The 255,254-nt window shown below is 57.0% G+C and overlaps 77 protein-coding genes across 77 annotated transcripts; 34 read left to right on the top strand and 43 right to left on the bottom strand.

The window, feature by feature from the left end:
* The first annotated feature begins 4,669 nt into the window (after positions 1-4,669).
* THITE_2122943 (mitochondrial 37S ribosomal protein RSM19) lies at positions 4,670-5,809 on the top strand. Its single transcript, XM_003657307.1, has 4 exons — positions 4,670-4,837; positions 4,976-4,991; positions 5,082-5,261; positions 5,338-5,809. The coding sequence occupies exons 1-4, from the start codon at positions 4,795-4,797 to the stop codon at positions 5,369-5,371; spliced, it is 273 nt and encodes a 90-aa protein (XP_003657355.1). The 5' UTR covers positions 4,670-4,794; the 3' UTR covers positions 5,372-5,809.
* Positions 5,810-6,650, bottom strand: THITE_2122945 (TAF10-like protein). The gene has a single exon (XM_003657308.1). It carries the CDS (start codon positions 6,329-6,331, stop codon positions 5,951-5,953), a length of 381 nt encoding a protein of 126 aa, XP_003657356.1. The 5' UTR covers positions 6,332-6,650; the 3' UTR covers positions 5,810-5,950.
* A 117-nt stretch (positions 6,651-6,767) lies between these two features.
* Positions 6,768-9,649, bottom strand: THITE_2122946 (uncharacterized protein). Its single transcript, XM_003657309.1, has 4 exons — positions 9,527-9,649; positions 8,173-9,405; positions 6,921-8,110; positions 6,768-6,788 (listed from the first exon to the last, which is right to left on the bottom strand). The coding sequence occupies exons 1-3, from the start codon at positions 9,540-9,542 to the stop codon at positions 7,161-7,163; spliced, it is 2,199 nt and encodes a 732-aa protein (XP_003657357.1). The 5' UTR covers positions 9,543-9,649; the 3' UTR covers positions 6,768-6,788; positions 6,921-7,160.
* A 1,055-nt stretch (positions 9,650-10,704) lies between these two features.
* Positions 10,705-11,756, top strand: THITE_2070828 (uncharacterized protein; the record flags this gene model as incomplete). Its single annotated transcript, XM_003657310.1, has 2 exons — positions 10,705-10,970; positions 11,040-11,756. 2 exons carry the CDS (start codon positions 10,708-10,710, stop codon positions 11,584-11,586), a joined length of 810 nt encoding a protein of 269 aa, XP_003657358.1. The 3' UTR covers positions 11,587-11,756.
* An 18-nt stretch (positions 11,757-11,774) lies between these two features.
* THITE_2122954 (uncharacterized protein) lies at positions 11,775-13,242 on the top strand. Its single transcript, XM_003657311.1, has 2 exons — positions 11,775-13,010; positions 13,167-13,242. The coding sequence occupies exon 1, from the start codon at positions 11,962-11,964 to the stop codon at positions 13,003-13,005; it is 1,044 nt and encodes a 347-aa protein (XP_003657359.1). The 5' UTR covers positions 11,775-11,961; the 3' UTR covers positions 13,006-13,010; positions 13,167-13,242.
* A 1,487-nt stretch (positions 13,243-14,729) lies between these two features.
* On the bottom strand, positions 14,730-17,181 carry THITE_2122958 (uncharacterized protein). The gene is made up of 4 exons (XM_003657312.1): positions 17,005-17,181; positions 16,324-16,929; positions 16,035-16,237; positions 14,730-15,948 (listed from the first exon to the last, which is right to left on the bottom strand). The coding sequence occupies exons 1-4, from the start codon at positions 17,006-17,008 to the stop codon at positions 14,869-14,871; spliced, it is 1,893 nt and encodes a 630-aa protein (XP_003657360.1). The 5' UTR covers positions 17,009-17,181; the 3' UTR covers positions 14,730-14,868.
* A 2,237-nt stretch (positions 17,182-19,418) lies between these two features.
* Positions 19,419-20,853, bottom strand: THITE_2092533 (uncharacterized protein; the record flags this gene model as incomplete). Its single annotated transcript, XM_003657313.1, has 2 exons — positions 19,419-19,927; positions 20,073-20,853. The coding sequence occupies 2 exons, from the start codon at positions 20,851-20,853 to the stop codon at positions 19,419-19,421; spliced, it is 1,290 nt and encodes a 429-aa protein (XP_003657361.1).
* Positions 20,854-22,644: 1,791 nt separating this feature from the next.
* On the bottom strand, positions 22,645-25,617 carry THITE_2122964 (uncharacterized protein). The gene is made up of 4 exons (XM_003657314.1): positions 25,363-25,617; positions 25,020-25,286; positions 23,006-24,937; positions 22,645-22,913 (listed from the first exon to the last, which is right to left on the bottom strand). The coding sequence occupies exons 1-4, from the start codon at positions 25,466-25,468 to the stop codon at positions 22,654-22,656; spliced, it is 2,565 nt and encodes an 854-aa protein (XP_003657362.1). The 5' UTR covers positions 25,469-25,617; the 3' UTR covers positions 22,645-22,653.
* THITE_2122967 (uncharacterized protein) lies at positions 25,616-27,993 on the bottom strand. The gene is made up of 4 exons (XM_003657315.1): positions 27,902-27,993; positions 27,393-27,511; positions 26,662-27,331; positions 25,616-26,593 (listed from the first exon to the last, which is right to left on the bottom strand). Exons 2-4 carry the CDS (start codon positions 27,480-27,482, stop codon positions 26,148-26,150), a joined length of 1,206 nt encoding a protein of 401 aa, XP_003657363.1. The 5' UTR covers positions 27,483-27,511; positions 27,902-27,993; the 3' UTR covers positions 25,616-26,147.
* On the bottom strand, positions 27,994-29,119 carry THITE_2122972 (uncharacterized protein). The gene is made up of 3 exons (XM_003657316.1): positions 28,869-29,119; positions 28,626-28,786; positions 27,994-28,509 (listed from the first exon to the last, which is right to left on the bottom strand). The coding sequence occupies exons 1-3, from the start codon at positions 28,889-28,891 to the stop codon at positions 28,115-28,117; spliced, it is 579 nt and encodes a 192-aa protein (XP_003657364.1). The 5' UTR covers positions 28,892-29,119; the 3' UTR covers positions 27,994-28,114.
* Positions 29,120-31,305: 2,186 nt separating this feature from the next.
* On the top strand, positions 31,306-33,640 carry THITE_158792 (cellobiose dehydrogenase; the record flags this gene model as incomplete). Its single annotated transcript, XM_003657317.1, has 9 exons — positions 31,306-31,354; positions 31,413-32,252; positions 32,365-32,486; positions 32,572-32,665; positions 32,739-32,788; positions 32,852-32,930; positions 32,986-33,218; positions 33,299-33,341; positions 33,417-33,640. The coding sequence occupies 9 exons, from the start codon at positions 31,306-31,308 to the stop codon at positions 33,638-33,640; spliced, it is 1,734 nt and encodes a 577-aa protein (XP_003657365.1).
* A 1,359-nt stretch (positions 33,641-34,999) lies between these two features.
* Positions 35,000-36,173, top strand: THITE_2122979 (glycoside hydrolase family 61 protein). Its single transcript, XM_003657318.1, has 2 exons — positions 35,000-35,690; positions 35,797-36,173. Exons 1-2 carry the CDS (start codon positions 35,294-35,296, stop codon positions 36,078-36,080), a joined length of 681 nt encoding a protein of 226 aa, XP_003657366.1. The 5' UTR covers positions 35,000-35,293; the 3' UTR covers positions 36,081-36,173.
* Positions 36,174-36,998: 825 nt separating this feature from the next.
* THITE_2059487 (glycoside hydrolase family 61 protein) lies at positions 36,999-37,866 on the top strand (the record flags this gene model as incomplete). Its single annotated transcript, XM_003657319.1, has 3 exons — positions 36,999-37,050; positions 37,127-37,480; positions 37,580-37,866. 3 exons carry the CDS (start codon positions 36,999-37,001, stop codon positions 37,864-37,866), a joined length of 693 nt encoding a protein of 230 aa, XP_003657367.1.
* A 423-nt stretch (positions 37,867-38,289) lies between these two features.
* Positions 38,290-39,226, top strand: THITE_2122981 (uncharacterized protein). Its single transcript, XM_003657320.1, has 3 exons — positions 38,290-38,590; positions 38,650-38,762; positions 38,833-39,226. Exons 1-3 carry the CDS (start codon positions 38,539-38,541, stop codon positions 38,896-38,898), a joined length of 231 nt encoding a protein of 76 aa, XP_003657368.1. The 5' UTR covers positions 38,290-38,538; the 3' UTR covers positions 38,899-39,226.
* Positions 39,227-39,722: 496 nt separating this feature from the next.
* Positions 39,723-40,494, top strand: THITE_2122982 (uncharacterized protein). The gene has a single exon (XM_003657321.1). It carries the CDS (start codon positions 40,057-40,059, stop codon positions 40,339-40,341), a length of 285 nt encoding a protein of 94 aa, XP_003657369.1. The 5' UTR covers positions 39,723-40,056; the 3' UTR covers positions 40,342-40,494.
* A 701-nt stretch (positions 40,495-41,195) lies between these two features.
* Positions 41,196-41,660, bottom strand: THITE_2092541 (uncharacterized protein; the record flags this gene model as incomplete). The annotated part of the gene is made up of 1 exon (XM_003657322.1): positions 41,196-41,660. The coding sequence occupies one exon, from the start codon at positions 41,658-41,660 to the stop codon at positions 41,196-41,198; it is 465 nt and encodes a 154-aa protein (XP_003657370.1).
* Positions 41,661-43,535: 1,875 nt separating this feature from the next.
* THITE_2122983 (uncharacterized protein) lies at positions 43,536-45,496 on the bottom strand. The gene has a single exon (XM_003657323.1). The coding sequence runs from the start codon at positions 45,362-45,364 to the stop codon at positions 43,745-43,747; it is 1,620 nt and encodes a 539-aa protein (XP_003657371.1). The 5' UTR covers positions 45,365-45,496; the 3' UTR covers positions 43,536-43,744.
* A 1,860-nt stretch (positions 45,497-47,356) lies between these two features.
* Positions 47,357-48,144, bottom strand: THITE_2147742 (uncharacterized protein; the record flags this gene model as incomplete). The annotated part of the gene is made up of 3 exons (XM_003657324.1): positions 47,357-47,429; positions 47,509-47,747; positions 47,881-48,144. 3 exons carry the CDS (start codon positions 48,142-48,144, stop codon positions 47,357-47,359), a joined length of 576 nt encoding a protein of 191 aa, XP_003657372.1.
* Positions 48,145-50,574: 2,430 nt separating this feature from the next.
* THITE_2122986 (uncharacterized protein) lies at positions 50,575-53,245 on the top strand. The gene has a single exon (XM_003657325.1). The coding sequence runs from the start codon at positions 50,789-50,791 to the stop codon at positions 53,138-53,140; it is 2,352 nt and encodes a 783-aa protein (XP_003657373.1). The 5' UTR covers positions 50,575-50,788; the 3' UTR covers positions 53,141-53,245.
* A 1,448-nt stretch (positions 53,246-54,693) lies between these two features.
* Positions 54,694-56,359, bottom strand: THITE_2082502 (uncharacterized protein; the record flags this gene model as incomplete). The annotated part of the gene is made up of 2 exons (XM_003657326.1): positions 54,694-55,254; positions 55,390-56,359. 2 exons carry the CDS (start codon positions 56,357-56,359, stop codon positions 54,842-54,844), a joined length of 1,383 nt encoding a protein of 460 aa, XP_003657374.1. The 3' UTR covers positions 54,694-54,841.
* A 181-nt stretch (positions 56,360-56,540) lies between these two features.
* On the bottom strand, positions 56,541-57,945 carry THITE_2122988 (uncharacterized protein). The gene is made up of 2 exons (XM_003657327.1): positions 57,229-57,945; positions 56,541-57,152 (listed from the first exon to the last, which is right to left on the bottom strand). The coding sequence occupies exon 1, from the start codon at positions 57,771-57,773 to the stop codon at positions 57,474-57,476; it is 300 nt and encodes a 99-aa protein (XP_003657375.1). The 5' UTR covers positions 57,774-57,945; the 3' UTR covers positions 56,541-57,152; positions 57,229-57,473.
* Position 57,946: 1 nt separating this feature from the next.
* On the bottom strand, positions 57,947-59,474 carry THITE_2122990 (uncharacterized protein). The gene is made up of 3 exons (XM_003657328.1): positions 58,981-59,474; positions 58,239-58,926; positions 57,947-58,180 (listed from the first exon to the last, which is right to left on the bottom strand). Exons 1-3 carry the CDS (start codon positions 59,177-59,179, stop codon positions 58,087-58,089), a joined length of 981 nt encoding a protein of 326 aa, XP_003657376.1. The 5' UTR covers positions 59,180-59,474; the 3' UTR covers positions 57,947-58,086.
* A 1,351-nt stretch (positions 59,475-60,825) lies between these two features.
* THITE_2122994 (uncharacterized protein) lies at positions 60,826-62,442 on the bottom strand. Its single transcript, XM_003657329.1, has 4 exons — positions 62,144-62,442; positions 61,788-62,077; positions 61,500-61,717; positions 60,826-61,440 (listed from the first exon to the last, which is right to left on the bottom strand). The coding sequence occupies exons 1-4, from the start codon at positions 62,236-62,238 to the stop codon at positions 61,093-61,095; spliced, it is 951 nt and encodes a 316-aa protein (XP_003657377.1). The 5' UTR covers positions 62,239-62,442; the 3' UTR covers positions 60,826-61,092.
* Positions 62,443-63,537: 1,095 nt separating this feature from the next.
* On the top strand, positions 63,538-66,549 carry THITE_2122998 (uncharacterized protein). Its single transcript, XM_003657330.1, has 4 exons — positions 63,538-63,769; positions 63,868-64,317; positions 64,376-66,108; positions 66,167-66,549. Exons 1-4 carry the CDS (start codon positions 63,678-63,680, stop codon positions 66,457-66,459), a joined length of 2,568 nt encoding a protein of 855 aa, XP_003657378.1. The 5' UTR covers positions 63,538-63,677; the 3' UTR covers positions 66,460-66,549.
* Positions 66,519-67,941, bottom strand: THITE_2122999 (uncharacterized protein). Its single transcript, XM_003657331.1, has one exon. The coding sequence runs from the start codon at positions 67,737-67,739 to the stop codon at positions 66,639-66,641; it is 1,101 nt and encodes a 366-aa protein (XP_003657379.1). The 5' UTR covers positions 67,740-67,941; the 3' UTR covers positions 66,519-66,638.
* Positions 67,942-68,045: 104 nt separating this feature from the next.
* On the top strand, positions 68,046-70,973 carry THITE_2123000 (uncharacterized protein). Its single transcript, XM_003657332.1, has 4 exons — positions 68,046-68,421; positions 68,492-68,655; positions 68,729-70,462; positions 70,573-70,973. Exons 1-4 carry the CDS (start codon positions 68,342-68,344, stop codon positions 70,758-70,760), a joined length of 2,166 nt encoding a protein of 721 aa, XP_003657380.1. The 5' UTR covers positions 68,046-68,341; the 3' UTR covers positions 70,761-70,973.
* Positions 70,974-71,091: 118 nt separating this feature from the next.
* On the bottom strand, positions 71,092-74,224 carry THITE_2123004 (uncharacterized protein). The gene is made up of 5 exons (XM_003657333.1): positions 73,864-74,224; positions 73,555-73,791; positions 72,956-73,479; positions 72,554-72,882; positions 71,092-72,453 (listed from the first exon to the last, which is right to left on the bottom strand). The coding sequence occupies exons 1-5, from the start codon at positions 74,093-74,095 to the stop codon at positions 71,187-71,189; spliced, it is 2,589 nt and encodes an 862-aa protein (XP_003657381.1). The 5' UTR covers positions 74,096-74,224; the 3' UTR covers positions 71,092-71,186.
* Positions 74,225-74,782: 558 nt separating this feature from the next.
* THITE_2156505 (uncharacterized protein) lies at positions 74,783-75,687 on the top strand (the record flags this gene model as incomplete). Its single annotated transcript, XM_003657334.1, has 1 exon — positions 74,783-75,687. Exon 1 carries the CDS (start codon positions 74,803-74,805, stop codon positions 75,685-75,687), a length of 885 nt encoding a protein of 294 aa, XP_003657382.1. The 5' UTR covers positions 74,783-74,802.
* A 94-nt stretch (positions 75,688-75,781) lies between these two features.
* Positions 75,782-78,379, bottom strand: THITE_2156506 (uncharacterized protein). Its single transcript, XM_003657335.1, has 3 exons — positions 78,190-78,379; positions 77,437-78,116; positions 75,782-77,363 (listed from the first exon to the last, which is right to left on the bottom strand). Exons 1-3 carry the CDS (start codon positions 78,255-78,257, stop codon positions 76,159-76,161), a joined length of 1,953 nt encoding a protein of 650 aa, XP_003657383.1. The 5' UTR covers positions 78,258-78,379; the 3' UTR covers positions 75,782-76,158.
* A 1,356-nt stretch (positions 78,380-79,735) lies between these two features.
* Positions 79,736-81,429, bottom strand: THITE_2123010 (uncharacterized protein). Its single transcript, XM_003657336.1, has 4 exons — positions 80,891-81,429; positions 80,542-80,810; positions 80,267-80,490; positions 79,736-80,207 (listed from the first exon to the last, which is right to left on the bottom strand). Exons 1-4 carry the CDS (start codon positions 81,208-81,210, stop codon positions 79,854-79,856), a joined length of 1,167 nt encoding a protein of 388 aa, XP_003657384.1. The 5' UTR covers positions 81,211-81,429; the 3' UTR covers positions 79,736-79,853.
* Positions 81,430-81,729: 300 nt separating this feature from the next.
* Positions 81,730-83,246, top strand: THITE_2070860 (uncharacterized protein; the record flags this gene model as incomplete). The annotated part of the gene is made up of 6 exons (XM_003657337.1): positions 81,730-81,793; positions 81,920-81,962; positions 82,037-82,077; positions 82,147-82,298; positions 82,389-82,514; positions 82,601-83,246. The coding sequence occupies 6 exons, from the start codon at positions 81,730-81,732 to the stop codon at positions 83,027-83,029; spliced, it is 855 nt and encodes a 284-aa protein (XP_003657385.1). The 3' UTR covers positions 83,030-83,246.
* A 62-nt stretch (positions 83,247-83,308) lies between these two features.
* THITE_2123013 (uncharacterized protein) lies at positions 83,309-86,797 on the bottom strand. The gene is made up of 4 exons (XM_003657338.1): positions 85,229-86,797; positions 84,917-85,167; positions 83,544-84,850; positions 83,309-83,432 (listed from the first exon to the last, which is right to left on the bottom strand). The coding sequence occupies exons 1-3, from the start codon at positions 86,643-86,645 to the stop codon at positions 83,699-83,701; spliced, it is 2,820 nt and encodes a 939-aa protein (XP_003657386.1). The 5' UTR covers positions 86,646-86,797; the 3' UTR covers positions 83,309-83,432; positions 83,544-83,698.
* A 1,536-nt stretch (positions 86,798-88,333) lies between these two features.
* THITE_2123017 (uncharacterized protein) lies at positions 88,334-90,468 on the top strand. The gene is made up of 2 exons (XM_003657339.1): positions 88,334-90,231; positions 90,324-90,468. Exon 1 carries the CDS (start codon positions 88,559-88,561, stop codon positions 90,191-90,193), a length of 1,635 nt encoding a protein of 544 aa, XP_003657387.1. The 5' UTR covers positions 88,334-88,558; the 3' UTR covers positions 90,194-90,231; positions 90,324-90,468.
* Positions 90,469-90,651: 183 nt separating this feature from the next.
* THITE_2058955 (uncharacterized protein) lies at positions 90,652-98,965 on the bottom strand (the record flags this gene model as incomplete). Its single annotated transcript, XM_003657340.1, has 5 exons — positions 90,652-90,998; positions 91,050-92,064; positions 92,281-92,750; positions 92,835-98,719; positions 98,868-98,965. 5 exons carry the CDS (start codon positions 98,963-98,965, stop codon positions 90,652-90,654), a joined length of 7,815 nt encoding a protein of 2,604 aa, XP_003657388.1.
* Positions 98,966-99,597: 632 nt separating this feature from the next.
* THITE_2123022 (uncharacterized protein) lies at positions 99,598-100,938 on the bottom strand. Its single transcript, XM_003657341.1, has 3 exons — positions 100,749-100,938; positions 100,450-100,621; positions 99,598-100,366 (listed from the first exon to the last, which is right to left on the bottom strand). Exons 1-3 carry the CDS (start codon positions 100,854-100,856, stop codon positions 99,861-99,863), a joined length of 786 nt encoding a protein of 261 aa, XP_003657389.1. The 5' UTR covers positions 100,857-100,938; the 3' UTR covers positions 99,598-99,860.
* A 441-nt stretch (positions 100,939-101,379) lies between these two features.
* Positions 101,380-102,960, top strand: THITE_2123024 (uncharacterized protein). Its single transcript, XM_003657342.1, has one exon. The coding sequence runs from the start codon at positions 101,622-101,624 to the stop codon at positions 102,771-102,773; it is 1,152 nt and encodes a 383-aa protein (XP_003657390.1). The 5' UTR covers positions 101,380-101,621; the 3' UTR covers positions 102,774-102,960.
* Positions 102,961-103,804: 844 nt separating this feature from the next.
* THITE_2123027 (uncharacterized protein) lies at positions 103,805-106,358 on the bottom strand. Its single transcript, XM_003657343.1, has 5 exons — positions 105,888-106,358; positions 105,758-105,815; positions 105,212-105,693; positions 104,445-105,108; positions 103,805-104,370 (listed from the first exon to the last, which is right to left on the bottom strand). The coding sequence occupies exons 1-4, from the start codon at positions 105,993-105,995 to the stop codon at positions 104,641-104,643; spliced, it is 1,116 nt and encodes a 371-aa protein (XP_003657391.1). The 5' UTR covers positions 105,996-106,358; the 3' UTR covers positions 103,805-104,370; positions 104,445-104,640.
* Positions 106,359-107,173: 815 nt separating this feature from the next.
* Positions 107,174-108,151, bottom strand: THITE_2070869 (60S ribosomal protein L26). Its single transcript, XM_003657344.1, has 3 exons — positions 108,035-108,151; positions 107,861-107,973; positions 107,174-107,785 (listed from the first exon to the last, which is right to left on the bottom strand). The coding sequence occupies exons 1-3, from the start codon at positions 108,051-108,053 to the stop codon at positions 107,501-107,503; spliced, it is 417 nt and encodes a 138-aa protein (XP_003657392.1). The 5' UTR covers positions 108,054-108,151; the 3' UTR covers positions 107,174-107,500.
* Positions 108,152-108,709: 558 nt separating this feature from the next.
* Positions 108,710-111,894, bottom strand: THITE_2123035 (uncharacterized protein). Its single transcript, XM_003657345.1, has 2 exons — positions 111,639-111,894; positions 108,710-111,560 (listed from the first exon to the last, which is right to left on the bottom strand). The coding sequence occupies exons 1-2, from the start codon at positions 111,784-111,786 to the stop codon at positions 108,814-108,816; spliced, it is 2,895 nt and encodes a 964-aa protein (XP_003657393.1). The 5' UTR covers positions 111,787-111,894; the 3' UTR covers positions 108,710-108,813.
* A 669-nt stretch (positions 111,895-112,563) lies between these two features.
* On the bottom strand, positions 112,564-116,517 carry THITE_2123037 (uncharacterized protein). The gene is made up of 5 exons (XM_003657346.1): positions 116,455-116,517; positions 116,247-116,373; positions 115,821-116,174; positions 114,060-115,761; positions 112,564-113,995 (listed from the first exon to the last, which is right to left on the bottom strand). Exons 2-5 carry the CDS (start codon positions 116,319-116,321, stop codon positions 112,887-112,889), a joined length of 3,240 nt encoding a protein of 1,079 aa, XP_003657394.1. The 5' UTR covers positions 116,322-116,373; positions 116,455-116,517; the 3' UTR covers positions 112,564-112,886.
* An 826-nt stretch (positions 116,518-117,343) lies between these two features.
* THITE_2123041 (uncharacterized protein) lies at positions 117,344-119,282 on the bottom strand. Its single transcript, XM_003657347.1, has one exon. It carries the CDS (start codon positions 119,142-119,144, stop codon positions 117,390-117,392), a length of 1,755 nt encoding a protein of 584 aa, XP_003657395.1. The 5' UTR covers positions 119,145-119,282; the 3' UTR covers positions 117,344-117,389.
* A 1,121-nt stretch (positions 119,283-120,403) lies between these two features.
* On the bottom strand, positions 120,404-122,043 carry THITE_2070878 (uncharacterized protein). Its single transcript, XM_003657348.1, has one exon. It carries the CDS (start codon positions 121,582-121,584, stop codon positions 120,652-120,654), a length of 933 nt encoding a protein of 310 aa, XP_003657396.1. The 5' UTR covers positions 121,585-122,043; the 3' UTR covers positions 120,404-120,651.
* Positions 122,044-122,818: 775 nt separating this feature from the next.
* Positions 122,819-124,208, bottom strand: THITE_2147767 (uncharacterized protein; the record flags this gene model as incomplete). The annotated part of the gene is made up of 3 exons (XM_003657349.1): positions 122,819-123,242; position 123,279; positions 123,614-124,208. The coding sequence occupies 3 exons, from the start codon at positions 124,206-124,208 to the stop codon at positions 122,819-122,821; spliced, it is 1,020 nt and encodes a 339-aa protein (XP_003657397.1).
* Positions 124,209-125,649: 1,441 nt separating this feature from the next.
* THITE_2123045 (uncharacterized protein) lies at positions 125,650-128,547 on the top strand. The gene is made up of 2 exons (XM_003657350.1): positions 125,650-127,995; positions 128,071-128,547. Exons 1-2 carry the CDS (start codon positions 125,836-125,838, stop codon positions 128,419-128,421), a joined length of 2,511 nt encoding a protein of 836 aa, XP_003657398.1. The 5' UTR covers positions 125,650-125,835; the 3' UTR covers positions 128,422-128,547.
* Positions 128,548-129,253: 706 nt separating this feature from the next.
* Positions 129,254-131,259, top strand: THITE_74967 (uncharacterized protein; the record flags this gene model as incomplete). Its single annotated transcript, XM_003657351.1, has 4 exons — positions 129,254-129,341; positions 129,686-129,960; positions 130,023-130,670; positions 130,738-131,259. 4 exons carry the CDS (start codon positions 129,254-129,256, stop codon positions 131,257-131,259), a joined length of 1,533 nt encoding a protein of 510 aa, XP_003657399.1.
* Positions 131,260-131,812: 553 nt separating this feature from the next.
* On the bottom strand, positions 131,813-134,422 carry THITE_2082549 (uncharacterized protein; the record flags this gene model as incomplete). The annotated part of the gene is made up of 1 exon (XM_003657352.1): positions 131,813-134,422. Exon 1 carries the CDS (start codon positions 134,258-134,260, stop codon positions 131,813-131,815), a length of 2,448 nt encoding a protein of 815 aa, XP_003657400.1. The 5' UTR covers positions 134,261-134,422.
* A 674-nt stretch (positions 134,423-135,096) lies between these two features.
* On the top strand, positions 135,097-137,107 carry THITE_2123051 (uncharacterized protein). Its single transcript, XM_003657353.1, has 2 exons — positions 135,097-135,697; positions 135,751-137,107. Exons 1-2 carry the CDS (start codon positions 135,264-135,266, stop codon positions 137,024-137,026), a joined length of 1,710 nt encoding a protein of 569 aa, XP_003657401.1. The 5' UTR covers positions 135,097-135,263; the 3' UTR covers positions 137,027-137,107.
* A 1,484-nt stretch (positions 137,108-138,591) lies between these two features.
* On the top strand, positions 138,592-141,518 carry THITE_2147772 (uncharacterized protein; the record flags this gene model as incomplete). Its single annotated transcript, XM_003657354.1, has 3 exons — positions 138,592-138,686; positions 138,741-141,119; positions 141,176-141,518. The coding sequence occupies 3 exons, from the start codon at positions 138,592-138,594 to the stop codon at positions 141,516-141,518; spliced, it is 2,817 nt and encodes a 938-aa protein (XP_003657402.1).
* A 187-nt stretch (positions 141,519-141,705) lies between these two features.
* THITE_2123053 (uncharacterized protein) lies at positions 141,706-144,651 on the bottom strand. The gene has a single exon (XM_003657355.1). It carries the CDS (start codon positions 144,311-144,313, stop codon positions 142,121-142,123), a length of 2,193 nt encoding a protein of 730 aa, XP_003657403.1. The 5' UTR covers positions 144,314-144,651; the 3' UTR covers positions 141,706-142,120.
* On the bottom strand, positions 144,652-147,359 carry THITE_2123055 (uncharacterized protein). Its single transcript, XM_003657356.1, has 2 exons — positions 146,770-147,359; positions 144,652-146,705 (listed from the first exon to the last, which is right to left on the bottom strand). The coding sequence occupies exons 1-2, from the start codon at positions 147,160-147,162 to the stop codon at positions 144,990-144,992; spliced, it is 2,109 nt and encodes a 702-aa protein (XP_003657404.1). The 5' UTR covers positions 147,163-147,359; the 3' UTR covers positions 144,652-144,989.
* Positions 147,360-148,207: 848 nt separating this feature from the next.
* THITE_2070892 (uncharacterized protein) lies at positions 148,208-150,132 on the top strand. Its single transcript, XM_003657357.1, has 3 exons — positions 148,208-148,654; positions 148,733-149,499; positions 149,600-150,132. Exons 1-3 carry the CDS (start codon positions 148,563-148,565, stop codon positions 149,722-149,724), a joined length of 984 nt encoding a protein of 327 aa, XP_003657405.1. The 5' UTR covers positions 148,208-148,562; the 3' UTR covers positions 149,725-150,132.
* A 111-nt stretch (positions 150,133-150,243) lies between these two features.
* Positions 150,244-152,799, bottom strand: THITE_2060019 (uncharacterized protein; the record flags this gene model as incomplete). Its single annotated transcript, XM_003657358.1, has 5 exons — positions 150,244-151,470; positions 151,526-151,987; positions 152,343-152,480; positions 152,552-152,619; positions 152,718-152,799. Coding segments are annotated over 5 exons (1,977 nt in total), but the record flags the coding sequence as incomplete, so codon positions are not given.
* A 576-nt stretch (positions 152,800-153,375) lies between these two features.
* On the bottom strand, positions 153,376-156,235 carry THITE_2082556 (uncharacterized protein). The gene is made up of 8 exons (XM_003657359.1): positions 155,918-156,235; positions 155,623-155,797; positions 154,699-155,531; positions 154,536-154,625; positions 154,360-154,470; positions 153,985-154,166; positions 153,736-153,850; positions 153,376-153,652 (listed from the first exon to the last, which is right to left on the bottom strand). Exons 1-8 carry the CDS (start codon positions 156,173-156,175, stop codon positions 153,566-153,568), a joined length of 1,851 nt encoding a protein of 616 aa, XP_003657407.1. The 5' UTR covers positions 156,176-156,235; the 3' UTR covers positions 153,376-153,565.
* Positions 156,236-156,784: 549 nt separating this feature from the next.
* THITE_2123067 (uncharacterized protein) lies at positions 156,785-158,964 on the top strand. Its single transcript, XM_003657360.1, has 2 exons — positions 156,785-157,716; positions 157,775-158,964. The coding sequence occupies exons 1-2, from the start codon at positions 157,000-157,002 to the stop codon at positions 158,951-158,953; spliced, it is 1,896 nt and encodes a 631-aa protein (XP_003657408.1). The 5' UTR covers positions 156,785-156,999; the 3' UTR covers positions 158,954-158,964.
* Positions 158,965-159,409: 445 nt separating this feature from the next.
* Positions 159,410-161,248, top strand: THITE_2123070 (uncharacterized protein). Its single transcript, XM_003657361.1, has 7 exons — positions 159,410-159,725; positions 159,792-159,829; positions 159,960-160,001; positions 160,115-160,362; positions 160,458-160,635; positions 160,725-160,979; positions 161,072-161,248. The coding sequence occupies exons 1-7, from the start codon at positions 159,656-159,658 to the stop codon at positions 161,159-161,161; spliced, it is 921 nt and encodes a 306-aa protein (XP_003657409.1). The 5' UTR covers positions 159,410-159,655; the 3' UTR covers positions 161,162-161,248.
* Positions 161,249-161,929: 681 nt separating this feature from the next.
* Positions 161,930-165,277, bottom strand: THITE_2123073 (uncharacterized protein). The gene is made up of 2 exons (XM_003657362.1): positions 165,037-165,277; positions 161,930-164,563 (listed from the first exon to the last, which is right to left on the bottom strand). The coding sequence occupies exons 1-2, from the start codon at positions 165,065-165,067 to the stop codon at positions 162,237-162,239; spliced, it is 2,358 nt and encodes a 785-aa protein (XP_003657410.1). The 5' UTR covers positions 165,068-165,277; the 3' UTR covers positions 161,930-162,236.
* Positions 165,278-167,543: 2,266 nt separating this feature from the next.
* Positions 167,544-169,127, bottom strand: THITE_2123077 (uncharacterized protein). The gene is made up of 2 exons (XM_003657363.1): positions 167,879-169,127; positions 167,544-167,804 (listed from the first exon to the last, which is right to left on the bottom strand). Exons 1-2 carry the CDS (start codon positions 168,775-168,777, stop codon positions 167,564-167,566), a joined length of 1,140 nt encoding a protein of 379 aa, XP_003657411.1. The 5' UTR covers positions 168,778-169,127; the 3' UTR covers positions 167,544-167,563.
* Positions 169,128-172,895: 3,768 nt separating this feature from the next.
* On the bottom strand, positions 172,896-175,305 carry THITE_2123080 (uncharacterized protein). Its single transcript, XM_003657364.1, has 3 exons — positions 174,881-175,305; positions 173,385-174,764; positions 172,896-173,244 (listed from the first exon to the last, which is right to left on the bottom strand). Exons 1-3 carry the CDS (start codon positions 175,059-175,061, stop codon positions 173,120-173,122), a joined length of 1,686 nt encoding a protein of 561 aa, XP_003657412.1. The 5' UTR covers positions 175,062-175,305; the 3' UTR covers positions 172,896-173,119.
* A 180-nt stretch (positions 175,306-175,485) lies between these two features.
* THITE_2123084 (uncharacterized protein) lies at positions 175,486-177,555 on the top strand. The gene is made up of 3 exons (XM_003657365.1): positions 175,486-176,425; positions 176,498-176,688; positions 176,767-177,555. The coding sequence occupies exons 1-3, from the start codon at positions 175,820-175,822 to the stop codon at positions 177,176-177,178; spliced, it is 1,209 nt and encodes a 402-aa protein (XP_003657413.1). The 5' UTR covers positions 175,486-175,819; the 3' UTR covers positions 177,179-177,555.
* Positions 177,556-178,196: 641 nt separating this feature from the next.
* THITE_2123086 (uncharacterized protein) lies at positions 178,197-181,939 on the top strand. Its single transcript, XM_003657366.1, has 2 exons — positions 178,197-178,678; positions 178,741-181,939. Exons 1-2 carry the CDS (start codon positions 178,342-178,344, stop codon positions 181,779-181,781), a joined length of 3,378 nt encoding a protein of 1,125 aa, XP_003657414.1. The 5' UTR covers positions 178,197-178,341; the 3' UTR covers positions 181,782-181,939.
* Positions 181,940-183,169: 1,230 nt separating this feature from the next.
* Positions 183,170-184,976, top strand: THITE_2123089 (uncharacterized protein). The gene is made up of 3 exons (XM_003657367.1): positions 183,170-183,795; positions 183,935-184,529; positions 184,640-184,976. The coding sequence occupies exons 1-3, from the start codon at positions 183,441-183,443 to the stop codon at positions 184,833-184,835; spliced, it is 1,146 nt and encodes a 381-aa protein (XP_003657415.1). The 5' UTR covers positions 183,170-183,440; the 3' UTR covers positions 184,836-184,976.
* Positions 184,977-185,612: 636 nt separating this feature from the next.
* THITE_2123090 (uncharacterized protein) lies at positions 185,613-186,801 on the top strand. The gene has a single exon (XM_003657368.1). It carries the CDS (start codon positions 185,796-185,798, stop codon positions 186,630-186,632), a length of 837 nt encoding a protein of 278 aa, XP_003657416.1. The 5' UTR covers positions 185,613-185,795; the 3' UTR covers positions 186,633-186,801.
* A 364-nt stretch (positions 186,802-187,165) lies between these two features.
* On the bottom strand, positions 187,166-191,404 carry THITE_2123092 (uncharacterized protein; the record flags this gene model as incomplete). The annotated part of the gene is made up of 2 exons (XM_003657369.1): positions 189,180-191,404; positions 187,166-189,109 (listed from the first exon to the last, which is right to left on the bottom strand). Coding segments are annotated over exons 1-2 (3,335 nt in total), but the record flags the coding sequence as incomplete, so codon positions are not given.
* A 4,093-nt stretch (positions 191,405-195,497) lies between these two features.
* On the bottom strand, positions 195,498-199,028 carry THITE_2059059 (uncharacterized protein; the record flags this gene model as incomplete). Its single annotated transcript, XM_003657370.1, has 3 exons — positions 195,498-195,716; positions 195,819-198,220; positions 198,404-199,028. The coding sequence occupies 3 exons, from the start codon at positions 199,026-199,028 to the stop codon at positions 195,498-195,500; spliced, it is 3,246 nt and encodes a 1,081-aa protein (XP_003657418.1).
* Positions 199,029-199,683: 655 nt separating this feature from the next.
* Positions 199,684-205,798, top strand: THITE_2123095 (uncharacterized protein). Its single transcript, XM_003657371.1, has one exon. The coding sequence runs from the start codon at positions 199,826-199,828 to the stop codon at positions 205,430-205,432; it is 5,607 nt and encodes a 1,868-aa protein (XP_003657419.1). The 5' UTR covers positions 199,684-199,825; the 3' UTR covers positions 205,433-205,798.
* Positions 205,799-206,048: 250 nt separating this feature from the next.
* THITE_2070922 (uncharacterized protein) lies at positions 206,049-207,411 on the bottom strand. The gene has a single exon (XM_003657372.1). It carries the CDS (start codon positions 206,989-206,991, stop codon positions 206,314-206,316), a length of 678 nt encoding a protein of 225 aa, XP_003657420.1. The 5' UTR covers positions 206,992-207,411; the 3' UTR covers positions 206,049-206,313.
* A 1,572-nt stretch (positions 207,412-208,983) lies between these two features.
* On the top strand, positions 208,984-211,483 carry THITE_2123098 (uncharacterized protein). Its single transcript, XM_003657373.1, has 10 exons — positions 208,984-209,194; positions 209,317-209,451; positions 209,526-209,571; positions 209,668-209,786; positions 209,852-210,130; positions 210,202-210,233; positions 210,312-210,569; positions 210,635-210,753; positions 210,835-211,269; positions 211,367-211,483. Exons 2-10 carry the CDS (start codon positions 209,346-209,348, stop codon positions 211,389-211,391), a joined length of 1,419 nt encoding a protein of 472 aa, XP_003657421.1. The 5' UTR covers positions 208,984-209,194; positions 209,317-209,345; the 3' UTR covers positions 211,392-211,483.
* Positions 211,484-211,959: 476 nt separating this feature from the next.
* THITE_2092597 (uncharacterized protein) lies at positions 211,960-212,620 on the top strand (the record flags this gene model as incomplete). The annotated part of the gene is made up of 2 exons (XM_003657374.1): positions 211,960-211,964; positions 212,026-212,620. The coding sequence occupies 2 exons, from the start codon at positions 211,960-211,962 to the stop codon at positions 212,618-212,620; spliced, it is 600 nt and encodes a 199-aa protein (XP_003657422.1).
* A 2,335-nt stretch (positions 212,621-214,955) lies between these two features.
* Positions 214,956-216,305, top strand: THITE_2123103 (uncharacterized protein). Its single transcript, XM_003657375.1, has one exon. It carries the CDS (start codon positions 215,211-215,213, stop codon positions 215,967-215,969), a length of 759 nt encoding a protein of 252 aa, XP_003657423.1. The 5' UTR covers positions 214,956-215,210; the 3' UTR covers positions 215,970-216,305.
* THITE_75012 (uncharacterized protein) lies at positions 216,247-218,648 on the bottom strand. The gene is made up of 2 exons (XM_003657376.1): positions 217,953-218,648; positions 216,247-217,228 (listed from the first exon to the last, which is right to left on the bottom strand). Exons 1-2 carry the CDS (start codon positions 218,242-218,244, stop codon positions 216,597-216,599), a joined length of 924 nt encoding a protein of 307 aa, XP_003657424.1. The 5' UTR covers positions 218,245-218,648; the 3' UTR covers positions 216,247-216,596.
* A 1,636-nt stretch (positions 218,649-220,284) lies between these two features.
* On the bottom strand, positions 220,285-221,993 carry THITE_2123114 (uncharacterized protein). The gene is made up of 2 exons (XM_003657377.1): positions 220,982-221,993; positions 220,285-220,921 (listed from the first exon to the last, which is right to left on the bottom strand). Exons 1-2 carry the CDS (start codon positions 221,876-221,878, stop codon positions 220,334-220,336), a joined length of 1,485 nt encoding a protein of 494 aa, XP_003657425.1. The 5' UTR covers positions 221,879-221,993; the 3' UTR covers positions 220,285-220,333.
* On the top strand, positions 221,994-222,413 carry THITE_2123116 (uncharacterized protein). Its single transcript, XM_003657378.1, has one exon. It carries the CDS (start codon positions 222,229-222,231, stop codon positions 222,388-222,390), a length of 162 nt encoding a protein of 53 aa, XP_003657426.1. The 5' UTR covers positions 221,994-222,228; the 3' UTR covers positions 222,391-222,413.
* A 55-nt stretch (positions 222,414-222,468) lies between these two features.
* On the top strand, positions 222,469-223,264 carry THITE_158856 (uncharacterized protein; the record flags this gene model as incomplete). Its single annotated transcript, XM_003657379.1, has 3 exons — positions 222,469-222,553; positions 222,634-222,781; positions 222,922-223,264. 3 exons carry the CDS (start codon positions 222,469-222,471, stop codon positions 223,262-223,264), a joined length of 576 nt encoding a protein of 191 aa, XP_003657427.1.
* A 525-nt stretch (positions 223,265-223,789) lies between these two features.
* Positions 223,790-225,885, top strand: THITE_2123117 (uncharacterized protein). Its single transcript, XM_003657380.1, has one exon. It carries the CDS (start codon positions 224,018-224,020, stop codon positions 225,734-225,736), a length of 1,719 nt encoding a protein of 572 aa, XP_003657428.1. The 5' UTR covers positions 223,790-224,017; the 3' UTR covers positions 225,737-225,885.
* Positions 225,818-227,524, bottom strand: THITE_2123120 (uncharacterized protein). Its single transcript, XM_003657381.1, has 3 exons — positions 227,248-227,524; positions 227,005-227,182; positions 225,818-226,917 (listed from the first exon to the last, which is right to left on the bottom strand). The coding sequence occupies exons 1-3, from the start codon at positions 227,326-227,328 to the stop codon at positions 225,899-225,901; spliced, it is 1,278 nt and encodes a 425-aa protein (XP_003657429.1). The 5' UTR covers positions 227,329-227,524; the 3' UTR covers positions 225,818-225,898.
* A 3,565-nt stretch (positions 227,525-231,089) lies between these two features.
* On the top strand, positions 231,090-231,365 carry THITE_2060071 (uncharacterized protein; the record flags this gene model as incomplete). Its single annotated transcript, XM_003657382.1, has 2 exons — positions 231,090-231,226; positions 231,263-231,365. Coding segments are annotated over 2 exons (240 nt in total), but the record flags the coding sequence as incomplete, so codon positions are not given.
* Positions 231,366-250,254: 18,889 nt separating this feature from the next.
* Positions 250,255-250,491, bottom strand: THITE_2060367 (uncharacterized protein; the record flags this gene model as incomplete). Its single annotated transcript, XM_003657383.1, has 2 exons — positions 250,255-250,379; positions 250,443-250,491. Coding segments are annotated over 2 exons (174 nt in total), but the record flags the coding sequence as incomplete, so codon positions are not given.
* Positions 250,492-255,254: the final 4,763 nt, after the last annotated feature.

A 255,254-nucleotide genomic window follows, 5' to 3' on the forward strand; every position in this document is an offset into this window, starting at 1 on the left:
TACTATATAATAGCTTCTATAACTACTCTATATTCAAAGACTTACTACTATATAATATTAGGTCTATAAACTATATTATCAACAGTAGAAAGTAGTTTAATAGTGACTATAAGCCTAACAATAGCTCTCTAAGCTCTATCTACATAGGTGGAGGACTACTAAAGCCTCTAGGTAGTGGTATAGCAGTGTTCAAGGTCTTAGTTCAAAAGAACCTACTAAAATATATAGAGCTAAGGCTCTAGAAGGCTCTATATATCCCCTAGTTGAACATCAATCTAATAAGCGGTGTTCGACACTACAAAGCTAGTAGCTATTTAGAATATAATACTCTACGTAGGCCTTTAAACTAGCCTATTGCCCTACTAGATTTCGAGGCTTTAAAGTTCTTCTTAAAGATTAAGAGCCAACAAACGCCTAGACTACACCTAACTAGCTATATTTAAATAGCTAGAAGGTATTGCCTAGCCGAGCTCTAGAGGAAGTAAGCTAGCTAAGAGCTAGTGGTTGAACTACCTTCTAAACCCTCTAGTTAGAAGGATAATTATACTAGAGTTGAAAAGCTAGAAAGCTCTAATTCTAGTAATACAGAGCTAGATAGCTCTAAAGGCTCTATAGAGGGTAAGCCTACTAGGCTTATAGAGCCTAAACTAAGTTCTAATAAGGGCTATAGCTGGGGCAAGCCTAGTAGAAAAGGTCCTATTAACCAAGGCAACCTCAGTAGTAAGTTAAAAGGGTATTAGGATACCTCCCAAAGTCGAACCACCGAAAGTAGTAGCCTTATAGAGCCTACTATAGTTACTACTAGCGATAGTAGTAGCTATAGGAAGCTACTAAAAGTAGCTCTATTATAGTACATTAGGCTAAGCCACCTTAGCCTACGCTTTCTCAAGAAAACCGCTAAAATCACAAGCGATATACCCAATATAGACTCTATAAAGGAGGTTAATTTTCAATGCTCTACTTGCAATAAAGCCAAGGCTATTAGGAGGGTAGCTTTTAAGCCTATTCTTGACCTACCGCACGTTCTAGACTCTATAGAGGGCAATACACTGCAGATAAAGCTAATTCCCTACAACAAACTCCTAGTATACCTTCTACTAGTAAATAGAAAATCAAGATATAGGTAGGCTATACTTCTACTAAATAAGGAAGGTCCTACTGTTCTAGATGCTATTAAAGGCCTTTTTAAAGACCTTAAGAACAAGTATAGAAGGTACCCTTCTAAATTGCACTTCGATAGCGGTAATAAAGTAAATAGCCTATTATAAAGCTAGCTAGCTAAGAAGGGCATTGATTATTCAACCTCTAACCTATATACTTATAAGTAGAACGGTTTAGCTAAGCGGTCTATACGCATTCTACTTAATAGAGTATAGGCTACTATAGTTCGACTCTAGTTGCCGCAGTACCTTTAGTGCTTTATACTGCCTAGTATAGTAGAATTGATCAATTCTATAGCGGTAACAAATAGGGACCTAACGCCCTACTAAGCTCTATTCGACGAACTAGAGCCTAGTGTTACTCATTAGCCTAATTTAAGCTAGTATAGAGCTATAGGTTCTAATATAGAACTGCTTATACCGTACGAGAAAAAGTCTAAGTCCCTAAAACTACTGCCTTATATAGAGGCTAGTAGGCTCCTAGCAGTTCTAAATTCTAAGACCTACCTAGTTTAGATTCCTGCTAGAAGGGTAGTAGTAACGTCATCTTTCGTTAAGATACTAGATGAACTAGATACTATATCTAGGATTACTACTACCTTGGAGACCCCCTTAAATAGTGGTTATAAAGAGGAAAATATAGTTCGAGAGGGGGTAGACGATATAGTAGATATAGATGAAGATCCAACTTCTATAGATACTATACAAAGTAGGCTTAGCTAGCCTGCCCTACCTCCTTCTCCCACTGTTACTACACCTAGTATAAAAGAACCTAATATACTAGATAGTAATAGTAGGCTAAGTAGCGAGCCTAAAAGACTTTCTACTATATCTATATATTAGAAGGCCAAACCTATATTTTCCCCTCTAAACAACCTACTATCTATAGATATCGACGAGCCTACCGATGTCTAAGATAGAATATAGCTAGACTATACTATTGCAAACTTTCTTATAAATAGTGCTAAAACCTACTGCTTTAAAGCTCTAAGACTAGGTATTACAACCACTAAAGAGCCTTAAACTTAGAAGCAGATTCTAAAGAACTAAAATAAGGATCAGTGGCTAAAGGCTATTTATAGTGAGTTTGAACAGTTGGTTAGCTAAGAAACTTTTAAGTTCCTTCTCTATAAAAGTCTTCTCCTAGACCGTAGGCCTTTAACTAGTAAGTTAGTTCTTCGGGCTAAGAAAGATAAGAATAACTAAATAGTTAAATTTAAAGCCTAGCTAGTAGTTAGAGAGTTCTAACAAGTAGAAGGCCTCGATTATAATGAAACCTTCGCCTCTACTACTATATCGCCTTTGTGGCGGATTCTACTTGCTATTGCTACAGTAGAAGATTAGAAAATTAAACAAATCGACTTTATAGGGGCATTTCTCAATGGAGAATTAGATAAAGAGAACTATATGCAACTTCTAAAAGGCTTTAAAGACTTTGCTTCAACTTGTAGTAGTAGAGCTACTAATGTTAAACCTACTATAGCAAGTAGGCTATGTAAATAGTATTAGAGAACTGCTATAGTGGTAGTTGTAGTAAAGTAGCTACCCCGAGCTACCTACCTTGCATCTCTAGTGTAGTAGTAGTTATCTCCCAAAGGACCTACCCTGCACTGCTCCCAACCGACCTACCCTGCACCTCTCCTACGCGACCTACCCTGCACCTCCCACCTACCTTGCACCTACTATATTTAAACAGCTATATCTTAGCTAAACCTTTACTAAAACAGAACTAGCTTATATATATCGATACTTTAGTCAAAGGACTATATATCTATATATATACTATTTAGAGTTAGGGTTGGTAAGGCCTTTAAATTTAGGGTTAAAGTAGGTGGGGCTACAGAGGCAGTGGGACCGGTGATTGGTTGGAGCTAGTTCGCAAGCTCGCAAACCAATTTTTTAGAAAACCTAGCCAAATGAGTTTTGCGAGTATGGGAAATCCGCCCCACAGCCCGCTAGCTCGTGTAGAACATTGCACCTAGGCCAGTGGGTATATAAGCGAGAGAGGAGATGCTTGCTCAATAGTGGAATACAAAGCTGTTCAACGCAACGCAAACCTATATTAGTCCTTTATCTAGCCTATGCTGTACTGCCACTATAGAAGGCTATAGGCTTGTTAGGCTCTGTAAGCCCTTCTAAGTTCTCTTGCCTAGTTCTAAGCTATAGTACCGCAAAGCTTCTAGAATAACCCAATCTCAACAAATACTATACTATAAAGTTATATCACTATTGCATTTGCGATAGCAGACTTGCTTAAAGAAAGAGATAATAAGCTATAAGCTACTTATTTATATCTAACTAGAGAGCTAAGCTTCTTAATATAAATATAATAAGTTAAAATGTAAAAAAAACTAGGTTTCTAAATTCACTAATAGGCTCAATACCCTAATCTAACATATTAGCAATTGTTAAACCTGCTCTAGCGGCTTTAAGCTATGTAAATAGTGTTGGAGAACTGCTATAGTAGCGGTTGTAGTAAGGTAGCTACCTTGAGCTACCTACCCTGCACCTCTAGCGCAGTGGTGGCTACAGTTGGCAATGGCATCAACTTCGTCCGTCAAGCTTCGCTTCACTGCTTACTAGGGTGAGGCACAGTTCAGTATCCTATATGTAAATAGAAAGTCTGCAGCTTATTGCAATGGGGCCTCTCCCTAAACACCATCTTCATCGCTATGGAAGTTCTTCTTCTTCAAGACAGCTTAGTCAAGCATTTCTTTCCTAGCCTTGGAGGGCCGTTAAGCTTATTTACTCGTTTATTCTTCACCTGCCTTGATGTAAGAGCCTAGGACTGTTAAGCTCACACTGCAGAGATGCCACGCACCGGAGTTAACCACTCAGAATATCTGAGCTATTATGCATGTACTTGTTGAGGATACATTCCTCGCGCCTGTTAAAGCACCTGTCCAGAGGGACACGGCGTACCTTCTGGGCATACCTCACGTCTCTGCTCCTGCGTTGTGGGGTCACTGGCCGTGGATGGGCAGGGGGCGAGCCTGCGGGCGGCGATACTGTATTGCACGAAAGGGGTGGCGTGTAGAGACCGGCGGGCATGAATGTGGCAATCCTTGACATCCCACGTGCCGAGCAATATGGCCATTTTTCGCTGCACTGCAACGGCCAACGGGGCGCTTTGCGACCCTGTACAGCAGACCTTGCTCCCTTCCAAGGGGTCGCTGATAATCTACTGCGCGGTCTCGACAAATTCCAGCAACGCGCCGCTTGTGCGTACCACACGGGAATGGACGCCGATAGTCGGCGTTCAGCACCGCTCGCTCTGCGGCAGCAAAGTATCTTTCCCGTTTGGACGGGCCACAGGTATGTCACCAGAACCGTGTGCTTCAGCTCGCCAGGAAGGGCACAAGCACAGGCAGGCGACGGTTTGGGTGTGATCAACAATTCGTGGTTGGAGTGAAGAGCGGCGTGCTCGGTTCTGGCTTCAGTTACAGTCAACCCACACGTGACCGCAACCAATGCCCCACTTCTTTTTCTTCTTTTCTGCCGGCAGCCGGTGTGCAGGTGTGGGACCCGCCAGTCCGTTCGCGAACCTGCTCTGTCACATCACCGGCATCGCTTCCCACCCACGGGTTTCCCCTGGCGGCCCTCGTCAAGTGGTGTTCTTCTGTGAGTGGCGACCATGCAGCCAACACGGTGCTTGCTAAAGCGGTCGGTCTGGAAAGGTAATGTGATGACTTTGCACCCTTCCCGTTGTCGCTGATTCGGGCGGTTCTTCGGTTTCTCCCCAGACACTGGCGCCGCGAATCTTTTCCTTTCCTCCTTGGCTCCATTCTTTCCTCTCTTGACTGACGCTTCTTCAGGGCCGCATATTGTTCCGTAAGAGCCCGACAGAGCGGCGTCTCACCCGTTGTCCGCCAGTCTGGCCGTCCGTCCGTCGAAACGTGCTGACCGTTTGCCCTTGCCTAGACTACCGATCGTGCGGCCTGAGCCAGGAAAGAAGGTTGCGCCCATCCGCACCCAGGCGAGATCGGCAACCATCCTGCCCAATTTTGTTGGTCTCAAGTTCCAGGTGCACAATGGCAAGGTTTATCATGATGTGACCATCACCGAGGAGATGGTGGGCCACAAGCTCGGCGAGTTCTCTCCGTATGACATGACCCCTTTGCCCCGCGCCCTGCAGACCTTTCAGAGAGCACTCTTGCTGATGATCACGTCGCAACAGAACAAGGAAGACCTTCATCTGGAACAAGAAATAAGAAAGAGGCTGCTGTGCAGGCGTTGCGGCGCGCGGCCTCCTACTGCAACTGCGTCCCGGCTGGGTTGCAGGGGTTGGTGCTGGTGCTTTGATGTACATATAGATACAAAACGTGTGACAATACGAGGTTGGGAAGTACTGGCTCGCTCCTAGGCCCGAGCTCGAGCGTAGGCATGGGGCCCCGAGGCGCGTGTTGGTGTGGCGTTCACGGCCGAGTGCTGGAGACAATGGCCATCCTCCTGGACAGCCTGGCGTTATGAGCAGGATCTCGGAGATGTGGTGAACAATCACGAGCATTTGAACGAGTCGCCAATACTTTACTACCTTCCGCCATGCTCGGGCCTAAACGCCAAAAGTCCTCCTCTAACGCCGTAGCTATTCGCAAATACAGGTAGGAAGGCCCCGGAAACCATTGTGTCCCTTGGCTCTAGGCAACAGCAAGCATTTCAAATTCCGACCATTGACGCCAAGTCATATGCGCCCCGCCCTTCTCCAGAAACCCACGCCGAAACAAGGACAAACAAGGACGCCGAATAAAACAGAATAGAAGTCCCGTCTCCTCCATCCAGACGAAGCCTCCTCAACGGTAAAACTCGCTCCGCTTGACGTTGACGCCAAACTCGCCCACCGCCATGCCCAGATCCTCCATGGTCAGTACCGTGCGGTTCTGGCTGCCCCCCTGGCCGCCGCCGCCATATCCAGGGCGTTGGATCCCCAGAGGGCCGCCGCGGCCCTGGTCCTTGCCGCCGGGCTGGTTCGCCGGCTGGCCTGGGATGGGGAAGCCCGCGGCGGCGCCGAGGCTGCCCATCGGGTTGTTGGCATTCGTGTTGCTCGCGCGGATCCGGCTGTATTGGTACGCGTCGGCGGCGATGTCGGCAATGAACTTCTGCGTCGCCAGCGCGAGGAGGCGCGCGAGCCGCGGGTCGGTCTGCGGCGGCGGCGGGAGGCCGGCGCGCGTCATGTAGTAGTTGGTCACGGCGTCCGGGATCTGTCCGCCACGGGGGGGTTCGTTCGCATTAGCATACTCTCTCCATCCACCCGCCCAGTATCTCCTGGAGGAAAGAGGGTCCGCGTACAATCGGCGCATACTCGTCCATCTTGTTGAGAAACTCCTTGAGCGACGCATCTTTCCGCGTCGGTAACTTGGGTTCTGCTGGTGCAGGCGGAACGCTTGGAATCGTGGTCGCGGTCACATTCGCATTTCCGCTCGTCGGCTCACCCGTCGCGTGTGCGCCGTTCGGCCCCGCAAGTGAGGCAGGCATTTGCTCTGCATTCTCTGTAGGAGGATTGGCCGCCATGTTGGACGATGATGTGTTTGGCGAGATCTCCGGCACAAGCTGGAGAGCGACCTCGAAGCCGAAGGAGGTTGGCGATTGATAAGATGACCAAAGGCGCGCGAGTCACGTGATTGATTAGAACTACGTCATCGGGCTGTTAACAACTGGAGGATGCTCGAGACCAAAGATGTTTGTCGAGATTCATTGTGTGCCGCGTGGTGATAGAAGACAATACAAGGCGCGGCACCAGAGGTTTCCGCAACATCAACGTACGGACTAAGGTGTACCTAAGTGGTGACTCTGTACTCTCCCTCCTAGTCATCAGTTACTTTACTGCAAGGGTTGGTTTGACGCAAACGCGGGGACAGCCAGGACAGTCTTCACAGGGCGCTTGACTGCGGTTTTGCTCTAATCTGCTCTGCCAAAGCTTCGTACTGAGGTACAGCCAAGTAGAAGGGACATCTCCTATCGACATTGACAAGTCATCTCAAGTCACGCCTGTGCCCTACCCCGTCAACGCCGCCTGCTTCTCGTCTGTGGCATCGACTCGAACGCATCATCGTCAGAAATCTCGTCGTCGCTGATCTCAATTGCGTTCTGCGCCGCTTTCGGCTTCTGGGATTGCGAGAAGTTCAGTGTGGTTTGGCGAGTCTTGGCAGGTCCTCGGGCCCGAGTCTCCCGCGTGGGCTTGGGGGGTGGCGCTCTGGCAGGAGGCTCTGGCTCGGCATCGTCATCTTCCATGATCACGTCTTCCTCTTCTTCTTCGTCGTCGCTGTCGTGGAATGGGTTCACTTTCCTGCGACCACGCGCAGGAGCCTTCTTGGGAGCGGCCGCCTTCCTTGCAGGAGCCGCTGTCTTCTGGGCAGAGGCTGCCCTCTTCGACGTTCCTGTAGCTGCAGTCGCCGTCCGCCGAGGCGCAGCGGCTCCTGCTGCAGGCTCCTCACCGAACAGCTCGCCATCCTCATCATTGGACGCAACCCCGGAGGTGGGCCGGGCACGGCCCGGCCGGCTGATGGCAGGATCCGGGGACCCGGGAACCTCTTCGATCGCGTCCGCCTGAGCTGTCCAGTGACCATCCAGGTCCGAGTCCCAGTGTTCCGGCCTCTCTTTGAACCTCCTTTTCCGCTGTGCTTGCTTTTGCTGGCCCGAGATGAAGTTTTGCTCCATGACTTTCCGGAATTCCTCGATATGAGAGTCGAGACCCTCGGTAATCTTGTCACTGTCCAGCTGCAGCAGCCCCTTGACCTGGGCAGAGAGCGAATCCATAACAAACATTTCTATCGCGTGCTTGTCGTCCTTGCTGACAAACTGGTTGACCGCGTCTCCAAACTGCGCTTGCGGCAGGATCTTGAGTGATTGTTGGGCAAAGAACTCCTGCACCAGCGTGTCGACTTTGATCGTATCCATGGACCCGAGATTTTCCGCCACGCCCGCGGGGAGTGCCTTCATATCCTTGGTTTTCCCTGTCTCGACATTAGCGCCACGTTGCTCGTCGGTGCTGCACACGGAAAGTGAGCTTGCTCACTTGCTGTCCCCGTTTTCTTGCGGTAAAAGTAGACGACGTCGTTCTGGTTTGCCACCTTCCCAGCGAACCTGTTGGAGAAGCGCTGAGGATTTTCGACCTCGAACTTTGCGCCGTCGGGGGCTGTGTATTCCACCTTGAGCCGGATCAGAGGCAACGGCTGCTGCTCGTCGATGTCCAACTCATCATCCCCGCCGTGTATTGATTGCCAAGCCGCATTAGCCTCCTCGATCATTTCCTCCACAATCAACATGAGCCGCTTTGTGATATCTTGACGATTGTCCTGTTTCTTCTCCAGCCCCTTGAAGCGCTTGTCATTGGCCAGAACGATCTCCCGAGTGACAAAAGGCCGGACCGTCTTGAGGGGAATCTTCTCAACCTCGAAGGTCTTACCCGTGATCTTGAGGACTGCAACGTGCTTGGTGGCAGCTTCGCCGGGAACCAGGGATGTGGCAACCGACGAGCCTGGCTGCATGACGTGGAACCCGGTTTCGGGGTTCCGCTGGGGATCAATGAGACACTCGTGCTCATGGCCCCAGATGACGAGGTCCAAGAAGTCTGGCAGCATGTTCTCGGGCAGGTAGCTGGTAGGAGTGTGCGCGTAATGGTTTTGGTGCAGCACCAGCAGGTTGAAGAAGTCGGCCTTTTGCTGGTTTGGCCTGTAAAACCTGACCTTGTTGTCTCTGAATGTGCGGTGCATGCGCTCATCGCGCACGTTGCTCAGACCGTACAGGGCAAGCTTCGTCTTGCCCTTTTGCAGCAGTATCGGCTTCACGTGGATATTGTCTGCCTCGGACACGCGGCCAAAGTAGTTGACCAGCCCCGCCACCTGCAGCAAGTCCAGGGAGCAGAAGTGGCCGTCGCCGCTGGGGTCGTCGTGGTTTCCGTGGATCGAGAACACGGGGATGGAGATGTTGATGTCGGGGTCCTGGTAGTTGACGTGTGGGAAGGCGCCCTCAAAGACCTCGGCGGCGTCGCTGAGAAACTCGAGCTCGCAAGGCTTCATGCCGAGGCAGTTCTTCCGGAGCGAGCGCATGACCTGGTACATGGCCTTGCGGGACGGCTTGTTATCGTGGAAAAGATCGCCGCCGAGGAGCACCATGTCGACGTCCCGAGTGCGGGCGAGCTGCATGATTTCGTCAAAGGTCCGCCAACTGTCATCCTTGCGGATTGGGTCTCGTTCCTCGAAGCCAACATGATTATCGGTTGAGACTAGAATGCGGATTGTGTCTGCCTCTGCGATTCGTTGTTAGAGAATGTTTCGCCCCGGCCCCATGCGAGAGTGTCACACAAGCGCAAACGGAGGAGGGGCTCCAGTTGCCCTTTGGATGGAGTGGATGAATTGAAATGGACCCACCTGGGGCCGGCGGCATCTTGAAAAATGATCGATGCGATCATGCAGTGGCGTCTCTTCTGGTCTGGGAGCTCGATTTTGCCCGGTTGACAGCCGAGGGTCCAGGCTCCCGTCGGCTGCTGCTTCGAGGAAGGAAGGAGACGTCGTCTTGGTCCCAACGCGTCAATGTTCGGCCGAGACGCGAGTGCGGCACGAGGTCACGTGGAAGCCATCCAATTAGAATTTGAATCTGCCTGGCCTTGTGGGGTTGTGGGCTGATGGAGTGCAGACACAAGTGGGCCCTGCAGGGGTTGCTTGCTCTTTGAAGGTGGTGCTTGCAAGTTTCTCAAACTGTGGGCCAAGACTTAGCGATCACCAGGATTCACAACTTCACAATGCAAGAGGAAGCCAGTCAAGGTCTGCGCCACAGCCCGAGGCCGTGGATCCAACATAGCATGTCCTGCTGGTAGGCCACCAAGTGTGCTTCTATCAGATCTCCCGTGGTCAACAGTGTACTCTGTACGCACGCACAACTTCAACCCAAACAAACCAGCGGATCCAATATCCCGGCTGCACGTGTCGCTGCCATGCCCCGGTGTAAGTCCCTCACCCCGGCGATGTCTGTCAATCACCAACTCCCCTCCTCTCCCCCCTTGTTTTGCTATCTCCCCGCTACATTTATTGCCTCGTTTCGGCTGGGCAGCCCGAGCTCGCTCGACCACTCACTCCTTCGCTTTTTTTGGCGGGTTCTTCTTATTTAACTCCCTTTGAAGCATTGCTTGAGGTCGTCCAGCCCTCCATTTCTATCTCCGTCGTCTCGTTGGCTGGATGCTTTCCTCTGCTTGAATTTTTTCTACTGGGATTCTTGGTTTTCCTTCTTGGCGCTAGGTTACTTCTTGTTTTCTGCTGTTCCGATGAGCGCAGGGCTTGTTCGTCCTTCCTTGTCCCGGCGAGTGCTGGGCGAGTTGGATCCAAAGAGCGACCTCAACACGCCGCGCGGTCTACACAGGCGGAGGCCCATTGTCTTCGAACAAGAAAACGAGGTCGCCGTTCTTGAGGGACTCCGGCTTGGAATTTACGACTTCCATGAGGTAGTGGCGTTGACTAACATTGGCCTCCATCCGTCTCCAGCCACTGCGAGAGACCGGGAGATCTCGGAGGGCGAATTTCGCCATCCACCAGGCAGGCCGGTTGAGCGTGTCGAGATGAGCGATGAAGACTTGGTAGAGGAATTTGCAGAGGCCGACGATGAGTTGCTCGTCGACGTTATGACGGAGGACCTAGCCGAGGAGACCGGCAGCCACGAGGAGAATTCCGAGTCGTCGGAGGATCCGCGGGCTCCCGTATTCGATCCTATGGCCTTGGGCCTGAAAGAGATCAACAATCTGGCCCACTTCGGCGTCAGCAGTCACAGACCAGGAAACGGCGTGGCCGAGTTGCTCAGCGATGACCTGGACAAATACTGGCAGTAGGTATTTCCCACCCCGCTTTTCTTCCTCGGCCTACGCGCTGGCAAGTAGCTTACCGCAAGCAACAGGTCAGACGGCCAGCAGCCGCATCTGCTCACCGTTCACTTTTTGCGCCGCGTTGAGATACGAGCCATCCGCTTCTACGTCGACTACAACCAAGACGAGTCATATACGCCAGCCCATATCGTCTTCCTGGCCGGCACCGGCCATCACGACCTAATCCAATTCGCAGAGGTCCCGCTCACCCACCCGGTCGGGTGGCAGGATGTTCCTATTGCGGACTGCGGCGGGGGGGCGGATGGCCACTCCCTGTGCTGCTGGATAGTGCAGATGCACATCAAGGAGAACCACCAGAACGGCAAGGACACTCACATCCGCGGCATCAAATTTTACGCTCTGGACGACCAACCGCTGCGCGGAACTGTACGCGGGCCGGCGCGCGCCCCGGGCACCGATGTTGATGAGGGCTATGCCCGTGTGCTGCCCATGGAGAGCCTCGCAGAGGAGGATGCAAGGCTCCAAGAGCTGTTGGATGCCTTTGACCGCTACCCGTCATCCCAGTCCGGCAACTTCTCAAACATGCCCGATCTGATGGGCGAACCGGTGATTCGCTGAAAGGCCATTTTGTGAAGATGCAAAGTACGGAGTGATACTTATGGGCAACGACCGAGGATGAGGCGCTGTGGCGGATGGTCCTGCACGGTTCAGGCGTTTGGGGGACTGATATTCTATTGTTTTTAAACGAGTAGGACGCATATGATACCCCAGTTTGCTACCTATGGCGCATTTCTTTTGAAACCTTGCTTGGTCTGCGCTACGAAGGCCCTCAATGAGTTGGTTACTGAACAGGGCCTGTCTTGGGAAGTCACTCGGTCCCGTCAACAGCAATGACATAAGCAGCGGCCCTTTCTGTTGCCCCGCCCCCCACTTCCTCCGCTGCGATGTAATCCGCTATGCTTCTGTCCTCTTCCAAGGGCGAACAAGCTCACCATGTCCCCGCCTGGCGACCCCTCCGATGTTGATGAGCGCTCGATGGCCCGTTGGTCGGAATCGGCGCTGTCACTTGCCAATTTCTTCTCGCGAGCTCTGTCGTTGTTCCAGAGTTCCGGCTCGAATCTCCAAATCCTCTGCACCGCTGCGCCCACGCTCTCTCGGGGAGACCCGCCCGACCATGGCCAACCAGCACCCCTTCCTCCGCGCTCCCGACCGCGCTCCTTGATCGTGCTCGACTCCTCCTTCAATCCGCCGACGCGCGCACACCTACGCATGGCCACCTCTGCCATCCACCAGCTCCACCGCGAACGCGGCCAAGCATCGGACTCGTTGCGGATGTTGCTGCTGCTGTCGGTCAACAACGCAGACAAGGGCGCCAAGCCGGCATCCTTTGACCGGCGGCTGGCCATGATGTGGGCGTTTGCCGGGGACGTGCAGCACGCTTTGCTGGGCGGTCTCGAATCGGCTTCCGGTGAACGGGAGGAGCAGGGGAGTTTCGGGGGACTCAGCATCGACCTCGGCCTGGCGAAGGCGCCGTATTTTCACGAGAAGAGTGCTGCGTTGGCCGAGGCCGAGTTCTACAAGGGTACGAACGAGGGAGGCGGCGCCGGCGAGACAGAGCAGGTCTTCCTCGTCGGCTTCGACACGCTCATCCGCATCTTCAACCCGAAGTACTACGGCCCGCTCGACTCTGCGGCCCCCCCTGCCAGCGCTGGGCCCTCGCCGATGCACAAGGCGCTCGATCCCTTCTTCCGGCGTGCGAAGCTGCGAGTAACGATGCGGACAGGAGACGAGTGGGGCGACGAGACGGCGCAAAGGGCATATCTAGAAAACCTGGGGAAGGCAGAAGCGCTGAGCGAGGTAGGAGGAAGCAAAGACTGGGGGCGTAGGATCGAGATGGTTGAAGGGCGTCAGGTTGGTGCGGATGCCATCAGCAGCACGCGCGCGCGAGCCGCGGCAAAGGATCGGGACGCTGGCAGACTCGACGAGATGGTCACTCCGGCGGTTAGATGGTGGATAGAGCAGGGTGACATACACTGAATGAGGTGAGGGCGTAGTCTTTGCAGTTCTCGGTCGCTGATGGCTGGTTTCCAACGCCGATGCCGTCGCTCAGCGGCACGTGGCGCTGAAAGCTCCATACCAGAAAGCTCAATGTCAGAGAGCTCGAATCGCAGTATCGGTCACTGACTCAGAAATGCAAGTCTGGCGAGCTGCTGCAGTTTCTGGCATTAATCACAGGATCGTCGGTGGACCCGGCCCAAACTGGACCTTAGCTTGGCTTCAGCCAACGGCTTGTCGAGTCGCACTCGTTGCAGTAGTTCAACCGGGAGGAGCACGACGACTAGCCAACACGTCTAATGCCAATGGGTACCCCATTCTTCGAATATCTGGCAATGTTCCTATCGAAAAAAGGCAGTCAACGTCAAGTTCGCATTCAGATCCTTTGGTCCTCGCCTTCTTCTTACTGCTGTTGATTTGGAGACGGATCTGCGAACGAGGAGAAATTTTGGCGGTCTCGGGCGGCAGAATCACAGGCTCCAGTTTCCAGCACCAAAGTGTCATTGTGGGCCACGAAACCTGAGTGGGGCCCAGCAAATTTGCAGACGTGCACAGGCCACCAAGCATGGCCTATATATTTGCGTCTCCCGCTCCCTCGATTTCCGTTTCCTTTCTCTTTTTTTCTCCTCATGCGACAATACTTCAGAGAATCATTTCTATAGTAGTTGTCCTCTCTTGTGTTCCCTAAAGGAGCCACAGATCCCACCCGGGTTGATGAACGATATCCTCGATGCCCTACTGTGAGGTCCTTTTCTTACTCTCGCTCTGCCTGCAAAGGTGGCGGTCCGGCCTCGAGCCGTGGCTGTATAGAGAGTGGCGATGATCGGTACCCCGGTATCTTGGGGTCTTGCCTTCGGGCGCTCAAGCGGGGTGGGTGTCGATGGAAGTCTGACCGGCCATGTTACCTTCTTTTTTTCGCTGCGATCACGGGACTGGCTCTCGAGACGTGGAGAAGAAATCTGAAGGCTTGGGGCATGGTTTGGCTCGTGAACCCCCGGACCCCACTGAGACGATATTTTGGCCATGTTTTTCTTCCCGTGGGTTCATGAGTTTGTCGAATTGGGTGCTGAGTTGACGGCTTGCCTGTCGCGATCCGCCCCTCCATCGTGTGGTGGCAATTCACCCTGATCCTCTCAAGTTCTGGGGGGAGGAGCTCAGGGAACTCGGTCCTGCGCAGTTTGAGGCTGGCCGCGGCGGGTTTCTCCCGAGTCTCTCGTAATCCGTCCACGGTATCAAGAAGCGCATGTGGACACTGGCCAACCATGATCAGTAATCCACGCAAAACGAAGCCAATTTTTGCTCGACGCTTGTAGGACCAGGATGATGGGGAGCAAGGCATCTTGTATTCATCCGCAAACATAGCGCGCGGTATGGAACTACCCGATGCCTTTACTCTCACACTGCATCCACTGCCCCCCTGCGCATCCGGCTTGACGGATGCCTCGGTCGAAACTGTACACAACGGCAAGACAGGGTCGCTCCTCCTTGACAACGACACCCTGGTCATCAACATCCAAACGGTCCGAATGGCGACCTGGGTCGGAGGAGCTCGGCAATTCGGCATCATGCTCCTCCGGGTACATTGAGTCTTCGCCTTGGTGAAACAATGGGTCTGGACAGAAAGGGACAAAAAGGAACCACCAACCGAACCAGCTGGATCCTGTGCACTGGAAAGTACAAGTTGAGCAAGCGGGAGGCACGGTATAATTTTAACTATGTTACAAAACCAGCGGCCATGATCGGCCCTCCTTCCTTCGTCAACCGCGCCCGTCCGCGGGCCGAGGACGCAGAGGGACTGAGAAAACGCCGAACTCCAATCCGTGACCCTTCCGCTCGAGATCTCGGCTACTGCTTCTGCGAGATCATCATTTCCTCGTTGTCGGCAATGGGCGCCGGCCGGTTGGAGCTCTTGTTGAGCGCGTTCTCGCCGACGACGTTGCGAGTTCCTTCCATCTCCAAGTGGTAGTCCTCGTCTGGGTTTGCGTGGCCCAGCACATACTCCTCCTTGTCGATGTGCCGGAAGGTGAAGTAGAAGACGATCGTCAGCACACCGCCGGTAATGGCAGGGCCGCCGAAGTCCCAAGTCAGATAAGGGTCGGTGATGACGGAGGAGCAGGCCAAGCCGATGGCGTAGGCGACGGCCGTGTTGAACAAGTTGAGCGCGGACACGAGGCCACGCATGTTAACGGGCGCGCGAGAGTAGGCGATTCCATAGGCCGGGACATTGACGAACAGTTCCGAAATGCCGCCGATGGCGAAAGGAATCGCCATCCACCAAATGGTGATGGGCGCGACCCCAGTGCCGATCTGGCAGTTACTCGAGCCATACTCTCCGCAAGGCGACTGCTGGTAGGCGTAGTAGTTCAGGACGGTGTAACCCACGCCGCCGATGGTCGACAAGGCGAGGCCGGTGGTAATGCGCGCGACCGGTCCGTAGTGGATATTCAGCTTCCGCAAGAGAGGGTACAGGCCATAGTTGAGCACGGGGGCGAAGGCAATGATGCTGAGAGAGTTGAAGTTGGAGATGACATCATTGGGCACCCCGTTGGTCTCCAGCATCGTCGACAGGAAACTAGCCGCAGCGCCAATACCGTTGTCGTTGAGGTACTGGATCGGGAAGAAGCAGAAGATGCCGGTCGCCTGGAAAGTCCGGCGGACGTCCTCAACGAATTGGTCATTCCACCGCGTCTTGTACTTGTCGCTCAGGCCGGCTGCCGCAATGTCGGAGGGCTTGGCAAGATCCCAGAAGCCGTGACGGCCGATCCTCTTGATGCCGCCCCGACGGAAGCAGATGCCGAGGACTCGGAAGACATTGGGCAGATCGCTGCCGCCAGGCGGGTGGAGAATGACGCGCTTGCTGAGGAACCAGAGGAGGAATGGCAGCGGCAGGTAGAGAAGGAGGGGGATCAGGAAGGCGAGCCACCACTGAAAAGAGCACACACACAAAGTCAGTTAGGACCCGCGCGCTTGACGTCTGGAGACCAACTAGGCGTTCAGAGAGCGCCACTTACCCCGACGTATTTCTCCGAGTAGGCCGTGGCAACGCCCATGAAGCCACCGATGTTGATCATCAGGTAGAACCAGAGCATGACCCGCTCGGCGGTGGCCTCGGGGTCCTCGATAACCCGCTCGCCACTCGGGAGAGTGATCACCTTGGGGACAGTCGTGGTCACCTGGTCGAGCAGGAGAGGCGACACATTCGGCTTGAACATTGCTGAGAAACCGGGTTAGCCGCGACGATCAGGAGGCCGAGTTCACAGGGTGCAGCGGCGTCCGGAGGGAAGAAAGGGGAGCACTCACCCGCGCCGACGGACAGGATGTAGACCGCCAGGAAGAAGAGGCCCTTGGCGTGTCCGCTTGCCAGCAGATCCTTTGCGCCGGCCCCGACCAGGAGGACGTGGGCAGTACCGAACACAGCAACGCCCCAGCAGATCAGCTTGAAGCGACCCGTCTTGGCATCGGCGAGCCAGCCGAACACAAGAGGCAACGCGTAGGCAAGCATGCTGAAGGATTGGGTCACGGCATTGGCGACAACGGTCCCCATACCTAGGGCGCCGCCAGTCTCCTGGGTTCCGACCGGCGGCGCGCCATAACCGTTGCCGCCGGGGGGGAGCGGGCGGTTGACATAGTTGCTGATCAAGGGCTGGACGCCGTAGTACGAGGCGCGCTCGCAGAATTCAATGACGCAGATGAGATAAGCGATAATGGGAATGGTGCCAGGCACGCGGCGCAGGACGGCCAGCTCCTCCTCGGTCGGTTTGCCCTCATAATCCTCCTCCATGACAGACGGGTTGAGATACGGCGCATGGCCGTTGCCAGCGGGGGCATGAGGCTGCTTCTCCACGTCGCCCACAGCCTCGGTGGGCGACGCAACTGAGCCGTGGCCGGACGAGGACGGCTTCTCCGCTGCACATGCACAAATGGTAAGTGGGCAAGTTCATACGCTGATCTCGGTCGCCAGATTTGCTTCGGAGCGCTTACCCATCTTTTTTTATTAGCCGGTCGGTTGGCTGCGTCGGCGCAGAGTTGGGGAGGTGTGCGAGCCCGGAGTCAAGAGAAGCACACGGGCACGCAGGCTGGGACGGCTACACCACAGAAGTGAGAGGAAGAACGACAGAGAAACGAGCAGCAGGTTGCAAAGGGCGACCCAAGTTGCCGGGTCAATTGATATATGGACTGGTGGGTACCTCCTGGGTGCGGGTGCTTCGCTCTCGCGTGCAAGTCGTCGTGAAGGGTACGCAGTATTCCGTAGTGCGTTCTGTCAGGGCCACGGTCTCGGGACTGGTGGATACCAAGCGGGCCTGCGTCGCTGTTTCGAGTTTGGATGGCGACATGTGGAGTGCAAGGGTGGGTAGTGGAGGATTGCGCTACTGGAGGCGGGTGGAAATGCAGCCAAGCCCAGCTGATTTGTGGCGCCGCGCAAAGTCTTGCCTGCAATCTGGGACCTTACTATCTTGTCCTAGTGTCGTAACGGAGAAGGGATTGTTCCTTCCCTCCTGGGCATTTCGCCCGCACACTCACCGAGGCTATCATGCAGCCCCAAGATGCTTCGGCTGCGCGAGGAGCAAGTAAGGTGCCTGGCTTTGGTCAGGCGCTTCTCAGTGGCACGCTCAAAGACGCGGTTGTTTGCCCTCCGTCCATTATCCGCCAAAACACCTTTTATGTTCCACACTACGGAATACTTTTCTTCCCTCCCTCTCACGGCAATGCATCAACGCTTGTGCAGCGGTGCTGGGCAATAAACAAAAATGGCGACCGTTCTGCCGAAAGTGGTTCGCTGGCGGGGTAATTGCACAGATAGACCACAGCGCCTGGATCTGGCCGGACCCAGAGCGCCGACACCGTTCCTGGAACGCTGGTGTTGAGCAGGCATGCTGCCTGGTTGACGCTTACTCAGTACGCAGTGGCTAGAAGACGTATTTGTGAACACCTCGTGGAACTTCGGTCGATTGAGGGAACGAACATTCTCGGCGCATCGGATATTGATTCGCTTCCTGGGATCCGCAATGGCGCAAGATGGGATGCTCCTCCAACTATCGAAATCCACCCGTTGGTTGTTGGCCTGCGGAGCAGCTCCATACACTACTGTGGTATGCATTGTGTCTCTGTGGCCCCAGCCATATCTCTGTCGAGCCGCGAACCTTCGATTCGCCGTTGGAGAGGGCCAAGGCAGGCGGATACAACGCTCGGGGGAACCTGAACCCGATACGGTCGACGGGCGAGTCCCAAGTAGGCAGGTCGCAACAAACCCCAATGCTGGGGAGATCGGCGGTATTCCGCGCAGGTGTTCGCCATGCCGATTTTGCCGCGCCCCCATGCCACCCTCCTCCCGAGACAACGCTGCGTCCTCCGTGTCATCTGAGACAACCCAAGATCTTCTTCGCACGAGCGATCGCAGCACTCGAGCGTTCATAACATACATAACACGTGAAGTGACGTCGGGAGGCGGAAAGGGTATAGGCTCAACTCTCTGCGCCAAGCTGAGCCGGCGGGATCTTGGCGGCCGCCGTCGCTGGGCCACGCCACTCCGTCCTATCAATGCCGCGAATTACCTTGGCGCCTTCCCCATCGGGCATCTCTTGGCCGCGCTGGTCCATGTGTCGGGCCGTCCGTTGGCATTAGCGCGGCACACGACTCCCTTCTCAGCAGAGCAAGGCGCTTGCTGCAACTCGGGTATGTACGGTACAGTACAGTACACACTATCTTATCTTAATTGCTTACCTACCGGACGCAGTAAGGACTCCAAATAATAGCGCGACAGCGACGAGGAAGTTCCCCCACCGCACCCTTTTCCCCGGGCTTGCCACCTGCTCTCTCCGGTAAAGGGAGGTGCGTAACTATCCGGAAAGCGTCGGAAGCGCTCGATTGTGGACAGGAGATAACAACGGTAGCAGCCCATGCGGGCGTAAAACCAGCCCACATTTCTGTCCTAAGTACACTAAGTTCTCACCATGCGAGCCGATGTCACTCCCCGGACCCCGCTAAGCAGGGGTCGTTGTCGATAGTTAGACAAAACAGTTTGACAAAACGTTGCGCGCAAGGGATTGCAAATGAAAAGAGTGGGCGCTCCCCATCGTCCTTGCACCTCACGTGTTTAGGTATGTCGTGTCGTTGTGTTATCTTCCACAGTTCCCTCTCGTGCCTCGTCTGGCTCTATCGGTGATAGTTTCGCATATTATCGCATGACAGGACACGAAAGATGTCGAGGATAACGCAGGCATCGGACTCTCAGCGGCTCTGACCACCCTACATAAATCCACTATCGTTTATTGTGGAACTCAACTCCCACCCGAGTGCTCTAAGCATCCGCATATTCCCTGGATCCCATCTCGAGCCGCGGTCCCCCAAGGTGCTTCCTAGGGCCGTAACTCATCCTTTCACACTCTCGCGGTCGCTCACTTGGCCAGCGGCTTCTGGGCCCACCCAATAGTTGGCGGGCTCCCGCCGTTGAACACCACGAACGCCGCCTTCAACGCCACGTCCCCGAATATGTTGATGCCGACCCCGCTGCTGCTTTGCAGCCCGCCGAAGCACGTGGACGACCCGGGCGTGATGGGCGCGTAGTTGATGTACGCCGACGGGATCGTGATCCTCGCGTCGGCGACGCCAAACGTGAAGGAGGGCAGCGACGAGCTGCAAGGGAACACGTAGCCGCCGTAGGTCCGGCTGTTGGTGGCTCCCTCGACCTGGCGGTAGTACGCGGTCACGATGGCGGTTGGCAGATATAGCAGGGATGTACCCGTGTCGGCGATGCCCGTAATCGCCGAAGCGCTGAATTTGCCGGAGCCGATCGCATAGCCCGAGGAGTTGAAGGCCCAATACCCGGGATCCGGGTTCACGGGCACGTACGTGATCTCGCCCGAGTACTTCGCCTTGTCGACAAAGCCGAAGTCGTAGGTACCCGCTGCGCCGAACGGCCACACCCAGGCCGAGTCAGATAATAGATCCCGACGTTTGCTGAAAGTGCAGCGATCAAGGCCCAAAAAGCGAGAAAAAAAATAACAAAGAAAGAAAAGTAAAAAGAAAGAAAGGGAAAAAAAAAACTGTACCAGCTCCGTGTTTCAGGTCGGCCGTGAAGACCGGGCTGTCGAGCCCCGACTTGACGTTGTCGAAGAAGGTCAACTGGCTCTTCGGGCTGACGGTGTTCAGCGTGCTGAAGCCAAGGCCGATCAGGCCGTCGACGTGGGTCTCTCGGGTGAAGCTGGCCGAAACTTGCTGGGCGCACTGGACGGCCTGTTTCTCAGCCGTCAGGCCGCCCACGGTGAAGTTGTCTATGTACACGTTGCCCCTGGAGGCGGAGCCGTCGCCGTAGGTGATGCTCCAGGTGTGGCCTTCGAGCAGCTTGGCGGTGCTGGACTTGTTGGGCGAGTAGATCTGCTGACCGTGAATCTGCGAAGGGGGCGTGTGGCTCGAGAAGACCCAGAGATCGGACGAGCCCGTGTCGACGTCGAGCTCGAGCGTTTGCGGCGGCGTGCCGATCGTGACGGGCGTGATGTATGCCTGGTCGCTCTCGTCGATAGGCTCGGCTGCGGCGCTGCCCGTGGCGCGCTTCACCTCGGCCGCGTAAAGCGCGTCGGTGTGGGCCACGGCCTTGACAAGGTCGTCGGGCACCGGGGCGCCGTACTTCAGATACGTCCGGTAGACGGACCGGGCGCCGTTGAAACGGTATCGAGGACGGCGAACCTGCTTCAGCGAGGCCGTGCCGCTGCCGCGGTTGGCGCTGTCTCCATGTGCTTGTGCGAGACTGGTTGTCCCGATTCTCGGGGGCAGCGCCGAGGCCAGGCCCAGGGCCGCAAGTTCGGCAGCGAACACGAGGTTGGTGACAATCATGATGACTACCTGCGGCCAGTGTCCGGAATGGATACGAACGTTATGGCCGAGGCAGGGGAAGAGGGGAACTTAAAGATGGAGATGGGAGTTTCAGGACACCTCGGGCGACAGAGCAGATTGAGCCAAAGTGCTGCCGCAGTCAGTATGGTGACCAGCGGCGAGTCACTCTCTCCTATTATCTGGTTCGGCGTCGAAGCACTGCCGGGCCAGGAGCGGCTTTATCTACCGTCTTGGGCCGGCCCTTCGCGTCGGAGCAATATCGACCGGGATGGCGATACCAACCCCCGTGAGCACGAACGGCGGAGCCGTCCCTGCATAGTAGGTAGACGCATGAGGGTCCGCCCATGTCCCGTTCCTGAAAGATAACACTAAACGCGATCTTCGAATGACATATCGTGACCAGGCCCTTCGGTCCCCACTGGTTGCCCCGGCGGCGAGACAACTGGGCGGGCAGCAGAGTGTGATCCATGGCCGCGCGAGAGGAACTGTATGCCTCCGCATTGGGAGACGTCCCGGCCGTCTGATCGGCGGCCACTTCCCGGTTGCTCCGTTGCGAACGTTGGCCATCGTTGTGCAGGTGATGGTCCGGATCAGGTATATCGCTGCTCGACAATGCAGCCCCGGATCGACACGTCGACGTGATGGGGTGGGCAATGGAAATGAGGTGCTCCTGCGTGATAGCGCGGGCGGCGAATGGACGCTCTGGGACATAGATTGCTTTCCTTTTCACACCCGCCCGACGTCGCCTTGCTTCGGCAATTTTATCCAGATAGCCGTCCATGTCGGGTTTGCAGGCTGCTGATCACGGCTGCCATGGAGCGAATACTGCCGCCCAATATGTGTAACTTTAACTCCCTCAAGCGGCACTGCTTGAGCCATATCATACACTGGTCTTGGCTTTGTCTTGTCTAGAGAGCCAAGACCCCGTTTTGCGGCATTTGCAAGCCGCAGTGCCTGCCTGGATAATGGGTATCAACACCACAGGAAGCGATCAGCTGCAGTGCAGATCGAGTCGCATGACCTCTCAAGCCCCCGTTGTTTGTTATTCTGACACAGCAACGATCTATGCCGCACGGTTGCCTCCTGGCCCATCTCGCCAGCGGCCGAGCCGCCGAAATATCTACCTAATCAGAGCCGATGAGTTGACAGAGCGTTGGCGACCGAAGAGGTGCAGTACAACGAATCCTAGCGCGTAGGCCAGCATAAGATCAGCACCCATGGCACTTGGTGGGATGTAAAATCAAGGCAGACATGAATTAATAGGCCAGGTAGTCTCAATATGTGCTACCCTGCTATGGAAAACTCCCATCCCCTCAATCCCGCAATGAACACCGGGCATAACCCTCGGATGATCAGCGTTCTCTTGGCCTATACACCAGATAGTCCGCCAATCGTACACTCCCAGCATGTCTCACGGAGGTCCTCTTCTACTGCACAGTACACAGAAGCCAGCTTCATCGTCTTCACAAGATCGAGTCCGTTGTCGGCCGGTCACGGCCCGCCTCCCAACCAGGCCCTTCGCTCCTCGGAATCGCGCACCCGATTCTCCGACACCGAACACCCTCCCCCCCGCTCACCCCCCTTCCTTTTCTTCTTTTTTTTTTTCTCTTTTCTTTCTTTTTTTCGAACCAAAAGCTGCCACGGTCACTCATCGGCCCACTTGTTTCTCCTTGTCCAGCGCAGCCGGGGCACGACCGCATTCTTGTCCACCTCGCGCAAGCGCATCTCCCGCGCGCATGCCACGCGTGGTAACTGCACAATGCTCGGCTCTTGCTCTTCGTAACGGGGCGGTTGCGGGTCCTACCGCGCAAATACCTTCACCACTCCGTCACCGCCGGCGCTGACCACCCACCGGCCGTCCTGGCTCCAGACGACGGTGCAGACGCCCTCGCCGCGCATGACGCGATGGCTGGTGATCTCTTGCGTGCATGACCGCTTCTCGAGGGACCAGAACCGCAGCGAGGCGTCGTGGCCCGCGCTGACCAGCTCCCGACCATCAGGGCTGAGCGAAAGGCTCGATATCGAGGCTGGATGGGCAACCATGTTGTATGTGCATTGGCCTGCAGGCAAGATTTGGTTATTAGCTTGGCTCTTTTTGCGAAAAAGAAAAAGGCAAACGCCACTGGGACAAGCCGGGGCGCAACAAACGTACCGCTGTTAGCATCGAAGAATCTGACGTAGCAGTCCTCGTGGCCCGAGATGACTACACCCTCAACCCCAGATCCAGCCATAGCCCGGCCGCCGCCGGTGGGCCCTCCGCCGCCGGTGTCCTCTTCACCCACGCCCTGATGAGGCTGGTCCAATCCAACGGTAGTGGCCACCACTGCGTTCACGCTGGTTGATATCGTGCCGTCGTAGGTTTCCAGACTCGCCATCGCTCCGATCTCTTCGCCGGACCGCGTGTCGTAGACAATTATGGCGGCATCTGAATAGCTGACCACGAACGTCTCGCCGTTGGGGCTCAGGGGCGTGATGCACGTGGGGCTCGCCTTGGAGTTCCGGCGCGAGATGGTGTGGATAAGCGTGTGGTGGAACGGAGAGTTGGAGGCTGTCGTGGGCTGCGGCGTGTTGGGGAACGCCGAGCCGGAGCTCATCGAGTTTCCGCGTACACGGCCGCCCTGCGCCCGGCGGCCCCCGGCGGGTTGGGGAGAGGTGAGCTGCGGCGGCGAGCTGACCGCCCACACCTTCACCGTCCCGTCTGCTGCTCCTGATATGAGCAGGATGCGGTCTGGCGTCCCGTACGTGTTGGATTGACCGAAGATGGTACCCAGGTTGGTGGGAAGGACGCACAGCGCCCAAACGGCGTCTGTATGCCCGTCCAGCGTCGCCTTGGGGTCTACCCTCCCCCGCTCCCAAACCCGAATCGTTGCATCTTGCCCGCCAGAGAAAATCCAGCCGTCGCCCTGCGCACGCCCCCCCGTCGAGAAGTTCGGTGAGGGCGACCAAGATGTGAGCGAGAGCACCGCCCCGGTATGGCCACGGTGCGTAAAATCGGCGGTGACGTCGAGATCAGAGCCACTTGTACCCACGTGGCCAGGGTGTCGATCTGGGATGTGGAAGCGTTTGATCGTCCCGTCGTCTCCGGCGGTGCAGATCTCGGGCTCACCGGGGCTGCCGCCCCCAGAGAAGATCACGGTCCGCACCGTGTCCAAATGGCCCCGCAGGCCAAACCGGAGCTTGAAGCTGCTGCTCTCGGCCTTGGGGCCCAGCGCATGGAGGGACAGCTCGTGTTCTGCGCTCCTCCTACGGGCCATCGAACTCGAGTTCTTTCTCCGGTGCGAGAGCGATGCGCGGTTTGGCGACCTCGGGATGTTCTCGGCTGTGGGGAACACATCGGTGTCTGGGCGGTTGGCTGAGACCTGCTGCGGCGGGTTGGGCGAAGCGGAATCCGGGAAGTTGGCGTCGTTGAAGTCCCAGCTCTCTGGCTCGGATACGCTACGTTGCTCGGCGCCATCTCCCTTGTCATCGCTGCTACTGAGATGCTTCGACTCACTGGTTGGCTCGGGGCCCACATCCGTCCCTGCTTTCCCAGGCGCCGGCGCATGGGGCGGCCATTCGCTGTTGTGGCCGTATGCCATGGGAGACGGCTCGGTATTTGAGGTGCGGACCATCGGCACGGACTGGGCATCAAGCGGCTTGGCGGATAAGTTGGACGGGGCTGATTGTGCTGGCGCCTGGTTGTTCAAAGCCGGAGCAGATCGGGATTGCGCGGCAAGATAGTCTCGGACGTGATTTTGCTGTTGTTGCGGCGGCGGCGGTGGCGGCTGCTGCTGCTGCGGCGGAGGCGGATGCTGTTGCAGATGCTGCTGCTGCTGCTGTTGTTGTTGCCGTAGTCCCTGGTGGTAGGATTGATCCACAAGTGGCTGGCCGAACGCATCGCTTTCCCGGAGATCCTCGATCACGGGTAGAGGTGGCGACTCTCTCGGGGGCATCGGATTCGCAGGCGTTATCATCAGGTAGGTGAACTCGGCCTGGCACTGGTCGAGGAAGGCCTTTAGCTCATTCCGCGAGGCTTCTTCGTCAGCAAGACCGGCCTCTAGGGCGCCGGCCTCGATCGCGGCGCCATTAGGCTTCTCCAACGACGCTGCATGTGCACAGAAAGTATGTCAGCACATGTGATCCGCCACCAAGCCAAGCTCTAAAGCGGTTCAGGGCGGGGAACTCACGCCGCAGTTTCTCCTGAAGCAATGCCGCACGGTCGGGCCTGGTCACCGCATCGGCCTTCCCATCGGACTTCAACAGAGCAGCCTGCTCCTTGACCTTCTTCTCAAGGATTGCGACGTACTTTTTCAATGCCTTTTGCGTCGCGTCTGCCCTCCGCGCTTGTCCCTCGAGGCTGGCTATCCTGCTCTTCATCTCCTGCCTCTCGATCTCCCAGGCATTGCGGTCGCGTTCGTGACGGTGCCATTCGGTCTGGAGAAAGCGCATGACACCTATGGGCGCGTGCTGTCAGCTACGGAATGCCACCGTCGTCTCTTCAAGGGTCTCCCCCCCCGTCGCTGCACCGACCTTGGAGGGTGTACTCGGTGGTTGCGGGTTGGTTGGCATTGCCTGCCATGATGCCGCCCGTCTCCTGCACGCCGCCGCCTACCCCGCTCCCTCCGTTTGTGCCCATGGCGCGGCGTCCCGCCCTCTAGACGTCGGAAGACCGGCGACGGCTCAATGTGGCCATGGACGGGCCGAAGCGCGGCGATGACGGCAGGGGCAGACAGAGAGAGCTGGCCGATGCTCTCGAGTGCAGACGCCGCAGTCCTTCTTCCAACGGGCGCAAAGTAGTCGGATGAGCAAGGGCAACGAAGCACGCACGCGGAAGTCGCGAGAGAACAAGCTTGCAGACACAGTTGAGTCGATGATCGTTGTGGCGGGAGGATTTTTTTTTCCCCCTGTACTCTTCGTCTTGCAGCTGGGCGGCAATGCTTGCCTCTGCTTGGTTGCTTGGTGATGCTGCTCTGGGAAACGGGAAACGGGGGCAGCTGTCTGGGCCCACTTATTGTTGGCACGGCTGTCGAATCACAGTCCGACTTTACGAAGTGAGCTGCCTCGCAATGAGGTTGCAAGGCATCCGCGCCTGCTTTCTCGTGTGACCGCTGCCATGGCCCGTGCGGTCGGCTGGGAGTGCAATGCCGCAACGGGATGCTTCCAGGTCCAGTTGCATCATGCAGTACCTACCGGCCGGTAAATCAACAGCAGGCCATCAACAGCAGGCCCGCGCATGCGAGATCCTCTCTCCCGCCTCTCCCTCCGGACCATGTGACGCCCTACCGTTCCAGCTAATGTTATAATCCCGGCCGACTTCACAGCTCTAGCTCCTCAACCTCCATCCCGCAAGTCAAGCAGGTCTTGACCGTCAGCCCTTCCGCGTTTTCCACGGTCCGGCCCCATTCGTGGACGTGTTTCCCTCCGCCGCCGACTGCGTCTCCGAATTTGGCCGCTTTCCCTCCACTCCCAGCTGGCCCGGCAGCAGCGCTCCCGGCCTTGGCATTGTTTCGCCGGAACGCCTCTGTCCTGGTCTTACGCTTCAGGTCCAGGAGCTTCTCCCTGAACTTGGCCTCCTTACGCCTCTTCTTGTTTGCCTCGCGCTTCTCGAACTCGGCGTCCAGCGCCTCGGGTGAGCCCCACTTGTGGTTGAAGGCGTAGTCCTCGACTTGGTACCGTAGAAAGAGCATCATGTCGTGCCAGTGCGACTTGTGCGGATTGGGTTTGGACAGGTGTGGAAGCAGTTCTTCGTCTCGCAACTCCGCTGTGAAGGGATCTTTTGGTTAGCCCGCGGAGGGAGCGCTCGTTGCTCGGGTACGAGGTAACACTCACGGTCTGTCAACAAGTAGTCCTCCTTGCATTCCGTCTTGGTGAGCAAGCTGTACTTTTCCGGGTATTTCTCTTTGCAGGAGTTGCACACGGCACAGCCGAACACCTCCTCCCAGACGAAGTCGATCTCCACGGTGCGGCACTCCCTGCATCGTTTCCGCGACTTCTCGTCCGCGAGGTCGCTCAAGCCTGGCTCGAACGGGCCGGCCTTGTTGCGTTGCAACTTCCTGATCAGCTGCATCCGCTCCCACTCGGCGGCCGTCATGTGTGCTGGCTTCTGCTCCGACCCGGGCGCGCCGGACCCGGGTCCAGTGGACATGCTCTTATTCCATGGATCATCCTCCGTGCTCAAGAAGCCCCCCTTGGTGTCGGTCATGGCACTGAAGTTGTAGTCGACATACTTGCTAAACTTGCGGGAGATGGGGCGTAGATCGTTGGCCCCGGCACCGCCGTCGTCTTTCGAAGGAGCCGAGCGTGCATCTCGGTTCGTCGTAGGTATCTCGCTTCGTGATATGGATGTGTACGGTCGCTTCCTACCTGCCGGCCCCCCTAGCTGGATATCGTCGGTCGCAATGAAGCCGGACGCTGTTCGTGGTTCGGGAGGGACGCCGGCGGATCGTTGCTCTGCTTCGCGCTGGCCGCGGATGGCCTTCGCTCGCAGGCGCGACTCTTCCTGCAGAGTTAACGCGGTCAGCATGGTACAAAGACACGATCGGAGACGACAGTGCACCCACTATCCGTCGAGTGACCTCGGGCGTTGGCGGAGATGGCGGCCGTCTCAATTCTGATGTTGCTTGCGTTGGTGGGGTACTTTGCCGCTCCATTGCGAGGGCGGGGGGATGTCCGGCTCAGCCTGATCCGGAAGTTACTCAGATGCCAAAGTTGGGCCCCACGCTGTAACAACTCGGGATGTTGGAAGATTGGCGGAAGGATGTTGCAGAGCGCAAGTGGCTGTGAACAGGGGCCGTAAGATGATCAGAGCCCCGCAACGATCTGGAACGTCAAAGCCGGAAATCCAGGCAGCAGGCCAAGCCAAGACCGCAATCTGGATCGCCCGGATCCGGGGTACCGCAGCGGTCGAGTTGCTAACAAGACGGAAACGCCGCGAGCATTCGAGAATGGTACCGGCATGCGAACCCCGTATATTGTCAGTCTTGAGTTTCTGGGCTTCACATGGTCGCGGGCTATGCGGACTTCTTGCGGACGAGGGTCGCACCATTATGTAACGTTATGTGCAACCCACCTATTTATTATTGAAGAAGTGACCTTGTCCAGAAACGTGCGATGCTTGGATTCCCGACAGGACTCGCTTCATTGACTACCCTCCGAGTCCGTTGCTCCGGGTACCCGTCTTTCCTTCCGTCTATTACCCTTGTTGTCAGGATGTCCGCAACACCTAGCAGAGACACTGCACATATTCCCCAGCACCCATGCAGCCAGATTATGGACATGCAGTTTACTCTTCCTTCACGCCGCCGCGGCCGGCACGCTCGGCAGACTCGACCGCCTTCTTGTCGGCTTGCGCAGGACCACTCTGCAGCCCGCTCATGAAACCGGCAGCTTGCTTGAAGGGCCTCTTCAGATCGCCAGAGGCTGGTTGGCCCCAGATGTGAATCTTGGTCAGGTTTGCCTCGAGCGCGCCCTTGAGCGGGATGATGCTCTGGATGAGCAGCGGGTTCGTGTACTTGAAGTAGAGGTGCATGACGGCCATCATAAGCACACCCATGCCCTGCGCGCGGATGAGGTTCTTCAGCTGGCCGATGTCGTATGCGTGGACCGTCGTGGTGACGAGCTTGCCCTCCTCGCTTGAGCCCAGTGGCGCCGGCTCGACGTACTTGAGCGTGGTCATATCTGGCAGCAGCAGACTGGTGGTTAGGCTTCGCGGCTCCATGCACTGAACGGGTTCTTGCGTCCACTGTGCGCAAGGTCGCGCCTGGGAGCACGGATAAGGAGCGCCTATAACATACCCTTCTTCTTGTCGATCACGACCTTGATGTAAAGGTAGATGCCCAGAATGATGAGGTTGCTTGCGACGTATGCGGCCCGGCAAAGGTTGAGAACTGTGGGATCATCGAAAGGGATCTTCTTGGCGACCTGCATCATGCCGAGGATGATGATCAGGTTTGTTCTGCGACAGAATCAATGTTAGCAACCTGCGGCCAGCTATTTCGAAGTGCTCTTTTTCTCTACGCGAGCTCGCGTGTCCTCACATTTGCGGGCTGAGGCCGGCCATTGTGAACTGACGGTCAAGAGTTAAGGGACGAGTATCGAGTGCCGTGAGCGTACTACGGGTTGGGTCTGTTGCTCGATTGCGCGACGGCAGCTGCGGGAGCGAAGCAGGAGGATCAGGGGCAAATCCAGCGAGATTTTATCATGTCCAGAAAGCGGTCCCCACAAATGGGCTGCAAGCCAGACACGCAATCGGGACTCGAAGACATTTGAAGAGTTGAGCAGAGCCAGCCCCACACGCTCCCCCAGTTTGACCTGATAAGGAAGGCTACAGGGCCGGGGGTTGCGTTGTTCCATGCCCGAGCTCCCGCGGCTCCTTCGCTTCACAGCGCTCTGCCAGCTGAGTGGGCCCGCTGGAAAAAGGCCACGTTCGCCTCAACTTCTCATTGCATGCGCCGCAGCGACCATCCGCTTCGGGAAGGAAAGGTTGTGGAAGTTGAGTGTTGCTCTAGGTAGCAGACACACAACCAAGATCGCGGTCCCTGTCACTTTTATTCTATATTCTACACTAACTATACTGAGGTTTCGAGGGTCTGTCTAGATTTTGAGCACTGTTGTGGCTTTTCCTTCTGCCGTAAACTGGTTGCAAACCTGCAACTCGACACATGTCCTTTGCCTCACCAAGCCTTACCTCCAGACAGTACACCAGTAGCTGCACCGCGCCAGGACGGATGAGAAGAATGCGGACAGCTCGCATTTGCAGACTTGATCATGGTGCCATTATGGGCATTCTCCAGACTGCAGGAGAGCTCGTCCATGGGTATGACTCCGGCTCTGGCTCTGTCGTCTTATGCCCCGCTGCGTTCGTCACCCCTCTTTGATGGGCCTCGCCAGCGGCGCCCGCCCGCTTAGACGACCGTTAGCCATGGGTCCAGCGGAACACTCCGGGGTGAGGAACGGAATTACGCACATCGAACAGGACCCCAGTGGCGATCGGGAGGTTCCGTGCTTCAAGCTCGACACGTCCAGGAACTCGACGCAGGTGCCTCGGTGTTCCAGTCTGCCGGAACAAGAGTGGATGTCCCAACCCGGCGTGGCATGAGTGAAGAAGGTCAGAGCGACCAGGCCGTGGCTCCAACGAAACCGAAAAATGGACACTGGACAAACCAGATGAAGAGCTTCAGGGCTCCGTTGGCGGATCGATAGGCGCTGACAGCAATACACATGACCTTGGGATACGGCTGAAGTAGGTATAGGTATTTTACACAACACAGGGCAAGGATAGTTGTAGCCTACGGCGTTGTGGTACGGGCATGGCACTTAATCGCTTGGGTAGTCAAAGTAAGGGAGTTAGGAGATGTGCATTTGTGCATGTAGAAATGACGGCTTGTTGAAGGCGTGAGGATCGAGCAGCTCTGACTGCTCCCATCTTCTCTCAGGGAGCCACTGGGCAGTTATGACGGACATACGCTTGACCCTCCAGCGCCTGTCTGTAAGTGTGCCATAGTTGCACGTGCAAGGCATCCCGGCTTCGAGGATCTGCCGCGAGACAAGCTCAAAGAGCCATGTCCCTTTCAGCCTGATGACCGGAGTGTAACTGGAGACCTGTCCGACCATTAATATGTCCCGACCCGTTCAACCGCGGCATCCACATTTGGGCTCCAGAGTCCGAGCCATTGGCAACCTGGTTGTGCTTGTTTCCAAGCAGTGGCCCTTGGAACATATTGTGGCACTGGGATGTGCCGAACTGCTTGAGAATTCAGCCTAGGTTCATCTGAGTGAGCTGATGGGGGCGAATGTAACCGGCGTCCTCAACGGAAGCATGCACCCACACCACGACGGTTGGTTGCCATGTGCTATGCGTCCCCTCACGTAAAAGGACCAACTGACCTATGGCCGCAAGCGTGCCCCTGAGACAGGGGTGTCTGGCTGACAACGGGAGCGAGGAGACGGCAGGAGTGCGCTGGAATCGAAGGGTCGTCATATAGGTTGCAGACCGATAGTAATATATCCCCCAACTTCTTGGTCGGGGTTCCCCGCTCGAGCTTTATTGACACCATGCACCCCAGAAACTTTGTTGGGCCAAGCCGCCAACCTGGTGGGCTGGCTGGTGTGCCGACTGCCATGCGAGGTCAGATCCCGCAGTCTCGGCTAATGTAGCTAGCTGCCTGCAAGGGAACCAACAACTGGGGAAAAAAAATCTCCGCACCCGCGACTGGGGGAAATGTGGGGAGAAGGACCTCGACAGCACGCCTGCCCTGGATCGAGGTCGCGAGGCAGGTGGGAGAAGGCGTCGGGGGCCAGGGGCAAAGGAGGAAGGGGAGTATCGCAGCCACTGGCCTTATTAGTGGAACCATAAGAGCTCCCGGATCTCCCCTTCGGACGTGCTGTAGACGGGTCCCATATTCGTATCTTCCCTAATCGGCACTCGGCCGTGGTCTCTTTTGCTGCCTCCCAATTGTGACGAGAGCAGTCGAGATGCACGTCTTGTCCCGACTAGTGGTCACAGGCGGAGTACTGGGCCTGTGTAAGTGAAGAAGGAGGGGCGAGCAACGGTAGCTAGTGCTTCCACTGACACAGTCCAGGGCTCCAGTCAGTGGCCGCGCGGGCACAATGCGCCCAAGTCTCGTCGACGGATACGTACGACTACATCGTGGTGGGATCTGGCGCGGGCGGCATCCCGATGGCGGACCGCCTGAGCGAGGCTGGACATAAGGTCCTACTGATCGAGAAGGGCCCGCCGTCGACGGGAAGATGGGGCGGCACGATGAAGCCGAACTGGCTGACCAATACGAACCTGACGCGCTTCGATGTCCCCGGTCTGTGCAACGAGATCTGGGCCGACCCGACGGGGATCGTCTGCACCGATGTCGACCAGATGGCCGGCTGCGTGCTCGGCGGCGGCACGGCCGTCAACTCGGGGCTCTGGTGGAAGCCTCACCCGGACGACTGGGACGTCAACTTCCCGGACGGGTGGCGCAGCAAGGACGTGGCCGCCGCCACGGACCGTGTCTTCTCCCGGATCCCCGGCACCATCTGCCCGTCGATGGACGGCAAGTGGTACTACCCGCAAGGCTTCGACATGCTCGGCGGCAGCCTCAAAGCAGCGGGCTGGAACTACATCGTCCCCAACGACCACCCGGACATGAAGAACCGCACCTACGGGCACAGCACCTTCATGTTTTCCGGCGGCGAGCGAGGCGGCCCCTTGGCCACGTACTTAGCTACCGCGAGCAGCCGCAAGAATTTCACCCTATGGACAAACACCATAGCAAAGCGGGTTGTCCGCCAAGGCGGCCATGCCACAGGCGTCGAAGTCGAGTGCAACGGTGCGGGCCATGCCGGCGTGGTGTCCCTCACCCCGAACACCGGCCGAGTGATCATCTCGGCCGGCGCTTTTGGCTCAGCGAAGCTGCTGTTCCGAAGTAAAGCCCCCCTTCCCCCCCACCCAAACTCCCACCTGGCCGTTGGGCGAGCAAACGCACACAAAAGTGCGCTGGCTCTAGGAGTATTGGTGACTGACGGAGACCAATGCAGGTGGTATCGGACCGACGGACCAGCTGAACATCGTCAAGAACTCGACCGATGGGCCGACCATGATCTCATCCGACCAGTGGATCAACTTGCCAGTCGGTTACAATCTGAATGACCACGTCGGCGTAGGTGATTTGTCGAGTACAGTTCTTGGGGGGGGAATTGTTCTGGTCTCATGGCCGCTGACACGAGCGCTATGCCCCCTGACAGACTGACATTGAGATCGCTCACCCCTCCGTTGTCTTCTACGACTACTACGGCGCCTGGAGTAAGCCCATCGCCAGCGATGCCCAGCAGTACATAGGTGGGTAGCACTCCAACACTACGAGAGCTTGCTATGCGTAAGGGAGAAAGGAGATCTGCTGATGCTCGAAAAGCCAACCGGAGTGGTCCGCTGGCCCAAGCGGCTCCTAACCTGGGACCTATTGTAAGCCCGTCGCCTACCCACCCGGGGGAAAATGCCATCTGGGCACTGACAAGATTGTTCCAGGCCTGGCAAATCATCAAGGGCAGCGATGGCATCTCTCGCCACATCCAGTGGCAAGCTCGAGTGGAGGGCTCGAAAAGCAGTTCGTGACGTGCTCTCCCAAGCCGGGCAAAGAGGAAGAAAACTGATGGACGCAGCGTCGATGACCATCACGCAGTATCTAGGCACCGGCACAGTCTCTAGAGGGCGCATGACCATCACGAGGCAGCTGAACACGGTCGTGTCCACGCCCCCCTATCTCCGAGATGCCCATGACAAAGAGGCGGTCATCCAGGGCATCGACGACTTCCGCAACTCGCTGAAAGACGTGGCCAATCTCACTTGGATTAACCCCAGGGCCGACGTCACCTCGGAGCAGTTTGTGAACTCGGTGAGCATGACACACACACACACACTGGGGGGCTGGGCCTGCTCAGATGGGGGAGAGCGTGCTTACATGAGACTGCATAGATACCCGCCACACCTGCACGGAGGTGCTCCAATCACTGGATCGGTAGGAATCGGCTTTTCTAGGACCGTGTCCCCGTCCTCATAGGAAAAGACAACTAACACTGTCTCCCCGCGACAGGCACGGCCAAGCTCGGCACCGACGACGGGAGAAGCGGAGGAACAGCTGTGGTGGACCTGGACACCAAGGTATACGGGACGGACAACATCTTCGTTGTGGACGCGTCTATCTTCCCTGGGCACATTACGGGCAACCCGTCAGCGGCCATCGTCATTGCGTCAGAGCACGCAGTGACCAGGATTCTTGCGTTGCCGGTGCCGAAGGCGGTGGCCACGTCTTCTTGATGTGTCGACGGCGTTTACTAGCCCATGCCGGTGCGTTGCTTGCTGAACGTTCAGGGTTTAGGCTGTTACGCACTAGACAGCGATCCGCCCTCTTCTTCGACTGGGCAGTTAGTGGTAGCTTTGGCACGCAGCTCATCTGGACAACCAGGCTATATGACGTGTGTGTTCACTTGCATGGTCGTGGTGCTTAAGACGGCGCCACAGAAACCTGATTTCCTGCTGTCATGTGCTTCCTTTCTTGCGTGGCAGTTCGGAAATGCTGTTTGCCGCTGTCTCGGCCTTTAAGAGATACTCGAGTCTCGGCGTAGTTGTGGAGGCGTCGGCCGGGAACACGGCAATCCTTCCTGCAGCTATCCTCCGCAGGGAAGGACGGAAGGACTCTTTACTCCCTGAAGAGAGCCTGTAACCAGCATGACTTCCTATGTGGTGTAGATAGAGAAGGTATCCACCTTGGCACGCAAGACCTATCACAGTGCATGCACATTAGCATTCTCGGAAAACCGGGAAGCAACTGCAGAGCCCCATCAGGGGCTAAGACGGGTGGCTGCACATGATGGGTAAGGGAGACTTGCTGGCGCAGGGTGCTGACCAGCATCTTAACCGGTTCTTCCACTCGCTTTTGGACATCAAACTCACTCCCTCTATCAACACGACTTGGACTACCGTCGAGAGGGACGAGTGGCAGGAGAGGCGATGCTACAAGCCTTTCACGGAATACGTCCTCGATCCCAGGCGGCGGGGATCTTTGAATCCTGACAACCCACAACTTTCTCGTGGGTCAAGAGCCGACTACACACCATGCATTCCGAACTTTCTGTTTACGGCACAGGGCACCCTTGCAGGAATGATGTGCATGCCGGGGCCAGGAGTTCGGGCCGGCTTGCAGGGATTCCATGCCAACTTTCAAGGGAAGGGAAAGAAGGCGTGGTAGCATGCCTCCCGCGAGGAAGGACGCAAGGAGGAGGAGGGAGGGTATGCGTCTGACTTGTACGGAATAGGTAGCTAGATACCTACACATGGCATGAAAAAAACGCATGAACTCCACGCTTCTGGCGCTTTGTGTGCATGGTCAATATCTGCCAAGAAATGACGCAGACTCAATTTTGGTCTCCAGGTTTCCAGAGAGCAAATCCCACGTCGCGAGCACGGCTTTCATGCACCCCACACCGGCCCCAGGTCACGGCCGGGGCTCGTCAGTGGCCCATGGGGCTCGTAGAACCGGAGGGAAGTGCCGCCGATCGGATGTAGATTAACCACTAATATCGGCGTACCCTGTAAGTGGTGCGCATTTACTTTAGCCGGCCGGGAGAAGGCGGCAGACGGCGCCCGACGCCTTAGCATGGCCCAGCCTGGGGTGGAATCCGGGATGGCGTCTTGTTGCCAAGCAGAGCAATTCGGCCCATTCCACGGAAGCTTTCTAAACCTGGCCGAAAGTGGCAGGCAACACGACCATGTGCACGATAGTGTAGACGGGGGTAGCAGCCGTGTCCCAGCAGATACCTAGATATAAGGCTGAGCACTTCGATGGGCAGCCAGAGCTGGAAAGGTGCTCAATAACTCACAGACACCGCCGCCGCCTGACACTTCGGTTGCCGAAAAGTGCTCCTCCCTTTCGTCGAGAAACAGCGCGCCTAGACACAGTCTTCGTCCGCCATGCTCGCAAACGGTGCCATCGTCTTCCTGGCCGCCGCCCTCGGCGTCAGTGGCCACTACACCTGGCCACGGGTTAACGACGGCGCCGACTGGCAACAGGTCCGTAAGGCGGACAACTGGCAGGACAACGGCTACGTCGGGGATGTCACGTCGCCACAGATCCGCTGTTTCCAGGCGACCCCGTCCCCGGCCCCATCCGTCCTCAACACCACGGCCGGCTCGACCGTGACCTACTGGGCCAACCCCGACGTCTACCACCCCGGGCCTGTGCAGTTTTACATGGCCCGCGTGCCCGATGGCGAGGACATCAACTCGTGGAACGGCGACGGCGCCGTGTGGTTCAAGGTGTACGAGGACCATCCTACCTTTGGCGCTCAGCTCACATGGCCCAGCACGGGTATGTTTTCTCTTTCCTTTCTTGGCGCAAAAGAACAAGGGAACACAAAAGCGAGACTACGAAGAGTGGAATAGTTCGTTCCTTGTCTGACACGCCGGCTTCGCAGGCAAGAGCTCGTTCGCGGTTCCCATCCCCCCGTGCATCAAGTCCGGCTACTACCTCCTCCGGGCGGAGCAAATCGGCCTGCACGTCGCCCAGAGCGTAGGCGGAGCGCAGTTCTACATCTCATGCGCCCAGCTCAGCGTCACCGGCGGCGGCAGCACCGAGCCGCCGAACAAGGTGGCCTTCCCCGGCGCTTACAGTGCGACGGACCCGGGCATTCTGATCAACATCTACTACCCTGTTCCCACGTCCTACCAGAACCCCGGCCCGGCCGTCTTCAGCTGCTGAGCGAAGCAGGCCCTGCTCCTTGCTGCTGTTCCTGTGATACGTACGGTATCTGGGAGCTAGGCGCAGAGGGCAACGGCATTAGGAGGTGGAAGTGGAATCCTAACCGGTATTCAGTTGCCTGTTACCCTCTCGACGGTTCGTGGAGGAGGACTTGTATATACACCTTACAACATGTGAATGCATCATCTAGCATTGTGAGAATTCTTCCATGGCCAAATTGCGTCCGAGACAGATATCAAGCGCATAGCCCCCAGTGACACGCATGTTGGGAAAGCGTTCAGACACGGAGAACCGGTTCCAGCCTGGAATCGGAGCATTGGAGATTGGGCATTGATACCGGCCTCGAGCACGGGAAAGCACCATCAACCCTATCCAGGACTTGTATTGTGGATTCGAGAGAGGAGGGCAAGCTTGCGATCCGAGGCCGGCTCGGTGGCGCATCTGGGGACCCAGGCATTCCGTTGGTAGCACCGGCGTCTGCCGGGATTCCAAATCTAAGTTAATATGCGGCCTCGATGCGACAGGGCTTCGAAATGCCCAAACAGAGAGGGCCCAGTGGCTCGGCAGTTCCTTTCGGAGACTGGTCAAATCCAGGCAACGTTCAGCACTTCAGTTCCAGATATAGAGGCCCAAACTAGCAACATTGCGCGTCCCGCCGCCCTCCTCTTTGGGGTGCCATCCGGATGTCGGCAATGAATGAATTAGTCCACGGGATATGCCGATCCTTGTGCCAAACGGAACCACCAGCACCGCAGCATGCTTGCGCGTGTGTCTACGAGTAGGGGCCACTTAAACCGACGGAGATCCCGAATCATGTTCGTAGCAACTATCATCCATATGCTTGGTGCTGGAAGGTTTCCCGGGCCCTTCTGAACACAAGACATCCAAAGCCACGAACTGCGCAACAGAGGCATCAAAATGCAGCTCCTCGTGGGCTTGCTGCTTGCAGCCGTGGCTGCTCGAGCACATTGTATTTCTACCCCTTTCCGCGTGCCTCCCAGCCTCAAGGCAAGAAGACGCACGCAGCAGCTAACGGACCCTATCAGACACATTTCCCAGACTCGTGGTAAATGGGCAGCCCGAGGACAAGGACTGGTCGGTTACGCGCATGACCAAGAACGCGCAGAGCAAGCAGGGAGTCCAGGACCCGACCAGTCCCGACATTCGCTGCTACACGTCGCAGACGGCGCCTAACGTGGCTACGGTCCCTGCCGGAGCCACCGTCCATTACATATCGACTCAGCAGATCAACCACCCGGGCCCGACGCAGTACTACCTCGCCAAGGTACCGGCGGGGTCGTCGGCCAAGACGTGGGACGGGTCAGGGGCCGTCTGGTTCAAGATCTCGACCACCATGCCTTACTTGGACAACAACAAGCAGCTTGTCTGGCCGAATCAGAGTAGGAACAATTCCCGCTCCAATCTTCGATTTGGCCTTGAGCTACGGCCGATTGCATGGGAGAGACCGTTGACTGACGGGGCAACCCAACCTTCATCAGACACGTACACGACGGTCAACACGACCATCCCCGCCGATACGCCCAGTGGGGAATACCTCCTCCGGGTCGAGCAGATCGCGCTGCACCTGGCCTCGCAGCCCAACGGGGCTCAGTTCTACCTGGCCTGCTCGCAGATCCAGATTACGGGCGGCGGCAACGGCACGCCCGGCCCGCTAGTCGCGTTGCCGGGGGCGTACAAGAGCAACGACCCGGGCATTTTGGTCAACATCTACTCTATGCAGCCCGGCGATTACAAGCCGCCCGGGCCGCCGGTGTGGAGTGGCTGAATGCTTGAACCACGGTCGAGTTCATGGGACCCGCTCCGGCGGAAGCGGTGTGGTTCAATGACATTGATCAATCGATCGAATGTTCCGCTTCGAGGTCGTGATCCGATGGAACCCGACGGGGCCCGAAAGCCCCTCCTTTTGATGAGAGCTCATTGACGCAAGCTTGGAGCCACTGGTGACGTCGAGACGACCAGCCGGCGTGAATGCTTGGATCCAGAACTTCAAGGCGCTACTTGCTGCCAAGGTGTTTACCTACCGTACCCAACATGGTTTCGTTGCATGATTCAGCTTGGGTTGTACTTCGAAATCTCGACTCTGTCGGTCCCTACTGTTAGTGCCAAATCACATACACATCCGGATTCTCCCCAGTTCCTCTCCACCTTGCCTAGGGTGCACAATGATTGGAGGCCGCCTATGTGCCCCAGCTCTTGCCTTTCGTCGGCCCCATTTCATTATTGCAGCTTCTTGACATATGTATTTCGTAGACGGCCGGGGAGGGGTGGCGTCACGATCTCAAGGGCAGAGGCATCTTGCCAGCCAGAGTGAGGCGCCAGGAGGGTATATCACCCAATGCACCGAGCCCTGGCAACGCCTGGCCGATCGCATTCTGTTTTCTCAGTTTCCAATCAGCATATCGTCGCATCAATAAGTCGAAAAGAACAAAGAAACACCATGGGTGCACAATACAAGGTTGGCCAGAGTGTGCGGTACAAGCCGGTGGGTGGTAAGTTCGCTGCTGAGCCCTTGGTTTCATATGGCTCCGCTCTGCTCACGACGCATCAGGCCCGGAGTCGCACACCTCGGAGTCGGTAGGCACCATCAAAGGCGTGCTCACTTCCCCGGGCATGCAAGCCGGCCGCAATGTGGACGCGAGCGAAGATCGCCCCCGGTACGAGGTAGGGCATTGTCCACGGGGCGACCCTCGGGTGCTGTCGCAGAGGCATTGCTAACCGCGGATGCTGACAGATTGAGAATGCCAATACTGGAAAGCTGACCTCGGTCTACGAAGAGAATATCTTGGAGATGGCTTGAGGCTTCCTCGAACCGGGTGGTGGCCAAGGTCGGCGACAGGCACCTTTTTTCGTGCGAAATTGATTGCGTCCTGGCTCGGGGGGTTGCGTCCATTATTGGAACAAGAATGTTGAAGTGCGAAATCACGAGCAGGCGGGGGACAAACAAAGGAGAAAAGAAAAAAAGCGCCGAGGCAATTACGAGTTACCGAGGAGGATGAAGGTTAATCACATCCAACCCCGAGCATCCTGTATGCGGACGTGCATCCAACAGTACACAACAGTACATAGCAACCATTCATGGTGTCTGTCATCCATCAATCATTCTCGTTCGATGCAGCAGTTTGCCCATTGAGAGCAGGACGCACTGGGGGAGGTGACTCACCGGCATGCATGATCTTACAGCGCCACCACCAACCTTTTCTGGATTGACCGCGCAATCGGCCCACGCGTTGAACTGCGTCACTCTGCTAGCGGTGGACGAAGGGACTCGGCGTGCATTTCCAACGGGGCGACATCTTTCAAACCTGAAGCGCCGGCCTTGTTTGAACTCCGTCCCGAATGTAAGCCACGCAACGCGCCCTCAATTTCGCGTCCATGACAGAACAACGTCCCTCATCGGAGCCGCAACCGCCATCTTCCAGATGCATGGAAACTCTTGGGTCCAACGCTATACTAGCGTCGCCGTCGGCCAGCCGCTAGCCCCCCTTCCCAGGCAGCAATCCTGCATGTGGCTGCCGCCAAGCGTTAAATTGGCTAGCTTCCTTCCCCACGGCCCTTTATGATTGGGCCAGTTAGACGAGAAAAAAGGAGTCAGAGCCCTCCAACGCCTGGATGCCTTGCGCACCGCGTCGTCAGCATGCTCGGGCAGCCCGAGCAGCCTCAGTTGCTTGACCAGGAAGACGTTCTGGAATGACTTGCGTGACACCCACCATGATGATTCACACCTGAGGAATCAGAATCATATCTGCCGTAGACTCACACGCGTTCCTTACACGTCCCCTGCTTTGACTGCCAGATGATAAGAACCTGCGCTTCTCACCGCGGACAGTGTGGGCTTGGACCTGAGGCATCTCCTGCATTGCGATCGAACATACACTCTCGTCTTTCGTGCTTTCCTGACAACAGCGGAGAAAAAACAGCAACCCCGTTCCGCAGCAGACTGAGACTGAATATCATCATGTCCTCCTCCGAGAAGAACTCCGACGTTGCTTCCCTCGCCTCGGATGCCCCGCTGTTAAGCAAGAAGGATCAGGACGCCGGTTCCAAGGCAGCCTCAAAGAAGCAAAGCCTCCTGAGCCGGCTGTCCGGCTCCCGCAGCGGCACGGACAGCTCGAGCAAGACCGTCTCGTCATCAAAGCAAGCCGACGGGAAGCAAGCCGACGGGAAGCAGGCGACCCGCGCCATCGACGACGTCTACCGGAAGTACCCCATGCTCGCCGCCAGATCATCCCACCCGCTTTGATTGAGACGCCGCTGGCGCCTAAGCGCGGTTTCGGGGGACATCATATGGGGCAACATCGTGTTATTATTGACGCACGGCATTGCGTGGCACAGTCTGCGTGAACGAGAGGGGCGACGCCAGGTTGCTGGCGCTGGAGAAGAGAAGGCACTTGGATAAGGGGCGAGTCTATCTGGCAAGTTTTTTTTTGTTGCGGAGAATGGAGGTACAAACGAAAAGCCGCCACAAAAAACGTCACTGGAAGGGGTCTGAACAGGCGGTGGGAGGCGTCTAGGGCAGGAGTTGGCAATGGGAGCGGGACACACGGGCTAATACGTCGAAGGTTGACTGTTGGTTAGTGCTTGGCTAGAAAGCTTTCGGTGGTCTAGATTGTCATACAGCTGTTCAGATGACAGGAAGAACTTCCTACGCATGATGGTGATCTGCGATGCCGGCGTAAGGACCTCTACAATTCTCCTGGCAGGGTATACTACTACGCTACAGAGGTGAGGTACAGGTACTTGGTAGTCACCGCCTTCAGCCGGTGATAGTCATCAGCTAACCCTTCGAGACGTCCGGCGTTCTTCGAACCCTCATTTCCTTGGATTCAATGGTTAGCAGTTGGCAATGAGGTTTCACCGCATCAGACCAGAGTTCCATACAAGTTGCCCCGACACCGGTTCCAAGCATATTTCTTATCGTCTTTCCTTACACAACTCCTCTTCGCCTCCATCGAACATTACATTCCCTCCTTGCTGCTCAACATCTCAACAACAATACTCCCCTAGCAGGTTTTAAACGCGCCATATCAACCCACCCCTCCCCCCACCCCTCTTCCCCCTCTTTTCCCTTCAAGCAACCCTTGGGCTTCCACCTCGTCACCTAGCAGGCGACGGCGGCGGCGGTGGCGGGTACCCGGTAGCGCCCAAACCCACCGGCGGCGGAACGGGCGGGACGTGCGGGGGGTACGCGAATGCGCCATGGGCAACCGGTGGTGGTGGTGGCGGCGGCGGCGGCGGTGGTGGTGGTGGTGGCGGATAAAACGGCGCTCCGGGCTCCGGGCCCGGTCCCGGAGTGGAAGCGCTTGACTCGCTGGTGCTGCTGCTGCCGCCGCCGTTATTTGTCGACGAGCCGGGCGAAGACGATGAGGTCGACTTCGTCGCTGAGGAGGAGGAGGAGGAGGAGGAGGAGGAGGAGGAGGAGGAGGAGGAGGATGCTGATGTCGACGACTCGTGGATGCGGTGGCGGATGACGGCGGCGAAGCGGATGATGCAGAAGCCGACCAGCACGCCGAGCGCTGCGTAGGCGAGGATGATGAAGGCGAGCACGTCGTTGCTTTTCATCGCGCGGGGCTGGCCAGAGGTGCCAAGCACGACCGGTGTTTGCTTGCTCTGTTGGTTCCCTGTTGCGGCGTCGGGCTCAAGGGGTTCGGGGATGGCGGATGATTTTCAACTTATCCACGGTTTGCCAAGGATGGGAGTCGAAAGGTGTCTTTCTACACAGTAGTCCCAATGCTGGTTTAATTATCTGTAATACTTGAGAGCCTTCGAATTGGTACGACCTCGTCCCTCGGGGCAACGTTGAGGCTACCTGCATCGAAGCGGTCCCACCGCACCCGTGGTGACGGGATCGTGCAGCTCCAGACATGGGGTAACATAAAGGTACAGTACAGGTTTCGGAAGTACAAGCAAAAACGCTAGGAAGTTGGTGTTCGAAGCGCAAATGGTTGGCGTGCTGCTTTAGGGGCACCGAAGGAGGTCGAAGGGCGAGGAGTTAGCATAATAAACCCTCTTGTGTTCTGGAAGTTATTTAGGACATAACTTGGCTCAAACACTGCCTATCCGCCAGCTACTCAACATCATACCTTCTGAAATGGGGGAGTAGAATCTTGCAGCGCTGATTGAGTAACGGCAGAGGACGGGAGTTCCGGGTGTCACCAGGCTTGAATGGCAGCACAACATCAGCAGCGATTGTCGTCGCCCTCAAATGACCCCCACCTTGTGTCTCGAAGCCGTGGTCCAAACGCACATGTCGCTGTTGGCACAGGATCACGAAAATACGCTCTATGGGTTGGTCGGAATTGTGGAAGCAAAACCCACCTACTGCAGAACCATGGCTTGAGTGACTAGGCATGGCCGAAGTGAAAGTATCTCGTCTGCGAGCTAGTAGTCCCAAGCAATCTAGTTCGAAATGCCACATTCACGAAGCCAGACTCTCTGCCTTATCTCGGGGCATGGATAGGCCATGATGGCGTGGCTGTTTGCTGTGCTGGCGAGGAGAAGAAGGAGGGATGTTGCAGGAAGAGCAACACACGGCACTCTCAAACCACCACCGGAATTGCTTCTCCCAGACAACCGCTCCCCTCCGAGGGCTGGTAAGCGGCCAATGCTCCCGATGATCCTTCTCTTTTCTCCATCAATACCCTCAATTTTCTGCGTTGGTGCGCATCCCTCGTTCGCGGCCCCGTGCAGCGGCCGCACCTGATTCAGCCCAGCACACCTTGACAATCCTGGCTATAGATATCTGCGAGACGACACAGCTACTTTCTGAGTCAGCGTCTGAGAACGCTTTGCAGTTCCAACAAGGTGTTTGAGGCCACGGTCCTCGTCTGGAGAGCCGAGGCTCCGTCTACAAAGCGAGTGTTGCGCTTCGGCGTTTTCAGAGAGGGCCCGGGTTGATAAAGATGGTCAGTTATGAGGCTGTGTGCAGATATAGAATCTTACACTCCTAGTTCTCGCGGCGAGACCTACTGAGAATCTAAAATGAAGCAATAAGCTTCATTCCTGCCCGGTATTACCCAACCTCGGCGGCGTTTGAACGGAGGCAAAGCTTGGGATAGGTGGTAGTGGTGGGCCCAGGAACTGTTTGATATCCGAGGGGGCATGCCGAGCTCCACCATTACAGCTTATGCACATGCAGTGCTCAGCTTGGATTGACCCTCGAACCTCCGGCCAGAGATTACCAAGGAGGTACCTTAGTTATCCAATGCATGTAACATGTACCTCTTCATGCAGCTGGCCCAACCCTCTTTCCAAGGCGGCCGCCCAACCCGTCGATCTCTTAGCTGGTGGCCAATGAGCTTGGATCGGAGCCCAGCCCGGCAATTGACAAGCTGGGCTCTGCGAGTGTCGGCCACCCTGCTCCTGAGAAATGCTGCCGCCTGCATCTGGCCCACCATTACCGACCAACCGCCCCCTGGTGGCTGGGTTGGCGGTTCCCCTTGCTCGATGAGCGCACTAAATTTATCCACAGGCACATGATAGAGGATTCAGATGCGTAATTGGTTCAAAAGGAGTGATTCTGGGAGACGTGGATAGGAGACCGAGAAACAACTCAGGTAACTACTCAGTACGTGATACCCAACGGCCAAAGATTGGAAGACGTCGTCAGTTCGTGAACAGCATATCCTGCCAAACAATCCAGCAGCCTATACAATCGCAGATTCCCACAGTGTCGCACTCCTCAGCAGATCCTTGCCGAACTGCCGCTGCAAGTTAGTCATTTTGTCGATCAGGTGGCCGGTGGCAATGGACTTGGGGCCCCAGACAACCAGCGCGATCGAAGCGGCGCGCTCCAGCCAGGTGATGCACTGTTCCAGGTCGCCGCGGCGCTGGTGGATCTCGGCAATATCCTCCATGGCGTGCGCAGCGATGCCGTCCTGGTAGAAGACAGGCTCCTCCTGCGACGACGTGGAGGCCAAAGTTGGCGGGCGCGTCACCACCGACATGCAATGTCCGAGCGCCAAATCATCCGAGTCGCCAGCCAGCATGTAGAAGTGGGCGAGCTCATTCTCAACCGAGCGTGCTTGTTCAGAGTCCGGTCCGAACACCGGACGGGCCACCTTGAGCAGCTCATTGATGATTTCTAGGCCGGCATGGTATTCACCGCTACGGCGGAGAAGGGTGGCGAGCGAGTCCAGGAGCTTGAAGGTGATGGCCCTCGACCGCCCCAGCCGGCTATTGAAGATGTCGAGCATGCACTGCAGACCGCGCTGCGAGATCTCCTGGCAGCCCTCATCGTTCTGCAGTGCTTTGCAGATTTGTGAGATGGGATGGTTGGGCATGAGGTGACTCTGAGCCTCAGAAGCGAGGAACTTCAGGAGAATGCCTCGAAGCTCCGGTCGGGCGCTGGTGTTGGCGGGCGAGAGCGTGGCAAAGAGGTTCCGAAGGAAGTCGAAGGGATGCGACGTCATAGCTCCGGCAGCAAGAGGACCTGTTTCGGCAAATGCAGACCAGGCTCGTCGGTCGGGGCGCTGCTCAGAGTCATCCATGGATGCGGCTGAGACCTTGACGAGATAGATGGCTTCCTTGATGGTGCTCCAGTATCTGGCCGACTCCTCGGAAGATCGGTGTCCCAGGTAGTCGTCGGGGAGGACGCCCTCGGGCACATGGTCGAGTTGCCAATCATAATATTCCCGGAGTTTCAGCGTGATGAAGTCCATTGTGCGTGTTTTCGCGTCGGGAGTGAGCGTGGGGGGAGGGCTCTTGAATAGATCGCGGAGCTGGGCTTGGTAAGCGGACAGGCCGGGTCCCGAGGCGTTCGAGACGACGAGGTGTCCGAGCTTTTCTTTGCCTTGGTGGCTCTCATCCAAAGACGCGGAGATTGAGGCCTGTGTGCTGTCGGGCCCATCGCCCGGTGAGGAAGGATTGTGGAGGGAGTTCTTCCGATCAGCGGACTGAGAGGAGGAAGAGGACGATCCCTCTCCGAGCAGGTCCGGGATGCTGATGCTCCTCCTGGGTTGCCGGTTGGTATGCTGAGGACCGAGGTCCTGGGCCGCGATTGAAGGGACCTCCCATTCTGCCGTAGGTGCTCTCTTCACACCCTGCTGAATGGTCCTGGCGCACTGTATGGTCCGGCGCAGGTCCTCTTGGCTGAAGTTGTTGTCGTTGTCGCCGCCCAGGCCGGTGGCCGATGCGGAGCCGTGAGCACGCCGGGCAGCCCTTGTTCTCTCGTCGCTGTTGACATTCTTGAAAACGCCCCATTCTCGAAAGCGCTTGTCATACATGCGCTTGCTGCAGGGGCAATCAGTGAGCCGGATCAAGGTCATGGCGGCGGAGGCCAGATGAGCTCGAGGGCTGCGGGAGAAGGACTACAACGGGTTGGGCAAGACACAAGAAGGAAAAGAAGAGGAGCGTGATGCCTTGGAGCGCGACCAGGATGCGAGTCCGTCAGCGCTCAGTGCAGAAGAGAAACGGTGGGCGGGCGGGTGTTCTTGTAGTAACTTCTTGGGTCGCCTGGAGGCGGGGGGCGTGGGGGGAGGAATGGGGGAAGGAGGGGGGAGGAGTTGGTGGTGTAGGGGCAAGCGACCGGGAGACGACTTGAGCCCGCTCAAGCCCTCGGCCCTGGTGGATGAGTTGAGGTGGCAATTACTGTGGAATGTGCAGGTCGACTGCAAGGTTCCGCCTCGCCGTCCCCCGACCGGCAGGCTCCGCTATGGTGCACCCAATGCGCTTGCTGGGCAGTGATGGACTAATGGAACAAAGCGAAAGGCAGCGAGAGAAAGAGCCGGGCATACCTTGCCGAGAAGCCATAATCTCTTTTCATAATCTCGCTAACCCGCTTCAGAGGGTACTGCCTGTAGAGGCTGATGATTGTCTCGCGGTGTCGGGCCCATTCTCTGGCCGAGGGACCTTGCAGCGTGCGGGATTTGCATTCCGGATCCGGGAGAGGAATCGGCGCTGGGGAAGTCGAAGGGCAGAGCACAGTGCTTGGTGGGGCCGACCAGGCGGGCGCTACTGCACGGTTCTCGGTCGGGATCATGGTCGTGGTGCTGGATCGGCCTTGTCTCGACTCGGGAGCCAGAGGAACGGCGAAAGTGGAGGCAGGCGGACCGGTGCGACGGGTCTACAATGGGGATGCCGGTGCGGTGCCCCCATGGCGCGTAAGACGCGAGTCCTTATAGGACACAGCGCTCCGCGGCCTGTATCGGAGCGGGGGTGGCTTATGCCGCGGCAGGCGTTCTCAGGAAACCCGAGGCAACGAGGCACGGGAGTGACCCAAGCAGGGCCTCCCAAGCGAAAAAGGCAAGAAGTACCTTGCAGGCCCCCTGTTGACACCTTGCAGCGCGCCTGCAGCTGCAAGGCAGCGAGCACCTTTTAGGTTCGGCCAGGCTGATTGGCTCTCGAACGACTCACTGACCGAACTTAAGGCGATTCCGGGCAGGTGCCATTGCGCCGGGCAGGTGCCATTCCAATTTCCGTTGACCACCCGACCTCACAACCCGGGCAGCCTTTCGTTGCCCGTCTCGCACACCGCTCTTATTACCGCCAGCAAAAGGTAGCCCACCGCTTAGCGGTAGGCTGGAGCGAGAAATGGATGTTCCCCTCCCTCGGGTACCTTGAGGAGTGTGCAGCATACATGTAGCAAAAAGATGCAGGAGCTTTTTGGGGAAGTAGGCTGAATGAGATGACAACCTGAAATGATAGACGCGATCGCTGTATACCCCAGGTAACTTAGATATTTTTTACCTCCGCCGGAGCCGCGGGTGGCGACGGGACGAAGCTGCAGGAAAAGGCAACCCGAAACTTGATTTTGACGACAGCAAACCAACGCACATCAGGCCCATCGGGAGATTGACAGACTTCATGCACGGTCCTCCGTTTGCTTCTGGCCTGCAAGGTACTGCATCACAGGCGGGCTCTGTAACCAAGGAATCACAGAGGCCGCCATACCGTGAGCGCTGTTAACTGCTGGGGCGAGCCAGGGACGTCCGCCATCGATGTCGCCTCGTCTCTGGCAAGGAGTGCGAGGGCGTGAAACGTGAGCTATCAAAAGCATTCCAGCCCACACTTGCGCATGCAATGTTCTGTGACTTGGGAAGGACTCGGCGCACCAAGAAGCATTTCTTGGAGCCTATCCGACCCCGGTCCTGGAGATTGACATGAGAGAACTCAAGGGAAAACGCCAAGCGCCCCTTAACGCTTGTGAATGTGCTGACAGTAAATCAATCAAATGCCCCGGCGCCGATCGCCTGCGCTTTTCCAGGGCAGGCATCTCTGTGTGCCGTGTCTTGGATCCGACGTCGCGACTCGTTCGGCTTTTAGTCGAGGAGGTCCAGGCCCTCCCGATAGTTCTTCACTGCATCCAAGACAGCCATGAACAACGCTAGTGGTCTGCAAGAGGTCAGTTTGGGAATCACGAGACCAGAGGTTTGCATGAGAGGTAGCAACCATTGGGATTGATGAGACGCACGTTTGGATGGATGCCCAGATGAGCGGAGCAGTCAACGACTTGGAGCCTGCCGTCTTCATGCCCAGCGAGCTGGCGAGGCTGAGCCCTGCACCTGCTAAGAGCAGATTGAGCATGCAGCCGAAAAATGTAACAATTTGTTTGCGCCAGTGTTGCTCGCCCTCGGTCAACGTGATTCTGTTGGGTTCTACGGCCAAGAGCAAGATGAAAAGAGCAGTGTTGAGGGCAAATCCGAGAGATCCCTGATTGAGGGAATATGCAAGACATGGTCAGCTAGCTCGGATGCATCACCGAATGCCCGACTCCCATCCTATCGAGGGAGGTGTATGCGGTTTGATTAGGGCAGGGGGCAATGTGGAAGGGGAGTCAACTCACCACAGCAATACAAGTCAGCAGCGTACGACGAGCTGCCGTGTCAAGGATATATCCACCCTCGAGATCGCCCATCAAGACCGAGCCGCACGGATTTAAGCTCATGCTGGTCCATATTTGATGTGCAGGATAGCTCCATTGGATCGGGCCTGTGGCTTGGCCGATGTGGTAGGTATAGCTGATAGACGCGGCGACGGCGAGACCCAAGTGGGCGAGGATGCCCGAGGTGTGGGCCAGCTTCCATCTAAAGTGCTTGGTCCGATACATGTTGGGTCGAAGGCAAACTGACGCGGGATCAATGCTGGAAGCCGCTGAGCGGGTGGGAAGGGGAGCGCCGAGTGAAGGTGAAGGATTGAGAGGAGGGTGGTCGATGAGCTTTTAAGGAACAGCGGAGCGAGAATCACAGATGGAAGATAGGTACCAGGTAAACAAACCTGGGCCGGTAGGTGGGTTTGGCCAATTCCGAGTGAGGTGCCCATAGGTGATCAGATATGTTTTGTACTGGATGTCTGCTCGCATTGTTGGGAGGCCCCAACGTTACCTAGGGTACTACTGGTAGTTGTTGCTCCACTGCTTCCTGGTGTCTTGATTTGCGGAGCGTCGAGTCGTAAATTTAGGTAGCCCCGCAGGTAGCAGCCGAAAGGTTAGGTTGGATCTGCGAAGGGAAACGCTTACTCTCCGGCACTGGAGAATTCATGTAGTTAGGCTGCCATTTTCGCCGTCGCAAAGGACCCTCACCAGCCCCTTGTGTTCCGGCCGCCACCCAGCTAGCCTTTGTGCGGTGGTGCTCACCAACCAAGCTCGCCGCAGACCAGCCACGCCGTCCTCCTTGTCTGCCTGCTGATTGCGCAGCAGCGAGCAACTCGTTGGCGCCGGCACCTTTGGGGGCAGCAACGTCGGGGACTGTGGTTTCGTCTGGGACACAAAAGTTAAAACAGCGGCGTCGTTTGTTGGTTCGGATCTGGGGCCGAAAGATGGAGACCGATGTCCAATGGGACCCACCCACCCACCGTACCTATCTGTCCGGATTATATATACGCCGGGTGTCTCTGGTGGGCGCTGTGCCGTGCCGCATCACTGCCCAGGTTGCGCTGTTCTCAGGGAACCCATCCAATGAAACTCGGGCGCCCTTCCATGAGCTTCCTCTCTAAGGTAGGTAATTTGAGGCCAGGTTTTTGGTGGGCAGACGAGATTTGGCAGTGCCATGCGGGACGCTCGAAATACCCATCATGATGATATGCGTCCTATTTCTATTGCGGCGGCATCTGTACGGTCCTTTGTCTGCCCCCAGCGACGCAGCAAGGAGTGAGGTGGGTAAGGGAGGAAGGGGTAAGGGAGAGCAGCTTTACATTCTCTCCCTGGCATTGGAGGACTGTCAGAATCTGAGAAAGAGAAGGAAAAGGAATAAAAAAGCACTCCCGCAATCAGATGCAAAAAGGAGGTTTGACTGGCATAGAGACGGAAACATGAAGGAACTCAACATGAGAATACGGGTCCAGTTCGGCAGATGGATCGGCATCAATGAACGACGGGAGCCGAGACTGCGCGACAAGGGGCGGTGACAGCGTCTCGGGAGCTGAATGTGGGGCGCTATAGGGCTGAGACCCCACGGGCTTCCACCATCTTAAGTTTAGCTACCCGATAGCTAAAGTCCCTAGGTAATTCAGCGTTCCTTCTTGGCCTTGCGTTCGCAGCCGCGCAATTGCAGCGTTCGTTTCGTGGAGTTCGCTTCGTGTAACCGTTGGCCCCCGGCCGCCACACAACCTTATGCCAGTGGGTAGCTGTGCCGCAGTTTCATCTGGACAAAGCTTGCAACCTCTCCTCTCTCTTTGCCGCCTTCCAGGCATGCTTCGCGACACAGTCGGTCCCGGGCGGCAGCCACTGGGAAACGCGAATCTCCCGATCTGCCGACCTCTCATGGGAGACGGTGGCACGGCACCGGGTTACATACACTGGTGTCGCACCGAGGAATCCCAGTGTCAGTGTCGTCGAATTTCGGGTGGAAGCCTGAGTTCAGCCCGTCCCTGAACGGACCGAAGCCGAGTCGTTTTCCGGGCCGCATCGAACCTCGGAATCGATTCTTGGCGCACTTCCAGGTTTTCCCAAAGCCCTGTTTCACACACACCCGCTGCTGTCAGTCTGCCACCAACATCCATCCCATTCAGCCGGCACTCGAGCTTGTTATCTCAGTGTCGCCGAGCTGCTTTAAATGCAGACATATCTGAGTCATCGGTCACCAGGCAATCAAGTCTAGTCCAGGTGCGCCTGAGCCCGCCAATCAGCCCCTTCCGCCCGTCTCTTACCCCTGGCTCGAACCTCACAGGGCGGGAGAAAGGGGGCGGGGTCCAGGGGTAGCCTGTCACAACGCACTGGCGCCTGCTGCGTTTTTGGACGTTTTTGGACGAGAGCAAACCCTGTGCAACACGACGCCACAGCCTCAGTCCCATGCCGTTGGATCCCGCCCGCCCACGGCACCGTTGCATAGCCGCGACGGCCCGGGCAGAGGTGGGTCTCGATTCTCGAGGCCAAGGAGCCGATCATGAAAAGGAGCTAGGGCTGGCCTGGAAGCCAAGCAAATCTACCTTGGCTTTGCTCATGCGCTCTCCGGCTTTGGCTCCGTGGCCGACTTACCCGACCTCACCGGCCAGACGTCACATCACATTTGTTTGACTTGATTGGACTTGCCTCTGCGAGCATCACCTTTTGTTTGCCTTGATTGGACTTGACTCTGCGAGCATCGCTTCAAGTTGGGTTGCCAGCCTGTCTTGTCGTGTTCATCGACCTGCTTTGTTGACTTAGGGATATTCACGGGGAACAGCCACGGGACAGGTGATTCAAATCGCAGAGGTGCCTTGCCGGGCTGCTGCGTCGCAATCCGGTGTGTGCTGATCAGTCTCTTGGACCTACAAATATGGGATGGAACAGCCTGCAACTTCTTCCATTCCACCGCTTGGTGGCACACTCCGCTTCGGTCGAGAATCCAGAGCCTTCACGCTATCACACCAAGCCAGCAATGTGGGAGCAACAGATACTGCGGGTGGTGGATGTGGTGTTGGATCTCGCCTTGGACCAGCTGCGAGCCCCAACTTCAAAGCCGGACCTTCTCCGCACCGAGTCCAACGAGCATTCTCAGCGGCAATGCAAGGGCTGCGATGGAGTATGCGAGCTCCTGCGCTGGGGCGAGGTTCAGAGGAGACGAGACAGTGCCTACCAGGGCTGCTCTCCTCCCCGCATGATCCACAACAGCTACCTTGAACTCGACCTCTGTGCCCGTGTGTCTGGCTGCGACACTTGCCGCATGTTTCGACGAGCCTTCCTGCTGGAGCAGATTACCGGCCACGGCGCGGAGAGCTTGGAGCACCCGGATAACCAATGGCCGATCTACGCGATTCTGAACCTTCGCTCATTCGGCGACAGTGCGCTGCTGTTGGCCGTCAGATCACCAGACGACACGCCCTTTTCCGCAACCATTCACCTGAGCCAAAAACCCAGGCCTCGGCCTCAAAACCCGACGAGACGACTCCCTGGGCTGCGTTCTGATCTCGAACAATTACGCCAGGTCATCGACGATTGCCGTCACAATCACGGATGCTCTTCCAGACACCGCTGGTCACACCGGAACCCCACCTGGCTTCTCAAGATTCTGCCGGGGAATTGCGCGCAGTTGGTTGAAGGGCCTCAGTGGCCTGTCGACTATGTCGTGCTCAGCTACTCCTGGGGCGATCCTGCAACGATGCCGCCGGCCGAGTGGGCGAGGATCAAGGGCGCCGGCACCAAGACAATAGGCGGCCGGCCGGTCCCGGAGCGGCTTAGTCCATTTCTGGTGTGGGAGCTGCCGGAAACAATGCAAGATGCCATCATGCTGGCTGCGTCACTTGGTTATTCCTACATCTGGATCGACAATGTCTGTATCCCCAAGGGCACGAATTGGGACACGGAAGCGGCTCTCATGCACGAGGTCTACGGCAACGCTGCCTTTACGCTGGTTGCCTCCTCGAGCACCAAAGCGACGGACCCCCTGATACACGACAGGCTCGCTTGGACGCACCGCAGCAAAGCATGCAAGCTACGTGGACTTTGGCTTCACCACGCGCCAGTGTCTCTGGACCGAGTCCGCTTCGAGTCCCCCGTGTCGCAGCGGGCATGGACATTGCAAGAAGAGCGCCTCTCGCCGAGGATTTTGTATTGGGCTAGCCAGAGGTGGTATTGGTCTTGCGCAGAGCGTCAGGTTGTCGAGATGGATGAGCTGCAGTGCACCGCTCCCGCTGCTGATGAGCCGCCCCAAAGCTGCCCACAGCGCTTCTTGGAACTCTGCCACACCGGAGACGAAGAGCAACTCCACGAAGAGTGGCTCGATATTGTGGAGGCCTACACACGTCGCGATCTCGTCGAGCCCAAAGACCGGTTCTTGGCCCTCTCCGGCCTTGCAGTACGTTTTTACAACGCCAAGGCGGCGAACGGCGGCGCGGCCATCACCGAAGACTACCTAGCGGGTCTCTGGAAGGACAATTTTGCCAGACACCTCGCTTGGGCGGTAACGAGGGCAGTCGATGCCGGACCGAATCTGCAGCACATAGCGCCGTCGTGGTCGTGGGCTTCGCTGCCCCTCCGAGTCCGAACCCGAGCAAGATTCCCTTTCCAGCCGTCCGACCACTTCAAATTCATCGCGGTCGAGCACATCGAGACTCCTTGCACCGATATTCACCCCGGCGAGTCGAAGCAACCCACTGCAACACCCGAGAATACAGCCGTCGACCTCATCACGCGCGGTCGTGCCGTCGAGCTGCGAGGCAGAGGAGTCAAGGTTGTCGCAGTGCAGGGCCGCTTCCGCCGCTTCATCTCCGAGGACGCGCGTGAAGTTGCGTGGGAAGCAATCGAGCGGAGGCGAGGCGACCGGCGCAGCTTCGACTTCGGCGGCTTTCCCGGCCAGCACATCTACGCACGCCACCGGGCCGACGGCCGCATCCTGGCCAGGGATGCGCACTGCGGCGAGGTCGTCGGACAACTTGATTACATGGCGCCGAGTAGGGGAGGCGAGGACGACAAGGATGCGCCGCCTCGGCGTGCCCCTTACCTGCCGGAAGGTGCAGAGAAAGAGCTGGTGTGCCTCGAGCTTGGCGAGTCGGCTATGCTCTTGCTGGTGCAGGACCGAGAAAGGGCGCAGCCAGAGTCGTACAGGCGCGTTGGCGTTGCCATTGGTTACGGCAGTACTAGGAAAGGGTTCTTCTACGGCTGCGAGACGAAAACAATTCATCTTGTTTGAGGCAGGGCGTGACGTTTTGGAACGGTAAATTTATGGCGCAAAGGGTGGTCTACGACTCTTTCACTTGGCTTTTTCACTTGGCTTCAGGGGTTAAATGTATCTGGATAACGGACAGAGCGAGCATTTCTAGGTGTGTTTTGGTTGATCAGTAAATCAACTACGCGTTGATTCATGATGGAGTAACGGTATGGTAAATCCGGATGAATTAGCTATATCAAGTGCCTAAAGTGTTGAAGCAGTCTCTCGATATATCCGTTGTCAAGTACTCCTGAATTCAGGAACATCTCGATGGACCGACTCAACAAATAAACACCCCTCAACTCGTTTCGGGCATGCAAATCACATTTGGGAGTTGGCCGAGCTCTGTGCCGAGTCGGCGGTCCAGCTCATGGGCTTAACGCGGCTGAGATGGCGAAGGTCCCACCAGACGTGAAACACCGTGCCGCAGGTTCACGAAGGAAAACATGGCCAAAATCTGAGCACGGCTGCCTTGCCGTGGCTGAGATGCGGCAAGCGGATGAAAGCGTATCCACTTGGCGGCGCAACCAACCGCCAACACAGCCTCAGGGGGTGACATAGATGGATGACAACCGCACAACACGGCGAGGCTGAGGTAGAAAAGCCGAGACCGTCTGGACATACGCGCTTCAATCCCCAGATAGCCAGTCCATGAGTTTTTCGCACACACGGTCCCCTAAAATAGGCACATACAGAAGATGGCCCGAACTAGTCAACTGAGCCACACAGGCTGCCAGTGCGGCGCTCCCGACGTCCGTGACGGATTTGAAAAAGGATTTAGAGACTCAGTTTGGCTTGCTTGTTTGTAAACAGACTCATTGCGACGAGAAAGTGTAGTCTGCCAACGAAGGTGTTGTTGGTCCAAACATCCCACCGGCTAACCTCTGCGCAGGTGTGGTGGGAGGTGGCCGGCTTTGAAACCCACCATTACAGGCGAGGGGGCAGGCGGGGTCGGCGGCGGCGCAGGCGGGGCGCAGAGGACTGCTTGGAGACAGCTATTGAGCGTCTTCAGGAGGCGCGCGTGCTCCCCCCAGTTAGGCTACTCGGACACTTTGGGGGGAGGGGCTGGTGGTAGGAACTGAGGGCGGAGAACATATGTAGTGCGGTTTCGCAGAGTTGGGATGAAACGACGGCCAAACCATAGACTACGGTATCCAGTTCTGTACCCATTTCCGTAAGCCTTCTCCTCGCCCATCCAGAACACACTGCTGGACAAGGAGCAACCAGGCAGGATCGTAGCTAGCTGCCCAGACAATTCACCTTGGCATATTCGCGAGGAATGTCGCCTAAATAACCTCCACCAACAGATATGGCACTACCTGGGGAAGGCAATGTATATACATGGTCTTGTCATTCTCGTAGCTCTGTTTTCCCTCGCTAGTTTCCCGTTGGCCTAATGGAATGGGGCAGCTCAGCGCTACACGCTTCACGCAAAGTACCAGCCTACCCAGGCACATATCTTCGACCGATTCAAGAAGATCCTAACCGAGGTTCATCGCCTAATTTTCCTCTCAAAGGCTATATTGTCTGTTGGTCAAGATGGCGAACTGAGTTTCAAAATGTTCGGACACTCTTTACATTATGAAAATTCTCTGACCACAGCCAAAGCGCACCAGCGTTAGAGCATGTCCTTCGCCCTGGCTTGATGCCTCCTGAACATCTGGGCAGCTACACGACCTTCCTCTAGGCACCCGCTGCCAAATCCCTCACCAGCCTGCCCTGAACATAGACCTTCACGATGTTTCTGTCATCGCCTGTCATGACAAACTTTTCAAACACGGTGCGCAAGCTATCCCCTTCCTCTACCATGGTCATGATGCCTTGGTCGCTTCCCTGCGTCCCGATGACCAGCGCGTCGAACTCTTTGCCCACTTCAAACTTGCCGATCTTGTCTGCGAGACCGCATACTTGAGCGCCCCCCGCGGTGGCGAGGTAGAACACCTCGTCGATTGTCAGGCCTTTGTCTCGCCCCTCGGACATGACCTCGCGCGCATGGCTGGCGATCATAGCCTGCCGCATGGCATCCAGGATGCTGCTCGAGAAGCCGCCGCCGCTGTCGGTTCCCAACCCGACCTTGAAGCCGCGCCGCAGAAACTCTATTATTGGACAGCGTCAGCTGGGCGGGCAATTTCAAATCTTGAAAAGTTTAAACTAAGGCTCGCAGATGTGACGACATCAACGCTTCCCTCGGGACACATTGGGTCATCAGCTGCGAGTCGGCTATTACTTACCGCGTACGGGGGCCGCCATGAAGCCGCCGCCGACCGTCATGTTGGCGATGGGGCAGTGCGCAACGCCGCACTCGAGCGTCTTCAACCGCTCGAACTCGTACTCGGTCATGTGGCAGCAGTGCGCCAGAATGGATCGCTCCCCCAGCAGCCCATAGTGTTCATACAGGTCTGCCTCGCTGGCAAACTGCGGGAAGAGCGCCCTGGTGGCCGCCATCTCCTGCTCGGCCTCGTTGAAGTGCGTCTGGATGGGCAGGTCGGCGTTCCGCCGGGCGATTTCGCCCAGGCCCTCCAGCACCTCCGGGTCGCACGAGATGGCGAAGCGCGGGGTCAGGACGTGCTTGACCAGTCTCCCCGCGGGGTCGAGCGACCGGATATGCGCGATGCACTCCTCGGTCACGCGCAAGCTCTCCTCGACGGAGGCGTCCCGGTAGTACTCGGGCGCGTTCCGCGTCATGTTGCACTTGCCCACCAGGGCGCGCTGACCCTTCTCCAGACAGATCTCGGCCAGGATCTTGGTGGCCTCGCCGTGCAGCGAGCCGTAGTACGACGCCGTGGTGATGCCCTGCCGCAGGAAGCCGTCGACGCAGCTCGCGTAGACGCGGCGGGCGTAGCCGGCGTCGCGGAAGCGGGCCTCGTTGGGGAAGGTGATGGCGTCGAGCCAGTCGAGGATGTGCATCCCCTGGCCCAGGCCGCGCTGTGCCCATTGCGGCGCGTGGTTGTGCGTGTCGACGAAGCCCGGGATCAAGAACTGTCCCGGGGCGAGCCAATGGATCGTGACGAGGTCCGGCGGGAAGTTCAAGGTCGTTAGCATATCTCGGACCTGTTGCGGGCTGGCATCTTCCATTTTGAGCAAGGCGCCAATGCTCCCCTTGCTGTCGACGGCGAGGAGAGCACAGGGTAGGATCTCGAGCTCGGAGGCCGAGATGGAATGAATTAGGGGCCCAACGAACGCCTTCCCAGCTGATGCCATCTTGCCGGCCGCCCCAGGATCGACTCGAAGGGGCTCTTGTTGATGGTATTGTCGTTGCCAGAAAGGCCGGCGGTCTTGTTGTGTAGGTGTGCAGTTTAGTTACAGTAAGGCATCGAATTAGCGGGCGGCGGCCAGCGTTCGTGGCGCGGGGTAATCTCAACACAGCTCCAGGAGCGTTGAGCTGGGATCATTTTTGTTCCGCATAAGAGGCACCGCGGAAGACAGAAGCTGGAAAGACTTCTAATTACTTTGCAGGAGGCAAGAAGAGATTTGATAATTTATCTGTGCTCGAGCTATTGGTGGCTTCACCTTCTCAGTCTTCACATCAGCTGAGAGCGTTTGCAGTGGCCGGGATCATCGGAGACCATTGCTTCATCCGAGTCCGCCATCCTCCGGGTCCGAGCCGTGGTGCAGACTGATATGGCCGAGATCCGATTGCGAAGGATTTGGGAGTGCTCCCGGGGCCTAGGCAGGTCTGTCCTGTATCCGGGTGTCGTGGCAACGACGGTCAAACACCTTGAAGTCGAAAACGCCCATGAGCTGTCCCCGGACATGGACGAGCCGGGTTTGGGCATTCCTAATTTGCTCCGGCATCGTGGCAGGGGCGGTCGTTTCAACCCTGGCGCGAACGTAGAGAATCCAGAAAGGGACCAGCGGTTCCATCGACGTGAGGTTCGGTATTGGCTGCGATGCTGCAGGAGCTGGGCCTGCGACCATGAACGTCCGGGTCAGAATGTACTCGAGGTTGTTGAGCCACCAGTGGTAGGACTCTTCGATCAAGTTCGACTTGACCCTGATGCCCGCGGCAATTCTGTCAGAAAACACGCGAGCCAAATGAAGAGAGCCAAGGAAGGATGGGGGATACGGACTTGAACTTGTTGTCAGCGAGGATCTTCTCTGCCCTCGGGTCACTGATCTCGATGGTCTTCCGCTGGGTCAGGAAAGGGAGTCGAGGGTTGGTGGGCTCAGGAAACTCGGTCCATCTGACCACACGGAGCTTGTCTGCCGGTATTTCATGGGGCGGTTCGCCCCCCCTGACCAAAAAGCATCGTTGTTAGCTTCACGGACATCCGAGAACCCAGAAAGGGAGAGTGCTGCAGATGGGGCTGGCTGCTCACATTCGCACCGTATTCTCAACCATGTCAGTGATATCGGTGCGCACCTGCAGGGTGGATGGTTGCTTGACGAGGATCTGGTGCAATTCTTGCCATTGAGCTGCAGTCGGAGCCCGCTCCTTCTGTAGCTGCTTGATCGTGGGGAACCCCTTGACGGTCAAGTCCTGAGGCTCGAAATGCTGGACGCGCGTGAGCGAGTGTCGCTCTCGCATCTCGGTGAAACCGCCCAGCACTGCCCGAGCTTTCAGCGCGTCGGCATCTGCAACTACAGCGGCGAGAAAACTCTCGTGCTGCGCCATTCTGATGGCGAAAGAGTGTCAAAACAGTAGATAAAAGGCTAGCAGAACGGTCGCGTGGTTGAGGACCAATCTATTCCAAGCTTGCGAGTTTTGACGTGAAGTGGCGAGTTGCGCTGGGGATGCATCGCTTCGGAGGTTCATGTACAGTACACAGTGATGTGGATTCAGGTTGGAAGTGGTTACCTTAAATGTGCCTGAACAAGCCTGGGGATGAGAAGTGCAGTGGATCACGTGACAATAGCCTTCTATATCCATCGACAAAGCCTATCCGTCCAAGGCGCTTTCATATATCAGGTAACTTCTTGTGAGTTAGCTACCCATATTTGGAGATAAGCTTCCGCATAATGGACATCGCGCCGCTTCGATATCCTCCGCCGAACAGTGCATAATGATTGAGATGGTGGTACCTGCAGGCCATGTCAGAAATCATGTCCACACGATCCAAGCGAGCGACGGCAAACCTACAGCTCATACAGCGAAATCCGGTCGTCCCATTCCTCCTTCGGGTTCGCCTTCGGGACCAGGCTCTCATACTCCCTCCAGAAGCTGCGCCCAAACCCGCCGAACATGCGCATAATCCCCAGCTCGTACTCCGAGTGTCCATGTACGCACGACGGATCGAACACAACCTCCTCGACGCCCCCTTTGCCCCCAATCCTCCCCCGGCCGTGGTTGCCACTCCACAGATCCCCGTGCACCACCACCGGCACCACGCCCCCCAAGCGGCCAAGTAGCCGCGGCACCACCGCGCTCGCCACCTTCTCCACCGCCTCGGCCAGCTCCTTGTCGGGCCCGTTCTTCCTCACCGCCTCCCGGAAGACCGCCCGCAACCGGTGCTCGGCATAGAACTCGGGCCACGACTCCGTCCACGTGTTGTCCTGCTTCGTCGCGCCGCAGCACGTCGGCACGGGGAAGCCAAACATGGGCTTAGAAAACCCCTTGGGAATGGGTGCCGGCGTGGTGTGGAGCTTGGCGAGCTTGGCGGCGAGCGTCAGGCCCGTGCCGTCTGGCGCGGTCGAATTGAAGTCCAGAAAGTCGGTGACAAGGAAGAACTTGCCGGGGGACGAGCGCATGGCCCCGTGGGCGTGGGAGCGCGGGCAGAGATGGAGGGAGGGGTCAGCTGAGTGCAAGGCATTGAGGGAGGCGTGTTCGCCTGTGAATGCGTCAGTAAAAATCCACCGCATGGCTTAGAGGGAGGGATGTAAACCTGGAAAAGTACCTCGGAACATGATCTCGGCATCAGGGCCGGTGCCAGTCTTGACAAAGTAGGTCAGCTCTTCGCCGTTCTTGGTGGCGACGAGCTTGAGGGTGGAAGAGAAACTTGAGCCTCCGTGGGAGACCAGCTTGGAACTGGTCGCCTCGAGACCCAGGGCTTCGAGAATTGCTGGGTCGACGTTTGGGAGCATAACGTTAGTGTATGTATGTGTGCGGTGCAACGTAGGTGTTTGGCAGTTGAAGTTGAATGCCGCCAAAGCTACTGTGGCTTCTGACGTGACGTCAGTGTCGTTGTCTCGAGCTTTTGGAATTCCAAAAGCCTTTGACTGACTCTCGGTGTTGCAAAATCGCAGAGATCGAAGGAAATGCTGCGGGCTTCCAGAAACAGGGTCTGATTTATCGTGTCACGGTATATCAGATGATTTGAAAGCAAAGCTGTCTGTTGCTCATCGTTGAGAGATCGGATGGACAGCTGGAGGGTTGGCGGGCTCGTGACAAAGTGAGGGGGAACTATCAGAGGTGCAAGATACAGTGCGAAGTGGACGAGCATATAGGTATGCACATGCAGGGTTTACACGGTGTGCAGAATGATTTACCATCACTCCCTTGATTTCAAACCTTCGACATCCACAGTAGCGATTCAAACTCCGGCTCGGAGACGCTCATGTTTCAATGGGACCGTTTGTGAGCTGAATTACTACCTCATGCAACATATACTGTGTGTTGAGGAGGCTTTATCCCCAATCCTGTCTGCATAGCCCCTTGGCTCGTCCGACCACATGCACACCCCCCACCGTTCCAAGCCGTCGTCGGCTCAAATCTCATGCACTTGGCCCACGCTGTCCCTAAGGTAAGCAAAATCCTGAAGCGGGATACCTTCGAGACCACCTGCTCGAAAATTAGCGACATTTCGAGGTATACGCGCCGATATAGTCTTCCCCTCAGCCCACCCCAAAATGCCATGGCCTGCCCGTACAGTATCGCCGTGATTTTGATCCTCCTGTAGAATAGAATGCATTAGTCGGACTACCCAAACACTTCCGGACCACCTCCAGTTCCGGACCACCCGGAAGGCATCCATTGATGCATAAACAGTAAACTCCAGTAACCTCATCGGCTAGACTTTTAACCTTTGAAACTCGCCTTCGGTGTCAAGCAGGCAACCACTAAATGCTATCAAGGCCGCAGCAAGCGGGTCAGACGTGGTCCAAAAGTGCCTCCCGCATCTGAAGAAAGGCAGCGTCCACGGGGGCCGAGAGAAGGCTCAACATCATCATAACCGGCCGGCCAGGGGACGGGTGTTCGGTATAAAACTCGGGGCCATCACCAACAAAATGGCATACCCGGAGGCACCATGTCCGATAGTTGCTTGTTCCACTGGACCTGGTCGAATTTCCGGATCTCGTACGATGGAGGGACGAAGCCCAGTCCTGTACGTCAAGGAAAAAGACCCCCTGAGAACGTCCTCCTTCCGTTATGGAACTCTCTATTGGAGAGCTGCCCCTGATCTATGGCTCGACAAGTACGGACTTGTGGTTTCCGACGCCAGTCCCGCCATTCTACTGGAGCCAATGCGGCGGGTTAGGACCCCTAAAGATCGTCGAGAAGATCTGGAATCCTGTCCTAGCACCAGAGCTCGTTACAATCCTGGACAACTCGGATATATCGAAACTCGGCGGTAATGTTGCACCACTATAAATAGATCGACGGGCTAGACATCAGGTGGCTTCAACACCCAGAATGTCGGATGGCGAAAACAAACTTGGAAACCATAACGGCAATCGAGTACAGGCCGCCGCAGAGGCTGAGCCAGGACGGGATCTTCACGGGTCTTGCATCCGGAATCCAGCTGGAGCAAGACGTTGTCAACAACAACGGGGAAAAGCGCTTGGCGCCGCCATCTGCAACAAACTATGCTTCTATCTGGCTGGCAAAGCCATACAATATGGTTATGTTAGCTCAGGCCAGGCCTTCTGTGTTTTCTATGTCCCGGCCGATCCCATCACAACTTGAATCTCTACCTTTGTCAGCCACCAGTTTCCTAACTCGTCCCAAGTGACCGGCAGCCGTCCCCGACGTTACATCCCGCCTGTCGCCAATCCTTTCAGCTTTCATCGGGCTCCCGCCACCATTCGTGTGCGAGAATCTCGTCAGCACTCGGCCTGTCGCGGGGATCCAGCTTCATAAACCAGCAGATGAATTCCTTGTCCTTCTTGCAGATCTCCCTCTCCGTAATATACTGGAATGGCTTCCTCTTATCAAAGACGGCATCCATCAGCCAAAGCACCACTTTCATTGTGTCGTTGTCCGCAATTTCCATGTACTCGGCTGGGAAAGGCCCGAAGAACTGGACTTGCCGCTTGAGAACTTCCACTTCGAATTCGGGTTCGTCAAACTTGACGCCTGGGGGATAGAAAATGTTGAAATGCCCGCCGTAAATCAGACTGATGAGCTTCACAATGTCAGCAGGTGCTGAGGGATGGAGCAGTAGGAGGAGGGCTGTTGCGCTACCAGCGTGCCAAACGACCAGATGTCCGTCTTCGTATCCCAGGGCAGCTGGAGCAGCGTCTCGGGACTGCGCCAGATGGTTGTCCCGATGGGAGCGCCCTCTCGGGCGTATTTGTGATCTTCTGGGTACGAGCTGCCCATGTCTGCCAACTGGACGTCCGTGAAGCGGTTATCGCTGTCGTCCGAGCTGTAGTTGACCAGGACGTTGTCTGGCTTGACATCTGGCGCCGGGTGCCTAGTAGTTAGCGACTATTGCACTGTTGCTTCACTGAACTTCGAATCGCATCATACCTGCATGGACAAACCCGTCGCGATGCATGACCTGCAGGGCCTCTAACACCCTCCTCGACACGTACTTCAGTTCCTTCCGATTCAGAGTCCGCTCGCCAGATGCTTGCCAGAGGTGACTGTCCAAATGTCGCAACACGATTGTCGTTGGCTCAGGCGGCTCAACGATTTCGTCCAGCAACGGCCGGATGTAAGGTGACCGGTCGCTGAAGCGACGGAGGACATCCCGCTCGTTGGCCACTCTGAAGTGGCCTTTGACGCTCTTGATTACCACCAGCTCTTGCGCATGATTTCTGGTATCCTGCCTGTCAGCGATCGCACCTAGGGCTCCAGAAGCAGACTTTGACGGCGAAACCAACGTTGCAAGCCAAACTGTATTTTGCAGCTGCTTTGTGATCACATATTGACCAGCACTTCCACGCAACACCTGGCCAAGTCGGAACAAACCAGACATTGTAGAGGCTTGAGGGGTGGATGGAAGGTTTTCTCGGAAAGTCTAGACAGAAGTCACTGGGGAGTCGACTGGCACTTTGATCTGTTTTCTATCGCACTTGCCAATGGGAGCCTGAGTTGGGGGGTTTACCCCGGCTCACTGTTGGCCGGTCTTCAAAGACCGTAAGGTAATTTAGTTGGCTGGTGTTACACAGGAGTGAGACTGGGCAGCTGCCGAGAGCGTCAAGGGACCTGGTAAAACCTCCTTCAACGGTAGACGTTAAAGAGGTCCCGCCAAGACTAATTTCGGCCAATTGTCGGCAATGTTTTTACACCGTCAGTACATCGCCAAGATCGCCACGGGGTTTGCACTATCGCCAAGGGTTAGTTCGCCAGGGGTACGGGGGGCGGCGCTAGCCCCCCGCTAGTTAGGATTTAGATTAAGGTTAGGATACGGGTTATAGTTAGGGTACGGGTTATCCTCGTTTTCTTTTTTTTTCGATTTGGTTGAGGTATTGTAAAGTTATGTTGTTGCGAGTCTTTGCGATTTTGCATTGATGATGTTCAAAGTCGTGGCGGCCCCGCTCACCCTTGGCGATTTGTAATTACTTGTACGCGGCAGTCTCCGAAATTAGTCTTGGCGGGACCTCTTTAACGACGACCCCTTCAACGCAGCATGCCCCATGTCAGGTGCCAGAGCAGAATCCTGGGAACGCCGTTAGAATCCCACCTTTACACTACTCTCACATTCTCCGGCCATGTCTTCTGCTGACAACAGGCCGTGGAGATCAGTTCCGGAGTTATGCGGGTTAAGACTGCACAGTGGCCAAGCCGGAATTGGGAATGGGAGCTGTGCAGGCTGTCTTCAGCTTCCGAATTGCTTGCCGGTACAGACGAACTGGGTGTTGGAGGTGGATGAGGCGTTCGTGGCAAGGGGGAGGCTAGGACAGCCGATGGTGGGCTCGAGGTAGTTGTTGCTGGCGGAAGAACTTCTTATTGGAGCCGTTTCCGAGATTGGGCATGCCAGTTACAAGGCAATAACAGCAGACTGTGTGAACAGGCACCAACTCGATATCCAAGGCGCCACGTAGGCTATCCTCTGTTTCGCAGAAGGCTTATCACGCAGATTGTGGCAATTTCGAGATCGCGTGGACAGTCTCGAGTGCGGATCACCTGGAAGGGACATCGGAGAGGAAGGGCTCCACTGAAGCTGCGAGCGAGGTGTCCATGTGCGTTGTGTGCGATCGGGGCAGGTCGGACCCGGCGCTATGCCCAATCAGGAGGGGGGAGCCCTTCCCGGATGACCTGCGAACCGAATCACGGGCCCCTGCATTTCGGCTGCATCGTGACATGATATATGTTCCCCTTGCCAGACTTAGGTTTAGGACTCGAGTCTCTCGGCCATCCGCCCCTCGCTGGTACTCCTCACGTCGCACTTCCCGCCAGTCATCCCGCGGCGCGATGAACGGCCACTTTGCAGCGGTCGGCGATGGGCCGACTGCCAAGCAGTACGAGCATGGAATACAAGTCATCGATGAGGACAAAGCATACAAGTGCGTGCCGACCCGTCCGGCTGTCCGCTCGCAGTGTGGAGAGGAGGGGACATCGGGTCGCTGGACAACGGGGCGGCTAACAAGCTTCCGTCTTGCAGCACGAACCTGAATGACTACCTCGTCGAGACTCGCGTCGCCGAGGCCGGCTTCAACTACCACCTCATCTCCGTCTTCGGGTCGCAGTCGACCGGCAAGTCGACCCTGCTCAACCACCTGTTCAAAACCGACTTCAGCGTCATGTCCGAGACGGAGCGCCGTCAAACCACCAAGGGAATATGGATGTCCAAGAACAAGCGCGTCAGCGCGGACGGCGGTGCTACCCAGATGGCCGACAACATCCTCGTTATGGATGTCGAGGGCACCGACGGTCGCGAACGCGGCGAGGACCAGGACTTCGAGCGCAAGAGCGCGCTCTTTGCGTTGGCAACCAGCGAAGTCTTGATTGTTAACATCTGGGAGCACCAGGTCGGTCTGTATCAGGGCGCAAACATGGGTCTGCTGAAGACCGTGTTTGAGGTCAATCTGCAGTTGTTCCTGAAAGATCGGCAGTAAGTCGCACAGAAGCACCGCCTTCAAGCCGCGGACGCGCCTGACACGATGCGCCAGATCACAGACACGGTCGCTTCTGTTCTTCGTCATCCGCGATCACATCGGCAACACCCCGCTGTCCAACCTGCGGGACACTCTGATCCAGGACCTGACTCGGATCTGGTCCTCCATATCCAAGCCTCAGGGGCTCGAGAACTCCAAGATCGAAGACTACTTCGACTTTGCTTTCGCAGCGCTACCGCACAAGATTCTTCAGCCAGACAAGTTCCTGGAGGAAGTCGACAAACTCAGCACACGCTTCACGGCTGGCCACCGCTCCGCCAAGGACCAGGAGTTCGTGGGAGGCGTCTTCCTGCCCGAATACCACAGGAGGATACCCGCCGATGGGCTGTCGGTCTACGCCGAGGGTGTCTGGGATCAAATCGTCAACAACAAGGACCTCGACCTGCCCACCCAGCAGGAGTTGCTCGCGCAGTTCCGCTGCGACGAGATCTCGCGTGAAGTTCTTGTCGGATTCGACGCCGTCATCGTCCCGCTCGAGGAGCAGCAGGCCGAGGCGGCCCGCCTCGGCAAGCCCACCGTCCTGCCCAACCTCGGCGCCACCGGTTCCGGCGCTCGCGAGAAGTGCGTCAAGACGTTTGAGACGCAGGCCAGCCGGTACCACAAAGGCGTGTACGCGACAAAGCGCGCCGAGCTCGAGAGCAAGATTGACACGCGCCTCAAGGCGGTATATCAGACGCAGCTCTCGGCGGCGCACAAGGCTGGCGTGGCGGCGTTCAGCGAGGCCGTCACGAGCGCGGTGAAGGCCGGCCAGAAGGCGGGTGGCGCGTACGAGTTTGCCGATATCGTCGCGAAGCAGAAGAAGAAGACGCTCGACGTCTTTAGGAAGGAGGCCCAGAGCCTGCTGATCCCGGGCGTGGCGTGGACAAACTTCAAGCCGCAGTACCGGCTGTTCGAGAAGGAGCTCGACGAGGTCAGCGCGCGGCTTCGCAAGGAGGAGATGAGGCGGCTGGCCATCCGGGTTGAGCGCTGGGTCAGGTCCAGACTTGGCGATGCGATCGGTCTCGAATTCAACAGGCTTGGATCTGGTAGGGGCGGGTCCGGCGCCCCGGAGACCGGCGAGAAGCCAACGACAGAGAAGGACTTGTGGGATCGTGTATGGAATGCCTTCATCAGCATTGTCAAAGAAGCCGAGACGCGGTTTGCCGACAGGGCCAAAAGCTTTGAGGCGAGCCCAGAGGAGGTTGAGGTCGGCCTCTGGCGGCTGCGGCGCAAGAGCTGGGTGGCGCTCCGGGAGAAGATCGAAGAGGAGATGATGGAGAGCAACATCCTCATGAAGCTCCGTGAGAACTTCGAGGACAGATTCCGTTACGACGAGGAGGGTGTTCCACGGATCTGGCGCCCCACCGACGACATCGAAGGTGTCTATACCCGGGCACGCGAGTCCACGCTGGGGCTGATCCCTCTGCTGTCCCGGTTCAGGTTAGCGGAAACATACGCCCCGCCGGACCTGCCAGGCTTCATTGGTGCTCAGCCGGCTGCTGCGGAACCGGAGGACGAGGAGGACCTCGTCCCCATCGGCGGCGTGGATGAGGAGGAAGGCAAGAGCCTCGAGGAGGAGATGACGGTTCTCAGCGAGAGCAAACGCCAGGACCTGGTGGTGAGATTCAAAAAGATGGCGGATGGCGTCTACGTGGAAGCCAAGCGGAGCGCCATCGGCGGCATCACCCAGGTGCCGCTCTACTTCTATGTCATCCTCCTCGTTCTCGGATGGAACGAAATTATGATGGGTAGGTGTTTTTCCGACATTCGTTCGCTTAGCTGCACTCACTGACATATGAATGGCAGTCTTGCGTAACCCGATTCTCTTCATGCTCATCCTGGTTTTGGGTGGCGGTACTTATCTAGCTCATAGTCTGAACCTCCTGGGGCCGATGCTGCAGATGGCGAACGCGGCATCCAACCAGGCAGTTGAGATCGGCAAGGAGAAGCTGCGCGAGTTCTTGGAGAACAACGAGACGGTCAGACAAGCCATCGCGGTGCCGGCCAGGCAGCAGGGTAGTAGTGCCTCTATCAGCATGGACAGGTTGGATAGCCGTGGAAAGAAGGCGCAGGAGGCCGAGGCCGATGACGATTTCTAGACACGGTTGGGCGTGGATGTATTGGGTGTCGCGCCTGTTTTTTTGTTTCTTATTGTTGCATGAGAGAAGCGTCAGTTGGAACTGCCACGCCGGGGGATATCTTTAACTTTCCGCCCAACTCCCCAACGCCAAACGCCGAGAATAGAGCGACGAGCACATGTACAAGCCAGTCAACCCGTTCAGAAGGCTTCTAGTCCTGCTGGTGTCCCAAACCATGTTCCCAGTTCATCCGCATCCCTATCCTGGTCCTTCCCAACGAAGAAGTCGGTCAACCGATGTGTGTCTCCTCCCTCGTCTACCGGCCACTCCACCTTGACACCACCACCTTTCGCCGGAGCAGCCTCAAGCATGTCTTTGGCGGTTCCCCAACTAAACCGGCACTCAGGCCCCCAGCCAAAGACGGGGTGCATGTGCCCCTTCAGCCAGGAGACGCATCTCCCGTCCGAGGGATACCCCGAACCCCAGGCCATGCCTTTGTCGTCGTCCGCCTCCTTGTCTTCCTGCTCCTGCCCTTCCGCGCCCACATCCACTCCCGCCCCGTTGACCGCCCGCCCCCTAGCCTTCCACAGCGTCTCCAGCGCGGCGTCCCTGGTGACCTTGGCGCACACGCTCGCCGCGCTGACGCACGGGTACAGGCTGTCGGCCTTCTTCGCGACCGTGATCTTGGCGGTCGGGAACACGCGCTCCAGCCTGGCCTGGTACGCGGCCGGCGGGCCGATGGTGTCGACGTAGATCTCGCGCACGTTGACGCCGCGCGCGTAGACGGCGCGGACCAGCGCGACCGTCGCGTCCATGGCCTGCGCGTTGAGGTTGTACGCCGCGCCGCCGGCCGCGCCGCCGCCGGGCCGCAGCATGCCCGCGCCGATGTCGCGCGCCGACAGCGCGGTGACCGCCCAGCCGCACGACGCGTGCAGGTCGCTGGAGGGCGTGCACAGCGTGCGCATCAGCGCGGAGCGCACCGCGGGCGTCAGCACCTTGCTGTCGTCGAAGTGGTGGGCGGCGCGCAGCAGCGGGTCGGACAGCGGCAGCGGCAGGTAGAAGACGCCGTAGACCATGGGGCCCAGGACGGGGCCCCGGCCGGCCTCGTCGACGCCCAGCGCGCAGGGAGGGCCGGCGGTGCCGGGAGAGTCTTGCGGCGGGAGGAGAGCCGGCGGGACGGGGGAGAAGTAGCTGTAGGTGTCTCCGGCGAGCAGCGCGGCGGCGTTGATGGATGGCGGGATGAACACGTCCGACGGCGGAGTCTCGAGCTCGACGTCCTCAGGCTGCTGTGAATCGTCCATGGTGGTGGTGGGACGCTAGTTAACGTTAGTTGGGTCAGGGTTGCGTATCCGCGATATCTGGACCCCTCTGCTTGGATTGTGTTTTTTCCTTTTTCTTTTCGAGCCTTGTTTCGCAGAGGGACCGACGGATTACACACCTAGCAGTTAGAGCACTGTGAGCCCCCCCGGCAGCTTCATACCTAAGCTGTCTTGGAGGGGCCAAGCTTGGACGCGTGTGATGCGCTCAGCCAATGCGCGTCACCGCTCCAGCCAATCACACCCGGAATTTCCTGTCTGCCATCAACTAACTTAGAGCGGGTAACAGTGCGCCGAACAAAAGCCGGCGCAATGCAACAACAGTCTGCGCGAAGACACAACACGATCCATCATCCCGCCTCCCTGCCCCGAAGTAAACAACAACGGGGTGTTGCAGCCTGCCTGCCTGCCGCCAAACCCCGGCCTGCACCTGTCGCTATCACCCCAGCATCGCCAACCCCGGTTTTGCTTGACCATAGCTAGTCGGATTACTGCCAATCTGCGGAACCACCGCACCCAAGCTTGGACACCAGACGCGTCTCGGTCTTTGTCTTGCACTTGCACCACCATCAACGGTGTCGGCCGAAATGGCGCCTCGACCATCCCTGGCAAGGCGCACCCTCGCGCCGCAAGGCGAGCACATCTACGAGCTCGGCGTGGTGGGGAGGTGCGTCAACTGTGCACCGGGCTGGGTGCATGCGCAACCGAGGACTCGCCTTTCGCTGACGTCGGCGCAGGAAAACCGGCGTGACCGTGCCCGACTCGGGCGTACGCGATGAACATGGCATGGAACCCCTCGAGAACTTGTTTTCGTCACCCGGCAAGTCAGACCATGAGGAGGAGCAGGAGGGAGCCTCGGACGAGGATGGAAGCGGCGAGGAGGCGATGGACATAACTACAAGTACGGGCCCCCCGTTGTCTCGCTGCAGGCGCTGCAAGCAGAGGACTGGTTCGCTTTCTAACCCTGGCTCCAGCGTCTGGAATTGGCCCAGCCGCGCTGCTCAACGGCCACGGGACTAGGTTACCCGTGCCCACGTCGCGCGTCCGTTCGCCAGCGAAGACGTTCCTGAACTCTCCCGCCCAACGAAACCGACTCCTCGCGCGCAACTCGTCGTCACCGGCCCGTGCTGCGGTCGTTAGAGACAACGGCTTCAAGTCGAGTAGCCAGCCGACAGGCGATAACGTCGCAAAGCGCCGCATCGATTTCCAGAGCGTCGCAAGTGGAGGCCCGCATTCTCTGTCTCAGCCCGTCCAGGGGAGCTATCTCGGAGCCGGTAAGAGTCTCGCGAATGGCCGCCGCTTGCAGCCTCTGCACCAGGATGAGGATGAAGAACAGGGGAGTGAGAACGGCGGAGAGCGCGACGAGGTGGACGACTTCGTGGAAGAATCCATGGCCATGTTGAATGACGGTGACGATCACGACCTTCCGGAACAGCCAGATCCTGAACCGGCACAAGATGAAGATGACGAGGATCCGCCCACCCCCGCTGCCCAGAAGAAGCGCGGTCGGCCACAGAAGCAGAAGGACACAGCGCCAGCTAGACCCGCGAACTCCCTCAAGAAGTCTGCCGGGACCGTTGCTGCGGAGAGAGATGCTGAAGACGGCCAGGAAGATGCTGAGCACTCGGATGAGGAGCAAGAGCCGACGCCTAAGCCACAGAAACCGGCGCCGGGAAAACGAGGACGACCGCCCAAAGCTGGCAAGGACGCAGCCCCCGTTGCGGCGCAACCCCTTGCTCGAGGAGGAAAGAAGCGGCGGTCGCTAGATCAGGAGGAAGAGTCCACCGCCAGAGAACCGTCACCCGAGCCCCAGCCAAAACGCCAGCGCACCTCGCCAGCCGACAACGCCAAAAAGCCCGGCCCGAAAAAGCCCGCCGGCCCTCCAAGCAAGAAGAGTCCCGAACAGGGCACGGCAAGCAAAGCGACCAAAGGCCGACGACGCAAATCCTCCATCGAACCGGGCGACGTGTCCCAAGTGGCCATCGCGCGGCGGCCGCCGCTGCCCAAGTCCCGCGGCCTGCTCATCAACCGCCGCGAGGTGCCGGGCGACGCCTCCAGCGCCATCTTCCGCACGCGGTCCGGGCGCAACTCGTACAAGCCGCTCGCCTACTGGCGCAACGAGCGCGTCGAGTTCGACATGGACGAGGCCGAGGACGCCTTCGCGGGCCGCACGCACCGCGGCCGCTTCGTCCTGCCCCGCATCAAGGAGGTCGTGCGGGTCGACGAGCCCGAGCCCGAGCCGCCGCGGCACAGGTCGTCGCGCCGCGGTGGCGGCGGCGCTGGCAGGCGGCGGGGGAGGAGGAGTCGGGGGTTCGACGGCGACGGCGACGACGATGACGGCCCCGCCGAGCTGTGGGAGCTCGACCCGGGGACCGTCACGGGCGAGGTGGTCGTCTGGCAGCCCGAGTACGAGTTCAACCCGCCGGCGCCCAACGACCTGGTCAGCGTCATGGACAAGCAGCTGGCCATCAGCGGCGCGGCCATCAAGACCACCGAGGTGGTCGGCGGCGAGTTCCGGTACGCCAAGGTGTTCAGCGAAGGGTTCATCGGCGCCGGCGTCGTCGACCTGCCGCCCGGGTCCGTCAAGCGGCTCAAGAACTCGCGCAAGGTCTTCATGATCTTCTTTGTCCACGTCGGCCGGGTGCTGGTGACCGTTCAGGAGACGAGTTTCCGCATCAGCAAGGGCGGGATATTCATCGTGCCGAGGTGTAAGTGGATTTTTTTTTTTTTTTTTTTTTCTCCTCGCCAGACCTCGAAGGATTTGTGGATCCCCTGGTTTTGCTTTGCTTTTGCTGACGTCGTGTGTTATCCCTGCCAGACAACGAGTACACAATAGAGAACGACTATGACAACCCCGCCCGCATCTTCTTCTCGCAAGGGCAAGAGGTGGCTGCCCGGCCGCCTGCGGAAGAACAAGAAGAAGAAGCGGCGGAGGGCGAGGAGGATGCGGATGAGGAGGCGGAGGCTACCGCAGGGGAAGAGGAGGCGGCTAGCGAGGAGGAGTAGAAGTGTCCCACTTAGCTTTCTGTACGGTGAACGTCGAACGGGCGGCTGTAATGGTTTAGGAGTATAGGGGCAAATTGATGCTGGGGGTTGGGGGGGTCTGGGTTTTGGTTGGGTTATCAGTACATACTATGGTCACAGAGTTCATGTCGGTGGAATCAAGCGGACTGCAAAGTTATCATCAACCCGAGATGTCCATCGCGGTTTACTTTCGTCGGGGAATGGGACAAGCTACCTAGGTAGGCAGTGCGCTGGCATGTCCCGAGGGATGGACCGGATATCGGCTAGGGAAGCTTCCATTACAAAGTACAAACACAAGCGGAGAAGAAGGCTGTCGCAGTGCAATGCTGCCATAACTGAGTGGACCAACAACGACGCCCCAGCCAAGGCCCGTCCTGAAAATATATTCCACACAATGCTCAGCAAACTTCAGTCCGCCTCAGACAGCATCTTCTTCAGGCCGGCCATCTCCTTCTCATACGCCACGATCTTCTGCTGACTGCCCTGCAGCTTCGCCAGCAGGTAATCAACCCGCTCGGCAGCCTGGTACGGCTGCAAGGGGAGGCCAGCGAGCACGGCGAGCTCCGCCTCGGCCTTCTCGATGGTCCTGGCCTCGATCTTGGCGAGCTCGGCCAGCAGGGCCAGGTCCATGCGCGCCCGGATCGCGTCGTCCTCGAGCAGGCGGTTGAAGGCGGCCTGGTAGACGGGCTTGCCGGCGCGGATGGTCGCGGGCCGGCCGTGCAGCGACCGGACCGTGATGAGCTCCGCGCTGGCGAGGCTCTCGATGGCGGCCTCGGCGCTGCCGGCCCCGGCGGTGGTGGACGACGAGAAGGTGCTGCTCAGCAGCACCTCGTTGTAGCGCAGCGTCTCCTTGGACGCGAGCTCCCGGATCAGGTACCAGGCCTGCTCGGCCGACCACTTCGTGCCGCCCTCACCTCCGCCGCCGACGCCGCCGCCGCTCTTGTTCCCCAGCAGGAACATGCGCAGGATGTCGGAGGCGTTCTGGTCGATGATGTCCGAGACTGCTTTCTTGGGGCTCTGGCCGACCTTGAGTCTGCGGGTGAGGACTTGCAGGTCTGTCAGGCGGCCGCCCAGCACTTCGATGCACTCGTCGAGCTCCTGGAGGTCCTTTCGGCGTTGCTTCTCTGTCAGCACCGGAGCGTCGCGGCTCTCCTCTGAATCTGGGCCTGGCTCGCCGTCCGGTTCGAGCTGTGAGACGACGAAGTGCTTCGCCACGACAGGCGAGAGATCGCCCAGGGTGACCTGATGGAGAACGCGATCTGGCAGCGCCTTGGCAAGGGGCTTGGAAAACGACGAATCGGTCGTGAGGAAGATGACGTGGGCGATGTTGGACTGCACAAGCGCGGAAGCCCAGTCGGCGATCTTGTCGTAGAGAACACCCTTCTCCTCGCCCTTGTGTAGGAAGTTGTCAATGACGACAACGGCGCGGCGTTCTGGGTGTGCCTCCAGATATGCATCGTCTGTGAGGTTGGCGTCCTTATCGCTCTTCTTTCTGTCGGCGAGCGAGACTCTCTTGAGGGCCGTGGCGGTCGTCTGAAGAATCTTGACGATCTGGGATTCGAGGTTCTCGGAGAAGCCGGCCTTGACTCCCGTAGTGCTCTGGATGGCGAGATCGACCATGCTGCTCAGGTTGTTGGCCCAGGAGAAGACGGGGCGGTAGCCAACCTGGTTAGCTCTGCCACAAACGTCAGCCACGCAACATGTTCTCTGGGGCATCTCAGGGGAGCTGTCGCTCCTGAGATGAACACAGATGGATATGTGGGATTGTTGCTCACAGCTTCTTAATGGTGCCCGCCTCGCCGCGCGCTTCGACGACTTGTCTGCAGTCTAGGACGAGGACGTTGCGCCGCCCCTGGAGCACCTGGTCCATAACGAGCTCCCTACCTCCGGAGCCGCGAGGTCCATGGACAACCACAAATGTGTCGACGGATTCGAGTAGGCTGTTTTGTATCGAGTCAATCACGTCTTTCCGGTGGGTGAACAGGGCATTGAGGCCAGCATCGTCATCTTCCCGTCTGCGAAAAGCGAGGATATCCGAGGTCTGCCGCTTCAACCACTTGTACAGTCGGCTATCCGTGAACTCGAAGGACTTTTGCACGTGAATCTGATTCGAGGTCAGCATCTCGGAGTCGAAGGCGAACGCGGGGGGCAGGTCTGCAGCGGGTGATGTCCCGTACTTTGACAAAGAACTCGCGTATAGGATCGAACACTGCTACAGTAAAGGCAGCTAGAAAGGCGGCAATAATTGGGATGACGATCCTCGGATGATTGGTGATCCAGTTCCATATTTGATGCGGTTTCTCCCGCTGCTCGTACGATAACCGGAGGCGGGTAGGGTTCTTGCTGCCCTCCTCCTCTCGGAGGACGAAACCATGCATGCAGTTCCTGGCCATGATGGCATCGCGTAGGAGGACGAAGTCGACGTAGGCATATTTCGGCAGGACCTTGGAGTCGGGAGGCTGGGATGAGATGTCGGCGATCTTGCCATAGCGGCGGAACAAGCTGTACAGGGACTCCTGCGACAGCTCGGCGGGCGGTTCCGAGTCTTGGGCAGGCACAAACTCGACCTTCAGGCGGTTTTGTGGGAGTCGATAGAGGTCTTCTAGCCAGGGACGGCCCAAGACGAGACCCGTCTTGATGCCGCGGAACGGGCTGAACCACGGCTTGATGGGCGTCTTGTCGAGGGATCTCGCCAACTCGGCTAGACCAGCTGGTAATCAGCGGCGGAATCCCCCAAGGCATAGAAGAAAGCAGTGGAGAATGTCTTTCGTGGTACCTTGGACCTCGGCCGGTGACATGCCACTTGGAGAGGTGAACTTGACGTAGATACCGCCTTCCTTGAACCGGGGGTAGAACTCGACCACCTTGACCGCGGCGGTCTCGGGGATTGCCCTTTTCACGAGGCTGATGGGGTCGAGAAAGCTGAGAGACGCATTGTCAAAGCGCTTGAGGAGCTCGCCCGTGTCCCAGGGTCGCCAGAAGAGAACCGAGCTGAGCTTGAGGGGGAAGAGATCTAGCAAGGGAGTGAGTCAGGATGTCCGGATTGCGAACGACTCGATGTCGATGCCGGAGGCGCAGAACGCACTGTCAAAGAAGAGAATCGCCTCATTGGGTCCGGCCTCGATATGCCCTGTATTGTCGCTGCCAGTGATGCCGGCAGTGCTCACGGTGCTCTCGGGACGCCGGATCGTACGCGACGTGTGGTTGCCCAGTGTCGCGGTTACTGACCGGCCTCGTCCAAGAGAAAACCTTGACGCTGCAACGCCTGCAGCGCCGTACCGGCTCGCCGGTCGGAAGACGGTCCGTCCCAGGATCATCGCTTCATTGCTTCATGCAAGGTTCGGCATGTGCGAGTTGAAACCCGAGCTCGTCTGATGTTGCTACCACTCAAGTCTTAACTTTTAAGCTTGTTTTGGAAAAAGCTACAATACAGACCTGCCATGAGGTCATAGTCGCCTCTTCCTCAGGGGAGGTTCTTAAACAAACAGTGCGCAGAGCTCTCTGTAGTAAGATAGAGCGTGTGCCCGCAGCGGTTCTACTCCTGGCTTCCAGTCTAGCTTGATTCCCTTGTTCTCAGACGCCAAGAGTTATTCGTTTCCATTTGCCATTCATCTGCTGTGCCTCACTCGGGGCAGCTCTGCTCTCGTGCAGCTCAGGGTACGGAACACAGTACGACGGGATAACTTTTCGACAGCCCCACCAGTGAGCGACCCAACGGCCCAGGCCTCATTCCATGCCCCTCTGTGGAGCCCACTTGAGCCAGCGCCAAGCCGGCCCCGGCCATGCGCTGCTTTTCAGTGGATGGAACGGACCCCGGTCACTGCTGGCCCGATGCGAGAGCGAAAGGCCTTTGCCTTGCAGGGCCGCAAACACCCGAGACGATCAGGTATCACAGCCGTGCACGCCAACGCTTCCCCTCACTGCTTTCCCCGCCCAGTTACGAGTGACTTTCGCCCAAGTCGATACACACGAGTCTCTCCCTGCTTAACATAAACAGCGTTCTCAACGGAGTGAAGCCGCCGCCATGGGTTGGTTCTGGCAGCCCTCCCCCTCGCCCAAGCCTCAGCCCGAGGGCTCGAGCGACAGCCCCGCGGTAGCCTCGTCCACTGCCGCACCACCGGCAGCGACGCAGCGACCGCCCGCCGAGTCCCAGTCCGGGCCCGAGCCCGACGCCGCCGAGCGCGAACTGGCCTTGTTCATGCACATGCTCCTAAAAGACACCCAATCCTCGTCCTCGTCCTCATCCTCCCAACCCTCAGCACAGCAAGAGCAGCAGCAGCAGCAGCCGCCGCAAACGCCCTCGTCCACCTCCAAACCCGAGCCACCGTCTTCCTGGTTCTCCTGGGCATCAGCCAGATCCCGCGGCGAGCCCCCCGCCGCCGGCCCCTCTTCCGAACAACAACAAGATCAACAGCCCAGCAAGGCAGGCTCCAAACCGCCTCGCACGCGAACTCCCCAATCGCTCGCCATGTCCGAGCACCTGCTCCCGACGAGCATGTCGTGCCGCGACGCGTTCGACTACGCATGGCACTGCCACACGCCGGGGGCGCAGTGGAACGCGGTGTACCGGTACGGCAGCGTGCGCCCGTGCACGGAGCTGTGGGACGACTTCTGGTTCTGCATGCGGACCAAGTCGCTGGCGCCCGCGGCGCGGGCCGAGGCCGTGCGCGCGCACTACCGCGCCAAGGAGGCCGCCAAGTACGGCGGCGGCCGGCCCAGCAGCGAGGACGTGTGGGAGAGCCGCGACGAGCGCGTGGCCCCCGGCACCGCCTTCCAGGCCAAGTTCGAGCCGCCGATCGCCGACGACGACGAGTTCCGCCGGGCCGATGCCGAGCGGAGGAGGCGGATCCGGGAGGCGATGGGAGCCGAGAAGGGGGAGCAAGGGCGAGAAGGGAGCGAGAGGAGATGATGATGATGCGACGGGGTCACTTGTTTATTATGCGTAGCGTATAATACCATTGTCTTTTCAATCCCAAACACTGTTGATTCCCATGCATCCCTGTGCCATCGAGCAAAATCAAGTCTATCGAAAGAACACTACGGTACTAAGGTAGCAAAGCAGTCTGCATGTCACATAACCTGTCGCAGCGCACCAAGCAAAGCACAACCAGTGTAAAGCAGTTCCTTGAATTCATCGCAAAGGAAAACGGGAATCGTAACTAAAGTACAGCCCATGCAGCCTCCCTAACTTTTCCCCTGTATCATGATCATGAAAAGAGAGGAAAAGAGAAAACCAGATCTAGGTGTTACCCCATTTCCCGATACTCCGCGTCCCATGAGGAGAGCGCATCCCCGCACGCATCGTTGAACGCGGATCCAATCTACTAGCGCATCCGAAGAAAAGCAGAAACGCCACCCCGGCCAATCAGCAACAGCCCGTTTAGTCGACCTCCTCGACAGTCGGACCGTCGTTGTCATGGCCGCCGCCAGCGCCCGCACCCGGGAAGCCGCCAGGAGCACCGCCGGGCATGCCACCGGGCATGCCGCCAGCACCGCCAGCGCCGTAGAACTTCATCATGATCGGGTTGGCGACAGCCTCGAGCTCCTTCTGGTGCTCCTCATACTCCTCGCGGGTGGCCTGCTGGTTCTCGTCGAGCCAGTTGACGATCTTGTCAATCTCGGAGCGGAGCTTGGTCTTGTCCGACTCGTCGAGCTTCTCATCCACCTTGGAGTCGTTGAGCGTGTTGCGCAGCGAGTAGGCGTACGACTCCAGGCCGTTCTTGGCCGCGACGCGGCGGGCCTCAGCCTCGTCCTCCTCCTTGAACTTCTCGGCCTCAGCAAGCATGCGCTCAATCTCCTCCTTGGACAGGCGGCCCTTGTCGTTGGTGATGGTAATGTGGTTGGTCTTGCCGGTGCCCTTCTCGAGAGCCGAGACGTTCATGATACCGTTGGCATCGAGGTCGAAGGTGACCTCAATCTGCGGGACACCGCGAGGAGCGGGCGGAATGCCCGTGAGCTCAAACTTGCCGAGCAGGTTGTTGTCCTTGGTGCGCTGGCGCTCACCCTCGTAGACCTGGATGAGCACACCGGGCTGGTTGTCGGAGAAGGTCGAGAAGACCTCGGACTTCTTGGTCGGAATAGTGGTGTTGCGCGGGATGAGCTTGGTCATCATGCCACCAGCGGTCTCGATACCGAGCGACAGAGGCGCAACGTCGAGAAGGAGGATCTCGTTGGTCGACTTCGAGGTGGTGTCGCCAGACAGGATGGCGGCCTGGACGGCGGCACCATAGGCAACGGCTTCATCAGGGTTGATCGACTTGTTGGGCTCCTTGCCGTTGAAGTAGTCCGTAATGAGCTTCTGGATACGGGGGATACGGGTCGAGCCACCGACAAGCACGATCTCGTGGACCTGGGACTTGTCGATCTTGGCATCCGTCAGGACGCGGTCGACCGGCTGCAGGGTCGAGCGGAAGAGATCCTGGCAGAGCTCCTCGAAGCGAGCACGGGTGATGGAGGTGTAGAAGTCGATGCCCTCAAAGAGAGAGTCGATCTCAATCGAGGTCTGAGCAGACGACGACAGGGTGCGCTTGGCACGCTCGCAGGCAGTGCGAAGGCGGCGCAGAGCACGGGCATTGGTCGACAGGTCTGCGAGATGGTTAGTTACAGTTCAAACAAAAAGAGAAGGAAGGATATGAGAAAGAAGGGGAGCGCTACTAACCCTTCTTGAACTTCCGCTTGAACTCGTTGACGAAGTGGTTCACAAGGCGGTTGTCGAAGTCCTCACCGCCCAAGTGGGTGTCACCAGCAGTCGACTTGACCTCGAAGATGCCCTCCTCAATGGTCAGGAGCGACACATCGAAGGTACCGCCACCGAGATCGAAGATCAGGACGTTGCGCTCGCCATCAACCTTCTTGTCGAGACCGTAGGCAATGGCAGCCGCGGTGGGCTCGTTGATGATACGGAGCACGTTCAGGCCGGCAATGAGACCAGCATCCTTGGTGGCCTGGCGCTGCGAATCGTTGAAGTAGGCGGGAACAGTGATGACAGCGTTGGTGACGGTGCCACCGAGGTAGGACTCAGCGGTCTCGCGCATCTTGGTCAGGACCATGGACGAGATCTCCTCGGGCGTGAAGGTCTTCTTCTCGCCCTTGAACTCGACCTCAATGACGGGCTTGCCATTGCGCTCGACAACCTTGAAGGGGAAGTGCTTCATGTCGGCCTGGACCTCGGGATCGGCAAACTTGCGGCCGATCAGGCGCTTGGCATCGAAAACGGTGTTGTGGGGGTTCATGGCGACCTGGTTCTTCGCGGCATCGCCGATAAGGCGCTCGGTGTCGGTAAAGGCGACGAACGACGGGGTCGTGCGGTTACCCTGGTCGTTGGCGATGATTTCGCAACTGCGAAAAACATCATGTCAGCATCCTGTTTCTCGTGGCGGACTATCGCAACTATCGCAGGACTGCAACTTACCGATCCTCGCGGAAGACACCGACGCACGAGTAGGTCGTGCCCAAGTCGATACCGACGGCGGGGGCCATCTTGTCTGAGTGCGCGCTCTACAACAAACTTGCGATGGTGAAGTGCAATCGAAAAACGCGTAGTGAGAAATTCCCTGAGTGTGGTGGGAATAGAGAATGGGAGTGCAAGAAAAAAGGTTGTTGGAGAGAGTTGTGTGAGTTGAAAGAGGGGCAGAAGAGCTTTCAGAATTTAAGCGCAGCTTGATTCGGGGTTGGCTTCCATGACGTTCCGTCGGTTTCCTCAACCCCACTACGCGCGGGTACCGCGAGCTACTTCTCGATTGGCCTGGCAACCTCGACGCAGCCTTCCGACCGCATCCACACTCTCCTGGAAGGTTCTGCCAGGCTCCTGCAACAGCCCTGCCCGACTCTTTGTTCTTGGGGGGTGCAGTTAGCAAAGAACTTTTCGCCATCCCGTCCCGCAACCTGAGCTGGACGGTGATTGTCAGTTGGCATTCCATTCTCAGCGAACCGGTGGAGGACATGAAAGGAACAAGAATATAAGTGAAAGAGAACGAAATGCGTAGAAGCAAACCGGAGGCGAATCTTCTGGGGCACAGTAGACTCGAGCCAGAGTCCTTGGCCTGGAAGAAGCCAGAACAACCGGTACACCCATTCACGTTAGCAACGAAACCGAATCGACTGGTATCTTCCAGGTTTACTTCAGAGTACGTGCTGCTCCCTGGGGGACTTCCGGTCTTTGATTCCTCCAGGTCACAATCCGCTCGAGGCAGAACTTGCCACAGGCCCGGGTTTGCAAGTTGTGTTCTCCGAGGTCAAGGACATGGCCAGGTAGCAACGTGAAGTGCCTGATCAGGGGATGTGATTTTGGCCCAACTCCATTAGGTACACCACACACAAATCCTGGGTCTGCAGCTTCCTCGATATTCCTTTCCGTCGCCGAACCGATATTCCCCATTGAGAGCTGTCTCCGGCTGGAGCTGCAAGCACGCCCTGAGCGAAAGCTGGAGGCCATGCCCTGTTGCCCTGTGCGTCTCGCAGCATGCAATGGCGAAATGTACCCCGAAGTACCTCTGAGGCCCACCCATCCATTCTGACTCGGCCCGCCTCCCTGGGCACTTTGGTTGCCTGAAGCCAAGCAGGGCGCGCAATATCTGTCAAATAATACAACTGAATACCTTGCAGTTGCTATCTCTTGCTGGGCGGCATGACATCTGCTCGCTTGCTTCGAATGCGCACAAAGAAAGGACAAGATGTCAACAGGACTCATACTTGGTAAAACAATTGCTTCCTTAACCCCACCGCTCCCACCAAGCTCGGAGATGAGGTAATGAGGCGATAACTCAGATAACGCCCAGCTGCCCCGCACCCCTCTCCTGCACAGCTCAGCCAAGCAGGCGGGGCAAGGCTGCTCTGTCATGAATGCGGCTGGTGCCTACCCAACTCCGGACTCGGTTCTTGTGCGCCACAAGACAGATTTGAAAATTCGCATGAGGGCTTGTACCAGCGAACAAGATGGCGTGGACCAGGCAATCATTTGAACAATATATGCTCATTTGCCTTGGATTAGAATTTTCTTCTTGTGCTGTGATGTTTCCCACCAACCCTATTGTACACAGAGACAGCGCTCGCTTGCGAACAGCTGTACCAGGCCTCTTAGTCTTCAGCAAACCAAGGATGCTGCAACGCCTCCCGCGCCGTGATCCTCCGCAAAGGATCCATGCAGGTCATCTTGCAGATGAGATCCCTGAACTGGGGGTCTACCTGCTGCCACCTCCCAAAGGGCAGCCTCGGCTCCTTCTCGCTGAAGGTACAAAGTAGTTCCTTGAGACGCTTGACGAACGGATTATCGTCTCCCCCGTGATAAGCAATAAAGCCCTCGAAATCCTCCATCTCGCTGGCAAAGAAGGACAGGTGGCGCCGGAGTATCAGGTCCGCCTGCTGCTCGGGCGAAGCACGGTTCGCCTCGTCTGAAAAGAACACCATCCTCCCTGTCCACGCAAATATCGCCTGGGTACCAACCAGTCAGCACTTGTGTGCTGGGTTTTCAGCTCACGGTAAGAACTCACCACGATGGCAAAGGAGTAGATGTCTGATGGGGTGTTCTGAATTCCCCGAGCCCAAGCCTCCGGGCTTCTCCAGAAATGGTTCCCAGACAAGCGATCTGTGAGGCCCTTAGCCTTGGGCGGAAGTACCACTGCAGCTTCCAGGTCGGTGATCTGGACATTGCGCCATGCAAGGTCGCCATTGTTTCGCTTGAAGGAATCCATCATGATGTTTGTGGGTTTGATATCTGTGAACCACGTCAGCATACGGGCCACAATCCTGTAAGAGAGTGACTGACCAGTGTGGATGATGTGCTGGTCGTGCAGATCAGCGAGGCCAGCAAGGGCGTCCCTTATGATGGCCTTTTTGGCGGTGGAAGAAAGAGCTGCGATGTCGACATGGAGCAGTCCCTTCTCGAGATAGGGGAAGACGAGAATATGCCGCTCAGGAATGCTGTCCACGGCTGTTCGGATATGTGGAGAGTGCTCGACATGCTTCTGTAGAGAAAGGATGTAGTCGAGGTCGCCTGGGATGATGTCCTTGAGAATGAACTGACTCCCCTCGTGGCTGATAAGTGGGAGGTGGTTAGGATATTCCGTCCTCTGGCCATGCACCGGGGCACATCTCAAGAAAAGGGTCAACCTCACATTGCGTGGTACACACACCAGATCCTTCCAGCGGCGGGTCGCTCGGAAAGCACTTCATCAATGACATAGGACTTGCCCAGAGATGACTTGAGTTTTGATCCTACGGGCAAGGGCTGCTGTCCGATGGTGATGGCGGACGCAGATGTGGGGGTGGACACTGAAGACAAGCTGGCAATTCGATGGGAACAGTGTGTTGCTGCCTTTTGAGGCAAATTCTGTAGGCGAGAAGGAGGGCGTGAAAGGAAAACGGAGGAGCGGTAAAGTGACGGAAGTCGGCAACGAAGCGTCCGCGCAGATAGCTGGACTGCGCGTGGTGCCATGGCAAAGTATCTGCTTAAGGGTGGTTGTTTACTGTGCACGGGATATTGATGAATGTCAGACACTGACCCCAGCTGATGTGGACGAATCAGTCGCTGCTTGTTATTGAGGCTGGACACTGCAGCGAGCGATCATGCCCGATTAACACGCTCTCGTGTATACTAAGCGTTCCAATCATCGTGAATTTTGAATTATCTTGCCATCTGCGACCTCGATTCACAACTGATCGAGCTAAGCTACTGTGAGGTTGAAACTGGAAGGTTCGCAAGTGCGCAAGTGTCAGAATTGACCCCAAGTAGCGACCTAGGGTAAGCACTGGGTGGGGCCTGCCAAGTCTTCACAGCCATTGCAGCCATCGCATGTAGCTACACAGTGCGGATTACAAGCGCATCCCAAGCCAAGATTTTACGCCTTAGCGTCGGGTCAGAATAGCCTTGCATTTGACCTCCTCAAACTCGTTTAGAGCTGGTTAACCACCATTGAAACACTTCTTCCTGAGCACCAAGACCGTCTTGCCCATCATGCTGATTAAAGAGAGCTTTGCCGATGTGCAGACTGCCGCCAATGGCAAGGAGAGCTCAATGCGTAAGCATGCGCCGGTATTTCGGTGCCCTTCTTCGACAGTGCATTGATGAAGGGTGGTGGACTGGAAGGGCCGGAAAAGGCAACCAAGCAAAGTACTTCTACTCACAACTTGAATCCAATTGACAGGAATCTTCTTGTTCCATCCCACGATCCCTGGATATCCCAATGCGTGAGTGCCAATATTCCCGCGAGACGAGGGAGCGGCTGTCTGTTGATCTGCCCACTTACATTGTCTCTGCCCAGCCGCTTCCCCGGAGTTGTGCTCTTCAGCGAGATCTACCAGGGTATGCAAGAATACAACTCCTTTCCGCCAGAGGTCCGTCCCATTGGCTGAGCTTTGTTGAATTCCCCAGTCACCGGCCCGGTTGCCAGGTTTGCGAGGCAGATTGCTGGCCAGGGATACATCGTCGCCGCCCCCAGCAGCTATCATGACTTTACCGGGCCCGAGCCCCTGGCGTACGACGTGCCGGGGACAGACCAGGGAAACAAGTGGAAAGTAACCAAGGTGGGCTCGACACCGTTTTACGCCGATCTCCCTCAGGGAAGTCACAAGCTCACCTACCTCTGCCTGTGGACGACGTAACATCAACAACAGACCCTCGAATCCTACGATGAAGACTCCCACAAAACGGTGGACTACCTCCTCTCCCTGCCCACGTGCAACGGCCGCATCGGCGCAACCGGAATGTGCCTAGGCGGGCACCTCGCCCTGCGCGCAAGCGTATTGCTCCCCCATCTTTCCCCCCTCCCCCGGGTCCTCTGCCCCTCTATGCTCCCGAGTCACTGACGAACCTCTCTGGCCCCCAGCTTGACCCGCGCATAAGCGCAGCGGTGTGCTACTTCCCGACAGACATCCACACGCGGACGCTGGGGCCGCACTCGGGGCCGGACAGCTCGGCCGCGGCGCCGTCGGCGGACAGCGCGCACACGCTGGACCAGCTGGCGCGCATCCGGGGCGAGGTGTCGCTGATCTTCGGCGTCAAGGACACGCACGTGCCGGACGCCGGGCGCGACCTGATCCGGCGCAAGCTGCGCGAGGCCGGCGCGACCTTCAGCTTCCACGAGTTCGCCTGGGCCCAGCACGCCTTCATCCGCGACGAGCTCAGCAAGGGCCGCTACGACCCGGCCGTCAGCAAGGCCTGCTTCGAGATCCTCCTCGAGCTGTTCGGCCGCGTGCTCCGCACTGAGCTCGGCGAGCCCGAGGGCAAGGTCCCTGATGTCGAGCACGTTTGCTGAGAGGAGGACGGAGCGGCGGGGGTTTTGTCTTTTTTACCTGCTCCCTACTCCAGCTACCCGTATGCCTGAGCTGGAGGGCCTGAGAGTGACCTGCTGCGTTCAAAGGCCTTGGCGAGGACGATGTGGATTTGTGGTTGGGGTACATAGAATGGCCGAAATTGTGTGACTGACTCGGGAATACTGCACCTCGCTGGCTTAGCAGGACGGAATCACTGGCATTAATTAGCTGGACTCCTGTGTCAATGACCGCTTTTGGACGGCGTGCCACGCCCTTCACCAGCGGTATCCGTGCAGTTAGGAAGTAGATCGCCAAGATCTTTCTTTGCTCTAAATGCTGGGTTCTACAGACCCCAAGTCTATACACAACTGTAAGTTCGCCAAGGCCAGCTGTCGGCCCTGTGATCTACTCATGCAATGCTTCTCAGCCCAATTCTCGACGCCCTCCACCCAAGACAAGGCAAAGATAAACACTCTAAACTGTAACGCCATATGACAGTTTTGTTTTTCCACATACCCTGGCCATAAATTTTTCCATGCTCCATTTCGGTCCCAAATAGCCATGCCCATGCAATAACAGACAGGCTCAGTTGAAGGTGGCCTGCCAGACCCATCTCTATAGAAGCCGACGTTTTCCCCTGTCACGCTCCCGCAGCAAATGCAATCGGACGCTCAGAACCTAGCCGAGGACCCGGCAGCACCGCTACCCGAGGCTGCCCCTCCCTGCGCAGGAGGATCACCCTGTGGCGGCCGGCTTACGCTGCTCCCCCGCGGCCTCGCGCCGACCGGGGACCTTCCCGACGCGGCTCGCTGAACCGGCGCGCCCGGCTGCTGGACGTTCGGATACGTCGGCCCCGCGCCCATCGACGGAGAGCCAAACGAGCCCGGCTGGAGGGGGATGCCGGCAGCGTCGACGGCGCCGGGGGCCAAGCCCTGCGGATCATACGCCGTCCAGGTGGTGAAAGGCGACGCGCCAGGCGGGGCTGGCATGCCCGCCTGTCGCTCGACGTCGAACGAACGCTGGGTGTTTTGGCGAGTCGAGGTTGAGCTGCGAGTCAGCTGGAGAGCTGGCATGTCGGCGTTCTCGCCAAGTAGGACATTAGGCGGGAGCGTTTCGCCAGCCTTACGACGGCCGCGCTGGGACTCGCGGGCGCTGAGGGCATCCGTGCGCGGTGACGCTCCTGCGGCGCCGGTGCGGCTGCGGTCAGCCGAGGGGTCGCGGCCGGCGAGGGTGTTCTCATAACCCCAGTCATCGAGCGCCTCGGCCACGGGACTGGTGGTGTTGATCTGCTCGGCTGCTCGTTGTTCAGCAGACGTGTTCGCGACAGTGCCAGCGGCCTCGTCGGGGTTCTGGTTGGCCAGCTTCTTGGCCGCCTTGCTCTCCTCGGACTTGGCGCGGGCGTTGGCGGCGAACTCGTCCGTGACGGCAACGCTGTACGTTGGGTTGGAAGGTCCGCCAAGAGGATCGCCGCCGCCGCCGGGGCCGTTGATGGGAACGCGCTTGAGCGCGAGGGCAAGCGCACACATGAACTTGGAGCGGCGCGTGGCGCGGACGGCCTCGTTGTGCCAGTTGGACTTGTGCTTGATGGCGATCGTGAGCGTCAGCTTATCGCAGTTGCCAACACCGCCCACACCGATCGCGATATCCGGCTGGAAATCACGGCAGTTCTCCGGCGCGCGCACGAATTTCTCCATTTCCTGGCGCAGCAACTCGATATCCTCGAACGACGTGTCAAACGAGACGTTGACTTCAATCACCTCCTTCATGGCCTTGCTTCGGGTCACATTCTCAATCCAGAGATTGTTGAGAGAGATGTTGGGCACCTTGATTTGTTAGCCGACAACCAGGGTACGGTAGAATTGGCCAAAATTGGCCGGGGGTAAGCCTACCTGCACGACCTGCATCTTGTCGATACGTGTGAAGACCGTGTAGAGAAGGGAGATCTTCTCGACGATCAACTGTTCCTTTTCAGGGCCGGTGATGTCGACGCGATCACCCACGTCGTACGGGTGCTTCACGAAGAGAAAGATGCAGGAACCCAAGAATTCCTGGGTGGTGACAGCGAAGACGAAGGACAGGGAGAGCAGAGTGGTTCCGGCTGTCGTTAGAGTGGCGATGAAGCTGCTCTGGAAGACGGCCACTGGGGTTGGTTAGTAAAAAGAAAAAGAGGCCCGCGCGAACCAAGGGAGGACAAGACATACAGAAGATGATGATGACCACAATCAGGACGACAAACAGGAGCACCTTGTCGAAGACGGCGAGCGCCTGGCTGATGTCCTTCATGCTGTTGGCGATGGCCTTGCGCTCCTTTCCGATGTCGACGACCTTGCGGATCATCTCGTCCAAGCTGATGTCGCCGTTATGATCGGCATCGATGGCGTAGAAGCACTCTTCGGCCTCCTCGCGGTGGGCGGGACCCATGACCTCGATGATGTCGTCCATGGAGAGGGCATCTTGGCCTTCGACGACAAAGGACATCCAGATGCGGCGAGCCATAGCCTCGGAGCTGCGCACCTTCTCGAGCGCTTCGACCACGACAGAGTGGGCCGAATTAGGGTTGAAGACCTGCTTTCCGGTGATCTCGGAAGCGAGGTTCCCGAACACGGACGTGATCTTGTCGCCCAGACGGCCGACATCGCCGACCAGTCTCATGGGGGCGGAGGCAACGCCCTTCCTGTTGCGCGACTTGCCGCCGCTGAGGATGGTGTCGATGCTGTCGGCGATGATGTAGTCCTCGTGTTCGAATTCGGGACAGTACATGGGGAAGAGAGTGCGCGAGGCCTCGTACATCAGACCCAGGAGGTAGATCTCGCGCTTGGAATCCTGGATCCGGTTGGCAAAGGAGCGCTGGTGGTAGGTGATGCTGATGAGCTGCACGAGGAACTTCTCTCCCAGGAGAACGGCCGAGGACAGGAAGAGCGACAGCAGGATGCGCTCGATGGTATCCTCCCACTGCCTGTTCGTGCCTTGGAACATGAACTTGAAGGACAGCCAGGAGGCCAGACCCCAGAAGAACAGCGAAAAGGGGATCTCGAGGGCGCGCAGGACGGTGGCATATTTTCTCGTGCCGGAGCTGATGACGCCGCAGAAGAACATGAAGAGGAAGGGCAGGAAACGGGCAACCATCTTGCCGGCCCACAGGGCTAGCCATGATGTCTCGATCCAGACGAAAAGCAGGAACAAGCTGTGGCTGCGCCCGTCGCCGAGAGAGACGCGATCCTTGTCGCCGGTGAGCGGCAGGACGACGATGGGAACGGCAAGCAGAATGGCGACGGGGGCCACGTAGACGAGGTAGCGGGTAATGACGGAGAAGCCGACAATCTTGTTGTACAAGCGGCCCATGGCGTTGAGCGAGGCGTCCTCGGACAGGTCAGTCGAGCCAGTGCGCTGGAGGTCGTTCCGAACACGCCTCCTGCCGGCGGGCCCGCCGACGGCCTTGTCAAAGAGGGCATGTTTCTCGTCCATGCGCTCGGTGTTGACCTTCCGAGAGCCGGTGATCGAACTGGCGTTGCTGCGGACGGGGCGCAGAGGTATCTCCTGCATCTCGCTGGCGCTAGGTTCGCCCGAGATGGGGAGGAAGCCCCTCTGCTGGGGAGACCGAGGCGATCTTAACGACATCGGTCGCAATCCCAAGGCTGATGAGACAGGGAGCACTCGCGGGGAGCTGTCTCAGCGGCAGTAATTTCTTCGCGCAGCACCAAGTCTCAGAATTGGAACCAGAATACAGCGTCTGGCACGTCGGTGGCCGATATCAAGGATATCGGGGGAGCGGGAGGGAGTGAGCTGACTGTGGTCGACTCGCAGAGTATGACGAAAAGAAGCCTCGGGTTGAGAGAACCAAGGCGAGATGAGAGCGGACCAAGAACACGGCAAAGAAAAAGAAGAAAGGCGAAGCAATTAGTTGAGATGTCGTCAATAACGATCAGAGACCGAATGATACGTGTCGAGCCCTCCCTCGGTGGATGGCATCAAGCATTGAGGCGTCGAGGATGAGGAGACGGGTGCATGCCAAAACGAGGGACCAGAAGACGGCAGCGAGAAGAGAGAGGGGATGCGTGTGTAAGTGCAACGTTATGTCACCTGGGAAGATCGAGATCAAGCGAGAGGCCGAGAGAGAGGGGTAGATGACCTCTGGTTGTGGTGGAAACAAGAGGGGAAGGGACAAAACGAGTGGAGTTGGGAGGCCGTTCTTTGTGAAGATCATTTTTGTCGAGACCTGGTGTTGGATCCATCGCCCGATGGATCGTGGCTCACTGGCCCGGGAATGGGGCCCTGGCCCCTGCATGCAGTGCAGGGTCTGCCGATTGGGTCCTTTTCAACTTCATCCTCGGCATGGAACAAACGGCGTGAAGAAAAAGGCACGCCAGTGGCACGAAAACACGAAAAACTGGGATGGCGCGCCGCGCAGAAAGCCGGGATGGCGCAGCCCTGCGCAGGGTCCAACCCGTGGACAAGTCTCGGCCTGCCATTCAGAGGGCGCCCTCGCGCCCTGTCCCCACTTCTTTCCCTGTTTCATGTTTGAGGCCCCTTTTAGTCCCTGGAGTTGATGACGGCCGCTGGCCTTTGTCCCAGCCAATTGGTTGGCCATGGGGCGGCACCAACCCACTGCGGCGCTGAGAACTTCTTTGAAGCTGACCTCAATTGAGTTTCGCATGGACAACCCGATATTGAAGGAGCATCCCAAGTACTCCGTACTCCGTATCTACACCAGTTGATGTTAGGTACTCCTACACCAGAAGTTGGGCAATGGATAATACTGTCCCTCCTGACGCAGCAGATGGTTACTGGGTGCTGCAGTCACTGGACATTGTATCGGTAATTGCTTAGGTACGGATCATTGTGGACAGATCAGGTTGTCAAGCTGCTGTTTCGCAGTGCGGAGCTACCTATTTTGGGAGCAAAACTTGATCAGATTCTACGGTCCACCGGGTTCGGATTTCAGAAACAAGCAAACAAACCAAGAATGGAAAGAAGGTTTTGGCTGCTGACCACGACTTGGTATAGGCCTTCAGGATGGAGGTTGCACGAGTCCGCCTTGCTACATGGACGACGGCGTAACGTTTGGGCTGCACGATGGAGCTGCGATGGACTCGACGACTCGCCGAGTGTTCTGCGTTCGAGGCTGTCGGTCAGGCGACCAGACAAACGGGGACTACAACATGAATACCTAAGGTAGCGACCAATGGATGCTCATTACTTGTTTTCGTTGAAGGGCTCCTTGCTCAGGCGCCAGACTTGCTTGCGAGGAAGTCTTCGGGCAGGCTTTCCGGTGGTCTGAGCTCCTTTCGGACCCTAGAACTTAGAGCGCAAGACGTCACCAAAAGCTAAGCTACACCTAAAGCTGCAGTGGGCCCCCACCACCAGAATCCGTCCCAGTTCCAAATCCCGAACCCAACCGTAGACAAGCAATCCCTAGTCCGCACCGCGCACTGCACCGTGCAATCGCGACCCTCATGCCGACGAGGCCTCAGAGAGGGCACTTGGTTGCTTGTTGATCGGATCGAGGCTACAAAAGGCACCAATTGCTGGATATGCGGCCTCCGCTCGCCGGGCCGGGCAGGCCGTTCACCTGTCTGCGATGCCTGGTGCAGACTTCGCTCGGCCGCCCCGCCGCCACCTCTGCCCGCTACCAGCTCCGGAAGCCAGCGCCATTAGCCCCCTCCACCTCGTACCATACCACGCGGCCGCGCCTGCAGGACTCGCCTACCGCCGCGGAGCACCAGCAGCCGCCTCCCGTCCGGCAGCCAACCACGGCGCCCAAGGCCGTCCTCGACCTCAAGCACATCCGCCAGAACCCGGACCTCTACGCCCAGAACTGCCGCGACCGCAACTACCACGCCGCCGCCGCCTACCCTGCTCGCATCAATGATCTCTTTTCGCAGTGGCAAGCCAAGCAGCGTGAAGGCCGCGCCCTCCGCGAGCGGGGCAACCTCCTCCGCCGCCAGCTCGCCGACCCGCTGAATAGCCGCGACAATGCCGACGAGGAAGCCACCGCCGGCTTCCGCTCGCTGTCGCGCGAACAGCTGCTCGAAGAAGCCCGCAAAGTCAAGGCCGAGCTGGGCGCCATCGAAGACGCCGAGTCCGCCCTCGCCGCCGAGATGCAGCGCCTCGCCCTGGCCATCCCCAACCTGACCAGCGACGCCACCCCGCGGGGGAACGACCCGCTCGTGCTGAGCTACATCAACGACCACCCGGAGCCCGGGCCGGCGCCGTCCGACCGCGTGTGGCGCTCCCACGCCCACGTCGGCGCCGAGCTCGGCATCCTCGACTTCGCCGGCGCCGCCACCGCCTCCGGCTGGGGGTGGTACTACCTCCTCGACGAGGCCGCCCAGCTGGAGCAGGCCCTCGTCAACTACGCCCTGACCGCCGCCACCCGCGCCGGCTGGCGCCAGGTCAGCCCGCCGAGCATGGTGTACTCGCACATCGCGGGCGCGTGCGGCTTCCAGCCGCGCGACGCGCACGGCGAGACCCAGATCTACACCATCGCGCAGGCCGCCGAGGACGCGGCGCGCGGCAAGCCCGAGCTCTGCATGGCCGGCACCGCCGAGATCCCGCTGGCGGGCATGAAGGCCGACACGGTCCTCGACGAGGCCGACCTGCCCATGAAGCGCGTGGCCGCGTCGCGCTGCTACCGCGCCGAGGCCGGCGCGCGCGGCGGCGAGACCAAGGGCCTCTACCGCGTGCACGAGTTCACCAAGGTGGAGCTGTTCGCCTGGACGGCGCCCGACGCGGCCGCAACCGCCGACGTGTTCGACGAGCTGCTCGACCTGCAGACCGACCTGCTGGGCTCGCTGGGGCTGCACTGCCGCGTGCTCGAGATGCCCACGGCCGACCTCGGCGCCTCCGCCACCCGCAAGTGCGACATCGAGGCCTTCTTCCCCTCGCGCCGCGACCGCAACGACGGCTGGGGCGAGGTCACCAGCGCCAGCATCTGCACCGACTACCAGACCCGCCGCCTCGCCACCCGCTTGAAGCTGGCCAGCGGCAAGCTGGTCTACCCCTGGACCGTGAACGGCACCGCCCTGGCCGTGCCGCGGGTGCTGGCCGCCATCTTGGAGAACGGGTGGGACGAGAGCGAGAAGGCCGTCACCATCCCCGAGGTGCTGCGGCCGTGGATGGACGGCAGGGAAAAGATTGGGCCGAGGAATCGAGGGGGCGGGTCTTGACCAGGCTGATTAATCCCACGGCATCATCAATTCACTCTGTATGTTTTCGATTGTAGCAGTAGTTATGTCCCGGCGAGGTGTAAGAACAGCCGTCAGTCAAAACAAGCTAATCATATTCATCATTTTCGAGGCTTATTCCATACAAGATCCATCAGTCAATCCACCGGCGATTGCCAGTCAGTGGTGTGCCCGTATCCTCATCAGCGCCCGGCCCGCGAAAAACAAAGTCGTCATAATCGTAACAACATAAGGAAAACCAACATAAGAAAAGCCAATAAAAGAAAGTGCGCACACGCTTCTCCTGCTCTCGTTCCCACCGTCCATCCCACTCATCCTCCCATCGCATCGCATTATCCCATCGCATCATCGCATCCAAGTGTCCGTCCGTACCCTATACCCCCATCTGTCCGTCCGTCCGTCCGTCCGTCCGTCCATCCGTCCTCAGCACCCCAGTCAGCTCAGCTGGCCGCAGCAACAGGGACGCTCCCCTCTCTCTCTGCCAAGCCGACATCGCTCTCCCGCCCCACCTCATTCTCCGTCCAGTCGCTGGCCGCATCATCCATCTCGCCCGCACCCTCCTCCGGCTCGCCGCCCTCGTGCTCCGACCACTCCTCCTCCCGCTGCTCCCCATCGTCCGCCGCGGGCGTGATCACGGTCGTACCGTGGCTCGCCCGCCTGAGGCTCCGCGCATCGTCGCCGTCACCAGCACCATTATCATCGTCATCGCGTGCCTCCTCCTCTTCCCCTTCCACCTCTCGCTCGCCAAACTCGCTGAAGCGGTCCTCCTCGGCACCGTGCTCGCCACCTTGGCCCTCGTTAACCTCGTCCGCCAGCGCCTCATCGAAGTCGCTGGGACGTGCCTCGTCTCCAGCCGCCGGTGAGGCACCAGCGCCATCGACGTCCGATGGCGGCGCGGGGGAGTCAGCAGCCGATTCGGCCGCGTCCGAGACGACGATCTCCACCGGCGCCGGCGGCGGCGGCACAGCGTTGTCGTCGCCAGCGACCTCGCGCTCGCGCTCGTGGTAGGCGTCCTCGTCGCGCTCGCGCAGGTCCAGGCCCAGGTCCACGTCCAAGTTCTCCTTGTCGTCGCCCAGCCCGCTGCCGCTGCTGCTGCCGCCGAGGTCACCGTACCCCTTCAGCGAGGCCGCGGCCGGCGGGGGCGCCCAGCTGCTCTTCCGCAGACCCCGGGCACCGGCGGCGCCGCCGGCGGTCCTAACGCTCTGGCTGCGCTTCATGCCGCCCGACGGGATGTTGTTGGTGATCTGGCTGAGGGACAGGATCCGACGCGAGGAGGACGACGACGAAGACGGGGAGGCGGAGGAGTGGGTGCCGCCGTTGGGGGTGTTGTTGGCCCTGCTGCGCGCCGACATGGCCAGGTTGATGGCGCTGCGGGGCTTGCTCATGGCGTGGTCGCTGGCGGCTGTTGTCGCAGCAGCAGTCTCGGCGGCAGACTTGTGGGCCGACGACGACACGCGCTTCCTGCTCATCGGGTCACGCCCGCTGTTGGCGGCGGCCGCGGCGCGGTTCGTCTTGGCCATGAGCAGCACGCGGGAGTGGTCTATGACGCCCTCGAGAATGCGGCGCTCGAGGCTTTCGGCGCGCGCTTCCATGTCGTGGAGTTCCTCGCGCCGGAGGCGGAGGGCCGTGTCGAGGGATGAGAGATCGGCAACCAACCGGCTCTTCTGGCGACCCAGGTTGTCTTGTTCAGCGCGCAGCGAGCGTAGGCTGTCTTTGAGCCGCGATTCTTCCTCCTGGAGGGTCGCGAGGAAGCTGATGCGCATTTGCTCCTGCTCTTCGCGCAGGGACGCGTTGGCCTCCTTCAACCGGGCTTCCTCTTCTATCAGGTTGGCAAGGAGCTCGATCTTGAACCGCTCTTGCTCCTCCTTAAGCGCGGCTTTGACTTGTTCTTGCTCCTCCTTGAGCGCAGCTTTAATTTGTTCTTGCTCCTCCTTGAGCGTGGCTTTGATTTGCTCTTGCTCTTGCCTCAGTGCATCGTTGGTCGCCCGAAGCCGCTGCTCTTCCTCCTTCAGGTTGACCAAGAACGTCTCCTTGAGGCGCTCTTGTTCCTCTTGGAGGCCGGCATTTACCTCCTTCAAGAGCGACTCTTCTTCGCGGAGCGCAGCTTTAATTTGTTCTTGCTCCTCCTTGAGCGTGGCTTTGATTTGCTCTTGCTCTTGCCTCAGTGCATCGTTGGTCGCCCGAAGCCGCTGCTCTTCCTCCTTCAGGTTGGCCAAGAACGTCTCCTTGAGGCGCTCTTGTTCCTCTCGGAGGCCGGCATTTACCTCCTTCAAGAGTGACTCTTCTTCGCGGAGGTTAGCCAGGAACGTGTCCTTCAGGACCTGCTGCTCGTCTCGCAGAGCATCGTTCATCTCCTTCAAGCGCGATTCTTCGTCGCGGAGGTTTGCGAAGAATGTCTCCTTCAGCTTGTCGTGCTCCTCCTTCAGCGCAACATTGGTTTCCATTAGCCGTGCCTGCTCCTCTTTGAGGTTGGTGAGGAAGGTCTCCTTCAGCTTGTCGTGCTCCTCCTTTAGCGCGACATTGGTCTCCATCAGCCGTGCTTGCTCCTCTTTAAGGTTGGCGAGGAAGGTCTCCTTCATCTTGTCCTGTTCCTCCTTCAGAGTGACGTTCGTCTCCAGAAGACGCGCTTGCTCCTCCTTGAGCACGGCGAGGAAGGTTTCCTTGAGTTGAGCCTGTTCCTCAAGTAGAGTAGCAGTGGCCTCCTTGATTCTAGCTTCCTCAGCTTGGAGGTTCGCGAGAAATTGCTCGTTGATTTTGCTTTGCTCTTCGGGGAGGGTGACAGTGATGGCTTCTTTCAGACGAGCTTCCTCCTCCCTGAGGCTGGCAATGTGCGCTTCGAGCTGCTCCTTCTCCTCTCGCCGACGCTCAAGGGCGATGGTGGTTTCTTGCAGAGTCTTTTCGCGATCCTCGTGTTCGTCGGCGATGCGCTGGGTCTGGGCGGCGAGGAAGGCAGCCAGCTCCGCCGCAGTGGCTTTGACTTGGGCGTGGACCTTGTCGAGGGTCTCGAGCTGCCCAAAAGCTCTGTCGGCCACTTCGGTGTGGCCAACAAGCTTGTCCAGTCTCTCGATCACAGCCGTATCGTCGTATTTCTCCGGCGGCGGCGGCAGCAAGGGGTGCTCCACTCGCTCCTGGATTGCCAGGGTAGAAGCCTTGAGGTGCTCGTAATGCTGGGCCAGGAGCACAGTGAGTTCCTGAACCGTCTCGAGAATCTTGGGCTGGTACTCGGAAACCTGGCCTTGGAGCCCGTCCACCTTGCCGATGGCCTCCTGAACTTGTTCTCTGGTGAGCTGATGCTCGGCCTTGGCGTCCGTGTGGTTCTCATCCGACTTGTTGACCAGGTCCTCGACGCGCTCGAAAACGGTCTTCGAGGCTTCCTCCATCTTCTCCATAGAGTCCGTGACAGCCGCGCCGAGAGTATCGACCAGCGACTTGAGCTCCTCGGCAACGGCCTTGGTGCCGTTTACAGCGGCCTCCAGCCCCAGATCTCTCGCCTCGCCCTTGGCAGCCTGGTCGTCTTGGAGAAGCTTGAGCTCTTCGTGCTTGGTCATCAATTCAGCCATGCGCTCATCAAGCTTCGCCAGCAGGGTGTCGGCAGCAACCTGGAGCTTCTCTTCCAGCTCGATCTTGACGCCAACCATACCGGTTTTGGTGTCCTCGGACTCCAATTTGATGGTGTCGAGGACTTCCTTTACATCGTCGCCGATGTTCTCGTTCTTCCGAACGCTGTCAGTCAGAGCGTCGAGAATGGCATGGATGGAATCGATGCCCCGCGCGCCATCCTCAAGTTTCGATCGCATGAGCGCTCGGAACTCCTCAAGCGTGGCCTTAAGCTCGGTCACGGACACGCCCACGCCGACGATTTCGGCCTGCCGTTCCTCAAAGGCCTTGGTGCTGGCGTCGGCGTACGTATCAAGACGCTCCTTGACATCTCCCAGACGGGTCTCCAACCCCTCAATGTCCTCCTTCGAAGGAAGACTTGCAAGGTCCACCTTCTGGATGTGCTCGATGAGCGACTTGGTGTCGAGACAGATGGCCTCGACGGCCTCGACGTCCGTCTTGGTGACCTTCTCGGGGTCCTCCAGGGCCTTCTCGTGTCGCTCTTTCATCTCGTCGAAAGCAGCGATGACTTGAGTGACGAGCGACTCCACCATCGCGACGTCCTCCTTGCGGGATAGGATCTCTACCTGCGAAGCCAAGCCGCCAAGAGCCTCACGAGTCTCGAGGATCAATGTCTCCAGTGCATCGATATGCTCCTTGCGTGATATGCCATCCACATGAGAGGACAAACCAGCAAGATTCTCCCGAGCCTCGAGGATGAGCGTTTCCAGCGTGTCGATGTGCTCCTTGCGAACAGCCTGTTCGCCATCCATAAGATCGTCGAGACGAGCCTTCGTGTTACGGAGAATCGTCTCAATCGCTTCGACATCCTCCCTCGACGCCGGATCAGTGCTGGAAGGCGGTGGAGGGGCAGCTTGTTCCCGGGCCGACAGCTCGGCCACGGTGTCCTGAATCTTGCGGAGGCTCTCCTCTAAGGACTCGAACGGCTCCCGGTTAGGGATCCCGGCGACAGAATCGGCAACGTTGCGAAGGGTCTCCTCCATGTCAGCCAGGTCTGCCTTGGAGAGAGGCGTGACCGCCGGTTTCGGGGCGGACTCCAAGGCTTCGACCTTGATGCCAAGCTGAGCAATCAGGAGCTCGAGGTTCTTGATGTCCTCATGCTTGAGCGCTTGCTCGGCTGGAACCACGGCGTTCGCGCTGTCGTTGATTGTGGCCAAGGCCCGGTCATTCTTGGTTTCCTCGCGGAGGTTGTCGATATCAGTGCGCACGCTGTCCAAGCCCTCCTTGAGTGCGTCAAGGATCTCATCGTTGGCTGTCAAATCCGCGGGCTTGTCGCGAAGGTTGTTGATGCTGGTTCGAATGTCACCAAGCCCCTCCTGCAACGTGTCCAGGATTTCTGTCAGACCGGCAATTGGCCGCGTGCTAATCTCTGAACGGAGGGCGTGGAGGCCGTCGTGAAGAGCCTCGAGGATCTCCTTGTTGTTGCCTGGCTGAGGCAGGGCGGGAATTAGCGATGAGTTGACCGCATCCCGCAGAGACTCTATCTCCTCCTTCAACATCGCGCGGGAGCTGTCAGAGGAGCGGGTAACAAGCTGGGCCAGTTCATCTCGGAAGCTGTCAAGGTTGCGAAGGATTTGGTCCATGACCTGCTCTGGGTCGACTTCGCCCTTTGCGCGATCCACATAGCCTTCGATGTCTTGGCGCAGCTTCTCGAAGCCGTCCTTGGTTGCGTCGAGGATCTGCTCAGTGTCCCGAGCGCTAGCTGCGATGCCATCCTGGGCTTTCTGGGATGCGGCCTTGATCTCGGCTTGCAGGAGGTCCTTGATCTCGTGAAGGCGTTGTAGAACCTCGTCGTCATTGCCTGAGCGTGCAACCAGAGCTGTAGACTGAGCTGCCGAGATATCGAAAGATTGAAGCTCCTTCTTCACGACATCTCCTACACTCGCAGACAGGTCCAAGGAACCGAGCCCCTCTTTCACTGCTTCGAGCACGTCATTGCGGGACAGATCTGAGTGAGCGACGGGTGCTGGTAAGGAAGCCGAAAAATCGAACGTCTCCAGGGCCCGCTTTACGGCATCGGCGACATCCTTGGAGAGATGGGCGGTGTCAAAACCCTCCTTGACCGCTTCAACGACATCAACTCGCGAGAGATCTGGCCGAGCCACAAGAGCAGAAGAGAGCGAAGATAAGTCAAACGCCTCCAGTGCCTTCCTGACGGCTTCGGTGACGCCCTTTGACACGTCAAACGACTGGAGGCCTTCCCTCACGGCATCGGCAACATCCACGCGCGAGATATCTGAGCGCGGGACGAGGGCGGATGCAAAGGCTGACGTTGGATCGAATCCTTGCAGTGCCTGCTTTACGGCGCGCGTGACGCTGTTGGTCAAGTCGAGGCATTCAATGCCTTCCTTGACCGCATCGGCCACGTCAACCCGGGAGAGATCGGGTCTGGGAATGACGACGGACGCGCAGGCAGCTGAGAAGTCGAATGTCTGCAGCGCTTGCCTGACTGCCTGCGCCACATTTGTCGGGAGATCAACCGCGTCGAGCCCGTCTTTGACCGCGTCCAAGATATCAGAGGAGAGATCGAGGGACTTCAGCCCGGACTTGACAGCATCTTGTACGTCCCCCTTTGAAACGGACTGGGGGACCAGAGCATTGGAGTAGATAGAGGAGAAGTCAAAGGCTTGCAGGCCTTCGTTGACCGCATCGAGCACGTCGTCTCGGGTGAGATCGGAGCCGGGAGGTGGCGGAGGCGGAGGTGGCGGTGTCGGAAAGTCAAAAGATTGGAGCCCCTCCTTCACGGCGTCCAACATATCCTCCCGAGTAATCTCGGCGCCCATGGCGGACGGGGCGACGGGAAACTCGAACTCCTCCAAGCACTCCCTAACGGCTTCGAGGACCTCGTCTCTCGAGAGGCTCGCCGGAATCTCGACCTTGGGCGGGACATAGTGTTTCATACCCTCGACGACGGCTTGGAAGACCTCGTCTCGGGTGGCGCCGACGGGCCGATCATCACGGGGGGCGTAGGCGCGGAGGCCCTCCTGCAAGCAGGCAAGGACCTCGTCCCGCTCCAAGCCGATCTGCTGGATCTCGATCTCGGGCTTATACTTCTCCCAAGCATCCTTGACGGCCTGGATGACGTCCTCCCTCCGGAGCTCTGGTGTGCGCGGCTTGGTTGCCTGGGCGTCCTTGAGCGCGGCCCGCACGCTATTGTAGATCTCCTTGTAGTCAACCGAGGACTCGCGGGATGCCAGCGTAGCGGCTGATTGGCGGCGGTGTTCCCGGAGGATGCTGTTCATCTGCTGGCTCATCTCGGACAGGCCCTGCTCGATGACCTCGGTCATGGCAGCTTTGGTAACCGCCTCGGGCTTGCCGGTGCTCTTGTCGGCAACCTCATCGAGCCTGCGGCCGATCTCGCGTCCCATCCCCAGCACCTCGCCGCGGAGCTCCCTTACGAGTGCCTTGACTTCGGCGGTCAGCCCGCCGCCTTGGGCGACGCTGTCCTTGACGGTGCGAATTGCCTTCAAGACATCGTCATTGAGAACGTCGGCGGCTCGTGGGGCCGCTGCCGATGACTGGGAACCGTCTTGGCCTGGGAGTAGTCTCGAGGTGTGTGGTGCCGAATTTGCAGCCTGAGGAAAATCGAGAGCGCCTCGTCGTGACCGGTCATTGTCATCATCAAAGCCCCAACTGCGGTCGCGAATGCCACCGCCGCCGCCGCTACCTCCTCTGCCAGCGCCTGCAGCAGGGACAACGGCCTGTTGCTGGTTGGACTTGACGAACCGGGCGAGCTCCTCAACCTTCTCCGCCGTGGCCATGCCACAGAGCTTGTCGGCAAGCTCAGTGAGGCGTTGAAGGAGCGCATCCTGGCCTTCTTTTGTGCCCATCTCTCGGATAATCTTCTCGAGGAGGGCGACTGTAGCGGGCGACGGGGCGTCAGAGATCAGTGACGGCGTGCTCAGCGACGACTCTCTGTCGAGGGAGCCAGTGAAGCTATTCGGAGAAGGTATTCGCGGCAAAGAAAACGGACGAGCCGTTTTCGACAGCTGCGTCGGGGACGACGGGTGGTGCCTGCCGGATTCCAGAAGCAGCGGCCCTCCATAGGGGTCCCTGGGGGCGGAATGCCGTGACTTGGAGTCGTTAATAAGTTCCCGGAGGCTCTTTCGAATGTCCTCGTCGCGAGCGTTTGTGGCTTCCTTCAGACTTAGCAAGTCGGTGGCATTGTCCCTGCTGCGGCGGCTCAGCAGCGTCATTTCCTTCTGCAGAGTGGTTGCGATGTCGGTGAGGGTCATTATCTGGCTGGACAAGGACTCGAGAGACTCGGGAACCTTGACCAGGGCCTTGGCGCCGTTGGTGATGTTGGCCAGAGGCGTCTCGGGCTCCTTCGCGGCAGGGGTGCTGCTGCTGCTCTGGGTGCTCATGTTCTGCAGCGCAAGCATGGTGGCCGACTGTGGGGGGGTGTTCTCACCCAGGATGCTCTGATGCGGCCGTCGAACAGTCGGGCGGATGATGGGAGTCAGGCTCGGCCCGGGAGTTGGAGTGCCGGCGGTCGACCGTTCTTGCTTGTCTTCCCTGGACTCGGCGGGGGCGGGAGTGTCCCTCCTCTGCGGCGTCTTTGGCCGCTCCGGCTTCTCGGGCGATCTTGGTGCGGACTGGGGCGAATCACGACCGCCGGCCTCGATCATCAGGCTTATATCCTTCACCGAGGCAGGCTGGACAGATTGCATGCGGCGATGAGTCGCCGTGGAATTCCGCAGTGCGGGTCGTTCTGGCAAAGTGTCGATGCGCTTGGCCAACTGCGGAACCAAGGCGCTCTCGCGCGCCTTCTCGGCCATGGCGGCATGGGCCGACTGGATGGTGGTCGACGTTCCCGCGCGCGAGACAACGGGCGACTGCGGGTTCAGAGGGAGCGGAGGAGGCGCCCGCTCGGGGTCGGAGCTGTCCCACCTGTTCTTCATTAGCGTGCGCCAAAGGGCCGACATGACATGGTCCCCGCGGCTTGCGAGAGTGGGTTCTGCGGGGAAGAGGAAGGGGGAGGGTGCAGAGAGCAGGATCTGCTGTGGATGCAGAGGCAGTCGCCGAGCCGGGAGCTTACATGGGAACCAGGGCGCGGCCATGGTCGACAGATGCGGAATGTCGGTGTTTTAAAGCCCTGTCGAGCTCTCGAGGGGCATCCCTCTCTATGGGCGGCATTGCGGTGGTGGTTGTGGCGCTGGCGGTGATGTAGTGTGTTTCTCAGCTCAGAGGGAAACGGTGTGCCTGAGGGTGAGCGGAATGTGATAAACCTCAGTCGCTGGAATGCGATGATGGTGTGTGCTGTGGGGTATCGTCGGTCAACTCAAGGAACTCGAACTTGCAGTTGCGCGTCTCGGCGGGGAACAAACAACTCGAGTCCCAGACTCCCTAAGCCAGGCACGAAAGAAAGGAATAAACAGGGCCAGATCGCAAGCAGCAAAAAAACTGGAAAAATGCAGGTCAAGGGAATGCTCTCATGCTTCTGCAGGGTATCCGAGAGTCCAGTTATAAAGCTTGTCAAGAGGGGAGAGGGAGACGAAGCCCAGCAACGGCCACCGACACCTTGATTTGAGCCCTGCGTTGGCGTTCCCCCAGCCAATTGCCTGCGATTGCCTTGCCACGATTTGTTGATGGTTTCGTTCCCTGAGCAACGGGGTAGGCGCGACCGGGGGGAGGGGGGCGGTTGATCCCGACTGCGGCCCCACAGCCCCGCGGGAAAGGACACTACGGACGAAAGTGCGGGAGGGGCCGCTTGCCAGCGTAACTGATTATCGATAACACCGCAAGTGCACTCCAACATCGACGAGTCCATTTGCGCATGTTGACCAGGTGATGAGTGAGTTTGAGGGATGCGTACTTGTAACCTTCAACACTGTCTTCAACTCCAACGGGGTTTACCATTCGGAACCCTCTCATGCGCCCGAGTGAAGAGTTAACCTACCTGGTACTCTTAACAAGCTGGGCGGTTTCTGGGTCGTGGAATATGGCAGCTGAAACACTTCTAATACTGCGTACTCACACGTTAACTACAGTATCCGCAGTATCCGCAGCTGGCATCATGACCACGGCCTGTTCAAGCCACAATCTTGGCGTCTGCCTTGGCCGGCCGCTGCCCGAAGATGGTGCTGCCAATGCGGACCTCGTCGCTGCCCATGGCAATGGCGCCCTCGAAATCCTCGCTCATGCCCATGCTCAGCTCCAGTTCCCGGTCCAGACCCAGCTGCTTCACCACCAGGTCCCTCTGCTCCTTCAGCAGCCTGAAGTCTTCGTTCTCATTCTCCACCGTCGTGGCGACGCTACGGGCAATGGCTCCGATTGTCATCAGGCCAAGCAGGTGCAGATTGGGGCAGTCGTTGATGATGGCCCGGCAGAGCGACACTACCTCGTCCCCAGGCGCGCATCCCGACTTGGATTCCTCGCCCGACGTGTTCACTTGCACGTGGACGTTGAGCTTCGGCGTCTCGGGGTCGGATTTGATCTTCTCACCGCGGTGCTTGTCCAGTAGCTGGGCTTTTTTTAAACTGTCGATGCTGGAGACGCACCAGAGGTTCGGAATCTTGGCCAGGTCCTTGCAGCGCCCTATCTTGGTGTGTCAGCGCTGGCAAGCACGGAGCGGTCGGTGGTCAAGGTTGCGATCAAAAAGAATCCCCACTGTAACATACCGGACTGCAGACCGCCGATGAAATGCCATCGGATCGTCCTGGGCAGCAGCTCGGCCTTCTGACTCAGCTCCTGTGCGTAGTTCTCCCCAAAGTGCAGCTGGCGGGCCGGTGCCTCATGCAAGGCAAGAATGTCGTTCGCCGGTTTCAACTTCGAGACGGCAACGAGCCGGACCTTGAGAAATCATGATGTTAGATGGTGTTCACGACTGAGGCGGCAGCACGGGACACGGTGAGAGGTGAGAGGCGTGACGGTGGGTGGCCCAGGAACCATAGTTAGCGCAGAAGAAAGGGGGGCTTACAGCGCGGCCTTTTGCAACTGCGGCTATTCTCTCATTCACACCTTGCAATTGCGAAATGAGCGCAGATGCTCGTGCCGGATCAACCCTCATCTCCGTTTCGCTCATCATGGCCTTGGATGTGACCAGACACAGCAAAGGCCTTTGCACCGACCCACACCCAGATATCTGAGTCTCCGTAGTGTAACGCCAGCGGCCCTTGTCACCAATGATTCATGGGCGATAAAGACAAACGGTAACTAGCATACTGTGTTAATTGGCGACAATGATGCTATTTCGCACTGTCCAAACCACAGACCCACTGATTGGCCCGGGTCTCCTCGTTGCCTGCTCTCCCCGCAGTCTGCTGGTCAATCATGGTCTGCAAGGGACGGAATAATTCACGAATCACGGCCACTTCTGCCTTCAATTGATAGTGCATTGCTGTGCTGTCCATTTTCTGCTCTTGCTTCTCGAAAGATGCCCTCACGGCTCCTATCCGGTGACGAGACCGCGGACTACTGTACATACATCTGTACACAGTACTCCGTAGTCATGTCTTTCCGTCCAATTCCCCGTGTTCAGCTCAGGCTCTCCCCGTGGGGGCTGAGTGTTTGAATGGCCCGACTTGGCTGCCTGCCATCGCAAGAGCTGAGGCTGCGATTGGCAGATCTATGCGCCGGTGTCCGGGCTGTGCAATTCCGCTCCAAAGACCAGGATTTCTGATAAGCTGCCTCTTCTCATCCTCGAATTCCAGAGTCGGACAAAAAGTACGGATTACAGCCAGTCTTTCTTTTGTGCCACCGAACCGCATCGCGCCGGATTCCTTCCCAAGTCTTCTCTCTCTTCCTTGACCCGTTGTGACCGCATGCCGGGGCGAACCAGGTGGAACCGGCCATGGACCCCGAACCCATCCCCCACCTCCCCGCCGAAATCTGGATCATGATCCTCGAGCACCTGCCCCCCTCCTTCTACCAGCAGGACATCCGCCGCCTCACCCTCTCCAAACGCTGGTACAGCCTTGCTTTCCCCACCTTCTACCCGCGCATCGAGTACACGCCGCGCGTCATCAGCCGCCTGGTGCACCGCAAGACCCAGTCCCTCGACCGGACCCGCGCCCAGCTGCGCAAAAGCCTGCGGTGCGTCAACATCGTGATCGAAGGGACCGGTGGTGTAGGCCAACCGAACCAGCCGGGCGGCGGCGGCGGCGACCCGGACCTGGCCTGCTTCAACACGCCCTCCAACCTGGCCCGCTTCTGCCTGATGCTGCTCGAGTTCCAGGAGCTCAAGGCCCTGCGGTTCACCGCGCGCTGGCAGAACCGCGAGTGGCGCGCCGACCCGCTGCAGGCGCGCTACCTGTGCATCACCAGCCTCAAGCCCTACCTCAGCCTGCTGACCAACCTCACCTCGCTGGACCTGGACCTCTGCGGCACCGACATCGCCCCCGACCTCGGCCTGCCCGTGCACTTCTGCCCGCACCTCCGGCCGCTGCTGTCGAGGCTGACCTCGCTGCGCCTGCGCCTGCGGAGCATCTGCCACCTCGCGCTCTGGCCGCTGGACGGCCAGCCCGTGACGCTGGCGCAGCTCTCGCTCAGCCTGTACCTCGGCCGCGTCTCGGACTACAACCCCAAGCTCAACGCGAGCAGGTCGTGCTCCTCGCCCGGCTGGATCGCTCCGCTGGACGAGATGCGCTCGAGCATGAAGGCCCTGGTCAAGGTGATGGCGGAGCCCAGGCGCGCCGAGATGGTGCACCTAGCCCCGAGTGGGGAGGTGCATGTTTGGGATGCGTCGACCGAGGTCTGCGTCAGAGATTGGTCTGAGAGGCCGAGGACGTTTCACTGGGATTTTGGGCTGGACCCCAAACGGCCTTGCTTTTCGGAAGGCGCTGATGAGTGGCCGTGGGATGGTGAGGGCGACGCTGATTTCCCGTATACTATCTACGGCCCGGGCGGCTTCCTGGACCATGATGGCTCTGACGGGTCTGACAGACCAGACGAGGTGGAACCCGTGGACGAGTATTTTGACTTTGACGAGCCCGGAGCTGTCTAAGTCCTTGCATATGCTGCTGCCCATTCTTGTTTTCTTCTCATAGATAGAACTTGATACCCCTGAAGTTCTTTGCGGAGTTGCGTATCCCTATACTCGTGCCTGGAAGGCGCACCTCAAGCAGTTCCCATGCGGGCGAGTTTGACATTCTCCGCCAGAAACCTCTCAAATATCTCTCCTGGCGTGCGGAACAAGTTGAACAGAAGAGACTCGCCCTTACCATAAGACGAGGGAGCCATCAAACTTTCCCTCAGGACGAATCCTCAGCCTGCCACAAATTCCCCTTCTCCAAACATCACCGATGCCCAAAATTGCGACGCAGCAGCCACCTAGACCTCCGCCCCTATGAACTTTTGAGCTCAACTCTGGGTTCAGTCTTACAACCAGCGGAGAAAGCAAGTCAATTGCCACGGCACTTCCTCACACAACACGCGAGACTCGGAACGAGATGGATGAAATCTCTTTGGGAAAACGGCAGGCCCAGGAGCCAGGTGCCCTCCACGAGGCACCACAAGCCGCGGAACCACACGCCCAAGTTCGTCCTCGCGGTCGCCCCAGAAAGCGAGAATCATCTGTGAGAAACCAGCCAAACCGAGAACTCGCCATGGAGCTGGTCAACGGCGCCGAGCGAACACGCTCCGCCCTGTTCTCCGGAAGCTGAGTGGCGGCATCAGCGCGCATCAGGGGAGTTCCGGCCCGCGGCACGACAACCACGCAGGCAGAGGTGCTCCCTCCAACGCCAATGGGAGTCCTGCTCCGAATGCTCCGCCTACACCGGCGCTGCGGTCGGGTCCACTGGCGGGTCAGACAGATCGAGGACAGGAAAGGCGTGACGCCAGCAGCAACATCGACCTGGAGAGTCCATTACTTGCCACCGAGCAAGTTCGAAGCCCCGGCGCAAGTTCAAAGCTCGGGACCGTCATCGGCAGCGCCGTCGAGCGCCTGAAAGCTCCCGATCTACTACGTTTCCAATCTCCCGCGAACTAACCTGGGAAGCGCTCCACCCCCTTCAACGAGTGTTCCCCAGCCCGGCTTCGGCTTGCGTTGAGATCCGCTCTAGTCGTCCGCTTTAGAATTGGGGAAGATGTTTCTGAGGCAAGGGAGGGGGAGGGATTGTTCTTTCACCTCAAACGGAGTTCGCATAGTCCTGTCATCTGGTCCGTCCCGTTTTTACGAGCGCTGACCTACTGAGATTATGCTGAGCACAGCTAATTCGAGTTTGGGCGGGATTCGCGACATCGTTCAAGGACCAGAGTCTGGAGGGCATGGGTGATGAGCAAGGGAGAGCGAACATGAAGGGGGAGGTGGTGTTTCCTTCCGCACCTGACTATCTAACACCACCTTCTCCATCCCGCCTAGTGGTGGATCGTGGATCGACTGGTGCCCGGGGTCAAGTGTCTTGGTTGGCGAACAGGTGCTGGGCTCGTTTTGCGTTGCCTTGCGCGCACCGTTGCAACATCACGATAGCAACTTCTCACGGCGGAAGGAAAGTAAGCAGCTTTTGACACTTTTACGATGGCGTGCTATTCCTCTTCCTGGGCCCCCCCAACTTCTCTGTGTGACTCCTGATCAGTAAACAGGCCGGCGGATCGGTCCCTTGCTAAACAGCCGAGTGATCAGTTCCAGACCCGAAATGCGGAGCCCTAGTCCAGTGCAGTAAAGTATCGCAGTTACCTTATTCCCATGCAATGCTTATGCCTCATGAATGAACAGAATTAAGTATCCCGCAGACCCCAGCTACCCTCTCTACAACCGCTCGCTATTACGCCCCAACGCCTTGGTCTCGCAATCACTGCTCCATCGACAACAACGACAACAACACACACCAGATCCCCCCCGCTTCACGGCCCGGGGCCGGGGCAGGGGATCCTCACCGCTGGGGCGGCGGCACCGGCGCAGGCGGCATGTTCCGGATCTGCTTGATGAGGAACTCGCGCTCGTCGATGAACTGCTCGTCCTCGGTGCGGTCCTCGAGGAAGTGGGACAGGAAGTGCAGCAGCTTGTCCCGGTTCATAATCAGGATCTTCTGCACGGGCACCGACTTGTGCGGGTTGGCGACGAACACCTTGAAGACGTGGAAGCCCTCGTACTGCACCATCTTGCGGTCGTCGCGCAGCAGGTTCATGCAGATCTTGAGGTGCTCGCCCCGGTCCACGTAGGCCGTCATGATGTTGTAGTTGGACCGGTCCAGCAGGATCTCGCCCAGCAGCTTGATCGACTGCCGCTTGGTCACGTAGCTGTTGGACTGCACCAGCACGCTGTTGTACCGCTCGAAGAAGAGGTCGAAGTTGACCGCCAGGTAGCGCGGGACCAGCTCTTTGTGCTTGGTGATCAGCTCCTACGCAGCCCCATGTCAGCTCCCCCGTCTCCGTAGGGTTCACATGTCACATCTGCCTCAGGGGACTCTCTCGTTGCGTTGCCCTTGCGTTGCCCTTACTTACCCGGAACGTCGTAAACGCATCCGCGCTGACCTCAAACGAGCTCTTGTCGATCCAGTCGAAGAAGTTCCAGAACACGCCTCTCCCGCTCTGTGGCCGGTCCGGGTTGATCGCGCCGACGCCGCGCGCGCTCGACCCCTGCTCGTCGCCGTCGTCGTACAGTATGATGGCCGCGGCCGCCTCGTTCTTCAGCACCTCCCTCAGCACGGTGCCGGCCGGCGTCGCGCTCTCCTTGTGGTCGTAGCCCCGGCACAGCTCCACCAGCACCTGCGGTCGGCGTTCGACGACGTAGGCCAGCGCGAGCGGCTCGGGCTTCTGCGGGCCGGTTGGCGGGCGGAAGCGGAAGGCGTACGAGAAGATGACCTGGGTGTCCTTGCGCGACTCGAACGGCAGTCGGTGGAGATTCACGGCGAGGAGGTAGAACAGGTCCTCCTCGATCATGCCCGTCACCAATTGGTAGATCTGATCCGGGTTGGGCTCGGTCTCTGCCGGTGGTTGTCAGTCAGGCGGGGCGGCGGTCGCGTTTCCTGTAGAGGCCAAAAAGCGTACCATGTGTGCCTTGTAGGACCTGCTTCATTTGCGAAAGCACCTTTGCCAACTCCTCGGCCTGTGCGCACAAGTCAGCGGAGCGGGGAAAACAGCGGGAATGCTTGGCTGCCTCGGTGTGTGCCGTGTTTACCTTGGCGGCCCCTTGCGGCCCCTCCAGTTTTGTGACATGCTCTCTCGCCTGCCTGGCAAGATCTGTAGTATTTGTTCTTGCGCGTGTCCGGCCAAATAAGAAGGACATCTTGCGTCGGGGGAATCGAGGCGGGCGCACGCAGCTGGGGTCGAGGGGTTGTCGACGATCGTCGCAGCTCCAGCAACCAGCTACGGCGGGGGAGGGGGAAACGATGGTGCGGCGCGAACTTATAGTTTAACTGAAGCTGCGAGCCAAAGCAGACAAGGACGCACTGCCAGCCGCCCTTGGCAAGGGGCCCAAACAAATCGCAGATGCCAGCCCGGATTCCTCGAGCCAGCAAATGGCAAAATGAAGTGGCGCGAGTCAAGGGCAGCCGCAAGAACCGTTGGAGGGATGCCGAGTTCGCGGAGATGCAGATGCGTATTGGCTGGAAAGGGGGGCGGTTGCCGCCATAGGCGAAGCTGCTGTCCATGAGCTTGTGTACGACATGTTATTCCCGGAGTTACTGGGTAACGAACGTTATGTGCTGTCACAGCGACCTGGCAACGGCACTTACCCCTGCAACAGCCGCTTAAAAAACGCGAACTGCGGAACAGCTCGAGTACTGAACGTTGTCCTTGAAGACAATGATGTGGTTTTCTGGCTCTCAAATGGCAGTTCATTAGGGAAGCCCTCGAGATCCTTAAACGGCATATCTCACCACCAGCTAAACACACCTCAACCGCCGCATTGGTCGCTGTGGAGGGGAACCTGGAAACTGCCAATCCGGCCATGGACATGTCTACACATGAGTTTGGCTTTCGTTCAATTCTGTAGACTGATGAGCACCCCACGCGGTGTTCTCCGAACAATCCCACAGTATCTTGCGGGGAGGCGCCTTGCCAAGGGTTTTATCTACGTTAAACAAGACATTAGCGGCAGAGATGTGCCTCGCCATCAAACCTCCATTCTCATCGAAGGATCTCCCTGGAAGTCTGCAGACGAGAGCAAGAGGGAACTGGTGATTTCCCCCTGCTGGGTTTGCTCTCCGCCAGTCGTATACCTCGAGAACCATCGGGCTAGTGGTTAACGCGGAGATATCCTAGCGGTTGCCGTCCCTACCTTTGCAGGTATCTAGGGATGATAAAGAGGGCAACACCGATTTGCGTGTTGAGCGCCTCACGGCCGGGCGTTCGATGCTGCCGCCAATGCTCCTGTGGGTGTTAGTTCATAACGCGAATTACTCAGTCAACGTGCAGTCGGAAAGCCTCTGCGACACTCAGCAAGAGGCGTATAGGCTTCGGGATAAACCTCCCATGGAGCATTTCACAACGAGCGCAGAGCGACTGGCATTGTGAAATGGCCATTGAGAACAATGTCTCGATTCGTTGACTCTGCATCTAGATCCCAGGTCCGTCCCATGCTGTCGTACCATGTGGCAGACTGACCGACAGCCGCCATAGTATGCAACCGAAAACAGAAGCCGCAAAGACGCCAGCGCCGACTGGGTGACCCTCGACGAGGAGCAATGTAGGGGGGTATTTCTCTTCGTCGCAACCGAACCGAGTTGTTCCTTTCCGTTTCTGTCTTTGTGTCGTCACGTCTTCAGTCCCTTCAACGCCGGCTCAGCCGATTCAAGCCTTGCTCTTGCCCTTGGCCTTGGCGGCCTGCTCGCGGCCGGCCTTGATGCGGGCCAGGATGTTCTCACGGTCCTTGTCGAGCTTGAGCTTGGTGATGACCACGTTGCTGGGGTGGATGCCAATCGGCACGGTCTGGCCCGTAGCCTTCTCGCGAGTGACACGCTCGACGTGGATGACGTATTTCAGGCGGTACACCGAGGTAACCTTGCCTTCCTTGTCCTTGTTGGAGCCGCGGACGATCTGGACCTCGTCGTCCTTGCGGATGGGGATGCTCCGGACCTGCGACCAAAGCATGTCAGTTCGGTCCCCTGGATCAACGGCAGCGGAGCAACAAACAAAATGGGATAGGCTTACGTTGTACTTCTCACGGAGCTCCTTGCTGAGCGGGGCGCTCATGATGTTGCGGCGGACGCTCGAAGGCGCAGTGAAGTGCGCCTTGCGAGACTTGCGCCTCGAGGACGAAACGTCTGCAGATACAAAGTTAATTCGGAAAATTCAACAACTGTTCGCTTGGCTGTTGATACTCACTCGGGCTGACCTTGGCCATTGTAATTGATCGTGCCGACGGAGGACAAGGCGGCGGACAACGAGTCGAGTGGTGATCGCCGTGATCTTGACGAAGCAGCGAAAATTAAAAGTGTGTTGTGTGGGCTGGGGAAAATCGGTGCCCTGGCAGAAAAGCCCCTCACCGCCTTCCTTATGCTCGTTCTGGGGCTATTCAAAGTGGGGCCACTCTTCAGCCAATGGAGGAGCTTCGCGCGGATCACCCACCAGAACACACAATCGCCCTGCCGAAGTCCACCTCGAAGTCAGTAGCCCAAAGCTAGACCACACAGTAGCATCTCTCTTTCATGGCCTCTATCATTGTTCCGCCTCCCATGATCTCTCTCGTCTTTCAGTCACATGAGGGAGCGGTAAGTCGATCCAATCAACCATTAATCCATAGTCTACTCTACTTTCCCGGGCCAATTTATGGCCAGTTCTATCATCAATCCGAAATCCGTTTGAACGCCATAACAATGCCTCGCGAGCCCTGGGTATATCCAACGAACGAATCCCATGCAGCCGCCTTCCCAAACCCTGTGCCAATGCAAACGTGAACGCCATCGCCTATGCAAGAAAAGACAAAAATCTGACTCCTTTCTCCCTTCCGTGTTTGAACGCCTTTTCCTGTCCCATCCTTTTTCCAACCGCCAAACCCTGTTCTCCTCTGACCATCTCCAAAACGCCTGGCCACTCAGAAACCACACAACAAAACCAGTAGAAGAGAGAAGAAAAATGAAAAAGCAACCCCCGCCCGGGCGGTCTCAAAACTCCCCCGACTCCTCATTAATGTTGACAATGTGCAGCCCAGGACCGCCATATCGCTGCCTCAACGCTCTTTCATCAGGCGACGGCAGGATAGCCGACGGAGTCGTCGTCGGGCGGTATCTTTCCGTGCGCCTGGTGGGCGTGCTCATGGCGTCGGGAACCACCGATTCCTCGTCAAACACGGCCATGGGCCCGAGCGACCCGAAGGGAACAAGACCAGTAGCCAGCTGGCTTGCGGTGGGGAGCCGCGATATGGACGAGCGAGCGAGCTGCTGGCGAACGCTCCGACGGGAGGACACGGTGCTGAGGCGGGGATTGAGCCGTGCGGCCACCCCCGGAACGGCTTGCTGTTGCCATTCGTAGAGCACCTCGCCACAAAGCCGTCTCTCGTGTTTCTCCTGCAGTGTATTGGCCATGTGACGTTTACTTTGCTGCTGTAGGGTCTGGAACTCCCATTTCTCCCAACACTGTCTCCGCGTCTTCTCTGCGTCGTACTCGATGGCGTCTGCCATGTTCTCCTGAGCCTCGTGGAGTTGGGCTTGCCATTTCCCGCAGTAGACTTCGAGCTCGGCGTCTGCGGCGATCTGCTGGATGTCCTGCGCTTTTTTGGCCGTCTCCGCCCAGAAATCGAGGCAGTCATTGAGATCCTCCCGCTCGTAGTAGAGGTTGGCACGGTGAGCGTCGTGTCCCGCCTCAACCGCCTCTGCGGTGGCGTCTAGCCACTTACCGAGACATTCTTGCGCCAGCTCGACCTTGTATTTCCGCCTGAACTGCCGCAGCGAGTTCATCATGCGCTGCCTTCGTGCCGTCTCTGCGATATCCGGCCACTTGCGCAACACGCTGGAGACGATGGACCTGGCCCGGTGTCGGTCTGCCTTTCTCCGGTAGTAACTGTCCCGGGCTCGGCTCTGATGGCATTGCTCGCGCCAATGGTCCATGCACGGCCGAGTTGTGCGATAAAGGTTGACGAGGTCGGCATTGTGATAATGCTTCCACATCTTGTCGGTCTCGGCCGCCCAGGTGTCGACGGCTTCCGCCCGGGTGTAGAAGGAATCAACGTAAGCAGCTTCCTGCTCGTGCCGTTCCCGATCGGTGCGCGCCCGCCGTGCGGCTGCAACAAAGGTATCGAGCGCCTCTCGTTTGACACGCGTCTCCGAATATCTCTGATACCAGGCCAGTTTTTCTTCGAGCGCCCAGCGGTTCAGAACGGCGGCCTTGGTTTCGTACTCGTCGCGTTCGATGAAGAGTTTCAGCTTCATCTCGCGCTCCCAGTGATCAACAGGGTCCTCGAGGAAGAAGGCGTCAGCGATCCCGGCTTCGCTCTTGGCATTCTGGAAAGCGCTATGCCACACGTCCAGCGCCTGACGTTTTGCGTCTTGCTCGTCTTTGGTCCTGTACTGCTTCAGCAAGGCGGACAGTCTCGCCTGCTCTTGCCAGTACTCCAGGTCCCTTCGACAACCCAGGATCAAGAACTGCCGCGTACATTCGTAGGCGTCGTACTGCTGGACTTCAAGCTCTTCGTGCCAGATATTAACTGCCTCGTCGAGCAGCAACCTCTCATCGAGTGCTACCGCTACCTGGTATTCGTCGTTGAGATCGCGGGCCTTCTCGGCCCATGTGCCAAGACATTGTTTGGCGAGATTGACGGCGTAGAATTCGTCCGCCTGACGCTCCTTTGTTTCCTCCAGCATCGTGTGCAGAGTCTGCTTGCGGAGCTGCTGCTGATGCCAGTGGGCGGCGACCTCATGGCGCACTTCGTGATGGAGAGCAACTTGGGTCCATGTCTGAAGAGCATTTTTCAGGATGAAGTTCTGGACCTTGGTTTCGTCCTCGACATGTTGTGCATGCCAACCCTCGAACGCCCGCTTCCGCACAAGGTGCCTGCGAGCAACCGCCGTCCGGTCGATTTCTTCCCGCGCCTGGTCTTGCCAATGATCCAGCAGAGTGCGGATGGTGAAAATTTCGTAGACCCGTGTGGCACGCCTCTCCATCTTTGCCACATAGGCTTCGTATTGAGCAGCAGCCTCCGCCTTGAGCCGCTGCTCCTGTGCGGCGGCGGCTTCTTCGTTCCAGATGTCGAGAACCTCGCCCAGGAGATCGTTGTTATCGTACTCCACAGCCTGAGATTTGAGCTCGTCGTTTCTGCGCTTGGCTTCGCAGGCGGTCGCGTGCCAGGACCCGAAAACATCCTTCACAAGTTCCCGGTCCTCTTGCTGCCTCAACTGCCGAAGTAGACTCTCAAGATGCAAGAAATCAGTCTCCACCGGCGCTCCACGTACGCCCACCATATCAGAGGGTCCTTGTAGGGGTGGAACGGGCAGTCCATCATGTATTCGAGTTCGAAAAGGTCCTCGTCCGGCAGATCCTTCTCCGACTCCGGAATCGCTGAAGGCGGACAAGGCTCGGGATGCTGGCCGTGAGGGCTGGTCGCTGCTGGGGAGGGACGAGGCTCGGGATGCTGCTCGCTCTGAAGGACTGTTGCTGGGAACAAACTCAAGCTTAATACCCATTCCACCTAGGACGGCATTGAACTTGTCGTTGATGGTGTTCCCGGACCGCTGGCCGCCGATCTTGAAGATGAGGCGCGAGATGTGGGAGGGCCCATTCTCCGGGTCAAGGCCATGTTGGGGAAGAATTTGTTCAGCAGCCAGGAACAGAGCGTTGGTAGGGAGACGGTCCCGCTCGGGAAGAGTGGGATAGATCGACTCCGCCAGGACGACAATCTCGTGGACCAATTCAATGTCTGCGCAGCGCAAGTTAGCGACGCCTGGCAGGCACGACTGCGGCGAGGAGGGAAATGGCAAAGAACGCTGTTGCCTACCTTGATCAGAATACGCGCCGTGAGGCTGACCGCCATGGTGACCGCCATGGTGAAAAGCAGGAGAGGAAGGACGATTGGCGTCAAAGGCAGAAGGAGGAGGAAAATCATGCCCGCCATGATGGTTTTCCCAAGATGAATGGTGCTGCATGGGAACGAAACAGACAACCAGCTCGGGTACATTATACCACAAGCTGAGAAGAGCAAATGGATGGGTTTTGTCGTGCCTAGTGTAGACACGTAGACGCGAGATGAAGATGTGGACGTTGGTTTGGAAATTGCGACTGAAAGCGCGCACGTGGAAAATCGAGACAGCAAGAGCAAGAGCCAGGAATTAATTTGCTGGAAAGCAAGCGCAGCTTGAGCTATGATCGTGATCAATCAATCAATGGATTGCAGATCGCAGACTTGGGAAGTTGTCTGGGAGATGCAAGCGTGGGGAAGAGAAGGAACGCGGGGCGCGTCTTTGTCTGCCCCAGGGCGCAGGGCGTGTCAGGTGGTACGTCACTCACTTCTCTGCAGCGGGTGGCTGGTACGGCCGTGCGAGGCACTGTGGGGCTCTGCGGGACAGGCTGTAGTGGGTCCACATCCCAGTACAGTGAATATCTCGTCGCACACTGTGTGCTATCACCGTTTGCAATTCGCGACTTCCATCAATTGATATGCTGTCAGAAGCCCAGTTATCCAGAATGGTCCCTTGAATTCCGCCCAAGTCATAAGCCACAGTCTCTCCTGGTTCTGCCGAGAGAGATAATTCTGCACCAGACACACCATGCAACCAAAGACGCGCCCGATCCAGCGCTTCGCCCAAGCCGTCTCGAAATGCTCTGCTGAGGTCGACCGCCAGCCCTTCCATCCATCCATCCTCTGTTCAATCCGTTCTCGGGAACGGGAATGTCTGACATGTCGTGCTGACACAAATGTGCAGGCCGCCGTCTACGGCCAGTGCATCGTTGCCGATTACAACTCGGTGCACCGAGACAAGTGTGCTAAGGAATTTATGAAGCTCAAAGACTGCTACCTGGTACGCAGTATATTATCAGCCGTGGAATTCCCAGCTTGAGAAGTTAACTCATCTGGCCAGGCCGCCGCAAAGGGGGGAAGGTGAACTTGATAGAGGACGCAAGCTGTGGGAACACTGCACCCCTCATTCCCTGATTTATTTTGTCCAGTCCTACATCAAGTCTCGCTCAGCATTTACTCTAGAACAACATCTCTATCCGCGCCTTCTATCTACAACATCTACGCCCCCTATAGCTTGAGCAGGCGCAACAAGAACGTCGCCTTGTGCACCTCCTGCTCCTCCTCGGCGATGACACCCTCCTCCTTCTGCTCCGGAATCTGGCCATCCATGTGCGTAACCTCATGCTTATCCATCGGCCGCCGTAGCGCCTTCGCGATGGTTGCCTTGTGGGACTCGAACACCTTCTCGATGCCCGTGTCCTCGGGGTCAGACAGAACCCTGTACTCCATCTTGACGTCGTCCGTCGCCTGCAGGCCGGCCTTCTTGCGCAGGCGCTGCACCCGATTGATAATCTCGCGAGCGAGACCCTCCTCGGCGAGACCGGGGTAGATCTCGACGTCGAGGATGGTGAGGACATCGTTGTCCGTGTTGGTCTCGAGGTTCTTGGATGCCTCGTTCTCCTTCAGACCACGCTTCACCACCAAGTCGCCCTCCTCGAGCGTGATGCCGTCCACTACGAGCCTGCCAGTGGTGGCGTAGCTGTGAGCCTCGTCGCTGGTGACGTTCGGCAGAGCCTTCTTTACCCGGGCCATGTCCTTCTTGAGCTTCTTGCCCAGCACGGGCCAATCCGCCGCGACACTGTAGTGGACCCCGTACCTGGCCTCGTCCGACGTCAGCACGAGGTCGCGGACGTTCAACTCCTCGGTGATGTATCCTTGGAGCGACTGCACATCCTCCAGGTATTGATGATCGGGGTGGATGACGATGAGTGTCTTCAGCGGCTGCTTCAAGCCGACGCTACGCTTCTCGCGAGAGTACCTCGCCAGCTCAATGACCTTTTGCATCCGCTGAACCCGCCGCTCAATCTCGACGTTGAAGAGCTCCTGTCGTACTTCCGGGAAGGGCAGGAAATGGACACTGCGAGGATCTTCGCCCCGATGACTCTCGGGAATATGCGGCAGGAGTTTTAGGTAGATGGTGTCCGTCAAGAACGGAGTGAAGGGTGCGAGACCCCGGCAGAGCGTGAAAAGAACCTCGAACAGGGTGTTCAGGGCGTGGAGGGTATCGTCTAGCCCGTTCTCCCCCTTGAGGCGCTTCCGGTTGAATCTGATGTACCAGTTCGTCGTGTTGTCGATCAGCTCGAGCAGCTTGGGCACAACTGTGTACAACCGGTATGCTGCAAGGGTGGTTAGCATCGACACACACACGACGGGGGGCTGTGTTGGGGGAAGTTGACGAACCAGCCATCTCCTCGTTGACGAACTTCAGCAGACTTTGGCAGCTGGCGAGGATCCACTTGTCCATGACGTTGGTATTGGAGGACTCCATCTTCGGGTCGAACACATAGTCGACCTTTTCTACCTTCTTCAGAAGGGCAACCTGACCCTCGAAGAACTTGTAACTGTTCCACAGAGGGAGGAGGACCTTGGCGACAACCTCCTTGACCCCCGACTCCTTGAACCGGAGAGGCTCGGCTCGGACCACGGGCGAGTTGATGAGGTAGAGACGAAGGGCGTCAGATCCGTACTTAGTCATGATGATGCCGGGGTCGGGGTAGTTCTTGAGCCTCTTCGACATCTTCTTGCCATCCTCGGCAAGCACGATGCCGTTGACCACGCAGTTCTTGAAGGGAGATACGCCAAAGAGATGCGTGCCAAGTACCAGCAAGGTGTAGAACCACCCTCTCGTCTGGTCGAGACCTTCGGCGATGAAGTCGCCGGGGAAGGACTTCTCGAACTGGTCGCGGTTCTCGAAAGGATAGTGCTTGCTGGCATAGGGCATGCTTCCGGACTCGAACCAGCAGTCGAAGACCTCCTCCACCCTCCTGAGGACACCCTTGCCCTTTTTGCTGGGGATGGTAATGTGGTCGATCTTGTCCCGGTGGAGATCCGTGATCTCGCCCTCGTAGCCGCTGAGCTCCTTGAGCTCGGCGATGCTGCCAACGCAGACACGCTCCTCCATGTCCTCGCTGACCCATAACGGGATCGGAGTACCCCAGTACCGGTTTCGCGACACGTTCCAGTCGCGGGCGTTGGAGATCCAGTTGGCAAAGCGCTTCTCCTTGACAAAGGACGGGACCCAGTGCGAACCTTCGATGTTCTCCAACATCTTGGGAATAACCTCGGGGATGCGCACGAACCAGGAGGGCACCGCCTTGTAGATGAGGGGCGTGTCTGAGCGGTAGCACATGGGGTACGAGTGCTTGAGCTGCGACTCCACGACCAATCGACCGGTATCCTTCAGGTGCTTGATGATGTGCTTGTCGGCCTCCTTGACGTGCATACCGGCGAAATCAGGGACCTGGTTCGTGAACCGGCCGCAGTCGTCTACCGGGTCAGGAGGCGGCCGCTTCTCGGTCACGATGCCGTTCTCGACGGCGACATTGTAATCGTCCTCGCCGAACGCCGGGGCCTGGTGGACAATACCGGTACCGCTGTCATCGGTGACGTACGTCGCGTTGAGGACCTTGAACGCGATGTCTTTGTAGTCCTCGTAGAGGTAGTTGAACGGCGGCTGATAACGCCAACCGAGCATATCCTTGCCCTTGAGTTTTTCAAGTACCTTGAACTTGGCCTTCTTGGGATCCTTGTACAATGTCCCCAGGAGCTTTTCCAGAAGGATGTAGTTCTTCCCGGACTTCTCGTCATGGATCTTGACGTAGTCGAAATCGGGATGGGCGGCCAGGCCAAGATGGGAGGGCAGGGTCCACGGCGTCGTAGTCCAGGCAAGCAAGCTGGTTTCGGGATCGTCGTTGAGCGGAAACGAGACTACGATGGCGGGGTCGATAACGTCCTGGTAGTTCTGGTTCGCCTCGAAATTGCTCAGCGCAGTGGTGAGGGCCGTGGAGTACGGCATCACCCGGTGTCCCTGGTACACCTGGCCCTTGTCGAAGAGCTGCTTGAACACCCACCACTCCGATTCCATGAAGCTCGTGTCCATGGTCTGGGGAGGTCAGCTGTCCGTCATGCCGTGTGCCTCTTCTGCATCCTTGAACAACCCACCTTGTAGTCGTTGTCGAAGTCTATCCAGCGGCCCAGCCGTTCGATCGTGTGCCTCCACTCCTCACGGTACCTCATCACAATGGCCCGGCACTCGGCATTGTAGTTCTCCAAGCCCAGCTGCATGACGGCGGCCTTGCCCGAAATACCGAGCTTCTTGTCGATCTCATGCTCAATGGGCAGGCCGTGCGTGTCCCAGCCAAACCGACGCTCCACGTGGTAGCCCTTCATGGACCAGTACCTCGGGATGATGTCCTTGATGGTCGAGGCGAGCAGGTGGCCGTAATGGGGGAGGCCGGTGGCGAAGGGCGGGCCATCGTAGAAGGTATAGTTGGGTCTGCCCTTAGACAGCTCGACCTGAGGTCAAACGTGAGCATGGAATCGTACCATAGGGGGGTGTTTGTGTAAGTAGTGTTGTGTTTTGCGCACCTGCCGCTCGAAGGCCTTGATCTCCCGCCATCGGGCAATGATGGCCTCCTCTTCCTTGGGAAAGTCGATCGACATGCTGGCCAATTCGTTCAGGAAAGGTCTTGGCCACGGCGGGAGAGAGCGAAGTCTAGATCACTGTTAGGTTGCGGTCCCGAGGACGAGGTCAAGTTCGGCTGCTTAGCAGAGGTTGGGCCAGGGCTTGACTCACACGCCTGGCGCTGCTGCCAAAGTTATAAAATTCGGTAGGTGTGACAGTGACTCAGGTCCCCTGCTGCCGCCCCAGACATGAGGGGTAGCGGGGTAACCTGGGAAAACTGATTGTAACAATACGAACTGCCGGCTGAAACAGCGGCCGAACTCACCGCCCAGACGCACAGACCAAGCGAAGTACCTGGTAAAGTTACCCAGGACATGACCTGTATTTCCGGTACGGCGGTAACTTCGCTCTCCAGCCATTGATGCCCGCCGACCCCTGTCTGTTAGTCCGAGATGCAGCGCAGAGTCTGCTCGCGTGTGCGTCTTCACGAACGGCAAGTTAACACCAGCAAAACTCTCGGCTCCCTGCCAGTTCAGTTATGAAATGTTCGAACTTGCACGGATGATCATATCGTGGTTTGGAGCATGAGAAACAATGGGTACACCGTTCCAGGTACTGTGACTCCTCCGGCACTGGCTAAGAATCAAGATGAGCTCTCCGCTTCGACGTGATGTCGGAACACCTAGAAGCCGGAAGAGGAGAAGAGGATCTCCCTGGGTGAAAAACCATTGCCACAACTCTTAATGTTTCGGGAACGGGCCACCGGGAGATGTTATCTGATGACGTGCCGGTCTTCAAGACCCGACTGCTCTAATGCATACTTGGAACCAGAACGAAGCCGCCAAATGCCTCCCCCAAACTCTGAACGACCAAGCCATGATGAATTGCAACCTAAACCAAGAGCGGGTATCCTCAACATCATTCCCAACCGTTCGTTACCAGTCGTGATATATATCATCAAAACATCGCACATCGGCGGCCTCGCCCAGCAGCCCAACCACACCCACCAATAACGTGAGCCGCCCAGTCGGCAAAGGGGCTATCGCAGGAACGCCAGGCCCCATGATCCCATCCCGCCTGACAGCCCAACCGTCGTCATCATCGGATTACTCGTACTCCCAAGGGAAGTCCCTATCCCTCACCGTGGTGCACGTGAGATAGCCGATGCCGGCCGCGCCGGCCCCGTGGATCGACTCCAGCTCGAGCCCGCCGCCCATCAGCGGGCGCACCACCTCGCGCGCCATGGCCTTCAGCTCCTCGATCCTCTTCTCGAACTTGCGCAGGTTATCCCTCGTGTACAGCTCCGGCGTGAGCTTCAGGAACCGCTTGCACTCGTCGTGGCCGAGGTACCCCTTGTCGGGCCCCGCGCCCGGTGCCGCGCCGAGCAGCCGGTACGTCCTCCCCACCGACGCAAGCGGGCTGACCGCCGGGGCAGGCGTCGCCGCCTGCGCGTGGCTGTGCGCGTGGCTGCCCAGCCGGCCGTGGCCGTCGCCGCTGCCGCCGCTTCCGCTTCCGCTGCTACTGCTCCCGCCCCTGCCCCTCGCGCCACCGGCCGTGTCTCGCGCGTTGCCAGCACCGACACCGCCACTGCCGCCGCCGCCGCCCCTGCGCTCCGGTACCGGCGGCGGCGGCGGCGTGGTGTTCTCCGCCAGCCACTGGCGGAAGAGACTGACGGCGAGCCACTCGAGGTAGCCGTTGGCCGGGGTCACGCGCTCGCCGGTGCGGGTGGTGAGGGTGAGGCGGAAGAGGCGGGCCTCGATGCGGCTGACGGTCTCCTCGAGCTCGTCGGCCTTGTCCTCGATGATGTCGACGACGCTCTCGGGCAGCGCCGCGCGGATCGAGCGCTCGCCGGCCGGCCACTGGCCGACCACGTGGATCAGCGCCTCCTGGAAGATGACCTTGGACCGGGCCAGGTAGCCGAGCCGGAGGTAGCTGATGGGGTACTTGGCGATCTGCTTCCAGAGCCGTGATTGGAACTGGAGCATGTGGTGGTCCACGCGGGCGCCCACTACGGCGAGGGCGTCGTACTGGTCGGCGAGGGTGAGCAGGGACTTGCACTCCACGTAGGCGTTGGCGATGTCGACGCCGTCGAGAACGGGCGGGTAGTTGTACATGATGCGGAAGAGGTTATCGTAATCCCGTAGCAAGTCCCGCTCTTCGGGGGTGGGTGGCGGGAGGGAGGGCGCGTGCGTCGCAGGTAGGGCCAGGTTCGCGACAGATCGGAAGAAGGAGTGCGAGGCCGACTTGCGATGGGAATGCCGGCTCGCCGAGTGACCGGGAGGAGGCCCCCCAAACATCGAGTTGCTCACCGGCGGCGGGTTGCTGCTCTCCTCCTTCTGCACCAACATCGGTATGTCGTTGTCTCCGGAACCGTAATCAAGCTCGTACCTCCATCTCTTCTTCGTCCGCGTCAGCTCCATCGAATTCGGCTTGGAGCCCCCATCGCTGCTATCCCCTCGGCTACTGTCTAACCGCGCCAGCTCCCCGCCCGAGGATTTTGGTCCTTCAATCGCGCCGGCTGTCCCCGGCGTCGGCGGTTCCGGCACTGCTTGCGCGCGCGACCATTCACTGCTGGTGCTGGCCTCGAAGAAGCCGGAGCACCGGGTGAGGATGTGCCGGTGCAGGAGGTAGCGGTTCTCGTGCCCGGAGGGGACACGCACGACGATCTCGACATCGCCACTCTGGCTGAAGATGGGGAACTCATTTTGCGGAACGAACGAGCTGCCGCCGGCGTGGGAGCGGTTGTAGCGGCGCGAGCGCGACGAGCTGTGCAGGCCCGAGGCGCGGCCGCTGGAACTGGTCCCGACCACCGACGACGGGCCCCGCAGCGTGAGCGAGGTCCCCCCGTCGCTGTGCACCATCACCAGGGAGGAGGATGTGCGAGGTTCGGCCGGCGCACCCGTTCGGGCCCCGATTGCTCTCGTGTGGTTGAAATTAGTTCCGCGGTGTTCTCGCCGCAACCACGTCCTCGTTCCTTGCGGCTGCCTCCCGGTGTCGATGGCTCACGGCTGGCACGCGCAAGTCTGACAGCTGGCAGCTGATTGGCAACGGCGTCTGGTGCCGCAGGCGGCAAGGCGGGGTGGGGGTTGGCTGAGGTGTGCCGCGTCAGAACTCGCCCGAAGTTGAATTTTGGGATTTTATCTGGCGAATATCAACAAAGAAATCTTCGAAGTTCCGAAGGGATTTCCTTGAGAAGATGCTCGAAAAGAAACACCGTCGAGGCTGTGACTCGTTCGAGGCTGTGTACCTACTGCAGACGGCGAACGAAAAAGCAGCTGCCGTGGGTTTCTTGCCACACTATCAGGGGAAGCTCGGCAGACCAGGGCTACCGAACGTTGAACGATTGGTGACCAAGGCTCAGCTTGCGTTGCAGACGATGAGACCTTGCGAAGCACCATTTGGCGGCAGCAACGAAACAGCAGGGAAGCCGAAGCTGAAAACGGAAGGGGAGGAAGCTGCCTACGAAGCAAGATGTTGCACAAAGAAAACAAGGCCGTGTTGACCCCATCCTGCATGTTAGGCACAGTACATATAAACTTGGCCCAGTGAAGGCACGCAATGAAGCTCCGCGGCGCGTGCTCACGTTCTGCCCCAAACGACCGCGACTCGGTTGCCCCTCGCGGTCTGTGTGACCAGCGCCGGAATTGGTCGAGCCGATCCGGTGCGATTGGATCGGGCTTCCCCGCTTAAGCTCTGCCGCTTCTGGTAGACTCAGGTAGGATGGCATAACAATGAATGGCTTTGATCTCAGATTTGATATCTTTCAACATGCCAATGACGGAAACGTCAGTGCTTTGATTGATAAAATTGGATTAACCGAGGGGAAATCCGAGGAATGATGCACGCCAAACAACGCTTGACCAGCCAGAGTTCGCCGAGAAGTTGCCCCTTGATAAAAGCACGGCCATTCCATCCCCGGAACCCACATCTTCGATGTTGGCGCCTGGCGGTGATGAACTGATCGAAGTTGCTCGCAGCTGGGATAGCGGTGTCTCCGCCTCTTGAGGGTATCACAAACAACCTACCGCGGGATTTGCTAGATGTTTCGAGGCCATCCTGTTCTTCTAAACTGCTTTGCATGAGAAACGTCAATCACTTCGACGCGTCGCTGCTGATAACTCCAGATGTAAGGCATTGCATCATTTTGCTATTTGTACACCAACCCGCGCAGCTCTTTGGCGGATGGAGAAAGAAAACCCCGAAAGCCAGGTTACGATAAAAAAAAACCCCGAAACTCAAGGCAGATCAGCGAAGCTCAGTCGTGTCGACGCAGTCAGTTCAACGCCATCCCGTCCACCGGCAGCCCAAAGAGTCGCGCCCGAAGACAAGCACCGCCCTGTAACGCCAGTTCCATGATACTCAAACAGCTCAGCTCATGTCCACGTCGGCCGAGGTGACCGCAGCCATCGAATCCAGAGACTTGGGTGATTCTGAGGCTTCCATGGTGTTTTGTCCGTCGAAAATGGGCGGTGAGCTCTTCAGGTTGCGCAAGGTGCCTTCGGGGGTCTGGCTGACGAGTCGGCCTTGGCGGAGGTTCTCGGCGAAGAGGAAGTATCCTTCAGTTGTTTCGACCAGATATGACTCGAGGCCGCGGCTCTTCAAAAGGATCCTGGCGTTGGTAACAGCGTAGTGGTTCTCGATGAAGCGAGCCCAGCCGCGGGCGGCTGCCTGGATGGGTTCGTCGTCGCTGATTCGGCTCCAGCCAATGCCGAGGTGAAGTGTGAAGTCGTCCACGATTGGCTGCGCAAGCGAATCCGAGCACAGGGTCATTGAATTGATCGCTTCTCGGGCGGGGCTGGCCTGCCGGCTAGGAAGCTTGTCGGCGGCGTTGAGCGCCGTCGTCATGTCGAGCCGTTGCGACTTGTGGCTTCTCAGGGAAGGCCGCGACTGCGCCAGTTGCTCCCGCGCAAGAAGAGCCGCTTCCGCCTTGCGCGCTTCCTCTTCTGCGGCGCGCTCCTCGACCCAGGTGCCGGATTGGCTGCTTGCGTCGGCGACATAGCCAGCCGACTTCTTGATGAGTGTCATGCCAGGCCCGTAGATCCATTCGTCTTCTGGCTCCTTGATGGCGTGAGCTTCGGTCACCTTCTCCGGGGGGTCGAGATTGACCGACGCCTCGTCTCTGGACCGTTTGCGACCGGCGGCCAAAGAGGTGCTGACGAGTTGGGTCGGCCACGAGGCTGGCTGGCTGAGGGACATGGTCTGGGGCTCCAGGAAAGACTTGCCGAGCGAAACTGGATGGGCTGCCTGTGGCAGCATGGCGAGAACCGGCGACGAAGCGTAGACGCGATCGAACGACGGCATCTTGAAAGGAGATATCTGTTCAGTACTAGATGAGTGTGAGAGAGACGAAGGGCTGGATGTGAGTGCAGTGACGCTGGTTAGCTCAACGCGCGAGAACGATTACGTGTTGTGGTGGGTAGAAATGAGAAAGACGAGCGAAGGGGTGCGGCCTCGGGCAATTGGAATGCGAATCGGCCAGAAGGAGGACGACGAAGTGCCTGCGGGTTCCGAGACGCAGTGATCGATGGGTTGGAATCGGCGGTAGGAGTCGGGAAGGGAGTTGAAGCCGACAGCACGATGGGCGAGGCCGTTGACTTGGCGCGAACCGGAGCGAGGCGTCGCGTGTAAGCCGAAGGCGACGGGAATTGGAGGGGAAGGATGGCACAGTTGGATCCGAATCGATCAGCGACCGGGAGAGGTAGGCTGTGGGTGGGAGCCGGTTCTGTGGAGGAAATGTACTATGTAGGGGGGAAGAGGAGGAAGAAGGCCGGGCGGCAGGAGAAGAAGGGAGGGTGAAAGACACGCTGGGGCAGAAGCAGAAGAACGTGCAGAAGAGGGCTGCATGTGGACGAGGCAGACAAAAAGGCATCGGCAGAGCTGGGGCTGCGAGGTGCCGCAGGGTTCCACTCGCTGGAGAGGGCTTCGCGCCATCCCATTGGCTCGGGTACCAGTGGGGTCTTACTCCGCACCCTCTTTCTTGATTGGCCAACCAGATCCTGCTGTGGTTTGAGAGAAGCGGAACATGCCAGTTTCCTGTGAATGGTCAACTGCCCGATTGCCCCGTGCAGATCCCGTCCGGCTGTTGCCCCATGGTTGCCAGTGTCATCGGGCTGTCACCTTCCCGCCCCGCTCCCGTGCCTTGCTCCCCGAGGCCGAAAGGAAAAGTGGATATTTTCGCAGCCCTCTGTTCTGATGTGAGTTAACATTAACATCAGTCTGTGTGTGTGACCACAGCAGGTTCCGTGCGGCACTTTTGTCCCACTCATGCTGCGGGCAAGTCCACCAATCAGTGACCACCTACCTCAGACACATACTGTGGCACCGAGTCGACGCAGGGCAAGAGATGGCCTCAAGGGTGCTCGCTCCTATGTTCACTCACATCGAGAAGCATTTACACAACCAAGAGCCCTACAGTGCTCGAGCCAGAATTCAAGCTAATGCTACCTCCTTAAAGGCCTCGTGAACTCTACCTTGCCTATAGGCTATACAACTTTCATCAAACCCACCAGACGCCCTGTCCACCATCAACTACTTCTCAAGAGGGTTGCATTGAACCGCCAGGTTGGGGTGGTCTGGCAACGCTTCGGCTTATCTCCTCAGCCATCTGCTCAACCAAGGCATCGTCATCCGTGTTCTCCAAGCCGCCGTATAGACCGCGGAAGCCCGGCGTCTGTAGTCCCAGCGGGCTGGCTTCCCTCCTCCGAGTGAGAGCACGCCGAGAGCGGCTCGTCGTAGGCGTCCAGGGAGGGCGCGGAGACATGGGCCGGGCCGGGGCCGTGTACGATCCTTGCAGGCGGCTCTGGCGTCGCGCTTCGGGCAGTTGTTGCGGAGTCTGGGGCTGAGATGAAGCCGGTAGGAGGTCGTTGTAGACGCACAGCCGACCTGCGGCCATGAAACGGGGCTCAGGAGATGGAATGTCCGGTTCGCTCACCTGGGTAAAGGCCAAGGTCAGACTTGTTCTTGGGGCGCAGAATATTCAGGCTTACATCTAATACCCTGCAAAAGTCTTCAGAGTCGTCCAATGGCTCCGGCGAGGCCTGACGGCATTAGGTCAGCATGCGTCTCCGGCAGCATGAGTTTCCGCCGTTTGGGACATACCTGGTCCGACAAAATGGGAGGGGTGGCCGCGCTGGTAGACGACGTCGCAGACGAGGTGCGGCGTGACGTGGACGGGCCCGCTTCTGTCCTCAACCTCGCGCCTGCTCCTCGGACAGACATCCGATCCTGTTCAACAGCCCACGGTTAATCCGACCAAGCTTCCCGGCGGCAGCGTGAGAGAGACGAACCCATGAGGCAGACATTGAGAGAGAGGGAATCCGCGGGCCAGAACCTGGCGACCAGGTTGGTGACGGCGTGCCGAAGCCTGCCGCCTCGTTCCGTTCCAGATCGGCTCCGTTCTCGGGCGTTGCGGGCGTGCTGCCGGGTTCATCGTGCAAGACAGAGGAGCAGCCCGCATCCCTGGGTGCAGTGGCAGCCATCGCGGGAGGCGGGCTACCGCGTCTGGGGCGCATGCACAGTCGCATAGTCCTAGACGGTTCCGGTCCAGGTCCCGGTCCCTCTTCATGTTGTTCTGCAGCATCCAGGCGGCCCTCCTGTCTGCCTGACAAGTCAGCCGGGGACAAGGACGAGATATCCTCCTCAACGGGCCGATCAGCGGACAGCAGAGCAGGCAAGTCCACCACCAGGGGAACCCGACCGCGGTCGTCCTCGGGGCTGTGCGTCTCCGGGATCGCGTCCCGGCCAGGGCTCGGCGAGGACGAGGGCTCACATTGGGCCCTGTTGAACGCCGCCTCGGTCGCAGCCGGAGCAAAGCCAACACCCTCACGGCCGTCCACTTCAAGGAACCTCCAAAAGCGGCGGCGATGTATCAGCTCGGTCACCTCTGAGGGGGCCAAAGAGATAACTGTCGGCCTGAGACGCAGCATTTTGCCAGTGATTCCAGCGAGGATATTGCGTATGGAGTTGATGCCAACCCCGACTGGCCGAGATGGAGGCCAATGTTGGCAAAGAGCGGACTAGCATCATGCCGAGCGTGCCCGAGGAAGGAGCGCTGGGCGAGTCGCAGGCAGACGAAGCAAGTGAAGAGGACGTCAGAGAAGCAGCAATGACGATGGATTGAGATGCCACGCTCGCAGTCATCCACCTTCAAGAACCTCTGCAACTGTGGCATTTCTACGGTAGGCACCATCCAAAGAGAACCCGGAAGCTCTTGCCAGACCTCTGGTTCGAAGCCCACGGCATCCATGCTCGCATGGGTCCAAAGGATGAGGAGAGCGGCCGTCCTCCATACTGACATATGACACAATGATCCCCTCGCCCAGGTTGTCTGTCCTCTTGGGTTCCATCTCAGCAATGATGCCTTGTGGAACGATGACTTTGGGCAGAGAGAAGAACTCCATTGTTCCCCCCGGTCCGGGCGGTGTGAAACTTCCAGTTGCCAAGATGCCCCGATCCATCCTTCCTGTGCTTGTCAAACTGCGCAGCTCTGTCCTAGTACGGGAGGCTTTTCTGAGAGCCCGTCTCCACCCGCCAGTGATTCCAAGACATTGATCACGGCTTGCCGCAGACGGCCAAATGACGAACGTTGGTGGCTTTGCCCTGCAGCTGTCTGAATTTGGCAGCCGCTCGCTCTCGGCGAAATGACGCAGCATTACACAACAAAGGCTCACAGAGGAGGCTTTGCATGACGAGCAGCGGAAAAATACACATTATTTCCCAGTCAGACATTAGACGCACTTAAAAGCACTGAATTACCTTAATATCTCTGTCTTGGCTGCACTGAGTTGGCAGGAATGCACAGTGAGGTCGGAGCTTTAACCGTAGGTTAATGTTCAGACGCTCAGACGCGGCGCGGCGCTCTTGTGTACACCGTGTCCAAAACAGTATATGCATGTCATTGACACGGTCCTGGAGCACCTGTGGTGGTGCCTGGTCCCTGCCTCCACGCAAGCCATCAAACCGATCAACCGATCGGCAGCCGGATTCCAAAGTGAATATCGACTTCTCAACAAACCTCCATCAAACTCAACACCCTCGGTCGCGCCGCTAACCCGGCCGGCTCTCGATCGTTCGTTCTCTGTTGTAGGGCGGTCCAACCACACCCCCGTGCATCCCCGGGTGCTTCAATCGGCTTTGTCGACAACGGCGAGCTTCGGTGCTCGATGCCCGACTTGCCGGTAAATTGACGGGCCGGCCCTGCCCTGCCACGATCCAATCCAACAAGGTCCGCTGCACCTCGATACGAGAGCGATCCGCGGCACCGCGGCCACCGCGGCCACCACAGCCTCCATCGATACTGTTCCCATTCGTCGCCTGTCGCCTGTCGCCTGTCGTTTGTCGCTGTGCCCTGGCGTCTCTCTCGCCGCGCTGCTTGGTGTGTGGTTCGTGGCGCGATCTGGCCTATTTGTGTAGTCCCCGCCTTCCACTCTGCCCAGGCCGCATGCCCGCTCTTCGAGCATAGGGCGTCGTTCACCATCCTGACCCGGTAGTCGCTCCCTGTGGCTATCGGTGACGCCGTCCATACCTCCCCCAAGCTTCCAACCTTCGACAAGCATGAACGGCGACCTCAGTCTCTCGCGGGCGCTCGGTGGCCTGCGGATCGCCAATCCCGACGACTCGCCCGGCCCCTCGCACGACGCTTCGACCGGTACAGACGACAACTACATGAGTCAGCAAAACTGCGGGGCTGGAGATGAAGTGAAGACCAGCACTGCTCTTCCCCCGCAGAACGTCGAGTCTCAAACAACCGCTCGTGATTCCCCTGCCCGGCAGCCTCACACATACGAGACCGCCGCGGCAATCCTCAAGAATGCTCAGGACAACTTGAACGTGGCTCGGGGTCTCGCGGGGCCCATCAGCACAAGTGACTCCAATCTTTCAGCACAATCTGGCACTCACCAGCCGGCAAGCGGGACTCAGTCGTCGAGCTCAGCGCCTTTTTCCGATCAGAATCGAGGAGCGGAGCTTGACCCGCCAGGAGGGTCGTATGGGAATCCCAGGAACGAGACGTCACGATCGTCCGTGTACGGCATGAGGAGCGACCCGAGATATGACACGACAAATGCATCCCAGGTCCCATCACGCGAGCCCAGCCGGTCAAACCATTCTGGGCGGCCGGGGCCATCCCAGCTGGGAAGCGGCTCAAATGGCATGCCGCCGCCCAGGAGGAGCTCCAGAGGCGTGGGAGGGGGGTATGCCTCGATTCCCGGTGTTCCGCATGCGCCGCCGGGCAGTTACGGCCCGGAGGGGCCAATGCTCACAAGCAGCGAGGAGTGGAAAGACAGGGGTGCTGCCGTCAGCCTGAGGAGAGAGGTGGACTCCGAAGGGAGGACCGTCATAAAATCGGTCAAAAAAGGGGTGAGAGACTTCTCATTCGGGAGAATACTCGGTGAGGGCTCCTACAGCACCGTCTACCTGGCCACCGACCGCCAGACCTTGCGGGAGTACGCGGTGAAAGTGCTGGACAAGAAGCACATCATCAAGGAGAAGAAGATCAAGTACGTCAACATTGAAAAGAACACACTGAATCGGCTCACGGACCATCCGGGCATCGTCCGGCTGTACTACACCTTCCAGGACGAGACGTCTCTGTACTACGTGCTGGACCTCTGCAACGGCGGGGAGCTGCTCGGCGTCCTGAAGAGGACGGGGACCTTCGACGTGGAATGCACCAGGTTCTATGGTGCCCAGATCCTGGACGCTATCGCGTACATGCATTCTCGGGGAGTCATTCACCGCGACCTGAAACCGGAGAATGTGCTCCTAGACGATCAGATGCACATCAAGATCACCGACTTTGGCACGGCCAAGCTCCTGCCGGACCCGCGAGAGCCGAGACCCCCGGAAGACGTGCCGGGCCAGGGGGGCTCGCAAGAGGACAACCGGAACGCTTCTTTTGTCGGCACCGCCGAGTACGTGAGCCCGGAGCTGCTGACGGACAAGGCGGCAGGCAAGCCCAGTGATTTATGGGCGTTTGGCTGCATCATATACCAACTGCTCGCTGGCCGTCCGCCGTTCAAAGCGGCAACGGAGTATTTAACATTTCAGAAGATCGTCGGCCTGGACTACGAATTTCCCGCGGGCTTCCCCCCGGCTGCACGAGACCTCGTGGAGCGGTGCCTGGTGCTTGACCCTGCGCGGCGTCTGACTGTGGAACACATCAAGAACCACGAGTTCTTTGACGGGCAGAAGTTCGGCAAGGACCTGTGGCTGACGAAGGCTCCGCGCCTTCGACCATACGTGCCCCCGGCGCAGGAGCCTCACATCATCCAACTGAATGGACCAGGCGCGAATGCGCCCAAGCCGCCCGCTTCCCGAGGACATCATGCGCAGCCCAACGGCTCAAGGCCGGGCCGAATCATCACGGAACTGCCGCCGCCAACGCAGCTGGATATCGAATGGTCCCCAGTCTTGACTAGGGACAACGAGAGGATATTGAAGCTCGGCGACTTGATGGTGATATCCTCGCCAATCCCCAACAATCACGGGCGGGGGGACGGCGACGGTCACAAGAAGCTGTCGCGCTTCTTTGGCGGCAGCACCACCAAGAAACGGCAGCGGCTCGTCATGGTTACGTCGAGCGGACGCATCGTGCTTGCGCCGGCTGGTGGGGAGGAGAAACGGGCCAAGCAGGAGATCTCGCTGCTGGCACCGGATTGCACGTGGAAGACGCAAATCGACGCCAAGGGACAGACAGTCTGGTGCGTCGACGTGGTAAGCAGCCCACCTCTTTCTTTCTTCCAACGCCTTTTCCGGGGCTGTCTGCTGAGACAGACGTCTGGCCTCCAGAACGGTGTGCACTACACCTTCGAAGAACCCAAGTCGTCGCAGAACGGCGACGCCAAATTCTCGGTGGACGATTGGATCGAGTCGCTCGAGCGCGCAAAAGAACTGGCCATGTCGCAGAACATGGCTGGTTCCTACAGCAACGATAACGGATTCGGCGGCATGTCGTCGACCTTGTCCAGCCCGGCAAGCACGATGGGGGGAATGGCCAACCTCCAGGAGGGATACAACATCAGCGACAGGTCGGGCCGCAACCAGCCCAACAGGAGCCAAGCCAGCCTGGAGGAGACCGCAGTGAAGCGTAACCGCTTCAGCAAGCGGCAGTCCAAGAACGGTCTTGGCGCTGCTTTCTGATTCACATGCATGCCGCCAATCGAGTCACAATCTGCGGATGCGGCGCGTTTTCCTTCCAACGGATTTGAGGACATTATCTTGGGGTGCGGCTTTGCTGGCGTTGGGTTCCACCGGAGGAGGATTGGAAGGGCTTGCAAATGAGAACGTGAGGAGGCCCCCATGAGGAGGGCACGTCGCGTCCTCCTTAACTGCATTTGTTTACTACCTTTAATGGGAATTCTCCCCGCTAGCGTGGGCGTAGGCTGAATCGGATCATCTGGCCACTGCAACTCGCTGCCAAGGGGCTTCAGTTTTCTGCGCACAGAGGAGTATTTCCCGTCTTGGGCAAGGTGACTGATGTACATGCACCTCAGTCCCCAACGTCAGTGTTTGAGTTGACTTGCGACAATAAGAAGCATGGCAAACAATTTTACGGGGGCCGCCAGGCGGACGGAGACATGAGGTCGTGATCTGGGGGGTCACATGATCTCTCTCAGATCCTATACCTGGTACATACCTGGGCAAGGCTGCACGTGACCGCCGCCCACACGTAGCCCTAACCCTGGCCTCCGCCATCCTCTTTCCTTCTTCTCATTCCCTTTTGCAAGCGATTGCTGTGTGGGGTGTCGGTGTGCTGCTAAGGTAGCAAGGCTTTCTTTCGCTTGTGAACTCCACCAGTCTCATCGAACCACGACGCGATCGGACGCGCCGGAAGACCAGAACCCCAGGAGCCGAATTGGAAAACGGCCACCGCTCGGACGAAAGAATAGCGCCACAACTACTGGTCTCGTCTTCCTTTCCCGCCCATTTATACAATTCCCTCAAGCGTAACCCCATCCCGATGCAGAACCAAATGCAGCCGCAGTACCGTGGGTACGCTCCACAACATGCCGCGCCGAGGACAGCAGGACAGCATGTCCCACCCCGCCGCGGCGGCATCGGTACGTGAACCATTGAGATGACTTTTTCGGCTTCGTCCGATGCCCGCTCTCTTCCAGACCCTTCCCGGTTGCCCTGGCCCCCGCGACGCGCTCCGCTTTTCCGTTGGCCCCCCGCCCTCCTCGTCGGCCCCTCCGGCACAAACTTAGGCTGCTGTGGTGGAGCTCTGCACGTCTGCTCTCCACGGCGCTCTACGTAGCCTCCGGGCTTTGTGAACCCGGGCACATTCTATTGCGAATCGCATATCCCACACTGCAATGGTCTCGAAGCCGTCGAGTGCCATCAACTCGAAGCCCTCAGAGGAAAAGGAATAGCTGCCGTCTAACCGTCCGTTTATCTGTCGCAGGCCCCATGATGTCGGCCGGTCCTCACCACTCCGTGCCCATGACGCAGGCGCAAATCAACCAGCAACATCACCAACAACAACAGGCGAACCACCTTGCGAAATTGAGGAGTCGCAAGCCCACCGACAAGTCGCTACCCGATGGCGTCGAGGAGACATTGGTCGGGAGCGATGTCGCGGCCGCCTACAAAAACCTCCGCGACTTGGAGCGCCGCCTCGATGCCACCATGACGCGCAAAAGGCTGGATATTGTTGATTCGCTAAGCCGAAACACAAAGGTCGGTCGGCTCGGACGGGGTGCTCGGAAACAAACTCATGGCTGACGCTTGGTGTGGTACAGCGGTACAAGACTTTGCGCATCTGGATCAGCAACACCGTGGAGGACCAATTCTGGCAGAGCAACGGCCTCAACGTCGACACTTTCGACTTTTCGTCGAACCTCGAGTCCTCATACCGCGTCAAGATAGAGGGCAGACTGCTCGACGACGATGACGAATCCGAGACGGACGACGAGGAGCCCAAGGCCGGGGACGGCGGGGCCGATGGCGGCAAGATGGAAACCGACACGCCCAGCAAGATCAAGACCAAGGCTGCGCCCGCAAAGAGGGCCCGGCTGTCGCACTTCTTCAAGGCCCTCACGGTGGACTTTGACCGGTCGAGGTCCGGGAGCTCGGGTGCGGATCCCATCGTCGAGTGGAAGAAGCCGGACAGGACGCCGGCCGGGGCGGGCAACCTCCCAGCCATGGCCGACTTTGACCAATTCACGTTCAAGAGAAACGGGGACGAGAACATGAACATCACCATCAACCTCTTCCGGCACGAGGATCCCGAGCGGTTCGAGCTCAGCCCCGAGCTCGCCGAAGTCATCGACATGCGCGAGGCAACGCGCCAGGAAGTGGTCATGGCCCTGTGGGAGTACATCAAGCTGATGAATCTACAAGAGGACGAGGAAAAGCGCAACTTCCGCTGCGACGATCTGCTGAGGACCGTTCGTAACCTAACCAGCCGCGGCAGCCCTCTTTTCTTATCTCCCGTTCTCTCGTACTGACTGGCAGCAGATCATCCCCCGCGAGACAGGGTACATCCCGCAGCTCAACGAATACATCACCCCGCACCTGCGCCCGCTGCCGCCCATCAAGCTGCCCTACACGATCCGGGTCGACGAGGAGTTCCACAAGGCGCCGCAGCCGACCATCTACGACGTCCGCGTCGCCGTCGACGACCCGCTGCGCGCCAAGCTGCTGCCCTTCATCCAGAACCCGCAGTACGCGGCCATGCTCAAGGACGTCGCCGTGCTCGACGACCAGCTGGCCACCCTCGTCCAGGCCGTCGCCCACTCCAAGGCCAAGCACACCTTCCTGACGTCCATGGCCCGCGACCCGGTCGGGTTCGTCAAGGCCTGGCTGAGCTCGCAGAAGCGCGATCTCGAGGTCATCATGGGCGAGGCCACGCGCGGCGGCGGCGAGGACGCCACCGGCGACGAGTGGCGCCGCGGCGGCAGGGACAGCGTCTGGGCCACGCCCAACGCCAGGGAGAGCGTCAACGTGCTGCTTTCGAAGCAGCCCGCCAGGGTGTGAGTGGTTCCAGGAATGTTTTGCCTTGGTCTGAGTTGAGGGTTGGGGGTTGGGGGTTGTGTATGTGGAGGGCGAAACTACCTACTTATCAATACAGATGGCGTTGTTGGCTGGGAGTTTTTTTTAGGGGGAGTGGATATTGGCGAAGCGGGAAAGAATGGATATACGGGATATGGCGTTGCTGCTGTTGTTATTGAATACTGTACTTCTGGCTTTGGCTGCAGCTGCTCATACTTAGTCGTAAACTTGGACGGTCGCCCGACCTGTGCTTTGTCCAATCCTTATTGCGATATTAGACCCCCTCCCCAAAAAGAACTGGTTTCCCATCAGTGGTAAGAATTTCCATGTGGACAGAGATGCGAGCTGTTCGAACCCGTAAATTCGGAATATATCTAGGATATTCTCGCGCCTCGGTGTGTGTGTGTCCTGCCCGCCTGATATATGCTCCCATCCCGCCCGGCCTCATCCATTCATCCATTCATGAATTGCATGTACACATCCAGGAATCTAGTAAATACACCCATTCCAGAACGGGCATAAGACATTCATTCTAACGTCAGTCATCCCCGGTCAGGTCAAAGACCTCAATATCGCTCTGCCGCCACGCCCGGCTTCTTCTCGAGCGTGTTAAGCCATCCGTCGCCCCGAGCCCCGCGCCGGAGGTGTCATTATTATTATTTTGGGCGGCCACCAGCGCGTCCGCCTCGTCGCGGCCGACCTCGACTTCGTCGAAGTAGCCCTGCCCGCCGAGGCTCGTGCGCGGGATGTAGAGCTTGGTCGTGCCTGTGCTCGTGGTGTCTGCCTCTTTGCTTCTCTCCGTGTCCGTGCCTGCGCCTGCGCCGTCTGCTACTGCGGACGTGCCCGTTGCCTCTTCGGCAGCAGCAGGTGGGTCTGGCTGGCCCGTCTTGGTCGTCTGTCTTGCTGGGGCGGGAGTATCCTTAGAGGTGTCGGGGAGACGTGGAAGTTGCGTGCGCAGCGGTGCGGGTAGCGGGGAGGCAAAGGGGTCGCTGTCGGCGATGATGCTGGAGGTGTTCGCCGCGGAAGGTTTCTGGTCCCGACTGAGTATGCTCGAGGCTGGGGGTTTCTTCAGCGGCAGCACGGGGAAGTCCTCGTCATCGGATAAGATCTCCGCCGGCTGTATTTTTTCGGCGGCGGTAAGCTTGCTATCCGCTAACGGAACACTCCCGTTCTTAAGCACTCGGCCAAAATCCCTGATCGACTTCTGCGTTGAGACTGTGACGCGGTCTTCGGCTCCGCTTTTGACCCTCTTGAAAGGCCTCTCTTTCCTGGCAGGCTGCACTTCGACTGAGCCGCGAGCCCCTTCAACTAACTTGTCCGAGACCGGGAGCCGCTGCTTTGTCGAGATTGGAGACGGGCTGAATAATGGCGGCGGCGAGACCGCATCATCAACTGGTGGAATTTGTGGTCGCTTTGTCCTCGTGGGCGTCAGTTCGCAGCGCGTCACAGGCGCGTAAGCGGCCGGAGGCGACCCAGGGGCGGCAGGACTAGACGAGATAATAATAGGCTCCTGGGCGGAGCTCGATTGGGGTTGTGTCTGTGAGGCGGAAGACAGAGAAGACTTGGCGGCCCTGGAACTGCGTTGTGAGCTGGCCAGCGTCCAAGGGTTGATGTCGGTTGGCGGCTGGGTGGCCTGTGAGGCTGCGGAGGTCTTCTTGGATAGCTTACTTCTTCCCTTTGCCGCGGGCGGGTTGGACGAGTAGCTGATTCTAGGAGGAGAGGAACCAAGAATGGGGCCAACAGAATCCTTGGCCATGCTATCGGAGACGCCCTTGGTGACCTTGACGTATTTGTCGAGCGCCCCGACAGGCATATCCGTCTTCTTGGCTCTAGGCTTGCGGGTAGCCTTCTCGACAACCCGTTGCTCCTTCATCCGCTGCTTTCCTTCCCAATCTTCCACGGTCAGGGGAACTCCCAGCTTGGCAACCGTCTCGGGAATCCAAACCAGCTCCGGCTGCAGCGGGTCAAAAGCCTTCTTACTGTTTTCTGGCTTCGACTGGTCGTTCCCAAACTCTGCGGCTTCCTCATCAAACTCATCGTCGCTGTTCAGCGTGATTCCTGTTCGCCCAAAGGCCTCAACCTCTTCCTCGGGCTCCGCGCCCAGGTCCAGCTTGACGATCTCCGCCGGAATAAATGAGATGCGAAGTTCGGGTGTTGCATCGGTACTGAAGTGCATCCGCCTGCTTGAGATAGCCTTGACGAGTGCTGACTCCTCCCTCTGGATCACTTCGAGCTCGTCGGAGCGTCCATCGGCTGAGGCGTATCTGCCAAGGAACTGCTGGACTAGGAGACTGGGAGCCAAGACGCGGATGAGCTTCACGGCGCCAATGCGGAACGCCCAGTCGAACGTCTCGCGAACGAAGTCTCGAAGGCCCACGACATCTACGGCGCCCTCGCTGGGGAACTCCTTCTTTAGTCTGTCGATAGTGGCCTCCCGGGAAACTACCGGATGAGTGTAGTATCTTAGAACTTCCAGATTCGGGAAGCTCTCCGGGATCTCCAAGGCCTTGTGTCTCGTCCGGAAGAAGCCGCTCTCGTTCGTCCGCAGCTCATGGAGCAACCGCTCCTTCCACGCCGCCAGACCGGCCCTGTCCGCTCTTTTAATCCGGCACAGGTCCCGGCCGAACCCGGCCCTCGCCGCCTCGCAGGCGACCTTGACGCCGCACCCAGGGACACCTTCAGGAAGGTAATCACCTCCGCTCATCAAAGCGACCAGCACCATCCCCTCTCTGTCAAGCCCGCTCGGTCCCGCAGCCACCGCACTGGCGTCGTACATCGACACATGGGTCGGCGTCTTGGACCCTTTGGTCCCCTCGGCAGACCAATTTCTCAGCGTCCTGCGGCAGCCGAACATGATCGTGTCCACGTCCTCGCTGAGCACGGCGTCGACGACTCCCTGCTGCTCGAGCAGGGCGCACTCGGCCTCCGCCTCGCCGGGAGCGTCGTGCGTGGCGAAACCGAAGAGCCGGATTAGGCGTTTCGCCATTGCGGTGGCTACCGCGTCACCGCGGGCTCCGGAACGTTTGTTCCGCTTGAAGGCTGGCTTGTTGGGGCCATCGAACACGAATATCGGATGGATGGCAAGGCCTAGGAGCCGGACGAGCCGGTAGAACAGAGTGCGGATTGCGGGGTTAGCGCCGCCTAGTATTCGCGCACACACTAGTTAGACATATGGTTGCCCCGGCAGTGGCTGGAAAGCAAGAGGGAGAGAGAGGAACGTACCCCTAGCCGCCTGGACCTGGAACTGCCATATTGAGAAGTCAATGGCTAGTCGGAGAGGCCGCTGGGTCCGTTCGAGGTTGTCCACGGCGAGTTTGCAAAGCGATACACGCTCTCCCGGCCCGATTTCTTTGTAGATTCTGCAAATGGCAAAAACGTGAGCTTTCGTGCTGGTGGCGACATGGGGCTGCGAAGTGCACCAGTTTAATGAATGCAGCGATGCTCTAACTTACCCTTTGATGCCCATCTTCGCAGCTCTGCCGGGGGGGAGGGGGGATCCAAAAATCAAGATGCAACTGGCTATCGAGCCATCATAAGCTAAGTAACTGAGCAAGTCGAAGCCAGCTTCTCCTGGTGCGCACCTCCCGAGACGGAGGTGAGGCAGGAGGTGCCGATCGCTTTGTTGATGTTGTTCCGTTTGCGGGAGGAAGCAACGGTTGTCAGAGGCAGCGGCGGACAGCTTAGGCAGGTAACAGCGATTATTGCATGACCTTGCGGGCATCTACGAAATAACAACCAAAAGTTATGCATCTAACAGGGATGTAAAACCACCAGCAACCAGCTGGCTCCACACAGGCGTGTCACTGTCGCTTCCAGGTTCGCTTAACGGAACACAACCTCAAACATCTCACATCGGTAATGAGTGGATGCACGCTTGATGAGCCTGGGAAAAAGAATTGAGCTGTATCCTATCCTGAGAGAGACCATCCGAAAGTTATCTCTGTCCCATGCTGTCCTGAACCTTTCTCTCCAGATTTCCCGAGCAAACGATGTCGGCGCCAGCGGGCTCAGCACCGCTCCCGCACCGGTCGGTCGCTAACATCCGATCGCCGCCGGGGGCCGGGCATCACCCGAGTGGGCCATCAACGCCGCTGCGGCCCATCCCGTCCAACTTCGGGTCCCCATCCAGCCTCCGCGCCGACGAGGAAATCATCATCGTCGAGTTTGGCACCCGCAAGCTGCAGGTGGGCTTTTCGGGCGATCCGGCGCCCAGGGGGTGCGTCTGGTTTGGCCCGGACCAGCAGCGCCGGGTTGGCGATTTCAGGGAGTGGCAGACCGACTACCGCTACGACTGGCGGAGAGCTGCCCGTCATGGTGATTCCTGGGGCAGGGATCACGAGCTGTGGCAGTACGACGTCCGCGGTGTGGATTTGGGGCTGGTGGGGGACAAGATTGAGAGGGCCCTGAGCGAGGCGTTTACCAAGTATGTCGTCCCCAGCGGGATTCCCAACTTGCGGATCAACTCACCAAGGCTAGGTACTTGCTCATTGACTCGCGTCCGCGTCGCATGGTTTGGGTGCTTCCCTCCTCTCTGCCCATACCGCTGCTGTCAGCCGCGCTGGACAGCGTCTTCAGCCGGTTCCAACCGCCAACCGTGTCGCTGCTCTCGTCGCCGATTGCCTTGGCCGTCGGCGCTGGTGTACGGTCGGCGCTTGTGGTCGACCTCGGCTGGAGCGAAACCATCGTCACCAGCGTCTACGAGTACCGCGAGGTGGCTGCCAAGAGAAGCATCCGCGGCGGCAGGATGCTTGTGGAGCAGACACACAAACTGCTCGCGAAACATCTCCCCGAAGACCAAGGCGGATCCGAGAGCAAGCAGGAGTACGTCCTAAGCTTTGAGGAATGCAGCGACATCACCACCCGCATGGTCTGGTGCAGGCCTCGTCAACACTCCGACGACGACCAGCCCGCTTCTGGCTCGTTGCCCACTGTGCAGGAGCACGATGACGCAGAGCAACCTGGCGACTCACCAACGCCTGGGAGAACCAGCACAGTTACCATTCCCTTGAAGTCATGGCTGTCGCCAACGTCGCTGGAGCTTCCCTTTAACGCCCTCTCAGAGCCCTGCGAGGACGCCTTCTTCGACTCCCATTATTCGCATACCAGCTTCGATGACCATGAACTACCCCTCCCCCTGCTCGTGTACCGCAGCCTTCTGCAGCTCCCAGTAGATGTCCGGGCGCTCTGCATGTCTCGCATCATATTCACCGGCGGATGCTCCAATGTCCTTGGGCTCCGCGGGCGTATCTTCGATGAAGTCTCCGAATTAGTCCGAGAGCGAGGCTGGGATCCGGTCCAGGGCAAAGGCGTAGAGCAGTTGCGCGCCAACCCGAAACTGAAGCGAAGGGGAGTCCGTCAGACTGGTGAGAGCCCCATGGGGGTATCATCGCCGCCCGGTGACGGCGAGGAGCAAGACGGCGTGTGGCACGACGCCGCCAACACGGCGCCCGAGGCGGATCCCATCGAGGAGCAGCTGCAGAGGGGCATGGACAGGAGACCACGCGTCCAAGGCGAGTTGAGAGCAATCGAGTCGCTGGGGGCCTGGAGCGGGGCGAGCCTGGTCACGCATCTCAAGGCGCCGGCCGTTGCCGCGATTGACCGAGAGGTCTGGCTGCAACACGGGGCGGCTGGCGCCGTCAGGGCGAGCGACGTTGACTACAAGGCGCAGAGGCAGAGTTTGGGGGCCGGCGGGCTGATGCGAGGCTCCGCTGCTGGGTCGGCCTGGACGCTCGGTGTGTGGGGGGCAGTCTGAGGCGATAATGGAGGCAGAATGTTCTTAAATAAACGATACCCCTTAGAACCACAAAGAATTCTTGCATTGTCTCTGATGACAGGTGTTGATTTTTTTTTCACGAGGTTCGCCTGTTTTGCAGGCAGACCTGGATTTTTGGGCAATGCAGTCAATCGTGGTGTGCTCGTTACTGTGGGGATCGCAGCCGTGTGTGTTTACACCCCTGAGTCGTGTCGTTCAGGGGGACGGTTACGCTCTCTTAACCTTCCCGGTTACTGACTGCAACTGCTAAGGTATGGACTCTTAAACACCGATCTGAGTTTGTGGCCAGTCTCTGGAAGCAGGCTCTTTGGAGATGACGTCTTTTCTGCCTCCTTCCTTTCTCCTCAGCTTTCAGTTGTTGTGGGCTGGAGCGTGACTTCCTTCCCGTCAATTTGGGGCGTCCTCACTTGCACAGAGTCATGCCTCCAACACGCTCCTTCCTAATCCTGAAAGAGCGGCCGCCCTTTGCACTTCTCGCACCTTCTCGTTATCATCGCTGTGCCCAGGCAGTCAGTCCCCTTGGCCGTTCCCTTGGCCCTTGCCTTTCAAGCACTGCAAAGCTGCCCTGCAGTCTTCCGCTCAACCCCACTGTGCTCGTTTCCTTTCTCCGTTTCTCGTCCACATCCTCCGCACCATTTTGCATCGCCAACCTCTTGTTCTTCGTCCAACTCTTCAGCCTTCACCCAGTGTCTCTGTCAGGGACCTACATCCAACTTTGGCAGCTTGCTACCCTCTTTTCCTGTCCTTTGGCACCTTTTTTGTGTTTTGGGCTTGCATCCAACCTTGACCGTGTCGTCCTCCTCGCCTTCTCCACAACTTCTCGACTGACTTCTCGACTTCTCGTGTCGACCTCGGACCTGAGTGAGAACCAGGCCGTGCGGCTATTCTCGTGCACTCCCACCCACCCTCCTTGCGCCTTGGCCCAAGTGAAGAATCATCGGCTTCCCAAGAGCAGCCAACCACCGACTTGCTGCCATTTCTGTACCCTAGGTATGTGATATTCCTGCAACTCCCATCCATCTGCCCGCGATGTCAGCAATCGGCACCCCCGCCCGAAACACCCACAATCCTCGCAACTCCCGGCCTGCATAAGCGCGAAGCCCCCGTTGTCGCGTGTTCTCCGCCTGCGCGACAAAATAATGCAGTCTCCGTGCCGCAAGCGTGCTAAGCGCTTGCTTGAGCTGCTGAAAGAACGCCAAGATGCAGACACTGGCCTCACTCCGCCAATTTTGTTTGCGATAAAACATCTTCTCCAGCTCACCCATCGCTGCAATTTGGTCGAGGTCAACATCGACTCGCTCGCAGTGAACCGCCCGTTGACCTCCTACCGCTCACTGCTGCCGACCTTCATCGTATCACAGCTTGAAGGACAGCAACTGACAGAAAAGTGCAGCGAGAAGGTGTCGGTGCCGCCAATTGCCGGCTTTGTCATTCAGTCGCTGCCATCGGTTTGCGGTCACGAGGATCTATATCCCACCTTGTTCCGCTGGTACTATCCACCGCGGCATCGGACATATTACGTCTTCGCCTACATTACACACAACATGCCGCGCCGCACCTACACTCTTACTGAGCTGCTTGGTCTTCGGATGACGCGGACCTCAGGTGATGAAGTCTTGACCCTGAGCGAAAACCCCGAGTTTGGTATGTTGCGAGATTCTCCTGCACTCTCCCGGTCAAGGAACTGACGCAGCAACCCAACTCTAGCCGACATCCTTCGTCGCCCTGGAAGAGAGTCTTCTTCTGGCTCCAGCTGCAAACCAGCGGCCATCAGGCCTAAGGACGATTCCTCTGTGACTTCTGACGAACTCGTATTCAAGGGCACCATGAGTCGCCGCTCGGGTCGCGACCTAGCTCGACAAGCGTCTCAGAATTCTATCCGCCACCCCGTCCGCGACTCTGTCAAGGACCTGGCCCGGGACAATGCCCGCAGACCTGCCCGGGAGTCTGACTCGGAACCCGCTCGTCCCACGGAATGGAAGTATTCTGGCCGAAGCGAGACCGAGGCCGCCGCTGCAGAGCCGATCCCCGCGCCTACCGGTGCCCCAGCCCAGCGAGACGAAGGCTTTCAGCGTTTCTACAAGGCTGTCGTCTCACCCACACATGTCCGCGTGACGGCTGGTGGTCGAATTGTCCCCAATACCCGTGGTCCCCCGTCACCGACCTCCAAGCGGTCCAGCGACAACTCAGCCATGGACAATCAGAGCGCGCCTGATAAACCGGCACTCAGCAAACCAATGGCGGCCCCGATCGGCCTTGGTCAGCCTGTTCCAGTCGTGCCGCAGCTCGTAGCTGGTTATCCCGCCGGGTTCCAGCCGATGCAGGCTCCAATTTCGTTTGTGCCCATGGCATTGGGAGCTCCCCTGCCTCCTGGATTCTCGTTCGCCCAGTCTTCTCTCAATCCTGCTGCCGTGGCACCCATGGCACCGGACGGCGCTTTGAAAGACATGCACAACATCAAGGTCGAAGGCGTTCGGTCGGATGCCGCTGCCCCCAATGACAAGCACGGCCAGGCGGAGATCCCCGGTTTCTTTGACGGCACCAAGCAGTACTTCTACAACGGTCAGCTGATGTACCCTGTTGGAGCGTTTTCGGCTGCTCTCGGCAGCCCGATGGTGCCCGTTCAGATGGTTGGCATCCCTCACGGCGTTGCGCCGCAGGTTCCGGGGCATTACTTGCAAGCTCAGCCGGCGCCGCCAGCCCCCTCCGCGGGGACCGGAACGTCATATGCGCCATCGAACCAGAGTCTCTCTGGAATTCCGCCCGTTGTTAACCACATTGTCCCAGCTAATGCCAACTTCAATGCGGCTACAGCCCCCCCGATGTCGTCGATCAAGCTCAGCGACATCACGAAGAAGCAGATCGCCTCTTTCAAGCAGAGCCTGAAATACCACGAGGATCAGCTCCAGTACAACCGGCACCAGATTGACGAGAAGGACATGGAGAACAAGATCCAAATCATCAAGGGCCACATTCAAAGATTCGAGGCGACTCTGACGGCCCAGCTTGAGTACGAGGAAGCGCAGCGCAGGGCCGCCCAGGAGAAGGAGGATAAGAAACCATCCCAGCCTCTTGCAGCCGCTGAACCCGTCCGAATTCCGTCCCAACCCGTCGCGTCGATGGCACAGACGGAATGCCGAGCCCCGACCTCTGTGAAAGAGACGGACGAGGCGATCAATCGCAAAATTGGGCTTGCCAGTCACGGTCTCAACGCCAACAGCGGTGAGAGCGGAAAAGCCATGTTTAGAAGTCACGCTGAGCATGGCTTGCCGAATGTACAGACGCTTCCGAGCGAAGCAGCCCTGGCTCCCATCTTCCAACCCCGTGGTTATGCTTCGACCTGGACGGGCAGTAAGTATGCCAGAGAATTGAAGGCCTATGAGGAGTCAGAAAAGGGGCTCGCGGCAGCGGAGTCTAAGAATCTGGAGAACATCCGCCTGGGTGAGCAGCGGTCGGTGTCCCAGCCGTTCGCCGCCTCCATGGCAGCAGGGACGCATGCTGAGGGCAACCGCAACGCTGGGGTTCAAGACACTCGATCTGACAGGAACACCAAGGCCGGAGGAAAGCAGCAGTCCAATCTCGGAGTGCCGTACTTACTTGGCACTCTTCCCAAAGGCGTCAATCCTCGCACCGCCAGGGATCAGGACTACGTGTACAACCGGCCGCTGACCGACGAGGAGCGCCGCGCTCGCTTTCTGTACTGGGGCAAGGCCCCCAAGTCCGCTGTCAAAGGTCTGCCCAAGTATGATGGGAAGCATTTTTACCCGCCCTCGCCGGTCAAGGAGAGCGCGGCCGAGCCTGTTGCTCGGGGCAGCACCGAGGATCGCAAGACAGACTCGGATGCCGATCCATTCCGCCCCAAGACACCTGTACAGCGGGGAGATGGCAGGGGCATGACTGCTAGCGAGGACAACTGCGCCGCTGGCAGACTCGCCAGAAAAATCTCGTTTGAAAGTCAGGTCAATAGCAGCTCGGAGGACTTCATTGCGGGCGGCGGACCTGCCAAGGGTCGTGACGACAGCACCGATCTCAGCTCTGTTGGTTCCGCTGAGCGCCGCACCGAGAATGCAGTGTAAGTCACCAGGCGTTGCTTGCACGTTGTAACAGAATGCTGATAGCGTGCTGCAGTGGAAAGCTTTGGGAGTCCGTGCTCAAGAAGGGGCAGAGCAGCAGTGCTCTCTCCTCGACCACCGCTCAAGGCTTGCTGCCTCACTATACCGGCAACGCCGCCGCATCGCTGGTTCCGTCGCTGAGCACGAACCAAGCATCCTCCCCCAGAGACGGCGCGCCGGGTAAGCTTTCGGACGTCCAGGACCTGACCGATGGCGGCGGTGCGCCTCTCTCGGCTGTTCCGGAGAAGCTGGGAGAGAACCGTCCGCCCAACGGCGTGAGCTCGCTCGAGGACCAGTTCAAGCACCTCAGTATGGATGCCACCAGCCGTCGCAACCTGGGCCCAGCCTTCGGCATGTGAGAGTGCTGCGCCCAGTCTTCGATTGGGAGAGGCACCTGGATGTTATTGATGAGGAAACATGGATTTGACAAGGTGTCAGCCTGCGAGTATATCTTACCAGGTGCTGCACGGATGCGGCCGCGGCAGTGTTAAGGGTTCTTTACTTCCATGCATATATGCTGTTGCCTTCAGGCCCCCGTGGCGGTTTAATGGATGGATGGATGGATGGATGGGTGAGTCGATGGATTCGCCTGTCGGATGGATGTCTGGACCAACAGCATGCTATACCGAGGGCAGCTTACCACTAGTTGATGTAGAATAGGGTTTCTGTAGAACAAGAAGTGCACTTCAGAATTTAAACACCTGTGCAACACGATGTGGGAGGAAGCATGCATCTGCGATTGAGCCCGTGGCGCAGCGGTCAGCCCTGATGCATACCTTACAGAGTAGATGTTAATGGACAACTCCCTACGACCTCCGCCAGAGACACAATGCAACGCAACATATGCTCGGTGACAAGCTATAACTGATCCGTCTCGCCAGCGGTTCTTCCGTGTCTTCCAGTAAGAACAACAAGAGTGAGGAAAACAACCAACAAAAAATTTGGCAGTTCAACCGCTCAGTCAGTCCCGATCCAACCAGCGATCCCACACCCTCTGCGCACCACCCCTTCTTCCTCCTCCGCCGCTATGCTTCCTCGCCCTGCTCTCGGACCCCAGCCCGCCCGCGTACCGGGCCTCCTCCTCCTCCCAGGCGCGGCGCTCAACCGTCTTGCGGGCCAGGTAGGCGCGGGCGAAGCGCCAGGCCTCCGTGTCGGCTAGGTTCCAGGCCTCGACGGCGTCGCGGAGGGCGAGGTCCTCCTTGGTTGCTTTCTTCTTCTTGTTCTTGTTCTTCTTCTCCTTATCCTCGGGTTTTTGGCCTTTGTTGGCGGTGAGTCTGCTGCTGCTGGGGGATTTGTTTGGGGTGGAAGAAGAGGAAGAAGAAGAAGAATAGTGGGATGATGGGATGGAGGCGGGCTTGGCTTTGCTGCCGGTCAGGACGACGGTTTGGGCGAGGGCGAAGAGCTCTGGCTCGAGGGCGAGTTCGTCGTCCGTGGGAATGGGCCCGTCTTGTGGGGAGTGGAGCGGCGGGGTGGGTTTGATGATGTTGTTCTTGTGCCCGGCTCTGGACGGAGTGCTGCTGCTGCTGCCGCCGCCGGTTTGCTCCTCCTCCTCCTGCTGCTCCTGCTGCTTCTGCTTCTGCTGTTGCGGTTGTTGCGGTTGTTGTTGGTCAGCGTAGGTTGCGGCGTCGGGCAGGGCGAAGCCAAAGTGGTAGTCGAGGTCCTCAGGCAGCGCCTGCTCGGCGGTCAGCCAAAGCGAGCGCGCGGCGCCGCCGCCTGGGGCGGTGTCGGGGGTGGCGGCGACGGCTTCCTTGAAGCGGCGGAGGCGCGGCGTCGTGGAGACGGACTCGGAGAAGAGGGACGAGGTGAGCGAGGTGATCCAGGCGTCACGCTGGGACTCGCGGCGGATCCAGGGGATGGAAAGCTCGGATCTCAGCGAATTGAGCATCGACGAGGTGTAGGGGTGTGGGACGGTGCCGATTGTGTAGAGCGTGCTCTTGTTGGCGTAGGACGACGGGGTGGAGATCTTCATGGGCTTGGTGTCGTCGCATGGGCGACATTGGAGTCGGTTGGGTGGACAGCTACCGGGGATGGGGGATTCCGGGCAGTGGGCAAGCCTCAGGGCCAGGTCGTAGGCGGGAGTGATAAGGTGGGTGGTGTGGTGCGGGAGCGGCTTCACCACGGCGATGCCGTCGGGGAAAGTGTTCTGCCAGGTAAGGTGAAGGTGTGAAGTGACGAGCTGTGTGAGGCTTCTGAGCCCAGCCGCCGGAGATGAGAGCATCGTCTTAGAGACCTTGATATAGAAAGCTGCAAGGTCACGGAGCGAGTAATAGGCCAGAGCCTTGGGAGCATCGTCGACCGCGAACGGGCTCTCCTTCTTGTCAAATTCCACCGCATCCAGTACTTCTTCAGCTTGGTCGATCCTGGGGCTGGCAATGGCGGCCTTGATGACAGCGCTGACTTCGTTCTTGGGGCCGATGAATAGGCCGCTTTGCAGACGGTTGAACCTTGTCAACTTGGGGAACTCGCCGCGGCGGAGGAAGGTCAACAAGGGGTCGTCGTGCGGGCCCATGGGGAACAGAAGGTGGTTGGCAAGCAGGCCGTCGCCCATAGTGTCCCAGGCAAGCCAGCGCATCAAATCCAGCTCGAAGCTGGCCTTCAAGCCCCGCAGCTTCTGCACCTCCTCGTACAGGGGGTTGTTCATGGCCTCTGCCGGGCCGAGGATGATGGGCCTGAACCCCTGGGCCCACCAGGCACGGCGCCACACGAGCAGCAGGTCGCTGGCGGCATCCTTCACGGCGGGGTCCCTGTTGGCGGTCTCGTCGTAGTAGCAGTAGACGGGCGTGCGCTCAGGGAGCACGGGCAGCAGGGCGCGGTTCTCGTCCAGGGTGACGGAGCTGCTGAAGGGCATCAGCAGCCAGCTCCAGTCGGCGTACCACACCGACTCGCCGTCCGTGTCGTTCTTCTGGCGCGCGGGCGCGTGTGACGGCGGCCGGAACGGGTTGAGCCTGTTCATCCAGGGGCTCTTGAGCGACTTTGGAATGGAGAGGCGGTTGCCGGCGGCCTGGAGACGCTGCCTCGCGGGCACGGCGGTGCCGGGCAGCGTGAAGAGCAGACTGAAGACGGCGAAGACGGCAAGGCTGACGAGGAGCAGCGAGATGTGGCGGGTGCCGAGCCGGGGCACCGGCCGCCCGCAGACGACGTACTGCCGCGGCATTGTGTGCGCATGGGCGTGCGCCGGGTCGATCGGTCGAAAAACCTCCAATTCGACGTCGACAAGGACCGAGGCATGGACACCGGATCACAGCGAACAATGGTCATGGAACGGTCCAGCGTCCAGCGTTCAGCGTCCAGGGATTTCGTGACGCAACAGACAACCGTGATCGGTTTCCGTACAACAAGCGGCAGGCTGCGGGCTGGTCAATCCATGCCGGGCAAATAAATAGGAGTGCGAAAGGGAAATGGAGTAAGTTCTGTTAGAACATCCCCCTGCCAGCTCCTGCCAGAAAGCCAAAACACGAGGAGCGCAGCTGCCTCGTATGTTGCCCGTCCGCACATCAGATTCTCTCTCTGTTCTTGCCTGCGGTTGAGCTCCAGGGTGCTGACGACGACGACGCTAACTGCACTCGTTAACGTTAAACGACGACCTATCGATAAGAGAGTTGGACAGGGGTCGAGATTCAGTCGGGGTTAGGGATCTGCTTGTGTGTGCACTCCGCGGCTGAGGGCAGCCAGGAATATCTGCGTCCCGTGCCTAAAGTGTAAATCCGGGAAGGTGATGTATGTGCTGAAGATGCTCCAGACGGGCATCTTCCCCTTGCATTATTGTTTGCAACACTTTACAGACAACGAGCGCGCTCTCACACTACACACAGTCCCGAGACTGCTCTGCCTCAAGACCTTCTGATGGCCTCGATGACTTTCGCCTTGAGCTGCATCATCTCCTGCTCGCGTTCCTGCAGCTTGGCCGCCAACTCTGCGTACTTGCGCTCCCAGTGCTCCGCACGATCCGACGCCTCCTGGGACCCGCTGGCTCCATTCGGAGCGGCCGCAGCTGAAGCCGCACTTGCAGCCGTGCCCGTGCTGTCCCTCTGATCCTGATCTTTCTCCGGCGGTTTCTTCCACTTCTCGTGGGCGACCGTCTCCTCCATGGCCCAGTCCCCGACGATGTCCCCGAAGCGGAGCTGCCAGGTGCACGAGTAGCGCGTCCGGTCGGCGAGCTCCTCGAGGCGGGTGATGCGCAGGCTGCCCTTGTGCATCAGGAGCTGGCCGCCGGCGAGCGCGGCGAGGTTGATGAGGAATTCGCCCTTCGTGGACGCCGACCGCAGCAGGTTCTCGATGACCCGCTGCGAGAAGGCCCATGCCTCCTCGACGCCGCAGGCTGGTATCCTGTTCTGTTTCGCGTCGTACCACTCGGCGCCCAGGATGCTGGACACGAACAAGGCTTCGATCCCATCCATGTTCGTGCGGTCCGTCGGGTCTTGGGAGAAGACTTGCTGGGTTCCCCCGATGGCCGCCCCGCGCGGCAGCGATGCCCCCACGAGGCTGCCCGGATTTTGGGTGGATATGGTGTTCACCCCATTGTCGCTTGGCGTCTTGCTCGTCGGCGCAGACTGAGCGTCGGTCGTCTGTCCGTTCACCATAACTACTGGCGGTGCGGCCGGCTCTGGCAACGGTGGGGTCGCTAGGCGCACTTCGCCCCCTACCCTTTCTGGGACTTGGAGCGACAGTCTGCTTCTTTTGGCTGGCCGAGGGGGTGCTGTCTCCTGAACCGGTGATTGCTGGCTTGAGTTGTGTGCCGGCTGGGACTGGGACGAGGGACCCGGGTGAGTAACAGGACCTTGACGTGCCGGAGTGGAGATGGTGGGGTTGGGATTGCTTGTGTGCGCCGCGGCGGAGTTGTTGGGCGTGGTCTCCTTTTCGGGAATGGGAGAGGGAAACCTGAAGACGGGTGCCTCTGAGCTCGGGAACGCAGAGAAAGGCCCTTCGCTGTTGGCACCTCGATTGACGGGCGGTCTGCCTCGCGCCTTGCCGCCTCCCCCAATTCCACCGCTTCGCCAGGCGGACGAGACAACCTTGGCGCCATGCCGTCTGCTTGCGGACCGCGGCTTGGAAGGAGTGACGGCCGATTTCGGCTCATCTGCCCAGAACTGATTTCTCGTTGAGGGTGTGATGGCAGATTGAGGAACAGGATATGCTGTGAGTGGCGTCTGGACGATGTCGTTGTTGCTCCACGAGGGGCCGGAGGGATTGAGTCTCGAGGGGTCGGGCACGGGGGGGAACAGAAAGACGCTGCCTCTGCCGTCCGGCTGCGCCGTCCATGGCTCCGCTGCGTCTTGCCGTGCCCCTCCCCCGAATCCATCCGCCTGCGGGGATGGCCGCGGGGGAGGGGACTTGCCGGTCTCGTCGTCTTCTGCCTTCCGCCTGCCCCTTCGAGGCTTGATCTGAGGTAGAAGGGCCCGCAGAGCCATGTCATCCTCTGCCGCGACGCCGTCGCGCTCCAGCTCGGCGACGGGGATGTGCGCCGAGGGGATCTCGGTCCAGTAAGAAGTCGGACGGCCAATAAGATACTCAAAGAAGGCATCGATATGCATCGAATGCATCCATCGCTGCTTCCATGTCAGCGGAGTGTCGCCGCCGGAGAGCTAGGCAGCGTTGCAGGGCCGGGCGTACCTTGAGTCGGACGGCGTACTGCTGGATCTTTTGCGAACTCTGGCCCTTCTCCTGGTCTGGCGGCTCGACGCCGAGCTTCAACGCCAGCTCGGCCCATGTCTTGAGCTCTTTGGTCTCGAGCTTCTTGATCAGCTCGAACAAGGCGAACGTGCTGAAGCTCTTGCCTCCGCTCTTGGGGGGCGCGCGGAAGGCCTCCCGCAGGGCCGCCGTCTCAACATCTAGCGGTACTGCCGGGTTGCAATAGAGGATGAATGCTACATAAGCATCCTCTATCGAAGAGCCATTGACGTTTCGGTCTGGAAGCACCCGCCGGTCCGACGAAGGGTGCGTGGTTGGGCCCGACTGGATCGTGTTTGGGGAGCCGGCGAAGACGGGTTGAGGCGGGCGCTGCATTGTAGTCGCTCTCAATCATCCGAGCTGCACGGATGTTGAGAGCCGAATTCCAAGACGGTTGAAGAAGGCGGCATGCCCATTTCCGATGACCGGCCAGGGGTTCCTAAGCGCTTGCCCGTTCGTCCGTTGCCGTATAGTCTGCAGCGGTGAGACCGAGGGACTTCGGTGACCACAACCCAAATCTGGACGGCGCGCTGATGACTGACACACTCGACGCAGCTTCACATCGGACGAGGGCCCAATCCGAGGAAACGACCAAAAGGAGCTGCGGCAGGGTTTCGTTCAGCCACTGCAGCTGATCGCGAGTCTGCTTAGCTCTATCGCGGGCTTGGCATTCAGGGCGGAAGGCGAGCTAGCCTAGGATCGATGAGACGAAGCGGCCAAATGCCGTGCCATGTTGTTCGTGTCTCCATCGAGAACGAGTTGGGGGCGTCTGATGTGTTGGGGTTGGTGCTTCGGGGAAACCGATCCAAAAATAGAACTTGTGCCAAGCAGATGGCTGGGGGAGGACTGTGCTTTCTGTGCCCCGCTGACCGTGTTGGTGAAGTGTGGTTATGTGATCCGTGCATCCCCTTCTTCCCAGGGCTCTCCCCGCGACGTGGTGTTTCATCTTTCCGGCAATGCGCAGCTCGACTCCGCAATGGACAAAAGGGTCGCCATTGTCACTCGCAGCACACCCTCGGGCGAGAACAAGCGGCATTGGCAGCTTGCATTTAGCTGCAGATACCCGCAGCTGCGTATTCAGGGTGCCCGCGATACCAGGGCAGTACTGCGTACTTCGAGGACTTTGACAGACAGGGCAAGTGGTTGCGCGTTGGTTAGACTACCTGCTTTTGCAAGCTCAAGAAAAGGGCATTAGTTAAACGCGAGTCGTGAAGGACTCGCTCGCCTTTTTCATTCTGCGGCTGTCAGTGCAAGGACGCGCTTTCACATGACTCCAAGTGCCAACTGCCAACTGCCGCGGAAAGCCGCCACGCCCGGCTCACGGCTGTGACGTCGCTGGCCCGCCGGAAGCCAACCCCTGCCATCATTTCCACTGGGTCCCGCACTTCTGGTTATCGGACCTCGGCAGCGGCAACGAACATCAACGGCCTCCCCTAACCGCTCCGGGACATCGAGTTTAATCCAGGAGCAGCAAAAAAGAAGATGTGGGAGACTTGTTTCGGCATTGTTCCCAGATTCGCATTCTCCACGGGTTGAGACCAAAATTCTCCTAGAGACATTATTTCTGTCCTACTCCGGTCGTCGTGGTCATTCTGTGAATTGACCCCCTCAGGTCTTGCCCCATCCCTCCAGCGCACCGCAGTCTTTGTCGCCGATTTCGACCGCCAGCAGAGCCGTTTAGCTGCCTTCGCCCCGAAGCGCAGCAACCTTGTAACAACCGCCCAGCCACGCCCACGATGTCCCACTCCAAGCCTGTGCTGCCGCAGAACGACAATGTCGCCCACGCCCTTGCTGGCGCCGGCGGCGGCGTCCTCTCCATGGCCCTGACGTAGGCAATTTGCCGCCATTGCCGCCCTTCCTCACCCTCAGACTCGATCCTCGAAGCTAACACGCTATCATGGTCCAGCTACCCGCTCATCACGCTCTCCACCCGCGCCCAAGTCGAGTCCAAGCGGGCCGAGACGGCCTTCCTCGCTGCCGTGCACAACATCGTCGCGCGCGAGGGCATCTCGGGCCTGTACTCGGGCCTTTCGTCGGCCCTGTTCGGCATCAGCGTGACCAACTTCGTGTACTACTACTGGTACGAGTGGACGCGCGCCTTCTTCGAGGCCGCCGCCGCCCGGGCCGGCCGCGCCTCCAAGAAGCTGACGACCGTCGAGAGCATGATCGCCGGCGCCATCGCCGGCTCCGCCACCGTCATCCTGACGAACCCGATCTGGGTCGTCAACACGCGCATGACCGCCCGCAAGAACGCCAGCGGCGCCGACGAAGCCGACGCCGCTGAGCAGGGTCTTGCCGGCCCCGGCGCCGACGGCCGCAAGAAGAGCGGCAAGCCCAGCACGGTCGGCACGCTGCTGAGCCTGCTGCGCACCGAGGGCCCGCGCGCGCTGTTCGCGGGCGTCGTGCCGGCGCTCGTGCTGGTCATCAACCCCATCCTGCAGTACACGCTGTTCGAGCAGTTGAAGAACATGGTCGAGAAGCGCCGCCGCGTGACCCCCACCGTCGCCTTCTTCCTCGGCGCCCTCGGCAAGCTGTTCGCCACGACCGTGACGTACCCGTACATCACCGTCAAGAGCCAGATGCACGTCGCGAAGGCCGGCGAGAAGAAGGAGGGCGTCACGGAGGCGATCCGCCGCGTCGTCCGGGAGGAGGGCTATGCCGGGTTGTATAAGGGTATGTGCTTCCTGCCTGCCAACTTATTCTCTTCTGGCATGCTTTCTTCTTCTCTTTTGTTCCACGGAAACCGACAACTAACCACCATGTCCCCCACCAGGTATCGGCCCCAAGGTCACCCAGAGCGTGCTGACGGCCGCCTTCCTGTTTGCCTTCAAGGACGTGCTCTACGAGTACTCCGTCCGGTTGAGGAGCTCCGTTGCTAAGAAGGCCGTCGCGGCATAAATCGCGGACATCAGCAATACTTGTTTTATAAACGACGCGGGAGATGGGACTAACAGATTGCCCCCTTTCTCCAAAACCAGTACCGGAACTTCTCCCGCGATCTGTGTAACACTAAACGACAAGAGCAACAGGCTTCTCGACTAAACTGGGATCAAGCGTCTCGCACGCTATTATGGTTCTGGTCTCGGCCATCCACACGAGACGAAGTGATGGGGCGGGGCGGGGTTGACGTTGGGGACAAAAGGGATGTAGGGCAAATACAGCGTTTGGAGCGCTGTGCCACCAGGTAATCCTGCAGATTTAGTCAAGGTCATACGATAGGGAAGGGGCAAGGCGGCGCTGTAGATATCAGGGGTCCGGCAATGTTAAACGCCTGCATCTTAGACCGTGCTCCCAGTCGATTTCCCATGGACAACCCCCTATCTGCCCTATCTGCCTTGGCCCTCCCTCCTTCTACTCCCACACCTCCGTTCTATGCGTAAATATATTCCAATTTCACTGTCGACCCCAGCAGACTAGTCACTTCTCCACCACCACCTTCGGCACAACCCACCAGTCATGGTACCGCTCCGCGGGCGGGGGCACCAGCACGCTCAGCCCGGCCTCCCTGCGGTCCGCGACCGCCCTCTGCACCGTCGTCACGGCGACCGCCAGCGCCACGGCCGCCCTCGTCCAGTCCCTGATCCCCGCCAGCCAGCGCGCGTGGCAAGCCTCGGCGAACGCGTCCGCGGCGCTCAGCGCGGACATAGCCTGCAGCGCGCGGCGCGCGGCCGCTGCCCCGCGCGCCGCCCGCTCCAGCAGCGCGGCCGTCGGCGTGTCGGGCCGCGCGACGGCCCGCGAGAAGGTCGCGAAGGTCGGCAGCGCGGGCAGCCCGACCGGCGCGAACGGCCGCATGCGCACCTCGTACCGCAGCGCGTCGGTGCTGTACGGCCGCGGCGGCGGGGCCAGCGCGCCGCCCCCGACGAGGAGGCGCCGCAGCGCCGTGTAGAGGTTGCTCAGCGCGTCGGCCATCTCGGCGGTCGCGGCCGCGTCGAGCGTCGTGAGGTGCAGGTAGGCCCGCGAGCGGGCGAACTGGGCTGCCGCGGCCGCGTCGATGGCGCCCGGCCCGGCGGCCTTGATGCGCTGCGCCGTGAAGAACCGGATGCGCTCCGTGTGCTGGTCGCGCGTCCGCGCGAGGTGGCCCAGGTACCAGTACATGCCGGCCAGCTCGTCGGGCTGGTAGATTTCGAGCTCGAAGCCGAGCTGGACGGTCCACTCCATCAGGCGGAGCTTGTAGTGGTAGGTCCAGGACGAGAGGGGGAGGGAGTGGGTGGGCGCGGCGCCGGACGGCGGGTAGACGATCGGCTTCTCCTCCGTGTAGGCCTGGAGGAGCTGGTCGATGTGTTCGGCGTCGACTTGCAGGGTCTCCCAGTCCTGGAGCATGTGGTAGAGAGTGCGGCGCACGCGGCAGCGGTTCTGGCTGAGGGCGCGGAACAGGTCGAGGTAGGACTGCGCGGCGCGCTGGCGGAAGAGCTCCATCTGCTGGGCGATGACGTAGCGCGGGTGGTTGGGCGCTTCGACCTCGTCGTTGGCGCGGTCGAGGAGGATGCTGGAGGGCAGCACGACGATGGATAGGTCCTCGTCGAGGACCTGGCGGATGCTGAGGCGGCCCACAACCACCATATCCCCGAAGACGAAATGTTGAAGAAGCGCGCGGATGTAGGGCAGCGGCTGGGGCTTTTGGGATTGGAACGTCAGGACGAAGTTCTGGCTCCCGCGTTAGGGTACGACAGTCTCAAATAGGAGGGCGGCCCGAGCCTACCAGGAGAGACTGGGGGCTGGTATATTCCAGGACTTTGGGTGCGTTCATGCCGTGAGCGATGAACTTCTCAAAGTGTTCATCCGTCTGTTCGGGGCTCGGCTGCACCATGGGGCGCGGGGGCAGCGTGCTGGCAAGCCGCCGTTGTATCCTTGTGCTAAAGGCAGCAGGGACGGGCTTGCCAAGATGGCGAGTCTTCTTGATGGACTCCCATATCCTCTGCATGTCCGACCAGGGCTTGCTGAGCAAATCAGCGGTACTTTTCAAGGGGGAAAGCTCGAATGTGCGCAGAAAAGCAGTCCTTAGCTCGAGACGGAGGCATATAGCATCGGCCATCTCCTCCGTCAGCGTGGCTCTGAGATCGTGAACGACCCCGCGGGCTGCCTCGATCTCGTCGCAGATCTCAGACAGGGAGAATCCGTCGAGAAGTGACCTATGGTATGTGTTTGTAACAAAATCTTCTTCCTGAGCGGGCGTTACCGGCTGGCTCGGCAGCTGACGGAGTGCTAGAGAACAATCTGCGGGCACATACCTCGTAATAGTGCTCATGCTTGATGCGCTCGTTGACATGGTAGCAGGCCCTTACCAAGCCGAGAACATAAGCCCTGAGGGCGCCAAGCATGGGATCTCGCGGCGCGTCAGGGGCACGGTTCCTGACGAAATCAGCGGTCCGGAGGGTCTCGGGAGCCGGATGCAACATCTTCTCGATGTAGACACTAGTGAATACAGTCTGAGATAGCGGGTAGCCGAGGTGCCATGCCATCTGCCGTGCGCAGTTAGAAGGAGGTGCTCTTTCTGGCTGTACGCGGGCCGCTCAAACACCACCGACCTCGAGAGACAGCAACTGGTCGATTATGCCGATCACCTCGCTGGGGAGGAGAGGCCGTGACACGTCGTAGTCATCGTCCAGCGATTCGCCCGGTGCTAGACAGCCGCTGTCCATCTTGGGGTCCATGACCTGCGCTCTGGTTGGCCTGCCGTCTCATGCATCTCGCCTCACGGGCGAGGTTGGTGCCGGAGAAGACAAACCTCGAGCGCCCCAACGGACGCAAACAGAGTAAAGTAGCCATCCTTGACTAGCTCTCCTGGTTCCAAGCCTGGGCGAGTATAAAATAAAATGGTCAACAAGAGCGCGGTCTACGGTCTGGAGGAAAAGGGTGAGAGTGTTCATGAGACCGAGATGGCAGAGACGAACATGAAGCAGCAGCGAGGAATTTCTGGGTGACATCTACCGCAACAATGCCCTCGCTGGATATTGGAGGCGGAGGTGGCGGCTCATCGAGGGTGTCAGGCTGCAATCCGGACTCGAAAGGCTCGTCGATGCCGAGATTCGAAAAGGCTGGTCATTCTCACACTGTTTGTTACCAAATCAACGGACTCGAGAGTTCGTCTCTCCAGGGACGCCAGCACCGGAGAAAAGACGGAAGAAAGGGCTCCGGAAGAGCGCATACCCCTGGCCATATCTTCTTTTCCGTCGACAGCCGAGCGCATGCTTTGAGCATCGACTGGAAAAGAAATGGAAAAAAGGATTTAGCTATGGTTTGTGCTGAAGGTGCGCTTGCAGTCGTGAAGCTATTGGTTGGTCTGTTTGTTCTCTGCGCCTGGTAACTGTGGGCTCTGGAGAGGTAAGCTTGGTGTAGGCAGCTACCTTAGGTAGTGGATAACTAAACCACCTAACGGCACCTCAGACGAAATCGCCGTTGAACAACTGTGCTCCCTATCTAACAAGCGCATTGCCGCATTTCTACGAGCCTGTTTCCTAAGGTTGTGCCCGGAATTGGATTTACGCACTTTGCAAGGTTTAATGTCACACACCGCAGGACTGGACGGGGAAAGATCCGGTCCGAGGGCATCGTCTCTGTCAAGGTACTCTATTGAGCATCTCCCGAATATGGTACAGTCCCAACGCTCGCAGACGCCGGAAGCGATGAGGTGCCGTAGCGCGCCAGTCCGTTTGAGTTTTACACCCTTTCCAGCCCCCGTCCGTCCATCCGACCCTCCTCTACCACCCCCACTATCGCCTCAGCCCATCATTGCTCCTCCTCAAGCCGTACCACCGGTCGCAGCGCTCTCGACGGCCGCCTGGGCGTTGGCCTCGGCCAGGTTCTTGATCTCTCCCTGCTTGCCGTTCTGTGTTGATCCCGGGGCATCCCGCGTCATCAGCCTCTCTGTTCCCCATACCCGCCCTTCCATGTCCCCGGCTTCCCACTTACCGACCACTTCGCGAATCGCAGGTCCTGCTGGCCCCGGCGCTCAGCCGCGAGTCTCTTATCCTCCTTCAGGCTGCGGCGCACGACGCGGGCGGCGACGGCGAGGTAGCGGTTGTAGCTGTGGAGGGATTGCCGAAAGCTTTGAGTTAGCAATGGGCTCTTCTTCATCTGCTCCGTGTTCCCCCCCTCTCCTCTCTAAAAGGCGCGGCCGAGAACCACCCAAAAAGAGAAGAAAAAAAGGAATTGACTCACGTCAGGCCAGCGGCTTTCCACGCGAACGTCATTTTGGCGGTTGGGGCAGGACGGTTAACCGACTTGGTTTCGCAGTGCGAGCGAGATTCGGGATGAGCCCGTTTTCTGGGCGCGAGAAAACGGCTCGCGAAGAGCCGACAAGCTCCGCCCAGCTCCGAGTCACGTGACCAGACACATATCCCCTATCCCGCTCCCCTCCAGATCAGCTCGCGCGAGCAGCAACATCTCGTGGCCTGTGTACATACTAGGTCTTGGGTGCGTGCTGTCCCGCTGTTTTGCAACCGTCGCTGTTTCATACATCCAACAGGCACTATCTAACGCAACCGCTCACACCGCGCCATCCGCTGCTCCCTAGCTCCCAGCTCTATCGACGACAATAGTAATAGTCCCCTCGCCATGGCATACAGACAGAGGAAAGTGAGTTAGGTGTAGAATCACTATATGCACAGTGTGATGGGCGAGCCGCGAGTCTACGGCGGCAGAGGGCTGTTGGTACATTTTCCACTTTTCCCTTCCCCCAGTCTACAGACCCTGCTCGGTCCCGTCTATACCCTGAGCCCGAGCTCCTCGGCGAACGGCAAGACGTGCAGATCACCCACCGCCGCAACCGACGCCTTGCCCTCTAATAGTGTCTTGGCAGCCTGCAATTGGAGCAAAGATGTCAGGAGATGTCGACTGGCAGGCATTGTGCGAGAGACCACAGCGGACACTTACAGTCTTCAACTTGTCGGCAGTCACGCCTTCCAGCGCCTTGACCGACTCGGCAACCTGCAGCGGCTGGCCTCCGTGGATCAGGCTGGAGCCCGTGAGCACGAGACCGGTGCCGCTGGCCTCGCTGGCCGAAAGCAGGTTGAACTTGGCCTTGGCAATCGCCTTGACCAGGTTCTCCTTCGAGACACCACCCTCCGCAACACTCTTCAGCGCCTTGACCGACTCCTCGGCGGCCTTGCGGACCGCCTTCGCCTGGCCGTTGATCTGGATGGCCAGAAGGCCGGCATCCGAGTAGGCGAAGTTGATGGCCTTGGCAGACGCGCCCGGCGCGGCAGCGGCGGCTTTCGACAGGAGTGAGAAGCCGGGCGACCACTTGATGGTGGACTCGCCGCCGAGCAGGCCGACGAGGACGGCGATCTCGGGCTGGTTAGCGCCGAGGGCGGCGCCGGGGAAGGCGATCACCACCGAGTTGCCGCCGAGCCTGGCGATCCGCTGCTCGCCGCCGTAGTACTTGGACGCCGCCGTGTTCAGGGGGGAAGGCGACTGGGCGGGCACGGCCTGGAAGAAGGGCTCAATCCATTTCGAGAGGCCGGCTTGGCTGGCGCCGTCGGCGATCACGGCAATGTTGGATTTGGAGTAGGCAGCCTCGGCAAAGGCGGCGACCGAGTGCTCGTTCAGGTACGAGGAGATCGGGGTGCTCGGGGTCGGATAGAGAGGGGCGCCGAGGCCGGTGTGGAAAGCAACCGAGTGGGCGGCGTCGAGGGCGACGGCGGCAGCATCGACCTTGGCCTGCTTGGCGTGGATGACGTCCTCAACCTCCTCGTGGTACTCGTGGGCTATTATTGTTGACAAAACAGTAAGCACGGCTCGTTCCTCCGCGCTGACAGATGCAGGGATGCAGGAAAAGCTAGTAGGTATGCAACGCACTGGTGTACCGGGTCTGCGAGAGCACCTCGCCGAGAAGCTCCACGAAGTAGGGGAGATCTTCGCGGAGGAAGTTGGCCTGCAGCACGAGGGCTTCCCGGGTGTGGTAGGAACTCAATTGGCCGCCGAGGAGCTCGGTCTCGCGGGTGATGCGGAGAGCGGAGCGCTTTTGGGTGTTCTGCGGGCGTGACGCAAATTAGCTCATCTGCTGCCGGTGCCGAAGCCCGCGCACCAGCAACGGCCAGCTCGCCGGAGCGAAGCGAGGCGGCGCGCAATGGAAAACAGCTAAGAGACCTGCCTTGAAGGCGAACTCCTCCAATCCGACCGTCAAGCCCGGGAGCGGCTCGTACCGGGTGCCGGCTTTCGCGACGACGGCGAGGCGAGTGGTCGGCCCGCCGTCGTCGCGGGAAGCGACCTTGACATCGCCGATGGTGGTCGGCTCGTAGGACGCCTTCGGCGACGCAACGGCCGCAAAGCCGCGCCGCGCAAGCTTCGCAGCTCCCTGGCGGCGAAGAGCTAGCTGGCTGCCCCTCGTCAGAGCCGGTCTGCAGATCATGGTGGCAGGGGCCGTGTGTCGTCAATTGTTGCTGGAGGTTTGCTGCCGCAGAGCGAGCTCTCCCGTCTGCCTGCACGACTTTCCCTTGGACCTTGGATTCCGAAAAATCCCTGGGGCTCCCCCGGTATGACAATTTTTCCGTCCTGCCGAGAACGTGCCTTGGGCCCTGCAGGCGCCAAGCTGCTGCTAGTTGACCAGCTAGACTCACTGTGGACCCCTCTACGGAGTAATCCGTCAAGCAAGAAATGGCTGCTTCTGAGTGGTCAAAATTTCCATCCAGCGAGCCGCGACCTCTGACTCCCCTCCGCTGGCGGCTCAAAATTATCTTCGAACAGGTCTCCAGTCCCCCACCAAACAACCGTTTCCTTTCGGCGCTGCACCTTTCCAGGACGCATCACCGTCGGTTTTGTCTTCAATGACTCTCCGGTAGCAATCGTGGCAGCTCTAGAGTGAGAGCATCTCTAGACGCCAAATCTCCACAGCCAGCGACGCCTGCTCTGTTCCCCGCCCCCGCGATCGTCATGTTGGTTGTAGGTCGAGCCGCCCTCATAACTCCTGTTCCTTTCGTGCGACCGTCCAATCTGAATGAACGCCCTTCGGCTAACGTTGTGAGCAAAGACCAAGCCCGTCGCGGAGCTGTGCGCTCTGCTTGTCTACGAGCTGTATGGCGAGCTCCCCTCGGTACGTGTGCTCGCTCGCCTAGATGAGCGCTTCAGTCGCCATGACTTGCGCCCGACTAACCCGAGGCCGATATGTAGAGAATCTTTGCCGCCTTGCTCAGCAAAGGAAGATCGACATTACCGCAGCTCGTGCAGCACACCTCCATGACGCCGCGCCAGCTCCGCCACGGTCTCGCCGTTCTCCAGCAGCACAACCTGCTGTTCTACCATCTCGACCCCGGCGCCGAATTCGCCACCTATGAGGCGAATGCTGAGCATGCCTACAATTTAGTTCGAACTGGCAAGATTCTCGAGATGATTGACACCTCTTTCGGCCCTGCGGCCAAGGATGTCATGCAGAGCCTGCTTCTTGCGGGCCAGACGAGGATCTCGGACCTGGTTGCCGCCTACCAGTCCAAGATTGAGCAAGAAAACCAGGCGGCCGCTCTCAACGGCGCAAACGACGACCTCGCGCCCGAGGCGAACGGAGTCCACGGGGATCATCAGCCGCCCAAGAAGGCGGGTCCGTTGGTGAAGAGCGCTGCCCACCTGAACTCGATCATCTGCCGGCTTGTCGAGGCCGAATTGATCGATGTCGTCCACGCGAAGACTTTCGAGAGCCCCTCCGACGTCCTAAAGATCGTCGAGAAAGAGGTTATGGACAAGCACTTCCCGTCCGGGGTCAAAGGGAACAAGGCAAAGATCGAGCTACAGGAGAGGATCGCCCAGGGCCTTCGCAAAGTTCGTGCCGAGTCCAAGTCGCTCAAGCGCAAGCTGGAGCAAAATGGCTCGGCAGCGAAGAGACGGAGGCTATTAACGGGGATCGGCATGACGAATGGCGCGAACGGCTTCCACGACGAAGATATGGACCCTGCTTTGGATGTAGGTCGATTTCCCGCCCACATGGCCCGCCCGATTTACGATGCTGACCTCCTTCTAGCCGAAACAAGTCATCCGGATTAACTACGAGAAGTGCATCGTCGATTTGCGCAATCGCCGCCTGGTCCAGTTCGTGACTGACATGCTGGGAGAGACGACAGCATACGTGTACGGTGTGCTTCTTAAGCTGCTCACTAAAGATATTTCCCGTTCCCGCCCGGACCCCGTAATGGACGCTGGTGAAGACGAGGAAGAAGCCGACGCGAAAGGACCGGGGTTTGTCACAACTGAGCAAATTCTCGACAACCTCAAGACATCTATCGACCTTTCTCTGGGAATCGGCAAAGCAGATAAGCGACAAATCTCTTTGAGAGCTGCCGAGAAGATCGAGCAGTTCGCCCCGAAAAGCAAAGCGTTGGTTGAGGAAGCGGCGGTCGATGGCGAAGCTAGCGAGGACGAGGACGAAGACGAAGACGACTCCGAGGAGGAGTCCGACTACGACGCCGATTACAAACCTCCGGCTGCGAACGGAACGAATGGCGTGAAGGGCGTAAACGGCGTCAACGGCGCTGCCGTCAAGTTTGACGAGTCGGCGACCCTAAAGGAGCGGCGGCTGGACCGACCTACCCAACTCCGACAGCACCTTCTCCTCCTTTCCGAGAGCAGGCAGCGCTTCGTCCGGCATTGCGGGCCGGACGAATGGACAGTCGACTTCATCCCTCTGATGAAGGCGCTGAGGGAGGCCGAGCTCGACTCGGTAATTGAGCAGACCTCGGGCCGGCAGGGTCTCCGCCTCGTGCGCATCCTCCGCGCGAAGGGCAAGCTCGACGAGAAGGCGCTGCCCAACGTGGCGCTCATGCGCAAGCCGGAGCTGCAGCAGAAGATGCTGGAGCTCCAGACGGCGGGCTTCGTCGACGTGCAGGAAGTCCCGCGCGACGTCAAGGCGGACGTTAAGAAATCGTTCTTCCTGTGGTTCTGCGATGTCGACCGCTCGCTGGAGCGGCTGCTCGACACCAGCTACAAGACGATGGTGCACTGCATCCAGGTGCTGGAAGCGCTGCGCGAAAAGGAGAGAGATGTGCTCGAGACGACCAAGCGCACCGACGTCAGGGGGCGGGAGAAGGACACGATGCGCAAGGAGTACTACGAGCGGTATGCACGGTTCCTCGAATGCGAGAGGAAGCTCTTCGCGCAGGTCTCCAGGGTGGATGATCTCGTCGCGGTGCTGCGGGATTTCTAGAGCGGCCCTGCTTGTAGAGTACCTACCGCTTGGGGAATCCTTGAGCGCGGTGGTATGGCATGCATGGGCGGTGTAGCCGCTTGGTTTGGCGGTAAAACAAAACTGTGGGACCATTGCATTGGGCCGGCGTTGTCTTGGGCGGTACTTTCTGCTTCTGGGACAGTTGGGGAGTCATCACATTGTAGTGCTGGTACAGGGCGAGAATACCAGGGAATATAAACATCCAATATCAACTGCTCGAAAAACCTTCGGCGAATGCGTTTTCTCTTACTACTTCGGATAGACGTTTGATGATTTCCAAAGTTTGGCAGGGAACCAATACAATACCTACACAACCGATAAGATGGGTCTCTGCACCCCTGCCATGGAGACTCACACTGCAGTGATGTTCATGTCCACAGCGATAACGTTAGCTAAGAACGACACTAAGCCCCATCCAGGAACAAGCCCCACTGCGAAGCGCCAGGGGTCGTCCGGCCCGCTGTCGGAGCTATGATTTTTTTTCCTGCTAGTGAGCGGTCATGTTGAGCGCTGCACCGGAGCCGACCGTCCTCACCGCGCAACACGTCCACTCCTTCACTTCTCAGTTGCTCTCGTCGCCCGCCGGTTGGCTCCCTTTTGCAGCGCCTGAACTTGCTTTGCGACCGTTTGGCTGCGATCCCGTTTATCATTTCGAGCCAAAAGCCAGAACCGAAACACACAATGTCTCCGCCGGCGGTTGCAGGGAAGAAGATGCAGTCCGAGTCGAACCTCGCTCGGTTCGTCGGCTCAGGTAGGGCGACGATCTCTGCGTTGGGCTCAGTGGAACACCAATTGCTGACGCAGGGTGGTCAATCAGGGTCTGCCGGTATCGCCGAGCTCGCCGTCTTCCATCCCGTGCGTTCCTTCCTCCCGACGGATTTGCGATTCAGGAACCCCGGCCGTGATCACGGTGGTGGTTGGCGTTGACGCCGGGCACCGGGCATTAGGCATTGGGGGCTGACAGGACCGCGGATGGCGGAAACAGGTCGACACCATTGCGAAGCGGCTCATGAGCAATGAGGGGAAGGTGAGCTACTTTTTCAACCACTCGCAAACAGAAACCCCGAGCTCGGATCCGGAGGAGAGGGATGGGGAAGGGGAAGCGGAAAAGTGGTTGCTGATTCCGGAGCGTCGGAACAGGTCACCTCTCTCTCACAGCTCAACTCCGTCATCTTCAAGGACAAGGCGGCCGCGCCGCTCGGAAGGAAGTTCGTCTCGCTGTTCCCCGGCCTCGGGTACGCCGCCGGCTACAAGGTGCTGCAGCGGATATACAAGTACGGCGGCCAGCCCGTGGCGCGCGACTTCCTGGGCACCCACTACGGCAAGGACTTTGAGCGCGCGTTCGGCAAGAAGACGGGCAAGGCGATCATGCACTCGACCGCTGGCAGGTGCGTTTCGACCCGACTCTTCCAAAGCGTCGGGATGTTGGTATGATCAGGCGGTTTAAGGGTGGGGGCTGACCGAGGTGGTGGCGGGTGCGCAGTCTCATCGGCATCGGCGAGATCATCCTATTACCCCTGGACGTGCTCAAGATCAAGCGCCAGACCAACCCGGATGCCTTCCGTGGCCGTGGTATCTTCAAGATCATCCGCGACGAAGGGTTCGGTCTGTACAGAGGATGGGGCTGGACGGCGGCGAGAAACGCTCCGGGCTCGTTCGCGGTATGCTTTCTTTTTCCTTTTCCTTCCCGTTTCCTTTGTGCCCAAGTAATCCCCCCCGGGTCGAAGATGCTAACACATCCCCCGGACAGCTCTTCGGCGGCTCGGCCTTCGCCAAGGAGTTCATCTTCCACCTCCAGGACTACAACAAGGCGACCTGGTTCCAGAACTTTGTCGCGTCCATCGCGGGCGCCTCGGCCTCGCTGGTCGTGTCGGCCCCGCTCGACGTCATCAAGACGCGCATCCAGAACCGCAACTTCGAGAACCCCGAGAGCGGCTTCCGCATCCTGACCAACATGGCCAGGCACGAGGGCCCCTCGGCCTTCTTCAAGGGGCTTGTTCCCAAGGTACCGTCCCACCCTCGCTTTTTCTACTAGCTGGTTGAGAAGTAATCACAAGGTTTTGGTGCTGACGCCGACGGGCCAAAACAAAAACACAGCTTCTCATGACCGGTCCCAAGCTCGTCTTCTCCTTCTGGCTGGCGCAGACGCTGATCCCCGCCTTCGACTCGGCCTTTTCCCGGAAATGAGAGCGTGGCCAGCAACTGAGAGTGGTTGTTAGATATTGGTGAGGATAACTAAAGGGTATATGCTCCTCTTGTGAGACGGCTGCGCCCCATGTACTGTACATTACATCGCAAAGCGTTATGGTCGGGCGGATGATCCTTTTTCGGCGTTGTGGTGGGGGAGGGACAAACGACTCTCAATGCAGCGAACAGCCGGCGGGTAGAGGGATAGACTTGTCGGGTTGTCGGTTCTGGCCTTCAGCCTTTGTGTGGTCGGCTGCTGTTTGGAAATGCCCTGGCCAGATCAGGCCTGGGGATGTCATCCGGCCATTTTTTGGTATTGATAGGTACATTACTTTAGTAAATAGAGTAGCATATCCCTTCTCTCTCCAATATTCGCGGCTTGTGGTGTAGTTCGCTGTACGAAATACTTTCAGCTCGTACGTTGGCTGTTTGACTCTGGATTTGTATCGTGGAAAGTACATGGCCTGGAGCGTCCCCCATCTCACTTACGTGTTTGTTGCAGCATTGACGCTCGTACTTGTCTTCATTTGACATCTGAGCTCGGCCCAGCACACAAGATAGTACTTAGTATCCCTAGGTCGTTACAGGGAAAAGCCAAAAAGCTCACCGACCAGCCCCAATCCCACGCCGGAAGAAGGGAGGTAGTCGGCTACGAAACCCCCCAAAATGGGATTGCTTCAACGCACCCGGGAGTAAACCCGGGCGCCTTCGGTTGCTAAGTCCACCGGATCACACCCCCCAAAGCCGCTTGACTATGATGCCGGTAGTCCGTTGATTGGGGGGGTGGCTGTGGGAGTCTGCGTGGTGGGACTCGTATATAAAGCAGTGGCAGGCACCGAAGGTGCGGGAAGGCGCACGAGAGTTCGGATGAAAAAGCAGAAGCAGGAGGATGAGCAGGAGAAGAATCCGGGGAACAGGCAGGAGAAGGAGGCAGGGAAAGGAAGTCTAGCCACAACAATATCTCCTCCGGACCACGGAGTCTCTGACACCCATCCCACCGCCCAAGACCACTCCCCGGACCCTGCCTCGCCCAACCTGCCACGGAATATTACACGCCGTAGAAAACTGTTACCAACTACCGCCAATCCCAATATCTCGACGATCCCTCCTCCACCGACACCTCGAGCCTCCCCGTCCAGTGAAAATGCGGCTCGCCAAGCTTCACCTCTCCTCTGCCCCCATCACGCTCTGCAGTGCGCTTCAGCTCCTCATACGCCCTCTTCGTCTGCGCCCTATAGGCCTTGATGGCAGCCAGGACATCCCGCATGCCGCTCAACTGGTCGCGTGTCGGTCTAGGAACAAATCCACAACTGTTCCTACTCCGATCAGGAACTGTGGTCGCACTTGGTGGTGGTAGTGGTGGCAACGGTGCGGCAGAGTGAAAATGTAGAGCAGCGGGTGTAGGAGGAGGTGAAGGAGGAACAAGGATGGCCTCCCAGGCGGCTGAGAAGATGAGCTCGCCCGGCGGCACGCCCGCGGCGACGTGGCATGGCGACGCAGGTACGGGGTCGGCTTGCAGGTGGGGTTGAGCGCGGAGGAGCCGCATGTATTCGCGCACGGCCGGGGTGCATTGGTCTGCGGTCCTAAAGCCGATCCAGACGGGGAGGGTAAATGTTTGGGCATTCCAGCTCCAGGTGTGCAGGAGGTGTGTGGCCTCTGTACTGGGGTGGGATTCATGGGAGGAAGGGGAGTGCGGTGATTCAGGTCGGGCCGACTCGCAGCTGCAGGTCTGGCCCCTGGGCTCGGACGGATTGCGGGGACTGTGTCTTTCTACAGCTGCTGTTGACATCGAAGATGGCTTGGAGGTGGTCGACGGCTCAGACGACCAGTTGGATTCGCCAAAGAAGCTGAAATCCTTGGAGTAGTCGTCCATGACCGCCGCAGGGTCATGGGGTAACTCGATTTCTACGTCGTCCTCAAGCGCATCACGGGGATCCGGCTCGAATTCAAAGCGGATATGTCGTAGGCCGAGCAGGGTCGCTGGTCCACGGCGGTTGGTGGCTTTGATGTCCTGGATCGCACGCTCCTGGATCGACGCCAGCTTGAGAAAGTGTATCAGTTTGTGAATAAGCGGTCCAGCGGAGTATCTTGGGATCTGCGTCAGAACGAGAGACTGCAGTCGGGGGTTCATGTCTGGAACAAATGCCTCGGGATATGCAAGTTCTGCCCGCGGGAGGAGCAGCGTCTCGGCCACCCACAGGCTCGCCATGGCTGACATGCCCCCGAGCTCCAGAGACAAGAGCTGCGTAACAAGCGAATGGTGGATGCGCAGCGCTTGCAGGTTCGCCGAGAAGACGGGACGGAAAAGGTGTGCTAGGCCAAGGATACCTGAAAGACTCGCCTTGGAAAGCCAAGTGGAAGGAACGTGTTGGGGCAAATTAAACGACATGGAATCGCACTCGAGGTGCTGGAGCTGCCCGGAGGACGACCTGAGAAACCTGCCAAGTGCTGCGGCAGAGACCTTGTTGCCGTTGAGATGCAGGTGGGTGATGCCTTGCTGCTCTCGGCAGACATCCAGCTCATGGAGGTGTTCCAGCAAGGGAGCGTGAGAGCCCGCATCGCCAGAGAACAGCTTTTTGATCCCATCCGCCGAGTCCGGCCGCACCTTCGCCTGGCCGCTCAAGCGAGGGTTGACGGGCGGTTCGGGACCGTCGTGGGCATGCGTCGCGTAAAACGGAGCATCGGCAAGGAACCTATGAGGGTGGCTGAATGCTACGCTCCATTCAGACTCGTTGACGGTGCAGAACCTCCCAAAGGAGCCGCTGCCTTCAGTTCGGTGTACCACTCGGCCTTCGACAGCAAAATCACCTGTTCTTGAACTCGGTTCTGGGAAAGAGTACTCATGAATGTCATCGAAGACGCCATCCGTGAGCTTGTTCCCGCTGAGGTCCACACTCCACAGTTGTGTTTTGAAGACTTTGAAGAGCAGAGATGCGGTTTTGTTGTCCAGCTCCCGCTTCTGAGCCTTCAGAATGCGGAGACTAGGCAAGTTGGCCGGACACAATGTCCGCTGGACCAAGGGACCCCGCAGAGAGCCAGGGATGTCAGACACATCCAGATAGACGAGGCTCTTTAGGTGTGGTGACGCGAAGAAGGATGGCGGCAGCTCATCCCGGCAGTGTGCAATACTCAGGAGCAGAAGAGGCTCAGAATTCGACCCGGGCGCAACTCTCAGCGCGTCAAGGTCTGCTAACCCGGGATGGCGATCCAGAAGAAGACACCGGAGCCGGGGCCATGTTGCAGACAGCAAGCGCAAAGCTTTGGAGAGCGACCTGCCGTCAGCGAACAGAGGGCCGGCGCCCACAGCAAATCCCCGCAGGTCGAGGCAAGTTACGAGAGCGCGCGTCTCTGCCCGGACGTAACGAGCCGAATGCTCCAAAAAGCGCAGCAGCCACGTCGGATCTGCGTGGGGGTCAGAGCGGGCACGTACGAGGCAACAGACAAAATGACAGGAAGGGAAGAGGTGGGAGGGGCGGCCGCTGACTAGCCTTCATCTCGGCCAAGTTTGCGTGCAACACTGAGGGGGTCATTCCAGAGCCGCGGCGCGAACTGGTGGTAGAAGCGTCGTGAGACCAGACAGAGGGGTGCATATTCCCGGAAAGGGATATACGGGGCGACGAACTGCAGCCAGTCCGGTCGCTTGGTGGCTTCCTGGTACGACGGCAGGCACGGAGCGGCCATGGCTGCTATTGTCTCCGTCGAGAAGGTCACTGGTACACGGCTACCCCGGGCGATGTTGATGCGGATGTCCCACTGGAGTGGTTCGTACGTGGTTCATGCGAGATGCGTGCGTCCGGCTCGGACGGTCACTGCCGCATCGGTCTTCGAACCGCGCGAACGCTGCTGCATCGGGGAGAAAGCGGGCAGTCACCTACCTAGACAGCGAGGTATGTAATCCGACAGCATGTACCGCGGGGTGGTGACCAGAACACCTCATCGATGGTTCGAGCCGGCAGCTTGCGGTGCCAAGCCGACTGCAAGCACATCTGTTTCACCAGAGTCGGCTCGGCTTGCAGCCAAAAGCCAGTCGTTCACTGCGGTGACCCATGCATGGGGTTACTCGTTGTCTGGCAGTTGGAAGTGGAGGGTGGAGAACCTGGGCTTGGAAAGCTGAATCTGGCCGCCGATCCCCTGGACGTTCCATTACAGGGGTCCCGCCCCTCCCCGATAAGTGCAAGCCCGAACATGCACCCCGATTCAGTCACACCTCGGGCAACCTAGCTGGGGTCAGCCGCGAGTAACCGCAGCGGCACCGAACCTGGCGCCACCTTCTGCTTGTGTGCCTACCTTACCTATAGTAAAGCAGCCCAATCAGACTGACTTTGCCCCAGCATATCTTGGTGAGATGTCCACTTTCCCAGAATTCCATCGTCGTGGCAATGGGAATTCCTCGCCTTATCGTACACTACACTACGCTAGTGTCCAGATTATGTAGGGCCGAGATTATCTACACCAACATTAAGGCACCACGGTGCGGGGTTGATTCGCGGCCGCTTGCCCTTCCCCAACCGACCCGGGTAATTTCCTCCGCAAAGAGCAGGCCAGCTTGGAGATGCTCAGGTGCCATGTAAGCTCGTGTTATGTGGGCTCGTCCTGTGGTCTCACAAACACTCGCGCGTATTAACGGTTCTTGACTCAGGTAGCAAGAAGTGTGGCTTGCCCAGAGAAAGCTAGTATAAACTGCTGGGCTGGCCACTAAGTGCCGATTGCCGGGTGAAAATGAAGGGCTCAACTTGGAGACGGTCGATACTCGGGCCGACGCAGCCCAAAAGAGGAGTCAAATCCTCGAGCTCGGGCCCGGCGCTGTGAGCGATGGAACTGTATCAGCACAGTTGGGAGTTCACCAACTTCAGACCCGTCACCCAAGGCACTGCCTGGTCCCTGATCGATTCGCTTGACAAGACTGCGCAAGCAGATCTCACATTCGCGAGTCAAGAGCGAACGAGCCACGAGACAGGCGTATGCACGCCCAATCTCGTCACACATCAACCTTCCAAGTGCCCCGAACACTCGCGCCGATTGGCTGGCCTTAGCCGGACGCCAGCATCACGCATTTCAGTTGAGCGAGCGCCCAGCGCGCACTGGCGCAAGACGGGTACCGTCCTGCCATCTAACTGGCTACCGACAGACGCACGACCTGCCTGTCTAAGTCACAGCCGAACAGCGAAATGTGACCGCACCCTTTTCCAGCTGGAAAGTCGGATTGCGTTCCGTGAGGTTCGCGAAGGGTAGGACAGAGATTTGTGTCACGTAAGAGGAGGGCGCCGGTCTGTCTTAGCGCTCACAGTTGATTCCTCCCCAGACCATCCACACACCACGACGACGGGTACGTTTGCCAGCATCGAGCAAGTCGCATTGCCGTAAAAGGCCGAAGCCCCAAATGCTGACGCCATGGAAGAAGCGCGCATTGTTCCGATTTGCTGCACCCTAGCAGAACAGGGGACGCTGCTATGTTAAACTAGTGTATACCCAGCTGAGCATCGCCACGCCGGATTACAGTGTTGCTGCACGAGAATGTACCGTACAGGAACGTACTAGATAAGCTGATCTGACGCAACGGGGGGCTGGGGAGGTGAAAGAAAAAAGCAATGGTACGAAGCGAGCTGCAAGATCTCGGCGCTTTGTCTCGCCCAGGACGATCGCGGCATGCCTTGGCTGAGACACCCCTCAGTCAGTCCAAAGACAAAGAGATGTGCGCGCACTTTGGTACCTCGGGGGTGGCAACGGAGGGGGTGGGTTCTTGTCAGAACCAACCTACCCACGCCCTCACACGAGTAAGTCAAGGAAACACAGGAACGTGGAGCGGCCGGTGTGGCTGGCTGGGCTGGATCAACGACGCTCATTGCCGCGGTGCGGCTCTCATATGAGTAAACACTTTGTCATCATGGCGGAGAATGTAGCCCATGTCGAAGAAGCCGATGATGGGCGATGATGGGCAGAAGTGATGGCGTTCGCGAGAACTGCATACTTTCTTGATTTGCGTTCTGTCTGCGGCTCTGGCAGCCAAAATACCATTGATACATTACATGTTAGTCAAGCATACCGTTACCGCGTGCTTTTCGCCCAAGCCCTGCCCCTTCCTATTCCCCTTCCCCTTTCCCTCCCAGGTCCCTCCCAGATCGTGCAGTAGATGCGGTATCGCCTGCGGCCCAGCCATAACCCAAAGCGCAAATGCCAGACCAATTCCATCACCCCTGTTCAGATCCATCCCACCAAAAGAGGGAAAACAAGAACAAAACAGAAAACATGCCTTCCTTCCGCCCTGGGTAACGTACATTGGTATCACTCGTAAGCTCCTTGTCGTGCTGCTGCTGCGGCAGCAGCGCGCATACCGAAAGTCCCCGAACCCCGAAACGTGGTAGTGTCTCCTTTCCGCCTTCCTTTCCGACACATCCGGCTCACTCAGGCGAGCGAGTCTTCCGGCTTGGGCTTGGGCTTCACGCTCCGTCGCCGCCGAGCCCGGTTGTTCCTCTGCACCTCCTCGAACTCCAGAACCGCGCCGGCGCTGTAGTCGACCCTCGGCTTTCCCTCTGACCTGCCCTCGGGCCGCGTGTGCAGCCTGAGATGCTGGTTCATATTGTCCCTCCGGTTGGACGTGTGCTTGCACCAGTTGCACTTGTACACTTTCCCCTTGTCGTGGATGCTGTGGAGCCAAGTCGTTAGTGAGGCCGTGGCCGGCCAAGTTTATGCTGCTGTGCAATGGAGAAAAGAACTCACGACTCGATGTGTCTTATCAAGTGCTCTTTCCTTTGGTATGGCCCGCATTTGCACCCCGGATGGGGACAGTAATGCTTGCTGCGAGGCTCGACGTTGTCCACGGCCATGCCGCCATCGTGGCCGCCATCGTGGCCGCCATCGTGGCCGCCATCGTCCGCCTTCAATGCGCAAAGACGCTTTTCCCTCTTGATCTGTCTCCGCGTGCTGGCTTGCGAGCGCTGCTGCGCTTGGTGGAGGGCCGTCGTCTTATGCCGCGCCTCCCCTATCCCGGCTCGCTTCCTGGCTGCGTCTGAAAGCGGTAGCGGCGTCGTCATGTTGTCCTCCTGTTCCAGTTTGAGCGATGGGAGCGCGCCGTCGAGCTCGGCCGAGGACTGTTGCTCGAAGCTTATGGGGCTCTCGGTGTGCATCCAGGTCGAGTCGAATATGTGCGGAAACTGCGCCGAGGCGGAGGACGTCGACATCAGGGGGCTGGGTCCAAGCTCGTTCATGAAGAAGCCACACTCCGCCGTTTGAGCAGGAGTCAGCTGAGCTTCACTGCTGCTGAGCGGATGGCCGGGAAAGCCGAGCTGCCCTCGCGAAGGAGTGACGGGAAAGACCGGGTGAACATATTCCGAGAGAATGCCCGTCTTAGGCGTCGTAGGAAAGTAGGTCGACCTGGCAGAGGAGGGGGGTGTCATATCAAACGGGACTGTATCGACGGGGGAGGCGAAGGAGGAACCAAAGTCCATAGAAGTTGAGAAAGGCGGGGTCGAACGGCCAGATGTCGGCGTGTGAGGACCAAAGCTTGACGAGGCATACGAGGATCCGCTGATGCTGCCTGTCGAGCATCCGGCAGAGAAATCATTGAAGTCGAAATCGACGCTGTCGCCGAAGTCGAGGTGTAGGGCGCTTAGGGACATGCTGGTGAGTGCCATCTTTCTTCAACCACCTTGCCTTGGTGTTGAGTTGGGTTGGCCAAAGGGGGAAGACGCGTCGACGAGACTGAGAGACGAGCGTGGCCCTAAGGAGCAGAAAGGAATGGAGGAATCCTTGGAGGATAAGTATACAGGAGACCAAGAAGATCGTCAGGAAAGCGGCGTGCCCCCTTAGACAGGAGAGACAGAGCGATTCTCAAACAAGGCATAGCCTCGCCATTATAAGGGCCATTGAGGAATGCCGCGGCTCAAATCGCCGAGCGGCAACATGGAAGGATAAGGGTGTCTAAGGGGCATTTGCTCCGGGAACAGCCCTCCTCCCCACCCACCCCCACCGCCTCCCAGCTCCTCTCCCTCCTTACCACACATCGTGCTGCTCACATAATGGGTCAGTCATGGATCTCCAGGGCAGCGAGGCAAAACGGCCGTGCGGAGATGTGTGTCACGGCCACCATGCCAGATGCATCGACCCTGGCCTGGGCTGCTGCAGCAGCAGCGCCGCCCACGCAGGAACCGGCAGGGGCCTACACCCATGCTGTTTCGAAGCTGCCAAACATCCACATCAGGGCTGAGATGGTGTGCTAGTCAATGACAGCCCAAAAAAGACCGGCTAGACAAAATAAGTTACTGCTGGGGCAAACGGGTGGGTGGGCAGCTTGCACTATGGAATACCACTAGTGTAGACGGCGGGAGAGAGCAGGGTTTGGGCATGCTCCGTACTTACCATCGGGCAGAAGCAACGGCGCCGATCAGCCAAGACTCTGGGGCCGCTCGTCTCCATCCCAGACGCGCACTAAGCTCGCTCTGGCCGAGTACGTGGAATGATGATAACACAAAGCAGGAATGGAGAGGAACGAGCCAGCCCGGCGCTCGCCTAGCAGTATGCGCCGCCGAGACAAGCGCAGCAGTGCGATCGTGTCCGATCGACGATGCCTACGCTTGTCTGGGCCTCTCCGTCCCGTGCAGAGCCAGTCCCTCGAGAGAGGGCAGAGATTGAACCAAAGATTTTGATGGGCAAGGGAGTTCCACTGAAGCCCTTAGATCCGCCCCGACAGTCTGCTCCCTTCCGGAGACCACATAGGGCCAAGATAGGCGCCGAACACCTTTGGGAGCCGGCTTTGATCAGAAAGGCATCGGAAAGCGAAAGCCCATCTCGCGCGAGACGGGCAACGGTCAATCGACCGCGTCAGACGAGGTCGGGCTGGCCTGCGGTGGGTGCCAGGAACGGAAAAGCTCAACACCTGGGGCGCCCAGGACCCCGGCTGGGCTGTGTGTGAGATCCAACTGTCGGCGAGGGGAGGCTCCATCTCTCCAGGTTATCGTGCAGGCCGACGCGCACGGGAGGGTCTCCCAGGAAAGTGCAAGCGTCGCCTGGTCCGGTGACTCGACACTAGTGTAGGCTGGGGACCGGTCTGGGGACCCACCTGCGATCTTGGTTCGGGACTGGCGCGCGCTGCCACCGTGGCAGGGGTCGCCGGGAGCCGTTGTCGCTAACAAAAAGCGGGCACCTTGTGCTACTGTTTGTGGTACGGTAGTACAAGGGTAACCCAACCTTATCTCGACGTCTTGTGGATTTTGACACTGTCCAAAATGCGATTCGGACGCCATCGAGGTTCGTGCTTTCCACGCTCGAGTGACTGCCCTGCCGGTTCCCGACCTAGCGACTTGGAAGCAGCTAAACCAGGAAGGAACAGCCTCGACGCGGGGTGCCAATACATGGCTCGCCGTGATTGAGAGCAAACAAAGCCCTCCACCCGACCATTGCCGTGCCAGATCCGACGGCGCGCGCCCACAACTCGCAGAGACCTCTCTCCGTAGTCAATTGCACGCGTCTTTGGCCAAGGTGGCGAGATCTAACATCTGATGGTCGTTTTTCCTTGCGTAGCAGATGGGTAACGGGGATGTACTTGCCCTGGATGGTGCCTGCCCTGTCTCGCGTGCGTCTGTCTCGAATTCATCATTTGTGAAACAGGCCGCCGCGACCTCTGTCCTCCCTGGAGCATGCCAGGGCGAATTAGCCCGAGAAGTGTATACCTTAGCCAGGGACGAGTTCAGCAGCACGAAGCGGTGCCCATCCCTCTTCGTTTCGACTCCAAGGAAACCTGGAGCTCCCGCCGCACCTGACCGACGCCTCATTGTGCTCATCACCTTCCGTCTCTCGAGATGTAGGAGCTAGCATAACCGGTTTCCTCTCTCCAATTGGGTTCTCGACAGCCTCCGGATGCGTCAGAGGCGGGCTCGTTCGTTCTTGATCCAATGGGCAACACGCGACATCCTGCGCCCCGCGCGGTCGACTTTGGCGTGAAGCCTTGGGAGGAGCTTTTGAGGGCCGGCAAGGCGCGGCGGTGAGTGACGCCACGGGCCTATTACAAACACTCTTGGGGTCCTCGAACCTCTGCGGCGATATCTCCACTCTCCCCTCCATGGCGACTGCAAATGTACTGGAGGGTATGCTAAGCAGGCTCACGTTACCTCCGGTCCGGCTCCGAATCTTTGTCGGGGACTGCCGGACCCGGATCTTGTCTCTGACCACCGAGACCTGAGTCTGCGTGCTGGCGTTCTTGCAGGCGCCAGCCTCACCGCCGCAGCTGCGCAAGAACCACGTTGCCCAATATGGCACACAATGTCATTAACAACAAACTTCCCACCGTGCAGCAGACGAGGCATGCTGTCGCAGGATAAAACATGCACGTTCTATTCCTGGCGACCTCGTGCTCACGGTTAATGAGCCGCAACTTCGACTCGCCTTCTGGTGTGGCAGTCCGCCGCTCTCGGCGCGACGGTTACAGGCAAACAAGAGGTTGGGGGTGGTGGCTATCTGACGTGACCTCGTGGCACCTAATCAGTAAGTGTTCCTTGCGTGCAATGCTACATTCTGACACCCATGTCAAAAAGCGTTCAAGATGGCAGTTCCATTTCGAGGTATGCTGACTCTACCTCACGCTGGCTACTGAAGCCATCTTCTCTGTTGGTCCGCCGGAACCGCCGGAGACGCCGAAGTCGCCCAATTAGTCCACTGCCATCCACACACCCTCTTTTCTATCGGGCCATGTTCACACTTCTTCCTCGGAAGAACCCGCCTGGGCGATTAGAGGAAAAGCGCAAAAAATACACAACCTGAGCTCGGCCGAGACGCACGTGGTCCCGAGCCCGAGCGGAGAACCCCTGGTGCGCCAGCCCCGTGACTGGCTCAGACTCGATGATTGCCTCTCTGCAACCGCCCGCAGGCCGTACCATCCCCGGTCTTATCTGATTACCGAGCCATATTGGCTGCCTTCTCCAGCACGTTTGAGATTTGTGGACAGGCAGTTTGCTGAGTTGAAGCTACCAAAGGAGGAGCCATTGGGGAGGAGAGCTGCTGCTGAGGTGGAATCTTCCGTCAGGCCTCACCGTCATCATCCGACCGGCAGCACCGTCCGTCGCCCAGAGAGAAGGCTACTTCGCGTTGTGCTACACACCATCTTGACCGCTTATTGCCGGGCTTGCTTGCCTACGCCGGTCTACCGAGAACCCCCCGTCCCACTGCCAGTTCCTGCTCTACAACTCCAATAAGGTAACTCAGGTGCAAGCCTACCAGGCCTGTCATCCTTGCTGCTTGCTCACCGTATCTGCCCGTCTATCTACCTCCCTAACGTAGGTAGGTGAGAATAACAACCTGGATGAGAGGGAAGTGGCACCTTTCCCCAGATAACCAGCATCTTTTAGCAACCGCGACTCTCACGGCTTACGCGTAACGGCATACCGTTGACATCCTAAGCAAGCGAGCTACGGCAAGCAGAACTCGCGCGAGGGGATGCAAAAGTGCAGCACACGCCCCACGACCGTGATTCATTTTCTGTATGTGGCAATAAACCACCAGTCTCGCCGCTGGAGTTTTCATTCCGCGCTTCCATTCATTCAACACCTCCAGGGCCTCTGCTTAGCTGCGCAGAATACCGTGTAGTTAGTCGTCTATTTTAGAAACTTTTGCCTTGGGTGGGAGTGACATCTGGACACGAAACCTTGCGCTTCGGCTTCGGGCCCGAGAGAAGTAGCGTGCCAGGGGTAATGGGGTCACACAGCCCCCGTTGCGGGACCGCTACTGTGCATACCGCTGATGCCGGGGAAACCGAACGCCCCACGCCTCACAACCGCTCAGTGGTTGTATGTAAGGTACCTTATGTACATGTGTAGCAAACCCTGCCGACAGCGAGCCAGGCGCATCCCCGCGCCTCAGCCTCAGCCTCACTAAACATAGCGGCTGGATGTGGACACTCTGCAGTTTCAGATTTGTCTAACAATAGACTAGGTAGACGACGTTCGTTTGCAGTAGTCCATCTAGGTAGTCTCACACGGCTTCGCTGTCGTCGTCGTCGTTGTCCATCCCGTCGTCGTCATCCTCAAACGCGTCCAGGTCCTGCTCGGTCGCCTCTAGGCCAGATGACGACATGAACTTCTCGTCCTTGGCTTCGGCTGCAGTGTGCGGATAGGTGTCAGTGCATGCTATAATGTTTGAACTGGACAGAGGACAAACAGATTTTACTGCTGAAACAAAATATGCAGCCGGTAAAAGCGAGTTAGATAGAAATGTTTGAAGGAAGGGATTGGCTTACTCTTGGCCTCCACCAGCAGATTCTCCTGCACCTCGCACTCGGTCAGGACGCACCCCTCCCCCAGCTCGCTGCGCTTCCCCAGGATGCACTTGGTCAGCCTGCAGTTCTTGCCGACGACGACGCCGTCCATGAGCAGGCACTGCGACAGCTTGGCGCCCTCGCCGATCTGGCAGTTGGCGCCCACCACGCACTCCCTGATGGACGCCTTCTCCTGCACCGTCACGTTGTCCGCCACCAGGCTGTCCTGCTTCGTGATGGTCGTCCGCGGCTTGACGCCCTCCGGGTAGGCCACCTTGCGGGCGTGCGCGAAGGGCGACGCGGCGTCCGCGCCGACCTCCTCGACGGAGGGGAGCTTGGCGAGCTGCAGCGAGATCTGGAGCAGGAGCTCGGCCGTGTCGACGCGGCGGATCAGGGGCGCGCCGGGGGTGGAAGGGTGGATGTAGGCGAGCATGGGCGGGACCGCGGCGGGTTCGTCGTCCGGGCCGGCCGGACGGTTCCCGTCGCCGCGGTCCGAGTGGTTGTCATCCCCGTTCTTCGCCGGGGCCACTATTGGGTTGGGTCCGTCGGTGGCGCGAGAGTCGAGGCCGAGTTTCGGCACGGAGGGGTTGTCGCCTCCGGGACTCGCATGCCCGTTTTCACGGTCGCTGCCGGGTCGGCTGAGAACCTTGCCCAACCCCAGCTTGGCAGAAAGCCCCTTCTGCCAGCCGGCCTTGGCCCACCACCCGATGACGTCCTCGCCGATGGTTTCTAGCCGATCGTTCTCCTTGATGAACTGCATGATCCACTGCGGAAAGATGTAAATGTGGGCATCGCGGTGGGTGGTCAGCATCCGGATGCGGGGATGTTGACGGAGGAGTCCGTGGCGAACGGGAAAGCCTTTCTTTTCCTCCAGTAGATCCTTGAGAGAGTCTGTCGGCATAGAGTAGACCAGCTTCGCCATGTGAGGGAACAAGGAGCCTTTTACGGTAGGGGCGGACGTGGAATGAAGCGGTATTGTCGCCATGAAGTCGGTCTCCTCCCCCTTGATGGGCGTTGCTGTCTTCGTCTCATACCAGACACCCAGGCCGCCACTCCGTGGGCTGCGGGATCGGGAGTCGCCAACGAGGTCCTCGAGGCTGGCCGACTTGACCATCCATGCTTGCAGCAGCTTATCCGGGCCCAACTCGCAGACGAGATCGCAGGGAAGCACCAGAAAATCCGAGGTGACGGCGGCTTGCAACTCAGGAAGGCGAAGAATCTCGGCAGTCCCGGTGTTCTGGTCCAGGCCTTTCGGGGCCAAGAGGTCGGGCCGGGGAAGTGGTAAGCTTGTCAGGAAGGGGTTTGTCTTTAGGGCGGTGCTGATAGCCTCGGCGGCCGAAGGCGGGCACACCAGGGTGATATCTGCGTTGGGTTAGCGATGTTGCCCTCCGATGTGTAGAGCCGTGGGTTGCGGATGGCCGGGGAGGTACGCGACCCGTTGCGCTAGATCTGAGGCTCGCCGCCGTTTGGGCACTCACTTGTTATCCCTGCCCGGTAGCAGAACTCGAGCGGATACCAGACCATGGGCCTGTTCGCAATGGGTAGGAGAGCTTTTGGGTTTTCATCGGGGTTGGCTGTGAAAGTCGGGAACGAACTGCCAGGGCCACACAAGATCAAGGCCTGAAGGCCGGGGGCCGCGATGGTGACTGCGTGGGGCATGGCAAGGACAACTCAACTCCTGCCCCGCGATCGAATTATGTTGGTTATTTTGTTATTTTCTTGTTCCCTTTTTATGGGTTTTGCGGTGCGGAAATGGGGGTTCGTTCCGGGTGGGAAAAGCGTCTCAGACTCCGTTGTAGCACGCGGGTGTCCTGTCAACTCCGTTTTGAGTTTGAGGTTGAGTCTTCTCGAAGTTAAAGCATTTTCCCTTCATTTGACTCACTCTGCAAGTGCTCTGAAATCCACATCTCAAGCCGCTTTCACACAGTTAAATGGTCTGTGCGTCACATGCCGAAGCTCGATGATGTGGGAGCTGTGTGGAGTGGTATGAAGTGGGGCGCAACCCCTGCCACTTATTTTTCTTGGCATCAGCTCCAAGTTCTTGTTTTCCTCGCCCGGCCAACCACTCGCCTCGGTTTTGGCCCGGGAACTGGAGCTAGGCTTGTCAGTCGAGCGCTGGGGGTGGTATCAACAACCCAGCCTCCAGGACCGCCCACACCAGCCACATGATTCTCCTCTTGCGATTCTGTCGCCAAAGACTTGAGCTTGGGACTTGACGAACCTTGACTGGCGGCGTGTGAATAGCGACCGCCGCTTGGAATCTACACCACTTACTTTTCGTTCCCAGAGGAACGCACGCAGAGCGCATTGACATTGAGCATCCTGCACCCTGCACCCTGCACCTGCGCCGAGTGTAAACCCCGTCCCGCATCCCGCGCCCTGTGCCGGCAGCGCAATGACCGATCGCCCCGCCGTCCATGTCGCCGCCGTATGAGTCGTCCCGCCGCCGCGGGGTATGGAGCCACTGGGTGCCGCTCGTGCTGACCCTGACGGTTGCGACCGTCGGCGTCGCCGCCTGGATCTGGAGCCAGCGCGAGGACGAGGACCACGAGGACGCCGAGCAGCCCGGCGCCTACCAAGATCTTGACTACGAGAATGCCGACTACGGCGACAATCCCCCCTACGGCGCAAGCAGAGACGGCGGACAACCCCCCCGCGCGGGCGACGCCGGCTATGGCGCAACGCAGCCGCCCGCGGACTCCTCGAGCTCCGGCTGGGCGGCACTGCGGCGCACCCCGAGCCCGCAGCAATTTTTTGACAGCGCGAAGCGCACCGTTGCCGCCGGCATGACCGCTGCGGGCGCGGCTGTGGGGAGCGCCCTGGCGGCGATTAGGGAAGAGGACCAAACCGCATATGCCGACCACGAGACATGGTCCGAAGAGGCGGATGCCAAGAAGGACCGGGCTGTTCCCGGACCCTCGCAGAGCAAGGATGCCAGCAAGCGCCGCAAGAAGGTTGCCATCGTCGTCTCGGCGGACATCCGCCTGGACGATGTCGATGCCGACGGTTTCCACGAGCATGCTGTGAGTAGCAGTGCCTCCCGTCCAGAGGCCAGAGGGCTTTGGGTTGTGCATATGCTGACCATCGTGGAACAGTCCATCCTCTCCCACATCCCCCGTCAACTCGACTTCTCCAAGGTCAAGCTATACGTGCTGATCTATGCGCCCTACCTGAAGGACGCGGCGCTGGACGCCACTAGCAATCTCCCGCCTCCGTCGCTGAGCTCGTCGTTTTCGAACATTGACCATACCCAGGCCCAGATCACGGAGGAAGCGCGGAGCCCCCTGTAAGTGAGGGTGCCTACCTCCTCAGATGGAGTCTCGCCTGTTTCTTTCTCCTTTCTTTCTGCTAACCATCCTTGCAGAGCTGGCGCATCGTCCGCAGACCCGGCGTACAACGCCATCTACGCCCAGGCCAAGGCGCTCGTCGAGAAAGAGAGCATGATCCTCACCTTCACGACGCCCAACGGCCACGCACACATCCTGCGCCACATCCAGCCCGAGATCATCTACCTGCAGGAGTCGCTCTCCGGCGACAACGGCAGCGTGGTGACGAACCTGCAAAGCTGGCTACGGCACGACGTGATTCTGGTGGTTGGGGCCGAGAGCGGCCACGGTGGACTAGCGGACAGCGAATCGGAAGCCGAGAAGCCAGGCAAGGAGAAGGAGCTGTGGTGGCACAGAGAGGACCGCGTGGGCAGAGGGCGCGGTGTGGTGGTGGTGGACGGCGCGAGGGTGCAAGACGACTGGGCACGGAGGGTGCTGGGCAAGGAGTAGTGGTTGGTCAACGGATGGAAGCTAGGTACGACGCGAAGATTACGACTGTATTCTGGTGATGATTTGAGATGGATAGGTCCCTCATGTACCTCCTATTTTCTGTTTTCTGCCACAGGTAGTAGTATAGTGGTCTGGGTAGGAGAAACCGAGTTTGACCGCGAGTCGAGCGTGCGTCGAGGTTCCATAAGGGTCGCGGGCTTGGGCTGACACGCTCAAAATATTCTCTCACTTCCATTCACCTTTAGGTACTCCAGGTACGGCAGGTAGTCGCCCACGGGGATGATGGCCAGTGAGGCAGCTAACGTTACTCCGTACGGAATATACGGTGCGATATCCTAACGTGACCGAGCACTGCGTCATATGAGCCGCTGCTTGTGAGTACAGTATACGCACAGTATGAAGATACTGAGGTCTCTTACACGACGGATACAAGCAGGGCGTGACTTTCCACATCCATTGCCTAACAAGCATGCAGGCCAGATAATTTCCATTACACACCTACACCCTTCAACCTCATTCTCTGGTCCGCACTTCTGCCATCCAACACCAAAAATTGCCGCGTTTCTTCCATCATTCATCTTGTCGGCCGATCTGTCCTGCACGTGATGTGGCTTTCTTGCCAAGACGCCTCGTTGTAGCCAGTGGACCCAGGCGAACCAAGCCTTCGCTGACGCTGACAGGGGTTCGGCAGGGAATGAACTGCTGCAGGCTTGCAACCCCCACACAAAGAGCCGAACGACATCAGCGACCGTGCCCGAACAACGCGACAGCCATCGCGACAGCCATCGCGCCGACGCCCGCTCGAAAGACTCGGTTCTGCGGTTACGGCCGCGAGCTCGCTCATCCGCGCATCCTCCCGCATTTGCGCCCATCCAACACCGTCATCTGAGCGCGCCGAGAACACGGGGCTTCGGGGCCTGTCTCCGGCGCTCGCCAACACGCCGCCACGGGCTGCTGCGTATCACATCACATCTTAGCATCACTAGGTTTCCGATAGTCGACAACATTTTCCGCCGCCACGAGGCGTCTGTTGCGAACTCGCCCCGGCCGATGCCCGCCTAGGCACCGTAGGACCCCCGGATGCAGGCTGGAATTAGGTTGGAGGAAGACGGAAAACCAGTTCCTGACATCACCGCCGGCTTGGGCGGTTGCTGGTCCCGTCAATGGCGCCTACTGTCGTCGCCGCGCCGGCGACACCTGCCCACACTAAGATAAAACGGCCTATCCCCCCGGGCATCCAGACGAACGGTGTCCCATCCTCGCGCTCCTCGCCATCGCCCTCCATATCCGCCAAGCGCGCTCCGCCTTCGGCTGTCCGCCAGCCATCTAACCCGCCGACCGCGACGGGGCCCACTCCGACTTCAGCCCGTCCGCCCAATCGCCCACGCCGAGATGTCTCCGGACAGGCGCTGGGGAGAGGCCAAAGAAGCGCCGGCCTCAGGTCCGCCAGCATCGCCCCCGATCTCGCATCATCTCCGACAACCGAACCGCCGCCCTATGGTTGGTGCCGCGCTGCCGTGGCTGTCCGACAAATCTAGGTGCTCTGCTAACGCTGGACTCAGTGGTCTCCGATGCATACATCCTCCGAAAGTTCGCCGGGAACCCCCCGTCCCTCATAGTCCACCTGCACCAAAACCATTTCCGCTTCGATCAGCAGGAGGGCATGTTTCAATACAAGTCCCCGATGCGGCTATTTTTGGAGCACCTGCGCTCCCGCACCGTCCCTCACGACATGCTCGAGTACTTCACCCAATGGGGTGTGCCCTTTTATGACGGCTGTCTGATCGTCCAGGTTCACGACCACAAATCGGTCACCCAATCTGACGATTCTGCGAGGCCGTCGTCTGCCTCGAGCACGACGATGCCCTTTTCCGTCCACAACTACAATCAATACATCACTCCGTCGCCTTCTGTTCCCTATCCGAAGGAGAACCTGGTTGCGGCCAATGGTGTGCATGGCCCGACCCCGGAGAAGACGGCCGAAGAGAAGGACAAGGAGAACATGCCGGCTCCCGGAGCGCCTGCAGACGGTCAGAAGAGCAAAGGGACAGCCAAGCCGAGGATATACACCATCGTGCTTCACCCTACGGAACAGAGCTTGCAGACGGATCTTGCCATTAAGGCTACCACTCCTCGCGGGGCCTCCGATGCCGCTCCTCCAGCCACGCCGCACGCTGCGGTGCCGCCGACTCCGACTGCAGCGAGTATGCCGCCGCCCGCAAAGAAGCAAAAGCGAGAACGCATGGAGCTCGACGCTAGCAACATCCATGACGCCGAAGCCCAGATCCGGCTAGCAACCACGGCGCCCCTGGACCTGGAGCCGACCAAGAATGCCGAGGAGACCATCGCAAAACTCGAGAAACTTGCGCACCCAGACCACTCGCAGAAGCCACCCCAGCCCAAGACGCGCAAGAGGACGGTCGCCGAGATGGCCGCAGACGAGGCTTTGGCCGCCGGCCAGGAACGTTTCATGCTCACCCTGGACGAGCGCCTGCTGGCGCAGGTGGTCAACGGACAGGCAGGCGGCACCGGCACAGATGGGGATGGTCCGAGTACGACTTCAGCATGGGAGCCGAGGTTCGAGCGGTTCAAACTCATCGCCGAGATCAAGCGAGATCATGCCGAGAAGAAGGAGTTGGAAAAGCTCAAGCAGGCCGAGGCCGAGCGCAAGCTCCACTTGCAGAAGCAGCAGCAGCAACAGGAAGCTGCCATGCTCCAGGCAAGACAAGCGCAGGCGCAGGCCGAGGCGGAGCGTCTGAGAAAAGAGCAGGCGCTTCGCGAACAGCAACGGCAGGAGGCTCAAAGACGGATGCACGCGGTCCAGGCAGCTCAGGCTCAGGCCCAGGCTCAGGCGCAAGCTCAAGCTCAAGCACAGGCTCAGGCTCAGGCGCAAGCCCAGGCGCAGGCTCAGGCTCAGCAAGCGCAAGCGCAGGCACAAGCGCAGTCGCAAGCCCAGGCTCAGGCCCAGGCACAAGCACAGCATGCCGCCAACGCGTCCGCCAGGGGCACTCCCCACACGCACCCACCGCATCTCAGTCCCCTGCCGGCCGGGATGACGGGTGGGATTCCGGTCAGCATGGGCCAGGCACAAGCAAGGTTCCCACAGGTTTCGCAGCCGCAGGTCTCATCCCCGATCATCCGGCAGAATACCCCACAAACGGCGTCCTCCCCCATGGGCATGGCGGGAGTGGCCATGCAGCACTCCAACTCGAACCTTGGGCAGGCAGGAAGCCCGCCGAGGCCGCCGTCGGTTGTCCAGAACCATCCCATGGGCGTGCCCATGGCTCCCACCATGTCGGCGCGCGGAAGTCAACAGAGCCACGCGGGGGCCACGCCGAGGATGCACTCGGCGACTCCAAATATGGCGCACGCAACTCCCATTTCTCGGCCTCAGGCTATGCCGACGCCGCGGATGACGCAGGCCAGCGCGTCGCCCGGCATGATGGCTACGGCGCAACAGCTGGGCCAGGCCATGCTGATGAATCCGCAAGGAATCGTGGCCCAGATGCCGAACGTCGGGCTCAATGCAGCTCAAATCGCACAGCAACAGCGGATATTGCAGCAACAACAGCAAATGATGCAGATGCAACAGAACGAGATGGTCAACGGGGGCATGCCGGCCAACATGGCCCACTTCCAACAGCAACAACGAATGATGCAGCAACCGCAGTTGTTGATGCAACAACAGCAGCAACAACAACAGCAGCAGCAGCAGCGGATGAGCCAAATGATGAACCAGGCGCCATCGCTTGCCGACGTGTCGGCGGAATACGCGAATGCGGTCCACGCTATGCAGCGGATGGGACAACTCAACCCGGCGCAATTACAAGCGTTGCAGGCAAAGCAGCGGCAGCTCGTGGCCGCGCAGCTCCAAGCCCAAGGGCGGAACCCAAACATGGCGGGCATGAATGGTTTGGCGCCAAACCCGCTAGCCGGCCTGACACCTCAACTGCTGGCTTCGTTGACGCCGGCGCAACAACTAGCGGCCATGCAGCATTTCCAAGTCGCTCAACAGCAGCAACAACAGCAGCATCATCAACAGCAGCTCCAGCAACAACAAGCCGCCGCGGCGGCCGCGGCCGCCCAGCGCCCGCAGCACGCGCAACTGCAAATGCAGCAGGCGCAGCAGATGCAGCAACAAGCGCGGCAGCCGCAGCTCTCGCAGGCGCAACTGATGCTGCTGAACAACCCGGCGGTGCAGGCGCAGATTCGCAACCAGGCGACGGCGCTGATGGACAAGCAGCTGCCGCAGCTCCAGCAGCACTTCCCCGCCGGCGTCCCCATCCCCGAGGACAAGCTCGCCGAGTTCCGGCGCAAATGCTTACAGCAGGCGCGCGCCAGCGTCATCATGGCCATCCAACAGGGGCGGCTGAACCTCGGCGGCGGGCCGCCGCCGCAGCAGCAGCAGCAGCAACAGCAGCAACAACAACAGCAGCAGCAGCTTGCCGCCCAGCAGGCGCACCAACAGCAGCAGGCGCAACAGCAGCAACAGCAGCAGCAGCAGCAGGCGGCGGCTGTGGCAGCGATGCAGCAGCAGATGGCGGCTGCCGGCGCCGGCGGTGCCGGCGGGGTGGGCGGCATGATGGGCGGGCCGGGCATGTAGAGCAGCTGCTCCGGCGGCGCCGTGTCTGGGAGCTGCTTGTCCTCCTCTTTCCCCTCCTCCTGCTCCTTCTCCTCCCCCCCCTCGTCGTCGTTGGAGGAGCGCTCCGGCACCCCTGCGAGTTCTGCTGGCACGTCGGGGCTCACCTGTTGTTGTTGTTGTTGGTGGTGTTGGCCATTTCCCCAGCCCACGACCTGTCCTACGGCTCCCGCGGTGTGCAGCTCGGGCGACGGTGGCGGGGGCGACGGTGGCGCTTCTTGCGGCTCTCGCGTCCTGGCGCTGTTGCTTGGATGGGGTTGATTGCCGGGCTGTGATTCTCTAGCGGGAGAGATGAGCGCTGCAGCGTGTATTTTTTTCTTCCTTTTTTTCTTGTTTACTGCTGGCTGGTTCTGCGGTTGGGATGGCGGGCGTGGTAGATGATGGTTTCACGGAGTTGCTTTCCGGCACGGTTGGGCTGGTTCGGCTGGGGGTTCTGATCATGACGGAACGTTTGGTGAGGGGGGGAGGGGGGCGGGGGCCACGGTTGGGATAGGAGGGGAGGGGGGAGGGGGAAGGTGCGGTGGCATCATGGACTTGGTGGAGTGCTTCAGCGGCTCATGAAGGCTTTGGTTTCTTCTCTGACACTTCAAGGAGGTGTCTGACACTTTACGGAGGTGCTCGCTCTTGGGAGTTGGGGCCCCTTCCAAGCGGCCATTTGGGAACTGAACGCTGGCTTTGCTTTGGCCTCAAGGTTCAGGACTCGGGATTCGGCTCATGGCGAACGGATGGTTGACGGTTTTTGGGAGTTTTCTCTTATCACACACGCCTGCTGCATGCTTGGTGGACGGTCGGTGCCTGCAGGGTTTGTTTCTGGCTTTTGCTGGCTTGTGTTTTTCACGCTGCGTTGCGTTCGTCTGGCACACACATATATATTATACCCTGGGCTCCTGGGAGGGTTTGGGTACTGGGGCCGTGGCAACCCTTCGGTTTCGGTCTGGACAGCACCGTTACTTGCTATGGCTACGGTGGAACAGTTTATGGTGCTTTGGAGGTATTGTTACCTAGGAGTGTTTGCTTTTAGATGGGAAGCGGGCTGGTGCTGGTTGGTGTATTATCGTGCCCTGCTGCTTAGCTGCTGAGCGTCGGATAGCATTGGTAGCTTTATGACGATGTCGTCTTTCTAGTTTCGCTGTGTCGATGTGCTGTTCCTCTGTCTAGGGATCTACGCTAGATTACCTTGCAACCCACCCTGTTCACAGTGTACTGCGTAGAGCTTGTGCTGGGGTGAGTTGGTCAGGGGCTGGGGGTGCACGTGACGGGTCCTGCTTATCGGGAATAGGAGGTGCACGGGCCACCTTCCAGCCTGCTGCTGATGACGGAATCTGCCAGCTTTGGTGCTGGGCTGGCTGCCTGCAAGAGCTTGGTGATATTGAATTGCCGAGCATCGAGCGAGGCACAACACGGCCATTCCGCGGTCAACAGCAGGCTTCCTCGACAACAGGCTGCTCTTTTACGGCTCGCCTGCTTCCTGGCATGTGATTACTTCTCTCGCGTTGATTTGCTCGCCCTTATCGCGCTCTCGTCGCGGCTCGGAGACACGCGACAGCGACATACTCGGCCAAGTCGGCGACGAGCGCAGCCGAACCCTCCTATTTTGGGATCCATAGACAGAACGCAACCACCATGAAGCAGCCATCAAGCTGGCGGTCCAGCTTCGAGGCGGCCACCCTCGCGTCGCTGCTGCTGCTCCTCGGACCCTCCCCACCAATACCAGTAGCAGCAGCGGCGGCGGCGGTAACAGCAACAGCAACAACAGCACCAGCAGGAACGGCGGCGGCAACGGCGCTCGCCTGCGACAGGCTCGAGGTGGACGGGCACGCCTACAACCTGCAGCCGCTGGCGGGCCCGCACTCGGTCGTCACGCACGAGTACACGCGGCCGACGTACCACAACACGACCTACACGATCGACCTGTGCGGGCCGCTGCGGCGCAAGGGCGACGTGCCGGCCGAGGAGAGGTGTCCTGACGGGACGCGAGGTGGGTACATAGATTTATATCGTCCTATTGATCTGTCTATTTCAGGGGAGAAGAAAGCTCGCTCGTTGCGGAAGAGAGGTTGGCTGGGTTTAGATGGATGGGATGAGCGAATGCTAACGCGGCTTCGGTTGGGACATAGTCTGCGCGATAAAGCATCGCTGGGACCCCAAGGAGGGCAAGGTGGTGGGCACAGACCAGGTGATACCTATCGTGCGCGGCAGCGGCGACGACAACAAGGCGGTTGCGTGGGAGGCGAAGCGGTTGCCGGCGGACGAGTCGACACAGAAGGACGCCAAGCGGGAAGGGCTCCGGCTGACGCTGCAGGGCGGCACGTACCAGCAGCGGGCGCAGCGGACGGTCGTTGAGTTTCGGTGTAACCCGGACCTGGCGGGCACGGAGGGCGAGTGGGAGAGCGTGGACGAGTACGTCACGGCGAAGGAGGGGGATGGCAAGGCAAACAGCCGGCGCGAGGAGAAGGGCGACAGCGGCAAGGGGGACAGCAGTAAGAAGGACGAGGAGGATGACAGCACGCCGGAGCAGCAGCTCAAGAAGGACGGGGCGGCGCTCGTGTGGGAGGGATACAAGCGCGAGAAGGACGGGAGCGGCGCGGACATGGACACGCTGTACCTGACGTGGTACACAAAACAGGCATGCGATGCCGCCGTGGACCAGCCGCCGCCGCCGCCGCCGCAACAGAGCAAGCACTGGGGGTTCTTTACCTGGCTGGTCATCCTGTGAGTACCGCCGACACCCTCCGTTACTCTTTGTTTTCTCGCTGTCTCCTTGTCCCCCACCGTCTCAGCAGAGAGATCGTGACGTGCTGACAGCCCTCCCTTCGTCGCAGGGTCTTCCTCGCCATCGCATCGTACCTCATCTTCGGCTCGTGGCTCAACTACAACCGGTACGGCGCGCGCGGCTGGGACCTGCTGCCGCACGGCGACACGCTGCGCGACATCCCCTACCTGATGAAGGACCTGATCCGCAGGGTGCTCAACACGCTGCAGAGCACCGGCAGCCGCGGCGGCTACTCGGCCGTGTAGCCCGGGGGCCGACGTCGCCGTCCCCGGCCGCAGAGATGCCGCGGGCTGATAGGGCGGTGCTGCCGGCAGCGCGCCGCTGTTGTCGCACTCTGGTGGGCGATATTGAAGAGGTGGTGTTGGGCGCTTTCGCAGCCTGCTGCTGTCTCTATGTGTGATCTACGGTATTCGATTCCGTTGTCGGGGTCCAAGAGGGGCATCATAGGTCATGGAGGGTGAGGTCCGAGGTCCGTCACTCAAGGCGTTCAGGGGGTTGGTTTGCTTATGATGGCTTGTTAGGTTGGTTCACATTATGGATGCCGCAGCGACGTCCATCAACTGTAGACGTTGTACTATAATTATCTGCAGCGTGGAGTGGCAGTGCTGGATACCATGCATCTCTCGTGTGTTTGCGGCCCCTGTCAAGGTGGTGAATCTCGGACACAGCCCAGGAGTTATCCGTATTCCGTGCTCCGTACTGTGTTGACGTCGGGTCGGGTGGGGAACGGCGGGCGGACGTGAATGGCCTGCCGGGCCCCGGCTCTCACTTGCCGCGGGTTGCCGAACTCCGCGGTCTCCGGCCGAGTTCAAGAGTGAATGCCCCGGACTCTGCTTTGTATCACTACGGATACTTCCTACGGCGTTGGATATCATCAGTGAGAAAGATTGGAATTATTCGCCTTTGTCCCTCCTAAAAAATCAGATTGAGATTGATGCGGTCGGTTGTGCACAGGTCCCGCTGCTTCAGCCGAGGTAAAACATGCCACACGGCCCTGTTTGCTTTTAGTTGTGCCGAGTGAGAGCGAGTCAGCGAGTCCGAGTATTGATTACTACTTTTACTTCTTTCTGCCATATCTATCCACTTACACAACTTATTGCAGTTGTTTACATCCACACTCGACGACAATCACCACATCATAAACCAGATTAGGAGCAAATACCATCCCGCCATCCCGCCATCCCGCTTGTCCTCCATTCTTCCAAATGGCCGCCGCCGCCTCCGCGCAGCCGCTCTTCAGCGTGCCGATCCCGCCGCTGGGCGAGCACCCGGGCGGCGCCGTCGTGGCCACGCAGCCGGCGCCCGGCGTGTACCTGCTGACCATAACCTCGCCGCCGGACAACCGGCTGACGAGCGCGTCGTGCGCCGCGCTGCTGGACGCGCTCGACCTGGTCGAGTTCGGCGGCTACCCGCCGGGCGTGCTCGTCACCACCAGCGGCATCGCCAAGTTCTACTCGAACGGGCTGGACCTGGCCCACGCGCTGGCCACCCCGGGCTTCATGCCGCGCCTGCTGTACCGCCTCTTCCACCGGCTGCTGACGTACCCGATGCCGACGGTCGCGCTGCTGCCGGGCCACGCCTTCGCGGCGGGGCTGATGCTGGCCATGCACCACGACTACCGCGTCATGAACCCGGACCGGGGGTTCGCCTGCGTCAACGAGCTCGAGTTCGGCGTGCCGCTCAAGCCCGCCATGAGCAGCATCTTCCGCCTGAAGCTGGGGCCCGCGACGTACCGCGCGCTGGTGCTGGAGGCGCGCCGGTTCGGCGGGCGCGCGGCGCTCGAGGCCGGCATCGTCGACCGCGTCGGGGGGCTCGACGCCGTCCTGGACCTCGTGCGCGAGCGCAAGCTGACGGGCAAGGCGAAGACCGGCATCTACGGCCTGCTCAAGGCCGAGATGTACCGCGAGAGCGTGGCGCTGCTGAGCGAGGAGGGGCACGCCGCCGAGGAGGAGAAGGAGCGCCGGTTGGTGCAGAGCGAGGAGCGGAGGCGGGCTGAGGGGAGGAGGAGGGTGGTGGAGCTGAAGGAGAAATCCAAGTTGTGAGTTGTGAGACGCAGGCGTAACTGTAACCATCGGATTTTCGATATCCCAATGTAATGAATGCGGTTGGCGCGTCGCCGAGCTGGGCGTTGATGAACTGGATTATTTATCTCATACTCGAGGGCCGATTTTCGACCATACCTTTCTTGGTTGTGCCCGAACGAACTCAACTCACCACCATATCACACGCAAGGCAGTGCTACCATATGGCATGTCCATTTTGTCTACCTGCCTGTCTACCGCCGTTCCCTTTCCCTTTCCCCTGCCCCCACCCCTCACCCTCCCCTGCCCGGGCGGCCACCTCCCAGACCACCACGCCTAAAATACCGAGTCTGGGAGAATATATGCGCTACCCTAACAATCTCTGCGCTGCTGAAAACGGAAAGCGAAACCGGAAAAGACGTAACAGCGAGACGCCGCGGGAAAAATGATGCAGGGTATGCCGACCTCCTTTGTCCGCCAACCCCCCTATAAACGCCGGTGCATCACCGTCCCGTAAAACCCCCCCGGGTCCCTAGCAAACTCGCACCTCAACGAGAACAAAATGATATAAAAATATACCGCGGCAACCCCTAGCCGATTCATCCATCCATCACATTCATTCACTAACACTCCCTTCTCCCTCCTCGTCCTCGTCCTCCTCCACCACCACGTCATCCACCCCGCCACCATTCCGCAGCGGGCCCACGAGGCCCATCTCCGCCCGCGTGTCCCGCTGGATCTTCAAGAAGTACCGCCGCAGGCTCCTCAGGCCCCGGAGGAAGCCGCGGTCGGGATCGTTGGGGTGGCGCGGCGGGCAGGGCCGGTCGCGCGCCGACAGGTCGCCGGCCGTGACGCAGTTGGCGAAGTCGGCCATCTTGAAATCGATCTCGCGCCGGCTGCGGCGCGGGCCGCGGCGCGGGGCCGCCGAGACCTCCTCCGTGTCGGTGGCGAAGTCGGTGGTCGAGTCCTCCACGTAGTAGTTGCTGTTGCTGTTGCTATTATGATTACCGTTGGTATCGCCGGCGGAGTCGTCGTCGCCGTCGTAGAACATCAGCAGGCTGGCGGCGTAGAAGCGGTACCCGCGCAGGCGCTTGATGATGACCTCGAGCTCGTCGAGCTTGTGCAGCACGGTGGGGATGTGGCGCAGGATGCTGCCGCGGTCCACGCCGTCGTACAGGAAGCGCGTCAGCGCCGCCTGGAACTCGGCGCCCGGCTTCAGCTCGCGCCCGTAGTACTTGTCCCTGAACTCGTAGCTCTGCGTCTTCACGTCCCACACCTGCAGCCCGCACACGCGCACGCCCAGCTCGCGCGACGTCGTCTCGGCGCACTTGCCCTGCTGCGATTTTTGCTTCTTGGGGTTGGCGTCGACCCCGTACTGCCGCGTGCCCATCTTGAGGTCCATGATGCAGGGCCGCTTCATGCCCGCCGTGAGGTCCTCCAGCAGCAGGAAGTACTCGACGCGCGAGTCGCGCTGCGTCTGCGCTTCCTTGGGGTTGACGGGCCGGGGAATCTTGCCGCCGAACTCGGGAGGAGCCACAGCCGGGTGCTGTCCGCCGGGCCGCTCGGCTTTGCGACTCGAGTCCGGGCGCGTCGATGCTCCCCTTTGCGCCCCCGTCGGCTTCGGATCCTCACGATCCCCCTTATAACCGGCATCGTCGGCCTCTTCGTAGTACTTCAAGTCGCCACGGCCATCCCGGACGTCCTTCGGCTTCCTACGCAGACCGGAGCCGGAATAGCGGCGCTTCTTCCTTTGAGCGGGCGACGAATCTGCGAGGATTTCCGGCTCGGGCGCGCTCGTCCCGGTCATGTCCTTTGGCGCCGTCTCGTCGTCCTGGCCATACTCACGGCTCGGGCTGAGGTCGCTCTGGCTGTGCGCGTAAGCAACACCGCCGTTCAACCCCGCAGGCGGCTCGCTGGCGCTCTTCTCGTGCGATTCGATCAAGCTGGGGTCCGAGCCGGACGGCCGCAGCACATGCTGAAGCGGCCGGCGAGCCACTCGCTGATGGCCCTTGCGATGGCGATGGATGGCGATCGGCTGCTTCAGGAAGGCATCGTTGAAGACTTCGTTCCGCAGCTTCTTGTTGACCGTGGTGGCGCCCCAGCTGTTGGCATGGCGCTCCTGCAGGCTCGGGCGCGACGCATCCCCCGCGCTGTCGGCGGCCCGTCCGTCCAGCGCGCCGTTCGGCGGTGCCTGCGCATACGCCGACGAGCTCCGAAAGCGGCCGGCGTAGCTGGGGAGGCTGCCGGCCGGCTGAAGGAGGTTCCGCGGCAGGATATGCTGGTTGTCCACGAACGTAACGGTTGGGACTTGGGCCGAAGAGGGGTGAATCGACTGGCTGACGACGCGAGGCGCATCTGAAGCGTGAGGCTCGGGCGATTTCTCTTGAGCCGCCCCGTTGCTCTTGACATGCGACGTCTCATGTACCGCAGTGTCTCGTCTCATGGTGGATTTGCGGCGGGGCTGCTTCTGGAAGGTGACGTTCAGTACCCCGATGTACCTGGACGAAGCTGGTCAGCTCATCATCCGAACCAAATTCGAAGCAGGAAAGCTTTCACTGCGGTGCCTACCTAGGCAGAAACGCCAGAAGATCGCGATGGTACTTCTCAATCTTTTCGTAAAACTCATTTTCGCGATTGTTCAGCTGCTTGCACACAGCGCGCCGGGAAAATCTCCACAGTGTCGTATGGCCCCCGACCTGATGCTTGTAGGGAATGAGTTCGATCGCCTCCAGCGGCTGCCTTGGAGTCGACAACTGATGCTCGTGGACGGCATCCTCGTGGTACAGGGAGACCGGACGCGACGAGCGGGATGGGGGGACAGCAGGTTCACATTCATCAACAGGGGCGGGCTCATCAACCTGCCTGGAGGCTACCTCTGGAGCTACAGTGGGATATCCGGGAGCTTCCAGGCCCATCTCGTTGTCGAGATCAAGGCTCTCCCGCGTGCGGTCGGTCTCGGGCTCGTCAGCTTTGACAAGCCAGGGATGGAAGTCGTCATGCCGCGAGTGCCTTCGCGAGGGAGCAGCCCTCTGCGGGGCACCGGGCATGGGTGCGTGGCTCTGCTCCTGCTCGGGAGCCTGATGCGGCAAGAAAACGGCAGACGAGATCTTCTCCTCCCCAGACTCTTCGCCTTCCTCGCCGCTCTCCCCAGCCTCCGCGTCGAGGTCGGACACGCGTCGCGGCTTCAGCTCATGGCCGAGCTCGGGAGGCTCGACACCCGACGGCTGCTCTTCGTCCTGACCGTCCACAGATGTCGCCGGTTCGGAAACCACTTCCCGCACGTATTCGCCCTGTTTCAGAGCAAAATGGTCTTCCGGCGAGCCATGCACTGTCTTGGCCTTGGGCGTCCGCGCCGGGAGGACGCGAGCTCCGTTTTGCCGTTCAGCCGACACGGGGCCATCTTCGGGTACCCGAGGCTCCTCCACTGCGTCGCCGCCAGCGGGATGCTCGTGGATCTCGGCCAGCTTGTCCCCTCGGGAAGGGGACCTTTCTCGCGTAGATTGGGCAGGACGGTGGTCCCTTCGCTTCGCTTTCTCCTCGGGAAGCCCTTCCTTGAAGAAACGCAGGCTGTGGCTGGCCTTCCGGCTCCGCGTGTTGTGTTCAATGCCGGCGAGCACCTCTGAGATGGACTTCTCGACCTGTCCGTCCTCGCCGCTTCCCGCATCCCCCGACCCAATTGACCAGGCTTTCTCGGGGCCCATCGAGATCCGCTGGTCTGTCTTCCAGGCTCTTGGCTGGGGACGGGCGTCGGCCACGCCGGCCACCTCGGCGGGCCCATCGTGCAGAGCGACGCCGAGGTCGGGGAGACGCGGCGAAGCGGGAGGATTGGTGGCGGCCTTGTCGTGGAAGTGGGCACTCCGCCGACTCGGAAGGTCCCTCTCTGTCGAGTCAAACGAGGAGGTCCTGCCCTTGGTCCTGGACAGGAATTCGCGGTGGCCATTGAGGATTGAGTTGACCTCGGCGAGATCGAACCTGCCGTAGCCAGCAGCGGCCACCGCCGTGGACGTGGGGGCTGCAGAAGGCATAGTCGTCGTCTTTCGAGGGGAGGAGAATCGCGGCGTCAGCTGATCGCCGTCAGCCGGTGTCAGGGAGCCATGACGCGGGTCTCGATCTCCGACGTCCCTGAACAGCGATTCTGGAGGCTCGGGCGGCGATGGCTGCTGGGGCGGATGTGAAGAAGGCTGGTTCTGTCGAGGGATACCGCGAGCTGTTGCAAGAGCCTGGGTCAGCAACGAAGGGCCGTGGGGCCTTTGCAGGACGGCAGGGCCCCGGGCATATTTAACGGGATCAACGGGGGACGCGGCAGAGGACCCGGTGGCTTGAGGAGCCAGGGGGCCGGTGCCGGGCGTGCCCTGCTCCTGCTGGGACTGGGCAGGGGGTACAGCTGCTGCTGGGGATGTTGATGGTGCTGATGATGGTGCTAATAGTGGTGGTGGTGATGGTGGTGGTGGTGGTACCGACAGGACGGGCCCTGCTCCTTGGTCGAATTCTTGTTCTGCTTGTTGGTCTTTTGTCGCCGCCGGTTTGGGGGAAGGCGGTGGGGGCAGTGGCGCACCCGCTTCTGCTTCAGCGAGATGGTGCGCGTCGTCCGCCGTTCGAACGGGAACGGGACTCACCGCCGCTGTGGCAGCGGCAGCGGCTGCGGCATTTTCGGGTGTAAGGGGCGGCGGGTTGGACATGAGAACATCAGGCGGGAACGGGAGGGAGGTGTGCTGATGCTGGGTCGTTTTTCTGGTCGTGAATGCGAGGGAAAGGGAAGGGAACGGAGCCTGGGTCAGGTCACAAGGAGGGTGGGCGGCACACTGTGGAGAGAGGCAAAGAGAGGCACGGAGTACTCCGTGCGAAATACGGAATACGCTCGGCTCCAAGTTCAGAGACGGCTCCCCGTTTCGTCCGCAGATAGGCAACCAACGCGCTGGCACCTCCAATTCACCTCGGCAACAAAACTGTGTGGGCGTCCGATTGGGCTCCGGGCGTCCTCAAGATTGGTGGGGAGGTAATGTAATTGCCCTGTGAACGGGACAGTCCGAGAAGGTGCACTGAGATAAGAAGCAGAAGTGATTGAATGGGATGCATGTCAAAAGTGCGTTTTTGTTGAACTCTGACGCAAGGCCTCGGGAGTGGCCATTTCTTTATGTGGCGGGGACAGGGCCCGCCCATTGGCTCCTAGACCCTTGGCAGCCTGGGGAAGACCCACCACATGTCGAGATGGTCGTGTACTCCGTACAGTGCATCCATACTCCGTACTGCGTGCGGATAGTGCAGTCCATACGCGGCGGATACGCTGTCTTGCCGCGCAGAATACGTAGTGTACTCCCGCAGAGGAACCACGAATTGCTTGTCAGCGGAGGAGGTTCTCCAAGTTGCCTGACTGAAAGGAAAAGCAACTTGTTCGTAGTGGGCACCCGATGCACTTTTCTAGGTGCCACGGTCTCAGCTCAGTCCGCAGCCTCAGAGCCGGAGGTGTCATCCGGTATCGCACCCATGGGTATGGTACGGTACCGTTCCTGGTAAAATCAGGCACTACACAGTAATGTGGAAACTGCAGATAACAACGCTAAGAGATACCTAGCCTCGATAATCAGAACGGCTTCCAGAGTACACTACCTTACCTAGGTACCTTAGTGTAGTCCCATGCAGCTACTGGCAACTTCCACCAAGCTCAGCCTTGCAAGAGGAGCTTTGATGGTGGAAGGCAGCGTCGAGCAGGTTGTGGAAGACGCTGCGTCGATGCAAGAACTCCATCATGCCTTTTCCAGCTCAGCTTGTTCAATTCGAGGGCACCGATGGTGACTTCCGGTTGGCGGATCTGGCGATATTGAACGACCCACTCGTGCACTCGGCGACTCCGTCGATTGGGCGGCCGTTACGCAACGGAATCTGCACCCGGATCACGTTGCGCTGCGCCGGAACCTGAGAGGCCTGCAACCTCAAGCCGCCGAGAAGATTCTCATTTTCCATTGGGCGGTGCGTGCTTCGGCACCTTGACAGGGACAGTACGGGAGACTGAGGAGTTATCTTACACAATCCGTACTGTGGTGGTCGAACGCCAACATTCCAAATACACTCACTACCAAGGTAGTGTACACTATTTAGTCACCTCCCTGTTATCGCCAGCCATGTCGCCGACCCCGGAACAGGCGGCAACTCGGGCGGTCTGTCGATCGCCGGAAGTCAACTTCACCAGCGGACGGCTGGGCAGAGGCTGGCTGGCTGCCGCAGATTTGGCAGTCCCGATTACGCTATAACGGACTCAACCTAACGGTAACGTGAGTTACCCTGCGAACCTCCAGCTCTCGGAAGCCCGTTGAGACGAGTCGCCTGCTGGCGGGATGCGGAGCGTCGAGTTACTGCGTCCCTGCGCTCACGGGCCGCAGCCGCGGCGAGCTCTCCACCGCCAATCAGTCGAAAACGTGCTCCCCACGGCTCGCTCGTTTTATCCCAGCTTAACTTCCCACGTTTCACTGGCAAGCGAGACCGGCATGCCATGTCATGTCGCTGGCATTGGCACTGGCACTGGCGCATGAGTCCGTTCTCTTAGTCGCGGCGCGGCCCATGTTTAACTCAGCCCGGTCCCGAAGGCTCAGGGCGAAACCAAGTTCAGCTCGAACTAGGGACATCCAAACGTTCAACGTTGCACGGCGCTCCTTGGAAACTCGGATGGTTTCCGACCCGCCAGTGCGATTGACAGAATGGGATTGCAAGGCGGTTCACGGGGCATCAGTCAACCATCCATCAACCGTATCACGTCTTGCACTCATATAGTCAATGCCCCTTTTTTGCTTGTCCTCCCACCCCCTCGACAGGAGAAGCAAGCCTAAAGAGTCCAGACTCGCCAATACCGTGCAACTGGCCTACCCCGTGCTTCGGCTTTCTCGGGGGTCACCCAGCGCAAACCCTGCCCAACGTCGTGGGTGAGGCTCTGTGCAACAGACGCCTCCCGCTGGCCCCGTCCGCCTATCCGGATCATCACGAAGCGTTGATCGGTCTCGGCTATGCAAAGTCCCTGCTGCCTTGCCTTTGCCTCAGAGACATCCCAATGACACGATCTTGGCTTCAGGGATGCTGAACTTGGCGTCGGCTCGCCCCTGTATCCTGCCGGAACACCGTCGGTCCAGCCAGCGGTTACACGGCATACCGCCTTCAGCCCGTCGATGCTTGTCTCCCCAGCCCTTCGTTACAGCCGTTGCGTTGTCTCATCGACGAGTCGGCCCTAGGAGAGCCAATGGTTTACCCATGTGAGCGGTTTCCTGTGCTGCAAGACGCCCCCCGGAGCCTATCGTCGTCCATGGCAGCCGCATCTCGTTTGGCAGCCAGCGGCATGCTCGGAACGCTCCGGAGGATTGGACACCCTCTCCCCAATTGCTATGGAATGAGCTGCGGGCCGGTCTTGGGTCCATTGGCGGTGATCGGCTCAACTCTCTTTCCGGGAAAGAGCCCACGTGTCTTGCTGCCGGATTCAAGGACCGAACCTGCGTGGTCGATTCCAAGCACCGGATAGGCGGGACAACCAGGCTTGCGTGCGCAGGGGGGAGTGAACAGGCCCGTGGTTATATCAGTGATGCCACTCTGACTGCACCCTTGTGTTTTCCCAGGCTGCTGCCGGGCACGCAGAGCGAGTCGCGGGGCCATGCCTCTCGATCGGACCCTCTGGGTGGTCGGTGGCCGATCGGTGATGGTCCGGTTCTAAGAACAGGGCGAATGCCAGCCGGGAGTAATACCCTTCCCCGGAGTGGCGTGTGGAACAGCGGAACTTTACCCATCCATGTTGCTGTCTTCGAGCCGGCATCTCGTTGGGTCCGTGTGAAAACCAGGTGTCACCCACCGCCTCAGGACATCATCTCAGTAGCTCACCAGCCAACCGCAGGCGGATGGAGCAGTTCCGTAGAAACCGTTTTCCGATCTCTGCTAGCTCACGTGTGGTCAATCGGCCCAGGGAGGGATCGCTGCTCAACTTAGGCGAAAGCTGCTGTCAGAGCAGCCAGGAGAGACAGACGGAGAGGAGGACTCCAATCTGGTTGTCGACGTCGCCATACGTCCTTCAGACCGCAGAGGGAGTCATCGAGCAAGCCTCGTTTCCCATGCCGTTCGTTGCTCTCAAAGATGCCATGTCTAAAGTGGCCTCATCCATTCGGATGAAGACGCCTGCGCAAGGCCACTTGCGAGGCGAGGATTGCTGATAATCAGAGTTGTTTTCCATTATTTCGCTTTGGTTTGCACCTCCAAGTTGCCGGTGACCATCACGACCGCCACTCAGTGCCCGGTTGTTCCCGCCTTCCCATATATCTGTTGACATATATCTATAGGCTCTCGGCCTCCATGCAGCCCATCTCAAGCCATCCATGATTTTTCCGAGTGCGAGGAACTTGTCGACCGGACGGACACATACATATCAAACTGCCATGATCCACTTGTTAGCCTAGCCGTCGTGTCCGAATCCCTTGCCTGCATTCCACTCTGCCATACGACGACAAAGATGGAGGCTCTAGCTGATCCCACGTAATGCCACATAATCAGCCTGGCCTGGCCATATCTAATACTGAAGCGAGCCGGGAGAGCTTCGTCGGTGAGGGAGCCGCCACCACGCTGTAATGATGATGTAGGCCAGGTCGGGCTGTCACACCACCGCGTGCAAGACAAGCAGCTCAATTCTTGAAGCAGCATCAAACACAATCAGTCCTCGATTGTCACAAGGCGTGATTGCCATTGTATGAACATGCACGCTCGATAACCCATGTTTCTTCGACAGCAACTTGTCCAACTCCACAACACCATATATAAAGCAAGCCCTTCCGGGGTATGAAGCGATAGAAACATGCCAGCAACCCTTCCACACTCAGCCAAGAAAAGACCTCACGAATGCTCCGCCAGGACAGTTTACTCCTCCTAGTCCCAAACACCAATGTCCAGTAAACCAGACAACCCAGCGTCAGTACCGGGCACATCCCGATGCGCGCGGCTCTCGCGTTCCCTCTCAGTGCGCGCCTTGGCAAGTTCCACATCCAGGTCCCAGCTCTGGATGAAGTCATCCAGGTTCTGCAACACGGCGCTGACGTCGTCGACCTGCGGTTCCTCCTCCTCTGTCTCCTCCTCCTCCTCCTCCTCCTCCTCCTCAATCTCCATCACGGCTGCGTCCGCCTCTTGCATCCCTTCATCCTCACTTTCCTCCCCCTGCCCTTGCTCCTGGTATGGTTCTTGCATATCCACACTCCTTCCGCCGTCCATATTATCCCCATCCCCATCCCCATCCCCATCCTCATCCCCTGTTCTTTGCCCATCCCCTGCTCTTTGCCAATCCCCATCCCCATCTCTTTCCCCATCCCCAAAACCATCACAAGCCAGCACGCCCGCAGCCTCCGCATCAGCGCGCAAAAACGCCTCCGCCATGGCCCCCACCGCGGGACTCGCACACACCTGCTGCGAGGCGCTGGGCAGCAGGCGCGACCCCGCCGACGGGGCGCACCTCCCCGGCACCGCTTTCAGCGTCGTCGTGCCCACGCGCCGGCTCGCCACGGCCGCGAAGTGCCTGCCAAACTTCTGGTCCGCGGCGGGGAGCTCGGCGGTGGAGAGGATGCTCGGCGGCGGGGAGGCGGCCGCGCGCCGCGGTCGGCTGCCGCTGCTGGCGGGCTGGGCTGGTTGGTCGCTGGGGTGGGTGGATGATGGTGTGCTGGGCTCTTCCTCTCCGGCTTGGTCGGCCCAGGAGACGCGCTTCGCGGGTCGCTTGTGTTTTTGTTTTGGCTTCGACTTCGACTTCGATTTCGGCTTCGTGGAGTTCGTGCTAGGCGGTTGGGCGGCCCAGGGGTTGGAGATGGCCGCGTCGACGAGGGCTTGCGTGCTGGGGAGATGGTCATCTGTGATGGCGGATATGCGGCGTCGCTTCGCGGCGGGCCGTGGAGACGGCGTCATGAACTGTTTGAATGACTTGACTGAGAAGGTGAAATCAGGGGTGGGCAGGCCAGATTGCCTGGTCTCAGGAGTAGATGGACGGTGGGGATATAGTTGGGAATCATGCATGCTGACATCGTCGTCGCGGGATTCTGAATGAGTGATAGTATTGCCAGTCGGCAGAACATGGCTGCTGGCCGGCGAAGACAGCGGTTTGAACAGCCGGGTCGCCGGCAACTGCAGCTGCGAGTCGCCTCTCGCCCAGGGACTTTGCGAAGCCGCCTGTTCGACCGCAACGAGGGACGGTTTTGCGGCTGGAACATGGGAAGAAGGGGCCAGGCAGGCGCTGCCAGAGGCGCCGGGCGCGAGATCCGTTTCCTTAGTCCACGGGCTTTGAGTAGCGTTAGGCGGGCTTGAATGAAAATCACTGCGATGTTGCGAGTGGGAAGTGGACGGTCGCCGAGTAATCGCCGCTGAATCGTCTGTAACCCAAGGGCTCTGGGCTTCTGGACGTTGAGAGACGCCAGATTGCTCCGGTTCAACTTGGTCTGCGGGAGCAGATTCGGCCTCTGGCGGGATGTGTGGCTCCTCAGTTCTCTGAAGATGCTCGTCTTCCGCCTCACTCGTCGTTTCTCTTTCCGCTGCTCCGTTCGCAGCACCCTCTGCACCTCGCACGACCACCTCAGGAAACACATGCTGGTTTCTTTGACCCGAGGTTTGGACGTTCTGTTCGCTTGGCATCCGGACAGTTGTAATATTCTCGACGGTTTGGGGCGGACATTCTTTCTGTTGTGCTGGAGGACAAGTTGATTGGGTATGACAACATTCGAGGCCGAGCTCTTGTGGCTTTGATACTGGAGTGTCCGAGGATTCCAGGCCAGACGCAAACAAGTCGTCCCCCAAGGCACTGCGACGCGACTTGGGCCAAAGCAATCGCCGAGGTAGTCCGAAGGCACTCGATACGACGTCTTGCGAGTGCTTTTCCACTGAGAAGTGCCCAAAGCTGGGCATGCTCATATGGTCGGAATTTGACGGCGACCATGAGGGCACTAATGTAGGTCCGTCAATTTGCGAAGCTGCTTCCACCACATCATGCTTGTAACCGTGACCCTGATCCGTCGCCTGCCCGCCTGCGTCTTGGATGCTCTGGGGAGGGTGACACTGCGATGCACCTTCAGGCGCCTGCTGTGCCTTGATTCCGGGGGAAACCTCGTCAACCGGCTGGCCAGCCCCGGACATAGCCCTTGACGCTTTCGCAGAGCGTCTCACGCCAGTGGATTCATTAGACTCGGATTTCTCCAGCTCTGCTGTCGGGGCTATGGGCCCCACTGAGTTTGCGGGCGTAGAGGGATCGTTGGGCGCGGATGGGGGATCGGCGAGCTTGCTCCTACCCAAGGATGAAGCCTTCCCTCGACCATCCCTGCGCCGGTAGCGGAAGCTTCCGTCAGTGCGGGAGCTTGCCTGCGTCTTTGCCGGTGCCGAAGATAATGTCGCCTCAAGAACGGCCCCAAGGGGCGTGGAATTCGCTGCTTTCAAATACTTTTGAGCTCCACGTGTCGTTGATGGAAGAGATTTCCCTGCGTGAGTTGCCTTCGATGCCGTTTCGTTTGTCACCATTCGCTTCGCAGACGGTAAACGGGACTCCCGGCTGGAAAGGACCAGCTGCTCATAGAGCTTGACAGCGCGAGGAGAGAGATCGGTAGTATCTGGCGGAATGGTCCTCGCTGCTGCGGCTGGTAACGCGCTCGAGCTGGGGCATGTCTGGCTGATTGTTGCCTGACTCGAGCCAACAGGCGCCACGGCCTTGGGCTGCAAGCCGGAGGACACTTGAGCGCTGCCTCTCGACAACATCATCTTCAGTGATTCATTACTGTCGACTGCGCCCCGTGAGACCGCTGCATAGCGACCGAGCTCATCGTTTGGTGTACGCGGCGTGATGTCGGATTGTCTCCTGATCGTTTGTTGTGTCGCGCGCCTCGAGTCGGCCGACGTGGGTTCCGTGTGTGGAACGGATTGGGCTGCGCTAGTAGGGACGCCGATTGTCTCGGCGATGACCCTATCTCGCCAATTCCGCACTCGTTCGAACGCATCATCGTCCATGTAGAGCGGCGGTGTGTACAGGACTTGAGGCTGCTCGGCCGCCTTGCTCTCGGGGGTGAGGGGGGGGCAGGGGTTCGAGGAATCATTTTGGCCGGCGGCTCTTTGTGGCGCTGGACGTTTTCTCCTCTGCGTGGTTCCTGTTCGGTATGCCGCATCCGACTTCGATCGCCACGGGTTGACCCAGCCAGATGTTCTATCAAACGGCCCGCGCAGGGAGGCGGACAGCAAGAACACGGGCTTGCCTTCGATGAAGCGCCGAGCTTGGGTCTCGAGTCGAATGCGGCGCTCTGCCGCGCTGCTGTATGCCTCGTCGTCGGAGCCGGAGTAGAGGACGTCTTCGGGGCGGTGCGGGGCCTCGCAGTAGACGGGTTCGTCGTGGAAGTGCTGGGGATGCAGCCACTCCTGGTCTCGGCTTCCGAAACGGCGCTTCATGGTGTGTGTACTTGCAGAAAATGGGTCCTACTCAGACAACTACATTGGCGTCTTGAAGACCAGGAGGATGCGCTCGGAGTTACCGCTCCGGTGGTCGAGTTGTCGAATTGTCGAGTTGTTGACTGTTCGTCTTTGTCCGATCCAGTTCGCTCATGCTCAGGCTTAATTGGCGCTTGTGGACGAGCCGGGGGGTTGCTGCAGGTTGCCGGGGACTTTCGCTGAACGGTGGGGCGAGACGCGATCAGACGCGCTTTGTCCCATTAAATTGGGCGCGCGCTGTCACCTGAGCCCCATGCAAGCTCTCTAGCGACAGCAGGCCCCTGCTCTCGCCGTTGCCACGGAAATGAGTCTGCCCCGCCAATCAGCACATGGCCGAGTGTTTATGCCCAAAACGCGATCGGCCCTCTCAAACGGGAGGCAATTGACCAATCTCGAGAGTGAGAGGCTGCCGATAGTGTTAACGTTAGCGGACTCCAGCGGACTCGAATGACTCGAACCCGCATTCCTTCTCCAACAGCACATCGGTACAGTATCATCTCTTTCTTTTTTATACGAACATCTGCCTTCCGCAGGTCTGCGACAACGATCTGCAGACAGCTCCGCAAAAAAGCTGGTGACGGTGCAGCTAAACCCGAACCCCGCCAAACAAATCCCGGCATCTCCTTGCTCATCAAATCAAACACCGCCTTCCACTCCAAACTCCAGACTCCAGACTGCCGGATCCCACGCCTTTCATGGCCGCTTGACATCGGCGCCTCTGCCGCCAGCACCGCATCGATATCCGCCACATGCCTACCATGGGGCACGCCTGGCTGGACTCGCTGTCCGAGGACTGGGTCTCCCAGCCCGGGTCGGACGCATCCGCCGCCGCATCGCCCTCTGCGGACACGAAGCCGCTGCCGAAGCCGAAGATGCCTAGCAGGATCCCGCGCTTCAGTCCCCGCGCCAAGAAATACCCGAGTAACGGTGCGGAGGCCAACAACAACAGCACGGCCAGTCACAACGCCAGCAGCGGCAGCAACGTCCTTGGCGAACGAAGCATTAACGAGCGGCTTGCCGCCCTGTCTCGCCGCACCCCGTCTAAGCTCTCGCAGGAGCTCAGCCCAGGCGGTGTCCGTGACTGCCTTGCCTGCCGCACTCGCACTGCCTCCATGTCGACGACCAACTCGGTCGTCCGCAGGTCCATTCATCGCAAATCCACGAGCGCATCGCAGAGCAAGGGCAAAGGAGGCGAGACGCCCGAGTGGAAGCGACGCCTGGTCTACGGAGAACTCTCTTACGGGGAGCAGCGGGACCTTTTCACCTCGGCCGGGGAAGGTCTAGAGAACATCTTCAAGCCGCCCCAAGCAGCAACGCCTGGTCCGTCACGGGACGGCGAAACCGAAGTCTATCGTCAGGAAAAGGAGTCACGATTGGATGCTACCGTGCCATCTAGTCCCCCGCCACATCAACGCAACCCCTCGACCGTCGATATCCACGTGGACGAGTCGATGCAGGAAGAATTGCCCCCGAAAGAGCAGAAAAGGGCCGTCACGTCGATGCGATATAGGCGCACCGAAGAATCGGCCGATACAAGCAAGGCTTCCGCGTTGAGCTTGCCCGATTCTGCGAACCGGTCGCGGGGAGCCTCCGTCGCCAACCACACCGCCCTCACCGACGACGTGGCCGGCGAGTCGCGCAAGGTCAGTGGCCGGAGCGACGTGCGCTACGAGGACTTCAGCCCCATCTTGCTCGAGCGGCGCCAAGCTAGCAACGGCCAGACGACCTTCAGTCCCGCGGAGCTCCCTCCCGACGAACTCCGCAAGCGACTGGAGACGCTCCAGCGCAGTCAGAGGTTCCTCACCGGTGATGCCGACGCCGACGAGGGCTCTGCCGAGAACAACGCCACGTCACAAAATGTCGACGCAACAGAAGATTACGGTAAACTCGGAGCCTTCGTCAATTTTCAGAGGGGCGGCCGATCCAACGAGGGATCATTCCGCAACCACATGCTGAGCTCCGCTCTCAACGACAGCTCTGAGCTCCATCCGGAGGAGTCCCTGCAGGCGAGCACGCCCAAGCAGTATCCCACTGTCCGAGTCGAGCGCTGGGACTCGGCCGAGAACCTCCCGGCTGGCAGCCCGGACCTTCCCCCTGCTCCCCATCCCAGCCCTGAGAAGCGGCCTATGCCCCCGCAGCCCGCCGTGGGTGGCAGCCCGCTGAAACTTTTCCAGCCTTACGACACTTTCACCAGTCAGACACTGCTGAGACGAGTGAGTCAAATGCACGGAGAAGCTGGCGAGAGTTCTTTCTCGATAGCCGTCGATGGAAACAGCGGACAACAAGTGGAACACCCGGCTTGGTTGCGTCCTCCGGCGAGCGGACGCCGGAGCAGGGACCCGCCCTCCGCTTATGCCAACCGGTTCGGCGCCGGAGAGCTCGATGGATACGAATTCAATGAGGACTTCTCTCACATAACCAACGATGTCTCCGGCCTGGACGGGGACAAGGAGAACCGTGGCCCGGCCGATGATTCCATCCTTCCTCCACACCCCCCTATCTTCGATCTCACCCACACCTCGTCGCCATCGGAAACAGCAGATCTGGTGGTGAATCGGCGGCGGCAAAAGTCTATCAGCTCTCGCCCGCCACGGCGGCCTGGCAGAGCGTCGCTTCCGGCCTATTCCGACCACCTCTCAGCACCGGGCGCCCGGAGAGACGCATCATATTCAGACATCAAGCGGCCGCGCACGTCGCCCACAAAAGATCCTACCCCTAAACGACGCAGGACTCTCCATAGATCCGATATATCGTACGGAACAGAAGATGTCACCTCCGGGGCGGATTCTATCCAACTGGCGCGCCAGCAAATGCAGTCGGCTCTTGCAAGGTTCCAGGAACATACCCAGAACAGTGGCCAGTACGTCGAGGGAGTGGCCGGTGCGGCTGGAGGCCGCCAATCGCTGCGTCCCCGGACTCCGACACCGAGTCAGCGATCCTCGCAGCAGCGGGAGCGCCAGCCTCTTGCCGAGATCGAGAGGTCGCCTGCTCGTTCCAGCAGGCACTCACAGCCTCCGGCGGCCGTCTCGGTGGGCGCCGCGGCGGTCGAGACCAACCGGAAGCCATCCATCAAGACCGAGGACTTTATCAACGAGGCGAACAAGATCATGGCCATGATCCGCAGCAAGGCCGGCCTGCCAAGCGGACTCGCTAGCGTAGAGGAATCGGACGAAGAAAAGGGCCAACCGTCGCCAGACCAGGAAGCATCCTTCGAGGAATCGACCCAGGAACGATTCTCGCGGCCGCCCAGTCGCGAGGGACGCGCTCCCCTCAAGCGCCTGTCCGCAAAGCAGGAGGATCCTGTGCTCGCCGAGCAGCTCAAGAAGTACGAAGAGGCCAGTGATATGGGTGACATTCTCGCTTCATCCGTACGCTTAGCTGGACGTCAGCAAGCCGCCCCTGCCGCCGAAGAACACGAGTCAGAAGCGCGGGCCGGCAAGCAAAGCCGAAACTCGGGTTCGGAGGCGGAGATAGTCAGCGACCCACCCAACATCCGCATCTCTCGGAATGCCGATTGGCGAGACAGCCAGCCTGCAAATGTCCCTGACAATGGTGTGCCGTCCCAAGGCTCCGCCAGCTTCCCGACCCAGAGCACCGGGACGTTGTTCCCGTCTGGGTCATCGAGGGGATCGTCAAGAGGATCCGAGGCGAGGAAAACGATCATGCCCGAAAGCGTGTCACACCTGATACCGGACCAGGTTGGAAACATGGTCCTGGACAGGCAGCGCAATGTCTGGGTAAAGAGGAAGGGGTCGGCAGAGGCAGGAGGGAGTTTTGTGCAGTCCGAGGCCAGTGAGGAGGATCCCTTTGCCGGGATTCCTGACCTCTCCGTTGACGTCACAAAAGAAATGCAAAACCTGCTCTTGACCGGCAAGAAGGAGTTTCCCCTTCAAGACCGACTCCCAGGCGCTATGCAGGTCACCCCGTCGAAACCAGCCAGGGCGGCTTCGGCTACAAGGGCGGCCACGGACGCGGTGCCCGAGTCGCTGACCCACCGGCAACACGGGCACCCGAACCAGGCCGAAGAGGCTGTTGAGCATGAATTCCGCGTGAACGAGGGCCGCGTGAAGGAGCCTAGGCGACTCACCATCACCTTCTCGTCCCCGGTTGCATCCGTGATCCAGGACGTCGCGGGCATCGGTGATACGGGATCGGAGGATAGCATCCCTGACCAGGCTGCCGAAACGATGCGCCGAGACCCACCAGCCCTAGGGGACCGGAGGACGGTATCGGTCCACGGAGCGGCCAGGCACAAATCTGGCCGGTCTCGCAGCACCTCACGCGGCCCGCCGCGTCACCTCTCCGTCAGGGGCCAGTCCTTGATGGCGCGCCCCGTGTCCAGGATCGACGAGAGGGACGAGGAGGCGAGTCCGGATCGGTCGCAGGACCAAGAAGCTGCTTCTGGCATGGAGCTCAGCGTTCTGGGAGACTTGAGCGTTGTCGGCCGCGAGGCAGACCACGGGCGACAAGCGAGCCTCAGTTTGCTCGTCGCTACCCCAACGCGGGCTCGAGATTGCCCTGTTGCCGGCGTCGATGCCGCCCCTGTCATCAGCCAATACGTCGGGACGTTCTCGCTCAGTCCGCTCTCCGAGTTCACGATCCACCGTGCCGAGGAAACGCTGCCCCTGGAGGCCAGCTATGTGGTTGATAACCATCGCTTTGTCACGGGCGACCAGTCCCGGCGTGTCATGTCGGTGACCATGCGCGAGCTCGTGGATAAGCTCGCCGAGGTGGAACCCTTCGAGCCTTACTGGGAAGACATGCGGGAGCTCGAGCTGCGCGACAAGGGCTTGAGCGCCCTGCACACCCTTGACGAGTTCTGCGGGCACCTGGAGAGCCTCGACGTGTCCAAGAACAAGATTAGGAACCTTGGCGGCATCCCTTCTTCGCTTCTTCATTTGCGCATGACGCACAACCAGCTTTCGAGCCTTACGGCGTGGAACCACTTGATGAATCTGCAGTACGTCGACGTCTCGAACAATGAGCTCACCAGCCTGGCGGCGTTCAAGAACCTCGTCCATCTGCGCAGCCTGAGGGTAGACAACAACCGGATCACCAGCCTAGATGGCATCAAGTTCCACAAGGGCCTGCAGACGCTCCGCGCCCGCGGTAACCTCATCGAAGAAGTCGACTTCGAGGGAAGCAAGCTTCAGCAGCTCACCGAGCTGGACCTCAAGGACAACCAGATCACGCGAGTCGCCAACCTTGGCCAGCTGCCTGCTCTCACCTCGCTCAACCTCGAAGGCAACCAGCTCACGACGTTCGCGGTCGAGGCCAGCCAGCCGATGCCGTCGCTCCGCTACCTCCGCCTCGCCGACAACAAGCTCACCACGCTCGCCGTCTCCCAGCTCCCGCACCTGCGCCTCCTCCACGCCGACCGCAACGCGCTCGTGCAGATCGCCGGCCTGTCCCGGGCGCGCCGCATCGATAGCCTCTCGCTGCGCGAACAGCGCGGGGCGCGCCCGCTGGACCTGCCGCACCTGCTCGCCCGCGCGTACGAGGTCCGCAAGCTGTACCTGTCAGGCAACCTGCTCGGCTCGTTCGCGCCGCCGGTCGACCTGCTCAACCTGCAGCTGCTCGAGCTCGCCAACTGCGGCCTGGCCGCGCTGCCGGCCGACGTGGGCCTCATGCTGCCCAACCTGCGCGTGCTCAACCTGAACATGAACGCGCTGCGCGACCTCGCCCCGCTGCGCTGCGTGCCGCGCCTGAAGCGCCTGCTCGCCGCCGCCAACCGCCTCGCCGACCCCGTCGCCCTGGTCGCCCTGCTCGCCGGCTTCCAGCACCTCGCCGTGCTCGACCTAAGGGATAACCCGCTCACGCAGGGCTTCTACGCACCGGTGCAGGTGCAGCAGGCGCGGGTGCACGTCCGCAACAACCACAACAACAACAACAGCAGCAGCAGCAGCAGCAGCAGCAAAGAGGAGGAGGCGGCAGCGGCAGAGCACGGGAAGGACGGGGACAGCGGCGTGCTCGGGGACGAGCAGTTCGTGCTGGGCGACCAGGACCCCGACCGCGACGCGCGCTACTGCGCCCGCCTGGACATGGACACGCGCGTGCGGCGGCGGCTGTACGAGACCATGATCGGCAGCCGCTGCGGGAAGGTCAGGATGCTGGATGGTCTCCCGCTGGTGCACCAGAAGAGGAAAAAGACAATGAAGGAGGGTGACGGCGGGGCCAACGGAGAGGATGCCGGTGGTGCCCCCCTCCCGGAGGTGGTGGAGGATGATGTCGTCTGGCTTGCGATGGCGGAGAAGGGGCTTGTCAAGGCCGCGCCCGCGCGGGTTGCGCAGGGGGAGGAGGAAACGGCAGCAGCGGCGGCGGCGGCTCGGAGTGCACGGTGGCCCGCTGAGGACAGCTTTGCGTGAGTGTCTCTGTGAGAGAGAGCTTGTTGGAGTTTCTGGTTTGTCGTCTGCTGCGGGCGTGTTGGTGTCTTGATGGGCTTCACGGTGTTGACTCGGGTTTTCTTTCCACCCCGTTGTTCATATTCATTCCCCTTGGTTGGCGGTAGGCGCGGCGGTGCCGGAGTGGGTGTTTACGGGGAATCGCTTCTTGTTGTTTTCGGGTTTCACTATTTGTACGGCTTGGGACGGACGGGCTCCCCGCTCGGGGAGGTGAAGGCTACAAGTACAGTACAGTACAGGACAGGACAGGAGAGTACCGGTCTGGTGTATGGTTTATTGTGCATTGTACGGGTGGGTTTGGGGTAGATCAGGATAGTGGGTAACGGAGTACTTGTTTTGCAATTGCCGCTAACTGGTGCAAGCTAACCTGAACCTTTACAGGGTGGGAGAGGGAACGGGCAGATGATCTCGTCCGCAGCTGTGGATGTGGTCGCTTGCCTGGCGTGTTGGTGATTATGGTTGGTTACCCTCCCAGAAGGTCAGTTGTATCCGTACTTGTGAGAGACATTGCCGGTGATCACTGGTCAACTGCTACAATTACGGACCATCACTTGCTGTTCGCAGGCGAGCCAACTGAGTTAAGTTAGGTATTGTAGAATGTATTGGTGGGTGGGTATCAATCTGGCCAGGCCCATCTCGATATGAGCTTGCACTCCCTGACTATGCCTCAAATAACTGCCCGGTGCAACGTCTAATTCAGCGCTGAGAGACGAAGAAGGAACGGAAAGGTGAAATAATACAGGACCGTATATTGCGACTTCTTGATTGTTCAACCGCAATACCGGCCAATCCCATGAAGAACGAAAAGAGAAGAGAAAAAAGAAAAGAAAAATGAGACCGCCAGCCTACGGCGCCAAGCGGTTCCGACTGGGCGGGGCGTCGAGACTGACGCGCCGGCGATCGAGCCTCTTGACGACGGCGCCGAGCACGACCTTGAGGATGGCGTCGGCGGACAGCGAGTTGCGGGAGCCGTCCTTGCCGTCCCAGGTGACGGTGTCGACCATGTCGCGCACGCCGCCGCCGCGCTCGGCGAGGCTGTCGTCGAGCTCGCGCAGGGCCTCGGCGGCGCCGCGGTCGCGGCCGACCTGGAAGAACTGGATGCCGATCTGGTGCGGCGGGGCGTCGAGCCTGTCGAGGCGGCGCGCGACGCTGATGATGACCGCCTCCGGGTCGTCGGTCGGCGCGCCGTCGGTGATGACGATCATGTTGACCGGCTTGACGCCGCAGTCGTCCGGGTTGCCGGTCCGCGCGATCGCCGCCTCGTACTCGCGCAGGTACGGCTTGAGGATGTGGTTGATGCGCGTGCCGGTCGGGGTGCAGCCGCGGGGACGCACGCTGCGGAAGAGCGACTCGACCTGGGCGGCGGTGCGGATGTTGGTGAAGCCGCCCGGCGAGTCGGGGCGGGCGGCGTAGTTGCGGGCGTTGAGGAAGTAGACGTCGATGCCGTTGGCGTCGTGGGCGGTGCAGATCGGGGCGATGGCGCGCAGGGCTTCCTGGGTCTCGCGCCACGATTCGCCGGCCATGGAGGCGCTGTCGTCGATCAGGAAGATGGTGTCGAAGGAGCTGAGGAAGGCGTAGGGGTCCTCGGGCGACGTGATGCTGGGGTTGGAGCGGGCGCTAGAGAAGGAGGGCGCCGGCGACGGGGCGCGGGCCGGGGCCGGGGCCGGGTTGACGGTGATGGTGGGCGGGAGCGGGGCGGAGGAAGACGGGCCGGCGACGGACGGGGCGCACGCCGAGTACGGCGGGGGCGGCGGGTCGTTGAATGCCGGCTTGGCAGGGGCGGAGGCCGGCGCCGGTGGGGGTGCGGGGATGCCCCATGGCGAGCCCTCACTAGACTCGGACCCGAAGGTCGGGTTTGGGCTCGGGGAAGTCGATCGCGATCGCGACCGCGACCTCCCGGACAGTTTGTCCTTGACCGAAGCGAAGAGGGAGCGCTTGGGCGACGACATGGTGCAGGATGGGGAAATGCAGCAGCAAATCGGTCCTCGGCCAGGAAAGGAACTGGAGGGTAGAAGAAGCTCTTGATATATGAGAAATCGCTAACAAACTCGTTGTGCCGAATAAAGACCAGCAAACCAACGCGGCAGTGTGTGATTGACTGCTGTTCAGTTTGGGTCATGCATGCACCGCGAAAAGGAAAGAAAAACCAAATGCAGAACTTTGGGAATCACATTCTTTATACTTCCAGTGATCTCTCCTTTGTGCACCTACTGTGCGACTCGCCATTTCCAAGAGAGGTTATGCGACAACCGACCAAGCCCAAGGCCCAGAAGACCCGAGCTTCATGCCTTGTGGAAAGCCTGCGATCGGCCGGCACCGAGAGGGCCCGTCGGAAGGAGAAGTCGGAGGCGGTGCAGGCCCGTTTCGTTGATTCCAGGTTCGGCGGTTCGCGACTGCGGCGAGCGGCAAAAGCTCAGCCACAGGGAAGCCGCACTGAAGGAAGTAGCACAGACCACACAGGCCACCCAGAAATGGTGGACATCCCTGCATCTTGCCAAGTCCACTAGATTAATGGGGCGCAGGGCGCATTTCGTTGGGCTTTGGCTCAGCCATTCGAGACTTCAAATCAACGCCATTTCCACCATTGTTCTCAACACCACCAGCAACGTGATGGTGGGGTGCAGGTATGGCTTCTTTGGCTTCCCAGTTCCACAGGAACCGCCCAGGCTAAACACTTGGGCCAACTGCCACAAGTCATGAGGGCGCTCAGGGCATTCTGTGTCTGTGGAAGTCTGCCAGAAGCCTTGGCAAAGCGTCTGGAGAGCCACCGTGCGGCCTTGGGAACCACGGACCTGGTCGCACGCTGATATCCTCAGCTCTGCCCTCACTCTCACTGCACCTGCGCTGTCGCCAGCATGCGCCGTTGGAGGTATTGGAGGCGGTATTGGAGGCGCGCGGCAAGCTCTCGGGGCGCTCGAGCGTATGGTCCGGCCCTTCTGTTGGCCAGCTTTCAACGTGTTGGTTGGCAAAGAAGACTCAACCGAGCGACTGGAAAATGCGAGAGACTCACTCTCGCTCAGCGGTTGGAAGAGTGTTTCTGCTGAGAGTTGAAGGGGAATTCACGTGAGCACCCGCCTCCCCCGCCCTGGCGCTTCAGTTCTTGAGCTTCTTGGCAGGGGTGCAGCAACCGGCGCTCTTGCCGCCCCCGGCGAGAGACCCCGCCGGATACCCCACTTCGCTGCGGCGCCTAACAGCGGGGTAAAACTGCTTTCCAGTCTGACATCCAAGCAAGACACCCAACGATCGATTTGAGGCCGAACAAGGTTTGTTGCTGTGAGATGCTGTCCTACGATGGCTACTACTAGCAATCCAATCATCGATTCTAGTAGAAACCATGTTTTTTTTCCAGACACTACAGTTGTTGAAGACGATAGACAGGCATAGCAAGTTTCGTGGACGAACCACTGATTTCCACTCGTTTGCAAACTTCGTGTCGGAAAGTGGCGGCGTACGGCGATAATCCTTGGCCCTGCCGGCTGCGGCTGGCCACTCTCCATGCTCCCTATGCTCCGCATGAGTGCTCCTCCGGAGCGGGCCCGCATGAAAGGTGGACGGCCGGTGCCATGGTGCTGCGTGCGGTCTCTAGCGCTGGACACGATCACGGCAGCTTCCGGCTTCCTTTTTCTGACTACTCTCACCTGCTTCCACAATTGCGGTGAGGCATTCACTGTGTGCCGCCGCCGCCTCCTCAGCTCCCCTAGCTGCCCGTCCGGTGCCCAAATTTCAGTTGGTGACCCGCCCCGTTTGCAAACCGCCTTCTGGTTCTTTCGCTCCTCTCCGCTGGCTTCCTCCTTTGTGACCGCCAACTACCAACTGCTCACTTCTGCATCCCTCTATATCTAACTCAGTACACAACATCGCCACCATCGTCGCCCCCATGGCCGACCTGCCGGGCTTGAGCAACCGCAAGTTCAGCATCAACCGCAACACGGGCGTTCCCCGGCCCGCCCGTCGCTTCTCCATCGGAGAGCCCGGACTGAGCGGTGTGTATTCCGTCCAACATAATGCATACATTCTCTCATGCGTTCCTGCTGACCATGTTCTTGTTCCCTGCCAGAGTCCAGTAGCAAGGTCCACAGGCAGTTCCGCGCTGCCCACGAGGGGTATGGCTTTTATGAATGGCCCCCTCCCGCCCTCCTACCCGCTACCCGCGCGCCAAGCGCGCTGATCCCGCGCCGCTGACACTCCTTCCTTGGCAGCCATCTCCCCCATGCCGGCCTAGACGCCACCAGGGCGTCGACCGGCGTCGTGTGGTGCACTGAGCGGGCGGCCGAATATGGCTTCCTCGACGAGCCCGACCAGTGGGCCAACCTGGGCCGTACGTTACTGTCCTGACTGCTGCTGTCTCCGGCCCGTGTGGCCCAGCGCTGACCGTGCCGTCAGAGGGTGCGCCCGAGGTCGACGACGACATCGAGGGCTGCTTTCCCCGCCCCACGACGCTCGACATCAGCACCGCCAGCCGCGAGTACGGCCCCACGGCCGGCATCAAGCCCCTGAGAGAGGCCGTGGCCCGGCTGTACAACGAGATGCACCGCAAGGGCAAGCCCAGCCAGTACACCTGGGAGAACGTCGCCATCGTCCCGGGAGGTCGTGCCGGTCTGATCCGTATCGCTGCCGTCCTGAACAATGCTTACGTTGGCTTCTTCATCCCCGACTACACAGGTAGCAAAGTCTCCTCCGCTGTCTGACTTTGATCCGGAATCCATGAGTGAGCGACGTTGACCATGAGCCAGCCTACAACGAAATGCTGTCCCTGTTCAAGAACGTATGAGAGAAATGCACCTACCTGCCCCTGAGCGCGCCCCTGCGCAGTGACCCGCCGGGTACTGACGACAACCTCCAGTTTGCCGCCATTCCCGTGCCCCTTCATGAGGACGACGGCTACCACATCCACCCGGACAAGATCGCCGAGGAGATTGCCCGCGGCACCAGCGTGATCCTCACCTCCAACCCCCGGAACCCCACCGGCCGTGTCGTGCAGAACCCGGAGCTGGCCGAGATCCAGGACATCTGCCGCGGGCGTGCCACCCTGGTCAGCGACGAGTTCTACTCGGGCTACAACTACACCAGCAACTGCGACGGCACGACCATCAGCGCTGCCGTAAGCCCACCACGGCCACCCCATCTCGTTCTTGTCTCGTCGTCGCGCTGACAAAACGGCGCCAGGAAAACGTCATCGACGTGGACGAAGACGACGTCCTGATCATCGACGGCCTGACCAAGCGCTTCCGCCTGCCCGGCTGGCGAGTCGCCTGGATCCTGGGCCCCAAGGAGTTCATCAAGGCGTCAGTTTCCCCCCCTTCCTTTTTTTTTTGTTTTTTTTTTTTTCTTTCCGTTCTCTCTTCTAAAGAAGAGTGTGATTCCAGAATCGGCTCCTGCGGCTCCTACCTCGACGGCGGCACCAACGTGCCCTTCCAGGAGGCCGCGATCCCGATGCTGGAGCCGGACCTGGTGCGCCGCGAGATGGTCGCGCTGCAGCGGCACTTCCGCGAGAAGCGCGACTACGTGGTCCAGCGCCTGCGCGCCATGGGCTTCGTCATCCGCTACGTGCCCGACTCGACCTTCTACCTGTGGCTCAACCTCGAAGGGCTGCCGGCGCCCATCTCGGACGGGCTCAACTTCTTCCAGGCCTGCCTCGCCGAGAAGGTCATCGTCGTGCCCGGCATCTTCTTCGACCTCAACCCGTCCCGCCGCAGGGACCTGTTCGACAGCCCCTGCCACCACTTCGTGCGCTTCTCGTACGGCCCCAAGATGGACGTGCTCAAGAGGGGCTGCGACGGTATCGAGCGCGTCATCAACAAGTGCGTCTTTCCTTGCCTTCTGGCTTCGTTACATTTTCCCGCCCCCCTTAAATGGTCTGCCGCGCCCGAGATGAGTTTTGCTGACGGACCGGAACAGGTTCAAGAACTTGGAGAGCCACTGAGGAAGGCCGGACGTGATGTGACTGACAGGGAGACCGAGCCCCTGCTAGAGTTCCCTTTCCTATTTCTTTCTCTCATGCGGAATGGCCGGCGGCGCATTTGCAAAGCCAGGCCATCGAACCTCTACATACCTACTCCAGTACATCTTCACACTATTACTACGGCCAGACGCTAGAAGCGGGTGCCTCACGCATGATTGAGAAGTAGGACTACCATAGAAAATGGGAGCATCTCCAAGCTGCAACCTCGGATGGGCGTGTAATCATGGGAAAAAAGAAACAAGTGATGAGGAATAGACCGGAACACGAACGACCCGGCTCTCACATAGCCGCTTGTTCCACTCGAGAGGACAACCATCTCGCGACACTCTCGGTCCACCAAATAAGCTACGCCCATGTTTGACGATGGCTAACTCAGTTGTCCAAGGAGTGGTGGACCTGGGTTTGGATCGCAGCAACAACTGACGTTGCTGCCATCGGTCAAATCCCGCTTTCTCGCCAACGTCAGGCCGTTCGAACAAGCTTGAACTCCTTCAACTTGCAGTGCCGCCGTCTTATCCAGCACTCGGCAATGTCGTGAAAAGCCCCGAGAAGTACGTAAATTCCCCCGGGGCCATGTGCAGAGCGCGTGAGCAAGCAACTTGCTTTTTGACGAATGGAGCGGGTTTCTCGTCCGCCTGACGTCCCAAGTCCACGTCCAGCACGGTGAACGCCGACTTCGCGGCACCGGCTGGACGTTGACAGGCCAGCTCCGGACCGGTCCCGTTCCAGATCGGCGCGTTGACTCCGCCGAGCACCAGGCCAGCGCCGACAAACTCTCACCATCAAGTACTTCGACCTGCTCAGCGTGGTCGGCGCAGGGCAGCTTCAGCGATGTGCCGCCGCCTGTTTACGCGACCAAGCTGCTGCTGATGCCCGCTCAAGCTCGAGTGCCTGGCACGGCTCAGGCGTCGAGCGTCTGTCTGCCGCGATCTGAAGTCCGGAGAACATTCCTGCTGGACTGGCAGGTCCACATAGCTATATGTGACTCTGGGGCCGGTGAAGGTCTCGCCAGGCTGTGTGACGGGCACGGCCGGGCTCTCTCGAAGAGATGCACGCAGGATCTGTTCCTGGCGCTTCCGCTACCATCGCCCCTGTCCCCGCGCTCGAAGCTGCCACGGGAGCGCCGTCGACTCCGAGCCGTTCGTGGATCCGTGCGGTTCCAAGTTGAGACTGTGAATAGTTGGGAGTAAGAGGTCGGGCTATAGTAGGGTTAGAGAGAGGGAGAGGGGTGGAGAGGTAGATTCAGGAGGGGGCCTGCTTCGGTGTTCAGCGAGGATGCATGACAACGCGGAGCCATCAAACCCACAACGCTCGTTCAGAGAGCCCACTCCGAGAGACAAGGTAGCACGGGATAGGTGCGACTCATTTCTGGATAGCTGATGGAAAGTCTGTCGTTGGTGGTGCCGGGTCTCGGCCTTGACGGATCAGATTTATTTTTCACCCGCTTTTGGACCAGCAAGACGCGCGGTGTTCCCGCAAAATGGCTATGCTGCATGCGAGGGCGTGCCATCCATCATTGGGGAGCGAGTATGTCCGTATTCTCATGCATCTTCTCAATGAAAACTTTGGAAAGGACACAAGCTCCCATGTTGCACGCCCTAAGAACAGGCGAGTACGGTCCTGACCGGAGAAGCGGATGGTCGACTACTCGGCAGCAACGTTCTCCGGGTCGTTTCAGCGTTGTTGAACCAGAAGCGGCGGCGTTTACGGTCACCAAGACTGGATCTCGGAATAGCGAGGTCTACTCTTGGCTGATGACGGTATTACCTTCTCATCGTTCTGAGCAAAGCTGCCCGGCGGTGACAATCGGCGCGGTATGGTTGAAGCCAATTTCTATTCTCGCTTGACTGGTCCTCGAAGTCGGCAACTCGACCATTTGGCAAAATCGTCAATACTTTCGAATGAGAGGACAATCTGCATAGAGAGTCGGTTTGTTTTTTTTTTTTTTTTTTTTCGAACCGGTATGTCTCTCCGGGTAACACGAGCTTGTCTACTTCCGCGGAGAGCAGAGAAAGACTGGCGTCTTGCGGGGAGAATGGAACAAAATTCTTGCCCAGGTGGCTGATTTCCGCTTGACCGAACGCTGAGGACGGATTGGCCCCTCTCTAGCTTTCTGGGTATCGAGCTGGAAAAAACAACGCGGATAGGACGATGGGACGGCGGGAAGGAGGCGCGGAAACGGGCGAGGGTAGACAACGCTGAAGGAGGGAGGGCGGCGATGGTGCCACTCAGGTGAGCCGAACAACCGTCGGAACTTCTCTGAGGGAGATTGGTCGAGGCAATTGCAGAGCGGCAAAGTTGAGATGCCAAGGTCGAGGCCGATAGGGCTACCAAGCATCTGACGGGACACACATTAGAGATCTTTTGATTCGTCCCATCACGGCTGCCGTCAAACCTGGAGAAGCAATCGCGCCAGCAGCAACCTGGCAGGTCCTCGACAAGAGGAAAGGGGGAAACAGAAGTGCGGCCGCTTCCCCCACGCAGCAATCGTGCAAACAGATCCGTGCTGCTCGGTCAGCAGTCCCGTTCGATGTTTCTTTTACTCCATATTATCCTCTGCCCCTGGCGTTAACGCCAATTTTTGGACTGAACGTGGCCAAGGGCTCGTGGGGGTAGATTGGGGAGACGCCGAGATGCTCAGCTGTTTCGGGGGTCGCGCGAGGGTCCTTCCTCCGAGCTGTGCCAGTGGCTAATGTTACCTGCCTGGTTGATCGATGCTGAGAGGCTGCGGTCCGAAGGACTTCGAGTGTACACAGTAGAGTACGGAGGAGCAAAAGCTGCAGCTACTGTGTTTGGGAAAGGGGTATTCTCTGCAGAGGGTCTCCAGTTGATCAGGTTCCAAAACGGGATGCAGGTTATTGCAGACAACGGGCCCGACTGACGTCTCCCGTCAGGGGAATTGCGTGATCAAAATCGCGGTTGTCATCGGCACAAGCAACAAAGGACTCTCTCTGCAAAGAAGCACAACAGCACTGCACGAGAACCTCGGAGATGAGGGTTATGCGGGTTGCGGTTCAGCACCATGTTCGTCCTACCCATCTCATGTCAACATTGAAGGTGAAGCTTAAGCGATTCACTTTTCAAAACTCGTTCCTCAGAGGTTTAGCAGTTTGATTGTTAGAGCGCCAGGCAGTGCGTACGCCGGTGCGGTATGGGCTGGACCATTCAGTGGCCGTGATGTTGACGCCATTGCTGGGAATCAAGCTGGTGTCTTGGCGCTGTCAGCCGTAACTGTCAGGCAACCTGACCGGGGATTACAGCCGGGGCAAGGTGAGTGGCCGCTCACCGAGCTACACCGGTCAAAAAACTGGGGAGGGTTCTAGACGTTTCCAGCTGCGCGCCAGCCCAGTCGTGAGTTGCCGCCCAAGTTCCAAGTTTTCAAAAGTTTAGATTTCATATCTCAGTCAAGCTCTTGATGCCGTGAAGTAGAAACGTCTCATCCACACCATCCACACTCCCTTGATTCAACGCCCAGTGAACCAAAAATTAAATCAAGTATCCTGCCAGCGGATCGATTTCTCGCCGGATCCAAATCAGATCTCATCGATCGCGCCATTCTCCCCCACGACAAATCTCGAATTCAGGTCGAACCGGCACCCGCTCTCATCTGGAAAAAACAGCCATTTTCGGACAGCAGGCAGCGCCCACCCGCGCTCCTGCATGCACTCGATGCCCATCCGCATCCCAGGAATCCCAAAAGCGCAACTTCTTGCGAGCACCGCAATCATCAGCCGAGCAGTCTCTGCCCGACCCCCACGGTCGCTCTTCCGCCTCCACAGGATGAGCAGCAGCAGCAGCAGCACCAGCAGCACCACCCCGGGCCCAGTTCCCGGCGGCCCAACAGCTGCACCAGGCACCGCGCCAGCAGCCACCGGCGCCAGCCCCGCACTGGCCGCGAGCACGTCACCGCTCCCCGGTAGCTCACCATCGGCTCCCATCTCAGCGCAAGCCGGCAACAGCCAGCCAGCCGCTGCCGCTGCCGCTGCTACGGCGGCTTCTCGGGGTGCAGCACCCGCTCCCACCCCTGAGGATTCGCAGTCAACCTCGACCGCCGCCGCCGTTGCAACCCCCAGCGCGGGCAACGGCGATGGCGCAATCCCGCCCTCATCATCATCCACCCCAGCTCCCCACAACAACAACGGCAACGACAACGACGACCACGCCGCGACGAACCCCAACCCAGGAGACCAACCCGATTCCAGTTCCAATTCCAGCCCCAAAAAACCCCTCCCGGCCCTGCCCCCGGCCCCCTCCGCCGCCGAGGGAGGCGCCAGCGGGATGCGCACGGTGCAGGTGAACGGGCAGGCGGTGGCGCTGGACAACCTGGGGCCGATGGTGGTCGGGCGGGACGGGACGGTGTCGCGGATCGCCAACTGGGCGCAGATGACGGAGCTGGAGCGCGAGAACACGCTGCGGGTGCTGGGCCGGCGCAACCAGCTGCGCCTGGCGAACCTGCGGGCGGGCCTGCCGGCGGATGCGCAGCCGGCGGCGGCGGACGGGGGGAAGAAGGGGAAGGCGGGAACGGGAGGGGAGGCGTGAATTGGTTACTTGAATTTTCGGTTGTGGTTGAGGGAGCGCCTTTTGTTGTCTCTGCGTTGGATGAGTGTAGATGGTGGTATAGCTGTCGGGGAGAAGATGATGGACGTCGTGTAGACAGGATAGTTAATTCGAGGTGCGATCGATTTTACAAGTTGATGTGACTATCGGCGGTTTGTTTCCCTTCAGATGTCATCCGCTGAGTGAAACATGATCCGGAGTAAAACAGCAGCAAAAATCAACCATATATCAACCACATTGCCACGCTGAGATGAAAAATCGCAAAAACTCCTCAGATCGTGATGGTATATTGTGGGCCGAGAAGCACGCAAACAATCACGTCTTCAAGGCTCAAGAGCAGCAATAGCACTCGCCGCAGCAAACGCCTGCAAACAAACACCAAAAAGCCCAAAAAGCCAGAAAAGCCCCCTCCTGCTCCCATATAAACACAAGGTTGGCTGTGCCCTTCCGCTTCGTTCAACTCCTTCGTTCCCTCCCCCAAGCCATGCCCAGGTAAAACGCCTCCCCAATGATCATGTTTGCTTGAGTCCACAGATTTCCGGCCTCAACCATTTCAGCCCAACCCAATTTTCCTGCGCAGCTCGTCATCATCAAGGAGGACAGCAAAGCTTAGTCCTTCTTCTTCGAGCTCTTCTCGTCCGACGTCGCGGCGTGGATGCTATCCTTGATCTCGCCGCCGTCGGTGGAACCGGCGTCCTTCTTGCTCTCCTGGCTGCTGGCGGCGAGCTCCTTGAGCAGCTTCTCGAGGATGTCGTCGCGGCCACCGTGCTTCTCGGTGACGAGGCTCTTGAGCCACTTGTTCTCCGTCTCGAGCGCCGAGATGCGGCCCTCGAGGATGGTCACCTTCTCGCTCATCTCCTTGGCCGACTTCTCGAGCGCCTGCTCGCGCTGCTTCTTCTTGATGCGGAAGCGCGCGCTGGCGGCCGTGTTGCGCCTCCGCTTGTCCTCCTCGGCGGCCAGCCGCGACGCCTCCTCGAAGCTCAGCACGCGGCCGTTGGGCGGGCTAATCGACTCAGCTCTCCGCTTCTCGCCGGCGCCGGCTCCTATCCTCGGGGCCGTGGGCGGGACATACCCTGCTGGTTGGTGCTGGTGCTGGTGGTTGTGACCGTGGCCGGCCACCGCGTACGCCGCCTGCGGGTTGGGCTGGATGGGCTGCAGGTTGCCTAGGGCGTGGGCGTCCGGGAAGGCCGGGATGGTCGGCGAGGTGTAGGTACTGCTGAAATCCCCGAAACTGAAGTCTCCTGGAGACATTGTGCCATGGTCAGCGGGAACGCCTGAACGTGACCAAGCGTGTCAAAAGACCCGATTCCTTTTCAACAACAACAAGCCAAGACAAAAGAAGTTAAAGTGAACGGCCGCGGCGCCGCCGGGCGGGAAAGGCGGAGTTGGGGATATTGAGGCATGGCCTGGCGGTCCATTGTTGACGCCGCATGGTCGATGGTGCAATCCGGCCCAGGTCACGAGAAATGGCACCATCCGCAGGAGCGACGATCATTTGTCAGCTCCATTTAGGCAGGCCTGGGGCACTCGACCTGCCCGGACGCATGCACCCAGACAACCCAGCCTTCCAATCACGGGCGCAGCCCCAGATTTGGGGGTCACCTTCCCGAGTAGGGAGCCAGCGCCTTGCTCCCCGATTCGCGTCGTGATTAGGGAAACGAAGCTCTTTGGCCCATCACCGCCCACCCTCTCGGTGCGCAGTGACGTTGAGGTGTTGGAAACTCATATGCTCCTGTTCGGCCATTGATGCACTTGCTTCGCCTGTGGCTGCAATTGTAGTTGTGGCCATGCAGCTCCAGGTTTGTTGAAAGCGCCGTCTCGTAGCCAGAGGGAGAAAAGGGGGTGAAACATTTATGAGAGTGAGAATTGAACATGCAAAGGCGAAGTGAGAGACCGAGAAATATGAGCAGAAACAAAAAAGTACAACGCTGCGAGCCAGGTAGTGACAGGATTGCAAGTACTAACCCGACATGAAATCAAAGCCCGCTGGGAAGTCGCCCATCATCGGATCCGTCGATGACACATCTTCGGCCGGCGACGACTGATTTGTCGTCGCCTCGGGCTTGACAGGCGGCGCCTGGTAGTCGGTGTGCTGGCCCGTCTCGAAGTCGTAGAACTGGGTGTTGGTGAAGAGCGCGAGGTCCTTGGCGAGGTCTTCGTCCGTGATGAGCGTCTCTTCGGCCGCCGGCTCCTGCACGTTGAGGTTGCGCAGGTACTGGGAGACATTGACTCCCCTGCCCGCGCCGCTGTACGACATGGTTTCCTCTGGTGCGAGTCCGGCCCGGGCGTGCAGTCAGTGAAGCCGTCGGTGGTTAGTCGGGGCGGTCTCCCCTCGTCTCCGAGCTGGTGTATCTGGGTGCTTGTCGAGTCTCGTCGAGGACGGTCGGTGGAAGCCTGCGGGATATGTGGGAATTTCCTTTTGGCGATGTCGGCGTGTGATTAGAAACCAGCGCAGGCACAAAGCGCACGAAGCGGGGTCTTTCGGGGGCTTCGCTCGGCTCTAAAAACTCGGAGCGGGTCGAGTCAGAGGCGGGCGGGCTGAAACAAAGAACAACCGCGGATGCGAACGGTTGACGGTAGCAACAAAAGCTTGTACGCGACAGCCTCAAAAAGCCGACGTGCGAGATGGAGTCTGAGGATATGAACAGTTCAAGTCAGGTCATGGTCTGGTCTGTGGGCGAGGGCAGTCGCAAGAGTGCTCAGCGTGGTGTGGTGCCGTCCGCGGACCGAAGCTCGCCATTCACGTTAGTCAGGACACACTGGATCCCACGCCCTCGGTAACTTGGGTGAACCTCAAAATTGCCCCTCCCCCCACCCCTCGGCGCGTGCAAATGGTCGAAGGGTCCAATCAAAACGAGGATTGGCCCCACCGACAGCATTTTCATCACGGAACTGCCTTACCAATGGACTGCTTCCCCTGGGAGTCTGGCCTCCAACAGCCAGCCACGACCTGATGATAAAAAGAGCAAACTGCTCAATCTCTTCATCTTTGTCCCTTTCTCTCTCTCTTTTGAAAGCATTTGCTTCTCGAGAGAGAAAACCCTCAGAAACACCTCGTGCGCAAGTTTGCTCTTACAGCAACAGCTCACCCCGGCGAAACGTCATCTCAGTAATCCGGAGATGGATTCGCCACGTCCAGAAGGGCGCAACAGTTTGTGCAGGGTTGACCCGCGTTGTGGTCGGGACTTCCAGGAATGGGAAAATGATTCCGCGACCGACGCCCGAGCTCGGTCCGGCGGCCGGTTCTGTCGCTTCCCCGACGGCCTGGGAAAACCGGATGTATGGCTCTCGATCTATTGTAGCCGAGTTCTTTGCATGCCAACGTCCTGGGACATCATGGGTTTTGAAGCCGCGCATTTCGACTGCCGCTGGACAGAAGATGAGAGTGCGGCCTCCCTTGCGCGCACTGTTGTTGGTGGTCACTGAACGTGGCAACAGCGAGACGGCACAATTGCAATGCCGCGTGGGGGTTCTGGAGCTTGGCGACGTGGGATTTCTGACCGGTCAGAAGCCACGGAGATGCACGGGCCAAGCAAAGATGTCGGTTCTGATTAACTTAGTGAACTAACCGGATTCGCCCTTTCCAAGGAAGCTGAGAATAGCCGACACTCAAGGCCCTGTACGGAATACCTTCCAGTATTTCGAAACCTCGATGAATGTTCTGATGGCGTCCAAGGGAGGAAACGTTCCGAGGAAGACAAAATTGTATTCTGCATTATGTTCTCTCAAGTATCGCAAGAAGCAGACATCCAAAAAAGAGAGCCAAGGAAAACAAGGAAACCGAGAAGAGAGAAGACAAAAAGCCTAACACAGTATGATACAGCTCAACTCCTTTACTGCGTTCTCCGCTCTCCTTCCCACGGGTCCTCCACAAGCACAGCACTCGTCCGGCCAAGAGACTTCTTCCTCAGCCCATGCTAGCTCAGCTGACACACTGTGCGAAGGGTTGAGGTCCGGCAGCAGCGCAGCGGGAGATGGCAGGCGAGCATGGTCGAGGCCCCAGGCATCGGCCTCTTGAGCGTGCAGGACGGCTTCATCTATGTGCGCTGCGTGCTGTGGGGTTTGTCAAGACATGGGGCTTTGGGGCCGGCGACTTGGAGCCGGCGTGGCGTCCCGCGCCACGGGGTTTAAAGGCAACGGAGTTGTTGCCATCATGCATTTGTTCACCGCCAGTGGAAGCAATATTCGGGGCCGAGTAATCATCTTCCTACAAAGTACTCAGCGACAGTGCAGCAGATGAACCCCTGGGAACGTACCTGGTAAGAAGTCGATTCCTGACGCCGCAACCTCGATCCGTTTCCCTCGACGCACAACGCTTGTCCCGCTGCTTCATCAGGGGCTTGCGTTCATGCGTAGTGCGCCTCCACTGCGCTTAGGCAAGCTTTTGCGGTAGCTCGCTCGTTGGGTTCGAGGATCAGCATGCGCTGCAGGATATCGATCAGGCCATCCGACTCCCAGGTACGAGCCTCCTTGACGATGCTTGCGCACCAGGCCATGGTGCTCCCGTATCCAGGAGCGGGAAGACCATATTCAAGCTGCAGGATCACGACCCCCAGAGACCAGATGTCCACGGCCACGGTATACCGTTGGGAGCCGTTGTCCATCTGTATCTCGGGGGGGCGATAGGTCGCAGTGCCGCAGTACGTCTTCAGGCTGCCGGCCTTTGCGAGCCCAAAGTCTGCCAACTTGACGTGCAAGGGATTCCTGGACTTGACGAGTATGTTCTGCGGCTTGAGATCTCGGTGCGCAATAGGTTCGCGGCGACAATGAAGGTATACCAAGGCCGACAGGCTTTGGCGTAGGATATCCCAGCAGTCTTGGAGCGAGAAAGGCAACCGTTTGTGCTCGAGCGAGAGGTTTCCCAGCTCCATGTACTCAAGAAACAAGCGAGGCTCTGGCGAGAGAGTCGCGAAGCAGAGCCGTACAATGTTCTCCTGGTGGTCACGATTGGTCAGTCACCGGTTTATAGCAACAACGACCAGCGGCCAACCCACATGCTGCATGTTCTTCATGATGGCGATCTCCTTTTCCCAGTCCTCTCTTCTGTACTCGTACCCATTAGGCCTCTTGCACGCGTACTCCTCTCCAGTGCTGACATTCCAGAGTCGGATCACATCTCCAAATCCGCCGGTCCCAATCACTCCTCGCTTGAGAAGAAGGAACGGCTGGTTCGTCGGCGTGGGGGCAGCAGTGTGGAACTTGTTGGCGTCGACACTTTGGAGACGAGGCGCACCGAAGAGGACGTCTGAGACGGCCGCTCCGTGGAGGAATCGCTCGACATTTTTGATGTACACCGGCGAAGTGAGATCGTGGCGCGCAACCACGACTCGGAATATGATGCGTGTCATGTGGCCGCCCCCGCGGAGCTCGACCTCAAGTTTTTGAGTCGTGTCGGGAGTTTCGAACCCGGAAATGATCCAGTCACAATTGCTCCGACACTGCTTGCCCTGTCCGTCATACGCGACCGTAGTTCCATTCGTCGAACCGAGGTCTCGGACGACGAGACGGTAACGGCCATCTTCGAAGTCGTTCCTGAACGTTAGCGCGAAGTGCCGCCGGCTGATCCCTTGGATGCTGGGGAGGAGGATGTCGCTGAGGTCGGGATCCTTTCCAAAAATGAAGCCTGCTGAGGTACGAGGGCCGTCGCTGAACCTGAGTTCCAGATAGGGCAGGTATTCCAGTTCCTGGTCGCTTTTGGCCGGCGGCGGCGGCGTCGTTTCGCGGGCGCTCCTGGCCAACAGTGCGGGCGCCAGGGCCTCGGGCCGCCGCTGCCGCCTGGGCGGGCGGGACCGCTTGTTCTTCACGACCGTGTGCGTCGCATACCGCACCGTGTCCACCTTCTGAGCCTCGCCCACCGGATATACCCACGCAATGATGTCCGGGTCCACCATATTGACTGGAGATCTGAGGATTCTGGCAGACAAGAAGAGAGAGTCAGAGAATCCAGCCGCATCCCCAACATTGGGCTCAAATACTTGGGCAACTTCCCCCTTTCCCCCCTGACCACCACAGGACTTCGCACTCGAGCGGCCCCGTCACTGGCTCAGAAGCCGCGAGGCTGGAACACAGCCCCCCCTGTTTTAAGCGCTTGCGGTTGCGGGCCGCAGGTTGCGGGCCGCGGATGGGCGGCTGGCCGGGGGCGCCAGACCTCATTTTGTTTTGCATCGAGACCCCGAACCAGGCGCATTACTGTGTAGGTTATGTCACGATCCATCCAGTGCTGCGACGGCAACAGACTAGAATGACCGATTCAGGACATACACACGAGAAAGTGTGCGCCCGCGACATCGTCGCGCACAGCGATGCCGAGCTCAACCGGTACCTCGATGAACACCGGCCGGATGGCGGAGCCATCGATCTTGACGTGGACGACCCCGGAAACTTGCCCGAGAGTTTCATTTAACGGCTACGGTAGGGTAATCCGATGAGCCCACTCTCTCTCATCCGACCTTGACCATCCAGCAGGGACAGAGCAAAGAAGATGAGCGACACGGCCGAGTCGCGCGCCGTCTACCTGCACGAAGTCAATATGCGCGATTCTTATTGGGCCTGGCCAGCCGGGTTACGTCTGTGCGAGCCCAAGCAGTCGCCGCCGTAATCCCCTGCACTGGCAAGTCTCCCACACGAACGCCTGATTTCCTGCAAGTACGCGAGAGGGTGGATTACGGGTGGCCGGCCGATGTACACTACCCAATCGGCCGCATCGACGAGGCGCCAAGGATCCTACAGCTTACAGCCATTGGCTCCGCCCTTGAACAAAACCTGCAGATGCCGAAAGTCCTGGGTGGTCGATCGTGTGTGGAATGCAGTTGTGGCATTTGCAACATTTCCGTCGATGGCAGGCGCTTAACAGAGACCCTCCTCTCCGCCTGAACACTCAACACCCTACGTGCAATGGATACGTTGACCAGGCTTACAACGTCTCCGTCGGTAGTTTTCGACTTGGGTTGCCGACCTACGAGGAAGCCGCGTCAGCATTGCTCGCGCGGTACAGCTTTTCTCGAACGGTCCGGATCAAGCAAGACCCTACGCGGCAGGATAAGCTGACGGAATGGTTCTGGGAACAAATGCTACTGGTGGAGGCCGAGTTGCGCGGGCCTGGCGGGAGCGGCGCCGAGGAGGCGGCCGGCCGGGAGAGCCGAGCCGGTCCACACTCCCGCCCAGCAGGCAAGCGCGGCCGCTGCAGGACTGCCAAGGACAAACGGGCTCCAAAGCGGCTCAAGGACGACCATCAAGACACCGTCGCTGAAGAAGCAGGGCTTTCAAAAAACCTCTGAGCTCAGAGCCCAGCCACTTCACCGTAGTGCTCGCATTGCCGCCCGCCGGCAGGCCCGGAGCCAAGCATCTCAGGCGCTGGCGAAGCCGACCCGTGGCGCCAGAGGTTCTGGACGGAACACACAGGCTTGGCCAGACAACTCCCCACCTCACAAGCCCAGAGCCAGCCGCCAGAAGGCGAGAACAACACCGCCGCCGGTCACAGAGAAGCGCCAGAGCAAGAGGATACGCCGTGGAGCTTGAGAAAGCATGCTGAAACTGGATTTGTGAGCAAAAGGAGTTGAGTTACTGGGAAGCTTGCGCCGACAGAGCAAGGATAGAGCTTGCCCTGCAACTACCGGGTAGATCCCCGGGTTTGTGACTCGTTGACGCCCGCTTCTCCTCGTCCCGTTGTGCCTATCCTATAGAGTTGCATGCGCTATCAGGGGTAAGTAAACAAAGGGTCCTGTGGAGAGTCTTCGTCGCGTGTTGGGAAGTGCTCTGTCCCAAACGGGAACAGGTGGGGCGCTCAGTGGAGAATCCTCACAGCTGGTTGTCGAAAATCGGACCAATGCACGTCATCAATCCACACAGTGTGCACATCATTCAGCAACACAGTACAGCAGGGCATGATCAACACGCATCACGAGCGAATGCACGACTCACACGCGGCCAGGCAACTAGTCTAAGGATAGCCGCTTAGCTTTCAGTGCATGCACATTGAGCTTCGGCACGTTCATGAGAGCTACTTTCAATACTCAAGTATTCCGTAAGGCATGGCGCGTCTGTCAGTGCCCACGACAGCGCGTCTGCCCTCGTCGCTTCGCGTCGACCCGTCCAACCCGGCCGTCACCAAGATCCTCGGCCGCCTCTCGCGCTCCTCCCTCCTCACTGTAGTTCTCGACTGGCTGGATGACAACAACCTGCCGCTGGCACAACCGTATCTCCGCCGAGGCCCTGGGGACGAGAGCGAAGACGAGGACGAAGATGACGAAACCGACGACTTCTACCCCCCTGCGCGCTCCGTCCAGGCACTGCGAGAGCTCTATCTCTCGCTGCAGGCACGCAAGGGATCCAAGCGGGAGGTCCTCGACCGCATCACCGAAGGCGACTGGCGACACGGTCTGAGCCTGTACCAACTGGCCATGGCCGACCTGCAGAACCTCTACGACCACCCGACCTCGCAGAAATGGTCCGCCTACCGCATCGTCCCGCTCAAACCCCCGCACGACCCGGACGGCGAGGAGCCGCCCGAGGTCGACCAGCAGTCGCTGACCATTCCCCGCTTCCACCCTTCCACCTTCCTCAAGAACCTGCAAGCTCAGGTCCTGCCGGACGTCAAAGCACACTACAACTTCGACCAGCACAAGACGCTGCCCCTTCTCCTTCTCCGCATCTTCATCGTCGACTCCCCCTACAACACCAGCCTCAGCCTACAAACGCCCGCCAGCAGCACCACAACCGCCGCCTCCTTCGACGCCTCCCGAACCGTCTACATCGCTTTCCCCAACGCCTCGCCCCACATTTTCATCTCCAAGCCGCAAACCACCACCACCGCTACCACCGCCACGGCCACCCTCACTTCCACCGCGTCCGCCTCCAGAGCCGGCTCCGGCGCCGGCGCCGGCGAGTCCAGATCCCTGCGGGCGCTGCTGGTCGAGGGCATCCCCAAGGCGCTGGCGCGCCCGCTGCAGCGCCAGCGCTTCGCGCTGCGGTCGACCAGCCTGGTGACGCGCAACCTGGCCGAGCTGGTCGCGCGGCGCGGCGGCGGCCGCACCAACGCCGCCGGCGGCGGGTGGAGCGTGTACGCCGACGAGGGAAGCAGCAGCAGCAAGCGGCGCGGGCGCGAGACGCCGCTGGATCTGGTCTTGCCCTCCCCGCCCTTGTCGGAGCAAGAGGGGGATTGTTCCGCGGTGGTGGTGGGCGGCGGCGGCGGCAGCGGCAGCGGGAGGGGGAAGAGGGCTGCGCCTGGGGCGGCTGCGGCGGTGATGATGATGTCTGCTGAGGAGAGGAGGGAGGAGAGGGCGGCGAAGAGGGCGCGGCTGGTTGCGCGGGCGAGGTTTGCGGATACGGCGAAGATGGGGGATGGCAAGGGCGTGGAGAGGGTTGATGTTGTGGTGGAGGATGCGTTTCCTCGATTGGAAGGGGAGGTTGTGGACGGGGAGGTGGAGGAGGAGGAAGAGGGCGCAGCGGAGACGGCCGCGCCGTCGGCTGGCAGAGGCGGGCGGAAGAGCCAGGTCGATGCTATCTTGCAAAGGGTCAGCGGGGACGACGAGGACGACGGGCAAGAGGAGAGCGAAGCTGCGCAGGGCTGGCGCCCGTATGTCAGGCTGACGTTCCATGGGCCGCATGTGTTTGCCGGAATCAGGCAGCTGGTCGAGTGTGGGATTATCGAGGGCGAGCGGATGCCCGGCTGGATGACCGGCGAGGAAGGGGTAACGATCGGCGCTGTAAGGCACGGGAGGATACGCGGTCACAAAGGGTCTGGCTTGTAAGCGGGCAGCTCGGAAGTTCCCGGTTGTTTGGTTTATCGTGTTGTATATCTACCGGCGGCGTCTCACAGACCCATATCCCCTGGATGGTTCGCTCAATGGCATCTGGAAACCCACCCGTCTATCTGTAAATGCGACTGGCTTCCGCGAACAACATGAATGAATCTATGGGTCTATCCCAAATACCTTGACCGTATTCGCCCACGCTGCCTCACATACTTCCTCAAGCGAAACCCCCTTGATTTCGGCCACGATCTTGGCGATCCGCTCGATTGTGCAGGGCTCATTCCGCCCCTTGACCATGGCGCCCTCCTCCCACTTCTCCTTCTTGACGACCTTGTACCGCTCCGGCACCTCGGGTTCCTTCTTCTGGTTCTTCTTCTTACCCTGCTGCTGTGACTGCTTCTCCGCCTCCGCCTCGCCCTGCGCCTGCGCGGGAGACGCAGCCGCAGCCGCAGCCGCAGCCGCCTTGGCCTTCGCCTCAAACTGCACCAGGTACTTCCAGCCCTCGTGGCTGGGCCGGACCTCGCACCACGGCCCGTCCGTCTCGAGCATCAGCCGGGACAGGTCGATCTGCCGGACCACGTCGCAGTTCTCGGCCGTCTTGAAGCTGCACCCGTTGACGCCGATGTACAGGCCCAGGTCCTCGGTCAGCTCGCGCATCTCGGCGACGGTTCCCGTGAAGCTGTGCACGACGCCACCGCGCTCGAGCCGCTCCAGCCGCGGGCCGAAGGCGTCGCGCAGCAGGCGCACGAAGTCGGCGTGCGCCGCGCGCGAGTGCAGGAACAGCGGCAGCGCCGGCCGCAGCGTCGCCGCCAGCGCCAGCTGCGCCGCGAACGAGTGCTGCTGCACCTCCCTGGAGCAGTAGTGCAGCCGGTCGTAGTCCAGGCCGAACTCGCCGAAGGCGACGAGCGCTGGGGGAGCCGGGGAAGGGCCGGGCCCGGAGGCGGGGGCGGCGCGCGCCTCGGCGATGAGGCGCGCCAGGTCGGCGATGATGGTCGCGCTGCGCGCGTGGTCGACGCCCTCGCCGTCTGGGATCGGCTTGCTCGGGTCCGGGTCGCACGCCGGCGTGTGCTCCTCCTCTTCGCCCTCGCTCTGGCTCTCGTCATGGTGCTTGTGGTGCGACGGGCTGAAAATGGAGCTGCTGCAGGGGTGGATGCCTGCCGTGGCGAAGACGGTGCCGGCTGGAACGGGAGGGGGAAGGGGGTTAGCTGTTAGCCGGCACGTGCTTATTCATGGCAGCGGTGGCAGAGACGGCGGGAAGAACTCACGGAACTCCCTGGCGAGCTTGAGTGCGTCCCTCGTGCTCTTGAACGACGACCCGGTCACGATGAGTTTCGTGCATCCCACCTCGACGGCCCTCCCCACCACGGCCTTCAGGTCGTCGGGATGCTTCGATTTGCCATGGTAGCGGCCCCTGAAGATTGGATCTGCTAGGTTGATGCCGATCTGTTGTGAGTCGAAGGTGAAAAGTTAGCGACTTGGACGTGAGATGATATGTTTGTGTGGCTCACATCAATGTACCTGGGAGTGTAAGGCGTGAGCGAAGACGCCACTCCAACTCCGTTTGCTTCATCTGAGATGGGTTCCGCCATTCTGGAGGCTGCAAAACGGGGCAAACTGCTCAAAGTCGATGTCGACCGAGTGAGTGGAATTCGAGTGAGCGGTGAGGCTAATCTCACTCTCATAATCCGTCAACAAAGCAAAGTTTATAACCGTCTTTCCATTGGTACTCCTGTACTTGACTCACAGTTGTCCTCATCTCCGTCCTCACTCCGAGTTGGTTCAAGCAGCCGCCAGGCTTGGCAGCTGGCACTGTCGGGACCCTTGACAGGTAACAATGACACGAGTTACATAAGCAGCACCTTCTGGGTGCCGTAAAAGTGGAGTATACTCCACTATTGGTAAGCTACGGCGCTCCAAACGCATCACTGTCCATTAACCCAAACCCGTTTGCAACTGACCGCCAGCCGAACAATCGCCACAGCAACCAGCTTACCCCGCTGCAACCCGATTTTAAGAATCGCCCCTCGCTCTGTACAATCGCCCCTCGCTCTATGCAATTAAAGATATTTGAGCTACCTTACACCTTGCAATACCTCTAGGAGCCATAGGCAGGGCGTATATAAGCCACAGGCAGGGTGCACAACTGTGGCTGCCGCAGGTAGGGTGCACAACTGTAGCTGCTACAGGTAGGATGCACAACTGTAGCTGCCGCAGGCAGGATGCACAACTGTGGCTGCCGCAGGCAGGGTACGCAACTGTGGGTGCCGCAGGGTACGTAACTGTGGGTGCCGCAGGGTGCGCAACTGCCCTGTAGGTGCCGTAGCGTAAGGTACGTAACTGTGGGTGCCGCAGGGTGCGCAACTGCCCTGTGGGTGCCGTAGGGTACGCAACTGTGGGTGCCGCAGAGTACCTCAGGTACACAACTGTGGGTGCCGCGGTACGTAACTGTAGGTGCCGCAGGGTACGCAACTGCCCTGTAGGTGCCGTAGGGTACGCAACTGTGGGTGCCGCAGGGTACGTAACTGTAGGTGCCTGTTACGGACCGGGCTATACCTGGGCTGGGTATGTGGGGCTACGCCCAGGATCCACAGCGGTCCTATGACGGGCCCGCCACGGGCCCGAGGCGGACCCGCCTCGCGCCCGGAATAACATTGGCCCGAGCCCCCTATACGCGAGCCCCTGAAAACTCTATGTACGAGAACCGTAGCCTGTACTTCTCCTTTTCTCTCCTTAAGGTAGTTGAATAGAACATCGTGCGCTTATCTACAGACGCTATAAGGCTAGTACGTTATAGTTCAACTACCTTCAGGCAAATAGAGCAGTTGTTGCTTCTAGGTGTAGACGAGAGCAATACACCGGGCGTTTCGACGCTAGTACTAAGTGGACTAGACGCTACTATAAACAACCTAGACGTCCTATAGGTTCTAGACCTAGACTAGGTCTACGAATACTTCTAAGTCTTATAGGAAACAATCATACATTAGAACATAACTATTGAGGAACTTTACGTAGCCTAGATTGCTATAGCTTAGACTATGAACGCCTTCGTAGTAGTAAACGCCTAGGCTCCAACGACTAATATCGTAGCTCTAATAGCTCCTTAGATATAACGAAAGTGCCTCTCTATAGGATAACCCTTCGATAGGAAAAAGGAGCTCTTTGCCGCCTAGAGGGCTATAATAGCGTACGTCCTAGTAGTAGACTAGGACTTTATTGGGGGTCTCTACGACTAGTGGATATTCATTTAGGGGAACCTTAGCCAAAGGGTCTAGGCCAAGGTTATAGCCTTCTATAAGTTAGGAGGACCTAGCTATAACTACGACCTAGGAACGTTTCTCGAATATCTTACGATAGTCTATATAGACCTCTACGAATAGGTTATAGCCTTGATAGAGCTAGATATACTTTGCCAAAGAGACAACGAGCTATTCTCCTCCTTTATTGTTCGTTTTAAGGCAAAGCTATCGAAGGCTAAAGGACTTAATTAGAGCGACGAAGTACAACTTATTAGACTATAACGATACCTCTCTTTAAAATTGAAGTATATTGTAGTAGGACAAGGGGTCCTATAGAACAATTATATTATAGCTATTACAAAGTACTGTAAGATCGCTATTGACCTAGAGGCCTTCTATTTAGAGGAACGATACTAATAGTCCTAGGGTAAACGACCTAGGCCTAATATAGATGTAGAGAAGGATATAGATAAAGATATACCGATGACTAGGATCAATACGATCTACATTGCCCTAGCCTAGAGGGGAGCTAATAAGGGTTATAGAGGAAAGTAGTAGCGAAATAGAGGAAAACGAGGTATAAACGTATTGTAGGCGAAGTAAATAAACGACGAGGTATATATAGTATACTAATAGGCTAGAGCCTATATCTATTGTAAACGCTAGGGCCACTTTGTAGCCACCTATCCCTTTGCCCTAGCCAAGAGACTAGCTCCTTAGGTCGATATCAATAAGTTGGAGGCTAAGAAATAGATAGAGGAGGACTCCTCCTCTAAGGAGGAGGAGGGAAAAGAGTAGCCCCTATACAAAGTCTTATATAAGGGCCGAAAGGACCTAGCTATTTATAGAACGAGTTCATAGAGATTAGAGAGAGAATAGATAAGCTCCCCTTTCTTATCCCTGTTTTTCTAAACTCCTTTGGTTTTATAAACGTATAAATAGATAGTAGGTACTAGAGCTATAGAGCTATTAGCAAAAGAGTATATTAAAGGTTAGAGATTAAATAGATAAGTTTACCGACTCTCTATACCCTAGGTGTTATAGTCAAGGGGGTACAAATTATAAAGAAAATTATATATATCGCCTATATTACAATGGACGTTGATAGGTAGATCAATATTACTATATTCTATATAGTATTAGGGCTAGCCTACGACGTTATATTAGGGCTCCCCTAGATAAACTACTATAGGATTGTACTAAACCTAGCTAACGGAGTCCTTACTATCAATTCGCAAAGTGGCCTATAGGTATATAAGTACTCCTTATAGTAGAAGGAAGCTAACGCTACCCTAATTATAGGCGCGATATTCGTAGGCTTAGCCTATAAGGTATAAAGGAAGAAGTCTAAAGGGGTACGAGATACGTTCCTCATCACCAATATCTATAAGATAACTACTATACTAGGAGTGGCTATCTCCTAGCCCAATACCGACCTAAACCCGAAAGTCGCCTTGCCAAAGGAGCTATATAACTTCGCCGACCTCTTCGATAAAGAGAAGGCGAACGACCTTCCCCCCTATCGAGGGGAAGCTAACTATTATATCTATTTTAAAATAGGCCTAGACAAAAAACCTTCTAAGCTCCTATAGGGACCCTTGTATAATATACTAAAGGACTATCTCTTAGAGATTCGAAAACAGGTTGTAGACCTGTTAGATAAAGGATAGATCTAGGTAAGCTCCTTATCAGTAGCTACCCTAGTCTTTCTTATAAAGAAGCTAGGAGGAGGATAAAGGTTCTATATAGACTATCGAGCTTTAAATAAGATCACTAAGCAGGACTAGTACCTATTCCCCCTAATCAAAGAGACTCTTTGGTCCCTAGCCAAGGCCAAATAGCTTACAAAGCTAGACGTTAGGGCTATATTCTATTATATCTAGATAGCTAAAGAGGACAAGCACCTTATAGCATTTTATATAAGATTTAGACTATTTAAGTAGCTAGTTTGCCCCTTTAGACTCGTAGATGCTCCTACAATATTCTAGAGATATATTAATAACGCCTTCGGTCTAACGCTAGGAGACTATATAACAATATACCTTGACAACGTCTTAGTATATTCGAGCAGGAGCTAAAAGGACTATATAAAGAAGGTATATAAGGTCCTCTAAAGACTAAGGGACATAGGCCTTAACCTAGACCTTAAGAAATATATATTCATAGTAAAGAAAGTTAAGTACCTAGGGTATATCGTAGAGGCTAGGGTCTATATTCGCCTTAACCCTAAGAAGATCAAGGCCATTTACGAGTAGGAGGTACTCTATAAAGTCCAAAGAGTATAGAGCTTCCTAGGATTCGCTAATTTCTATCACGACTTTATTCCTAACTTCTCTAAAAAGGTAGCCCTATTAATATACTTCACCTATAAGAACGTCCTCTTCCGCTAGGGCAAAGAGGAGTAGAACGCCTTCGACACACTTAAGGCCATATTTATATCAGAGCTAATCCTTACCTAATAGGATCCTAAGAGAAAGACAATCGTAGAAATAGACTATTCTAGTATAGCACTTAGTAGATACTTATCTTAGTAGGGAGAGGACAAGGTTCTTTACCCTATAGCCTACTACTTTATAAAACTAAGCCTTACTAAATGTAACTATACTATCTATAACAAAGAGCTATTAGCTATCATCTTATATCTCAAGGCCTAGTCGACGGAGCTTCGGAGTATAGTAGCCCCCTTTATTATCCTGACCGACTATAAAAACCTTAAGTACTTCACCTAGCTACGTCCAATCAGTGAACGGTAGGCCTAATAGGCAGAGACGCTCTCCCTATTCAACTTTAAGCTAAAGTACTAGCTAGGATCCTAAGCCTCGCGCCCTAATACGCTCTCTCGACGTAAACAAGACAAGCCTAAAGATAGCTAGCGTATTGCCTAGCTACTCCCTCCGATTAAGGTATACTAGACTAGTATATAGGAGGAGGCTAGGTTACCTATAGGAGAGACGCTCTTCAAGGACAAGTAGCTCGTAGCCCTATAGGACAAGGGTATTGTCGAAGACGAGCACTATATTTACCGGCTCTAGGCCATTTGCAACGGAGCTCGGAAGTTTCTAAAGGAGGCGAACATAATATAAACCTAGATCATAGACTACTCCCTCAATATATAAGGCGTACTCCAGTTCTACGACCGTCTCTAGCTCCTTATATAAAAGCCCTTGACCACTATAATTATCCAACGGATCTATAACTTAGCTATATTAGGATACCTAAGGCGTAATAAGCTATTCAAAATACTCTAGAGAGATTACTACTAGGACCTTATATCGTCTAATATAAAGCGGTTCATTAGGAACTATAACTAGTGCCGTTAGAGCAAGATCTCCTAGTAGCTACGTCAAAGGCTTTTGCAACCCCTGCCTATCCCTAATCGCTTCTAGAAACAGATCTCTATTAACTTTATAACCAACCTCCCTATAAGAGACGAGGGGGCGCCTAGCTACCTTATAGTGATTACCGACCACCTCTCTAAGTATATATAGCTTGAGGTGATATACTTAATAGAAGTAGAAGAGTATACTCTCTAGTTCTATAACATATAGTAGCACTTCTATAGGTTCCCAACTCAAATTATAACTAACTACGGGTCAGACTAGTTAAATAGGTTCTAGACTACGCTATACAAAGCGATAGGGGTAGAGCAGCTCCTATCGACTTCTCACTATCCCTAGATAGATAGGGGAACAGAGTAGATTAACTAAGAGGTATAGGCTATCCTCCAGATCTTCGTCTCCTTTATATAGTACAACTAGCCTAAACACCTCCTAGCCTACCAGTTTACACTCAACAATAGGGACTTGTCTATAACTAGGGTAAGCTCGAACTACCTCCTCCACAGGTTCGATATAAGCCCTATACAACTTATTACGATCCTAATAGCGTCTATAACGACCCTAGAAGACTACGTTACTAGGTTCCTCCGCTATCTAAAGGAAGGAATGGAGTAGACCCAAGTAGCTATCGTATATACGTAGTAGCAATAGTAGACAAATATAAACCGCTCCTACCGCTTAGCTAAAAGGTTCAAGGTAGAGGACGAGGTATAGCTCTCTCTATATAATATAAAGACGAACTGCCCTAGTAAGAAACTCGACTAGCTAAATGCCAAGTACAAAGTAGTTACAGTACCTACCCCCTTAACAGTGACGTTCAATATACTAAGTAGTCTATACCCAACCTTCTATATCGATTTAGTTAAGTAAATAGCCTCCGATCTACTCCCTTTATAGAAAGTTATAGATAAGCAGCTAGACCCTGTATAAGTTACGTCGAAGGAGGGTGTTCCTTAGTAGGAGTATAGGGTAGAGGCGATCCTTAAAGCTTAGAACGCTAGAGGGAAGGGAAATAACTATAATATATACGTTAAGTAGATAGGTTACAACAAACTAATATAAGAGCCCCTAGAGAACTTCTTAGATATTACTATACTCAACGAGTTTAAACGAGAGTGGGGAGACGTACAATACAATGATAGGCCGGTATCGAACTAGAGGAGGAAGGGGAAACGTCGTATTCGTATATAGACTACCCTACAAAGACTAGCTACTTAGATAAATATAACTATATAAGTATAGGAAAACCGCGATATACCTAAGTCCAGTCATTCTCCTAAACCTAGATAGAACGAAACTATATATAAAAAAACAATAGGACGTACTAGCAACGTCACTTATTTAGGGTCTATAACGGAACCTATATTAGTAATCTCTTTTTTATCTTCGAATAGGTATATAGGCGGAGCAGGTACGTAAAGGGGTAGAGCGACGATATAAGGGGTCTAAGGCGGGGGCTATATACACGTTTAACAGGCGTATAGTACGTCCTTTACTAGGGAGGAAGGGCGTCGACCATAGTGTAGGTTATAGGCGGGGGAACGTATATAGGGAGAGTAGCGGGGGCGGGACCCCCAAGGGATATAGATAGGCAAGGGGGTAGTAAATGTAATGATATAGTCTACAAGGCGTAAATTCATCTCTAGGACAGTTGCCTAAGACTACGCTATAGTATAAATAGCCTCCGTAATACGCCGATTCTCTTGCTAGGAGGAATCGAGATATTACGCTATATACTCAACTAGGCGGCTATAATACTATATAGCGAGGTTGTCCTAAGGAGCCTAGTATAGAACTAGGGCTCCTCGCTAGCCTAGGGTCGAAGGAGATAAAGGGGGGGCTAGAAGCGCATTAGGTACGAAGGTAGAGCGCGTCGGAGACCAATGCTACAAGGCTATACCAATTACGTTATAGAAGCTATATACAAAAGTACTGAATTATAGCGTTAAGATGGTATAATAGGCTAGCTTAATCTTAGTCTTCTTCTAAATAGGCTTGGCGACGGCTTGGTTGTTAATGTAAAACTTGACTAAGCGTTTCAAACTAGCGTATAGAGAGGCGTTCGTCGCCTAGAGTGCTAGATCCTAACGGCATTTGGTATAGGCTTTAGTGTATTCCAAGTAGCTTTCTCCCTAGCCCCGAATGCAATCTACTAAATTACTACGAAGAAGCTGCTTAATACAATTGAGATAGATGTCTCCCTTCTCCTCTAGGAGGGCGTTATCCTTATTGTTAGAATCTCCCTCTACAATATAGCTACTAATAACGTAACAAAAGGAGTTGCTATAGTTATTACAGTTCTATCTAGGACGCTATTAGCTTCTAGTCTAGGGTCGGAGTAGGCCCAATATAGGGTAACGTATATTACAATCTTGGTTGTCGTCCCCTTTAGAACAACGTCCCTCACTACTATCTCTAAGAGAAGCGACTACTATCGACATTATAGTAGATGAGTCTTAGGAATATGTTGAAATCGCAAGGGAAATAGGAAACTACTATAGAGGGTAAAGCAAGTAGATAGAACGTATATAAGCTATATATATAGAGAAGGCGGCTAGGGGACTGAGTAAACGTAAAAAGGAAGGATTATAGGACAAGTTGAATATAAAATAGAAACGTAGCGGATATAGTTGATAAAGTAGTCAAATATATAATAACGACGACGAGGCTAATACAACAGGAGTATAGACGCTGGACGGCTATGTAGCTTATATAAGAAGAGGTCGACAATGTACGAGGTGAACGCTCAACGGAGCGAGCAAAAGGCGAGAAAAAAAAAAAAAAAAAAAAAAAAAAAAAAAAAAAAAACGTAAAGGGCGAAAGATATATATAGGATAGAAGCGCAATAAATGAGGAACGTATACGAAGCGGGATAAAGAGAGGAATGTCGATATACGAGTAGGAGAAAGACAAAGTTGTAGGAGTGGAGAAAAGGCGTACATTAGAAACAAGAAGAGAACATAGAGAGCGAGTTCGTATAAAGGGAGGGGTTTTATTGGCAATAGGTAAAGGGTTTGTCGTACCCAATCAGCAAACACGCTTTGTACAATACAGCTACTACGAAGAAGAGTATAGGGCGAGGAAAGGGCCAATCAACGTCCCGTAAAAGCGAAGTAAACAAATAACCTATAGCTAGGCAGTAGAATTATAGGCAATAGCGCTAAGCTACCTAAATACCGGGTTAGACACTAGCGTTCACTATAATCGACCCTACGCTACGCTAGATCTATACCTAGCGCTACGCTATATATACCCTAAACTAGCTCCCTATCTAAGAAGGGGGGGGTATATTATAGATCGGGCTATACCTAGGCTAGGTATATAGGGCTATACCTAGGATCTATAGCGGTCCTATAACGGGCTCGCCACAGGCTCGAGGCGGACCCACCTCGCGCCTAGAATAATATCGGCCCAAGCCCCCTGTACGCGAGCCCCTGAAAACTCTATATACAAGAACCGTAGCCTATACTTCTCCTTTTCTCTCCTTAAGGTAGTTGAATAGAACATCGTACGCTTATCTGCAGACGCCATAAGGCTAGCACATTACAGTGCCGTAGGGTACGTAACTGTGGGTGCCGTAGTGGTGCGTACCTTAGTGCGCTAGGGGGGGGTGGCAAAATGATCTCTAGGACCATTTTGGAGCGTCAAGATATTTCGCCTAGAAAATAGGCGCCTACCAGTCCCGAATTCAAGATATCTTTTCTAGAAAATGATTTTCAACTAAGAGGATTAATTCAAATAAAATAGGAATTTAAAAACTAAAAATATCTTATAGTAAAAGTAATCTTTTACTAATAGGGTTATTTTAAATAGATATTAATATTAGTAACTAAAGATAATTATTAATAAGAAAAAAACCTTAGAATTTAAAATAGTTTTATCTAGTTTAAAATTAACTTTTAGATAAAAGATTATCTTTTAAAATTTTATTATCTATATATAAAGTAAACTCTTCTATCTATTCTAAGCTCTTTATCCTTTTCTTACCTTTCTCCTCCTCTCTCCTCCTCTCTTTTCTTCTTTCTTTTTTTTTAAGTTGAAAAAACTAGACTCTACGAAGAATCGAACTCAAGACCTTTACAATACAAGCTTACGAATTTACTATTACACTACGAGACTATGAGACTACGATTTTACAGTTGTACCTTAGTTTGAATAATATAGGGCAGGAGGAATAGGGGGGTCATATAACCTATATGTCTATATACGTAGATTAGATAAGGGTGCTCTACGCCCTATATTGCAGACTTTGCAACGCTAGGCCCAATTAGGCAGGCGGGGTATATACACGTGTTCTACCCTATAGGTACATATTTCTTAGCGTACCGCCGCCCGGATCTTCGATCTACTACTATTATCAATCTACATCTTGTTATTCTACGTATCTATAGCACTTCTCTATATCAAATAGTAGCTACGACTTCAAGATTATTGACTTGATTATTCTTTTCATTATCAATCGACTAGTCTATACAATGGCCTTGCTAATAGCAGTAGCTAGTTGAACCCCCACTTTCTTTACGTAGTAACTTGACGAGGTTGATAGCGTTAAAGGCATCTAATCCTACCTTTAAACGATAGTTCAGTCGAAGAGCCTCGATCGTATAGCGGTTCTACCGATAGCAATTACGATCTTTAGCTATCGATCGATCAGTCTATATAGCAGCAATCGCCAATAGTATCGCCAATAACAGTGGCCAATCAACTATCTAATTCTTCTTGTATAGCGGCAATGGCCAATAGCGATTGGAACACCCTTTTCTCTAGCTTAACGACGAACCTTTTATTAGGCCTTTGTCAACCATCAATACGTTAATAATACACCTATTCGACCTAGCTTCTATAGTCTAAACTAAGGTAATAGTCAAAATGACTAATTATAGCTACAACACTCGTTCTTACGCCTCCTCGCTAGCTAAGCAACTCTCTAAGTATAATACTGCTATTTCCTAAAAGATTAAAGTGTTACGGACTAGGCTGTACCCGGGCTAGGTATATAGGGCTATGCCCAGGATCCGTGGCTACCCTAGGACGGATCCGCGGCGGCCCCGGGACGGACCTGTGGCGGGCCCGCCTCGCGCTCGGAATAACGTCGGTCCGAACCCACTTCGCGAGCCCCTGAAAAACTCTATGCACAGGGGCCGCAGCCTATACTTCTCCTTTTTCCTTCTTTAAGGTAGTTAAATAGAATATCATACACTTATCTATAGACGCTATAAGGCTAGTACGTTATAGTTCAACTACCTTTACGTAGATAGAGCAGCTGTTACTTTTAGGTGTAGACGAGAGTAGTACGCTAGGCGTTTCGACGCTAGTACCGAGCAGGCTAGATACTACTATAAACAACCTAGGCGTCCTATAGGTCCTAGACCTAGATTGGGTCTATAAACACTTCCAACTCTTGTAGGAGATGATTGTACGTTAGAACGTAATTATTAAGGAACTTCGTATAGCCTAGATTGCTATAGCTTAGACTATAAATGCCTCTACGATAGTAAACGCCTAAGCTCCAACGATTGACATTGTAGCTCTAGTAGCTCCTTAGATATAGTAGAAGCGCCTCCCTATAGGATAACCCTTCGACGGTAAAAAGGAGCTCTTTACTACTTAGAGGGCTACGATAGTATATATCCTAGTAGTGGACTAGGACTTTATTAGGGGTCTCTATAACTAGTAGGTATTTATTTAAAGGAACCTTAGTCGAGGGGTTAAGCCAAGGTCGTAGCCTTCTATAAGTTGGAAGGACCTAGCTACAACTATGACTTAGGAACGTTTCTTAAGTATCTTACGATAGTCTATATAGACCTCTATAAGTAAGTTATAGCTTTAACGGAGCTAGATATACTTTGTTAAAGAGACAATGAACTATTCTCCTCCTTTATTGTTCACTTCGAAGCAAAGCTATTAAAGGCTAGAGGACTCAATTAGAATAATAAGGTACAACTTATTAGACTACAACGATACCTCTTTCTAAAGTTGAAGTATATTGTAGTAGGATAAAGGGTTCTATAGAACAACTATACTATAGCTATTATAAAGTACTACGAGATCACTATCGACCTAGAGGCCTTTCGCCTAGAGGAACGACATTAGTAGTCCTAGGGTAAACGACCTAGGCCTAACGTAGATATAGAGAAGGATATAGATAGAGATATATCGATAACTAGGATTAATATAACTTACATTGCCCTAGCTTAGAGGGGAGCTAATAGGGGTCGTAGAGGAAAGTAGTAGTGGAACAAAGGAAAACGAGGCGTAAATATACTATAAACAAAGTAGGTAAACGACAAGGTATATATAATACGCTAATAGGCTAGAGCTTATATCCGTTGTAGGCGCTAGGGCTACTTTATAGCTACCTATCCCTTTGCTTTAGCTAAGAGACTAGCTCCTTAGGTCGATATCAATAAGTTAGAGGCTAAGGAATAGGTGGAGGAGGACTCTCCCTCTAAAGAGGAGGAGGGAAAAGAGTAGCTCCTATACAAAGTCTTGTATAAAGGCTAAAAGGACCTAGCCACTTATAGAACGAGTTTATAGAGATTAGAGAGAGAATGGATAAGCCTCCTTTTTTTATTTCTATTTTTCTAAATTCCTTTGGTTTTATAAACGTATAAATAGATAGTAGGTACTAGAGCTATAGAGCTATTAGCGAGAAAGTATATTAGAGGTTAGAGATTAAGTAGATAAGCTTATCGACTCTCTATACCTTAGATATTATAATTAAAGGGGTATAAATTATAAAGAAAATTATATATATCGCCTACGTTATAATAGACGTCGATAGGTAGATTAGTACTACTATATTCTATATAGTACTAGGGCTAGCCTACAACGTTATATTAGGGCTCTTCTAGATAAACTATTATAGGATCGTACTAGACCTAGCTAATAGGGTCTTTACTATTAATTTATAAAGTAGCCTATAGGTATATAAGTGCTCCTTATAGTAGAAAGAAGCTAATACTACCCTAATTATAGGCGCAGTGTTTATAGGCTTAGCCTACAAAGTATAAAGGAAGAAGTCTAAAGGGGTATAAGATATATTCTTTGTCACTAGTATCTACGAGATAACTACTATACTAGGAGCGGCCGTCTCCTAGCCTAATATCGACCTAGACCCGAAGGTCGCTTTGCTAGAGGAGCTATATAACTTCGCCGACCTCTTCAATAAAGAGAAGGCGAACGACCTCCCCCCTTATTAGGGGGAGGCCGACCATTATATCCGTCTTAAGATAAGCCTAGACGAAAAACCTTCTAAGCTCTTATAGGGACCTTTGTATAATATACCAAAGGACTATCTCTTAGAGATTTAAAAGTAGGTCGTAGACCTATTGAATAAAGGATAGATCTAGGTAAACTCCTTATTAGCAACTACCCTAGTCCTTCTTATAAAGAAGCTAGGAGGAGGATAGAGGTTCTATATAGACTACTAAGCTCTAAACAAAATTACTAAGTAGGATTAGTACCTACTCCCCCTAATTAAAGAGACTCTTCGGTCTTTAGCTAGGGCTAAATAGCTTATAAAGCTAGACGTTAGAGCTACGTTCTATTGTATTCGGATAGCTAAGGGGGACAAGCACCTTATAGCGTTTTATATAAGGTTCGGACTATTTGAGTAGCTAGTCTACCCCTTTAGGCTTATAGATACTTCTATAATATTCTAGAGATATATTAACAACGCCTTTAGTTCAATGTTAGAAGACTATATAACGGTATACCTTGACAACGTCTTAGTATATTTAAACAAGAGCCGAAAGGACTATATAAAGAAGATATATAAAGTTCTTTAAAGACTAAGGGATATAGGCCTCAACCTAGACTTTAAGAAATATATATTTACAGTAAAGGAAGTCAAGTACCTAGGGTATATTGTAGAGGCTAGGGTCTATATCTACCTCGACCCTAAGAAGATTAAGGCTATCTATAAATAGGAGGTACCCTATAAGGTCCAAGGAGTATAGAGCTTCCTAGGATTCGCTAATTTCTATCGCGACTTTATCTTTAACTTCTCTAAGAAGGTAGCCCTATTAATATACCTTACCTATAAGAATATCCCCTTCCGCTAAGGTAAAGAGGAGTAGGACGCCTTTGATATACTTAAGGCTATATTTATATCGGAGCTGATCCTCGCCTAATAGGATCCTAAGAGAGAGACGATCGTAGAAGTGAACTATTCTAATATAATACTTAGTAGATACTTATCTTAGTAGGGAGAGGACAAGGTTCTTTACCTTATAGCCTACTACTCTACGAAACTAAGCCCTACTAAGCGTAACTATACTATCTATAATAAAAAGCTATTAGCTATCATCTTATATTTTAAGGCCTAGTCGATAGAGCTTCGAAATATAGTAGCCCCCTTTACTATCCTAACTGACTATAAGAACCTTAAGTACTTCACCTAGCTATATCCAATTAGTAAATAGTAGACCTAATAGGCAAAGACGCTTTCCCTATTCAACTTTAAGCTAAAATACTAGCTAAGATCCTAGGCTTTATACCCTAATATACTCTCTCAATGTAAATAAGACGAGCCTAAAGATAGTTAGCGTATCGCCTAGCTACTTCCTCCGATTAAAGTATATTAGACTAGCGTATAAAAGAAGGCTAGGTTGCCTATAGAAGAGACACTCTTTAAGGATAAGTAGCTCGTAGCCCTATAGGACGAGGATATTGTTGGAGACAAGTACTACGCTTACTAGCTCTAAGCCATTTACAACGAAGCTTAGAAGTTTCTAAAGGAGGCGAACGTAGTATAAACCTAGATTGTAGACTACTCCTTTAATATATAAAGTACACTCTAGTTCTATAGCCGTCTCTAGCTCCCTATATAGAAGCCCCTAACTACTACAATTATTTAGCGAATCTATAACTTAGCTATATTAGAATACCTAAGGTATAATAAGCTATTTAAAATGCTCTAGAGAGATTACTACTAGGACCTTATATCGTCCAATATAAAGCGGTTTATTAGGAATTATAACTAGTGCCACTAGAGCAAGATCTTTCGGCAACTACGTTAAAGGCTTTTGCAACCTTTATCTATCCCTAATCGCTTTTAGAAGCAGATCTCTATTGACTTTATAACCGACTTCCCTATAAAAGATAAGGGGGCGCCTAGCTACCTTATAGTGATTACCAACTACCTCTCTAAGTATATATAGCTTAAAGCGATATACTCGATAGGAATAGAAGAGTATACCCTTCGGTTCTATAACGTATAGTAGCGCTTCTATAGGTTCCTAACTCAAATTATAACCGACTATAGGTCGGACTAGTTAAGTAGGTTCTAGACTACATTATATAAAGCGATAAGGGTAGAGCAGCTCCTATCGACTTTTTACTATCCCTAGACAGATAGGGGAATAGAGTAGGTCAACTAAGAGGTATAGGCTATCCTCTAGATCTTCGTCTCCTTTATATAGTACGATTAGCTCGAATACCTCTTAGCCTACTAGTTCGTATTTAATAATAGGGACTTGTCTATAACTAGGATAAGCCTGAACTACCTCCTCTATAGGTTCGATATAAGCCCTATACAACTTATTACAATCCTAATAGCGCTTATAGCGACCTCGGAGAGCTATGCTACTAGGTTCCTCCACTATCTAAAGAAGGGAATAGAGTAGACCTAAGTAGCCATTATATATATATAGTAGCGGTAGTAGGCGAATATAAACCGCTCCTATTGCCTAGCTAAGAGGTTCAAAGTAGAGGATAAGGTATAGCTCTCTCTATATAATATAAAGACGAACCGCCCTAGTAAGAAACTCGACTAGCTAAATGCTAAGTATAAGGTGGTTGTAGTACCTACCTCCTTGATGGTAATACTCAATATACTAAGTGGTCTATACCTAACCTTCTATATCGATCTAGTTGAGCGAGCAACCTCCGATCCGCTCCCTTCGTAGAAAGTTATAAATAAGTAGCCGGACCCTATATAGGTTATATCGAAGGAGGGTATTCCTTAGTAGGAGTATAGGGTAGAGGCGATCCTTAAAGCTTAGAACACTAAAGGGAAGGGAAACAACTACGATATATATATTAAGTAGATAGGTTACGACAAACCAACGTAGGAGCCCCTAGAGAACTTCTTAGATACTACTACGCTTAACAAATTCGAATAGGAATAGGGAGATATATAATACAACGATAGGCTAGCGTCGAACTGAAGGAGAAAGGGAAAACGCAATATTTGTATATAGACTACTTTATAAAAAACGACAATAATAAAACGAATATAGCTCAGTAGCACTACTAGGTATATAGTTACCCCAATACATCTAGCTATAGCCTTATTACAAAAGAACGATAAGAAAAATATAAGTGTAGGAAGGCCTCGACACGTTAACTAGGTCTCCTTCCTTAGATATAAGTAGTCCTTTAGCCTTACCCTAGCGTCAATCCTATAGTACTATAGAATACCTAGGCGTAAGCTAAGGGGAAGTGGGGTCGATAGCCAATGTATTATCTACTCTAAGATCTCCGAGGTAGGGCGAAGGTGGATATCAAAGTTACTATAACTGCTCTAGTTGGTAGGTTGGTTCGATAATAGGTCGAGGTATAGAATAAAGTGGGAGTAGGGCTACGATAGGGGATAGAGCCGTCTCTAGCCCTACTCTATAGCCTCTTCGTCTCTAGACAACACTATATTGCTAGTAGGTAGGTGCTCGATACCTTTGTTAAACGACGAGAGTACTTCTATAATCAACTATCTATTAGACCTGCTAGGGGTCTAGGATAGGGGATTAATATACTCCTAAAGGACGTAGGCAAGGTTCTCAAAGGGAGAGGATAGATAGCGTTAGGGACGTAGGACAAAGGGAACTAGGGTAATGTCGTACCTAATAGGAGTTGTGCTATAGCCGCTTTACGAAGAGGGGCTAGACTATAGCGAGTTTAAAATATAGTCGACAAGATAGTTATTAATATTAACGACTATCGTAATAGCGTCGACTAGATAGCGTATATTATATTGATAGGCTTCTTTGTTACTTATTAAGCGATAAGTCAAGTAGGTAGCTAGCTAGGTAGAGCGGTCTAAGGAGGAGGTAGGCGAATTATAAGGCACTAAAGCCCTATAGCGGCTTGGTGTAACGGAGGAGGCGACTAGGGTCTAGGGGACAATATAAGTCGAGGTTCACTCGATAGTAGATAGAGAGAGCAGTGCTAGCTAAGTAGGGATATAATATATCTATACATTGTTAAAAATAGTCTAGAAAGACTATATTAGCTTTTAGAATTCGTACTTGAGGACTATACAACGAGTAGGCTATAAGCTTGTCTTCTTCTAGGCTAAGGTCTCGATAGCCTAGCCTATATTGTACGCCTTAAAGATTTTCTTTAGACTAGACCGAAGGTAGGGGTTTATTACCTATAATACAAAGTCCTATTTATATATAGTATAGGCCCTTTGATATTCCTTATAGGATTTACTACAACTAAGGGTATATTCGACCTTAGTGTTGTTAAGAAGGTAAGCGATATATTATATATAGAACTCTCCTTTGTTAGGGAGTAGTTCGTTTTCTTTGTCGTCGGAGTCTCCTTCGACAACGAACTTACTAATCGATAGCTTATCGTTCTTCTAGCAATTGTTTCGGTTCTATAACGTCGTAGTTAGCAAGCGATTTAGGTCTATAGCAAAGTCGTCCTAGAAGTATTTATATTATAATCTTTGTTATTATCGCTACTAGGACGGTGGCCTATACTACTACCTCTAAGAGCAGTAGTGGCGACTAACATTTTAGTGTTCCTATATATAAACGTAGTAGACGAGTTTTAGAACTATATTGCTATCGAAGGGGGGGACGAAGAGACTTTTATAGGAGCTAAGGTAGTAACGAGCAATGCGCTCGAAGGTGTAGGTAGATGCGAGGTAGGAGCGTGAAAGAAAAGAAACGTGTATAAGGTAGAATAGGGAGAACAATATTACTGTATAAGAAGGGGGAAGAACGGATCATAGAGGAGGAAGGGGAGACGTATATTGGATATAGGAGGAAAATATAAGAAAGTCAAGTTATATAGGAGGAGGGGTTTAAATGATAGTGGGCGGGGTTAGATCGTATATAATCAGTAGGTACGTTCGATACGACGTAGTTACAATGTATAAATGTATAAAGCGAGGAAGGGCTAATTAGCGGCTTGCTAGGCGATATAAATAAACAACTCGAGCCTAGGCAATAGGATAGCTATAAACGGCAAGGCCTCAATAGGCAACTACGCTAGACTACCCCAATAGCGAGGCAGGCGCTATACAACTGGACAGTAGGTGCCAGCGTTTATTACGACTAGCGCTACACTAGACCCAAACTACGCTCGATACAACGTTATATATACTCTAATTCAGCTACCTAATGGGGTAGGGGAGGTATGTTATAGACTGGGCTATACCTAGGCTAGGTATATAGGGCTACGCCTAGGATCCGCGGCTACCTTGGGACAGATCTACGGTGGCCCTGGGACGGACCTGTGGCGAGCTCGTCTTACGCCTAGAATAACGTTGGTCCGAACCTACTTCGCGAGCCCCTGAAAAACTCTGTGCGTAGGGACCGTAGCCTATACTTCTCCTTTTTCCTTCTTTAAGGTAGTTGAATAGAACATTGTACGCTTATTTGCAGACGCTATAAGGCTAGTACGTTATATAAAGAGACGATACGCTCTTTGTACAAAGGCTTTATTCCTCTAGCTCTAGAGCTACCTACTCCCTAAGAGTATACTTATTACAATATCGACATTAGCTAAGACGATTCTAACGATATACAACTAGGCGATAAGCTATCTTTCGAAGATGCCTAGAGCAATCCTAAGAAAGTAGAAGATATTCCGAACCTCCTAGAGTATATTAAGGTTAGTACTAATTAGCCTTTTGTTAAGTAGCTTAGCTAGACCATTGACGAATACGCCACTTTACTCAAGGATACTATTACTATAGTCAATCAACTTTAGGCTAATATCGTTGAAATTCGACTTATACTTAATAAGTTAATAAGCTTTTACAACTACTTTAAAAACCTACTAAAGGTTATAAGTCAACTCTAGATAGCCGCCGCTTAGACTAGTGAAATCGTTTAATAGATTTAGCACTAGAATAAGCTCTTCTCTTAGTATATATGTAATATAGACGATTAGCTAAATAAGATTAATAATGCTATTGCCTAGCTAACTGTTAAAAACTAATTGGCTAATCCTATACTAGCTAAGGAGCCTCTATTAGCTACTCCTATATCGACTATAGAGCTATAGCTATATATCCCTTCGATTTAAAGCTACCGCTTAGTAGCAATGGTAGCCTCTCTAATAAAGAGCCTCTATATACCTCCCCTAGTCTAACCTACTTAACTGTAACGTACTAGCCTTATAGCGTCTACAGATAAGCATACGATGTTCTATTCAACTACCTTAAGGAGAGAAAAGGAGAAGTACAGGCTACGGTTCTCGCGTATAGAGTTTTCAGGGGCTCGCGTATAGGGGGCTCGGGCCAATGTTATTCTAGGCGCGAGGCAGGTCCGCCTTAGGCCTATGGCGGGCCCGTTATAGGACCGCTATAGATCTTGGGCGTAGCCCTATATACCTAGCCTAGGTATAGCCTAGTCTGTAATATACCCCCCCCTTCCTAGATAGGGAGCTGGTTTAGGGTATACGTAGCGTAGTGCTAGGCGTGGATCCGGCGTAGCGTAGGGTCGATTATAGCGAACACCGATATCTAACCCGATATTTAGGTAGCTTAGTGCTATTGCCTATAATCCTACTACCTAGCTATAGGTTATTTATTTACCTTGCTCTTATAGGACGTTGATTAGCCCTTTCCTTGCTCTATACTCTTCTCCATAGTAGCTATATTACGTAAGGCGTATCTATTGATTAAGTACGATAGACCCTTTACCCATTGCTAATAAAACCCCTCCCCTTATATAAACTTGCTCTTTACGTTCTCTTCTCGTTTTTAGTATATACCCTCTCTTTACTCCTATAACTTCGTCTTCCTCCTATTTATATATCGACATTTCTCTCTTTATCCCGCTTTATATATATTCTTTATTTATTACGCTTCTATCTTATATATATCTTCTACCTTTTACGTTTTTTCTTACCTTTTACTCGCTTCGTTGAGCGTTTACCTTATATATTATTAGCCTCTTCTTATATAAGCTATATAGTCGTCTAGCGTCTATACTCCTATTGTATTAGCCCTATCATCGTTATTATATATTTGACTACTTTACCAACTATATTTACTATATTTCTATTTTATACCCGATTTGTCCTATAATCCTTCCTCTTTGTACTTGCTTAGTCCCCTAGCCGCCTCCTCTATATATATAGCTCGTATATATTCTATCTACTTGCTTCGCCCTTTATAGTAGTTTCCTATTTCCTTTACGATTCTAATACGTTCCTAAGACTTATCTATTATAATATCGGTAATAGTTGTTTCTTTTAGAAATAGTAGCGAGGGACATTGTCCTAGAGAGGATAATAACTAAGATTATAATGTATATTACCCTATATCGAGCCTATTTTAGCCCTAGACTAGAAGCTAATAGTGTCCTAGATAGAACTATAATAACCGTAGTAACTCCTCTCGTTGTACTATTAGTAGCTATATTGTAGAGGGAGATTCTAACGATAAGGATAACGCCCTTCTAGAGGAGGAGGGAGATATCTACCTTAATTATATTGAGTAGTTTCTTTATAGTAACTTAGTAGATTACATTCGAAGCTAGGGAGAAAGCTGCTTAGAATATACTAAAGCCTATACTAAGTGCTATTAGGATCTAATACTCTAGACGACGAACGCCTCTCTATACGCTAGTCTAAAACGCTTAGTTAAGTTTTATATCGATAACCAAGCCGTCGCTAAGCTTATTTAGAAGAAGACTAAGACTAAGCTAGCCTATTGTACTATTTTAATACTATAATTTAGTATTTTCGTATATAGCTTCTATAATATAATTGATATAGCTTTATAGCATTGGTCTCTAGTATACTCTACCTTTATACCTAATACACTTCTAGCCCCCCCTTCATCTCCTTCGACCCTAGGCTAGCGAGGAGCCCTAGTTCCGTACTAAGCTCCTTAGGACAACCTTACTATATAGTATTATAGCTACCTAGTTAAGTATATAGCGCAATATCTCGATTCCTTTTAACAAGAGAATCGGTATATTGCGGAGGCTGTTTATACTATAGCGTAGTCTTAGGCAATCGTCTTAGAGACGAATTTACGCCTTGTAGACTATATTATTACGTTTACTGCCCCCTTGCCTATCTATACCCCTTAGGGGTCTCGCCCCTGCCACTCTCCCTATACACGTTCCCCCGCCTATAACCTATACTATAGTCGACGCCCTTCCTCCCTAGTAGAGGATATACTATATACTTGTCAAGTACGTATATAGCCCTCGCCTCGGACCCTTTACGTCGTTGCTCTACCCCCTTATACACTTGCTTCGCCTATATACCTGTTCAAAGATAAGGAAGAGATTGCTAATATAGGTCCTATTATAGACCCTAAATAAGTGACGCTACTAGTATATCCTATTGTTTTTTCGTATATAGTTCTGTTTTATCTAGGTTTAGGAGGATAACTAGACTTAGACGTATTATAGGTTTCCTATACCTATATAGTTGTATTTGTCTAAGTAGCTAGTCTTTGTAGGGTAGTCTATATATAAATATAACGTTTCCCTTTCCTCCTTTAGTTCGATACTAGCCTATTATTATATTACGTATCTCCCTACTTCTATTTAAACTTGTTGAATATAGTAGTCTCTAGGAAGTTCTCTAAAAGCTTCTACATTAGTTTGTTATAACCTATCTACTTAATATATACATCGCAGTTATTCCTTCTCCCTCTTATATTCTAAGCTTTGAGGATCGCCTCTACCCTATATTCCTATTAGGGAATACCCTCCTCCGATATAACCTATATAGGGTCTAGTCTCTTATCTATAACTTTCTATAAAAGGAGTAGGTCGGAAGCCGCTTATTCAACTAAGTTAATATAGAAAGTTGGGTATAGACTATTTAATACGTCGAGCGTCACTGTTAGTAGGATCGGCACTATAACCATCTTATACTTAGTATTTAGCTAGTTAAGCTTCTTACTAAGGCGGTTTGTCTTTATATTATATAGAAAGAGCTATACCTCGTCCTCTACCTAGAACCTCTTAGCTAGGCAGTAGGAGCGGTTTATATTCATCTACTACCGTTACTATATATATATAATAGCTACTTAGGTCTACTCTATCCCCTCCTTTAGGTAACGGAGGAACTTAGCGGTATAACCTTCTAAGGATACTATAGACGTTATTAAGATTGTAATAAGCTATATAAGGCTTATATCGAACTTATAGAAAAGGTAGTTCGGGCTTACTCTAATTATAGATAAGTCCCTATTATTGAATATAAACTGGTAGGCTAGGAGATATTTAGGCTAGTCGTACTATATAAAGGAGACGAAGATCTAGAGGATTGCCTATACCTCTTAGTTAACCTACTCTATCCCTCTATCTATCTAAGGATAGTAAAAAGTCGATAGGAGTTGCTCTACCCCTATCGCCTTATACAATGTAGTCTAGAACCTATTTAGCTAGTCCAACCTATAGTCAGTTATAATTTAGGTTGGGAACCTATAGAAACGCTACTATATGTTATAGAATTAAAGGGTATACTCTTCCACTCCTATCGAATATATTACCTCGAGCTATATATACTTAGAAAGATGGTTGGTGATCACTATAAAGTAGCTAGATACTCCCTCGTCTCTTATAGAGAGGTTAGTTATAAAGTCAATAGAGATCTGTTTCTAAAAGCGATTAGGGATAGGCAAGGGCTATAGAAGCCTTTAATATAGCTATTGGAAAATCTTACTTTAACAGCACTAATTGCAGTTCCTAATAAACTACTTTATATTAGACGATATAAAGTCCTAGTAATAATCTCTCTAAAGCATTTTGAATAGCCTATTGTACTCTAGGTGTCCTAATATAGTCGAGTTATAAATCCGTTAGATGATCGTAGTAGTTAGAGGCTCCTATATAGAGAGCTAGAGATAGCTATAGAACTAGAGCGTGCCTTATATATTAAGAGAATAGTCTACGATCTAGGTCTATACTATATTCGCCTTCTTAAGAAACTTCTAAGCTCCGTTGTAGATAGCTTAGAGCTAATGAGTATAGTGCTTATCTTTAGCAATATCCTTGTTCTATAGGGCAACGAGCTACCTATCTTCGAAGAGCGTTTCTCCTATAGGTAGCCTAGCCTTCTCCTATATACTAGTCTAGTATACTTTGATCAAGGGAAGTAGCTAGGCGATACGCTAGTTGTCTTTAAGCTTGTTCTACTTACGCTAGGAGAGCGTATTAAAGTACAAGGCCTAGGATCCTAGCTAGTACTTTAGTTCGAAGTTGAACAAGGAGAGTGTCTCCGCCTATCTAGCCTATCGTTTGCTAATCGGATATAGCTAAGTGAAGTACTTAAGATTCTTATAGTCGATTAGGATAGTAAAGGGGGCTACTATACTTCGAAGCTTCGTCGACTAGGCCTTAAGGTATAAGATAATAGCTAATAGCTCTTTATCGTAGATAGTATAGTTATATTTAGTAGAGCTTAGTTTTATAGAGTAGTAGGCTATAGGGTAAAGGACCCTGTCCTCCCTTCGCTAAGATAAATATCTACTAAGTACTATATTAGAATAGTCTACTTCTATAATCGTCTCCCTCTTAGGATCCTACTAGGCGAGGATCGGCTCTAATATAAATATAGCCTTAAGTATATCGAAGGCCTTCTATTCCTCCTTGCCCTAGTGGAATAGGACATTTTTATAGGTAAGATATATCAATGAGGCCGCCTTCTTAAAGAAGTTAGAGATAAAGTCGTAATAGAAGTTAGTGAACCTAAGGAAGCTCTATACTCCTTAGACTCTATAGGGTACCTCCTACTTACGAATAGCCTTAATCTTCTTAGGGTCGAGGCGGATATAGACTCCTACCTCTATAATATACCCTAAGTACTTAACTTCCTTTATTGCGAATATACACTTCTTAAGGTCTAAGTTGAGGCCTATATTCCTTAGCCTCTAGAGGACCTTATATACCTTCCTTATATAGTCTTTCTAGCTTCTACTCAAGTATACTAAGACATTATTAAAGTACACTATTATATAGTCCCTTAGCGTTAAGCTAAAGGCGTTGTTGATATATCTCTAAAACGTTATAGAAATACCTATAAGCCTAAAGGGGTAGACTAGCTATTTAAATAGCTTAAACCTTATATAAAACGCTATAAGGTGCTTATCCTCCTTAGCTATCTAGATACGATAGAAGGTAGCTTTAACGTCTAGCTTTATAAGCTATTTAGCCCTAGCTAGGGACTAAAGAGTCTCCTTAATCAAGGGGAGTAGATACTAATCCTACTTAGTGATCTTGTTTAGAGCCTAGTAATCTATATAGAACCTTTATCCCCCTCCTAGCTTCTTTATAAGGAGGACTAAGGTAGCTACTAATAAAGAGTTTACTTAGATCTATCCTTTGTCTATTAGGTCTACGACCTACTTCCAAATCTCTAGGAGGTAGTCCCTTAGTATATTGTACAAAGGTCCCTATAAGAGCTTAGGAGGTTTTTCGTCTAGGTCTATCTTAAGACGGATATAATAGTTGGCCTCCCTTTAATAGAGGGGCAGACTATTCGCCTTTTCTTTGTCGAAGAGGTCGGCGAAGTCTTGTAGCTCCTCTAGCAAAGCGATCTTTGGGTCTAGGTCGGCGTTGGGCTAGGAGATGGCCGCCCCTAGTATAGTAGTTATCTTATGGATACTAGTAATAAGGAACGTATCTTAGGCTCCTTTAGACTTTTTCTTTTATACCCTATAGGCTAAGCCTATAAACATCACGCCTATAATTAGAGTAGTATTAGTTTCTTTCTACTACGAAGAGCATTTATATACCTATAGGCCACTTTGCGAATTGATAATAAGAACTCTATTAGCCAAGTCTAGTACGATCCTACAATAGTTTATCTAAGGGAGCTCTAGAATAACGTTATAGGCTAGTCCTAGGACTATATAGAATATAGTAGTACTAATCTACCTATCGATGTCCATTATAACCTAGGCGATATATATAATTTTCTTTGTAATTTATACCCCTTTGACTATAATGCTTAGGGTATAGAGAGTCGATAAGCTTATTTACTCAATCCCTAACCGCTAATATACTCTTTTGCTAATAGCTTTATAGCTCTAGTACCTACTATCCACTTATATATTTATAAAACTAGAAGAGTTTAAAAAAACGAAGATTAAAAAAAGTAACTTATCTATTCTCTCTTTAATCTTTATAAACTTGTTCTATAAATGGCTAGGTCCTTTTAGCCCCTATATAAGACTTTATATAGGGGCTACTCTTTTCCCTCCTCCTCTTTAGAGAAGGAGTCCTCCTCTATCTATTTCTCGGCCTCTAGTTTATTGATATCGACCTAAGGAGCTAGCCTCTTAGCCAAGGCGAAGGAATAGGTAGCTACAAAGTGACCTTAGCGTCTATAATAGATATAAGCTCTAGCCTATTGACGCGCTATATATACTTCGTCGCTTACCTACTTCGCTTATAGTACGTTTATACCTCGCTTTCCTCTATTCTACTACTACTTTCCTCTATAGCCCCTATTAGCTCCCCCCTAGGTAGGGGCAATATAGGCTATATTAATCTCGGTTATCGGTATATCTCTGTCTATATCCTTCTCTATATCTATATTAGGCCCTAGTCGCTTACCCTAGGACCGCTAATGTCGTTCCTCTAGGTAAAGGACCTCTAAGTCGATAGCGATCTTATAGTACTTTACAATGGCTATAGCGTAGTCGTTCTATAGAACCCCCTGTCCTACTATAATATATTTCAACTTTAGGGAGAGGTATCGTTATAGTCTAATAAATTGTACTTTATCGCTCTAATTAAGTCCTTTAGCCTTTAATAGCTTCGCCTTAAAGTGAATAAAGAAGGAGGAGAATAGTTCGTTATCTTCCTAGCGGAGTATATCTAGCTTTATTAAGGCTATAACCTACTTATAGGGGTCTATATAAATAGTTGTAAAGTACTTGAGGAACGCTCCTAGGTCATAATTATAGTAGGGCCCTCCCAACTTATAGAAGGCTATAACCTTAGCCTAAACTCCCTAGCTAAAGTTCCTTTAAATAAACATCTACTAGTCGTAGAGGCCTCTAATAAAGTTCTAGTCCACTACTAGGACGTATACCATTGTAGCCCTCTAGATAGTAAAGAGTTCCTTTTTACTATCGAAGGGTTGTCCTATAGGGAGGTGCTTCCACTATATCCTAGGAGCTACTAGAGCTATAGCGTTAATTGTCAAAGCTAAAGTATAGGCTACTACAAAGGCATTTATAGTCTAAGCTATAGCGATCTAGGCTATATAGAGTTCCTTAATAGTTGCGTTCTACTATACGATCGTTTCCTATAAGACTTAGAAGTGTTTGTAGACCTAGTCTAGGTCTAGAACCTATAGGACGCCTAGGTTGTTTATAGTAGCGTCTAGTCCGCTCGGTACTAGCGTCGAAACGCTCAGTATACTGCTCTCGTCTACGCCTAGAAGCAACAACTGCTCTATTTGCTAGAAGGTAGTTGAACTGTAATGTACTAGCCTTATAGTGTCTATAGATAAGTGTACGATGTTCTATTCAACTACCTTAAGGAGAGAAAAGGAGAAGTATAGGCTACGGTTCTCGCGCGTAGAGTTTTTAGGGGCTCGCGTATAGAGGGCTCGGGCCGATGTTATTCTAGGCGCGAGGCGGGTCCGCCTCGAGCCCGTGGCGAGCCCGTCATAGGACCGCTATAGATCCTAGGCGTAGCCCTATATACCTAGCCCGGGTATAGCCTGGTCCGTAACATCAACCTTATATATAAACCACCTTTCCTATCCCTCTAAAGGGCGTCAATATCGGTATAGCTTACAACCTAGCTATAGGCACACCTCTAGTATGTTAAGCCTATATTATATACCTTAATAACTTGTACTTAGATGGCCACCGCTAGACTATATTGCTAAATAGTGACCCTCACCAAGCTAAGTCGCTATAGGACGGCCTACACTAAGCTACGTCGCTTTAAGGTGGCCTATACTAGGCTAAGTCGTGTCTTAGCGGCTACTACTAGGCTACGTCGCCTCTTAGGCGGCCCCCCAACGCCAGTAGCCAAGATCTAAACGATCTAAACGACCTAGATAACAACAATAGTAGACGCCACCTAGGCAACTATCTAAACAACCGCCTACCTTTCCTACCTTCTCTAAACTATAGTTATTAAGAGCATTTCTATAATACTACTAGTATTAGAGATAGCTAATCTATCTCTACCTTTAAAATCAAGCGCGATAACATTGGCACTTTTAATCCTAGTTATAAAGACTCTAATAATATAGGTATTGTTATAGATAGTAAAAACGTGATTTTTACTAATATCTACTACTTTATCTAGCGTTTATCTACCTTTCTAGAGGACTCTAACACTAGCTACAATATAGCCTAGCAGATCTTACACCTTCTACCTATAGTTCTTGCTAGCTAAGCCCTACTTTAGTAGAATAGCGAAGTCACTGTTTAGAAGTGCTTATAGTAGCGCTAAGCTAGCCTAAATATTATTATTATTATTATTAATCTTATACCGAAGAGGCACTTTAGTGCTTCGCCACTAAGGGCAAGCGGTCCCTCCACCTTTATATATACTACTTACGCGCAACGCCTATACTACGTTCCCGCTATATAGGGCGGGCCTCCCTAATTCCTTCTCTCCAACTCGCTAGAACTTACCTTTCTAGCCTAGTAGCGACGGAGATATAGTATAGCGGCCTACATAGCCCGTTGCACACCACTTACGTATACAATGCGCTCTTAGCGTAGATATCGCGGCTACTAGGCGTACTATATACTTATAAGAAACAGCTAGAGGTCGACCTTCCTACGCCTCTTCCTCCTCTTCTTACGCCTCTCGCCTATACCTAAGTTCTTGTAGCTAGCTACTAGAGGCTCCTCTACTGTACTGTCCTAGCTACTATGCTCCTACTATATACCTATAGCGCTTTCTACTGCTCCCTTATATCTTGCCTCGCCCTTAACGTTTAGTTTAAATGTTAGCTAGTACTCTTATAGGCGCCTAGTATATATTAGCTATCCTATAATCCTTTAAGCGCCTCTCCTACTCCTAAGTAGCGTAAGCAACGTATATTAGTCTTAGACGTAGGGTCTCCCTATAGTAACCGCAAAGTCCTTATAGTATATCGTAAAGTAGGCGACGGTCTTAGATACTTCGCTATAGCGGTAGAGCGGTATAGGTATATCCGGCACTCCCTTCTAGAATAGGAACTGCCTAAGGCCAATAGCCCTAGTGTATACCTATATAAAGAGGGAGCTCTATACCTTGCTAAGGTCCTTATACACCTATAGCACCTAAGTAGAAGGCTCTAAATTATATAGGTCTACCACTTCCCTATAGTACGCCCTCTCTAGCCTCCTAGCGTCTATATAGTGTATCTACATCTCTTTATATATCTTCTACTCCTCTACTATAGCTATATCTACATTAGTATATAGCTATAGCTCCTAGGGCCTCTAATCATCGTCTTCGTCACTCTTGTCCTACGCCTTTACTACTACCGCTAGGCGATATATAAGGAGCTAGTCCTTAGCCTATAGTTGCCTTTGCTCTATAGGAGACTCCCCCCTAGCTAGTCCTGCTACTAAGATGTAGTGTATATAGCGCTACTTCTTTAACCTTAATACTACCTTTATATAGATATTGCGTAGAAGCTATATAAACCTAGTTTTCTAGAGCCTCTATTCGGTATATACCGCTTAACGGTTAAAGTATAGATCGATAGGGGGTACCTAGGTCTTACTTTCTAGGTTATAGACTAGTATAGCCTTATATATACTAG

Source organism: Thermothielavioides terrestris, chromosome 6, assembly GCF_000226115.1.
Source record: "Thermothielavioides terrestris NRRL 8126 chromosome 6, complete sequence".
In the NCBI taxonomy this organism is placed as follows: domain Eukaryota; kingdom Fungi; phylum Ascomycota; class Sordariomycetes; order Sordariales; family Chaetomiaceae; genus Thermothielavioides; species Thermothielavioides terrestris.

Bases quoted from the DNA above. Each gene is read 5' to 3' on its own strand.
- THITE_2123010 (XM_003657336.1), bottom strand. From the start codon at position 81,210: ATGGCACCACGCGCAGTCCAGCTATCTGCGCGGACGCTTCGTTGCCGA. The intron at 80,811-80,890 runs GTGAGGTTGACC...CCCACTTATCAG, and splicing joins TGGTGTGTGTACCACGCAAT to CCACGAGGGGAGTCAGTTCA. The intron at 80,491-80,541 runs GTCAGTCACTCT...CGTGGTTCACAG, and splicing joins CCAGCACATCATCCACACTG to ATATCAAACCCACAAACATC.
- THITE_75012 (XM_003657376.1), bottom strand. From the start codon at position 218,244: ATGTCGTACAGCGGCGCGGGCAGGGGAGTCAATGTCTCCCAGTACCTG. The intron at 217,229-217,952 runs GTTAGTACTTGC...CAATGTCTCCAG, and splicing joins GGGCTTTGATTTCATGTCGG to GAGACTTCAGTTTCGGGGAT.
- THITE_2123045 (XM_003657350.1), top strand. From the start codon at position 125,836: ATGAACGGCGACCTCAGTCTCTCGCGGGCGCTCGGTGGCCTGCGGATC. The intron at 127,996-128,070 runs GTAAGCAGCCCA...TCTGGCCTCCAG, and splicing joins CAGTCTGGTGCGTCGACGTG to AACGGTGTGCACTACACCTT.
- THITE_2070922 (XM_003657372.1), bottom strand. From the start codon at position 206,991: ATGGCCGGCGAATCGTGGCGCGAGACCCAGGAAGCCCTGCGCGCCATC.
- THITE_2070892 (XM_003657357.1), top strand. From the start codon at position 148,563: ATGTCCCACTCCAAGCCTGTGCTGCCGCAGAACGACAATGTCGCCCAC. The intron at 148,655-148,732 runs GTAGGCAATTTG...ATCATGGTCCAG, and splicing joins GTCCTCTCCATGGCCCTGAC to CTACCCGCTCATCACGCTCT. The intron at 149,500-149,599 runs GTATGTGCTTCC...GTCCCCCACCAG, and splicing joins CTATGCCGGGTTGTATAAGG to GTATCGGCCCCAAGGTCACC.
- THITE_2122994 (XM_003657329.1), bottom strand. From the start codon at position 62,238: ATGTCTGGTTTGTTCCGACTTGGCCAGGTGTTGCGTGGAAGTGCTGGT. The intron at 61,718-61,787 runs GTATGATGCGAT...ACCCGGCGCCAG, and splicing joins CGACGGGTTTGTCCATGCAG to ATGTCAAGCCAGACAACGTC. The intron at 61,441-61,499 runs GTAGCGCAACAG...GACATTGTGAAG, and splicing joins TCTGGTCGTTTGGCACGCTG to CTCATCAGTCTGATTTACGG.
- THITE_2123098 (XM_003657373.1), top strand. From the start codon at position 209,346: ATGGCCGACCTGCCGGGCTTGAGCAACCGCAAGTTCAGCATCAACCGC. The intron at 209,452-209,525 runs GTGTGTATTCCG...GTTCCCTGCCAG, and splicing joins CGGAGAGCCCGGACTGAGCG to AGTCCAGTAGCAAGGTCCAC. The intron at 210,234-210,311 runs GTATGAGAGAAA...GACAACCTCCAG, and splicing joins TGCTGTCCCTGTTCAAGAAC to TTTGCCGCCATTCCCGTGCC.
- THITE_2123022 (XM_003657341.1), bottom strand. From the start codon at position 100,856: ATGATGAGCGAAACGGAGATGAGGGTTGATCCGGCACGAGCATCTGCG. The intron at 100,622-100,748 runs GTAAGCCCCCCT...TGATTTCTCAAG, and splicing joins CAGTTGCAAAAGGCCGCGCT to GTCCGGCTCGTTGCCGTCTC. The intron at 100,367-100,449 runs GTATGTTACAGT...ACACCAAGATAG, and splicing joins CATCGGCGGTCTGCAGTCCG to GGCGCTGCAAGGACCTGGCC.
- THITE_2123017 (XM_003657339.1), top strand. From the start codon at position 88,559: ATGCGGCCTCCGCTCGCCGGGCCGGGCAGGCCGTTCACCTGTCTGCGA.
- THITE_2123055 (XM_003657356.1), bottom strand. From the start codon at position 147,162: ATGCAGCGCCCGCCTCAACCCGTCTTCGCCGGCTCCCCAAACACGATC. The intron at 146,706-146,769 runs GTACGCCCGGCC...ACATGGAAGCAG, and splicing joins AGTACGCCGTCCGACTCAAG to CGATGGATGCATTCGATGCA.
- THITE_2123117 (XM_003657380.1), top strand. From the start codon at position 224,018: ATGGCGCGTCTGTCAGTGCCCACGACAGCGCGTCTGCCCTCGTCGCTT.
- THITE_2123103 (XM_003657375.1), top strand. From the start codon at position 215,211: ATGAGCAGCAGCAGCAGCAGCACCAGCAGCACCACCCCGGGCCCAGTT.
- THITE_2123051 (XM_003657353.1), top strand. From the start codon at position 135,264: ATGTCGGCGCCAGCGGGCTCAGCACCGCTCCCGCACCGGTCGGTCGCT. The intron at 135,698-135,750 runs GTATGTCGTCCC...CACCAAGGCTAG, and splicing joins CTGAGCGAGGCGTTTACCAA to GTACTTGCTCATTGACTCGC.
- THITE_2123116 (XM_003657378.1), top strand. From the start codon at position 222,229: ATGACCGATTCAGGACATACACACGAGAAAGTGTGCGCCCGCGACATC.
- THITE_2123073 (XM_003657362.1), bottom strand. From the start codon at position 165,067: ATGCTGTCGGATTACATACCTCGCTGTCTAG. The intron at 164,564-165,036 runs GTAGGTGACTGC...ACCCCCACGCAG, and splicing joins TTACATACCTCGCTGTCTAG to ATCCGACGTGGCTGCTGCGC.
- THITE_2123041 (XM_003657347.1), bottom strand. From the start codon at position 119,144: ATGGTGCACAGCGACGGGGGGACCTCGCTCACGCTGCGGGGCCCGTCG.
- THITE_2122988 (XM_003657327.1), bottom strand. From the start codon at position 57,773: ATGGCGCAGCACGAGAGTTTTCTCGCCGCTGTAGTTGCAGATGCCGAC.
- THITE_2122945 (XM_003657308.1), bottom strand. From the start codon at position 6,331: ATGACGCGCGCCGGCCTCCCGCCGCCGCCGCAGACCGACCCGCGGCTC.
- THITE_2123086 (XM_003657366.1), top strand. From the start codon at position 178,342: ATGGCGCCTACTGTCGTCGCCGCGCCGGCGACACCTGCCCACACTAAG. The intron at 178,679-178,740 runs GTTGGTGCCGCG...CGCTGGACTCAG, and splicing joins AACCGAACCGCCGCCCTATG to TGGTCTCCGATGCATACATC.
- THITE_2122982 (XM_003657321.1), top strand. From the start codon at position 40,057: ATGTCCTCCTCCGAGAAGAACTCCGACGTTGCTTCCCTCGCCTCGGAT.
- THITE_2122986 (XM_003657325.1), top strand. From the start codon at position 50,789: ATGGGATGGAACAGCCTGCAACTTCTTCCATTCCACCGCTTGGTGGCA.
- THITE_2123000 (XM_003657332.1), top strand. From the start codon at position 68,342: ATGGCGCCTCGACCATCCCTGGCAAGGCGCACCCTCGCGCCGCAAGGC. The intron at 68,656-68,728 runs GTACGGGCCCCC...CCCTGGCTCCAG, and splicing joins GGCGATGGACATAACTACAA to CGTCTGGAATTGGCCCAGCC. The intron at 70,463-70,572 runs GTAAGTGGATTT...TATCCCTGCCAG, and splicing joins GATATTCATCGTGCCGAGGT to ACAACGAGTACACAATAGAG.
- THITE_2123035 (XM_003657345.1), bottom strand. From the start codon at position 111,786: ATGCAGCACCATTCATCTTGGGAAAACCATCATGGCGGGCATGATTTT. The intron at 111,561-111,638 runs GTAGGCAACAGC...TGCGCTGCGCAG, and splicing joins CGGCGCGTATTCTGATCAAG to ACATTGAATTGGTCCACGAG.
- THITE_2122983 (XM_003657323.1), bottom strand. From the start codon at position 45,364: ATGACCTTGATCCGGCTCACTGATTGCCCCTGCAGCAAGCGCATGTAT.
- THITE_2123013 (XM_003657338.1), bottom strand. From the start codon at position 86,645: ATGTCGTTAAGATCGCCTCGGTCTCCCCAGCAGAGGGGCTTCCTCCCC. The intron at 85,168-85,228 runs GTATGTCTTGTC...AACCAACCCCAG, and splicing joins TGTGGTCATCATCATCTTCT to TGGCCGTCTTCCAGAGCAGC. The intron at 84,851-84,916 runs GTAGGCTTACCC...TAACAAATCAAG, and splicing joins ACAAGATGCAGGTCGTGCAG to GTGCCCAACATCTCTCTCAA.
- THITE_2122998 (XM_003657330.1), top strand. From the start codon at position 63,678: ATGAACGGCCACTTTGCAGCGGTCGGCGATGGGCCGACTGCCAAGCAG. The intron at 63,770-63,867 runs GTGCGTGCCGAC...TCCGTCTTGCAG, and splicing joins GATGAGGACAAAGCATACAA to CACGAACCTGAATGACTACC. The intron at 66,109-66,166 runs GTAGGTGTTTTT...TATGAATGGCAG, and splicing joins ATGGAACGAAATTATGATGG to TCTTGCGTAACCCGATTCTC.
- THITE_2123084 (XM_003657365.1), top strand. From the start codon at position 175,820: ATGTCGCCGCCGTATGAGTCGTCCCGCCGCCGCGGGGTATGGAGCCAC. The intron at 176,426-176,497 runs GTGAGTAGCAGT...ATCGTGGAACAG, and splicing joins ACGGTTTCCACGAGCATGCT to TCCATCCTCTCCCACATCCC. The intron at 176,689-176,766 runs GTAAGTGAGGGT...CCATCCTTGCAG, and splicing joins GAGGAAGCGCGGAGCCCCCT to AGCTGGCGCATCGTCCGCAG.
- THITE_2122979 (XM_003657318.1), top strand. From the start codon at position 35,294: ATGCTCGCAAACGGTGCCATCGTCTTCCTGGCCGCCGCCCTCGGCGTC. The intron at 35,691-35,796 runs GTATGTTTTCTC...CCGGCTTCGCAG, and splicing joins GCTCACATGGCCCAGCACGG to GCAAGAGCTCGTTCGCGGTT.
- THITE_2123120 (XM_003657381.1), bottom strand. From the start codon at position 227,328: ATGGCGGAACCCATCTCAGATGAAGCAAACGGAGTTGGAGTGGCGTCT. The intron at 227,183-227,247 runs GTGAGCCACACA...GACTCACAACAG, and splicing joins ACACTCCCAGGTACATTGAT to ATCGGCATCAACCTAGCAGA. The intron at 226,918-227,004 runs GTGAGTTCTTCC...CTCCCGTTCCAG, and splicing joins CAAGCTCGCCAGGGAGTTCC to CCGGCACCGTCTTCGCCACG.
- THITE_2123077 (XM_003657363.1), bottom strand. From the start codon at position 168,777: ATGTCCCTAAGCGCCCTACACCTCGACTTCGGCGACAGCGTCGATTTC. The intron at 167,805-167,878 runs GTGAGTTCTTTT...TTGGCTCCACAG, and splicing joins TTGATAAGACACATCGAGTC to CATCCACGACAAGGGGAAAG.
- THITE_2122954 (XM_003657311.1), top strand. From the start codon at position 11,962: ATGTCCCCGCCTGGCGACCCCTCCGATGTTGATGAGCGCTCGATGGCC.
- THITE_2070878 (XM_003657348.1), bottom strand. From the start codon at position 121,584: ATGCCGTCGTTCGATCGCGTCTACGCTTCGTCGCCGGTTCTCGCCATG.
- THITE_2123027 (XM_003657343.1), bottom strand. From the start codon at position 105,995: ATGTCCTTCTTATTTGGCCGGACACGCGCAAGAACAAATACTACAGAT. The intron at 105,816-105,887 runs GTAAACACGGCA...TTGTGCGCACAG, and splicing joins GGCCGCAAGGGGCCGCCAAG to GCCGAGGAGTTGGCAAAGGT. The intron at 105,694-105,757 runs GTACGCTTTTTG...AACCACCGGCAG, and splicing joins GGTCCTACAAGGCACACATG to AGACCGAGCCCAACCCGGAT.
- THITE_2123024 (XM_003657342.1), top strand. From the start codon at position 101,622: ATGGACCCCGAACCCATCCCCCACCTCCCCGCCGAAATCTGGATCATG.
- THITE_2122943 (XM_003657307.1), top strand. From the start codon at position 4,795: ATGCAGCCAACACGGTGCTTGCTAAAGCGGTCGGTCTGGAAAG. The intron at 5,262-5,337 runs GTATGACATGAC...ACGTCGCAACAG, and splicing joins AAGCTCGGCGAGTTCTCTCC to AACAAGGAAGACCTTCATCT.
- THITE_2122972 (XM_003657316.1), bottom strand. From the start codon at position 28,891: ATGGCCGGCCTCAGCCCGCAAAT. The intron at 28,787-28,868 runs GTGAGGACACGC...ATTCTGTCGCAG, and splicing joins GCCGGCCTCAGCCCGCAAAT to AACAAACCTGATCATCATCC. The intron at 28,510-28,625 runs GTATGTTATAGG...TGCTGCTGCCAG, and splicing joins CGTGATCGACAAGAAGAAGG to ATATGACCACGCTCAAGTAC.
- THITE_2123089 (XM_003657367.1), top strand. From the start codon at position 183,441: ATGAAGCAGCCATCAAGCTGGCGGTCCAGCTTCGAGGCGGCCACCCTC. The intron at 183,796-183,934 runs GTGGGTACATAG...GTTGGGACATAG, and splicing joins GTGTCCTGACGGGACGCGAG to TCTGCGCGATAAAGCATCGC. The intron at 184,530-184,639 runs GTGAGTACCGCC...CCTTCGTCGCAG, and splicing joins TTTACCTGGCTGGTCATCCT to GGTCTTCCTCGCCATCGCAT.
- THITE_2070869 (XM_003657344.1), bottom strand. The intron at 107,786-107,860 runs GTAAGCCTATCC...CTTTGGTCGCAG, and splicing joins AGCTCCGTGAGAAGTACAAC to GTCCGGAGCATCCCCATCCG.
- THITE_2123095 (XM_003657371.1), top strand. From the start codon at position 199,826: ATGGGGCACGCCTGGCTGGACTCGCTGTCCGAGGACTGGGTCTCCCAG.
- THITE_2123053 (XM_003657355.1), bottom strand. From the start codon at position 144,313: ATGCCGCGGCAGTACGTCGTCTGCGGGCGGCCGGTGCCCCGGCTCGGC.
- THITE_2122967 (XM_003657315.1), bottom strand. From the start codon at position 27,482: ATGGAGCGGCAAAGTACCCCACCAACGCAAGCAACATCAGAATTGAGA. The intron at 27,332-27,392 runs GTGGGTGCACTG...TTAACTCTGCAG, and splicing joins CCGAGGTCACTCGACGGATA to GAAGAGTCGCGCCTGCGAGC. The intron at 26,594-26,661 runs GTGAGTGTTACC...ATCCCTTCACAG, and splicing joins GGACTACTTGTTGACAGACC to CGGAGTTGCGAGACGAAGAA.
- THITE_2122990 (XM_003657328.1), bottom strand. From the start codon at position 59,179: ATGCTCCCAAACGTCGACCCAGCAATTCTCGAAGCCCTGGGTCTCGAG. The intron at 58,927-58,980 runs GTTTACATCCCT...ACGCATTCACAG, and splicing joins GTTCCGAGGTACTTTTCCAG to GCGAACACGCCTCCCTCAAT. The intron at 58,181-58,238 runs GTAGGTTTGCCG...CATGGCCTGCAG, and splicing joins CGGATTTCGCTGTATGAGCT to GTACCACCATCTCAATCATT.
- THITE_2122946 (XM_003657309.1), bottom strand. The intron at 8,111-8,172 runs GTGAGCAAGCTC...ATGTCGAGACAG, and splicing joins CAAGAAAACGGGGACAGCAA to GGAAAACCAAGGATATGAAG.
- THITE_2123067 (XM_003657360.1), top strand. From the start codon at position 157,000: ATGACGCCGCGCCAGCTCCGCCACGGTCTCGCCGTTCTCCAGCAGCAC. The intron at 157,717-157,774 runs GTAGGTCGATTT...ACCTCCTTCTAG, and splicing joins ATATGGACCCTGCTTTGGAT to CCGAAACAAGTCATCCGGAT.
- THITE_2123114 (XM_003657377.1), bottom strand. From the start codon at position 221,878: ATGGTGGACCCGGACATCATTGCGTGGGTATATCCGGTGGGCGAGGCT. The intron at 220,922-220,981 runs GTGGGTTGGCCG...CGTGACCACCAG, and splicing joins TCATGAAGAACATGCAGCAT to GAGAACATTGTACGGCTCTG.
- THITE_2122999 (XM_003657331.1), bottom strand. From the start codon at position 67,739: ATGGACGATTCACAGCAGCCTGAGGACGTCGAGCTCGAGACTCCGCCG.
- THITE_2122958 (XM_003657312.1), bottom strand. The intron at 16,238-16,323 runs GTGAGTGCTCCC...CCGGTTTCTCAG, and splicing joins CATCCTGTCCGTCGGCGCGG to CAATGTTCAAGCCGAATGTG. The intron at 15,949-16,034 runs GTAAGTGGCGCT...TGCTCTTTTCAG, and splicing joins ACTCGGAGAAATACGTCGGG to TGGTGGCTCGCCTTCCTGAT.
- THITE_2123037 (XM_003657346.1), bottom strand. From the start codon at position 116,321: ATGTCGATCGACTTTCCCAAGGAAGAGGAGGCCATCATTGCCCGATGG. The intron at 115,762-115,820 runs GTGGGTTGTTCA...TGACCTCCCCAG, and splicing joins ACTTCGACAACGACTACAAG to ACCATGGACACGAGCTTCAT. The intron at 113,996-114,059 runs GTTCGTCAACTT...CCACCCTTGCAG, and splicing joins CGTCAACGAGGAGATGGCTG to CATACCGGTTGTACACAGTT.
- THITE_2122981 (XM_003657320.1), top strand. From the start codon at position 38,539: ATGGGTGCACAATACAAGGTTGGCCAGAGTGTGCGGTACAAGCCGGTG. The intron at 38,591-38,649 runs GTAAGTTCGCTG...ACGACGCATCAG, and splicing joins GCGGTACAAGCCGGTGGGTG to GCCCGGAGTCGCACACCTCG. The intron at 38,763-38,832 runs GTAGGGCATTGT...GGATGCTGACAG, and splicing joins AAGATCGCCCCCGGTACGAG to ATTGAGAATGCCAATACTGG.
- THITE_2082556 (XM_003657359.1), bottom strand. From the start codon at position 156,175: ATGATCTGCAGACCGGCTCTGACGAGGGGCAGCCAGCTAGCTCTTCGC. The intron at 155,532-155,622 runs GTGCGTTGCATA...CAACAATAATAG, and splicing joins CTCGCAGACCCGGTACACCA to CCCACGAGTACCACGAGGAG. The intron at 154,626-154,698 runs GTAAGTGTCCGC...CTCCAATTGCAG, and splicing joins CTGCCGACAAGTTGAAGACT to GCTGCCAAGACACTATTAGA.
- THITE_2122964 (XM_003657314.1), bottom strand. From the start codon at position 25,468: ATGGGCACAAACGGAGGGAGCGGGGTAGGCGGCGGCGTGCAGGAGACG. The intron at 24,938-25,019 runs GTGAGTTCCCCG...GTGCACATGCAG, and splicing joins GCTTCAGGAGAAACTGCGGC to CGTCGTTGGAGAAGCCTAAT. The intron at 22,914-23,005 runs GTACGTTTGTTG...TCTTGCCTGCAG, and splicing joins ATTCTTCGATGCTAACAGCG to GCCAATGCACATACAACATG.
- THITE_2123080 (XM_003657364.1), bottom strand. From the start codon at position 175,061: ATGCCCCACGCAGTCACCATCGCGGCCCCCGGCCTTCAGGCCTTGATC. The intron at 174,765-174,880 runs GTGAGTGCCCAA...AACCCAACGCAG, and splicing joins CTACCGGGCAGGGATAACAA to ATATCACCCTGGTGTGCCCG. The intron at 173,245-173,384 runs GTAAGCCAATCC...CGCACACTGCAG, and splicing joins TCTGCTGGTGGAGGCCAAGA to CCGAAGCCAAGGACGAGAAG.
- THITE_2123004 (XM_003657333.1), bottom strand. From the start codon at position 74,095: ATGATCCTGGGACGGACCGTCTTCCGACCGGCGAGCCGGTACGGCGCT. The intron at 72,883-72,955 runs GTACGGGACATC...ACCTCGAATCAG, and splicing joins TACGCGAGTTCTTTGTCAAA to ATTCACGTGCAAAAGTCCTT. The intron at 72,454-72,553 runs GTGAGCAACAAT...CGTTTGTGGCAG, and splicing joins GCGGGCACCATTAAGAAGCT to AGCTAACCAGGTTGGCTACC.
- THITE_2123070 (XM_003657361.1), top strand. From the start codon at position 159,656: ATGTCTCCGCCGGCGGTTGCAGGGAAGAAGATGCAGTCCGAGTCGAAC. The intron at 160,636-160,724 runs GTATGCTTTCTT...TCCCCCGGACAG, and splicing joins ACGCTCCGGGCTCGTTCGCG to CTCTTCGGCGGCTCGGCCTT. The intron at 160,980-161,071 runs GTACCGTCCCAC...ACAAAAACACAG, and splicing joins TCAAGGGGCTTGTTCCCAAG to CTTCTCATGACCGGTCCCAA.
- THITE_2156506 (XM_003657335.1), bottom strand. From the start codon at position 78,257: ATGGCCCCCGCCGTCGGTATCGACTTGGGCACGACCTACTCGTGCGTC. The intron at 78,117-78,189 runs GTAAGTTGCAGT...TGTTTTTCGCAG, and splicing joins GGTGTCTTCCGCGAGGATCG to TTGCGAAATCATCGCCAACG. The intron at 77,364-77,436 runs GTTAGTAGCGCT...ACCATCTCGCAG, and splicing joins CAAGCGGAAGTTCAAGAAGG to ACCTGTCGACCAATGCCCGT.
- THITE_2123090 (XM_003657368.1), top strand. From the start codon at position 185,796: ATGGCCGCCGCCGCCTCCGCGCAGCCGCTCTTCAGCGTGCCGATCCCG.